We start from the raw sequence: 272922 nt of genomic DNA, 5'->3' as shown, positions 1-272922 counted from the left end.
ACAAAGCCACTGGTTCTTTATCTGGACCGTTCAATATGGAGAATCAGTTTCAATGCTGTCCTTCAATAGAAAAATTAGCGTATTTATTCCCAACTGTGTTGACCTCACAAAATGATCTGCTACAGTGAGTAGCCAGTAATATTTAATACAATAATTTACAAAAGCTCTGTCTTCCAAAACATTCTGTACACTTAATGTACAGTATTTCTACACTAAACAAACCATAATGAAATGGACTAGTTCACTTTTAACACTAGACTGTGAACTTTCTAAAAATCTAATTAAAGCAAATATAAAGCTGAAAACATGACACATCTCCCAGTTTAAATCTCTCTAGGGTATTTTCCTCAAAAATGCAATTAATATTTGATCGCTATATGGAGCATTTTTTTATATACACTATATAGAAATCCACTCTAATTTATTTAATTGTTGTTTCAATATAACTTGTATTTAACACTTCTGAGTTTCTGGATGTATTTCCCAGGTGCATATCTTGACAAATGTGTATTTCCGTTCATCATTTCAAAATCCAGCTATCACCTCTATCAAAAAGGGAGATTCATCAAATTGACAATTAATTTCAATTAAAACAATTTTTAGAAGTGAACTTTTTTTAATTAGAGGTCCTATTGTACCTAAAATTGTACCTATTGTACATAAATTACTGTTTTGTGCAATATCTTACTTGAAGGTAAAAAAATATTATTTAATATGGCTAAAGCAATAACAGAAACAATATCTGTTTCCACAAAATAATTCAGAAGGAGATACTTACAGGTGATTGAATAAATTACATTATTAATTCAGGGCTGAAGCCAAATTACAAGGAGTCCATTACTTCTGTTGGCCCATGGCCTCTTCTCCTTTACAGGTGCCTGGTGCTGTTTAATATTGCAAGTCTGACAGGTTGCCACCAGGGCTAAAGGGGATAATGAATATTATTTGTCATATGAAAGAAAAAGGTACATTCTGCAATTCTGGTTGTGAAAAGGCTAACAGACAAAATGAGAAGCCGTGTTCAATACACCATCACTGTCATATGAACATGCACAAAAAGCTAGCAATCTAAATTGGTCTCTTATAATGTTTTTTTGTGTAAATAATCAAATGTCAGAGAGTACTTTTTCACAAATATAAAAAAGAGAGGTTATCATGCCTTTCATCTTTCATTTTTGTGTGATTAATTTTTTTTTATATATTTAAACAATGCAGTCATCCTTTTAATTAGAAAGCATCTTACTCCTGTTAAGGGTTTAGAGGGAAACTAGAGCTGTTCTTACCACCAGAGGGTGCAAGAAGGGATTACTCCCTTGGACTGGTTGGCAGGTCATCGCAGGGCAGCAATTGGTAAAGGCCAATGGGAAATTCGGTCAGGATGTCAGGTTAACACTGCTGCTCTTTTTGAGACATTTTAATGATCACAGAGAGTCAGGACCTTTGTTTTACTTCTCAAAGGACAGCACCATTTTTCAGTATAGTGTCCCCATCACTATTATAGTGAGGTGTTAGGACCTACAGTACACAGACTTACTGGTCCCACTAACACCTCCTCCAGCAGCAACTTTAGTTTTTCCCAGGAGGTCTCCCATCCAAATACTGACCAGGTTCATACTTGCTTAGTTTCAGTGGGTTTAGTTTCAGTGAAAAAAAAATATTTCTTAAGCAGGAAATAACACCTTATCAAACCGAATCCCCTCTGTACTCCTTCTGTCATGAACTGTTCTCTCATCCAAATTTTAATTAAACATAATAATAAAAAATACATGAAAAATAAGTTTTGATCCAATTTGTGTCCTCTGAATACATCATATTTTATGAAGGTTTGTATAACTTTTTGTATCTTAAAAAAATATTATTAAGTAAATGATAATATTCCATAGTGTCTGTTGTAGGTCTTTGAAATTGAAAGATTAGTACAAAATGTCCATGGGGGGTAAGAGATACAAGAACTCTGTTTCTTTATTGATAATGGAGCAGCAAGAGTTGTCTATTACATTAAATGTGGAAACTGTAAACTATACACATTGTATTAATTTTTCATTATATATTGGTGAGATTACCCAGTTAAGTTACCTGTAATGTTGTCCTTGGCACCGCAATCTTTCTTATTATAGAGGGCACAAAAGATAGTGCCTGATAAAGAAGTTAAAAATTAATTATTGTCAACAACTGGAGTAATTAGATAGCATAAAATAGTGTTTTTTTAATCCTGTGCGCCTCCTTGCTCCTGACCCCCATTAGTATAGTTTTAGATTGGATTTTTCATCCAGTCTGCATGATTTTTTTCACGCTACATTGTTCTATATTGTACAGTATAGAGAGACAACAGACAAATAGGATTCTTTTTACCCTTTTCATGGGGTCACATACAGTACTGTACAAAAACACATACCTGTACCATGGATATTGAGTTACAGTATCTCTTAATACCCACCTTTAAAATATGACTCTTATTCTGCATTAGGGTGTTTGATTACAATTCCTGTTTTTTTCTTCTCAGGTGTCTGTGTTCCATAAAATGGTTCTTAATATGCAGTGAATTTTAATTGTTCTCAGAAGGCCTACTATTACCAATTAGTCTTAGGAGCTCAGTGATTATGAGAAAGCAGAGCTAAATTTATTTTAGGTTCTAGCAAGTATATGACCTTCTGAATCTTGGTCTATCAGTACATTTTAAAAGCACATACAGTAGATGGACATGTGAGATAGAGTGATCACACTTTCAACCTTTCTCTCTAGACAAGGTTGTTTTGCACTGAGGAAATCTTTAGTAATGTTCAGAGTCGAATTAACCTTTACCTGTTCCTTTGCAGCTGGTGCTTGGTGACGCAGATTCCCACTTAAACTACCTTATCATACATTTATAATGTATTTAATAGGGCTGATATGGAGGGGCACTCAGTCTGGTGGTTGTGACTAATGGATCAAGCCCCTGCTTCACAATTACATCTAGACATTTCAGTTTTCCTGTTTTAACCAGTTCTAGAAACCAGCATTCCTGGGGGGTTAACCCATGCAAAACTAGTGTCTTATCAAGGATGTGTCTTTTCTAGTTCAACGATGCATAAACTGAATTAAATAAGCTCTGGCAAGCCAAAGGTCTGCTACAGTAAATCCTACTGAACTTTCATTATGCCCTACTGTATGTAACAGGATTCATTGATACTTGTTTTGTTCATTATAATGTGTAGTTTTATTCTGCAATGCAAACTTTATCAAAGTTGTTAAATATATCTACTGTACTTGGTCCTCTGAAAAACCCACTTTTTATTTTAAAAATGTGGCCACTCAGAATATCTTTTTTTTCCATGAAGGACTGAGATTTGACATATCAAAGCTAGTCTTTTGATAAGCAACATTCTGAAAATACAATGGCAGAAATAATTTACGTATTGACAGCGATGCAGGAACATAAGCGCCTAGAGCAATTAATGTTAGCTTCAGGTTCTGTGAAAGGAACCAAACACACAGTTGTTTTGTTTTCATCACTGGCTTTAATTAAATATTGACTCATCGTTCAAAACAGACAGACTGGAAATAAGAGAATTAAAGAAAAGAGTAGGCTTTAATTGGGATTGGAGAAAATGCATTTGAAATCCCTTAGCTGGTGATGAAATGTCCGACTAGAGAATTCCTACATTTGAAATCTGCTGGGATTTGACTTGTGAGTCTTGAAAGTACCAGATGTAAGCCTTCAGGATTTCATGAATAATTAGTATCAAGCATCAAAGTGTGATTATTGATATTTAAGTTGTAAATTTTAATTGTGTCCTAATATTTCTACAGCATTTTTTAAAGGATCCCAAAGCACTTTGTAAAAGGGAACACTACAGATGTTCAAAATTAAAACCGTTTATCATAACTGGTTTTGGAATATAATATTCCACATAATTGTCTTCCAAAGTGGAATATAATAATAGACTAAAATGGTGCAGTAATATTGCTGAAAACAAATACAAAATTGCCTAATTATTGTGTAGAAAACCAAGACCAAACTTAAAAAATCTGATTCACTTTGTCAGGCAACTTTGTATTATTTGTGGATGACCTACCAAGGTAATAAATTAAACAAAATTACATTTTCCCTGACAATTTTCCAGAATTTACAGTCACAAATTTAATTTAACATGAATAACAAATCAAAAGTAGAAGTGGTGTCATGTTCTCATAAATGTGCAAGCTGCTGTGCTCTAAACACACTGAAAAACTGTGTAAAAAATTGAATGTGGAATACTCAGACGTGTCTGTGATTTCCAGTGTGTTGTTACCTCTTGTTTAGCAAGGGCTGGTTAGTTTTAAACAAATGTAGTTGATTTAACAAATTAATTTAATCAAATTGTACTTAATTAATTGTACCTGGTCATGCCCTTAAAGAATCTACATAATATTATCAGCTACAAAGAGAGAAAGTAAATAAACGATTTCCCACTCCTTCAGTAAGCAAGTAGCCACAGCTTTCCTTAAAAAGCAGTAATCATACAGCATACATTTGTGAAAAAGTAATATCTATCTCCTTTTGAAGCAAGAAGCAATTTCAATTCTTATATAAGAGTATTGTTTAAGTACTACTACTATTCATTTAAGGGATAATAATTGTCTTTGCATGTCAGTAATGCAAGTGAAGACCAGTTTACACCCATTAATAATATTTAAAATCAGGAAGCATTTTTTGTTTATATGAAAATGTGTATATGTAAATATAACCAATGGATCTCTTTTGACAAGTTGCAAAAGATGTCGAAAAAGAATTAAGCTGACACAGTTATTGCAATTAATGTAATCTAATCTTAAAAGAGACCATTTAATTAAAAGCATAAACATTAACATAAAAGTACTATTAATAAAAAGCAAACCTTGCAATAGCACATACTGCAATATTGTCACACAAAGGCAAACATTCCATTAAGTAATGATTTTTAAAAAGTGCTTACTGTATGTACAGGTACAGTATGTTTCAAAGCAGTCTGTGTTTACACTCATGGTAAAACAGGTGGAATCTAATGCCACTGGTGATGCTGACATTGGGGGATATAATGCCAGGGGCATTTCCAATTCCATATTGAATTTAATTTAAATAAGGACTTTGGGATCATATTTTTCTAAGAGTGCTTCGCCTGATGGTTTGTCTGCTTATAATGTTATGCATGCGAATTTGAACAGCAGGGATATGTGAACTGCACACTAATCCATATGATTACTGAGTTGAAAAACAAAGCTTCTGGCCTGTATTAGTCTAGGTTGTTTGCAAATATTGCCCCTGTCTGAAGTACTGTGAATGTCATTGCCTGGGTCAGAGCTTCAACCTGATTTCAAGGTTGTAACATTACTCCATATGAACAACTCAGAGTACCCCCTGATTTAACTAGGGTACCTCATAAACTATGAGTGAAATAAAATAGGATAATAGTCATCCATAAACAAAGTATTTTGTGGCCCAATGACAGCCTTGTATGACAGCAAAATTATATGTTTAGGTTATTTTGAAATGTCAGTGTTCATTCATCAAGACTAAATTACAAAATATCTATGCTCACTTATTTTTTTTACATTTATTTAAATAATTGTATACATAGACAAGAAATTAAAAGACATTACGGTTTGTTTTGTGTATAGAAATTGATGTACTGTATGGTTTGTGGACTACAGTTTTCTTTGATTGAATAATAGATTACATTGCATTTTCATGTTCATATACTATTTAATGCTCTTTTCCGTTAATAAAAAAAGTATTATTTAAATTTCAGAATGTCTTTTTTTAAACTTCAGCATAAAAAAAATGATTGTGTTTGTGCACAATTTGAACTGTCCACAAAATCATTCTGTGCCACAATTTTGAATATACAGTATGGCCATCTAGAATAATTGGATTATTGGGCATCAGTATTGACTCATACATGAACCAAATTTCTGAAAGAAAGCCCTGAAATCAATTTGAATTCTCAATATAGAAAAAAAACTGCAGTAATAGAGCAGTGCACTGCAAACATCTACAGTACTGTAAATTAACTGCAGTGGGAATACTTTTTTCTTCCTTGTCCTTTTTTACCATCGCTCAATTGAAGTCAGCATACAGTACTGTACTTTTAATGACACAGTCACCTCACAGAAAGATAGAGTATATCCAGAACACATTACATCCTTGTGATTATATTTCAAGGTAGAGGCAGCTTTGTTTAAAAAACGTGACTCTCGTACGAGTCAGCTGGAGGCCAAGGTCAGTGATCCAGTGATGTGTAGCATTTGTAATCAAAGCTTTGTGTGTTTGTATAATTCACCTCAAATTGTGTTCCATAATGTGAACCTTTACAAAAGTGGTGAAGTGTGTGCAAGTTAGACTGAATCCTGATATGTACAGTAAGTACATTTTGGATCATGAAACTGTGAAACCATACAAACACAGGGTTTATTTTATTATTATTTTCAAGGGTAAATGTGATGGATTTGTGACCACAACATAGGTACAAGGAAATGCGCCAATGTAAACCTCCTGTAGGGGAGTGCCCGAGCCCTTCAGTATATCATATACATCGTTGCTGTGTGCCCTATGTTCACATTGGAGGACAAACTTACACAGGGTATGACAAATGTAATTAAAACAACAGCAGTGTAAACTTAGAATTACTTCTAAGCTTGGTGATAGCTTTTTTCCCTTAATGACTCCTGAAACAAGTATTTTATTGTTAAGCATAACACTTATGCTTTATGTTTACAAAATGTTTATTGTGTTATACTGTACATGTCCTACATATTAAAACTATAGTCTGCCAAAGCCAACATACACTGTAGATTACTTCTAAAGACAAAACTCCACAATGGATTCCTGTAAGTTGCAGGAAAAACATCTGTATAAAAAAGTAGCAAAATATCCTGAAGATGTACAGTATACCATGAAGTGAATAATTGCAAATATATATATATAACAACTTCCTTGATCAAAAATGGGATTGTAATGTGTTTTGCCAGAGATCAGACATATCACAGGAAGCACTCGTCTTGATTTGGAGACATTTCAGAGTACTAGAATTATCTGCTGTCTTGTCAGCTCATTTACAATAGAAGAGTGTGCTTCAGCAATATGAATGAAGCACCAGCTGAGGGAAAGCCTTTTTATATAATAATCCATCAACCACCCCATCATCTCATGTGGTGACCTTGCTGGATGTTAGTTATTTAAGACAGACCAGTCATCTTTGATAGTAGAGAGCCATTCGTTTTCTGTCATAGTTAATGCAGCAGCTGAAAATTATCAGTAACCTCTGCTGCATTTAAAATTCAGTTTAAGTGCTTGAGCAGTAAAATTGTTTGTCCAATGACACGTTTGGCCACTTTTATTAATAATTTGCATAAAAGCAGAAACATTAAAAGCCACGATTTTCTAGAATGTATGAGCAAATATAAAAGCATTGTGCTGATACAAAATTGTATGTTCAAGCTCAAAAGTAGCTAAGTCCGGGTTTTTTTTATGAATCACACTTCTTCTATTTTATTTACTTCTCCTAAAGAGTGTGCAGGCAAAAATAAAAATCCTTCTTTCCTTCTTTAGTCCTCTACTTCGTCTACCTCTACCTCAACCTCTACTACTATCCTTCTATTTATAAAATCCTATGTGAGAATTCACTTTACAATTTACAGTACAATTTACAAGTCAGAACATTATATATAAATGGATTTAATTATGCTAAATAAACAGGTTGTTTCCTTACATTAAACCATAGCTTGTACAAAAATATTAGGAGAAAAATGAAAACCTTTGTCATGTATATTTTGTAAATGATGCAGGAAATCATCTTAACTGGAGCAAATAATAATATATAACTCTGATATATTCATCACTGAAGTTCCCTTTTGGACTATGTACTGTTCTACATTCATTTTATAAACAGACATGTTTTTCATCCATGGTTGAAAAGCTTGTCAAGTTTAAGTAATGTACTGTATTACAATGAAAATTCTGATTTTGTCTTCTATATATTAAACCATGCTTTTAAATTCAACTACAATCTGCCTAAAAATGAAAATGTAATGACAGAGTTCTTGGATAGCATTTTATGTTATTATTTCATTCTGGGGTGTTATTAGAGACATCCTAAAAAAGAAGCTTTCTGGTTTGATCCACTAACTTATAAGTATGCAAAACTATTAATGTATGAATGAATGAATGAATTAATGTAGCATTTAATTCAAACAATTCTTTAGTTCCTCTAAAACAGTGCTAATGCAGGACATTACATTTTCAAAGAAGAATAATGGCTTGATATAAAACAGTATTCCAATATGCATTTTAGTACTTTGAGTATTTTAAAAAGGAAAAAAACACTGAGAAAATACTAAAGCCACTTATTATATGCTGTACAGTTCAGGAGAGCATGAATGTTGCCTGATGTAACACTCGGGATGTTTGCATTATAAATACACTGGTTTCCATGAAAACACATTCTTCCTTTTAGCTACTGTAATAATTTGAGACACACTTGGTGGTTGAACTTCAGTCTGATTACAGATATCTTACTTAAATGGAGAAACCCTTCTTAATTAGATTATTCCTTTTTTAGTTTCTTCCATATTGAAGAATTGAAACATATTTAATGTGAAACGACTTAAAAGTGTTCATCCATGATTCTATACTTGATTAATTAAATGCATTATTTATTTAAATAAATTTATTTATTTAAAAAACTCATAGTATACAGTAATTTGTACTTTCTAATGTTGTGATATTTGAAAAGCAGAAATTGTAATTTTAAAGGTTAAAAGAACATTAACTGTACTGGGTACATTTTGTAACCAACCATGTTTTAGTGAAGTAAGAATGGAAAATACAGAATGAAAAAAACAGAATGCATATTTAAATAAATGTACATGTATATTCTTTGATTTTTGGATCGTGCTTCACTTTTCATTGTTTCTTACAGAAACATAAAATTATAGTGATCTATTACAGATATTTTAGCCATTTTGTTTTAAACTAATAGGCCTTGATTGCATAGATCTCTTTAATTTTTTGTACAAAAATAGCCTTTTAGCTTTTTGGATGGGGATAGGGGAGAAAATTATGTTAATAGTAAGGAACACTTTACAAGGAGTCAATTAGATTTGATTGGTAAATGTTATTGATTACCTACCACAATTATTTGTATGTTCATGCAAAATATACTTTTGGGTTGTTGTAAATACAAGATTCTGATCAAGGAAAATTAAAAAGTGCTAAAGGGAAATCTTTGTTTGTTCTCACCCAACCTCAGCTGTCTAATAACAAAATTGCTTTAGTACCAGAAAATCCTAATGCAGATAGCATACTGTAGCTACAGTGTATTATAATCTTATTATAACTATGATATATCATAACTGTTTTTAACATGTCTAAAACTGTTACGCAGCAGTGTACTTTAAATAATAGTTGTATTAAAAGGCTTCTTTCTAAAAAACGTCAAGTGTGTAGATGAAACATAACAATCTAAATGTAATATTCTCATCTCTGATTGAGGACAATGTACCCATAGTATGACTCATGGACAGCATGACATTGAGAAATAAAGAATAAACAGGCAAATTAAATTCAAGCCAAATCTATAAAATATCTTCAAATTTAGCTTTTGCAACTAAGTATGATGACATTGTATCATTATGTGGCACAATTGTCACGATTGTAATCCCTCCTTTTAAGGGCGCTCCGGCTCGTTTACATTTTAGTTGATTATGTGCACCTGCCTCCAATCCTGCCCCTCCTTATTTAAGGCGGGCGCCCTCCTGGCTCTACATTGGAAGACAGACGCTTGGAGTCCTGCCTACTACCAAGTCGCCCTACGCCTGCGGCTTGAGTCTGGGGCTCAGATCGCCTGGCCTCATGATCCCGTTTTTATTCCTGTTCCAGTTTTTAACCCTTGTCTTGTCTTCTTTGGATTACCTGGCTTTGGACTTTTGGACTACATCCTGGATTTCTCTTTGGACTCCCTTGGACTTGTTCGCCTGAACCATGTCCCTCCCTGAGCACCAGTGCACGGTTGTCATGCCCTCCTGTTCGTCAACCTGCCCAGTTCCACATCATCTCTTCCCCATATCCGTTTCACTCCCTTCCGGATTCTGCCGTCAGCATAGGGTCCTGATCTACAATTTGTGATGACAATTCTTTACCATTCTTTACAAACAGAGGCACAGGTGCTTATAAATGTAATAAGGTTTCCTCACTACATCTTTTCCTCATATTTGTAGAAGGGTACATGTAATAGGTCTATATTATAAAATGTTTTACTGTAGTGCAAATACATGCACTCTATGAACAGGTTTCTATAATTTTCTCTGCAAACCTTCGGAGATAATGTGAGAATGAGTACACGTCCAAAGTGCTGCTGCAGCAATGAGAACAAATAAATATTATTTAAATTAGTTTTGTGAAGATAATGAGGAGTAATTGCATATGAGAGAAAATAAAATTACCCTTCTTGAATATGAATACTTGCTGTAGGCTTTGGTTATCCTTTCAGTTGCCTCTGTAGCTCATTTTGACATTGTTCATCTTGCTGTGAAAACTGTTTCTCCTGCTGTTTCTTTTCAGAGTAGAACAGGATGTAGAGAGGAATACCCAGTGTGAGGTAGCTTTCTCCAGCAATGTTTATATTGTGGAAGCTTTGCTCATCTTCATTCATACTTGTTCTGTGTTTTTTAATCTTTCAACAAAATGAAAGGTACTGGTCTATAGCTGGTCTGTCAGAGCTATAGACAGAATTTGTACAGAATGTGATTAACAATAACTGTACTGTGTAACAATACTTAAAATAGTATTTATCTTGTTGTTCACTGCATTATACAGTATATAGGTAATGTATCAGTAACATTAACTGCATAGTGATCACACTCAAAAAACTATTGCAGATCTTGTAAGCAAAAAGCCTAGAGGAAACCAATCCCTTTGTTTTTTCCCTAAAATTCAGATGGTTATGCACTAAGTGTGTAGACAACCTCGCATTGCAAATTGAAGATGTAAGGAAAACAGAAGACCCAAATAGGTTATTTTAAGATTGCAAGCCCTGGTACACGAGAAGATTATCCTAATTAGAACTAGGTGCTAGAGTGTGAAAGCCTATATTATTCCAAAGAGGAAAAGGGAAAGAGGAATTAACATAAGATGATAAAAGGGAATACTGGCATATTTTGAGATCTTGAAAATAAACTTAGCTTCAGTACATACAATTACATTCCCCCACCTTTTCCACTAAGTTTAACACATAATAGTCTTCCAAATTAAAATTCAGTAACTTTGTCCCAGGCCATAATTCCTGGAAATATCAATTACAGCTCAAAACTACTTTCCCCTTTACATTAATTAGGTCTGTTCTCTAAAGGCAGTTATGATCTAAGGGCTTTGAAGATCTAGGAACATAATGTGAAAATATGATGCACTTAATGTCATGAGGAAAGCATGAATTTGATTTTTGCTTGATTAGCTTAACCTAGACATCCACCATGTTGAAATCCCAGATTGTGCATATCTAGGAGTGTTTATTCTTAAGATAAATTTGCCCAGGTATGCTGTCTGATCAATCATGAGGAGGACAAAGTAGTTCAGTTTGAAATTGAAATGCTTACAAATGAAGTTACTGTTGTGTAAGACTGAGCATTCAAATCACTTGGTTTCATTCAAGTTGCAGTTTATTTACAATTGTCAGGTGTAGTAGCAATTGAGAAAAACTGTACCACCCTGGACCTAGATGGTATTCCTTGTAAGATACTGTATAGAATCTGTCTGTCTTATGTATTTATGCAAGGTGATTCATTAGGTTTACAGTATGGAATAGAATAGTGAACACAGTGTTGGATACTGTAAATATAAGAATTGGGAATATAGAAATGGAATTGTTTGGGGGAGAAAGGTGCAGGGTTTTTTTTTCTTTGTTTTCTATGTGGTAATTTTGTTTCTGATGCTTTTGATGCTTCTGATGTAAATTGTAAATGCATTTGTCATTACAGACATACAGTATACTGTATATTAAACTTTTTGTTAAAGTTAAACCTTAAACCTGTTATTGTCAGTTTCAGTCCTGATTGAGGGGCAACGTTCAAATATCATGTTTGTCCCAGGCAGGATGAAACTGGATTGAAACCAGCTCATAATTCCAGTAGGAGGGGTAAAAGACCATGGGGAAACCAATCTAATGCCAGCGTGGGAGTGAGGAGACAAGCATCATCAATCATCTTCACTTAACACCCCCAAGTCTTAAATCAGCTTTGCTATGCCTTGTTGTCCTCAAAAATTGATTTTCCTACTCAGCAGTCACTGTTCGTAGGCTTGTGATACAGTACCTGCAGGTGACTACATTCACAGTTACATAAATGCGCTCTCTAGCTCCTGCATGTGACACATGCGGTCACTTCACTGCCTGCCCCCTCTGCAGCAGAAAACCATCTCCCCTTCGTGATAGATTGATTGACTTAGCCTGACTGTACTAGTGCATGCTTTACTACTGCTAGATTAAGGGTATTATCTTCCTTGAAATAAGAAGAAAATAGCATTACCCACTCAGGCTTGACCTCTCTGGACGTGTGACTCACCAAGGTTATGCTACGCGTGAGGCATCTGTTACAGAGGATGTTTTCATTACATCATAAGAAATGGGAAAGTGGTGAAAAATCTGGGAGTCCAAACTCTGACATCCAGTGAGGTTAATTTTAAGAATTTATGTTGTCTCAAAAGCTATAATTTTCAAGTCAAACTGTAATCATTTTTTCAAGGTTAACAGTGTCTTTCTACCTGAAATATGGGATTTATGCAGTATGGGACGGGAGCCATACTGCATAAACATTTTTCAATACTGGTCTTTGCATACAGCTAGGAATAAAAACATTAGTATGTCTGATACTTTCTAAAAAGTGCTGGTGAACATATGATATTTTTTATCCAATGATACAACACAAACAACTAGATTTCTGTAGATACTGTAATGTATTGTGTGGTCTATACAGTATAAGACAAGCTTGTAACTAAGAATTTCACAAGTATTGTACTGTATGTACTGTAGCTAGCTAGCTAAATGGTTTACTCATGCCTTTTGTTACTTCAATAACCTTAGGACATGTCTTGATTGGCAGGAAGAGTAAAATATAATATTTCAAATAATCAAAAACCTGATTTTTATGTATTACTTCAATCAATTAATTTTATTTATATATGCATTGGCCACACAATAACATTCTTGTGTGTAGTTCCCCTCATAAATTCATTGATTCACCACTACTTGCTTCCTTCAAAATCTGTCTTTGGTTCCTCAATCCTTAGTGGCTTCTCTTAAAAAAGTCATTAAATCCTTTAGGAGATGAAAAACTCTTCTGTTTTGGAGGACTTCCCAACAGGTAACACTGATCTCTGGCCATAGAGTCTAATAGTCTGTGGAAAGTTGCCTTTATCAGTTGTCACTGTCACCTTGTTAACTTTGCATCCTAAACATCTGTTCTCTTTCAGAATCTTCTGTAGAACGACACACCTAAAAGTCCAAGAAGGATACTTCCTTCTTGTTTTGCCTTGTGACTGCAAATGCTGTTGAGTATAATATACTGTATACACTGTAGAATCCGAATAACAATTCTCAGTGTTATGGAAAATTACTTTCCTTAACATTAGATTTCCCTGCACTTTTCATGATGTCAGATGGACTGGCATCTGGTCCAAGGTGTATCCTGCCTTACGCCACTTGTTTGTTGGGATAGGCTAAGGATTCCCTAATACCCTCTATTGGATAAAGCGGTTAGAAAATGGATGGATGGATGCTTAGAAGCTTATCCATATTTTGCCATGAGTACAGTACTTTACTGCACTAAACTGTTTTTATTATTGTTATGTATTCTGTGAGAGGGACCGAAACCAGTGAGTGAACCCACTTGCAGGAGCTGACAAAGCCTAGCCGTGATCCAAAGAAAGCCGTAGTCGAAGGAACGAGCTGAGAGTCCAGGGGAAGCCAGAGATCCAAAAGGGAACGAGTTACCGAAGCCGAAGCGTGATCCGAAATCGTAGACAATACAGCAATCCGATAGTCCAGGGGTAGCCAGTGGTCCAAAACAGAGCGTAAGTAACGAAGCCAAGCCGTGATCCGAAAAGCCGTAGTCAAAAGGGAAAAAAACGTAAACCGAAAGCCAAGACGAACACAGGGTAGAAGTAGGAGTAGCGCAACAAGGAAGCTCGAAAGGAAAACCAATACTGAGCAAAGAGGTAGGGAAAGACAGGTGTTTAAGTAGGATGAGACGGGGGTGGTGAATAGGAAAACTGATAGGTGAACTGATGGATTAGGGCTACGCCTACTTCTGCCTCTTCCGTTGCCGGGAGGCAGGGATCGTAACAATTATAGTACCACAGTAAAGTTTTATATACTGTAGATCGTGGAAAAATTCAGTTGACACCACAGACAGGGTTAGGGTTAGCATTCAAGCAATACATAGACAAACTACTTCATGATTTTTAAGGTCAGCGCTGGAAGTCAGGTTAAGGACGAGTGATTTTATGCTCCAATCTGAATTTTATTTTGGAAACTCTGGGGCCTGGATGGCGCGGTGCAGCTCCTAGTTATTGTATCCCAAAACTGAGTCAGCTGGATCAAAAGATGAAACCAAGCATTATTTAATCTCATTTACTTGCAAGAGCTTTGATCAATGGTTCTAATGTTTTGATTGTTTCCCCCTCATATTGTTGGTTTAGGGAACATGTCAAAATCCGATGCTCAGAGAGGTTCAGATATAGATCGTAGAAATGCTCAGTTGCCACCCTAGCTAGGGTTAGGGTTAGCATTCACAAAATACTTAGACAATTTTTAAGGTCAGTTTTGGATTTTGGGGCCCAAGTCAGGTTTAGGACAAGTGATTTGTTGCTCCTATCTGAAAGTTTTATTTTTCGGAAACTCTAGGGCTTGTATGGGGCTGTGTACCACGTGTTAATTGTTTCCCAAAACTGCTTCAGTCGGATCAAAATTTGTAACCAAGCATTATTGAATGTTCAGGTGGGTAGCTGCGTTAGCATGCGTAGGCTGCAAAGTAACAAGCAATAGGTTTATTCCATGCTGAAAAAAAGAACAAAGAAAATGCAACGTTTTGGCTGTGGAGCCTTCTTCAGGTGTGAGAAAGACAGGGCAGTAAGCAAAGGTAATGTAGCGGGAGAACAAAAGCTGGGAGAGAGGAGGAGTGAGAGGCGAGAGCAGGGGACAGAAAGAGGGGCCAATCAAGAGGTGTGAAGTGAGAATAGGTGTAGAGAGGTGTGAAATGAAACCTACGATGAATAAAGAGAATTTAGAAGAAAAGTAGTCTGTCATTAAGAGAAGGGGGAACGTGTGATCCTAACTGCAGGATAATTTTGGTTTCTGTAGTCTTTCTGATGTATGAGTTCGGAAAACCATCTTTGTGAACACAGATGGAGAGATTAGAGTGGTCATGGCCGTCAGAGGTGAAATGAGAAACAATGGGGTTGGAGAGATCTTTAATCTTCACAGCCCTAACATGTTCTCTGAAGCAGTCTCTGAGTCTCCTACCTGTTTCTCTAATGTTGATGGCTGGGCATTTACTGCAAGAGATACAGTAAATAAGGTTGCTGGAGGTACAAGATGCCATCTGGGTGATCCGGAATTGTCCTGAGGGGCCTTAAATGAGTGTGGTGTTAGATGTGTACTTCCAGGTGATACAGCGGGCTCTGTTGCAAGGGAAAGTGCCTGGTGTGGATGGTTGCTGAGGGCAGTCAAAGGAGCTGTGAACAAGAAGTTTACGCATATTAGGTGGTCGGTGATATGAGATGATGGGGCGGTAAGAAAAGAAGGCCCCAATGGAGGGATCATCCTGTAGGATGGGAAAGTTGTTGTTAATAGTCCTGGGGATAGAAAGTGTGTTGGGGTGGTAGGGAAGCACCAAAGGTATGTGGTTGTTACGGTGGGAGTTCCTGATTGAATTGATGGTCCAAGGGGAATTTTTTGGCTCAGGCAAGGGCCCTGTCAATAACAATACTGGGGTATCCTCTGTTGATGAAAAAGGTGTACATTTTGAGGGCTTGGTTCTGGAAGTCGATGTCGACGCTGCATAATCGTCACAGCCGAAGGAACTGTGAAAAAAAACGTATTATTGAATCTTATTCACCTGCAAGAGCTTTGATCACTGGTTTTGATTGTTTCCCCCTCATACTTGTTGGTTTAGGGAACATGTCAAAATCCGATGCCCAGAGAGCTTCAGATATAGATCTTGGAAATGCTCAGTTGCCACCCCAGGTAGGGTTAGGGTTAGCATTCACACACGACTTAGACAATTTTTAAGCTCAGCGATGGATTTTGGGGCCCAAGTCAGGCTTAGGACAAGTGATTTTTTGCTCCTATCTGAATTTTTTTCTGGAAACTCTCTGGGGCCTGGATGGCACAATGCAGTATCTAGGAATTGTATCTCCAAACTGATTAAGTCGGATCAAAATTTCTAAGCAAGTATTATTGATTCTCATTCACTTGCAAGAGCTTTGATCAATGGTTTAGATTTTTTTTCCCATTTATATTTTTTGGTTTGGGGAACATGTTAAAATCTGATGTCCAGAGAGGTTCAGATATACAGTACCTGTAGATAGGCCTTGATTGAAATTCAGTGTATAATGTCAATGCTTCCTAGTGCTTCCTAGATGCATTTGATTTATGGCATGATCATGTTATTTTATTGTAATAAGTTCATAAAGCTATAAAACATGAAAGTGAGCATAGCATGCTATTAAAGTAAAATAAAAATGGTTCATGGAGTCAAATAAAGATTAAACCAGTAGAATGCAGCTCTTTGTAATGTAAAGGAATAGACTGAATAGCAATGGTATAATATACCCTTTAAAGCACATTGGGTTCCAACAAATAAGCAGGCAGGGAATCATAAATGAGGTGTCAACAGAATGGGTTCATGGGTTCTCACACAAAGCCCCATAGGTGCTATGTTTCTGTTTGAAATGGGGTCATACTGAAATGCGTTGAAAAGAAATCAGGCCTGAAAACAAGAAGTCAAAGAAGAGTTACAACAGGAGTCGTGTTGTCTAGAAAACTAGGTTACTCCAGCTGAGGTGAAAATCTCCCTGGACAATAACAACGCATTCTGTTTGGAGAAATGGGCTACCCCACAGGCATTCATTCTTGTTTCCAGTATTGAAAGAGAAGTTAGCCATACTTATGTCTTTTCTTGTGTCTTTATGAATGTGGACTGTATGTACAAAACCATCAGAAAATAGACATACAGTACAGTGATGTTATTTCCCTTGTATTTTGAGAGAAAGGGTCACATGACCTAGTTACTAATAAGCCAAATTAATTCTGTTTTGAGAGAAGCTGGAGGAAGAATGTTAATGGCAAACACTCCTACATTTAATACAGCAGGAGCACACATGATTGGATTATGAATAGTTACCAATGTCTGTAACAATGGATACGTACTGTATACACAGAATTAGTAACCTACTAACATACATTTCCAAAAACAAAATATTCTTCTTCTGTATTTAATATTGCTGCTTTCAAAAGAATCCAGATAAAAAGAATAAGGATCAATTGTCAAGGGAAGATCCTAAGGGAAATTCCTAAGAAGATAACCATTTGTATATTAATTGGAATAAAAAACAAGACAATAATGCACTTTATGACTCTTTACCTGTCCTGTTGTATTGTCTGTACTTTATACCCCTAAAGGAAAACAAAATTAAATTTTCTTAACTGAATCTCTTGCTGGCATCAGGACTTTTCCTTTTTTAAATAAAAAGCACATGTTTTGAGAAGCACATCTGTGAGACGTATGTAGCATATATTGCACTATTTATTTACACAATTTATGTTTCATTTAGGAAGTTGCAAACAAAACATCTGGTCATACATTAATCATTGTCTCTTCAGCTGAAGAACAACACACATCCCTTTGCATCACCGAACAAAGAACAACACATATCATAACACCATTGCAGGGAGCTGGGCTGTTTGCATAAGACAATGCGTGGCATTATTAAAATACATCTCCATCCATCCAATTTCTAACTACCTCATCCTTAGACAGGGTGCCAGTCCATATCAGGGCACACAGAGACAAAGACACAGACATGCAAACATTCCCTCCAGGGTCAATTTTCCCAGAAGACAATTGATCTACCAGTATGTGGGAGAAAACCAGAGCACCAGAAGGCAACCCACACAAAAATGGGGAGAACATACAGTGCAAACACCATGCAGATCCAGATTCCAGGTCTGGAATTGAGCCCAGGGCCTCAGAAGTGCACAGCAGCAACACTAACACTGCGTCATTTCATTCACACAAAATACACAATATTCTGTACATAAACCTACAGTAAGAAAGGCACAACATGTTTTCCGTAATTAGTCTTTACTCGAAGGTTTAGACAAACTTTAGTTCAGGTGGAGTATATGTTTGATTTGAATTAGTTTTTTTAATAGGCCTAACTCACCTGGAATACATAGAACTCTAAAACTCCCTCCCTCTCATTAGTTATGAGGGGATAAGCCACAGATCTGCTGCAAGAGAGAAGATTGGGCAGGTGGAGGGATTCGAATTGTGGGTAAACTAGAATTGTAATACAGTTTTTACATGTACTGTAGGCAAGCAGAAGTGTTCAAGACTTGAGTTTAACCTCATTTAAAACTCCCCAGGAGTGTCGAGAACTGTAAATGCAAGGAGTCACTCAGATACATTTCTAAGGTGGAGTTATGTTAACTTTAATGAGCTCTGGAGTTTTAAGCAACATTAGGAAGTGCAACTTTGTACGCAAATGTCTAATTTCTCTTCCTTTATGAAAGTAAGACAGCTACTCATTTTAGGGCTCATCAGCATGACATCATCATACTTTCAACTGTGAAACTGGCTTACACATGCATCTTATGAGAAACAACCTATGGCAAAAAAGAGCAAGCAAATCACTTCAATTATTTGACTGTGAACATGAATTAAACCTGGTCATTTCACAACATTGATGAGTCCTAATAAGAGACAGATGTCTGTGTGCTAACTCTGACTTTATATACAAAGCAAAAGTAGAAATCTATTTAGATGGTTTGTTTCTGTTCATTGTGAAATAATATACACATACCCGTAATTCATAATGATGCTGAGAAATGAATGGTTGTAAAGTTATAGTCAATGTGTAGCATACAAATAAAAACATTTTCCAGTAACATTCCTCCTCATCTTCTTATGTTGTCTTTCTCTGTCTTGTAGAGGCCTTCTCAACAACAATATCCACCCTCCAGCAGTCACATTTCAAAAATCATTTAACCTCTGGAGAGTGAGAGAATTTGAGTGACTTACACTGACAAGAAGGTCAATTCCTGTTCATTTCTTGCCTAGATACATACAGTTATTGCACTTTCCATGCTGAACATTGACTACACTGCCTTTGTAATCAATTTCTGCATTGCACAGTTAAATCAGATTTTTTTCAGACACCTATCAAGGCTGAAAGCTCTAACATTTGTTCAGCTGTCTAAATGCTTTCTAATTTACTATAATAATTTTTATTGATTGATTGCTTTGATTGGCTTCAGCATCGTAAACAGAAGATTGGTTTTAAAAAGTTGAAAATCCTCAGTAGAAATCTTCAACAACCATAAATTTTAAGGAAAGTTAAAAAAAATAAAATTGACACATCTGTTTAAAAAGGATAACGAACAATGTTTGAAATGGATGTTGCTCTATGGACAAGAAACAAAGCATATACTTGAGTCTGAGGCATGCAACTTCATTTGTCATTAAAACAAGCTAAATATTGATGATTGCTTATAATTTGGAAAGACACACTATTCCTTTCTTCTTGAATTCACCTCATAAGTCTCCAGTTTTCTCATGCTTTTATCAGCATGATCTAGTGCCTTTCAAATCAACATGTTCTTTATGCCATTAATAATGATGTAGTTTTTGAGATGAAAGACATCAATTATACCTTCGCCCTTTTGTTCATGAAGAATGAGACAAAGACAAGGCAAAACCATTAGCACACTGCTGTAAAATTCAATACATTCCTAGAGATCATCTTTGACCTCCTAATTCAGACCAACAGCACAGATAATTAAAATGAAAAGATGGTGATGGAAGATATGCCCATCATTGCTACACAATATTCCAATTAATCTTAGTCTTGTAACAGTTTGTAACAGGAAAGGAATGACTTTTTGATTCATATATTGATAAATCCTGAAGAGGAAAAATGTTACATAGTGTATGTGTCCATTTATTTATTGTAGATTCTGCTTCATGTTTAACTAGAGCAAACTAAACAAACACCTGTGGTCTAATGTACACTCAGGAACAATAATTGAGATATGAATTGCACATAACATTAAAAAACCAAGGAGATGTCACAATTGTAATCCCTCCTCTTAAAGGCACTCCGGCTTTTTCACATTTCAGTTGATCATGTGCACCTGCCTCCAATCCAGCCCCTCCTTAAAAATCAGGCGCTCACTGTATTCCAGGCTCTGCCTTGGAAGACGGACACCCGGAGGCCCGCCTACCACCAAGTCGCCCTCTGCCTGTGGCTTGAGGGCACAGGCTTCCTATCGGCGTCCTGACCCAGCTGAGTCCCGGGCTCAGAGCACCTGGTCCCCTTAATCCCATTTTTATTTCTCTGTGCACCGGATCCCATTTCAGTTTTTAACTTTGTCTTGTTTTGTCCTGGATGGATCACCTAGCTCTGGACTCTTGCTATTCGCTCTGGATTTCTCTTTGGACTGCCTTGGACTTGTTTGCCTGGACCACGCCCCCTCGAGCACCAGTGCACCATTGCCATGCCCCCCTGTTTTTCTACCAGCCCAGTTCCTCGTCTCCTCCCCATGTCTGTTTCACTTCCGTCTGGATTCTGCCATCTGCATAGGGTACTGAAAAATGCTTCATAACAGGATATATATACTGTATGTATATAAGGAGACAAATATTTAATAGTACTTTAAAAACACTTTAGGAATAAAACAAGAGAAACCAGACACCTTTTGACCTATTTGAAGTGACCATAACCCAAACATTTGAACTCCATGAGTATTTCAGAAATTTCTTCTCAATCTGTAAAAAAAAAGTTGCTTTAATACTCTTTTGGAATTAAGTTTTAGTTTTTTGTACAGTTTGAAATCTACATTTTGTTTGTGCTTCTTCTTTTAAATATTTCACACTAAGCCTCAGTATACTTTAAAAATGTATGTTGCTTATGTTAATCAGAATTATAAGATTATAATAAGGTAATTATACCTTCTACTGAGAGATAATTATAAAGTTCTTCCTTATTATTATAAATTATGATTCTGTAGAAAATATTTTAGTAATGTCTATTTAGTATACAAAGAAAAAAAAGATAAGAAAAAAAAAATTTTAATCTAACTCAGAAGTTTTAATTTATGTTCCAATGCAATTACACATTTTTCAGTTTTTCAAATTTGAAATTAGTACTTCTGCAAATTGCCAGTCCATCAAAAAAAAACTTCAGAGGATGTTTATGGTCTCTTTCAAGCTCATGGAAACGGCACAAATCTCCCATGCCACGATGAGCTACAGTAAGGAATATTTTTGCATTAAACTTCACACACAGCACTCAATGACTATTGAAATGTTAGCTTTAATTCCATTCATAATTTCTTCAGGGATGAATGCAAATTTTAAAATGTCAATAGTTTTTTTTAATAACATGTTCATCACACAATGCTGATTGGACATTGTTTACTTATTTTCCCTCATTTGCAAATTAGGACCATTTTAATTTTATTTCAATTTTATAATTGTCTTTCAAAAATTGGTCAGGAGACAGAGGTCGGCAGGTCAACTGCCACAGCTTTCTGGAGATTGTAGTTCAGACAAGAGCAGCCATCTTGTCTAAACCTGCCATCCCATCACATTAGATCATTCTTTTCCTTTTCAATATACTGTATGTGCTGCTATCAATATATACATCTGCCAACTATAATAAGCATTCTTTCTTTTCTAGACAGTGGGTTTAATATACCCAGAAGAAGTGTCTTAGAAAATCAGATCCCCAATTCATCTTTCAAACTTAGAAACTTAGAAAGTGGTCAAATGGGCAATACATCATCTAAGCAAGTAATTCTTCCAAACTCCATGTCTTTTATATGCAAGAGAGGCATTCTATGCCTAGTTTTATTAAGTATAAAAATCAATGGAGATGTATAGTATATAGAAGTTATTTCTTAAAGTGGATTGCTTGTGTCAAAGTTCATTCAGTAAGAGCAGTAGCAATTATAGAGAAACATGGATCATCCTAGCATGATAAAATCACAATTCCAAGAGTCATGAGTCTGTATATATTAGTATGCATTCATTTTAAAGCAGTAATGTTGGAATATCTTTGCACAACAATGTAGCAGTAATTACTTTCCATGATAAAGAATTTCTAAGAGAACATACTGAACAGAGTAATATTGTGTTGTGGTTTGTTGGTTTTGTCTGCCATTTAATGTCAACAGTTATATAATTTAAAGCCACTGTGTACTGCCAGCAAAAATGTATATTCCCCCGAATGACAAATTAGGGGCAGACACTTTAACTGCACAAATACATTCAAGAGAAAAAAGATGAGACAGTATTTTGTTCTACCTTCATGGGCACTGTGTGGTCTTCAACCAGTCAAGATGCTTAAGGTGTACAACATTGTTTAGATTTTAACTGAGAATAATTACATTACCATTATATACACAGTATTTACATTATCAACACATGGTGTCAGCTTTAGCTTTTCGATATTTTTATTTATTCACATGAGGATTGTTCGATACAGGAAGTGTTCTGGTTACATTTTAGTGGGCTTGATGTGCAGCTTTGCCAACTGAGAATAATTTAGACATTTTTGAGAAATCTAATTCTCTATGGTTTTTCAAAAAAGCATTTATTTCATGACTTTATTTAAAATGCATGTTGTTTTGAATTACTTTGGAAATAGAGCTAAAAAAACAGATAAACTCTACCAAAAAGAAAACAACAGGCAGAGGTCCATATTAAAAATAAAGCCAGGATAAACAGCTTACTGATAATGGATGGATGGACACCAAGAAAGCTGGAACTGATCTGTATTAAATATCAGTACAGCACACACTCATTATAGCCAGGAGTATTCCAGGATACTGCATTTGACCCCTGGTTTTGAAAGCAATATTGTACAGCAAACAGAAATGATATGGATGAATGCTATTCGGTATTCCTTTGAAGACATCTTATTTAGAGGGTTTGTACAGGATTGGCAAAAAACATCTTATTAATCTTATGGTACTGTCTGTTTAACTAAAGTATTTTGCTCTGTAAAAATAGTGCATTATTAAAATGAATGTGTCTATGTGCAGGTAATATCTAAACAGAAGCCTAAATGTTGATGCGCGACATTTAATTGATGTGCATAAATGTGTACACGTGTTAATTAAGGGCATCAATTAGCACCAGAGTTTACCAGTTCACTTGAACAGGCTAGGGATGAGGAAGTGAGGTGGAATGGGTTACCACCTAAGAAGAATTTTGAGGGTAGGGGGCATAGGAGTTCATGGATTTGGTTTTTCTAAACCATTATGTAATGTAGTTTATCTTGTATTATTTGTTTTTACAAACACAAATTGATCACAAAAAAGTGGCAGCCAGTGAAGCCCCTTTGAGTGTGAGAGGCTTACAACAAAAGCAAACATCCCCCCATTTTTAAAAATTAACAAGCAAGAGGCTCACAAAAAAAGCAGCAGCCTAGGAAACTCTCAAATGGAAATGCTCCATCTGATGCTTCATATGAGGAAAGGAGGGCTCAAGCTACTCTTCTTGAGTCAAGGACTTGGGTACCAAAATCTTGTCAAGGTTAATCAAGGCTACCAAAGCCCAGGAACCACTAAGGATGAAACAAGCCTTAGAGACTAAGCAAGAGCACTCTAAGGTCTCAAACAGCAGTGGTGATGTGGTGAAATACTCTTAAATCCACTGAGGTTGAGGGTGTTGAGGACTACTGAGAGTTGTCAATACCAGCGAAAGTAGCTCAAATCCTGAAGCTTCCATTGTCAAGTTGAGCCTGAGAGACATCAGAGCTTTAGTGAAGGATAAAAAAGAATCTTCAGTGGGATAGGACTTTATTTAAAAGGAAGATAACTTGCAAACACAGAAAGGTAAAGGATCTAGTTCTCACATTTAGGGCAGGGTTTAGGAAAGTCAAATTCTAAAAGCAGACGTAATCTGACAAGAATTGAGCCCAGCTCTGTGACCAGGTTGCCATTTCTTTGGTGCAATTGAAAGTTCTGCAAATTAAAACATGTCATCCCAGCTTCTAAATGAACAGGGAAAGCCGAAGTTGATGTAGAAAGTTCTAATTGGACTAAAATTACTGTACATATTTAATCAGCAAAGGTCAGACAGTTTTCCATTGGTGATGACTGTCCTGGAATATGTCCTTGAAATGGAACTACCATACATTACTTATGCAACAGGCATTGCTGTAGCAGAGGGCTTAGTGTTAAATGCAGTTTACTTGACACTTTCCTATTATTCATATACAGTACATTAGAAACTATCATTTGAGATTTTCTAGATTTGTTTGATGCTGAAAAACTTCACTTAAACTTCATTACAAAGTTCACCAGCTTCAGACCTCTTTAAATAAATCTAACAGTGATGTAGTCAGACATTTAACAACACTTCATCCTGAAACAAGTTGAAACAGCAGCAAATTGTGTTAGCAGCAACTACATCTGTCTGTTTTAAGATATATTGTTAGCATCATACATTTTAAATGACAGACTCAGAAAGAAAATTATACAGTGAGAATTGTTTAAGGGTAGAAAGTGGTGGATGCTCACTTAAATTTAGCCCCGTATAGTGCTTTCGTCTTTAAAAATGGCAATGAAAGATTTTTGTTAATAATATTAATTTTCAGAATTTATATTAAAATAATGCTTTTTTATTCTCTTATCTAGTGTCCTTTTATTCAGCCTATATTGGTCTACACTACACTGTATATTTTCCTTTCCCGAAAATGCCCAATCTTGAATCTGTCATCTACTTACCTTGTGGCAAGCCTTTCTATTTTGAAAAATGACAGCTATATTGATATTAGGTTTATTATGTTCCTGGTATATAACTGCTGCAGGTATTTTGTAATGAGAGAGCGCTCCCTTATGCAGAACCTCTTGAGATCCTGTGTCAGGTGCCGAGACTGATACAAGCAAAGGGTGATGGTGCAAACAGATCTAAATATTTATTTGTTATAATAATTTGTCTTTTCTGACTATTAATCCAGAGATTCGTAAATTCAGATATCTTATCAGTGCCTCAGAAGCAATTTAGGAAATCAATTGAGCTGCACAAACTCACAATTGATTACCCCAGAAAAAAACATTTACATAAAGTTAAATACAGTACAGAGGTGTGCTTGTCGCAGGTATTCTGAGAAGTTTTGATTAACCAAGAAGAATGTTCAACAAAGAAAAGAAACAAAATTACACACTTCTGTACTTTAGAAAAGGAACAGATACATGCAATCTTCAAATTCTGTAGTGTCTAAATTATTTGCTGCATTTCTTTAAAATATTTATGTACTGTATCATATTATCTTTTAAATTCAAATCACATAGTAAATTCTTCTTTGTAGCATAACAGTTGATTGTAGTTTTAAATTTTAAAATCAAATTTCTTTTTGATGTGTCTTTCAACAGCACTTTAACTTTAATTAGCCTTGGAAATGCATTACCTCAAGCTGTTTCTAAACCTTGATAAACATTGAAGGCTGAATCTGCACGCTGAGTGTAAGGCTGTATGTGTTTTTTGACTCTATTTTATAAACCTACCTCTAATCTACTAGTTTAGGTCTTTAAAAAAGTTCTCAATTCATAATAAAAATTTAGAATTATCCTTTGGTATATTTCTTCACCAATTATAGCATGCTGAAGTAAAAGAACAAATATGTTTTGTAAATAAAAACAAGCATCCATTTTCCTTTCAGTGAGGTAAAGAAGATCTAGAGATACTGCAAATAGAAAAACAGGTTGTGATGTTGTGATTTTTAGCTACAAAGTTCAATATGTTTCTGCCTACTCAAATTTATGAGTTATACTTAGTTCCAACTTTGCATACCATATGTTGTGTGCCATTGTATTCCTGTCTTTATCAATTTAGTGCTAATTAAACAGTCTGCCACCTCAGAGACATGGTTTTGGATTGATTTCTTTCAAAGCATTAAATATCTAAATAAATAAATATATAAATAGTAAACGTTAGAACAAAGAGAGGAACAGCAAAGTTAACTTTGGCTTTAGACCATCAGGTTTAGTGGAAAGACCCACAAAGGGGCAAAACATAAACTGACAGGTACAAAATGAGTTAGAAATCCATATGGCCTTTCCTGATTTGTAACCTTAATTTTTTATGTTGTTATATTCTTAAAGAGAAGTGAAGAGCGATGTACTGTACCTGAATAGGACATCATAGGCTAACATATGCACCAAAATAATGTGTGGGTATGCTGCTGTTAAGAGGGTAGCTCTGTATAGTTTATGGACCTTGAAACACTTTAAAAAACATGGAAGATGATTAATGCCCTGTCATGTACTGTAGTGTATGTCAGGCCATATGGCAAGACAGGAATGAGCTTCCTTGCACGAACGATGATCTGAATTCAGCACATAGCCTAGAACCTCTATTTCTCTTCTCTTCCTTTAGCATTCATATATACCAGGAAACAACCACTTCATTTACAGTATGTGCAACTTAATGACATGTGTAAGAGTTTTAAAAGGGTTTGTGGGGAAGGGTGTATTTCAAGAATGAAAGAGATGGTTTATCTTATTATTACAAAGATGAAATCAACCTTAAATATCATTGTGCTGCAAGGCAGAGTCACAGATGATGTGACTTACTATTCTATAGAAATAATTATATGAGGCTTTTCAAAGAAGGAGTGTTTCTGAATTGCCCCAAGCAGTTTTAGAAAATACGTTATCATGTGCTTCAAGAAAGGAAACCTCTTTTGATAAATACAGTAACTGAAGTTGTAAATATCAGGTCTTTATTGTTTCCGACTGTATTAACACTGCATTCTTTTTCTTGCAGTTTGCAAAAAGTTTATCTCAATTTCAGTCTGACTTGGGTTTAAACTCAGTTGAACTGGAGACAAGACAGCTTCCCTATACAAACTGTAAATGTTTCCCCTTCTGTAGCTTGACAACACTGAGTACAACATGTGTAGATTCTTGTAATCTTGTTGAAAGTATCACTGTATACCAATAGATGAAATTACTATAATCTGTCCTGGAGAAATTCAAAACATTCATCAACTTTTTTCTGTTTGTTTAGTGGCTACACCTGTCTTTTCTTTGTGTTATTTTTAAGTTATTTATTTTTCTTATCAGAAGAGAAAATGGTGAAAATATGTTTTTTTTCAATTGTGTCCCTACATATTTTCACTTAAGAAAGCAGAAAAACTGCATAAAAGACAAGGACTTGCTTCTACCCAAAGTATTTTATTCTTCAAGTATTCAGGCACCTGTAACTATCACTTACTTTCAGCATTTGGAGAAGTCTTCTGTGTGGATGGAATAAACACTAGGTCTACATATTGTATATGACAAGATCTAGCTATCTTAGAGAATAAAGCAATAACAATTAAACAGATCCAGAGAGCATCTTCTTATGCAGTATGACTATAACATAAAAATCAAACTATTTAGTTTTTTTATGTTACAGAATATGAGGTTTATGGAAACACAGCAAGCAGCCATTCACTCTGTTCTTGGTGCTGTGGTGCTGATTTAAAGCATAGGACAATAGCTAATGGCCCATTTTATACCACATGGCTCAGATTGTTATACTAATTTGCTCAGATTAAATGATCTTTAATGAGTCAGAGTTACTGTAGCTGTACAGTATCTTGAACTGTGGTCTTCATAGTGTCAGACATCCCCTGTAATGATTCCATTGTACATTGAATTTATGTTGTGTGATTGAGGCATACCCAGGCAGTATTTATTTCACTGTTAGTTATCATTGAGTAGGTTGTATATCTAAGATATGTACTTAAAAACATTCATTCAATTCATCCATGAACTCTTTATTTCCATTATTTACTTAAAACCTGTTCTTGACAAGACATCCAAGCCACCTGTCAGAGGCCCTTTGCTCACAACTCCTAGACATCACACGCGACTAGCTTGGGACAGACAGAGGCTGCGATGGACTCGTCAGCAGTGGCATCAGGTCCTCTTCACGGATGAGTCACTCTTCAACCTGTTCCATGCAGATGGGAGGGCCAGAGTGTGGAGGAGGAGGTGTTGCATTTTTTTTTCCATCAGTATATTTTAAGTGCAGAGTATTCTTTTCATTATGATACAGTATATCAAATGTGAGTAAATGCATCAACTGCAAAACTTCCTATTTAAAAGATCTGTTTAAAAGATTATAGCTCAGCCTCTTAATCCTGGAAAGAGTTGAAATCAATTAAAAAAGCCAGCATCATTTTTGGAAGGCAGGGAGAACCTGGAGCACCCATTAAAAATCTACAAACATCTCACAGAGGGCATAAAGTCCAGAATCGAACAAAATAAAAATGGAACAGGCAAGATCTTTTAAGTATTTGTGAATGATCTGTGAGCCCACTGAAACTGAAACTGTTTTGGTAATGGCCTCATCCTTAAATAAACTCTGATCATTAAATGAACCTAAAATGATTGAATGAAACACAATAAGTAGTATTTTCCATCTTTTAATATACCCAGTGTTTGCTTGCAAAGTATAAAATAAACTACACCAAAAACTGGCTTTGATAGAATACAATCAAGTAAGTAACCAGTTCAAGATTAAACTCCCTCTGCAAGCAATTAGAATTCCAATGCCAAAGACGTGGATTTTGTTAATTTATTTTTCTATTGTGTGAAATGAAAAACAGGGCTCAGTCCCTACTGTTAAAAGTTAACATATTAGCAGCTTTCAGGATTAATGTGTTGGCATTATTAATAACATCAGGTGCTCTGGTTTCCTCCCAGTCCAAAGACATGCTGTCGAAGGTTAATAGGAGTCGTTCTTCATATGCATGTGTGATGGACATTTACATTTTCATTTACAGCCATTGATAGGCTCTGACTCACAGTAACCCCGTACTGGATTATTGAAAATGGATAACTAAAATGAGAAATTTTATTTTGATCTTGATTGAAAGGTATTATAAAACCTTAGTCCATGAGTGCTTGTTGTTTTATTTTTTAAAATAAACTTGCTTTAAAACCTAAACAGAACTTAGTAAATACTGTAGTTCTGTTCAAGTAATCTGTTGCAGTGATATAACAAATTGTCCTATTTTAATAATAAATATTACAGTATTTTGTTAAGTACAATTTCTTGTGTAACAATATTATACAAAAGTCTGTGTGTCATGATGTGACAATTTTTCATCTTTAATTTCAGAATTAAGAAAGCCAAGAAGTACTTCTGTTGTGCACAAAATTAAACACATTTTCTCTTGTTCTGTAAAATACCTAACACATCATTAATTTTGCAGTTAATGAGCTACCAATTAACTCTGGAAGGGGAAAGCTTTTCATCTTTGGTAATGTTTTTTCTAATAAAATGACGGAAGAAAGTAGAGATTGCAGGTGAAACTGAAAGTCATTTAACAAGAAAGATTTGTGGTTATACTGACATTACTGTCAGTATATCAATTAATCAAGCACTCATTTGCAGTGTTTTGATGTCACAATTGCAATAATTCCTTTATTTCCTCTGGAGAGATCCTGCTCTGAAGAGAATGGATGTTTCAGTCCTTCCATGTTTAAAATCAGCAATGTGAAAAATAGTCTGCACTTCAATAAGTTACATTGACAACTTTAATTTAGACAGGTTAATCCATTAAATGGTACAAAAACTGAAGTTATTTATGTTGTACTAACTGCAACAAGTACTGCACATCTTATGTAAAAGTGAGTAAATAGAGCTGTCATTGCTGAGGAGTGTTTGTAAATAACAGGTATTTAATGATCTATTTCACAAAGCCTATGTCTGTGTGTTTGAATGTTGCCCGATTAGGAAGGCAGAAATTCCAGGACCATGGCTTTCAGAAATAACATGTCAAGGGCCTGGAACAATAAAGATATTGTGCCTCAGAATGAGATATTGCCTGTTTTCAGTGTTAATTTAATTGTACTGTTGTGATTTAAACTGTTGTGATGATGTCCGTCTGGACAGACGTTTAACAACTGTTATTCACTCTTTCAGTACAATACAAGAAAAAGCCAATTCTCTGAATCTTTTCATTAATGGAGATTTCTAAATGTTATACTGTATGTGTGTGTTTAATTTATGAGTTCTACATCTCAAAGACTACATGAGAAAACTAAATTAAAATTTTGTTTGAAAAATATCTTTTTGTCTTAGATACTAATGATTTCCACCATAGAGAAAGTTAATATATTTTTTTTATAAGAATTTTCTCTATGTTGGAAAGCATTAGAACTGTATTTATGATTTTCTAAATTACCAATTTTTGACTTTACACACTAAACATAGAGTATAGCGAATTAATATAATTTAACACAGCAACTTACTTTTAAATACAACTTATTTTCTCTTAACACATTGTTAACACTTTAATCCAAGTGTGTGCTCTGTATTTATGGATGAAACTGTGATAATGATCAGTTATGAAGGTGAGTTTTAAAGGTTTTGACTATAAATCTACTTTAAATGCACTGTTGACTTTAAACTACTTTAAACCTTCAAAGAAAATGTGATTTTACTGAGCCACTTATTTTGAGTTTGTGAAAAAGTAGTTATATTGCAATTACTGCAATAGGATGGGATTGTTATGCATTATAAATGTATTGAAAATTGTAACAGGCAATAATTCAAAATCTATAAATCTGAACAGTATTAATAATCATACAATACAGTTACAATATAGGCCATATAATTTATATGTAAATACATGTGTTTATGAAATATGTACAAGTGTAAGAAACACATTATTACAGGGCAATTACAGTGTAAATACACTGTAGTTAATGTACAGTATCTGTTTTTTGAATTGTACAGTAACTAATTCATGCTGTGAAGCCTGTAATCTTGCTTGATGAAATTTATCATCATAACAAAATATGGATTCTGTGTTACTAAGGGCTCTGTCTGTGATTGTTAACCTCCTGTCTCTGGATCCTTTGTATCTTATCATGCCACAGCAGTTTGAGTAGAGTCAGTATTGTTTCCAAAAACAATTGTGAAAGAGTACTTGAGGCTCTCTGGGCTCAGGTGGGCTAAACAGGACTGAAAAACTGGTTCATGTTTGTAAGCAGGAAAGGAACCAAAAGTATGTTTTCAAATCTCCGTTTTTTCAGCCTTTCTTCTTTGGTTATGCACTTTGGAACAAAAAGAAAACCAAGCACGGTTCTGCAACAGTCAACTCATTTTGATTCCTTTTTAACAGTAACACAAAAACAATAACAATAAAAGACAATTAGAGTAAAAAAAAGGCAAGGAAGCATATGGACAAGTTCATAGAGATACTACCAACATTACATGCATGGAATAATAAACCATGTGACTATGAATGTTTTTTTTTTCAGTCAGGGTCTGCTTTTCACTAGGAATTCCCACTATTCCTTGGTGGTCCAACTTTGACTTTGGAGCTCTTGTTTTCCTGGAGGTTTACAATTCCAGATCTCAGTGAATTGACATTAATTAGCTTGTTACTGAACCAGCTGGAGCACTTTACTAGCATCTTCCAGCTTTCCAGTTCAGATGCTGCCACTTTAAAAGGCGCAGAAAACCTTTAGACACATGAGCCCTCCAGGACCAAAGCTGGACTGCATTTTACATTATTTGTCAGCCTTTCAATTGGCCGCAGTCAAGACTTCTGGACCCATTTCCAGAAGGTTGCCAGAAGGTTTTGTTCTATGTTCTATTATGTTCTATGTGTGAATACTGCATCCCTCAACAAGGCACTGTGCGAGTCGCTCTGGTCCTTAAAATCCAGGAAACAATCATATTTTCTGACTTGTTTTCCAATAAGAGGGTGCCCTTAAATACTGTATCAGTCTGAAATATCCAATACAGAAAGCAGATTTAGAGCTCAGAAAAGCACACCACATTCTATCAATATGTTTTAATAATCCTATAGCAATTATGGGTATTGCCATCCCTGAAGGGCAGGACTTCAGCTTTCTTTGTATATTTTTCAATTAGTCCATGTTAACTAAGACTCACAAACATGAATTTAAGTAAATGTGATCAGAGGTGAAAATAAAATCAGTGAACTTGTAATTGTGATGGACTGCAGGTGCCCATCTCTGAAATACATGCATAAATATTAGTTTGAGTAGGTACAGTAGCTGCATCAGCATGCATAGGCTGCAAAGGAACAGATAAAGGTTTATTCCATGCTTATGTGATCATTCCATGATTACTTATGTGAATCATTAACCAAACAGCCACTGATGTTTTAAGAATGTTCATCTAATAAGCATAATCCCTGAAACTCAGATGCACACACCACACAATAAATATTCACAGTCGCTGATAAAGCCTAAGACTTTGAAGTGAAAAAACTCTTTGACTTTGAAAAGGAAACAAACACAGTATAAACTCACGATCAGCACTCAGCAACTTCATCTAACTACACATGCATTAAATTAATTTTTTAATTGAATGTGTGAGCTAGATTTCCCCACAAATGAGTCCTCTTTCTAAGTGTGATCACACAGGTGGGCAATGAATGTTTCATCCTCAGATCTACTGTATATGCTCCAGCTGTAGTACATTGGAGTTATTATTCAATCTTTGATGCACCCATTCAAGGAAACTAGTGAAATTAATTACAGTTCAATGTCTTTGAGAATGTACAGTATACATTACAGTACATGCAATTCATATAAGAATTACATTTGTCATAGGGTTAGGCATATGGTTAGGGCAGTCTTTCTCAATCCTCATCCTTGGATCCATTGGATCTGTTGGTTTCCATTTCAGCTGAGATCTTAATTACTAGATCTTATAGAATTCATAATAATTGATTCAGCCTTTTTTTACTATTCTTAAGTATTCTTCACTTAGTCTTGGTTTTAGAAATACCTTGCTACATTAATACTGTTGACAACAAATTTAGTAAACAGAACTATAGCCAACTTATTAAATACATTTTTGCTCTCCTGTTCCTGTCAAAAAACAGGAATGTTATTGTCGTTACTTGACTAAGATTTAAATTTAATTGATTTGTATAGCATGTTTAAATTCCTCCAGGGTACATCAGCAGTACTCCTCCCAAAATGTGACCCTACAATGTTTTAGTTACAAAACAAGTAAATCTTTTTGTGGGAACACCGTCATACTGTAAATATATCTAAAGAACATTTACTATACTACAGTACATAATGGTATTCCCCATGGTCAGTGTAGTAAACCTTAGCAAAAACCTTGGGAACCCTTCAACAACATGGTTGTGCCGCGCTAATACTCAGTTTTAAATGCACTTCAATGTAGTCTGATCTTCATTGTACTAATTCCAAAATGGCATTATCTTTCCTTAAATATAGAACATAGTCTGCTTTCCATTTTGTATTTATAGTGTCAGTTTTTGCAACTTTCATGCAAAATCCTGCAATTGTCTACATAAAATTTTATCTTCAGTATTTTCCACAGTATTTAATTAAAAAAATTAAAACCCTTATGGTAAATTTACTATGTCAAAATGGAAATGACTGAAACATGTCTTTTTAAAATATATTAAATATTATAGAAAATTATATTTATACAAATATATATTAAATTAAAGAGTTTGATTAAGCTCAGTAATTACAAATGTACAGTACCAAGATCTGATTTTGCACTGTTATGTTATAAAATATGAGTATTGGTCAGTAATATCATTAGATAAATAGTATGTGCAGTTTTTGGTATGCAAAATAAATTTAATGTTAACCTAATTCGATTTAATTATTTTTCCTTATTCTTCCATGTACCTACAGTACCAAAGCTAATGAAGTAAATAAAGCTTTTAGACATAAATCTTTCCTGTTTCAATTTTCTGGTTCAGTCTTTATAATTAATTATTAAGAGCTAGTGTTTTTTGGGTTGAAACAGAAGCAGTGAAGAGTGGGAAATATTGATTACACCACTTTGGACAAGAACTAATTGCAAGCTGTAAACATGTCTGTTTTTTTTAATTATTTTATACTGTACTTCATACCATAGATAAAACAGCATAATATTAATCACTTTGTATTATTTTCTGTTTATGAAAAGCAACAAAAGCAACAAGAAACTACTGTAGACACAGTAAAATGTCTAAAAATAGTCAAATGAGTGCCTTAAACTGTGTAACTTTTTAATTTAGTCTGTTAAAGTAATTTGGTTAATGATGTTCCTCGTGAGTAAAGACCCTCACTGTCATTTCTTGTTCTTTGTTTAAGACATGAAAAAGGAGGTGGGGTGGGGGCAGATCTGGTAGAAAAGACTGACATTGTTGTCTTCGGTTGTCTTCTAGTCTAAAAAGACATCCAGCCTCCAGTAAGAGTCTGTTGTCATTCCAGGTACACACTTCATTGTTACCACACAGTACATATCTGACAGATGCAGGGTAATGAAAGTTACGTGGCCCTTTCTTAAGCGCCTGATACATCTTAGGAGCCTCCTCCATTTTTCCATTGTAACGTATTTGACCAGAAGGAAGTCTAAGGATGTCTCCCCTTGTTTGTCAGTTGCAAAGCTCACAGAAAAATATCTTACATTTTTTGATGTTAAGGAATGTAAGAAGGGCAGAAAATGAGGCATGAGTTACAGGTGGACAGATGGTATATTTTATCATTATAAATACCCTTACCATCTTGACTGCTTCATTGATACCTTAAACGTGTACCTGAAGCTTCTAGTCATAGTGATATTAGTACTCATTAATAACACACATACTGTAGAAACAACATTCTCTATGCTTTTTTTCTCTTGCAATATTGACCTCACAGACAATTCATGTGAAATGTTTAAAAAAGGAGCTCAACACTTATCAGCATTTTCTGTTGTACTGTACAGTACATTGAGTGCAATGCAAAGATTTTGAATCACACCATCAGCGACAATTTTGAAAAGGGATGCAGGAACATATTTTGAGAACCAAAGGAGTGCAGGTTGCAGTGAAGGCTTAAACCACTGTACTAAGGAATAAGAGTCATTTCTTTACACAAAGGGTTGTAGGATTATGGCAAATTCATTAAAGTTGATGTCCTTGCTACTTTCATGAAACAGTTAAATAAGATCTTAAGATCAATTAGCAACTGAAAAATTAAATGAGCTAGTTAGGACAAAAGGTTTGTTACAGCTTTTAAGCTATTTTGTTGTTACATGTCATATTTTCATTTTGTATTGAAATTAAGCCATAACATAATTAATCACAGATGAGAAATGTGACCATATTGTACTTAATAAAGACTATTGTTTTAAAAATCTCTTCCCATGCCTTCGATTGTATATTTATGAAAGAAATGACAGAAACATTTTCAATATGATATAGTTGTACCACCAGTATAAGTCTTTCTTGCTTTTTTATTGCAAGTGTAATTCTTACATGAGGCTTTACTGTATATATCTGGTGGCAGGTGTAGTATGTGCATATTTAAAAAATGAAATGTTTTAAGATAATATTTTTTGTTAGGCATAGAAAAAATATTCAGAATACTGGAACTATTCAGTGTGTTTTACCATTTTTCTAAAGTTGAATGTCAGACTTTTCTTTGTTACATTCTAGGTTGCAATGTAATTAATTATACTGTTACAGTCTGACAGCAAATCTTATAGTTCAAGCTACAATGTTCAAAGTCAATACAGATTTAAGATGTAATGTAAAATGGCATTAAGAATTGAGGTTTATAAAGGTCTTGAACATTTTTTGATTACTCATTTAAAAAGAATGTTATTTAATTCAAGTAGAAAATTAAGTCTTTTGAGCTTTCTGCACAAGGTGGAAAGTCATTGTGCTCACTGTGTAAAAATCACTTTGTTGCTATGACCACAACTAACTTGCCCTGTCAAAAATATTTGATACATGACTAAAGTGAAAGTCTCATATTTTCAGATTTTTCATGCTTGGTATTTAGAGTTTTGTTAGGTTTCATAGGTTTCATTTACAGTAAGGCTGATGTTTCCATTTTAAATTCATTTCAAATCCTTTTCAAATTAATTTCCCCTGTTAATATTTTGGGTTTTTCCATACTCTTTAATTTAGATGAAAAATATTTATTTTGAAAATAAACATATATATATATCCTGTTTCTTCCTGCATCATCTGGTATCAGAAAGAATAAAAATAAGAGAAGGCAATTTTGTCATCTTGCATCATTTGATAGGGGATGAGTGAAACTAAAATTATATCCAGTTGTTTCTTAAAACTGAGATAGAGTTTTTGCTGAGTTTTGGCCTCAACCACCTACAGTAGCTACAGTAGGACGTCAGTTATAAGTTAGTAGCAAGTCTTTGTAGAAAGAAACGTTTCCAATTGTGACCATGTGTCCTTCTTGTACTACTGAATCCCCCTACTTTAACCATGTCATTTAAGATCTTACTGTATATACAGTGCCTTGCGAAAGTATTCGGCCCCCTTGAACTTTTCAACCTTTTGCCACATTTCAGGCTTCAAACATAAAGATATAAATTTTTTATTTTATGTGAAGAATCACCAACAAGTGGGACACAAGTGGGAACGAAATCTATTGGATTTTTGAAACTTTTTTAACTAATAAAAAAATGAAAAGTGGGGCGTGCAAAATTATTCGGCCCCCTTGCGTTAATGCTTTGTAGAGCCACCTTTTGCTGCGATTACAGCTGCAAGTCGCTTGGGGTATGTCTCTATCAGTTTTGCACATCGAGAGACTGAAATTCTTGCCCATTCTTCCTTGCAAAACAGCTTGAGCTCAGTGAGGTTGGATGGAGAGCGTTTGTGAACAGCAGTTTTCAGCTCTTTCCACAGATTCTCGATTGGATTCAGGTCTGGACTTTGACTTGGCCATTCAAACACCTGGATACGTTTATTTGTGAAACATTCCTTTGTAGATTTTGCTGTATGTTTGGGATCATTGTCTTGTTGGAAGATAAATCTCCGTCCCAGTTTCAGGTCTTTTGCAGACTCCAACAGGTTTTCATCCAGAATGGTCCTGTATTTGGCTGCATCCATCTTCCCCTCAATTTTAACCATCTTCCCTGTCCCTGCTGAAGAAAAGCAGGCCCAAACCATGATGCTGCCACCACCATGTTTGACAGTGGGGATGGTGTGTTGAGGGTGATGAGCTGTGTTGCTTTTACGCCAAACATATCGTTTTGCATTGTGGCCAAAAAGTTCGATTTTGGTTTCATCTGACCAGAGCACCTTCTTCCACATGTTTGGGGTGTCTCCCAGGTTGCTTGTGGCAAACTTTAGACGAGACTTTTTATGGATATCTTTGAGAAATGGCTTTCTTCTTGCCACTCTTCCATAAAGGCCAGATTTGTGCAGTGTAAGACTGATTGTTGTCCTATGGACAGACTCTCCCACCTCAGCTGTAGTTCTCTGCAGTTCATCCAGAGTGATCATGGGCCTCTTGGCTGCATCTCTGATCAGTCTTCTCCTTGTCTGAGCTGAAAGTTTAGAGGGACGGCCAGGTCTTGGTAGATTTGCAGTGGTCTGATACTCCTTCCATTTCAAGATGATCGCTTGCACAGTGCTCCATGGGATGTTTGAAGCTTGGGAAATCTTTTTGTATCCAAATCCGGCTTTAAACTTCTCCACAACAGTATTACGGACCTGCCTGGTGTGTTCCTTGGTCTTCATGATGCTCACAGAGCATCACAGAGCAGGTGCATTTATACAGAGACTTGATTACACACAGGTGGATTCTATTTATCACCATCAGTCATTTAGGACAACATTGGATCATTCAGAGATCCTCGCTGAACTTCTGGAGTGAGTTTGCTGCACTGAAAGTAAAGGGGCCGAATAATTTTGCACGCCCCACTTTTCATTTTTTTATTAGTTAAAAAAGTTTCAAAAATCCAATAGATTTCGTTCCACTTCACAATTGTGTCCCACTTGTTGGTGATTCTTCACATAAAATAAAAAATTTATATCTTTATGTTTGAAGCCTGAAATGTGGCAAAAGGTTGAAAAGTTCAAGGGGGCCGAATACTTTCGCAAGGCACTGTACTCAAATCTCATTTTAATCTCCTTTGATAACTTACCCTCACAATCCCCTGAGATCAGGATTCATTATTGTTGCTCTTCTGTTCTTCTTGGAACTGTTTCTAAGGCTATAATAATGCTTAAGTAGTATAGTGACCAAGACTGAAAATCAATATTCTTACTAGTAATGTACATTGCAGAGATTAAACATAAACTAGTTTACAATATCAAGAAAGCAGACCTTCCAGGAATGCAACTTAAAAAGCATGGAATAGGACTGGATAGATAGGGAATCAGTGAAGAAAAGAAGGCAAAAGATTAAAAGATTTTGCTTGAAGCCAGAATAGATTTATCCCAAGATTGAGGAAATCAAAGTCTAAAAAGCAGTGTCCCAAATAGTTTATCAAATCAATAATATAAGGGAAAAAAACACTTTATTAAATGATTTAAAAACAACTGGATCTTCTTAAAGAATAAGAGTACAATGAATTGAACAGGTAAACAAAATATTAGAAAGGCTGATAGAGAAAATATTAATCATAAAATAAATAACAAAAGTTACTTTCAGCATTAGAAGAGCAAAAGAACAGTAAAAACCCAGAAATATACCAGGGACAATAATGGAAAACTTCAAGAAAATGATAGGGAAATGGCTGATATACTGGGTATTGGCACAACTAGTCCAATTCTTGCTCAATACCATACAGTGCTAGAACTTTGTATTTAAGAAATTGCTCCTTAAGTGCCTATCCATAAGTAGGGTGACAAAACTGAAATAGTTTATTACATGAAAGATCATTGAAACAATCATTGGTATTATGATAGAGGGTCACCAATGTGAATGTAGTATCCTAAGGGATAATCAACATGGGTTTGGAAAAGGCAGATCTTGCTTAAATAACTTATTAGAGTCCTTTGAAAAGTAACATAATGGGGACATTGATGTATTTAGATTTTCATAAAGGTTTTCATAAAGTTCCTCATAAAAGATTATTATCAAATTACAGGTGGTAGGCATTCAGGGAAATGTGCCCATCCATTACCTTGACTATCTGGTCAGTTAAAACTGAGATCTGGTTAATGGATAGAGAGTACAAGATAAGAGATGAATGTTGACATTTGGACTAAGTAATTAGTGTAGTACCACAGGGGTCTGTACTAGTACAACTGCTTTTATTAATTTATACCAATGATGTACTGTATACTCTAGTATAATTAGTAAACTAATCAGATTTTCTTAGATTTCTTAGATTAGCAGATGATACCAAATTAGGATAATTAGCAAACACAATAGAAGCAGCAAATTAAATTAAAAGTTTAAAAATGAAAAAAGATCAAATTCAAAACTGAACAAATATCTGGCACATGGTTTCTAATTTGGTGATAGTTAAATTGTTTTATGTATTGGCAATATATATATACAACTGATTACTAATTGAAGAATGTTTAATTCATAATAGAACTAAAAGTAGTCCAAAGAAGACCTGTATTATTTTTAATTATATTAAAAATAAGCATTATGACCTAAACCTCGTTAGCTACCACTATGGTGCTCAAGACTATTAGTGCCTAAATAATGGTTTCTCTCCAATAGAATTCCTCAGTTATACTACCCTTATTGGTATCAGATGAATATCCTAAAATTGCAAGTGGTATAGTATATGTTTTAGCATGAAGCTGAGGTTTTTACCATTTTTTAGAAGAGTGCTTTGTGATTATTGTCATGATTACAGTTTCTAAATGGTTTTGTTTTGCATGCTCAGTAGGATAACTTGACACCATTTAGCCATCTACAATTAAGGGGATTATTCCCAAGCTTATCTCATGCTGACAATTTAATTGCTTATAGGAAAGAGACTTTTATTATTTTAATGTATGTAGAGCATTGTGAATCTCAATTTCAGGAATACAGTATAGTGTGAGTACAGAATAGATTGTTGGCATTAGTATAGGGATAGCGTATGAGACCAGAATTCTGAATTCAACTAAATTAAATATTTTCAAGACTAAAAATTGGATTCAAAGGGTATTCTATACAGTATATCATTTTAAAAAAACAGCACATTTATATGCACAAAATACTGCATTACACTAATTATTTAAGTATAAACGCTATCTATAAATGTTTTTATTTATTAATACATTGTACTGGGTTATATGAGGGGATGCATGTGGTTCAACTGGTCACTTCCCAGGCCCTGAAGAAGAGGGAGTTTTTAGGCTACTCTTGGTATCAGCTAAGATACTAAATTTTAAGGTTTCCATTTTCATAAGGTACATCGTTTCCCTTAGTCAAATATATTACTTTGTGTTTCTGAAAAGAAATTCTGGTTATATGCAGAGTGAGGAGGATGTTCCACAGACTGACATTATTGCATATTAGCTAGCCTGGTACCAGGATCAAGGAGGATGTGATGACAGTCTAATTACTCAGCTTTTTTCCTTGGGGAAAAGAAACAGTGAGGTATAGTAGAATCTGTACCCAACCATGACATTAGCAGCAGTTTCTCCTGCAATGGCTGATCATGTCTTTACAAAAACTTTGTTCCTTTACAAACACAGAAGGTTTCTGAAGCCAAATGTGAACCTGTGATCCATAGCAGCCCTGACTTAAGACTCCTTCAGCATGTCCCACATTACTCATCTTTTTCTTATGACCAGAACCGGAGTGAGAACCAAAGAACCAAGCAATTCTGCACAATAACACAAAACACTGAGCTGCACCGAAGTTACATAACTTTGGTTCAGGGTTACTAATGAAGCCATGTGGCTGGAGATTATTGAAGGCTTGCAATGATTCTTCTTTCCTGCGGGTGACACATACAGTATATACAATATGCAGTACAGTATATGCTAATTATTATAAACCCTCTGGCTTGTATACTTTATAATAAGTATTTTTGAAAGCCCTGCTGCTCTTTTAAACTCAGTAGAGTATATCAGGAGCAGAATCGTTTTTTTTTTATTATTTTATCATAGTAGGCATTTTGGCACTCAATCACTACCAATGTGATTGTTCTGTTATTATTCATAAAAAACAATCCATAGCTTAAATATATGAAGAAGTAGGAAGTCAGTTAATTAAACGTGCAAAATAATATCTTATTGTAATATTTATATTCTTTCACACTCTGCTTGTATGTTTTTTGATCTAAGATCATTGATGTCCTGTTTTTTTCAGGTATTATTTGAGCTGCATGCCTTTTATTACACTTTTGTTACACTGAATGTTTAACACTGTATATTGTCACCAAAATATGTGAACAGAAATATAGAAAATATATTTTAATATTTTATCATTCAATTTTAAATTGCTTTGTGTTATCTTTTTCCTATAACTAGTTTGCCGGCACGAGAACAAAATTATATTATATTTCTAAAGACTGGAAGTCTTTACCAAAGAGTAACTGAACTCCTCTGCACTACAATCTTCAAGCCACTGGACCAGTATGACAGGGGACACTGTGTGGTAGGATGTACTGTCCATTGAATGAGACAATAAACCGCTCTTTGGTCATTAAAGATCCAATGACACTGTTTAAGGAGCAAGGTTGTTAACCTCATTATAAATGCTAGATAGGAGTAAGCCTTGGATAAATTTCATACTGTGTATTGGCTTTGATGAATCTGGCCTAAATACATTTATTTCTGAATTCATCTGGCAATGTACTTTTTGTCTTCACCTGATGGGTGTAGTAGGGAATGACTAACATACCATGTAATTGTTGTTGTTGAATCTTGAATGGAAAGCAGCAAATAATCTTTATTTTTATTAAAGAGATTGAATGAGTTACCGGAGGTTGAATGAATGAAAATTAATTTTACTTTCCATAATGCCATCTATCCAACCATTTAACCAATTCATCTAATTCAGGGACACAGGGGAGCACCAAGCACAAGGCAGGGTACACCCTGGACAGAACACCAGTCCATCACAGGGCACACACTCATACCAGGTTATAATTTTCCCACATTATATTTTTGGAGAGTGGGTGGAAGTGAGAGCACCCAGAGGAAATCCAAACAAACATGGGAATAAAAGACAAACTCCATGCAGATAGAACCCCAGGTCCAGAACCCGAACACAGTGCAAGGCAGAAATGCTAACCACTGTACCACAATGCCACCCAATTCAATTATACATTCATTCTTTTTTAACTATTGTTCTCCTTAGTTCTACAGTATATTGTCTTAAAAACATCTTTGTGTTTTTTTATTTTATGAAGTGCTTAAAAGTGCATAATATATGCTTCAAAAAGTGCTCAAAAGTGCATATCATATTCATTTCCAATTATTAAAGATATTTCACATCTGGATATGTTTTTCAGATTTGCAGGTGATAGTTTATTTTTTATGTTTTATCAAATTCTTGATCATTTAGAAAAACTGTTGTCTACAAAATTTTCCCAAAATTCCTGATGTGTATAACATGGAAGAAAATATGTACCATTTAAAGTATAATTGTTCAAAAACATGTAAACATGATTAACTTTGCCTTAGTCATACATCTAAATCACTAAAGCGAAAACTGATACATGCTTTTTTGTAATATTTCTCAATTTTTAAAAAAATATTCAGAAGCAAACATTTTACAACCACATCAGCAAATAACAGCATTGCATATATAAAAATTTTGTCTACTTACACTGTCAAAAAACATAATTTTTATAAGAGTATTACAAAATCTGTTTTTTTGGCATGCTTTTTTATAATGCCATAAGGAAATATAGTTTTTTCTTCAATAACTATCCCAGTCCATTTATCCTAGTATCCCATTCTTTTATAATGGTGCAATAATTCAGTGATTGATCCTTGTTAGAAAGAAAGGCAGTCCTGACAGAACTTATCGTTTGCTCATTCCTCATGAGATTATAAATGGCAGAGATGGAAACTGGTGGTTTGTTCAGGATCTCCGGGAGGATGCTTACTGTGTGCTCACAAAAGCAGAGCTTAAACAATTCCACTGGGAGTTATAGCATGCAATAAAATCTGAACTTGTGTGATACTTGCATAAATATTCTCACAGTAGGGACAGAAATATTTTTTTTACGTTACATCTCATCAAGATGAGTGAAAATATAACAATTTAAAGCCAATACTTTTAGTCAGATCCAATGATTTTCTCTTATGCAGTTATTGCCAACTTCCTGATTCACTGTTCTTTGAAAGTCATACTAAAAATGTTTCTCTAAAATGTACATCCATTTTCTAACCACTCTATCCAATACAGGGTCACGGGAGAGCCAGTACCTATCCAGGCAAGAGACATAAAACTTGTTTTAATGATTTTTCTCTATGGTGTTATACATGACAAATCAATCAAAAATCTAATATAATGACAATGGATAAAAACCCATCTGAGAAACCGAATAATATAAATAAGACAATAAATATTTGAACAATAGTTATTTGAAGTATCTCTTCCAACAGCTTCTGGAAGAAAAGAAAGCTAGGGTATCAGCTACTGTGAGTGGTCCTTATTCAGTGTACATCTTCCTTGGTTAATCTGGCCATAGGATGGGGAGGCTTGATCCCCATTCTGAGAGAGTTAATCAAGGGGTAGATTCAAGGTGGAGACGGGGTGGAGGTGGGATGCCTTAGATGAATGTGAAGGGAGGTGTTTGCATTTGAAATATACAGCTAATTTCCATAATGACTGTGATTAGGAATAGCTATGTAAGATTAACTCTCCCAAACCTACAGTTAATGTCTCAAAAGACTTTTTTTTACAAAGAAGTGATTCTTTGCATTTGGGGGTTTCTTTTTTCTGCTGCTCATAGAACATTTGCTGGAGTAGTGCTTGTTACAGTGTGGATACTATTGCTGGCTTGTTTTGTACGCATTACACTTTAACCAATAACCTGCATGGTAGTTTTGTATTTAGATTAAAAGCTTTTCAGTAATTGAAATCTCAGAGACTAAGATGTAGGAAAGAGCAGTAAATCCAATGTTTTTTGTTGTTCCTGAATGACATTATGCTATTACATTTGTTGTGCCTTTGACATTGGCTCCACTAGGACTTTCTTTTTCTTTAATTTATTACAGCTCATTTCACAAATTGATTTTTTTTTCCACTTGGGACACTTAGAAAAAGTATAACCTTGCATTAATGAAAAAGAACCTAAACAATCAGTAAAGAATGTGCGGCTTTAAAATTATGTAAAAAAATGTTTTTAATATAAAAACCAGTAAAACATCCATCCATACTTATATTCCAATTTATAACTACTTATACAGGTATGTAGTATAGGAGATTATAAAAGCGATGTACTGTACAAATAATGTATTTTCTTTGTATCAATAATTGTGAAATTGTTATGCATTTTCTTGCAGGCATATAAACAAACAATTGTTAAGAGTCATTTATTACTCAGTAAAATCTTTGGTGTTACTGCAATACGTTGAAAAAGTTAATGTGATACGTCCAATTCTAAGGTTTCAATTCAACTTTATTTGTCATTATACTTACAAGGGTGCATAGTATAGCGAATAGTGTTTCTCATTAGTCTCTCAGGTGCAGTATATATAGAGAACAGAAAACAAACTATAGACAATAACACAATAACAATAACAGTGTAATAATAATAACAGTGTAATCAAAAACTGTGCAAATATGCAAACAGAGAAAAGTATACAACAGGACAAAAACAGAGCAAAAGTAATTAGGGGAAAAGTGCAAAAATAATACAGTGATTAATAAATATTAATCCTAATACAGTTTTAAGTACAATTTTGGCTTACATTCAGTTGTGGTGTATGTACTATAGTGGTGTTGGAGTACAGTTATTGTGGGTACAGGAATAAGTGAGGATAGATCATAGTATGATGGGAGGGAGTGGGGGTGTCACCAGCTTGACTGCTGTGGGGAAGAAGCTATTTTGGAGTTTAGTTGTGTGCAATTGGAGCTTCCATAACCTTCTGCTAGATGGTAGGGGGACAAACAAGTTATGACAGGGGTCAGACATAATTTTGGTGGTTTTTTTCAAACTTCCCCTGTTGTAGATTTCCTGGATGGATGGTAAGGCACTGCTGATGATGTGTTGGGCAGTTTTGACCACCCGCTGCAGTGCCTTACGGTCGGATGCGGTACAGTTGCCGTACCAGACTGTGATGTAGCTAGTCAGTATGCTCTCCACCGTACATCTGTAGACGTTGGTGAGGATCTGTGGATGCAGGTGTATTTTCTTCAGCCTTCTCAGGAAGTACAGTTGCTGTTGTACCTTCTTGATGAGACTGGAGGTAATGAGTGCCCATGTGAGGTCCTAAGAGATGTGAAAACCTAGGAATTTGAAGTTATTCACCATCTCCACCGCAGACCCTTCAATGTAGATGGGGGAGTGGACTTTTCCTTGTCTCCTGAAGTCAACGATCTTTGGTTTTGCTGATGTTGAGACATAGGTTGTGGTTCGGCACCAGTCTGCAAGTTGTTTTATCTCCTCCCTGTAGGCAGTCTCATCGTTGTCAGTGATCAGGCCCACGACTGTGGCATCGTCAGCGTATTTGATGATGGTGTTTGTGCTGAAGTTGGCAATACAGTCGTGGGTGAACAGGGAGTAAAGCAGTGGGCTGAGCACATAGCCTTGAGGGACACCAGTGTTAAGGGTGAGTGTGTTGGAGGTAAGGTTGCCAATCCTGACAGTCTGGGGTCTGCTGGTGAGGAAGTCTAGGATCCAGCTACAGAGGGTGGTGTCTAGACCCAGAGCCCTGAGCTTGGTAGCAAGTTGTATGGGTATGATGGTGTTAAATGCTCAGCTAAAGTCAATGAACAGCATTCTTGTATAAGGGTTCCTTTTATCCAGGGGGGTTAGTGTGGTGTGTAAAGCTATAGAGATTGCATCCTCCATGGAGCAGTTTGTGCGATAGGCAAACTGAAGAGGATCAAGTGTTTTTGGAATGCTGGCTTTAATGTGTGGAATAAGTAGCTTTTCAAAGCACTTCATTATGATGGGGGAGAGTGCAATAGGGTGGTAGTCGTTTAGGCATGTGGGTGCTGATGTTTTAGGTACTGGCACGATGGTGGTTGTCTTGAAGCAGCTACGTACAGTAGCCTGGGCCAAGGACAGGTTGAAGATGTCAGTACAGACATCAGCCATCTGCCATGCACAGGTTCTGAGTACCAGGCCAGGTATACCATCAGGTCCAGCAGCTTTTGGTGTGTTCACTCTAATTAGTGATTTCCAGACATCTAGCTTGCATAGTGGATAGTTGGATAACTTGGATAGTTTAATTACTGTAGATGAAAGTCTTTCACAGGTTTGCAGATTTATGGGGTCAGAGCATATGTTTGTTTCAGTAAACAAGCAAGAAATTGATGGAACAGATGGAAATTGATGGAACAGAAGCCCACCAGAGACAAACATTTCAGCAATGCTGATACCCACTAACAAACGTGGGTGAACTGGAACAGTCAGTTCTGCATGTTTCTCTTGGACAGAACAGTAAAGATCACACAAGGGGGTTGAACCTATTATTCTATAGTAAAGCAGTAATTATAAAGTCCCTTCCATGATTTTTTAGACATACTTCACCTTTTGAAAATGTCATATTCTGATAAAACAAAAATTCAGATTCTTAAACTTTACTCTAATTTAGCACATGCTCATTTGAAATGCATATACATTTGCTGTGTTTTTTCTGGAAATTTGTATTCTTAATGTTTTGCACTCAGGATACAGGTTTCAGATATTTAGTTTTATAGATTCAGGTGTGTTTTTTTCAAGAGGATCATTTGACATTAAATAAGGTATAAGTAAATCCTTGTGTCTATGCCCAATGAGATGTAAAAGCAGCAGAAGAGAAGATTTTGTTGAGGCAGAATAAAGATGTTTTTTTGAACCCAGTAATCACCCTTTCAATTATGCATTATATTACCTGCACAAACATTAGTAGCTACAACTCTTTCAATCATTATCTGTTGATTAGATGGAATATTAGCTCAATTAAAGCTGTACTGGTTTTGAGTGCTGTGAAATGAATTAACAGGTGGAGTTGCAAATATATTAAGTAACTCTCTCCCTTGTAGATCAATAACTCAAAAACATTTTTGGGTGAGAAGTTAAAGGATTACAATCATGGCTATAACACTTTCTGCTCAACTATGTGTCACACCCTCCACATCTAGAGGGCGCTCCTGCTCTGTCCTGTTCCTAGTTTCTCTGGGCTTTACTTGTTCTTCCAGTGTGTCTTGTTGTCTGGGGCTATATTTTTCTGGGTCTCCCTTTCCTCCTCGCTCGGCATTGGGATCGGTTGTCGAGAGGCTCGCCTCACCAGGTCGCCCCACATCTGCTACCTGAGGGCTTATGTCTCGTTCCGACTACGCCCGATACCTTGAGCCCAGACCAAACCCCTGTGTTTGTTTCGTACTTGCCGCTATGTATAGTGTCCTCTGTCTCGCTGGTCTCTCTCCATGGCTAGCCCCCAACTTCCGCGATACTATGAGACTGTGGATCATAGCCAAACCTCAATAAGAAATCATATGAGACACAGCTAACCTTTGTTTCCTACCTTTAATAATGCAAAGAAAATGAAATCAAAGCTACTAACACATCCACAATTGTATGAAATCCACAAGGCAGTTTCATACAGCATAATATGTTTGCTCCTGCATGTTCTTAGCTTCATGCCTAATTCAAAGACATTTGACATTTATTTGCCATCAGATGTTAAAAAGAAAACCTTTTAGCTTATTGAAACCAGTGACCTGCACTACAATTCCAAACAATAGGGGTGTATGTTGCCATGTTTTTAAAGTAGAGCAGTCACAATTCCACACAGGCAACAGGTTTCTTATATAAATAAATATGAAAAAAAAAATTTTTAAGTTGTCCAAAGGAAGATAATGGGAAATGACACTTATTACTGCTTTGGGGAAGCACAACACTTGCAACAGGGTCAGCTGTCACTTCCAGAAGCCAAGGTAATCTAGCCTCCCTTATCTAACTGACCTAACTTTTCAACCACTAAAAATGGCAACTCCATAATACGTTGACGATAAGTTGAATTTAATTGCCGTATTGTGCCAAGGTATTTCCAAATAATTCAGGAGGCCACGTTACCAAAAATAAAAGAAATTGTTTGGTACAGTTTAGTGCTCTTTTCAGAATCCCAGAAAATGCTTCTACACAACTACAGAGCTATTGAGAGAATGAACTAGAGTTCATATATTATTAGTCAAGCTTCCGTTCATTTTGATTTACATTTGTTCTTCTTCACAAGCTTAGAAAACTATACTGAGCGTTACCAGGCACAACACTTATAACTGCAGCAAATACACAAAGTTAATTGTCTTGTAAACAACAAAGTGACAAAAATTACTTTATGTAGTGAGTGCACAAACATTGAATGGAGCAGATGACATAGGTAACAAGAAATAGGTTTATTCCATACTGAAAGAAAGAAAGAAAACGCAACGTTTCGGCAGTGGAGCCTGGAATAAACCTATTACTTGTTCCTTTGCAACTTACACATGCTGACGCAGCTACCCACCTGAACTACTATGACATAGGTTAGTCCATTATGCTGATTAGTATTTTGTCATACAAAAATTAACAGACATAATCAACAGAGACTCCTCTGGGAAATTCTGAACATCTTAGACTGCAAGTAACAATGTACTGACTCCTGATACTGTATGTGGGACATATTGGTTAATATTATTATAAACAAAATAATTGCATGAACAGATTGAAAAATTTCTTATTTGCTCAGTGTATATTTACCTAAACCTCCTTGTATCATAGAACCATTTTCTACCTGTTATTAGAGAAACACAACTGAAGGCAATCTTACTACCTGTAACGAACAGTTCTTTCCGGACCCTATGCGGACGACACAGTCCGACGGAGTGGGGAAACACTAGGGAAACGTCATGCAGGAAAACGGGGCTGAAGACAAGGGGGCGTGTCCAAGGTGCGCAGGTGCACGGGGAAGGTGTGGCCGAGGTGAACAATCCAAAAGAGTAGTCCTTAGGGAATATCCAAAACGCAAGGGTAAGTCCAAAACCAGGAGATCCATCAGAAGAAGGAATTAAAAACCACCAAGGCCGGGTCGGAACGGGGAACGGGGAACGGGGAACGGGGAACGGGGAACGGGGAACGGGGAACGGGGAACGGGGAACGGGGAACGGGGAACGGGGAACGGGGAGTTAAAACCTTAACGGGACCAGGCGCTTCCAGGTCCCGGACTCGCACGATATGGAAATCAGATGCAGAGCCCGGATGAGCGTCAGCGCCTGGCTTTTAAGGTGGGCTGGGAATAGGGAGCAGGTGCATAGAATACAGTCTTGAGTGAAAGGGCTGGAGCACCCTTAAGGAGGGGGAACTAATATCGTGACACTACCCTTTAGAGATGCGTCCTGTTTATCACCAGAATATATTAACCATCGACAGGGTCAGATTTATAAGAGGAATCAGTATTATGCTGTGTTTATATACGACATATAAATGTATGTAATTATGGTTAAATTAGGCATAACTGCATAAATTCAAAAGCTTGTGGATGGAAAGCTAGCACAGTGAAATCTGAGGTTTAAGGCTTAATTCTTATAAATTGTAGAAAGTAGGGAGTTTTAAGTGTTTATGCATCATTTATCAGTAAAAAAAAACAGCAATCATAACAGCAATCATATCACATTCATTATTATCATTATTACCATTTCTATTGTTATTCTTATTATCACATACGTTATCTGCTTTGAAGGTCATTGCAATCATGGAGTAATTACTTTCTTCTTTTTTGTAGGCACTTGTTCTGTGTAGTGGCTGACTGCTTGATAGATTCAGAAAGGCTTCTGTACTGACGTCTTTACAGATGAATTACCGGAGATTATAGCTTCATATACAGTAGTTACATATGTTTTTAGTGGGGTGAAATTTTTATTTATTTCTGTCTCCTTGTGTGTAGATAGGTGCTGTCATATAAGTTTAAGGTTTCTCCATAATTAAAATCCCTTAATGCTTGCTTTAATGATTGCATACTGTATATTATCATAATATTGCATATTAGGAAAATGTTTATTTTATTTTATTACAGATAGTGAAATGGCTTATGTGAATGATCTCATAATAATAATAATAATAATAATAATAATAATAATAATAATAATATGATCAAATTATAATTCACCATATTGAGAATCTAAAAACAGATTAAAAAATGAATCATAAATACATTTTATGATTCTATGCTTGTCATACTGTATACAGTATCTTGCCATAAATAAAATTATAAATTCTTTATTGGGAAAAAAAAAAATCTAAAAATCCAGCACTCATTATTAAGACTGGTGTTCTCTTTTGAGCATGTGAAATACTTTCCATAGTCCCAGTATTTTTTATAATTGTGATATGATCATATTTAAAAAAAACAATTACCATCAACCATCACCACATTATTTCACATATTTGTTTTCTGGCATTTCTGATACTGTTTTAGATAGCTGTGGTGCATATAAAAGTTAGAGCTTTTAGTCACTGACTACTCACATTCCACAAAAACAATATTACAAATCTTTTGTATTGTTTTGCTCCAGTGTCTCCCCAGTATTGCCATTAAGCTGCCTGAAATATGGATTTTATTTTCACAATTTTAGTGGTACAGACAGCACTAATGTGCAAAAAAATGAATATGTGTCCGTTCCATGGCTACTTCATACAGGATATATAAGATCTGATATAAATGATCAAGTGTAGAATAATGACACAGCATAAATAAGCAGTTGTACCATTCCAGGTAGAAACTGGGAGACAATGAATGTCATACAAAACTTGAACTTTATTGCCATATGTTACACATACTGGTATTATGGTATTTTTACTTACAGTAAGTCTCTTGATTGCTAAAAAAAGTGTAAAACACAAAGTGCAGACAGTGCATTAAACAAATATACAAACAAACAGTAGACAATGCACTGTACAAGTAAACAGTTCAAATGTAAACAATGCAGACATGTAAACGATGACTGCAATAAATACAATTACAATGAGATAGATGGTGTAGGTGTGGTCCGAGGGGCATGGTCAAATGTGTTCGCCAATCACACTGCTCGTGGGTAGAAGCTATTGAAGAATCTAGTGGTAAGTGTCCATATGCTCTTGTATCTCTTGCCTGAGGGCAGTGGGGTGAAGAGCTCATGCCTGGGGTGGTGACTGTCCTCTATGATGGCCAGAATTCTACCATGGTAGCGGTCCTCATAGAGCTGTCTAATCTCTTTTAGACCACAGCCGATGATCTTCACCACATTCACCATTCACCACATTCACCATTCTTTGTAGTGCCTTTCTCTCTCGAGAAGAGGTGTTGCCGTACCACACGGTGATCCCGTTTCTGAGGACGCTCTCCATGGTGCAGTGGTAGAAGTTCACCAACACAGGTACTGGCATCCCCCATCGCTTGAGGCTCCTCAGGAAATAGAGGCACTGCTGAGCCTTCTTCAAGATAGAGTCAGTGTTCACAGCCCAGGTTAGATCTTTAGAAATATGAATTCCCAAATACCTAAAGCTGGTGACTGTTTCCACTTCTGTTCCATCAATACTGAGTGGGCTGTGAGTGTGCGGCCTGTGTCTCTGAAAGTCCACTGTTGGTTCTTTTGTTTTACTCACGTTCAAGTCCAGGTTATTGCTATGACACCACCCAAGCAGCTGTACGACTTCATCCCTGTAAGTGGACTCGTCATCATCACTGATCAGGCCTATTATAGTTGTGTCATCCGGAAATTTAATGATGCCATTGTTGCTGCGTCTTGCTGTGCAGTTGTGATTGAATAGGGAATACAACCTTGGACTCAGACAGCAGCCTTGTGGGGTGCCAGTGTTCAGAGTGAGTTGTGTTGATGCTTTATTACCTATCCGCACCACCTGTGGTCTCTCGATCAGGAGGTCCAGCAGCCAGTTGCACAGTCCTAATCCCCTGAGCTTTGTCAACAGTTGGCTGGGTATGATTGAATGCTGAACTGTAGTCCACAAACAGCTTTCTCACATATGAGTTCTTAATATCCAGGTGTTCCAAGGGTGTATACAAAGCTAAGGAGACAGCATCATCCACTGATCTGTTGTTCTGGTGGGCGAACTGCAAGGGGCCCAGGGACTCTGTGATGGAGGTGTTGATGTACTGTATGACACCAGCTTCTCCAGGCATTTCATCACCACAGATGTTAATGCTACAGGGCAGTAATCGTTCAGGCACGTCACTTTTTGGGGAGTGGAACAATGGTGGGTTTTTTGAAGCAGGTAGGGACAATGGACTGTGACAGGGAGGAGTTAAAGATGTCCGTAAACACAGTGGTCAGCTGGGATGCACATATCCTGAGGACACAGAGTGGTATCCCATCCGACCCTATAGCCTTACGGATTTTCACCCTGCTCAGAGTTTTCTCAAAGCAGGGGATAGAAATAGTTCAGGTCATCAGGCAGTGATGTATTGTTTGTGTCAATCTCCTGGCAGCAGCACTTGTAGCCTGTGATTGACTGTAATAATAATAATAATAATAATAATAATAATAATTGCTTACATTTATATAGCGCTTTTTCTGGACACTCCACTCAAAGCGCTTTACAGGCAATGGGGACTCCCCTCCACCACCACCAATGTGCAGCATCCACCTGGATGATGCGACGGCAGCCATAGTGCGCCAGAACGCTCACCACACATCAGCGGGGAGGACAGCAGAGTAATTAAGCCAATTTATAGAGGGAGATTGTTAGGAGGCCATGACTGATAAAGGCCGATGGGAAATTTGGCCAGGATGCCGGGGTACACCCCGACTCTTTTCGAGAAACACCCTGGGATTTTTAATGACCACAGAGAGTCAGGACCTCAGTTTTACGTCTCATCCGAAGGACGGCGCCTGTTTACAGTATAGTGTCCCCGTCACTACACTGGGGCATTAGGACCCACATGAGCCGCAGGGTTAGTGCCCCCTGCTGGCCCCACTAACACCTCTTCCAGCAGCAACCTTAGTTTTTCCCAGGAGGTCTCCCATCCAGGTACTGACCAGGCTCACACCTGATTAGCTTCAGTGGGTTGCCAGTTGTTAGTTGCAGGGTGATATGGCTGTGGTAATCCCTACCACAGCCTCCAGGTGTCAGTGCATTGCGTTTCAAGCCGCACTCTGTAGCTCCGTTTAGCGTATTCTATGGCAATCATAAAGCATATTGAGAATAATTTACCCTTATTATGTTTTTTTGCTCTGTGACATAATTTGACATTTTGGCTATAATAAAAATTGACATTGACATGAAAACAGTAATATTCCTTTTGTCATATGGTGAGCAAAACTGAGCACAGTATTCTAAGTGAGTTCTTATTAGTGCATTGTAAAGCTTAAGTGTAACTTCCACTGAATTTAAATTCCCTACTTACTACACAGAGGAATCTATAGCAACATCCACATATCTTTTGTGTGTAGCTGCCTACAGCTCTGAATCGCTCATTGTGATATGTATAGTGTATGTTTCAATAGTAAATTTCATTTGCCATATATCTGCTCAGTCCATGATTTTGTCGTCTTTTTGCTACTCTTCCCCACTATTTCTCTGTTTGTCACTTCCCCTGTTTTATTAGTTTTATTACTCGTTTATATCTGAATCAAGATCACTGATCTACATAATTGCTATTTTAAGAGGTGGGATTCTGTGGATTGCAACCTTCCACAGCAGGTCAAAATATCTTGTGCTTGTTGCTAGGTTTACAAGGTTTTTCTAGTAAACAAGTTTCATTGACCTGTTTTTTTTTAACAAAACAAAGACTAACATGATACCCATCTACATCAATTATTCATAATTACCAAGACAAAAAGTGTTTTTAGTTTCTTTACCATCTGGTCCAACAGTCATAAAGTGTCTTTAGTATGAAGGCTTACTGTAAGTCATTCGCAAATGAGACAAGAAAAACATTTTTTCACAGTATTTCTTTTCTTTTCAAAGGGTAATACTTACAGATTAAGCTAAGTGCTTGTTAGCTTAAACTAAGTTATTTTTTGGGAGTGTTAAATGATTCCCACAGTTCTAACTCTTAACTGATTGGTTAAGAATGAACATGACACACATTTCTTTAGTGAGAATTTGTGTGGCATGCACAGTGCTTTATCCTTTTCACCCGAAAACAGACATATTGGTTCCCAGTCTTTTTCTGTCGGACCACAGATTGTATGATTGTCCTCTTTTCTGTGATACATACAGTCCCTAGGTTTCCATCAACTAGGGGGAAATGTTTCTCAGAATTGTTTCCCTTATCCCGCCCATACAGGATTCGTATGTTTCAAAGAATTTGCGTCTGTCACTGATTATAATACATTTCTCTTGGAGCATCATCAGTGTATATTATTCCCCAGATTAATCAAAAAGCACAGATAAAAACTTTACACTCAAGAGTCCAAAACACTTCACATGTGAAAGAGGGCTTACTTCATCTACCACTAATGACAAATGACGCCCATTAGGCTCCAGCAGTTTCCCTACAGACAAATCAGATATAAGAGAATCATCAAATGACAAAAAAATATGATTTTTAAATTATTTTAGGAATTATACATGCTTTTGACATACAAATGTCCAGAATAAAACTTCACAAAGTCTGTAACTGTATCTGTAAGTGATGCTTTTACCACACAAACAATATGTAGGTGTTTTTTACACTGAATTTCAACATGGCCTTAACAAAAATATTTTTTACAAATATGTAATTCAAAGGTTCTTCATTTTTAGCTTTATTACACTGAATATAAATGTTTTATGTTTATTGTGTTTTTATTTTTATTATTAGTGAATAATGAGCTGTTTATACATTAGAATACAACAAAATAACAATTTTCTTCAAGCTTTCAAACATTTTATTTCCTAGAAAAGTCTGAATACCATATTCAATTCTCATACTGTATGTCTTGAATATCATCTTTCCTCTTTCTAATGACATTTAAAAAATATTTTTGTATGCAGTAACATAGAAATATATGCATGATGTTTACATAAGGATGGTCTGCATAATACAAACACAAACCTTGTTGAATGACACTATAAATTATGTTTATGGATAATTTTATGTTTTTCAGACCTTGAGACTTCTCTGAATTTCATAATTTGAAGACTCCTTCCGTGAGTGTAGTTTTTTTTTCCATTTTCACAGTATCCAGAAAAAATGTCAACAGACGAAATAAATTATTGATAAGTTCTGGTTGTAAACTCTCATGATACTTAGAAGGTTCTCTCAGGTTTAATAAAACACCAGCTGTGTTCATCAGCAGGTGCAGTGTACAGTATGTGAATTGTAATGCTGTAGCTGAAGTCAGTTTTATATTCCTTATACCTCTCCCAAGTCTCACAGAATTAAAGGTTCTCTGATACCAATTTTCATGTACATTCTGATAGAAAGGAGAACAACTAGACTAAAATGTTCCATCATACTTCTGGCCTAAGGCTATTAAGCAACTACCAATTTAATTTCACTGCACTCTAAAGTACTCAGTGTCCCTTGTCACCATTGGAGCAGTCATTTTTTCTTTCTGTTTGTAAATACAGCTTGTGCTCTCTTGGGCAGCAAAATCCTGATTGCTTCCTTTAATGTCAAGCAATGCTCAGTCAGTCCATGTGACATACAGTATAAAACCAACTGCACACCAGCAAATAATCCAGAGTTAGTTAAATCTAGATAAACCTGTTTTGGTTTCCATAACCATATTAATGATCATATCTATTTTTATAAAAGCAACTCACAGCTGGTAATTTACTATTATTGTAATTTTGCATAGATCCCAGGAAATGAGAGGATTTTACATCTGGTCTTGCCAATAAATAATACCGCTCAAATATCACAACAAAAATAATTGAAATTTAAACCCCTCAACTACTCCGTCCCCCTGCTAATTTAGAAAAGAACATTGCAAGGTTATATAAGGATTCCTGCCCTTATGTGGGATAGCCATTACTGCTAAGCTCTGCTGTTCAGTTTATTTGCTCGTCTGGAGCAGGCTATTTTATCCTATTGCAGGATCTCCTTATTAATTATGACGTAACAAACACCAACATGTTGGTATGATTAGAACAAATAACAGCAGTTTAAAATGTGGATATTATGGAGCATGGATGATCTCTTATATAAAAGGATAGTCAATACTGTGTAATCTTATGCTTATTTCTGACTCAGAACCAACTAAAACATTAAATTGTATGCTTTGTGATATTGTGAGGGAATTCGTGAGTATCATTTATCATTTTAATTTTGACCATGCTTTCATCAAACAAGAATAATATTTAATATAATATTTACTACTGTTACATCAATGTTTCATGGTTTATTTGACTTGTGAGAATGTTATGTACAGTATGAACAGTGTGTTTGGGTTTTTGTTAAGAAAGAAAGAATGAATTGTGAGGTTAAGATCATAGGTGAGAGGTTAGGTGAGAGTGAGAGAGGCTGGGAGTTTAATAGTTTGATAGTGCGGGGGTAAAAACTGTCTCTGAGTCTGGTAGTCCGGGCCCGAGTGCTCCGGTACCATTTTCCAGATGGTAGCAGATCATAAAGTCTGTAGCTGGGGTGTGTGGGGTCTTTGATGATGCTTAGAGCTTTCCTCAAGCACCGTCTGTCATAAACGTCCTGGATAGATGGGAGGGCAACCCCGGTGATGGACTGGGCAGTTTTCATCACCCGCTGTAGGGCTTTGCGGTCAGCAGCACTGCAGTTGCCATACCACACTGTGATACAGCCTGTCAGTGTGCTTTCTGTAGTGCATCTGTAAAAGTTAGTGAGGATCTGGGGACATATCTTAGCCTTCTTCAACCGTCTTAGGAAGTACAGGCGCTGTTGTACTTTCTTGATCAGACAGGTGGTGTTGAGAGACCATGTGAGGTCCTTGGTGATATGGACGCCAAGGAATTTAAAGTTACTGACCCTTTCCACTTCAGTCCCGTTGATGTGGATAGGGGCATGTCTGGTTTGCAGTTTCCTGAAATCAACTATCAGCTCCTTGGTTTTGCTGACATTGAGGGCGAGGTTGTTGTCATCACACCATGTTGTAAGGAGATTGACCTCCTCCCTGTAGGCCCTCTCATCATTGTCTGTGATCAGACCTACAACTGTGGTGTCATCGGCAAACTTGATGATGGAGTTGGTGTTGTGTTTGGCCTTACAGTCGTGGTTATAGAGTGAGTAGAGCAATGGACTAAGCACACACCCCTGGGGGACCCCAGTGTTCAGAGTTAGTGTGCAGGAGGTGTGGTTTCCAAGCCTGACAGCCTGATGTCTGCCTGTCAGAAAGTCCTGAATCCAGTTGCAGAGGGTGGTGTTGAGACCCAGTGCACTGAGTTTCTTGACTAGTTTCTCTGGGATGATAGTGTTAAAAGCTGAGGTGAAGTCAATGAATAGTAGTCTTGTGTATGTGTTCTTTTTGTCCAGATGGGATAGGGCAGTGTGTATGGCAATGGAGATTGTGTCATCTGTGGATCTGTTGGACCGGTAGGCAAACTGGTACGGGTCCACTGTGTTTGGAATGGTGTCCTTAATGTGCTTCATGACCAGCCTCTCGAAGCACTTCATGATGACAGGTGTTAGTGCCACTGGTCGGTAGTCATTAAGACATGTCACTGTGGTTTTCTTTGGTATTGGGATGATGGTGGTTCTCTTGAAGCAGGTGGGGACTACAGCTTGGGCCAGAGACATGTTGAAAATGTCTGTGAATATACCCACCAGTTGATTGGCGCAGGATCTGAGGACGCGACTGGGTATGCCGTCGGGTCCTGCAGCCTTGCGAGTGTTGACTTTTAGCAGATATCTCCTCACCTCATCTGCAGACAGTGAGAGCAGCTGGTCAGCTGTGGAGGGTGCAGTTCTGATGACTGGTTTTGTGTTGTTGGTTTCAAACCGAGCATAGAAGGTGTTGAGCTCATTAGGCAGGGAGGCATCATGGGCAGGTGCACAGATGTTCTTCCTCTTGTAGTCTGTGAGGGCCTGTATACCTTGCCACATATGCCTTGGGTCATTAGTGGTGAAGTCTTCCTCTAATTCCTGTTTGAGCGTGTTTTTTGCATGTTTAATACCATTGTTAAGATTGATCCTGGCTGACCTTAGTTCTGATTTTTTTGCCCAATTTGAATGCTGCATCCCTTGCTTTGATTAGGGTGCGAACCTCACTGTTCATCCATGGTTTCTGGTTAGGAAAAGTTCTTATTTCTTATGTGTTCTTATTTCTTATTTCTTATCTCTTACTTCTAATCTTAAGCCTGTGTTCAAGTTCTACTTCAACTCTAACTGTAAAGCCTCTCCTAATTCTCTCCAAATTCAACTCACAGTTACATACCCAAAAACCACTGTTTCATCCTTGCTTTTTCCCTAATCATGACCCTCACCTGAAAATTAACCAAATATAGTATATACCCTGTAATACTTCAAACTATTTGGGAACCATAATGAACACTGCAGTAGAACAGAAAGTCATTAAAGTTTTGAAAGCCACAAAAAGACTTTTCTTTTACCATGTATTTTTAAACACAGTGGTTTTACAACCTTTTAAACTTTTAGCCTCCACTTTCAAATTTGCTAAACACCTAATGGAGCTGTCCAGCACTCTGTAAGTGGTACTTGATCTGCTGTATTCCCTTGGCTGCCATGACAACATGCTGCATGTGATTTAGTGTGCTGTTACATGCTTTTTTACTTGGTTTCCATGGTATCATACCCTACTTGTGATTTGTGCAGTTTGCTAGTAAGCAAGCACTGTCACTTTCAGTGCAGGAACAAATCTTTTGACAGGTAACCTTGTATCTAAGTGAGAATGGCACTTATGTACAACACAGATTCATCTTTTTGAAATTCTTACAAAGGTTCATTGTTGTGTAAAAAAGCATCTTTGCCACATCTTTGATGTGCAGTTTCTATGAAATTTAAGAAACATTCTATGTTGCACCAAGCTAAAAGATATCAGCATGCTAAATTAACTTTTAGCCTTCTAAATAATGATAATTCATGTTTTATTTATTATTAATGCATTAATAATAAATTAATGCACTACTACTTTGATTAGTAGTTTTGATTAACTACTAATCAAAATTTAGAGAGTGGCGTAAAGATATTACACAAGGTTCAAATTACCAGATGAATAACAATAAGGTACATCTTAAAATAGTAGGATTGGTAGATTGCTCCCAAACTTGCATACTGTAGGTGTTGAGATAACATCTTTCTTCAAGCATTTAAGAAAAACAAGGCAACAAGCTCAAAGGTAGAGTGTTTATCTAGGAAGTGTTATGTAATATTCCAAATTGTAAATTGTGAAGCAAAACAGAGTAGTTATTAACAGAAAGAAAAGCAACTGATTGTCATAGACAATCAAAGACAGTTGAAATTGTTTCTAAACATGGCAGATTGAATACCAAATCTTTCTTTTGTTGTATACTAAATATATATATAATAATTTGGAATAAATTGGAATAAATTAACTGTTTCTATACTACACTTTAGTGAATAGGAATGTTTTCATCAAGTCAAATGAATCCGCTGTATACATATTTTGCATTCTATTGTTTTAATTAATGGTTTATAATTTAAATGATTTAAAGGAGTACTGATTCTTTAATAGTCAATGTAATTATGTTTCTGTGTTTCTCTTCTGAGATGTTCTTTTGTACTACAGATGACATAATTAAAAAAAGTGCATGAGAACTAAAACATAACACCTGGGGTTTTAAATTGATGTACATTGAATTACTGAAATGCAGCATCACATTTTTAGCCACATTGAAAAATATGTCATTAGCAATATAGTGGCAAACATACAGTATAAGATATTTATGCAGTTCTGAGAGAAAAAGAAAGTGGTTGGGACCTAATGGAATAACCAAGAGGGATTAACATAACATCCTAATTAGAAAGACTTGAGCTGGGAAACAATTTCCTAAAATGAAATAAAAACTAACACAGAGAACTCCAAACAGTAATTATTTCATAATGTTTCAATGATGTTACTACCGCTTCATTAAGCTGAGAAGCAAAGGCAATCTACATAAATCTACATTATTTTCTTTTTCTGTGAAATAGCATATGGAGACTCCAGCTAACAGCTTCTTGTAACTGAAAAACTTCAGTAAACTTCCTGGAAACATTTCCTAACACAGTACTCCAGTGAGTCGAGGAACTCTCTGAAGTCCTACACCTATTTCAGTAATGCAGGTTGAGAAATTGTGTAAGACAATCATTTAGGCAAGCAATTGATTGTTCATGTAACAATAATTTCCTTTAAGTAAACCAAATCAATAAAAAAATAAAATTATTTAAAACCAATATAATGTATATATGTACTTAACATTGTGTCTCAATGCTTAGACTTTTTAGAATACAGTATTTATACTCCAAGACATTAAAATGTGTATTATATATACAGTATATGTATGTTATATTGTCAAGCAGAGACAATATGACAAATATTGAATTTCTGTGAGGAGTTCTAAACCTAGTATGCAATACTGAACACTTCGCAAAATAAATCATTTCTATAGAAATCAAACAGGTTACGAAACAGTATCTTAAATTTTGTCATGTAATTATGCTTCTAATTTCTGCGTAAATTCCAAACAAGCATTTTTTGAGACATTTCTGACAGAACAAAGCTTTACACATGCAAAAAATTAAGGATCATCAATATTATTAAAAGTGAACCTAATATTATCAGGCAGTACTTCACCTATGTTAGCATTGTGATTACCAAAAAGCTGATACAGTATATAAAAGCTGTTAAGCTGCATAAAATAAACAACATTATGTAGGAAATAACCAATGACATACTTTCACATCACTGTAATTTTAAATAATAAAATGAAGTTGTATGAATAGGGACATTTTCCACTGTGCTGTGCTTAACATAATGCCAGGAGTGCAATTGGAATTCTTGATTTCAGTTGGATTCAGTCTGAGCTGGTTTAGCCTCGAATTAAAGGTTAAATGCTGATGGAGAATGCAAACAATAGCCAAAAAAGATTAAGAGATTATTAGAAATAAAAATGAAAAAAAATAGCTGGCAGTATTTCCACAAAGCCATAATATCTGCAGGAGCTCTTCTTTCAGGTTAGTAAATTTCACATTATGTGATTAGCAAATGGATGAGTACATTACAGAAAGCACTACAGACTATTCCATTATCATCTTGTACTGTAGGCTTTCAGTAAGGGATTAACAAAAATCAGCACAGGCTCAATTCTAAAATTGCCTTTGAAACCATAACTGATTCATATACAAAATTAACACAGAATTATTCTCAAACCCATTAATTAATAATAATAATAATAGTGGGAGCTGTAGTTAAAGTATATACAGTGTATATACTAATTAAAATATATAAAAAGATCTAATACACTAGAATAGTGTTCTAGAATGCAGTTCAGTAATCCAAATAATGGTCATAATTTCTGTTATTCTAGAATTAATTGTTTCTTACAAAGAGATACAGTAAGGCTTCCAAAATGCAATTTAGATTGTACATGTAAAATGTCATAATGATTTACATGAAAGTAGAGATCCTATTCATCTGATAATTTGTTGTGATCCTATGTAAAATTCTTCAGATGAGACTTTTTATTTGATAATGAATTTAAACGTATCTCCTTTTATAACACTTTTCATCAGAGATGTTCATAAAACTAACTGGTTTCATTAAAGGACTGCTTGGCTTGACTATGCTGTGGATTGCTCTTTCGGGAAAAATATTTCTTTGTCTTTTACCTAATGAAGTTGCCACCTCTGTAAGACATCTGGATAAGGAAGACTGATAGTGAGCTGCTGATTTTGAAAGAAGCCAGTGGCATTATACTTAACAGGCTGCACTTTTCATACAGTACATAAAGGGCAAGGTGCAGCATAAAGCATAAAGCTGTCTTTGAATCCAGATCCTTTTTACATAACTAAATCCACACAATATGTGCAAATGTTTGCATTTGACCATAATATTAATGGATTCATTCCAGAAAACGTTCTCTCATATCCATTGCAATGCAATGCTGGGGGTCTAATTGTCATGTATCGTGGTGGGAATCGTCACTGTTCCTGTTTGTTCTTTTCTTATTTTTTTTAACCTAGCTGTCTTAGTGGGGACCAGCATTGTTGGGGAGTAATCCCTGCACTCAATCAGGGGTCCAATCTGGGGGGGGTGTCACAAGCTCTCTAATTTACTTAACAGTATGGAAGTCAGTATGATGACCTTCTGTGGCTTTGGAATGGACTTCATCTGTCATTTTTAATATGAAAAATAAAATCTTAATAAGAGTTTGTGGCCTCAGTTTATCTTATATGAAATGAAACTGCAATACATTTATGACAGTTTCCAATCTCAATCTGTAGTGTAAATCTAGTGTAAATCTATCAATTTGAGTGTAAATCTCAATGGCAGAATGTAGTTTTTTTATCTGGTGAATTATGGAACAGACTTGGGGTTAGATAGTCCATCTTTGCCTTCCCCCCTTTGAATACTATTATCAAGGAATAACTATATTTTCTCACTTAATGTAATTGACATTGTGTAAAACTGTATATCGAGTATTACCAAAAAAAGCATTTGTTGCACTGTGACAGACCTGAGACTCACTTCAGAAAACTAATATAAGAGATGTAATTCAGCATTTTTCTAACAAGTGTGCTTTGCCACCCAAGTCATCATAACTAGAAATCTGGAATCAATAGGAAGGACCAAATGTGCAATTTCCCTAGACAAATTTTAAGGGAATATAGAGAAAAATAGTTTGAAAGGTAATCGTCAGGGATGCGTTCTTGCCGGACCCTGTGCAGAAGACACAATCCAGGGTAGAGTGAGGAAACACTGGGAAAGAGGCATGTAGGATACGGAAATGAAAACGGGGGGGCGTGTCCTTGAAGTGCTGGTGGTCAGGGGAGGTGTGGCCGAGACAAACAATCCAGGGATGAGTCAAAAGAGAAATCCAAAACAGAGCACGTCCAAGGCCAGGCGATCCATCCGAGACAAACGATTAAAAAAACAGAACCGGGTCGGGACCGTCAGGGGAAACGGGAACGGGAACAGGAACGGGAACTAAAAGCTTAACAGGGCCAGGCGCATCCAGGTCCCGGGTTTGCTTGATGTGGGAACCAATGCAGAGCCCAGAATAGCATCAGCATCTGGCTTTTAAGGGGGAACTGAAAAGGGGCTGGAACAGGGAGCAGGTGCGGGAGATGAATAACAAACAACGAAGGGCTGGAGCACCCTTAAGAGGAGGGGTTTGCGATCGTGACAGTAATAAGAGAATGAAATAGCCCAGATATACTATATACAGTACAGAGAATAACGGTGAGAAGAATAAAAATATACTGTAAGAAGATAAGAATGCTCAGGCCTGTAGTAAGCAGTGAATACACAAACATGTGATTGTATTACAAACTCCAAACTACATTTACCCAAGAAAAATCCTTCAGAGCTGAAGTAAGACTAAAGGTGCAAATATAATCAAGATTACTCATTCATTTGTATTACTCTTACCTTTCTACCCTATCTATTCACCTGTGTAACCAACATTGTATTCATTGCAGGAAGCCCCTAACTAGGAATTAGTTAATTATTAGTGATTTAAATCAAGTCCTTCCTATTTTACTTCCCATTGATGCACATAAGCTAATACCTAAGTGCCAGTTGCCTAATCTTTCCTTGCGTTGATGCCTAGATATAGAAAATTTGTGTTTCTGTTTCAGACCAAGCTAATTAGAAACAGCATTTCCAAGGCTTTTTTTACATACAGTAAAATATTTACAGGATATTAGCTTTTTATGTGCAATAAAAAGAACAAAGATACCCTGATGAAACATGATGACACACAGTGACACCACAGGTCTAAGGGGAAATGCAGTGTCCTTTCACAGAAAATATTGTAAGCACAGTTACTGTACACTAATGCTTGGTGTCAAAAAAATTTAATTTGGTTTGTTTCAGTGATGAACTTGACTTATTATGCAACTTAATTGCTTGTAGCCCAGAGCTCATCTTGGCAGAAAATGCAGCTAATCATCTGCTTATTTATGGTTTCACAGTTTTTCCATCTATCCCATATTTCACATTTTATGGATACCCAGAGAGACCTAATTACACTATCTCAAAGTAATGCCAAAACAACAAGAAAGGCACGTGTACATTCATGAGCTACTTGCTCACACTGTCTATCCATTCAAATCCTGCTCACAATATGCGGGTATCATTTTTTCATTCTAAAATGTGCTTAATGACAAAAGCAAAAATGACCAATTTCCAAATGGCACTGTACAGTATATGTTGACTTTAATGTCACATTTATTTCATTTTTATACTTTCAAAACTAATTACTAAGTTAATTTAATGTTTTTATTTGTGCCCATCAATTGTCCCCCATTCTAAAGATTCCTTTTTAGTTGCAGCCATGAAATATTCTCAAGAAATGCAGTAGATGCTTTTTTCCACAACTGTGCTCCTCTACCAATCACATTCATCAAGAAAATATTTCAAAAGAAAACGTTCTAGTGGGATCCATAATTTCTCTTTACAAATGCAGCACATGAAAGCTGCTGATGGTAATTAAGTTTTTTTTAACAAACGTTTGTCCACCAGCAAGGTCTTTCAATGATTCAGCCTTCATCCCTTCGTTTTCAATCTAAATCTCAGGTCTCAAATTCAACAAGTGCAAAGAGAATGTAAGCAAGTGGGATCACAAGCATCACTAACACAACACAGCTAGATTACTATATTACTAAGTAAGGGACTTATACAGATATTTCAATCCAAAACATGTAAAACCCATGACTCATTCCATGACTGAATATGGATTTCAGTAGAAGAGTTTTAATGATAGGATGTTCTTCAGTGAAAATGGACATCCTACTGTGCCACTTTGTAATTTTAATGCAAAACTGACTTTCTCAATCGTTATGGAACAATGATATGTTTTTTTATATCCTTTTCCAACACATATTTTATTAAGATTACTCAATAAAGGCTTTTATTAGTTTTACCTCAAATACATTTAGAGATTTTATAGATTCTAGGCTGCACATTCAAACTGTGTTATGATCTATTCATCAGCATGAAATGTCCTCACATAAAATCAGTGGTATAGCTCACAATGTAAAACTGAAGGAGTGAATCTTTTTGCACATACTGTACAGTATGCCATGTGTTCTAATGCAGAAAAACATCTGAAAAACTACAGAGACCTAAGCTCTTTCTTAGCCTCTCTGCTGTAAAAAAAAACAAAACAGAAATCACTGGCTCTTCATACCGGATACTCATATTTTTGCATGTTTTATCACTTTCTAAGAAAAGTGTGAAGAAAAAGGGGTAATCAGCAGGAGAGATGTTTATGAGTAGGAGAGTAAACTTCTGTTAAAATCACCATTAAACTGTTCTATCCTGTGATATCTTCTTTATTTTCAAAATTATTTGAAACAAATAGGGCAGCATGTTGGTACTGTAATTAGCATTGCTGCCTCACACTGCCGGGGCCCTGAAATCAGTTCCGGACATGATGTGTTATCTGCGTGGATTTTTATGTTCTTCCTTAGCTTTTTATTGGTTGTTAGCAAGTGCTCCGGTTTCCTCCCACAGCCCGAACATTTTGGCTTCTGCAAAAATTGGCCCTGGTGTGAGTGTCCAAGTGTCTGTCTTTGTGTGCTCTGGTACTGGCGTCCTAACCAATGTGTATCCCCCCTTGCACCCATTGCTGGCTGGGATATGATCTTGCACTCCCCATAACCATGTATTGGATAAGGGTTTTATAAAATGGATGAACAGTTGGATTTTAAACAGTCACATAAAGTTAAAACTGTTACAATCTTAAATCAACCGGAGAGTTTATTGTCAGTGTTGCTTGTAATATTAGATGTTGCTTGTAATACTAGATGTTTTTTTTCAAAACATAATATATTTCTCCAGGTCCAGAAAGTCAAGCATTCTTTTGTCCCTGAAGAAAGTAAGATGATGCATCTATATTTTATTGCAGTTTTTATGATATACAGTTGTTAATAATATATAATTGTTCCAAAAGTACATTTGTAAAGGGCTTGAAGATTTAAATTAAGTATGTCTGCTGTTTTTTCTGCAGTATGACATAATCATACTTGCAACTTGATGGATTTCTTCTATTTATGTTTTTTTTTTTCATTTTAAACACCAGTTGTGCCAAATCCAAAGTGCTGGAGGGCTGGAGGGCTGGAGGGTTGTTGTGTCTGCAGGTTTTCATTCAAACTCAATTCCTAACCACACAAATCAATATTATACTAACCTGGTGATTCGAAGAGAAAAAGACAACCTGAAGATCCTCCAGGACACGGACAAGTTTACACAATCTATTTTAACATGGCTAAATATTTGCGCTGTTAAATATTACATTTCTGCAGCATACAGTATATTCATGTTTTATCCTAGGGGTTCTTTAAAAATCCAAGATTAGATAAAAAAGACTGTTAAACCTTTAACTTGTTTGGTGGTTAGATCCAAACTTTTCTTGAAAGATAATTAAATCCTATATACTTACAGTATATAGCGCTTTTCTGGACACTCCACTGAAAGCACTTTAGAGGTAAAGGGGACTCCCCTCCAACACCAATGTGCAGCACCCACCTGGATGATGCGACGGCAGCCATAGTGTGCCAGAAGACTCACCACACATCAGCTATCAGTGGGGAGGAGAGTAGAGTAATGAAGCCAATTCATAGATGGAGATTATTAGGAGCCCATGATTGGTAAGGGCCAATGGGAAATTTGGCCAGGACGCCGGGGTTACACCCCTATTCTTTTCAAGAAACACCCTGGGATTTTTAATCTCGTCTCAAACGAAGGACAGCGCCTTGTCCCAGTCACTATAATGGGGCATTAGGACCCACATGGACCACAAGGTGAGCGCCCCCTGCTGGCCCCACTAACACCTCTTCCAGCAGCAACCTTAGTTTTTCCCAGGAGGACTCCCATCCAGGTACTGACCAGGCTCACACCTGCTTAGCTTCAGTGGTGAGCTGCAGAGTGATACAGCTGCTGGCCATAACAAAAAAAAATAACAAAAAGCTATCTTACAGTATCTTTCAACCTTTGAACTTTTGATGAACAGCTGGTTTGACAGGACATTAGGAAGAAATCATGCATAGAGACATTATGACATTATCTGGTACCACTGGCAAAAAATTGCACCACAAGCATGTTTGCTTGTTAATTAATAATGTAATTATAAAAGGAAAGTTAGGAGGATTTTCCAGACAAACGGCTAATTACACATGCTGTTTTGTTTGACTTATTCTGAGGCATACAAAATGTATAGAAAAAAATGGAAATAACAAAATACACCCGAAACAAGTCACAGTCTTTTTCTATTAGGCTTGTGTTATAATTCATCCTTTTGTACAATGGTGCCCATATTGTCTAATTGCAATTTTTCATGGGACAAAATACAAGATTAAACGCAGCATAGTTCAGTCCTTCTAATGTTGCTTCTAATGTGATTTTTATTTTATATTAGTAAGTTTTTCATTAAGACACATTTTACATGCCCTTTGAAGGGAAGAACAGAATCTGCTTTCACAGAAATGGTAAAGTGCCAATAAATGTCCCCTGGAAAGTATTATAGTCCACTGCTTGAGGAAGGACAAAATCTACACTAATCATAATCATTAATTATCACTCCAACAGCTGATGCTTTCTAAATGCGAGTAGTTTATTAATGGATCTTCTAATTTTAAACACTTGAGCCATTATGAGTCACTTTAGAATAAAGTTCCACTTCTGCAATCAGCAAGGCTTGTCTTTGCAATGGTACCTGCAGTAAATAAAATGTTTTAAATCTGCTTTTCATGCTACAATCTTTGTAGTTTGTACCTTATTTATACAACACTTATGGTGCATATACAGTACACAAATCATGCACTGGTATTCTTTTAAGAAATATTTAAAATGTAAAGGAAATACAGATCAATATATTTAATAGATCCATGTCATTTAAATGAGTAGTATAATACACACAAATGCCTGGAGAATGAAGAATTTAGAGTTGAATGCAAATCAAGCATGACGGGCATGTTGGATGTCTGAGTTGAAGATGTAAATTAGTGCTGTTATCTGAACATATCTTTCTCAGCAATCTAGAGTGACGTGTAGCCTCTTCACAGGGTATTCAGATTGAAACCTCTTCAGAACATCAATTTCAAAATCGCAACTGAGAGGAGGCTATTTGGCCCATCAAGCTTGTTTGGTTCTTTTTCCCTGTGTTCCCACAGCCAGTACAGATTGCACTGAGAACAAACCACCCAGATATGTAAGGACAATTTCAGTAGCAGCAAATCAAATCTAATCAGTATATCTCTGGGAAGTAGGGAGAAACTAGAGCAGCCAAGTGAAAACTAATACAAACTCAACAAAGACAGGTGATCCAATTAACTATAAAGCCCAGGACCCTGGAAATTTGAGGTATAGTAGTGGAGCTAATCACCATCACCCCAAAAACATCCACCTATGTCTGATTGGTTGCCTAAGAGAAGTCTAAATTTAAGTTCACAGGAACATCAGATGCAAATTCTTTGGATTACGGATTAAGTTGTTAATGGTTTGAATGTCACCCTATTTAACTCTAGCAGATCAAATTAAGTCCTTCCTGGTGTCAGGTTTCTTGATGTTGTACCTATGGAGTTCCCCATTGTGCAGATCCATGGAGCCATAAGTGGGTTATGAAAGGCAACTATCATATCACCTGTTGTACTGTATAGGGGTTGGACTTCGTTAAAGCCTTGTTGACCCCATCTGTTACTAACATACTGTACAGTATATATCTGACAGTATCAGTACAGTATCTGACAGGGGTTCTTAGGGTCCTCTGTTGTTTGGGATGGAGTACGTTACCACTTGAGGAGAGTTTTGGGAATGAGGGTGGGGGAGTATGGAAGTCAATAAGATTCTTATTTTGTTAATGTGTCATATTTTTTTGTTTCTCCCCAAAAACAGTGATCACAAACCAAACAATTATTAGAAATGTTAGAAAAAACATTTGCAGTATGTTCATAGGTCATTATATAGTAAAAACTGTCAGTTTATATGGTTAGGAAATGTTAACATTGCTTGTGCATATGCATGTGTATAAGTAGAATTAGACATTTCTATTAGTAAGGTAAGACAAGAAAAGGTTAATCTGTGCTTTCTCGAAAACTCTTTTAATTTCAGATGAGAATAGCTGCTTCATTTTATTGAACCTTAATTGAACAACACCCTTAATTACTGTAGATCTTTTTTCTGCACTCAACTCTTTCTTTTTAAAATATTGGATTATTTCGATATATTATTATGTCTCAAGTGTTCAGCTTCATTACTACTATTATTATTGCAGTCCTGACTCTGTATTAATATTCTGAGAGGTAAAATAAATGCAGTCGTCTGAATGAAAACATTTTATTGCTACATGGTACATGGCATATATCGGTGCATTCATCACTTGGTGTAATTAACCAATCCAAAGAGCAGAGGAAACAAGTCCAGACTGCTCAGAATCAGGCTGGCAATAGGATTCACATTGGGGGATCATGAAAGCCAATCCAATATTTCAAAGAGGTGTGAAAGGAGGAACTGCTAAGGTAAGAGGAACCCAAGCTGTGTAGCAGTCAGCTTTGCTGTTTAAATTTAAGTGTTGCAGCAACAGTGAAATTAGGACTGGTCATAAAATGATGTACACATGTGTTGGGCCATTGAGATTATCCTCAACAAGTTCCAATCGAAACTAAGAATTAATCGAACATCAAACTATCGCCCCTCCACTTCCTTCAGCCTAGCAGTTCTGTGCAGATCACTCCCCATTGAATAAGTAGTTAATGTCAACCTTCAGCAAAGTTCAGATTAAACATCAGTTTGTTAAATAAGGTACAAATCTTCACATCTTCATATCTTCACATTGTTTTTTATTGTATGTACAGTATACTGCTGTACGTACTAGCCAAGAAATTAAAGATACAGTATGCACACATACAGTAGGTGAAACTTAGGCCTGCACAATGCCAAACATTCCCATAACAAGTCTTCCTGGTCCTGCAGCCACCCTGTCATTTGAATTCTACACACCAAACCACTGAAGCATACAGTACATGTAATTGAGAGACATTCTGAAGCCCAGCATTCAATGTTAATGTTAAATTCCACTCAATTTGTATTACACTGAAAATAATACAATAATACCCTAAATTTCCAGTTTAGGGTAGAGGGCTAGAGGGAACCTATCCCTGCAAGTAACCAGCATAAGGTAGGAGCACTTAAATTTTTTTAGGAAAAACATCAACCCAAGGAATATTATTACAGTAGCCATATTATTAACACAATATGTGTTAACTAAATCCTAGGATTACAGACAATGATTTCAAACTCTTCAGTTCATCTGACCTGTGCTTTTCTTTATTTGTTTTTCACTCTGCATAAATTGAGGACACAATGCCAGATGGGCACAGCTTGCATCTGATTTAATGTCACCAAAGCACACTTAAAAGAAATAGATGTTTCTTAAACTGGTTGAGGATTATGAAAAAAACACAACAAGAAGTTTTGTAAACCTTTCCTCTCAGACTATATTAGGGTCAAAGTACATGATTAGGAATTATATCTCATGTTAATGGTTTACTTCAGAAAAACAAATAACTTATTATTTACACTCTAAATCACCCTTTTGTCACGGTCGTCATCCCTCCTCTAGAGGGCACTCCTACCTTTTTCTGTATTGTTCTCAGTTTGGTAGTTTCACCTGTGTCTCATCCACTTTGTTTTATTTAAGTCTGGTGTCTCCGCAGTTCCAGGCTCAGCTTTGGAAGATGGACCCCTGAAAGCCCGCTTATCACCGGGCTCAGGAGTAGCATACTGTAGGCTTTATCAGGACATGCTGACCTCTGAGTCCGGGGCTCCGAGCACCTTGCCCCATCATGGTTTTAATCTTCCGTGTTGCTACTGTAGTTCCCCGTTTCCTGTTTTTAACTGTTTTCATCTCAGATGGACCTCCCGGCATTGGACATTGGTCTGCCCTCTAACTCGCCTCTTTACTTTATTGGATTTGTCATCTTGGCCTTTCCCCATGCACTGGATCACCACGGTCCCTGCCCCCTGTCTGTTGACCCGACCTGACTTTGCTGTGTCTCCCCTGATGTGCTTCTTTAGACACTTCTGGATTATACCGTCACGCATAGGGTCTTTAACAACACACCCCACGGGAGTTGGATTCGGCTTCCATGACACCTATTTAATACATTAAATAGATTAATTTTCCAGAAACAAAGAATATTTACTACTGAAGATCTTTTAAAAATATTTATTGAATCTGAATCTGAATCCGAATCATCATTAGGAGATAAGTGTACCATTGTACATTTTCAGACAAAAAAAATATTTGCCTTATTGACTAACATACTGAGGAAAGTTTGTCTGAAATACATGACAGTCATTGACCAATAAAGGTAGAACATGGACTAAAAATGTAGGTGGGAGTGACAAACATTCATCTTGTCGACATGATTATAAGCACTTTCCAACTCCACTCAAGATTTACTGTACAGGACAGAGCCAAGAAAAATATCCCCGGTACAGATACTACCCAAGAAGATTTGACACAAGCAAGGGAATCCTAATTATTATGGGCATTATTCAGATGTCCATTAAGAAACAATTTTGAGAAAACTCATATGTAGGTTGCACTCATTGACTCCACAGGACTCCATTAAAGCAGGGATGACTTCTGTTTTTCTATCGATTAAGGAAAGAATTCCTGAATATGAATAGGCGGAGGAGAAATAAAATTACATATATGCATTAGAAATAAAGGATAAGAAATTGGAAATAAAAACTAATCAAAAGTGCTCAATGTCACAACAAATACCCAATATGTACAGTACCTGCATATGACAATGCATACAGGCAAAAGTGCTGGTGTTACTGAAATTACCTCATTTTTTAACTGTCGTGTATTCTATCCCCAAAGTTTTCAGACATTAAATCTTATTTGTCCTTCATTAGACACTTTTCACTTTTTAATTCTTTGGATTATGTCCTTGAACTTATTAAATGTCAGTGCTTATTTCATACTTTCCTGGTTAGTATGCAAGTCTCGTTGTGCCTGTGCACTCTGCAGTATGAGGCCCTCTCTCAGCATCTGGGCAATGAAGGGGCTGTGCTGTCGGACTGGGTAAGTGACATGTGATTGCTCCTTCTATTTCACAAGATGGGAAAATCCATACAAAACAATAAAAAAGGTCCTTCAGAAGAAGCAAAATGCAATAAAGAGAGCTAAGATGAAATAATGTTTTTTTGCATTGGAGGTTGGGGGAAATAGCCTTAAAGATCTTAAAGGCATCTTAAAGGTTTCTCAGGGATGTTGTTGATAAGGATAATTGTGATTTATTTTGATCCACAGACTGGCATTTCACAGTGTCCAACTTATTTTGATCCCTCGCTGCTATTTTATTGCAGACAAGATACTCCAAGATGGTAGCAAGGAGGTTTCAGATGCTGTCTTCTTGTCTCTGCTGTTTTAATTCTTTTAATCCTGTCAGTACCTCTCATAAGTTTAGTTATGTACATCTATATCCAACTGATGAGTCGGAGGCATCATAAGACTGTTACTTGTTACTTGTTTTTTCTTATTTGCTTTCTTAATGTTATTTTTTAGAATATTTTAAGTCTAATGAATAAGTAAGTTGTATTAAATAAGAAATACACATTACACATGCAAAGATTTGAATTTACAGGTATACAAGAGAAAGATTGTATTTTACTTGAATCTTCATTAATGTAAAAAGTAATTATATATTATAATTATACATTTTTGCCATATGCATTGCATTTTTAATTTATGACTTAAAAGTTTGACAAAAATATTAAACAAGGTTCACAAGAAAAAAGAATCAATGAGTTCTTTATGCTGTAATTACCCTTTCATCATAAGATGTGGAATTCAATTCTCCTAGAAGATACTGAGCTCCAAACCTATCTACCCAAAATTTCTTTACACTGCCTTGATTTATTATATTATTCATTCATCAGCTATTAAAAGTATATGGTTGAATTTATTCACTTCCTTCTAGACCGTTATTCTGCTGGCTTGCTTATATTTTCTTAATACACACCAATGGTTTTAATAAACATTTATGATGGCCAGCTTTGTCAGGCTCAGTAAACAGACTTTTATGATGATGAATCAGTCTGCTGATTCACATTTACTGACCTTTTAGTGGTATTGCCTCGTCATCCATTTGTGACCATGAAAACATTACAAATGCCTTGAGCATAACCAGCCTTTAAGTTGTAAAACACAAACCTGTCTGCTAATTTTCTGGCAGTTATAGCCTTACTTTACTAAGTAAAGGAACAATACATAACAGCAACAAACAGAACTTTTTTCAAAGTCCGATTGAAGAGTACTGTAGTATACAATGGCCAAAGTGGGAAAGCATCAATCTCTCATGAGAGTATCATCAAACATGGGAGAACATCAATCCAGTTATGGGTTTGCATCTCACCCAAAGGTGTCAGCAACCGAGGACACCCTAACTGCAGGCAGGTAAAGGCAAGTTTCAATTTACCATGCCATTACCTTAAGAGTGCTTCTCAAAGGGCAGGGATTTATCTTCCAACAAGACAATGATTCCAAGAGCAGAACTATTGGAAAGGTGAAGAAACTCACTTCCAATACTCAGAATATGAACATTCCAGACTACAAATGGGTAGTCCTTTCCTTTTTCTATTCATATATGTCTACAAAACTCAGATACATTATAGTAAAATTTTAAACAGAAAATCCATTGTAAATAAGATATTGTGCAGGAACACTATTGTTAGAGAACCCCCTGAAGAAGACATGTTTATTAATGTCATTACGCAACTAACAAAAAACTGGTTTGATGGAATTAGTCACTGTTTTCTCCAGAGCTGATTAGGTAGGAATATAATGCACCAGCAATATCTATTACACATTGGACTTTGTTTCTTCATTTATCACTCAGCAACAAACATTGACAATGAACAAACGTACAGTAACAGTGATACAATGGACCAGTATCAAGTTTTTTAGGAAAACAAAATTAATTTTGTAGAATGTAGAATGAGTTGAGAATTAATTTATATTTAAAGCAATGTTGTTCATGTCATGTAAAGATTCATATTTCCTCAACACCTCATTATTTATGTACAATTAAAGCAGGCAGGTGACAATCACATCCAACTAATAAACTTTGAATGCCATCATTGCTCCAAATCATACTGTGAAAGCCAAACATGGGAAAAGCCAATTAAGGCAGTAGTGAATATTCTCTCTCCAGGAGATGTGGATGGTGTCATCTACTGCTGTTCATCCCTTATTATCATCTTCCAGTCTTCCAGCAAATGTATTTCACTCATGAATGATGTGATTCAGCTTGCTCAGCAATAACAGACAAAGAAATGTCTGCTTATATTCATGTTAACTCCATTACATTCAACTGTATTGTCATATTGCCTAACTGTATCGGTCAGGAAAACTGCATGATAATGCAATAATACAATACTCACTCAACACTTCATTTTAATCCTAAAGTGATATTAATTTTTATACTGAGAGGTTCACTCTGTCATACAGTTCTGATTTAAAATAAATTATTATCTTGTCATGATGAAAACCAAAGATCTCCTTTATTCTCATGACAGTTGCTAAATATACAGTATTACATTACTAAAAATAACCACACAGAAATACAGAGAAACAAAGATGCTTACTGTAGGTACTGTAGATTAGAATCGCAGGTTCTCCCAGAATATTTGGAATGAAACATCTCAGTATTCAAAAATGTTACCATAAAACAGTCACTTTTACTACCCAAATAATTCACCACAGAGCTCAGTTGTCCACTTATCTGTGATGGTAAGTCATAAGTTGTTGTACTGTATATACTGCAATGGAAACTGACAATAAACTAATTTGTTTTACATTGACATCAGTAGTCCAGCTTTTCATTCAACGACCCTGTGAAATGTGCCATTAAAAGAAAAGGAAGAGACATTTTCAACACATAACTTTCTTAAGCATAGAAAGCATGCATGAAAGCAGTGAAGGAAAGAAGCTGTTTTCATTTATATTTTCAGCAAGTGTATACTGTAGTTTAATGCAAGTCTTTCACAGCTTGTATTAAGATGTGAAACACATGAATAAAAAGACAAGTAGAGTACTATGCATTGTCTGTTTGTGCAGAGCAAAGCAATTTTTGAGTTTAGGTTTTGAGTTGTTGTATATTTATGGACAATTTAAAAGTGGAACTCCATCAGCAGTACTAACTTCTTTCTATACTTCTAAGCAAACAGTTCCCATGTCAATAAGCTAAATTGAATTTAGGATGTTCTTCAATGTCCAATACAGTATGTGATGGGCTATTTGCTAACAAATTACTATGGACATCTGTGACATTAGACAATAAAAACGTGGCGCATATGTGTGATTGAAAAACAACTGCCCCTCTGCCCCCTCAAAAAAATTTTAATTTCTCAGTCTCTGGACTAAATTAGGTTGTGCTCTCTTTGGTAATCTGTCCGTCAGAGCATCAATGTTGGCAATGTGGTCAGTGTTGGCATCCTTATCCTGGGTTTGATTCTGGTCCCAGCCATTTGCTTATGTTTGTGGGGGTTTTCACTGGGTGAAATCAGACATTACAAATGAATCAAATGAATATTGAAACTGATAGGACTTATTACATTCTTAATGCTCTCAGTATATATCAGTGATTGGATACCCCTTTACATCAGATGAAAGATGCACAGTCCAAATTCTGTGTTGATGTGATGGTAGTGAAGTTTAACCGTGTGATCAGTAAAAACCTGCCTCTGGTCATTCTGTTCATTTTAGAATGTAAAAGTCTGTTTTATTCAAACAGCCAAGCACTTGAGTGAGTCACTGTATGATTCAACAAGACACCACACCAAAACCTGAGGGAATATTTGTAATAGATTCGGCTTAATTCCTGTTTTCCTTGGGCTTTCTTGAGTGAGTCAGTATTTAAATGAAGTCACATCAATACATAGTAATAATATGAAATTATTATAATCAGTAAAGTAATCACTTTAAAAAGGCCTGTCTTGATTGATCTGTATATTTAAGTTTATATTACAACTCATAAATTATATATATAATGTAATTTATAATATTTATAATAACTTTATTAAATAAATTTAATTGCACCAACATTCATTAATCGATCAGCTTAGTGGCGCAGGAGAAGGAAGGAAGATGTGCAGAATTTCTATGACAAGTTTGAAACGTTCATGATGAACAATACAGTACATACTCACTTACAGTACATACAACATAAAGTCCCTTTGGTAGGACGAGATTATCTTGTAAAGGATTTGGAGTACATTTGGGTAGCACAAAAAATAAAAAGTTAAATTGCCAGTTAGTTATTTTTCTTTTCATCCATTTTCCGTTTGGACTTTGGAATTGCCTGTACTAATCAGCTCAGTTCAATACCCAAACCCCTGCACTAGCCCCTAAGGAAAGACTACATAGTGTTGTAACAAACAAATAAGTTCTGGACCCCAAGATGAGCTGAACAACTGAGTTTATTGCATACAAGGAATTGTTCAGAGAATTGTTGTAAAGCTCCAGTTTATATAACAAACTTCAGTCGTTTCTGATGCAAATTGTTACCATGGTTAATGGGGGGAGAATCCTGTGTTCGGACATTCCCAAGACCTTGAACACTTTGAATGGCCAGTCTTATCTTCCCACAGTTACGGAGTCTCTATTTCATTAGTAAATACACTACTCCAGTGTAGTAGAGCAGATGTGAACCATTTCACGGTGCCTTATTTAAGACCTAGCAATTACTGGTGAAGTATTCCACTAAAGTCACTGCAACCTCACAGGCATGAGGTGTCTGTCATTGTAGAGTCTGCATATTCATCACTAGCACCTGATGGCATTTTTCCAGTCATACTTAAGGAAAAGAGGAATGTTATTCATAGACCCCTTCCTAGAATATATCAACTGTCATGTAAAACTGAAACTGAACTCACAGATTGCAGAACCACAGATGGAACACCAATTCATTAAAAAGGGGACAAATCAGAACCAGAATAGTATAGGTCAATCAGTCATACTACCATTAACGATAACGTTATAGAAATAATACTGAGAGCTAAATGAGAAGACTACTTAACAGATATTTTGAAAGACATATAACACAGATTTAGTAAGGGAAGGTCATTTGATTTCTTCAAAAAACCTTCAGATTGATGATAACAATAAAATGTATGCTTTACAGAAAACTTTTTCACTCATAAGGTCACTCATAAAAGGTTAATTCTTAAATAAATCTTTGTCTTAGTCAAATCTTCATCTACAGTATGTGCATGGATCAAGAATAGCTTAAAGAACAAGAAATATAACATCGTCTTAAGGGACATGGCCTTTAATTGTGTCGTGTCCTGCAAGAATCCTTCTTAGTTTCTACAATGATTTCTAGTATAGTTAACAAACTTATAAAATGTGCAGATGACACAAACACACAGAAACAACAGCAAAAAAAAACATATAAACATGGATTAGGCAAACACCTGAAAAATGAAGTGTAACGTTGATCTACATGTACAGTATGTAAAGTGTAAAGTGATCTATGCTGGAAGTAGGACAACTCCATGCACAGTGCCTGGCAGTTTCTGAGTAATTGTAAGATACAGTACAATGGAAAGGGATGTGTAGATCCTTCTGTGCCTTCATCAAGATAATGTGGGAATGCAATAAAAAAACATAGAATACTTGGTTAGATAACGAAAAGTGTGGACTTTAAGCACAAGACTTACAGAGCACTAGTAAGACTACATTTGAAATATTTTGTTCAGTTTTGTTATCCACACCATAAAGGATATAATAGTTTTAGAAAGAGTTCAAAGAAGAACAAAAGGTACATGCATTAATTATTCAAAAATAGATTTTAAAAAGCTTTCATGTACTCAGTCCATAAATCTATAGACTGGCAAATTTTATGCCTCTTCTTCATCATTTCTGTTCTATTCAGGACGTACCCCACATGTGTAGAGAATGTTCTGCCTCTTTGATTTGAACTGGCTATACAGAACTCTGTTAAAGAGGACAATGAAATGTTCATTTTCCAAGAAGGAAACACAATGGTAATGTAAACCCTAGCAGGCAAGACTGGTTCAGTAAGGACTTTAGCTTCTAAAAATTTGCCTAAAGCTCAGAACCTCATGGGACGGACAATAGAAAGAAAGCAGGACTCTCAGTTACAGTACAAACAGGGGAATGTCACTTAGTTCTTTTGCCAAAATCTGAAAGCAAATTAATTTGGCAGAATTGCTAAGGTTAAGATATGACCTACAAAACCATTCAACCAAATCAGAAAATAAATTAAATCAATTTATCCATTTCATGGATATTAGATTTTAACTTCTACATGTTTCATTTTATTAAACTAAAATTAAGTTCATAGCCTAAAGAAAGTGCCAAGTGTTGTCATATTATACTGTCCATTTACCTCTTCAGCTTTCTCACTTGCTGTGTATCATTAGTGGAGTATCATTTCTCTGTCATCCACATTAGACCTGGTCATACATTCTTGGCAAATTACTTTAATTTGATAATAGAAATGGAGAAAAGTGTTTTTTAGCACTCCTTTTGAATTATTTCATTTGTTTGCAGCAACATTTAGGGTTTAACAGACTTTTGCAACTAGACATATAACTTTTTGTCACCCATTAGGCCAACCAGTAGAGGAAAAGTAAAATCTACACTATTAATGCCTTATACAGTATAAATGACTAGGACAGTCTTTGACACTAAGAAAAATCTGTCATGTCCTAAAGTATATACAGTATGCATTAGTAACACAGTGATAGCAAAGGTTAAATTCACTTTGGGGAAAAAAAAGAAACAGGTGAGAATTCAAACTGGAAATAAAATAACACAGTCAACACCACTTGAACAAATGTGAAGAAACTTAAAAAGAGCTGATATAATGTAAAACGTGTACATTACCTACAGTGGTATTTTCAACCATATTGATTTTTATCGAGAACAGAATCACCAAGATAGCTGAAAATGGTCTAGTAGAAGTTAACTGCGTGCTGACCCTGACTGTCAATCATTCATTTTCTTGTTTTCTCAGTGCCATTTCTTTGGAGAAACAGAAAGAAGACTGGCTGACTCTTTTGGAAATGTGTCGGCTGATAATTACCTGTTTCACCTTTTTTGGCAGTGATTACATTGATATTTCGTTCTTCATCCTTCATAGGGATTAAAAGACTCCAGAAAGACATCAATAGTCAACATTATCTAAGCCTAAATTCACAGCTTCTCACCAGTCGGATTGCCAAGAAATAATGTATAATGAGCTACATGTGACTGACTAGCACAAAAGGTTTACTTCTGCTGTTCATATAAACAGTACTGAAAGAGCCTTAAAAGGTGATCATGACACCAAACAAAAATGTCAACAGAGTATATGATGTGATATGATCTGTTGTCGATACAAAGGAGAGTCCTAATCATCTGTCAAATGTCCAGACAATCTGCTAAGTAGGCATCAAGGGAACCATTTGTGAAAACTACAGGTTCAAGCAAAATGGCCGAACTGACACATACTGTACAGTAGCATACCTTTGTCAAAATGCTCCCCATGAGGTCTTAGTAAAAATCAAACATCTGCCATGGCCAGATGTTCTATAAAGCATGATGATTAACTTAACAGCTCTTGTGGGAGACTTGATCTTTAGTTTACTGTACATTTGGATTTTTTCTGCATTTAAATCCAATGCTCTCTTCCAGCCACAACATACTTTGAGCTTAAGAATTTTAATATTAATTATACTGTTATTTTGTTTCTGTGCTTCAGAAACGTTTATGACTAAATTTAAAACTATGAAATTTTAATTAAAATTGAAAATACTGTATTATTAAATAAATACCATTTTGTATTTTTCCACTACCATTTATAGTGGAAGCACAATTTTTAAAAACACACAGCAGCGACTGCCTTTTAAGCACTGTTAAGAAATAATTGCTGAAATAAACATAATAAAGGGTCTGTTAGTTTGTCTACAGTTTGACTTAATTTAACAATGGTGTGAAAAAATGAATGTTATAGTTTATTTAATCGGTAATAAATCTATGAAAATAAATGTTGTGCCTATCTCGCATAGAAATGCTGGTACAGTATTTTAACGATTTTGGGACTCTTGACATCCTTCCTATGCAGGTTGTGCTGTCAGCACTTTTATTGTTTGTTTTGGAAATATGTACATTTGTATGTATGAGTTTTCTATGAAAACGTGACAACTCATTCATACTTTTGTACTTTTTCTGCTGAATCAGTTTGTTTACCAGTGGGCTGCATTGCGGCAATTCAAATCCATCCTTTGAGACGGAAAATAATCTTTTTTTTCTGTTCAAAATCTGTCTATGAAGCCTTATCTTCTTAAATGCTCAGGATATAACATACTATACATACAGAATTAGTTGATTCTGCTTCAGAGAACCTTACATAATCTCTCTGTATGATTGTTATGGTCAGATCTAAACAGATGGGCAAGGCTTTAAGGCAAAAAAATGTTAGCTAATTAAAAAATGTGCAGTCTCCTGTTTGTAAATGTGCATAATAGAATAGCATACTGCTAGTTCTTAAGATGAGCATTCCAAAACGCAGCTCTTCATTATTATTATTAATTTATTTGGATAACAAGTACATCAAAAATGACTTCATATTTATACATCTGGCCATTGAAATAATCTGAATATGGTTCCTCAGCTTTGCCACATTCTGATATCAACATTATTATCTTCTGCCCTGATTTTGTTGGATCTTTGGAATTATAGTAAGTTCTGCTGTGCCTGGTAAATACTGCAATGGAAGATTGAAAAGAAAACTACATCATTGCAGTATGGGATTTTGGTAAATCTGTAAGTGGTACTCTTTCCTGTGGACCAGAATCCAGTTTGGAGTTTTGACTACTTGGTCATGAAAGATGGGATCTTGCACTTTTTGTAAGAAAAGGGGTATTAAAACCAGAATCAAGGACTATTCTGTGCTTTCACAATAAATAGTCCCCCATTAATTCAATAAGTGAAGCAAATCACTTTTCTACCTGATCTACTTTGTAAAATTAATAGCTAGGTAGTCAGGACATTGATGGTACACCTACAACATCAAATTGACCATACACTAGGTGGGTACATGTTTGTGGTCCAGGAGGAAGAGTGCCATCTGCTGCTCTACTGAAATCACTTGCAACCACCTGCTCTTTTTTTCTTGGCAGTCTCCCAGTGCAGTATTAACCAGACACAGCCTTACTTAGCTTTTGAGAACTGGCATGATCAGCCTAGAAGATGGTAACACTGCTATCTGAAGTGATAGTAACGAAGCATTTCAGATTGCTTCAGTATACTGCCCAAATGTATCAAAGGGTACAAATGTACATAATTTTGGAAACAAATGTCAGTCTAAAAATGCATTGCATTAAGGTATTAATAAATTTGGAGCACACCATGTACTTGAATCTATAGGCAAGAGTGTAGAGATTTCTAACCGTCTCTTTTGCTGAAGGTCATTGCTTTATGACAACAATACAGAACCAATGTATTTTTTTTCCAAGCACAATCAAACAAAAGCATGCTTCATAGCTTTGAAAATTTAATTTGTCTGTGTTTCAGGGAGCTTCCTAAATTTTTCAGTACTATAAATGTTTTAAAAATAGAACTCTCAATATGATTGGTATAACATTTTAACTCACTGGGCCTCAAGATCAAATCTTGAACACTGCCCAGCTATTCCAAGTCTCATCTAAAGTATTAACATGCTGCTTCAAGGATTAGTTCTAGCCAGACATATTAAAAAAATGATACGGCAGACTATGCTTAACGTCAGTATTACATAATCATTGATATACCAGAGAGAAAGAAGTAGCTTGTGAACTCAAAGAGACTTAACTCTTTGATATTCATGTTCAGAAACATTGCTGTCCTTGATTAAACCTGTTAAACTTACAGTATGTGAAACTGAAGATGAACAATTCTTGAAAGCAAATCAGAGCAGCTATAGTATCTAGCTACAATGTCATTAGACTATGTTTTAGTGTTTAATTAAATCCCACATTTAAATTTAGAAAGAACTTTTGAATGTTAAAGAATCTATTTTATGAAATCCAAAATCTCATGGTTAAGTTTTGCACTCCGATATTAATAGATATGACTCACTTCAGCTGTAGTGAAATCGACACACACTGGACACTTACAGTAAGAGCTAAACCAGAAATCAACAGCCCCAGGCCAGATACAGAATGTGAGGCTCCTATGGTTAGTTTTCAAGATGCGCACCAGTCTTTCCTGAGGTGATGCTAGATACTATAAAAAAAATTAGATCAAGGCAAATGATGCCAAAGGAGCTGAAAACTGTAACACAAACAAACTGAAGAAATAAATGGGATAAGTCAGTGCAGACAAAATAAGTAATAATCCAAATGCAATTGGAGTCCTAAGGCTTTGACTTTATATACAATATTTCCATGTAGAATCCAAGAATAACCACAAGAACAGTCAAGCATTCCACATTCCATGTGGAAACCAAGAATAACTTCAAGATAGCTCTTTGTGACCTAAAAATCAAACAAAGAACATTCTTTTTCAGCATGTCAGGTATCAGGTATAGAATCTTTCAAACTTTTGATGTTACTGAAGTGTAAAATATTAAATAAATTCAAATCCAAAATAAAAAAGTGCTTTTTTAATTGTATAATCAACACATTTTATGGTACAGTATACTGTATGCAGTATATCAATACACTGAGAACACTTTCGAAAAACATTGTTATCGAAAATTATTAAGGGTTCTTGTACCTCTCTGAGAAAAGTTTTTCAGTGGTAAAACATTTTGATTCCTATTCCTTTACATTTAATTACTTCAGTTTTCTAATTATTTGCAATACTGCAAGACTAGTTTCACGTATTGTTTAAGAACAAATGAAAATTATTAAATAAATTCAATTTGCATTAAATACATCAATAAATAATCAGCAGAGAGAGTGAGAGAGTGAAGAATAAGCAGATATAATAATTTATGTTTTCTTAAGAACATATTTCATTAGAAATATCTTGCTCTTCATAGCATTTGATATGTGGTCCCAGGAAATTCATCTAATTCATTATTAATATTTAATTACAATTAAGACGGATCTATTTCACATGAAAACAACATGATGAAACAATAGAAATTTTTCTTTCTTGACCAACTTAAAATGTCCTGAACTTCTGGATTTAAATATTTAAATAAATGTATGATATAAGGAAATCAAGCTGTACAGTAGCCAACCTGGAAATAATACAGTATTAATAATTAGACCATTTTTATGCAATGCACAAAAGTGAAGAAAACGCAGCTTTTAGATAAAGGATTTTTTACTCAAATTCTCCGATAGTCTTTAAAATAAAAAAAAATATATAGCGCAGGTTATATGTATTTTAAAACACTCTTGGAAAAATCTTCCATTATGTAAAACAAAATTGTTGATTTAACCAACCTTTTATACTCCAATGGCTACCTCTCAGTTTTCATACTGTATACAGTATGCAGATACAGAGTACTTTGTAATCCTCTTGGGTTGCATCAAACACTCTGCCATGATTATTCTGGGAAAACTGTTAAAAATAAGCTGTGAATCTAACCAGTGGGGACTGTCTGGCACTGTAACATGAACTAATATAACCCAGCTTTTAATTTATTTTAGCAAAACAGAAACATACAGTCTTTCAAATTAATCATAACACACTCTTTCCATTTGTTGTACATACTGTATCACATCAAGCCTTTGTTAAACTGGCAATAAAGACTACTGTATTGATTATCTAGCATTACTGATGATGACTTCAATACTTTCAATTAAACAGACAAAAGAGAGGCCCGGAGCTATGGCTCTTTGGATTTTATTTTTCTGACTGCATCGTTAAACACAAACACATCAAGCCTGTGATTGCATAGCCATTTTTGTATGTAAACGATGAGTTACAATTAGTTACTAACAGCATTCAGTAAAAAAAAGTGAGAAGACGCACGAACTCTCCAGGTCCAGGGTTGCAGATGCCTTATTACCCAATGAGACAAAAAGAGACAGAAAGGTACCCATCTGACCTAACCCACTCTGACAGAGTTGCCATGGTGATACAGTTGGGAGGACATCCTATGACCAGTCCCTGGAGCTACTATGACAGGGCAGTCATCAACACCTGACACAAGACTATCTCATTAATGAAGACATGCAGTGAAAATATCAGACACCATGCTAGTAAAGTTTTCATAAGGTGTTAAAAGCCTACAGCTTAGTCAGTGTTCTTAAAGAATATTAGTGTTGAGTTTGGCTTTGGTTTTCAAAACAATTCAGAGCGAGGTGCAAGGTAGGCTTGTGTACAGTACCTTAAGGCTTTGGAAGATACTGTATTTACAGCTAAAATAAGATTAATGTAATATGGCTGCTGTAGTTATGTTGAGTGTCTCTTGAAAAATTACAGAAGTCAAAGAAGAAATAAAAGAATTAGGAGCTCCTTTATTTTCCCATGTACAGCATGTAAAATAGAAAAGGGCTGATGAAGACATGGAAATAAGGAATAAGATCACAGACATCTTATTCCTTATTTCCATGTCTTCATCAGCCCTTTTCTATTTTACATGCTGTACATGGGAAAATAAAGGAGCTCCTAATTCTTTTATTTCTTCTTTGACTTCTGTAATTTTAACAAGAACACAGAAAATAAATGTGCAACTTCATACCGTGTTTCTAAAGACCCTGAAGTGCTGAGCTGTGATAAAAAGGAAAAACTATACCTTTACAGCTGCACATTTGTAACAGAACATATTTTTCTGCAAAATCCAGAAAAGGAGGGAAAGGTGACCCAATAATTATTGGAAAAAAACATAAAGCTTGCATTTCAAACCTCATGGGTCCATGACCTTTTTTGAAACTGCTTACTTAGAGGACAGAGAAACTAGTCTCCTCTACTCATGAAGCTGGGGCGCCCTTTACACAGAATTTATGTTTCTCTTTTCAAAAGTGAATGCCGTTATCATGGAAAAAACTTTTTTCAAATTTTGGAAAGTTTGTTTCTTGTCCTCTTGGACAAAACAAGGTTTTGCACTGTCTGAATCGACAGATCATACTTTTTGACGTAATATGCAAGAACTCTTCTGTGATGAATACAAAACGTATTTAGAATTTGAGATTACCTGTCATCATTGAAAGAGTATTACAGTATGTAAATGTTAGCCCCCCTGTTTCTAGTAACCTGATGGAACATGGGGATAGCATACAGTATAAACTGTAGATTCTGCATATTGTGTTAGAAATTCCCAGATCACCCATTTCAAGATCATAACTTCAGGAGAAGAAAACTCTTTCTCACACATATTTATTGATTTAATCTGCAACATCAGTATCTCTACACACTACCACTTAGACATGTGCTTGTAGCAGGATGGAGGTGATGAGATTCCCATGGAACTTTTTAAGTTGACTGACGGCTTATTCAGGTGTCTTGATTGAGTGATTCACCTGCTTTGTTATCATTGCCAGTGATTCACCTGCTTTGTTTTCATTGCCAGTGCCATCATTAGTCATCTATCTCCTTTATAATGGCAGAAGAACCCGTTCCCATGTTTTTGGACTTAGGGTTGAAGTCATAGTAATAAATGCTCTGGCCATTTATGTTGGTTTCAATTGACTGAGGAGGACATTTGATTTTTACCTGTTCTTCTTTTGCTAAACCTGCAGTTTGTATTTAAAGAGTCAGAGAATATTTTTTTTATGTGAAATAAAAAACACCACATGTTCATGATGCCCACTAACGTGTCTAGAATATAGTGATTTCTGAATTGATAAAATGCTTTCTTATTGAGCAATTAAATGTAAGATTGAGAAAACGCTTTTGCATCATGGATCTTACAGAAATTAAAGAAATTCTGGTCAAGGTTTTCTATATCTTCCTCTCACATCTGTCCATAAGTCATTAGAGGCATTGGTGTTTTAACCTTTTGGATTATTCTTCTGCATTTTACCTTTGTCGATCCCTTTTCAGCTACTAGTCCTGTTTGAAGGCAATGTACAGCACATATCCTGTTGGTTTCAGAGACCTGAACTTCACAATCTACAAAAACATATTATTGTTTAAAATGCCTCCCTTTCAATTCTGGAGCCATGGGGGCAAAAAAGTTTTTAGGAAATGGACATAAAAATACCTTAGACCTAGAACTGTAAGGATTTGAAACCTTCCCAGTTTTCTTTCTCTACCTCTCAGAGGAGTAAAAAAAAGATATCCAGCAAATATATATATATAATTCGTTACACTGTGGCTGTGTTGTGTGTGTTAAGCTGCTGTTGCACTGCAATTTCCCTCACGGGATCAATAAAGTATCTATCTATCTATAATTGACCTCTACTGTATGTCCAAACCAGGAAAAACGGTTTATTGAAAGTGTGACAGGTTGTACTGTATGTGTCATTGTCTGCATTTTGCTGTTCTGGTTTGGGCTTAAGCCTTGTCCATTGGAGCTTGCAGTCTGATTCGACTCTGACCTGATTAGAAATTAATTATGACTATAGGAAACAAATGAAATGGACAAGCAGAACAGGTTGACCTCAATGACACCCTCCCCTAGATACGTTAGAGTAAGGTGTTTGAGTAGGTAGCCATGTCAGAATGCATAGGCTGCAAAGGAACAGAAAAGGTTCATTCCATGCTGAAAGGAAAAGAAAAGAAACACAACTTTATGGCTGAGAAGTTTCTTTACACTTCTTACACACTGTGTGTGTAAGGTGTGCTGTGCTATACTGTATATGCCTACAGTACTGTATATGTCTATGCCTACAGTTACAGGACAATCTGAATTATAGATGGAGTTTCCTCTCAGGAATACATAAATGTCTTCCAATGAAGTCTTCAGATTGAAAGAATGATGAAGTGAGTGCAAAAAGTTCTGGGCATCTGAAAATACAAGAATTTCAGTAACTAAGTTTATTTTTTAGCATCAAAACACTAAAACCTTGTTGGAGGCAGTTTAACATCTAATTATTAAAAACCTGACAGACAGGAAAACAGTGTGTCAGACTGAATAAATGCTGAGGCTTGAAAAAGGTGTCAGTAGAGACCATGTTTGATCTCCCAGCCTGTTATCAGACCCGTCAAGTTAGTCTGCACTTTTGAATTCTTTTGTAATAGAGATAATAATACAGATTAATATACATATAATAAGGAGCCTAACAAGACAAAGCAGATTTTTATTTTTAAAGGAAACCTAATGGCGATTTAATTTCTTCAGTAATTCCATTCCCTAGTGGGCACGTGTCAGGGTGAATGCACTCCAGAGTAATCTGTAAGGTCAAATTTAATTACCTTTCCTAATTTGTGTTCAGTGCCTCTCTTCCAGACAGGCAGGACACCAGAAGATGGTACTGAAATCCTTACCCAGCTGAAGGGAAATATAAAGCAAGCAGAAAATGAAATCAGATTACATTAATCAATTGCCAGCATAACATGTCCACTTGAAGATATGGATGATGGCATCTTAACCCTTGAGATCTAACTCACAAAGATAGGCTGTGAGACCAAAGAATTGCCATGGTGTAATTCTTTGGTTGTCTTAGGTAAGTTTATGTTAAACTATGCTGCATTATTTTTCAGTTTACTTGAGAAGCAAATTGAGGACAAATTGTATGTCATCTCTGGTCCTTGATACCTAACCAAGAGGTCTTTATTTTTTTAAGCCATACTTCTTTATTCTTTATTTTAACTTCATTAATTAGATTATAAAGAATCATGGAGCACATGAAGGAAGGCACTATTACAACCCATGTGAAATTTTATAAGTGGAAATATTACAACAAGATAGCTGTCCTCAAAGAATGTTTAAACTGTAATGTGAAAGGGAAAGCAAACTGAGATTAAGTAATGCATACAGCTCAGCTCATTAAGTTTGGGGGACTGTAGGAGCCGTAGGAGTCCAATAGTGAGTCCAAACCTGAAAACTATTTATCGTCAGTTAAATAAGCAGCTACATTAGTGGAAATGAACATCGAATTTAATGCATTTTCCTCAATCACTCAGGAAGTTTGCTTTAAGAAACTTTACATTACTTTTGAATAGTTTGGATTTTCTTTCCCTGACACTTCTGTTATCAGCACTCTTACAGACTTAACAGTCTTGGGCTGCATAGCTATGCTCTTATCAGATTATTTTTTCTTCCGAGCAGCTATAGTGTTCACTACATATTTTAAACTCTACAATAGTATCACTGCTAATACTTATGAGGTTTTTAGGTGGTGAGGCACTTTTTGACAAGTTGCCTGACAATCAATAGAATTGTAGCATGTTAATGTAATATTGTATTGATAACATTTCATTTTTACACAACAGGTGTGTAACCTCATGTGTAATTTGCAGTATATGTTTTTTTTCCTTTATTTCTGTAATTAGTTTTAATGCTATAGAGCTGCAAATGCCTTGAACCTCAAAGGCACCAGCAAGTTTCAGTAAATGTTCCACTTTGTCAAAATATAAGATAGCAGCTTTAATAAGTAATGTAAAGCTTTTAGGTAATGACTTAAGAAAGAGGACTGCCTGAAGAATTTAAGTATAATTAGTGCCTTATTAACTGAATAAATCAGTAATCCCATAATGCTGTAGCTAAATTGATGTGTGTAGTTTTGTGAGGAATAATTATTTTTATATTAAAATCTTCAGTTCAACCAAGTGCCATGTGTTTATAGATTATGTGGTGTAAATGTTATTGTGTCAACCTTGAAATGGTTTACACACAGTATGTATACAGTATTTCAGTATGGGTTAGATTTAACATTTTTCATAAATATCTCACCTTCCTATCCAGCATTTGCCACTGGCTTTACACTGTTGTCTCTATAAGGGAATAAGGGAGTTCCATGTATGCTCTAGTGGCCACAGCAACACAGCTGGTGGACCAATACTTGGGACTGGAAATAGTATTTGCATCCAAGTATCTTGGAACTGTACAGTCTATGCAAGCTCCTTGCTTTTAGTTGTATTTCATGCATTGTTGGCTTTGTTCTACAGGATTGTGTCATGCTTTCACTCAAACGTGTGTGACCTTTGCCCTGTCTGAATGTTAGGGGCCTCCCCTGTATTGACGGGTACAATAAGAGGTTAGAGGGCATGTATCCTGTGAGTGAGTCTGACATATTCTTGTTTTTCAATGTAGAGTTACAGTATAGTTGGGACTACCAATATAAGAGCCAATTTTGAACAAATATTCATAGGAATTCTACAATAGTTTTTTTTAGAGGTGCAATTCACAAATATTTTTTATATAACGTACTGCATAAGGAAAGTGACCATAAAAACCTGCTGAACGCAATGCTCAAAGAAACATGCCTTAAATTACTCAGTGAAAATTAGTCATTTGCAAATATGTACTACTTTCCAAACCTTTAGAATATGAAGTGGTGTTTTTTTTCTGGAAAGGTGATTACTTTTGTCTAGCATTGATAAGAAAATATATTAGTAAAAGTTTCTGGCATGAATGCAATGTTGTAACACACCAGTCTAGGCTCCACGGCCGAAACGTTGTGTTCTCTTTCTTCTTTTTTTCAGCATGGAATAAACCTATTACTTGTTCCTTTGCAAAAAAAAACAGTTCATTTCCTTCTCATGAAATGACAAAAGCAGTTATAAAAAAATAACAGATGTAAAAAAAGCTATTCAGTGTGAAAGATTGTCTAACCAGTAATTTACTTCCATTGGTGTTACTTCTTTGACATTGTTTTCCCATATTTTAGATAGCTGCAGTGCAGCGTGTCATATAAACTAATATTAAAAAGAGTACCTGACACTGTTGATGGATGTAGTAATTTAGTCTGTCAGCAGCATAGCCTTCTACTGAACCTCAGAATAAACAATCTGCATTATGTACGGTTGTTTTACATTCTAAAACAAAGTCTGAAATCTTCTACAGTTTCAACCTATTCCACTAATGGAAAAAAAATACTTTTTGTGCTTTTGCAACTCAAGATGCAAAAGAGAGTTTTAAAGGATCCTCTGCCATTTTGTTTTTCTGGCAATTATATTTAATTTTATAAAGATACAGCCTCATGAAATTGCAACTCCCCTTTTTGTCATTCACCTAGTATAGACCCACCTCCATGGGTCTGTAATGTGTAGAGATGAATGTATACAGTGGGATGCTGTCTCTCACTGTGTAAGACACGTACAGTATAGTATCACAATGTACTTGTGCTGTCACAAAAATTATTATAATGAAATACTTCTCTGTGTTTATCTGCTTAATAGTCACACTTTTACAAATATTTTCATTATCATTATTCAGTGCCATTTTATTAAGACACATAGTCAGTCTATGCATAGATATTAAATGCATTAACAGCACAAATCTTAAGTTTATTGCAACAGCACCCCCTATTGGATTTTCACATAACTACTGTTTTTGTTGTAAATGTTCTCCAATAAGCTTTGTGTGAAAAATCACAAAAAAGTGATATTTTGGAAAGATCAAATTTTTCTTTTCTTTCATCATTCAGGTATTTTGTTTTATTAAAATTTCCTGTGCACTTTTTGGACGTGGATGGATTACTGTAGGTTTTTTGTCTATGCAGAATTACAGGTTACATCAACCATTATTAATGCTGAATGCTGAACTCTCCAGTTCCATTTGTATCAAATTTTGTTGTGGTAGTAAATAAAGATTAATGCTGTATGATATTCTTGTTCTGTGATATGCTGTATGATATGCTTGTTGTTAACTGTGAACATTTCTTTTTGGTAGAACCTGTACTGAACGATACTATAATTTCTGCTTTCAGCAAAGCCTCAAATATAAGTTTAGTCCTCTGTTATGTAATGTTACTTTTTAGAATTGCAAGGTCAAATCAAATTTGTTTTACCTGAAATCTGGTTGTAAAATCCTGGTTTTGTGTTTCTCCAAATTAAAAATTATAATAATTACAGCTAATTTTAATTTCAATTCTTTAATATAATCTTCAAGTTTGTGGAATCATATGGCAAAACATAGTTCCATTCTAGTCAATATTTGGCATGATGACATCACAGACTGTATCTTCAGATGCATGCTTTAAAATGAACAGCTCTCCCCTGAAGGATGGCCACATACTGTAGATGAACTTGCACCTCATCAGTGATGAGCCTTCAATGCCCACAATATTTACAGCCCACTAAGTACTTGTAGAAAACAGCATCTGTCTAACATTATCTTTGTCTTAATAAAGGAAATTTAAATAAATAATAAAGGAAGAAAAAAGGAAGAGAAACGTTACAAAAATTACATAGAAATTTTGAGGAAATTGTATAAATGCCCATTTGAGCTTTTATTGTATGTTTGTACTTCTACGTAATCATAAAGTATGGCATGTTTAAGTCATAATTACAAAATTGTTCACAGAGCCTTCAAAGAGAAATACTATGAAGATCCTTACTTTAGCTTGAAGTTGTGTCAAAATCTCTTTCTACTTAACTGTGTGATGAAAAAAATCATTTGTTTTATACCTTTAACTCTAATCTGCTTTTCATATGCATCTTGACAAACAAAATGGTATGGAGATGTTTCCTCATTTCAGGTAGGGCCCTCTCCCTTCTCTGACGTGAAGAAGTGGCATCTGGCATCAAGCTAGAACAATACACAAGTCTACAACTTCTCTTCTCCTGAGGTGACCTGAGAAACGGACAATCTAGAATAGCTGATCAAGCCTATCCATCAGCTCTTCATAAGGTGGAGGGAAGCCGGGGCACATAGAGAAAACCATTGCAGACAAGGGGGTAGAACATGCACACTTTACAAGCAGCTGAGGCTGGAATCAGACTACCAAAAACTCAAACACACATTGAAAGCTACCTCTACCTCACATGTCAATAAGTTCATTGCCCATAATTTTCTATCGTTTATTTCATTCTGTTGATGTATGTTTTTGCACATCTGATGTTGTTTCGCACATTACCTGTTACCTTTTGTTGTTTTGCACATTGCCTGTTGTTGTTTTGCACACTGCCTGTTGTCTCTGTCTTTCTTTTATTATACAATTGTATTGTTGTTTTTTTGTACAACATATCGTCTGAGAGCTACTGTAGCTAAATAGCATTTAATTATACCATATACCTGTATATGAGTATAATGACAATAAACCTGAAGTTGAACTTGGAACTATAAGACAATAATACCAGCTGCCATTCTGCTGTCTCCCCCCGAGTGTGCTCATGAATACTCTACATTATGCAACACAATAAAACCATCTTCATGTTCCTGAAATATTAAATCAGAATAATTTGGATACCGCTCAGGATACCTAACGAAGTATCTCTATTCATGTTTTCAGGATTTTCATAATGAAATTAGATGTGATTAGTTTTGCTCACAGACATAAAGTAGTACAATTACATCCTTCAAACACATTATGTATTTAATTGCAAAGAAATTGAGCATGCAGAAGAAACTGTACTGTAGGTATAGGAGGTGATTTGACTTACCTTATTGAACTTAATACCTGAAATTTCAGCATAGGTTTTAAATAATGTGTTACAGATTAACTGTAATTATGGATATTTGCCCTAGATTGTATTGGAATTCAGTGCTATCCTATAAACTTCTGTATATTAAAGCAATAGGTTTTTAATTAAAATATTTTTATTAATAGCATTATACCTATATTTTAATAACAATATATGTGATTACAGTGAAACCAAAATATTCTTGATTATACTATATTCTTAATTAAGTTCACATCATAACAAAAATCACTTGGCATATTTTAAGTCCTGCACAATGGCACAATATAGTATTGATATAGAAGCTTTATAAAGCACTGAAACATCGTTCCTATGAATATAACCTTATACAGAAGGACCTCACACCTGAAGAAGGCTCCATGGCCGAAACGTGTTCTATTTCTTCTTTTTTTCAGCATGGCATAAACCTATTACTTGTTCCTTTGCAGCCTACACATACTGACGCAGCTACCCACCTGAACTATACAGTAGGTATGTTCCATACATAACTTACTATTATTTTTTTACTCATAAAGACACCTGATTAAGACATTATATACTGTATAAAAAGTACTTTAACTTTAAATATTTTCCAAAAGACATTTCAACAGTATGAGCACACACTGTTTTTTTAATGAAGTCTTTCTTGTCCAATGTAGTATTACCCTAGCAGTATTCTACAAAAGTTTCTGAAAGTCATAGATCTGGTCTAGACATAAATTAAAATGCATTCACAATAACAAAAAAAGATTCAAGACAAACATCTAACCTTGCAGAAAACTCTCTAACATCAATCTTTTTGTCGACCTTAGGATCATGTCAGACAGACCTGAACTTTAAACAAGTGACTCTTCCTAACCTTGAGATACACAATAATGTGTCTAACCTATTACCTTAGCTGCCATCCGGTAGCTGTGCAGTGGCTTCTAATCTCCAGACAACAGAAATGATCTCATCTCTTGCTTGGACAAAATAAGGAATGATCTCAGGTTATCTCCAGGTAGGATATGAATAATGCTGTATCCTTCTTAATAGTTTTATTAATAGAACTCTACCTTCTCCTAAAGTTCTTACTGTGTTTAGTGTTTAGTTAGGACTGTTCAGAGTCAATAGAAAAAAGGAGCCATATGCAGCTTGCTCCTGGTTCTTAGGTTAAATTCTGGACTGGGTTGCCTTCTGTGTGGAGTTTGCAGGTTCGCTTTGTCTGACCAATGACATGCTGGCTAGGTTCATTGGTGTCTCTAAAATGCATGCATGTTTGCCCTAAGATGGGCCTGTCTTCCATGGGGGAGTCTCAATTTATGTCCTGTGTTTCCTAGTCAGGATCCGAGCTGTCGTGACTATTGAGAATATCTGACTTTCTGATACCAAGAGGACAGCTGGAAAAAAGGAGCCATTCCTTGTACATATGAAAGTAAAACTAATTTAGCATGGTATAGTTGCTTTGTGATATTAATGATTCTGAAGTTTAGATTTCATTTTTTTTAATAAAATGAATGATCTAATATTTGTAGAGCAGCAGGGAAGGTGACATTTATACACTCATAAATGTAAATGTGCTATATATTAGATTAAACATAGTGTTCTAAAAAATGCAAGGATATTCTAAAACAGTGTGATACTTTTTTGCAGAAATAAATATTAAAAGATACTGTACATTTCAGATGAGAACAGTAAACAGACTGGAAAAGTGTATTGAACTGTATATAAAGTTTAAAATAGTTAAAGTTTTATAAAAAGTATTCCAACACCTTTATAATATATCTAAACATACATATATATTTTGCACTACATGATGATTCAGCTTCATGCAGGTGTGATGATGCTGACTCCTGTATATGTTTCCAAAGTACTGCTTGCAAGAAAAGATGATAAAGTGTTTATCTAAAGATAGAGCATATAGTCAGTTTGGATTTATTGTGTAATTTGCTTTCAACTTGAACAAAGAGCAACTGTTTAAAAGTGTAAAAAAAACTTCTGAATTAGAAAAACAGAATGGGCAGAATTACAGCAAAATACCATATATGAACTCTCTATTCTCAAAGTTATCTGGAAAAGCAGATACCAGATCTCAATCATACAGAACACCTCCAGGAAAAATTAACTGGAACGAAAAATCAAGAAACGCTCCCACAGACCACCTCCAAACTACCAGATGAATAGCAGTTTCCCTGCAGACAGGTCAAAACTGTCCCTTTCTACATAAACACTTCTAGGACTAAAGAAATAGAGACCACATGTGAAAGTTCATCCTACTGTGATAAGTCTGATATTTTATTTTCATACACTCAATTTGATGTGCAATACTTTCTTCTATAATAAAGTTCCAGAAATCAAAACTTTCAGAAGAGAGGTGTACTGTGGATACTCTAGAACAGTTAAAGTACTCTAGAATGCAGAGAATCCAAACTGATAGTTCCTGTACAGTGTAAAGTGTGCAGTATTTATCAAATTAAGGGAACTGTTAGATAAGTTTCTGTTATTTAGAGGATACCATCTGAAAGAATGCCAGATGGACCTCACAAAGCACACAGCCTCCTGAAATCCCTGTGTTGCAGTGTGTGAAATTGATGCCTATAGGCATATCATCCTAGATATTACTGTATCTTAGTAGTTGGTTTTACTTACTTAAATGACATCTAATTCTAGAATGTGTTTCAAAAGAATCCGAGAAAATTCTTGTACACTTTTGCAGAAACTTATTTTCAGATGTACGTTAGGTGAACTTCGAGGAAAAATAAAGGATAGGAATCGGGTTGAATTCAGCACATGGCATATTATGTTATGTGAGAGCGTGCAAGAGATAACACACTAAGATTTTGTACTAACTGGATACAAAATACTTTATATTATAGGAATAAAAAAGCTCTGACGTTCAGTGTTTAAGAAAAAAAAAATCTCATTTATTAACGAGTAACATACAGCTCTTTTTAGCATTGCCCCCAAAAAAATCTGCCTTTCACAACAAGGACACTACATACAGTACCAAGTTTTCACATTGTATGTGGTCTATTCATCAGGAACTGAACAAGCAGTTTCAAAACACTGTCATTCCACCCTATCACATCCCCGTCCTTCACACCCTCGTACAGACGCATACTTTCTGTGCCCCAGCACACATTTTTCCTGGGGTTATTTGAGTCAGTCTGTACAGTAAGGCCCAGCGTGTTGAGCTGGTAACAGAAGAATGAAAAATGAAGACCATCTGTAATTACAGCTTGGGACACAAAGGGACGCGTCACGTCTTCATGGCTCCAGAATCCTAATAATGCAGAATAAACAATTTAATACATAACGGAATGAGAGTATGATGATTAACATAAAGCATTTGTATTTTACATATAAAGTAATGCTGACACTTGAACATTTTATTGGGTACCATCTGGTATCACTTCAAAAACATGACCTTTCTTCAAAAGTTTCAATATTGATTTTTTGGTTACCTATTTTTAAAGGTGAAGTGAAATTCCTAAGACCCCAAGCAAATGGTATAATCCATGCTAATATTTCACAACATAGTACTTGGTAATGAGAATAGGTTGGTCCTTCCTTTTTTCAACACGCTGCAATCTTGCAATGATTTATTCAGAGGTCTGAAAAGGACTCAAAACCTGTAGCCGCTTACTAGATCAACGCCACCAACAAAAACCCCAGCATTCCAAATTACCTTACACGTTTTCTTACGCCTTCCCATTTCAAACGACTGGAAAGTTGTACATGATTTAAGGTGTATTTAAGAAGTTTAAAATGGCTAAGGCTGGAGTAATTTTTCCTTTTAGATAAAGGTTCTCAAATTTTCAGAAAATTTGTGCAAAGCTAAGAACCTATTTCCAAGTAGTACAGCATTTGACCTGTGAAAAGTTGGTTTACAATTTGTTCCAAATGAGTATATGAATTAAAAAAAAATATTGGGGGGGAATTAGAATATAGACACCTCTGAATCTTTTTCAATTCTGTTTTTCTACATACTCCAATGCAGTTCATTCTATTACCTGTTCTAGCAATTAAAAGAAAAACATTTCAGATATTTCTACAAAAGCAACGATTTGAATAGGAAATTTAAAAATCAATACATTTAAAATTCTCAAATCTCAGTAGCTTAAGTGTGTAAGATAGTTACATACATTTCTTCCTCTGCAGAGCATAAATGACACCAGATGTTTCACTGCTAATAAGCACTTTGGATTGTACCATTGTGTTCAGTAGGTGGCAAACAGCTTCAGGGTTTTTAAAAATATTACATAGGTCTACTTCATACAGTAAGTGCACTTATCAGTCAAAACTATACCCACCTTGATACATGGCCTGAGCTCCAGTCCAGGCAAACAGGCTAGCAATGGCATTTGCCCGCAAACCAACTTCTACCTGGTCAGCAAGGTTGGCCTTGGCTAGCTTGTCTCTCCTCAACCTGTCCCCAACAAGGTGGAATTGTGTGTGGCCATAACAGCATGGATCAGCCACCTTCGACCCTGTTATAAAATGAACCATTTAGTGGGTATTCCATGCATTTTCATCCTGGCGGTATGAACTTCTAAAGAGTACCTTTCATCTTATTGTATAACTGTTTTTCCCTTTCTTCATTATGATAAATGGAACTTCTTCAGTTTGGCAGGTTATTCATATATCAGAACTTCACTGGCATGACACATGACTAATCTAAGTTTCTAATTACACTTGAAGTGGATTCTGGAATTTACAAATAAGAAACTACATCCTGGTATAAATGCTGCAGAATCCATTTTCAGAAATCACCCAATTCTGAAGTGTCTAGGACAATTACAAGTGTAAATTTTGAAGTTATACTTAAAAGCTACCTGTGGCAAAATATGAAATGCTATAATCCATCTGAAGGTGCTATTTCTACATATGTAAAAGAAGGTAGAAATGAAAAAGAAAAGCAACACAAAGGAAATTAGATCTCACTAAATAACTATCCTCTCATGATGTGCTCTTCCACATTGTTTTTGTCTAAATTAATCCCCTAACATTTAAATGCTTTAAAAGAAAAACTAACATTTTTCAGCAATATGAAAGTAACTATAGAAGGTATTAAACATACATTCACAGTAGGGTCCTTATATATAAAAAGAGGAAGGTCCATATCACTATTTTGATGCTTATGAGCAACTTAACCTAAAATAAGATTTTATTTAAAACAACATACATTACCTATGAATATATTATTATCATACTGTCTTCTGAACATTGGCAGCAGGTCTGGTGCAAAATGTATCACTGGAACCTCTGCAGAACCTGATTCTTCCAAAGGCAAGAACTAAAACAGGCAAAATATTATGCAACATCATACCTGGAATGTGCAAAAAAGTATGTATAACAAAATAATTTGTTAATTTTTCAGGAGCACACACTGTGAAAAATAAGGGAGAAGTTCGAAAGAAAAAAGTAAAAAATAAACTAAAGTCATAATCCAAAATATTCATGCAATATTAGCAGTTTAATCTATCAACCACTTACTTGATACTTTTTTGATGGATAAATTGGGTTTTGCCTGAAAATGTATTTCTTACAAAGTTACCTCTTACTATTATCAATAAAGAAAAATCACTTCATTGTTTTACAAGCACTTATTACAGTCAATAGGTGCATTATTAACATATTCTTATTAAAATGACTTTATCACTTAAGAGCTTTTCTTTCAATATTTCACAGCTTTAGAAGTCAGTTAATCCCATTTCCTCACAGCTACCACCTCGACACTCCCACCCAAGGAAAAGAGACACAGCCAACAGTCAAAAATGGGCTTCAAGCCATCTATTTTCCACTGCACAAATTCATGCTATAAACAGCCAGCCTGGTGTGTGGAACCAATAACTGACACAGCCCCTGAGATAATACTTAAAAAAACTCAGTGGACATTTACCAGGAAGCTATACACCACTTCCTTGGCAAGTGTGGTTACAGTTAAATAGTACATCCAGGATTTGAACCAGTGATATCTCTGGATTTGAGGGTATAAATTGCACTCAAAAGAGACTTGGCCACTTTCAGATAAGCTGTTTGGAAGCCATGTGAGATAGATCAGTATTGTTTTGCTCAACCTATTTTTTCATAATTCAAATCCCAATACCAAGCATTAGTGCAGAGCACAAATCTAGAACAAAATAAGCATCCGAGTACCTCTGGGAGTTGCTGGGGCACTCGTAACTGACTGTGTGGTTGGTCATCAATCTGAAATCTCACTGGATCAACTCGCCCACGTCGGTGCCCGCGAGGAACAGTCCTCTCTCCTCGCATCCAGTAGAAGTTCACCTGAGGGCCAAAGTCTACAGGAGGAAACAGCCCAAGAGCATTTATTTCAAGTGATGAAAACTGTAGAATGTAGTTTACTGAGGTCACATAACTGCCTATTTAACATTAATATTACAGCAGCAATATCATATCTAAAACCAGGTACAAGGCAGAGAAGAGATAATAAGAAATAATGGAAAATTGACAGTATGATCAAATATAGAAAAAGGTATGACACGCAAATGATTCTGTTTTTAATGAAGTGTCATTTAAAGGACTTTGAGGTTCTCAATCCATTATCTATACTTCACTTTCAACATTATAGAGACAGTAAATATAAATATAACAGCCTTCTTAAGGAAAAGCAAAAATCTAACTGCTACACGTTAAGCACATATTGGATAATTGATGTTGAAGAACATTGCCATGTGACTAATGTCAATAAAAAAAGCTGGACATCAACCCCAACTTGAAGAAGCTTAAAATAGCTGCAGGTGTAAATGAAAGAGTACCACACACGCGTCTTATTAAATACAACACAATAAATAATAACAATTAATGTGAGGTGTTCAGAAAATGTACTTACCTAGGCTTGACACTTTCAGTACTGGGTTGTGTTTAGCTAAAGTGTTGGTAACGGCAGACACCATGTTTGATAGGAAAGGCGCAACGAAGTGCTCTTGTTCTCTTTGCAGAAAAGGCCTTCTTTTCTTAAGATAAAAGTTCTCCTGTAAAATTGCATTGCACACAAGGGATCGAAGCTCGGAAAAAACATCACTATCAATGACATCTGCCTCTTTCAACTTATTGCCACTGTCTACACTAAATTTCTTAGGGAGACCAGGCAGGTATGCCGTCTTGGTGAAATGCTGATACCATCTGTCCGCATTCAATGCAAATGTCTGTGGATAAAGCACGTACTTCTTTCGCTGAAATTTGGTGAGGAGCCTAAGTTTTTCTTGCACCGTCGCTGCAGCTCGTACTTGGTTGATAAATTCTTCTTCCCTCAGTTTCTTTGCCGATTTACTCTTTGCCGTCCGAGACGGAATAATAGGAGGGTATGCAGGCTCCCTAATTGAAGGCTCTGTATGTAAAACTCTTCTAAAACTCCAAATAAGCCCTCTTTTTAAGGCAAACGGTTGCAATGACAACCTACTGGACGCCGCCATTTTCCAGGTGACAAATTCTCGCGAGATGCGAGAGTCATTATTTTACCTAAATCTTAGATTGAAGTAACAGTGAACCAATCAAAGCGTACAGTGCGACCAGGATCTGTTTGCTGGTCAGCCAATCTGTAGCTCCTGGAGGAGGAAGCAGACTGTTGTTTGCAGCACTATCATGCTGGGGTTAAAACTCGGGACAAATTCACTAATTGTGTCAACGCGGTGTTTGAAAGTAAATTTGATTAACTTCACTGCTTTACTGCTTGCACCTAGTGTTAAGGGCTATGTTGAGGTATGACGAAAAGTTTTTATTGTGAAAATGTATTTTGTACAGGCCATAGCTTTTGTACTTGGAGCTAATAAGTAGCAAGTTATATTTCGCAACTTAGAAATACAACTTGTGCAATACCTAAATTCAGGTATCTACCTTAAAACGTATTCTAAGTGTCTTCTCCATGATATTTGGAAGGATCTGCAAAACCGTGACCTAAAAGTCACATTCAAGCTGGAGGTGAAAATTTTAAGTGCCGTGTTTTCCAGGTTAATTACATGTGAAATCGTATACACTAGTACAAGTAAGCACTGAGGCACTGTACATATAACCACTTTCAATAAAAATCACTTATTTCAAAATCAGTCATGTTAATTTGTAGAAATAGCGCATTTGCAGAATTGTGATCTTTCAGTTTGTTTTTGTTAAAGCGACTTATGACAACATTTAAAATAAATAATGCAAAACTTCCATGTAAAAGAAAACCTTTTAATTTCATACGTGTGTTACCTTCTCTGTGCCAGAGAGGGTATTGCGCGGGGACAGACTCAGATGAAGTAACAAAAGCCCGTCTTGCTGAAGAAGCCAGGAGAAAATATGGAAACCCAGCTTCTACTATCTTCTCTAAAATCATTGACAAGACCATACCCGCGGATGTAATTTACGAAGATGAGAAGGTGATGTGCTCAGAAAAAAAAACTGTCCATACTGTACATTGACCTATTCAGTACACTGTCATAGAACAACCAGTAAGGCACTATGAGAAACTTGAGGACCATTAAAAAGGCACCAACCAGATTAGGTTTAAAAGCAATTTTCCTGTAACAGGGACAGTCTAATTATCATTATTATGGGAAATATACTTGTCTTCTATTAAACGTTGTTTGTACAGATGCATACAAAATACATTCACTCAAAGGAAATGCCATGTAGATTCTGTCTTAATGATTTAATCTTGTTTTTTATGCTTATATATTTAAGCAATAGACTATGCATTTAGTATCTAGGAAAGCACAATTATAGTTCTAATATTTTTCAATGCATGTTTTCCCATTAAAAGCAGGACTGTTTAATTTTGTAATTAAAATTAAGGTAGGATTATTTTTGTAAAATAAAAGAGAAGCTACAGTGACATCCTGTAAAAATGTTTCAAGGGGAATCTTGTACAGACCAAATGTTTTGTGGTATAATATGCTGACATTGTATTCTAATTTTGTATGTGGCAATTATATACAGTAAAGTTCTGTGTTTAGAGATTACCAAACTAGCCAAACTAGATGCTGTTCCAGTGCAGGTTTGTTGAACTAAGCCCTAACCAAGCAGTTGCTAAAGAGTGTGCTGAGAATTGGGACACTGGTTTTTAGGCTCTCGGCATCCATTTTACAATTTCAATGAAAAACAAAAGATAAATTCATCCAAACAATGATTTTTGTTTTAATTTGCAGTGCCTGGCATTCCGAGACATAAGTCCCCAGGCTCCCGTGCATTTTCTTGTCATCCCCAGGACTCCAATCCCAAGAATCAGTGAGGCAAAAGATGATGAAACACAGGTAATATTTTCAGTTCTGACAGTAGAGGCAACAGAGGCCTTAAGCTCAAAGGCTTGTAGGCCCTGTAGCTTAAAATATTGTACTATTTTAAAATAAAATTCAGTATGTAGAAGTTTACTTAATCTTTAGAAATCATTACAAGCCACCCTAAATGCCCTAACTGGGAGTTTCTGCAGGACCAGGGTTAAGAGACAACTGGAAAAACATTCATGTAGATGTAGAGAAAATGCCAAACTCTTACCCATAACAGTAAAGTGCCCCTTCCTGTTTCTTTCTATTCCTGAGGAGAAATACACCACAGTAAAATAAAGTGGAATATACGGTTTCACAAGCAGAGAGTATTTGTTAGTAAAGTGTAATGAGCTCAGATTCTCTTCTTTTACATATCTGTGCGTGGATGTTTTTTTCATTATTTCCAGCTTTTAGGTCACCTCTTGGTAGTGGCTAAAAAAGTGGCAGCAAAAGAGGGATTGCGAGAAGGCTACAGAGTGGGTAAGTGGAAAAAATGGGAATTACTTAGATTGGAGTTATTCTTGTGTGTCACAGTGAACATTATGGTTTGTACTGTAGGGTCTTCTCTCCAGACTGATGTTGCTTGGTTTTTCATTGCTTATATACTAACTCCATACTATATGCAGCCTCAATAACAAATTATTTTTCCAAGAATTTAAGGCATATTAAATTAAGTGAGTCTTAATTTTTTTGTGTTTACAGTTATTAATGATGGGAAGCATGGAGCACAATCAGTGTATCACCTGCACATCCACGTACTCGGAGGGCGACAAATGTCCTGGCCTCCTGGCTAGAAGACAGGCCTTCTTAAAACATTCCAGTTGGTGTACTGATATAAATACATATATATTAAGGTAATTATGAATATGGATTGTCTTGTTGTGATTAAACAGTTGTAAGTAATATCAAGCCCTTTTTACATCAGAGTGCCTAGGAGTCATTATAAGCTTCAACACACAATGTATGAGCCACTTACAATAAAGCCTGAAAACCTGTAATTTACCTATATTTGAATTCTGTGTGTATCTGTTAGCCAGCATATTTGCATTCATCAGGTGAGTGAAATTTGAGGTCATCCTAACCTACAGAGGATCTGACGACAGAAGGATATCTAATTTGTTAACTGTTTGGCTTCAGATTTTGCTTTACTGGTACACGATTAAACCAGATGAACCAGATTACAGATTAGCTAGTGTATTTGGAAGCCAGCTCTTCCATGAATGTACAGTATGTATAAGAAAATTTCACATGGTGTAAGTTGCTACAAATTTATTCCTGAGCTGAAAACGTCCAAAATGAAGACTGCTTTTATCTGCGTTCTAGATTCAGGTCATCTTTGTTGTAATATGCGTTCTGCAGTTTCTGCCTGTCTATGATAAGTTGATTAAGATGTTTTATTGAGCACTGATATACCTGTGTTACATCACATGCCCAACAGTCATTAACAGTAAAACTGCTAATCATTTAAACAGAGTCACTTAAATTAATAAACCTCTGGGTGCTGGGTGTGTATTTACTATACTAATCATCAGAAAATACATAATGGATAAATGATGATCTATGACATTAGCCTGAAAAAGGGATGAGAAAATTATTCAGTGCCAAAGAGGAGGATTACTGTAAAGGTCAAGGACTGAAAAGATGTTACAATGCAACTCATTGTTTTACGGTATAAGTTGCATACAAGTATCTCGGAAACTCCTGAAGGTTGTTCTCTATCACAGTTTGCCTCGTGTTTCAAAGGTAGAAAAAAAGATTTCTTTAAATAGAAGATCCAGCACCACACCTAATCATTGTGTATTTTAACTTTTTTCTGTTTACATTTAACTTCATACCTCAGTTAATATGTCACATACAGTAAGATACATTAAAACTGATGATTCAGAAATGTAATAAACCATTTTTAAAAAAGTTGTTTTATAAAGGCATATTAGAGGACACTTTTCATTACCCTTTATTTTTGTCAATTTCATTAATTATTATTGAATACCAAGGCAGAGGTTGCAGAGGAGTATTTCTGAAACCTGGAACAGAACTTTAGTTCACTGATTTGTGTACTTCTCAGTGTCCTGACCCAATGTCCTTGAGCAGCAGGATTTGCAAGTTTATCTAGAATAAAATAGTGGCCGTGTTAGTTACCATTAAACTACCAGGTGAGTTCTCTATGGCAACTGCTAAAAGCTTGCACAATAGCAGGTTGACACTGAAATACTAGATATTCAGACAGGCACTCTGTATACTTAATTCATTTTTCAAGTACTACCATAATTGTTCTTGTGCAACCTCTACCAACTAGTTCAAGTTCCGAATTGAAGCTTGGCTGTGTTGTCCAAAAGTTTCATAAGATATGTGAGATTTGTATACCACTGCATAGTTACTGTCCTTATGAAGCTGCGCAGACAAGGAAAGAATGAAGGTATAATAATCAAATATACTGACTTAAGGCTGAAAATAAGTGTACACACTTGGTAATTGTCTAATCATCATACAAACATTCCATGTACAATGACCTGTAGAAGTATTCAATATTGTATTCATCTATTGCAGTTTCGCAATTTTAAAGCTTGCTATTATGGTGTTTTGAAGTAGCAATTCATATTTGTTACACACATCCTACTGCAGAAAAAACAAGTAAATAAAATTAAACTTAAATGGAAAATTCATGGTTGCATAAAAATTCAAACCCTTTGTTGTGTCCAATCTAATTAAATTTAGGTACACTAAATTACCTTAATGAACCACACAATGAGTTACATGTTCTCCATCTGTACGTAATAATAGTGGGTTACATGACTTTACAATAAATGCACTTGTCTCCAGTCAGATGGTGAAGGTTGAGGAAAGATTCAGCCATGAAGACCATGGAACTGTCAAAACAACTCAGGGATAAAATTGTACAGAGGCACAGATCAGAAGAAGGGTATAAAATAAAGATACAAAATTATTACTTTGACCATGGTGAAGTCAATCATTAAAAAGTGGAGAGCACCCAGACACTGCCTACATCAGGCTGTCCATCCGAGTACTGTACTGTATAAGGCCAATGGTGACTTTCAAAAATCTTCAATGAGTTCAATGGCTAAGAAGGGAGAAGATGTCCGTCACTCAACAAGATCCTCAAAGCTGGACTGTTTTATGGAAATCCCGTCTCAAAAGCTGAAATGAGTTTGCAACAAAGCATTTCGGTGATACTGTAAACATGTGGCAAAAGGTTTTGTGGTTAGACAAACAGAAAAAATGGCATCACGCAGTCTACACCATCTCTACTGTCAATCATGGTGTCAGTAACAGTATAGTATGTTATAGTTCTGCATCTCATCAGAGACCAGGAGTCTAGTCTAGACTGAAGAGAATGTAGGTGGAGCAAAGTAGTTTGGGAAATTTGACAATGAACCAAAGCACAAGACCAAAACTTTACTGCATTTGGAGTGGCTTAAAGACAAGACAGGAAATATCCCTGAGTAGCCCTAAGTACTGACTTGAATCCTGTTGAGAATACGTAGAAAGAGCTGAAAAGTGCTATCCATAAAGGAGAGAGCAAATCTGCCAAGAAGAAGTGGCAAACATTGCAAGCCTTTGTGAAAAGTTGGTTTAGATATACTGTAGTTGGTTATCCTAAGTGCAGCTGTAATTGCTGTTAAAAGTACTTTCACCAAATGTTGAGTTCAAGGGTCTGAGTACTTAAGCAATCATCTTTTTCTCTTTAGTTTTTGCTGAAATCTAAAGTAACATACTGTACGACCCTACCCTTTGAAGTCTTCAGTTTGAGAATTCAAGTTTTGAATAAACTATTAATTTTATAAATGTGCATCATTTTGATTTAATATTGGGGTGAATTTGCCTTGTCTTTAACACTTGTATCTATTTTGTCATACAGTATGTCTGACCACAATCTATATACTGTACTAAAAATGACATTTTGCTTCTTCATTGTCATAATTTCTAAAAATTAGAGATCTTAATTCAATTAAATTCAATTCAACTTTATTGTCATTAAACTTACACAGGTGCATAGTATAATGAAAAGTGTTTCTCATTAGTCACTCAGGTGCAGTATATAAATAGGACAGAAGATAAGACAATAGACAGTAACATGTAATAACATAACATAAATAACACTTAACTTTAGAATCTACCTATAAAAATATAGATATAAATCTAACAAATATGTTATGTTTACAACTCTCTAGTAGATCTCTTACCTTTGTTCCCCTTACTTTATCTTCATTGTTTGGGAACACTGGATCAATATAAACACCACCTCTCCTGAATGTTGTGACAAACTGGGTCAAAAGAGTAATTAACCATTTCTACCATCACAGTTTAGACTACAGTGCTTCCAACTTGAATATTCTATCCTGTATTGGGTAAGTTACAATCTCCTATTACAGTATGTAGTGAGATGTTCCTATTACATTTTTGAGTATTTAATCAAACTAATTAATATTTTAAACTCTGGGAGTTGTTGCAAATGAATTTTACCCATTTAAATTTTGAAATACTGATTTGTTCAGGTCATGTTTAATTTCCTATTATTGTGTACTATGTAATATCTGTTAGCCAAGTCCCTGTAATCCCAGAACTAACATAATCACTACTAACGCACCGACATACTGTACAGTATACAGTATGTATAACACTTCTAAAACTAAAATATAGAACACTTCAGAATTCGGAACGGAGTGGAGTCAAAATTTTCATCCATTTTTAATTTTCTTATTTTTTAGCAGATCATTAATAGACACACTGTCCTCTTCATCCCTAGTTTAAATGATCTTTTTGCAAAAACTTAAGATTGTGCAAATGTACCGTACAGTATCTACACTGGATGCACGAACACTTCCTAAATATATAATAATGTTACTTATACGACAATGCAGTAGCTGGCCATAATATAAAGTTTGATAGATGTGCATAAAAACTGAAATAATGTTCATTAATGCTAATTGAAGAAAACGCTTAAGCATACACAAAAGAAAACGATTTCTCACTCCCGCCGCCAATTGGTTAATGAGCGAAGTGAAACAGGTGTTGAGGAAGTTGTCACATAACCTGCAGGATTTGGTAGCAGAGGCAGTTAGTAATACAGCGCTGCAGGGGGTTGCATTCTGTTTAGTAGTCACACCGGGTTTTTTTTTTTGCATTTGTGTGGTTAGCAAACCCTGTTAAACAGAGTAGACATAAGGGGGTTATCACAAATTTGTTTAAGGTAAGTTAATTATTTCAGTAAGTTTTATTTCTTAAAAAATTAATCACATTTTGAGCTGTTATCTCTTGAATTCTGCATTTCTAAATTGTGAATCTCAACTTCTATTGTGCTTTGGGGGGGAGCAAAGCTGATTTTCTTTAGAATTAAGAATTTATGTTTTGTTTTCAGGGTTCAGTTTTGATTAAGCGCTTTTATTTTCTATATTGTACAGTTTGGACAATACTATGCTACAACCTAATTCAGTTTTTGTTATTAGGAGTAAAGTATATAGAGGTAACTATTGCTAGTAGACAAATACTTTCGGTTTGTACTAAATGTTGCATTAAAAATTAGAAACATGTTATCTTTTTATAATGATGCTTACGATTTGTGCTAAGTGCCACTAGAACTGTTTAAATTACAACATCTTCCTATTGAAGATATCATAATCAGGTTTGATATGTACAGTAAATGTTAAATTTACTAAGTCCTTTCACTTCTCTATTTGAACTCAGTCTTTTAAATTGCGTGTAACATTAGGCTATGTTAAACAGGTACACAAAAAACTATTTTGTCTAAATAAATAGACTACCGATTTCAAGCCCAATTTAATTGAAGCAAGTAAATCAAAAAGCACGGTGCTTACTAAACGAAGACCATTCTTGTTTGAGAATCTTAAGTACCTACGCTTTAAACAAGGTTCGTGAAGATCTAAAAACTTAGTTCGCTTACAATGTATTTTATATAGCAAGACCTTTTTTCAAGCAACTTGTTTTTGACGGTAACACGGGTTTTTCCCCAAGGTTTAGCATTCACGCCAAGGCTTTAAATGTTTACAAGTACATTTTCGAGATTTTCTTGAATTTGATTCGCTTTATTGGTGATTCGCAGCATTTCAATTTCAAATACGATTACATGAAATTAATCATGGCTTTCCCCACTTAACATCTTTTCCGAGTTGAGTGGAATAATGAGGTTAGGTTGGTGGAAAACAGGAACAGAGTATTGTACTTGATACAGATAAAAATTGATTCCGTTATAATTTTCCTATTTGCATAACGTTGCTGTAACTATATAGCCTGTTGGTATTCCTCGATGTTTTTATTGGAAAATATAATAGGTTATTTTATACGTTCAGTAATTAACAAAATAACACCAATTTAACTGGCATTTTTTAACAGCTTGTCTCTTGTAGCCACTCTTTGAAGTAAAAAAAAAACAACTTTTTGTATACAATACACCTTTTGCGGTGTAAGGTGGAATTGTTTGACAACGGGTAAAAAATTTGCTCAGTTCTGTCCAAGAGTCCAGCAGGTTGGATTACAGTGCCACATGGGCAAAGGTTTATTATACTTCTGACCTTTGCTTTGCGTGTCATGTAACCAGTGACAAGGATCTAGGGATCCTAAACATTTACGTGTCAGATAATTTGTGAAATTTCGTCTGTTTCTAAGAACTGTTGAGCAGAGACATTGAAACAGTGTTACAGGTAGGTACCTTGGTTTAAGCATGTCCAGATTTTAAATTAGTTAAGATCTAATTTCATAAGATAATCAGCCATTTGTGAAAAGGTTCCTCAGTTGCATGATTACATTGTGCAATATCTCTATACTATTGATGATAGTGGCATACTTATCATGATCAGGGCGTTTCATTATCCTTAAATGTTCTAGCATAGATAGGTATTGGAATAGAATATTTAGGTTTGGGTTGCATAACCGTTATATCCTGTTACTGACCATTGCCATCTTTTCTTTTTAATGCGTTAGGTGTTAAATATCTTATGATTGTAGCTATTTTAGAAAAGGTTTGACTCTGTAACTATATGAGCTATTGTATACATCTTAATTTTCTTTCTATGAACTACTGCACTAAAGTGGAAAGGTGCATGTACTCGTTCTTGCCATTAGGTGGCATCAGTGGACCTCTTTCTACAGACGTATTTGAAGGATCAGGCTAGCATACCCCTGAAAGTTCGTTTGGTTTTCTGTGATTTTGAAAATGGTTTCTTAATGGTACTGTAGATGTGAAGCACTTAAAATAGTTGCACATCCTTGATTCGTTGTCCTTTGTTCTAGATCTTTGGGCTATACTGTTATATTTCTGAGCAGAATTGGTTAAGCAAAGCGCTACTTGGATAAATGGTAGAGGGGTTTGGGGGAAGCAAAGGTTTACATAACCCAGCCATGTTAGATCTTAAGTAAAATATGTCCCAAGCATCTGACCCCATTTTTGTACAAAACCAACCTTTCTTCAAGGCTTGATGAGGGGAGATAGGTGATGTATTATTCCAGTGACCCACCTTTCATGGCAATTCTGAGTCACCAGTTTCATTTTTTTAATAGCAATGAACCAACAGTATACTTTGCAACTGTTTATACTGAATTGCTTCTATAAATCCCATTGTTTATACAATGTTGAGCTCTCAAATTAAATAATGTTGATTTGTAGCCATTACTGCCATCTTTAAAGGTCATTTAACTGTATCCAATCGTTAAACCATCTTCTGTCCTGCTTTGAAACTTTTGATGTCTGTTGATAATTCTCTTTTCTGCTGTGTAGAAGCTGCAGAAAAAAAAAAAACATGAGGTACAGTAGCTTTGGCAGTGACTTTAAGTTGGATGCAAAGATGATTAAAGAATGGTGAAAAGTCCAGTTCACATTTAGATAATTTGACATGCAAGTTTCTTTTGTTAGCAATGGATGCTTTTCATGATTTTGAGGACAAATTGAACAGGTCGAAAACCTTGAATGAGCCACATCTTAAGTATTTATTTCGTTCATTAATTTTTATAATGAGTGTTAAAGGACTGTGATGTCTTAAACTGGTCATTTCAAAGTAGTATTACATTCATCCCACAGTCCTTGCCTTATTTTTTTTTCTGTTATGTAATTTGTTACAGAGGTCATTAAGTAACTGCTAAAAGAGAACCTTGTCCTTTGTAAGCTACGGTTGTTAGTCATAAAGGTTTTTTTTTAATGCAACCTTGTGGAAAATATAGTACACTAAGCTTTTTCACTTGTTTTCTCTTTGGCAAAACATTTATTTTGGAGTTGAGTCTTAATGCTTTTGGTGGTCAGCTGTGACCTACAGGTGCTATATCTTGCCTGTCAAAATCCAGATTGTGAGGATAATTATCAATGCATAAGTTGAGCCTTCATGTCCAGCACTCTCAGGACCTGACTACTGCAAAATCACAGAAGGGCAATACTGTACATTAGGGAGCCCATTTCTATTTTTATTTCGATGAGAAAAGTAAACAAATTTCCTAGCTCTGTTTAATTGTGTATGGCTATAACAATAACACTGTACTTAAGCCTCTGCCTAGCCAAGGTACGCAAAGGTTACCGGCTTGCTTCATTAAGTTTGCTACTCAGTTTTACAGTACTGACAGAAGGAAATAGATTTTTACTTGGCAGCATTTCAGGTGAGAACATCTCCATACTGAGTTAGATTGAACCTAAAACTGAATCTAAATCTTTATTTCTTCATATACTTTTTAGATGACCATATGTGATAAAACTTTAATAAAGCACAAAGTAATGTGCCCTGCTCCAGTTTTTTCTGTTATTGACGCATGCTTGCTGGTATCTTGGAAGAGTTTGTTTAGAAGTATATTAGGGCTAAGTAGGAGCATAGAACATGAGAGCAAGAACAGCAATAAACCTCCCTGTCTATGAACATCTTGATGTACTGTAATAGTGTCCATTTCATCCAAGATGATGTTTGCATAACAAAATCATGCTGGAATAGAGAGGTTCAGTTTCTACTGAATTTCATCATGTCTTGTCTAGCCTTGAAAATTATATGAAGTAAGAGGTTCAGATTCAACCTCTTTTCGTTGGTGATTGTTAAGCACAGCTTATAGTATCGCATTTCTAAGGGAGAACACGAATGGCGAGAGTTACTTTTGTTTTTATTATTGGCTTCATAAAATGGGTTATGTAATTTTTTTTAAGGTGCCCTTTGTTAAGCTTGCTAAATACTGAAAGTAATTAGGGGGAGTGAGTAATTATGCGATATTTCCAGGATGGATTTAGAGATGCCTTTGTGCAGGATAGAAGTGAAAGCTCTTTCAATCTGAGTGCAAACCTACAAGAATTGCTTTTTACTTGTATGTTTAATGGAATGCTTAAGTCTGGCAGTGTTTACACTTCTCCCATTCTTCTCTTATAAAACCACAAATTCTAACAATAGCAGTCATACTACAGTAATTCACAAGCCAGATGAATTGAATGTTCTGTCCTTCATGTGTAAGCCCACTCAATATACAGTATAGGGCTAGATGTGGAAAACCTTGCATATTTGCTTTATAAAGTATTAGAAATGGATTTTGAGACCCCAAAACAAGGAAGCCAAAATGTATTCAGTTTCCTCGTTGGATAAAACATTTACTGGATTTACCATGTGAATGAGTAACAACAACCTTTTCTTGTGTAGTGTCCGAGTGTCAAAAACGCAGATAACTATAACTGGTGAGTGGTATTATTAAACAGCCTTCATTTTTTCCTTAATCTCCAACATCAATGTCTTTGTGCTTGTGGAAGCCTTGCATTAGCAGTATTTTTAGTAGAAGAAGAAATATTCCTTTTCTTCTGACCAGAAGAGATTCAGACAGACAACACTAGTCTGGGACCAGTTGGTTGGCACACATTTCTGAATTTCGTCATTTGTCGTGCAAATTATGCAATGCAAACATGACCAGTGTGTTCCTTTGAGGATTTTGCAATGCCTCTAGAAAATGGACCAGTCCTACACTTGTGGTGCATATAAAGTTTCTCCATGCTTTTTTCTGGTCATAAAATCTGCATTGTTTCTGATGATATACAGTACTGTATTGTGGTCTGGAGCAAAAGCTGCAAAGGTTTTTGTTGTGCAAACTATCTGCTGGATACCTGCAGTCAAAAATATTCAGGTAGAGAGATCTTGTTGTACAAATATCCTGGATAATAGAGCACTGGCCAGCAAGTTTGCAGTATGTTTATACTGTATAGTTCCATGACTTTGTAATTGTAGGTTTGTACCTTAAGCTTCTGTAAAAAGTTTGTTCTTAGACCTGCAATTTCCTTAGATGTACAGTACTGACTTACACAAAATGTATATTAGACCTGTGTTTTTTTTTCTTTTTAGTGATTCTGCAAGATGTCTGTCAATGGTGTTGAGCACCCAGTTGAGGATCATATACATCCTTCTAATGGGGTTCATCCAGATATTCTGGAAAGCAGGTCTGACAGGTGAGGTCTGCATTTCATGTCTTAAAATTGTTCTGGAACACTTAGGATTTTTCTTGTCTTTAAAGCACAGAGATGTTGCATTGTTTTGGAGATATTGATCTTACAGGTAAATACAGGTATATAAACAAAAGACTATCAACTAATTATTTTCAATTTCATTAATTTGTATTGAATCTGTGGAAATTGACCCGTGGCTTTTATTGTTGTCTTTAATCGCATACATCAACATATTAGGCCTGCATATTAAATTTTTTTGTAGTTAGACCTTCAAATGCTGCATGGAGATTAATTCTATGCCTTTTAGTTTTGTAGATATCTCGCCTTTTGTGAAAGATGTACCTGGAAGCCCTTTTACAATGAACTCTGGTTCTTTTAGTGATTTCAAGGTCACAACCAATAGAAGCTATCCCTATATTGCCATTAATGGGGGAAATTCTCTTGCCCGTCAAGAAGGTGAAAAGAAAGCTGGTGCGTATTTGGAAGTAAAGAACGACGCATCCTCCGTGGAAAAACATGACGTTAACTCTTCAACTCTGGCAGAGGAATTGGAGAATGGCAAGTGGGCAAATAATCTGGAAGCCAGGGGTTCGGTAGTTGAATTGAAGTCGATGCCACCACTAGAAACACCCCAGAAGAGTAATGTGCACATACCATGCTCAACCCCCAAAGTTTCTCAGGTAGATTTTGCAGAGGACCAAGAAAATGACTTGTTACTGGAGTTCCCTGCTGACATAGAAACAACCTGGAAGCCAAAACAGGATATTTCCTCAAATAGTCACCACATTGACATGTCAGCAGCACTGCGGTTAGAAGGTCCTCCTCCACCAGGGTCATCCAGATCTCCAGGACCAGATGGACCTTCACTGGGCAGAGGTAAACAACTTGGCTGTGATTTATGGTGGTTGGATTTGATAAAAGGGAAGAAGTATGACTGATTTTTTTTTAGATTCTAGAGCTCAGACAAGGAACTGTTTATTTTCAATTGTTTTGATCACCTTAAGTTTAAGTCTTCGGTTTCATGATTTGACTATTAAAAATGGGGAGAGCTTTTAGCTTGAGACAATTAAAATATAAAAATATGGAATACAAAAACTATTTGGAGTACCCAGCTAAATTCTTGTCTTTAAGTTGCTAGTTGATACTCCTCTGTTGTCTTCCTGTAGTCTGTATTCCTTGATATCTACCCAGAAAGTTGGATTTGTCATAGATTAAATTTTCAGGTAATTTCAGCCATTGGAACTGGCTTTTGTTTGTGGAATTATTTTTGGATTTATCACCAGTTGACCTGATCAGAAATTTTTAAAATTCCCAGAGTTTTCTTAAAAACTAGAATGATTAGACTGTACTTGGTGCATTTCTTACATTTTCTCTAGAAAGCATTTATGAAAGACATTCATTTATTACTCATTGGTATAAGATGTAAAATTTAGCATTGCGATTTGGTGCTCTAATCCTTCAATATATGGTGACCTTTTACCTAATACTTGGAGGGACAATGGTTGTTTTTTAAGCTTCATAAACATCATGGTGATATTTTTATTTAACTGCTCTGTTTTTGTGAATCAAAGTACTAATTTAGAATCTGGAAATTACTCCAATGAAGAAGGCTTTAGACTTAATAATGTTCAATTTTGAATATGCGTCTACTGTACTGCATGTTTAGAATTCCTCACTGTGCTGTGCCTTGTTGGAAACTACATTCCTTCCCTTCTCTGGATGTATTTTTGTAACATGATCTACCTTGAGCTCTTTTATGTAATAAGTTTTCTTTCAAGGTGTGACACTGTTCTCTGCAGGTGACTTTAATTTCTTGTTTGTGACAAGAGACGACACAGTGGATTAAAATGTCCTCTTAAAAGGACAGGGAGAGTTTTGCTTTGGTTTGTCTTAGCAGCTTTTTGGAATCTTTTAAAAGTTTCTGTGGGATTATTGGAGAACTAAAGGTAACTGACTCATGAAGTGCTGCCCTTGTTCTGGCTTTCCCCCAGAAGGGATATCTCTGGATGAAGCAGTATCTTCCCGGGGGAACACAGTCTTGGCCCCCGCGGAGAAGCTGTGGAGCTGTATCCGAGAGGAGGCGGTGAAGCTGAGGATATGCGAGTCTGGGCCTGGGTCTGAGGACCCAGTGACTATCAGTCAGATGTTCCAGCAGGTGGTAGAGCGACATGGAGACCATCCCGCTCTCTGTGCCAAGACTAATGGTGAATGGGAGATTCTGACTTATAAGGAATATTACCTGCAGTGTAGAAGTGCCGCAAAGAGCTTTCTAAAGGTATTGTATGTTTCCTTTTCAAACATTTCTCTAAAGTTTTGGGGGAGCTGGCTGTGGTCCTGCAGTTTTATGATTAGTAGTCTTTCACTTCCGGAAACGGACTATTAATTTGATTCAAGCTTTTATCCAAAAGCAGCTAATATTTGTGCCTGTTTCTCCAGCAAAATGATCAACTGTGTAAATTGGACTTAAATATCTTGCTTGAGTTACTGCATCGGTGCCCCATCCATGATTTTGAGCAGTCTTGAAGTTCCAAGTCGAGATATCCACTGGGTCATCCTTCTTAGCCCCTTACATCAGGGTGTATGCTGGATAGAACTTCCTTAGAAAATCTTTTTTTTTTCAAAATATATATGAATGCTCTCACATTCAACTCTTGAGAGCCAATTGAGCTAGTCGAAGCATGTCAATTCACATTTCAAGCATTTTGCTTCTACAAATGCTTTAATTAATGTGACAATTTATGTATTATACTCCACACAAGACTAGATCGAAAGTACTGACTTTAGTCTAAATCTTTTGTGGAAAAAATTATACAGTAAAAATGTAGAGTAACTTTTAGTGCATACACATGAAAATACACATGAATGCAAGCATTGCAAAATATTCAGTATCACCTCTGCAGTGATAGAAACCTCCAGCCACAGTTTCAGTAGTTCCATGAATACTGAAATCTAGCATTCGGGTGTGGCTTGGTTTTAGGATCTAGTTTCACACCTTGGCAAAAGTCTACGTGATGTAGTTAAACTTTGGGGGGGAAAAAAATAAACCTCTCAATAGGATGGACTTAAGTTGCTACCATTCTTTATTTCTGAACCTTTTTTTTCTTACAGCTGGGGTTGGAACGTTACCGAGGTGTTGGTATTCTAGGGTTCAACTCGCCAGAGTGGTTTATTGCCAATATTGGATCAATTTTGGCAGGGTAAGAACAGTAGCTTTAGAATTAGTGGTTTTCTTCAAATAAATATTAGTTTTATTTAACAATTGACATGGCTTCACTTATGTATTAATGGTTTGGTACTTTGAAAATTGTTACAGATAACTTATGCATGGTTAAAAATCATATACTGTACTGAAACATTTGAGTGACAGTGTGATGGTTTTTTTATGATTAGTAAAGGCTGAGGGGTGAGAACATTAAGGAATTCAAGAAAACTTGTAGTTCATCCAGACGCATTTAAATATTTTTTCATCAAACTCAAAGGTTCTAAGCAAGGGCTGTAGTTTAGATGCTAAGTGAACCTTAATTATTCAGCCTTGTCATGAAAAATCCTCCACCTGGCTGGAATGCCTTTTCCAGACCACAAAAAACATGGTCAAAGAGCTATCTTTTCTTCATCCTAAACAAATTCCCTTTTTGTTTGCGATTGTGACCCTATACCCATATTTTGCCACTGGATCTGACATTTAAATGCCCATAACATACATTTTCCATTGTTTATGACTGTAAATAATTAACCTCTTCAAATAAGGCGTTATCTTGAGTCCATGAATTATTCTTGTTACTTTCTGAACAGTATTAATTTCTAGATAAGGTCTTACCAGTGTGTTGTAACATTTGATCATAACCACCCTAGAACACACTTTTTTTGCTATTTATCCAAAGTCTTTTTTTTTTCTTCTCCAGACATGGAAGAACCCATTTTTCATGTACAATCAGCTACGTAGTGTTATTACATCTTAGTTGAATCACTTTGCACTTGCCAATAGTGAATTGATAAGACTTTAATAAATGGAAACTGCAGGAAATTTAAAAATGTGTTTCCTATTTTTGCGTTTTCAGCAATTTAAACTAGTTAACTGCTAACTATCCCAGGGTCTAAATTGATGGGTCAGCACAATTCTGGCTATACAGTACACCAATCACTGCTTAGATCTGCCCAATTGGAGTTTGTCCCTTTAGACATACAGCTTTTTGCTCTTTTAACTACTTCTCAATCTACAGTACATGCCTACATTGCCATTACTTTGAATTGAAAAAGGTTTAACTTTTTTTTGGGGGGGAGGCTGTGTGTTTTTGAAGACATAAATATAGCAAATGCTTTAGCATTCTCAGCTGTACTTCTTGCTTAGTCAATCATTTCTAAATGACTTTGGATTTATACATTTTTTGCTATTTCTGTAAACAAACTGGTGCGTAGTTCCTTTAAGATGTCACCCTTCTGGATGACATTGTTCAAGTTACAGTTCTCCAATATGGGAGTACTGTTCCCATTCAAAGTGAAATATTCTAGCTAGGGGTGAATGGACAACATCCTTTATTACCCAGCTCAGTTGGTCTTGAGGAAAAGTAATTTAAACTCTTCAAATTAGTCATTCCCTTAGACTCCAGAAATGTCTTATAGGGACTGGGTCATCTTAAAATCTCGGTGTCTGTTATGTTAGGATTACTCTATACTGTAGTAGTTCAGGTGGGTAGCTGCGTCAGCATGCGTAGGCTGCAAAGGAACAAGTAATAGGTTTATTCCATGCTGAAAAAAAGAAGAAAGAGAACACAACGTTTCGGCCGTGGAGCCTTCTTCAGGTGAAGAAGGCACCTGAAGAAGGCTCCACGGCCGAAACGTTGTGTTCTCTTTCTTCTTTTTTTCAGCATGGAATAAACCTATTACTTGTTCCTTTACTCTATACTGTATGTATTATGAATAAGGAAGGAAAAAGTGAGACCTGTTAAACTAAGGTTTCCTCTACTCTCTACTACAAAAGATAAGATTTTTTTGTTGTTGTTCTTAGGGGCCTTGCAGCTGGCATTTACACAACTAACTCTCCAGAAGCCTGTCAATATGTGGCCCATAACTGTGAAGCTAATGTACTTGTTGTAGAGAATCGGAAGCAACTGGAAAAAATCCTGAAGGTTGGTTTGGTCACTTGTCTGCCATTTTTTTCATACTGGGATTCTTATCAGTCTGCTCTTGCTCATGTGGAATACTATGGTTTAGTTTTGACTTTTTGTAGTGGTAAGTAGAAGTGAAAAATGAGTGTGATATTTTCATTAGTTTCCCACTGATTTACTGTACCATCTCTCCCTTTCAGGTTAAAGACCAGCTCCCTCACTTGAAAGCTATTGTTCAGTACAAGGATGAACTGGAAGAAAAGCTGCCAAACCTTTACACGGTAGAGTGCAACTTGGAGTCTAAATTGAAAAATAAGTTTGGAAGTAGTTTTGCTTTTCAAGCTTTAGTTTAAACTAGTCTTAATAAAGTCTTTTCTGTGCACAGAAGATTCAGGTTTAAATCAATCATTCAACTGAAGGATGAATGAATTTTCAGTGTGGCCTTCCACATACAAGATTTATGCTTTATTGAAGGTTGTATCTATGTATCATTCAAATGAGCAAGTGCCTTCCTAATTTCTTACTTCAAGAAATTAAAGTTTTGATTACTGGGGAAGGCTCCTGAAAATATGAATGCCCACTACAGAAGAGCTTAATTTTTTTTTTTATAGTCACTTTTTATATTTCTTTTCTGCAGTGGAAAGAATTCCTGGAGCTGGGGGAAGATGTCCCTGATGAGGATCTTGATGAGATCAGTAACTCCCAGAAGGCCAATCAGTGCTGTACTCTCATTTACACCTCAGGCACTACAGGCCAGCCCAAAGGAGTCATGCTGAGCCATGACAACGTGAGTGCTGGTAGTGTGGGTTATAATCCATAGGCTCTCCTCCACTGTGGGAGGATCTCTGCTAACCTGGATCATAGATCAAGAACCTACAGTATTTTACAGCCTTCCGGCATGAGCTTTCATAGTGATAGGTTTCTTCAGGTATACAAACCTACACTTGTCTAAAATAAGTTACAATGTGTGCAAACACAGGTAAATATTTTCTTAGTAGACTGCCCTCCCACGATAATTTAGCAATGACCCACACAGAATTTCAGTATATTGACACTCAATGTACAGTATGAAGAACCATGCCGGTATTTAGCTGCTTCAAAAGGTTTAATTACTGAGATCTTTCCCGTGTAACTTTTTAGGATTGCATGATTTTTGTGGTTTCTTTTGCGACATCCTTTGAGTCTTTTCTTTTTGTGAGCAGAGTACGTGGATATATTAAACAGATGTCATATCGTATTTGATTAAAAATAGTGAACAAGAATGTGTTCCATGATTTTATCACCATTGCCTTTGGTTGATTTTAGTTTTCAGTTGTTCAGATGTTATTTCTGCAAAAACTATGTACTGTAACTGAACCTTTTAATGTCTCTTTGGAGCTTCTAAAAACTTCAGATTTCCAAATTCTATGGAGATGCTTGTCTGTTTGAAAAATAGTTCTCGGCCATTTACTGTATGATTGATTATTTAACTAGAATTCAGGAGAAAATGTTCCTGAGAAACAAGTTTTGGGAACTCTATAAAAAGGAACTTAGATTCAGGTTACCATTTCTTTCTTTAGTTATTTCTTTGGATGTTTTTGTAAGGTAATTTAGTGGATCAAGTTTCCTTTATGAAGAAGATTAGTGGGTTGTGAAAAAGAATGGTAATTAAAAACTGTTGTGGTTTATTATCTAGCTGACCTGGGTAGCATATGCAGCTGGAAGCATGGTGAAGCTGAAGGAGAGAAGAGAAGTTGTGGTCAGTTATCTGCCTCTCAGCCACGTTGCAGCCCAGGTCAATGACATGTGGTTGGCGATGCGATTTGCAGCAACTGTGTATTTTGCAGACCCGGATGCACTGAAGGTGAACATTGGTTTTTATTTAATTCTTTCTTGCCTATATTAAATGGTAACTGGGACCTTTGCTTATACAAAATTATTCTTTTTGAAAGTAAAGAACGTGATGTGGACCAAATCTAATCGGATCATGGGGAAAGTCTTAATTTTGACTGACAACCACAGTTTTCTTTTGCAGAAATTGTAGTGAATGCAATGTTTCTAATATGCCCTGTAATTTAATGTTATTCCTTATTCATAGATTCCTGATTAGTGGTCCAAAGAACTACGGAGCCTTCAAGTTTTTTGTAGCTGAGTTTTTAAAAATTAAATCCTTAATTGAACAATTAACATAATGTAACCTTTGTTTTCAACTTTGTAAAAGTTATAGATCTTATCAAACATTACAACATGCCTAAGTCGCAGATAGGGGCAGTTAAGGGTTTATTTGAATACAAGCTCGGAGAGAATGTCAGAACGCTGAGTTCTAGGATTGTAACTCACTTTATTGATGAAAATGGACTTAAAGTGAATTATACTTATTTTGTGGCACTGTCACAATTTTTTTTAAAGTCTAATTTTTTTTGTCTTGTTATACAGGTATAAGTTTTAAATTCCACAAAACCTTGTGGGACTCTCTCTTGTCACCAAAATCTATCATATAAATGTGCAACAAATGGCTGAATAATTTCTATCAATACTGCTATTTTGGACTGAATGTTTTAGAAAAGGCTTCTTGAAGTTAAACATTGGAAATAATTTTTATTGAACATGTTTATTACTGCATTTTTCAGAAGGTCAGTCAATTTAATCGGATTATATAGATAGCCAGAATATTTAATTGGAATAAAATCTGCTTTCAACCCAAAGTAGTGAAAGAGCCACAGAGTTCAGAAAAAGAAGTGAGCCTATGGAACACACAGCACACACTAACAAGACACTACGTACCAGCTAGGCCTCAAGTAATATTCTTGAGGTTCCTTTTACTGTCACAGGAGACTGTAGTTTTACAATATTTGTAAATCGGTTTTCCCATGTTTGTGTGGGGTGTTAGGGATCTCTGGTGAACACTCTGCGAGAGGTGCGCCCCACCAGTTTCCTGGGAGTGCCTAGGGTTTGGGAGAAGATGCAGGAAAAGATGAAGGCCGTGGGAGCAAAGTCCTCTTTTGTTAGAAGGATGGTTGCGGATTGGGCAAAGTACATTGGGCTGCAGGCTGGCTACAACTTCATGAATGGGTATGGAGGACGTATGGTATGCTTTCTTAAAAACTGCACAGGGATCAAGAATTGTACAGTAAATTAGGACAAGTAAATGAATCATTAGCTTGTTTCCATCCATCATGTACTACACTCTAATTTGTAGATGGAACCTGTAGAAATTATCCTGTGTATGTTAATTTTAATGACTGTAAAGTTACACGGTATTACTAGAAGGTTTGACCATATGTGTCTTGATTTTAATTTTACTGAAAGTCTTCACCCTGTTAAGACATTCTCCTGTGAAGATGCCATTTTTCCCCACTTACAAAGAGTCTTTAGTGGAAAGTCAGTGTGTTGCAGTTTTCATAACTACTGCATGGAAAGGTTAAATGGTTAACATGTCCCACCTTTTTCTGGATATAGAAATGAGTCGGTACCTTGGGGCTTCATGCTGGCCAACAACCTTGTGTTTAAGAAGGTGAAAGCGGCCCTGGGCCTTGACCGCTGTACCAGGTGCTTCACTGGCGCGGCGCCCATCACCAAGGACACGCTGGAATACTTCATGAGCCTCAACATCCCCGTGTTCGAGCTGTATGGCATGAGTGAGAGCACGGGCCCGCACACCGTGTCCCACGAGGCTGCCTACCACATCATGAGGTCAGCATGGGAGGGTGCTTCCAGAATACTTCAGTGGGAATTGTTAAACCTGGTCCTTGAATAAATTTTAGTTGGCTTTGGCAAACCCAAAGGCAGGTTATTTGAAACAGTAATCATCATTTTGTGGAGTGCAAGTGTTGGAGAAAGATTTAAACTTCCTAACTGTAGCAGAGCAGATTGTTTTGATCTTGAGGCCTCCTTTCACTCGTAGCCCAACCCCCTGTGTAGTCTGTATTTGGCATGAGGTGGCAGCTGTTTCCTTGGCTTTCTGTGCAACAGTGACTCTTGGGACTTTCTTGCACCTGTGAGCCTTGCAGGAAGATCAGTGAGAGGTGCCATGGGAGGTTTAAGTGTGCCCAGTGTTAAATGGTCTTGATGGGTAGATATGTACAGTATAATTTGTTTGCACAAATACTCATTCACTGTGCGAACAGAGGTTTCAGCAGTAAACTGAGGTGATAAATGGTCATTTCAAGCCAAGAGGGTAAAAGTGATCCCAGGCTGTTTTGGAACTCTGTTAAAACTGGTAAACAATTTCATACTGAAATTGACATACAATTTGTTTTTTCTGTGTAGTGTCTGATCCTGTTGGGAGAGGTGGATTTGCTTTATTTCCATATGTATAATTGAATTAGCAAATTCTTAAACACCTTTTTTGAGAGGTTTGTAGATCTTGTTTTTAAGGTTCAATTTAGTCGTTGAAGGATTTTCTTGTCGGACTCCAAGCCCAGTATTTTGTAAAGAATGCAAACTAGTGGGCTTCAGATGTTGACATGTTTACTGTACCTTGGTCTTGTTATAAAGCTGTGGCAAAGTGATTCCTGGCTGCAGTACCAAGCTGGATAAACCTGACCAGGATGGGACCGGGGAAATCTGCTTCTGGGGGCGGCATGTGTTCATGGGTTACCTCAACATGCCCGATAAGACTGAGGAAACCCTGGACCAGGAGGGCTGGCTACATTCTGGAGATCTGGGCAAACATGACCAGGATGGCTTTCTCTACATCACTGGCAGGATCAAAGGTATTGAACAGACTTTGCTTTTAGCGTGCATGAGTTCAACGATCCATCTGTTACCCTTCAAGCATTCATTGTACTTCTGACATTGTCTAGAACAATGCTCAAGCCATAGCTGGACCTCAATTAACTAGAGATGACCCTGGAACAGAAGTAAGGCGCATTAATTTAACGTAAATTTAAGGAAATCCCAACTTCAACACTTGATTAATCTCTTAGTCTTGAAGGAAATGCTCTGTATATTAGTTTAGAACACCACTAGTAAACTCTTAACTACTGTAAAAAGATTATTCCCAGATTGCTTAAGATGGATGCAAGTATAAGAGTGTTTATTGGTATATCTGAACTTTTAGGGTTACAAAACAGGCTTAATCGTACTGTATATACAACAATACAATTTTGTAAGGGTTGCATGTTTTCATTGGATATTGCTACATCAGTATACAGTAAGCTTCATAAATATGAATGCAAGTTTATCTTGTATCAGGGTACTATGGCACCTGCCATAAACATGATGTATACCTTTAAACTAAAATCACTTTTTATGTCAAAATCTGACTTAAAATGTTTTGTGGCACATTTCCTTTTGAATTTTTGTACTAGCTTAAAGGGCTAAATACAATCTTTTGATAAATGGTTGTAAGCCTAATGTAAATGGTAAAGCATTTATAAACTGAACAGCAATGTTTTACCACCTTCAGAAACCATGCAGTTAAATTTAAGTGATGTATTGAGACAAAACTAAAACTGGGGGAAAAACACTGAACTAAAACTAATGGCAAAGCTTTAGTCATTATCCTCTAAAATGAATATATTACATTGTTAGCATCCGACTTTAAAGAAATTAGGAAATAGAATTGTTTACCAATGATAAGACACATTATAGTGCAATCTTGCCTTAAAAAAAATCTGGCAATATATGGTTATTTTACATTCAAATCAATAGCTGTTGTATGATGTAATGGTTGGAATATCACTTAATTCACCCATATTGGCCTGTCTTTTTCATACAACCTACTGTACTGTAGTATTATGAATCGGTCATAATCTGGTGGGATTTGTCCATTTCTAATATCAGCACAGCTGTAACTAATAAACCATGTTTAAAACATAACCATAATAAACCATAAACCAGTATGTTGGAAAACTGCTTAAGTGTTTCATAATGACAAGGCACTTAAAACTGGAATGATTCAAAGAACAGGTATTAGTGCAACTATTTCTCACCGTTTACAACTCTGTAGACAGAAATGAAATTGTTTAAGTGTCCGGTGTCATGGAGGCTGTTTGGAAAGACCCATATGCTCATCGTGTTTTCTGGCTATCAGTGTTTGCCATCTTTATTCTGCTGTTTCCGTTCCATTGATGTACAGAGCTGATCATCACGGCTGGAGGAGAGAATATTCCTCCAGTTCCCATAGAAGATGCTGTGAAAGAGGAGCTGCCTGTGATTAGCAATGCCATGCTGGTGGGAGACAAGCGCAAGTTCCTCTCTGTCCTGTTGACACTGAAGGTAGGCTCCAGAAGTAATAACATTTGTACCATTTTTATCCTTAATTTAGAGGACATGCACAAGCTCATTAAACAGAAAATATTACTTTAAGACTTCAGTATAGATCGGCGCGTCTCCTTGTTAAATGTCAGGTACTGTATTTGTCATTTTGTCAAAACAGGGTTAGGGTTTCTTCACCATCAGCCTGATCAAAAGTTTAACTATAAGGTTGTGCCAGTTGGTCTTTCCACTGTAGCTTTTGGAGCTGCTGTAAGTATGTTTCTTTCATACTAGAGCAATGTGGATGATTCTGGGGACCCCCTGGATCAACTGACCCCCCATGCCGTGGAATTCTTCAAGCAGCTGGACTGCAAAGCTACTCGGGTATCTGAGATCACAGCCAATATGAATCCCTCTGTTTTCAAAGCCATCCAGGATGGAATAGACAGGGTTAACAGCAGGGCCACTTCAAATGCACAGAAGATCCAAAAGTGGACCATCTTACAAAGAGACTTCTCCATTTCAGGGGGAGAGCTGGGTGAGTGAAAATAAGTGAGAACTTCAATCAATGTGATGTGTTGTATTCTGTATGTGTACAAGTTAAAGAGGGATTTAGCAATAAATCCCTTTTTTAAAACAACTGCATTTTTAACAAGACTTTGAAATACCCATTGAAGTCCCAGCTAAAGCAGTAAAAGAACTCAGATCTGTTCAATGTACAATAGAAAGTAATTTGTTGTAAGTTCAATGTTAAATAAGTAATTTTAATAGACAAATATGGGAGACCTAGTATAATCTTTAACAAAAGATGGGAGTAGTGTAGCCATAATGTACACTTTTTTTTTTAATGGGATGTATCCAAGTTGAACTTGGATGTGAACTGTGTAATTGTGGGTTTAAAGTCTAAACTGTTTAGGGATTCTTCTCAGGCTGAAACAAACATTGAAATAAGACTGCTAGATGCAAATCCTCTAATGTTAGGTTACAGATCACATGATCAGTCTGCATTCCATTTCTGAATACCTCCAATTATTTGCAACTGGTTTGGCAGGTAAAACCATACAGCAGGTGATCTTTAAAAAATGTTTTAAGGTACATGTATGACCTACTTTTGTTAAAACCCAGGTCATATTCATAAATGTCCATTGTATTTGCAATCCTTGAAATGGAGGAGACCCATAATAAGATGCCGATACCTTTTGGTGAAATCATGATACAGCATTTAAAGAGATGTATGTCTTCATAAATTAGATATAAGATGAAAGCTCAGAAAGCAAATGTTTTTCTCTTGACTATTTTAAAGGTTTTAAATTATCAACCTTCTGTGGAAAAGAGGAAGGAGAGATGTGTAAACTGACTTCTTGTTTCTCTTCTCAGGTCCTACAATGAAGCTTAAAAGACCAGTAGTGCACAAAATGTACAAAGAAGAAATTGAAAAGTTTTACACTGAGTGACTGCCAAAGGCAAAATCTGAAGAAGAATGGTGAAAATCTGGCTCTTTAAAGCAGAATGCTTTTGAAATGTGAATTCAAATGCTTTTGTTAGAATTGTTCATTTCTTAATTTTGACACAAAGCACTTATAAGTGACTACAGCATATCTGTACTTAAAATTGTTCATGTATGAAGTTTTACACCGTTAAAGTGCACTATTGTAGGTAAGTTTTAATGACATTCTTCAAAATACAATTTGTACACATTTTCAAAATCCTTTTTTGCTGTTTTTATTAAGATCTTGCCCTTGTTGAATTAAATTCTATCACTATCTAAAACCTGCAGTTTCTGTTTACTGAAATATTTGTCTTAACTTCTTTAATGAAGTATAGCTTATAGCACAATTTATTGATTATTTCTCACTTAAGAAAAATGCATGTTCCAAAGGGCTCCATGATCACCCTACAGTAGCAACTGTAAAGAAATTCTTGATCCTTTAGGGATTTATTTTCAGCAACTGAACTTTGAAGCTTGGCATTATGTAAAATTACATTTGTTTTCCTTGTTTTGTAACTAAACCTGGGCAGCTTTTAGTGTACCTATTTTTGAATCATTTCTTTATACAGTTAGTCACTTTGCCACTTATACAGTACTGCAGTTTTATTTTAAACAATCATGAAACAGTACTAGCTCCATGTTTCCATAAAAAAAATAGTTATGATAGAACCCACTCTAGGATACAGAGGGTTCACATTTCTACAAGCTGATCAATAACTAGTATTAAAGGCAATGTCCCTACATTTGTAATTACAAAATGGAGGCTACAGCTGAAGGGACAAAGCCACTGATCCCCTATGGGAATAATTGTATTTGACAAGGAACACTTAGCATCTGGGAAAAGGGGCTTCCAAATGTAGTTATCACAGTTCCACTTCAAAGATTCTCCAAGAACTACCTTTTTGTAATGCTCTATTAATGTACTGCAGTATATATTAAAATTACCCCCAACATTCTCCATCTCCCTACACACCCATTTTGATATCTTTAATGAAGAGGTGTCTGAGGTGAGCCCTATTTTTATAGGGGAAATGTGTGTGTAGTACTATAGATTTGAGAAGCATTCAAGATGAGCAGGCTTACCACTGTTAAAATGTTTAATGCTTACAGAGGTTAGTGCCTGTAACATTCTTGAATATGACTTTTCTTCAGAAGCATAAAACACAAACCATCACTCATTCAGCAATACATCCACGTCTATAAAGTGCAAACACTATGTCAACACCCATGCCAGTTACTGTAACACCACACATTATAGTGCCTGATCAAGTACCTAACTTTTCCAATGTGAATTTTAAAACCCTGAAAAAGACCAATCTGGGCATTTATTGAGATCAGTTTTCTTATAGCATTAACGGTTTTTGAAATGTAAAATAAGAACACGCTGCAAGCTGTAACTATAATATCACTGCAATCATGCTGTAGAGCCCAAATAATAAATCCAGTTTTGGCTGTAGGCCTTTCATAAGAGGTAAATATTGACAGACGTTCAAAGAAGGTGTAGATTTCACAGCTAACTGTATTAGCCTTATAAGTTGTGTAGCCAAACTTACTACAGCAATAATAGTAAGGCTACTTAAAATAGTAGTACTTTCAAAACATCTTTGAATTTGTAGGAAAAGTGCAAATAATAAAAAATTTAGAGTTCTACACATTTTTCAATGCAACAGCAGCAGTTGTCAATTACTGTGATGAAATACTAAAACTCAGTTTAAGACGCAATAGTACCATTTTTTGGCAAAAAAAAGTGATTTGAGTGCATATGTGCTTGGCTTTCACATATATATTGTACATTCACTCCTGAGAGGCTGTGATGTAATCATTTTTTTCAGTGACAATACTGCAGTCTAAAGTTTAAATAGAATCCTTATCTTCTGTATCATCTAATACAGCAGTTGTAGTAACAGTCAGTTTCAACTGTCTTTATCACTAGCCAGTTGTTCGTGCTGCAGGCAGAGCTGAGGTCCTGCTTTTTTCATCTTGATATAGGGGGCAGTAATTAAGAAATTGTTTCCAGATACATTAGAAATAAACAACAAAAAATTATGAAACTGCAAAACTGTAATTAATGTAGTTCAAAACTAAAATCCCATTGGGTAGGGATAATTATCTTGTTTTCAGATTTAAAAACTTGATTCACTTTGGGAAGTCACAACTCTTTCAATTAATTAATTTATTTGCCAATGACTTTCTGATTTTGCCAAATAAACTGTTTTGAATTGGCAGTTTTTGTTTTTTGGGACTTTCTGTGCACAAAGTTGAAGACCCAAAGTCATCCATAACAACGGTCTATTTAGTCTATTTAGTTAGGGTTTGCACAGTTCTCAGATATCAGATATTTTCTCTGTGTGCATCCTTAAATGAACGTGGTGGCACTAGTCAATTCAGTTACAACATTTTATAACTTTACATGCAGTTACTTCTCCGCTTGCATAGAGAGCACTCTAATGCAGCATTCAGAAGAGAGGGATGTGCTTCCAGGTAGTGAGAGTTTGTCTTTCTCAGTATTCTGTCTCTAAGCCTTCTGCAGCATCTGTGTTGCGGGACAGCATGTAGTTGTCCATATCTATGGAAGGGCAGTTGTAGATAGAGTAGCGCAGTCTCTCTGCCATGACGGCCTGGCTGGTGTAAGGGGGCAGTCTCAGCTGGAAGAAGCACGTCTGTGCTGTAGGAAGGCCATTGACAGGCTACAGAAGCAGAAGAAAAAAATATTTCTTATTAAAAAAAATTTAAGCCACTACATTCTAATTTGACCCAGTTTTAAGTGTAAGCAAACTGAAGAAGGTTTTCCTCTATGTGAGGCCATTGATCAAGTCTTGTGACATCTCACAGTACTTACAGAATGTGCACCAGAACCAAATTACAGTAGTTTTACTACAGCAAAGGGGATGCATACTTATGCATCCAATACATTTTAGTTTTTGTTTTTCAAAGTGCAGTTTTTACTGTCATATAACTTCCTTCTTTTATTTTCTTTTATATTCACTTTTATTTTCTGTTTGTAGCAGATTCAAAGCCGGAACGATAAGTTGTTTGCACCGGTGAATACTGTACATTAGCAGCACATATTTAGTATTATATTTTTAATTAACACCATTGAAAAACATTTTTCATTATTTACTGCATGCATATTTATAGTGCATAGTAACCCAGTTAATTTAGGAATCTTAAGCTCGTTGCTTTCACTTACCCTATCCACTTTAATAATCTGAAACTTTTGGGTGATATCAGCTGTGTTTGAAGGCAGTCTTGAACGCCCTGATACAAAGCGTAGGAATAGGACCCTCTCCTCATTGGTGAATTCCTCCAGAGTCTGCCACAGCCAGCCAATCAGCTGATGCGTGTCAGTGACATCCCTGTACCGCACAACTTTCTTCAGCGTTTCCACCGAGACCTCGGGCATTCCACATACCATCTGCTCCAGCTGTCTGGCCGTGAGCAGAGACAGAAGGGGCACAGGAATGATGGAGGACATACCCTCCCTCACTGCTGCCACCTAAGCACAGAATATAATGTTATGTACTGTACAGCAGCGATAGGCATCCATTTTCTCAGACCTTTCTTAGTATAGGGGAAAATGCAGACTACTAAAAATGGCAGTCTTTGAAGGAAATGTACAAAGGTAAGTCACAAGTCTACGTAGCTACCTGTAACAATGGAGTCAATAGCTTTAAGAAACCTGATCATTAAGTTCATACTTCCAAAGTATAGAACAGAATCAGAGCACCACAAATCTGCCAGGTATCTGGCAGGTTGATGTGGTCTTGCCAGAAAACAAATGAAGATGGTGAGTTCCCTACCCAGTTATTCCACTGTGAGCAGTCTTGCTACAGATTTGTTTTTACGTTTTATCAAATTTTGTAATCCAAATTGGGCAGTATGGGGGATGCAGTGGTCAGCACGTGTGTGTTTCCTCTGGGTCCTCAGTTTTGTGTTTCTACAGTCGAAAAATATACTGGTAGGCTAAATGGCTTCTGGGAAGACTGGCCCTGGTGTGAGTGTGTACGTGTCTATGTTTGTGTCTGTCTGCCCTGGGATGGACTGGCATCCTGCCTCGATGGGACAAGCTTCGGCTCCCCCGTGACCCTGAATTGAAAGAAGCAGTGTCCAAACAAATGGACAGAAAATGGTAATCCAAATTTCACTTACCTGCAGATCCATCTCATGAAGTCTGTACTCTATAGCTCTTTCCACATATTCCTTTCTGTTTGCAAATGTCAGAGGGACGTTGTACCCTCCAGGAACTACTGGGACCAACTTCCCATCAGCACTCTGTGCAGTAAAAGAGTCCAGTGGAATCATCTAGGGAAAAGACATGCAGATCTTTTTACACAACTGTTTTCTTTTATCCCCATTCACATATAATTCAATTTGTGTACACATTATTTTATTGATACAATGATTCATATTTTTTAGGTTATTCAAGATAACTTCCCACTTTGGAGAGATTGAACTAAGTAAAGTATATAAGGAGTTTCTAAAAATGATCAATGCTACCACCCAGATCACTACTAATTTTTGAGTGGTGATAGTCTCCACTGACTATTTTCTGGAAAAGAATGTAGTTTTCTGTTGCTTTCATTTTGATCATTAATCCCCTTTTTAAAATGAAAATCTGGATTAGAGGTCTACGATCTAACAACAGTGCTATCACATTCTAGCCAGATTTCATCTGATGTCAGAAGCTAAACAAGGCTGGACCAGGTTAGTACTGGGATGGAAGACTTTTAATGTAAACCAGGTTATTGCTGAAAGTAGCATTTATGCACCAGTAGGAGGCACTCTGCTCTCCGGACCAGAATTCTGTGATCCTGGTGACAGGGCACTGTGCAGTAGATGGGGCTACCTGTGTATATTGATTACTATGCATCACCCAGGTGGAGGCTACAATTCTGTAGAGGACAAATATATCCCCTCCAACTTTATAGGTTTATGGATCCTTCCGGATGGAAAAAAAGCAATTTATAAAAGCAAGGAATTATATAAGATATAATATATGTTAAAAGCCACTGGAATCTCCCATTTACTCCTGATCAAGAATGAGTAAGTGGTGATACAGTTTCGACTTTTCAGACGCTGCCTTCCCCCCCTTACCACAGGGAAGTTGTCCTCAGTGATGCCACTGTTTTCCAGATGCAGTATTCCCTGCAGGCTACGAGAAGTGAGAAGGTCCACTTCTTCCAAGTCCTGAGCATTCAGAGGGATAAAGCAGAGTTGCTTCCACACCCAAGGTGCTAGATGCAGATCCAGAGGCTTTTTGGTCCGGACTGCCACAGCCATCAGGATCCCAAGGAATCGAAATTGGATCATGTGCTCCTCTGAGATTGCAGAAGGGTTCAGCAAGAACCTGCAGAACCAATTCCAGTTTGTTCAAATCTTTTCCTAACCAGAGTGTACTGACGATAGTTTAATGAGCTGCAAAGAACATAAATATCTTCCAAAACCTTTTAGTGAGAAAATAATTGTGAAACTTTGTGTCAGGTTTCAGAATAAATAAAAGCATAACGGTTATGGGATGCCTGGCGTCTCCTATGTTTGTATGTTTCTAAGTTAAAGCAGCACAAACAATTGCTTTTGCCTATGTGTCATCATAGAATCATGTAATAGGTTTATTCCATGCTGAAAAAAAGAAGAAAGAGAACACAACGTTTCGGCCGTGGAGCCTTCTTCAGGTGTGAGGGCTCACCTGAAGAAGGCTCCAGGGCCGAAACGTGTTCTCTTTCTTCTTTTTTTCAGCATGGAATAAACCTATTACTTGTTCCTTTGCAGCCTACGCATGCTGACGCAGCTACCCACCTGAACTACTATCATAGAATCAAGGCTTATAGTAGTACTTGAGGTGAAGGAGAAGGCATGAAAAAAAATGTTATTTTTCTAATGAGGAGCTGGAAATGTCATGTCTCTTCACAGTGCGGGTTTACAAAGAGCTGCCATAAGAATATAAGAGCCACATACTAGCCCAGGACACACAGCTATGATGAGTGTAATTATTAGTTGCTCCTTCACATTCAAAGAGTACTGTAGGTTCATTTCTATTTCTATACAAATGCTTAAAATAATCAGAAGGTGCAGTCTCACTCCTCCTAATCTATTCATGTTTTGTAGTTCAAACCTGCTTTAAGGGGAAATTAAAAATGTTTGTCATAATAAAGCATTAGCATTGCTAGTGAGAAAATATAGACTGGGCGATGCCAGCAACTGCTGCCACAGTTCCAGGAAGAGAGCCAAAGGCAAGAACAAGCAGGGTAGATAATAGTTGTACCACTGGTATGGATGGTACAGTATGGCTTCTCTGAGAGGCCAGAGGACACAGGTCATCTTTTAAATCATCCAATGTCTACTGTAATAGTAACTGATAAAATAGACACCTTTATTTTTTCAATCTACTGTACAATTCATGAGACAATGTTTTTTATCTAATAAAATCACAATAGCCAAGCTTTGGGGATAGCACTTAATCCACACGGTCTTTTTAAAGGTTTGGTGAAAGTTTAAAATATGCTTTTCAAACGTCTTTGAAGGGACCAGTACCAAGCACCAGTGTGAGATTTAAAACAAGCAAACAACATCAATTAGGAAAACAAATCTACTTTTTCTAACCAAAAAATGTCAGAATGATTTTAATTTCATATGGACTGAAAATGGGGCAACTGTAAGGACAAATACAGATGAAATCTGAAAAACATTCTGACAAATAATGCACGTAAATCTGGTATTGTTCTTTGGAGTCTCATGAGACTTTATAACCTACTTTGTTTTTACTGAAAGATTTCACATTTTCTGTCATTTGTACAGTGAATGGAAAGTACTAGAAATAGAATGAACTTTACAAGCACTGTCTGTACCTGTCAGTGTTGCTCCCTACATCAGCAGAACTATTAGGGGTTTGAATAAGTAGGTCCACAACACCAGATTCCAATTCCTGAGGAGCAAGAAAAGTCACATTATTTCAACATGCCTGTCATTCTAAAACAATACATACAGTATACAGTGCCTTGCAAAGTATCTACTCTCCTGCTGTGTCCACATTTTGTTGCCATCTGAGCCCGTAATCATGACACTTTCAAAGAGGGCTTTATAGAATCTACACAATCTACGCCAAAATGATAAAGCTAAAAAAATATGGTAGTGAGATTGCCAGTTCAGGGGCATAATAGTTCGAAAGCTCACATCATTAGCACAATGATCTCTGTTTATGTGTTATCAAAGAGGTTTAACTTCACTTCAGAGACTGACCTTCCAGACTGAGTAGCCAGACAAATCTAGTTAGGGATGCCATTAAGACAACAGTAAATTTGAAAGAACACAACTGTATGTTCTATGGATGAAGTAGAATCGGTTGTTCATATAGTCAAACTCAAAGCCTGGTGACAAAGAGAGGACCAGGATAATTATTCTAGCATTTCTTTGTGTACCTAGATCCCTACACCAAGATTATCATTGATCTAAATCCCTGCTATTTCCCTTGGATCCTAGGAGGAAATTACCCAAAATTAAGATGCCATTTTTTAATCTATGCACACTAGGCATAGTGTAATATTTTGTGTGACCAGCTCCTCATCCCTGAGCCAAATGACAGTTTTGCACTGCGATTCAGTCTCACCTGGCACATCTCAGTGATGGTGTCATCAAATACACCACCTGCATCATCTGCCCCCTCCCCGACAAGCTTCACCTTCCAGGCCCTGGAGGGCAGCCGCAGCTCTGAGGGGTTCAGATTCACCACCTGCCTGGCAATCTGCACAAAGATGGGCTTGCTGGAACGTCCCCTGCAGGAAACAGACCAGGGGAGAATCACAGTAACAAACTGTTGTGCCACATGCACACAGAGACAAAGCAGTTACCAAGTCAGGCAAGTCAGATTTTACTTACTGCTACCATCCATGGTGTACTTTGTGGATAGTAATTCCTGTATAGTTTAGTTTGTATGTAAACATGACATAGTAAATATACTACATTGAAAATAAATATACAAGGTACAATATACCTTGTTGTGTTATCTTTATATAATATTTTTCTGCCATTGTGCCATATACTGTAAGTATTATTAGTGCAGCATTCACTTTTAGTTACCTCGAAATTTGCTGACAGAAACTGCTACGCCTGAATCTTGCCAAAACAGGTGTTAGGTGTGAACATGCTATAAAATCTTTACATAAAATCAAAATACGTATTTGTGATAACATGCCCTGCCAGAAAACATGAAGAGAATGAAATATTTCGAATTTACACTTAACAGTAAAGCAGAAAACATAAGTACAGTAGGACGTAAACAAAATTATCAAAGAAAAGTAGAAGCTTCTCATTGGTAGAAGTACTGTATACAACCCTTTTGGTATGGTAATGCCTTATTCTGTCCAGCTGCAAAAGAATATTTAAAAAGTAATTTCAACTGGTCCAGGGGTGCTGTATAAATGGCTGAGCCTGCGCTCTGAACCCAAGCTTCTCTCTCCCCATCTGTGTGTCTCATGGAGATCAAGCTGGGGTATGCGAAAAGACAAATTCCTAATGCAAGAATCTGTATTTGGCTAATAAAGTGATCTCTTATCTTCCTCTATCCCACTGTAAAAAATATATATATTTAGAATCTGGCCATGAAAACTACTTGCCAATAATGCAGCATTACAATATGAATTTTCCTTGTACTATATCTGACTTTTGTTTAATGATGATTTTTTAAAACTGGAATTAAGCCCCATGCAACGTGTTCAGTATAGTCAATTCAATGTTAACATGTTATGTTCCCAAAGTTTAACTGACAGCTTGTTTTGTTCTGAACTAAACACATGGATTGTGTGGCTGTAAATTTGTATACTGAAGTAGGTAGCTGTGTCAGCATGCGTAGGCTGCAAAGGAACAAGTATACAGTAGGTTTATTTTATGCTGAAAAGAGAAGAAAAGAAACACAACATTTTGGCTGTGGAGCCTTCTTCAGGTGTGACAGCTGACAGCTGAAGAAGGCTCCACAGCTGAAATATTTTGTTTCTTTTCTTCTTTTCCCGTTTTATCATGGAATAAACCTTAACTTGTTCCTTTGCAATTAACTGTATAACTTCATACAGGGTAGTTTACTTTCTTACATCTATGAAATGTTGCTGCCCTCTAGTGACTTAAAGCAGAGCTTTGTTTCCCCTTGAACCAAGCTCCTATTTTGCTGTGATAGTTAAGCTATACTGCCATGGCAACCGAAAACAGTATGTTTGCATATCATGGGACAGTAAGTTTCATACCATGAAAATAATACCAATCTAATAAGAAAATACTGTACAATAGCTGTGACTAAAATTGACAGTTATGTTAGAGTTATTTACCCTTTTAGGTGTCCATGAAGTCTGGTTGAACCTTTATGACATAGAACATAAACAGACTAAATATATCTCAGGAGACCTACATGCCATCATTAAGGAGGTACTGTACCTTGCTGAGATTCTCTTGACAGTAATCTGAGGTCCATAAGTCTTGCCCTGTGTCATGGTCTTTCCAATCGATCTCACCAGAGGAAGAGTGTTCACTTTGGGAGCAAGGAGGCCTCTTAGGTGTCCCTGCACAATTGCTGAGGTTCCTGAGCTATAGCGTGAGGCAGAAATCTGCAATGGAAACGGAAAGGGCAGGTACATTGTACTGTAAGTATCATGATACTATATAGTGGCCTCTGAATCAGCCTGTATGAGCAGGCATATGCTACAATGAAGGGGTTTCTTGACAACAGAAGAACACAAAATAATCTTATTCAATGAAGGAAATGAACAAAAGCACGGTGATCTTTGTGTTTATGCTTTTTTTGTTTTTTTCAAGACAAATAACACAGGATATAAGCTTATTATTATTGCCATCGATTTAATGTTTAATTTAAGCATTTTTGTATTCCATGTCTACTTTGTATTCCATGTAACTAGTTAACGTTTTAAAATCCCAATACTAATGACATACATCCAAAAAACACATGAAAAGTAGCACAGTTCAAGAGAACCTCAAGACTGACAGAGTTCTGTGCATTTACACACTTTTACAGGGCAAGAGCAGGCATAGACGAAATGTTTGTAACTGGGGTGCTAAGTTTCTTTGATTACTAAACAAAATGAAAGGCAAAAAGAATAGGACTTGAGACTGCATTAGCAGTACTAATTAGCATTAACATTTATTACTATTAGCATTAACAATCCATTAACATAATATGGTCCTCTAGCTGGTGCAGCACAATGACACTGTGAAGTCGCTACAATAGTATTACAGCATGATAAGCTCATTTCACTAACTGGACTGTAACACTAATTCTACCCTATATGATAGCATAGCAACCTGGCTCCTGGGGTTGAGGTTCAGCAGTCTCCAGGACTTGTACATGAAGTCTGAGAAATGGAACAGGACCCTGAGCCGGGCATTGAGGACCTCGGGACTGCAGCCATTCAGAGCGCTGTATTGAGGGGGCACAGACTGAGGAAGGCCCAGCTGCAGGGGTAATGCACTGCCTGGATGACAATCATAAAGATAGAAGTACAATTAAACATGGACAGTCAAAGCATTTCACTCGATTAAATGTAGCTGAAATTTTTTAGGAATACCAAATTAATATTGAATCGCTTGTTCTTCTCCAGTCGATTTATTTTAAACTTTTTTATGTTTATGACCTATACTGTACTTGTTTATGAGGAACAATACAAGTTGTTACTTGTATTGAGTGAAAGCTCAAGAGAGTCAGGCATCAAGAGCCTGATACAGTACTTACAAAGAAAAAGTGAAACGTAATTGTAGGTCAGCTTGTAAAAATGGACAATGAAAATAAATACTTAAACACAACAATGCTACCACCCCTTCCCTGAGAACTAACCTACTGGATTTGCGTACACATTTCAGTTGGTAAATATGGATAAAACCTTATTGCTCTTTGGGGCTCTTAATATACAGTATTACTGATAACATAAGAAGAAGGCAATGACAAACAGGAATCTATTTCAACTTTCTGAAGCTACAGGCTTCTGTGAAATTTGCACTGATGAAAATGTAATATATTTTAAATTGCTTACGTTTGTGTAATAGCTTTTTCTTGAGGTAATAAGCGTAAGAATGACACAGATGTTGGCCTGCGTCTCTTTAAAAAATAAAAAGGGTTACCTGCTTCATGGGAGCAATATAAGTATTTGATGTAGAGTATAAGCTGCTTTATACCTGGGGCCCTCGGTGCTGTTGAGGGAGTGGTCCAGGCAGCACTGTGACAGCGTCCTGCAGAGATCTGCCGGATATTTTTCCCTTGCAGAACGGTCACCAAGGTGGGCTCTTTCACTGGATTTGAATGGCCTAGCCCGAGCTGAAATGACAATTATAAGTACATAAATAAGAAAAACAGAGATACAGGTAAAAAAGAACATTATCGACAAAGGTATTCCCATATCTGTCAGTTATTTTCTAAAAGAACTAGTAAAGTTGCCAAATGTTTTAGCGGTTTAAATCACAGAGTATTTAAACTAATACCAAGAATGGAGTACTCACCTCTTGCAACACAATCTCAATTAGTTCTGACATAAATAAAATATATTTTTTTATTTTTAAAAATAAATAAAATAAAAATAAAACAAATAGGCTCGTAACCAAAACCTCAGATAGTGAGAACTAAATTCACATTATTTTTCATATACAAGCTTAAAATGCATTCCTGAGGTCTATATAATCACTTAATCAACTAATTTTGGACCTTAAAATAGTACTTAAATAACAAAGTAATAATAAGTAATTTCTGGTACCTACACAGAAATCACCCACTAAATGTGTTACTGTACTGTAAACATATACCTGCACTATTGTACCTGCACTATTGTACAGCAGTGAAGAACATAAATGCATAAACTGGATTAATAAAGAAAATAAAGTCAGAAAGGAGTGACGCTGAAATGATTAGATAATGATAATATCCACAAAAAGAATTACATGAACACACTAAAGAGCATTTTTCCAGGGAGAGAGAAGAAAGCCAGAAAAAATATGGGTGCCATCCTAGTAAGAGCAGACATCGGAGCCAAACACAACTAGTATAAGCAAAAAAGTATTAAAGCGTTACTTGTTTAGCGAGAGGGAACATTAATAACTACACAAATATCTTAACAGCTTGGCACTTGATGGAAAAATCTCTTTGGAAAAAAATTATACAATTATATTTGAATTACAATATGCTTTTTTTAAATACAGTAAATATTTGTCAAATAATTTTAGAAAATATTTTAAGATGACTAGATTCATAGAACTTCTCTAATCAAAAGTTTTGGTTTTTTTTTACCCCAATTACCTGGCCTTCAGAGTTACAACCCCAGCTGTAGACGTCCTCTGTAGAAGAAAGGGCTATTATGTGTTCTGACCCGACAGCAATGTCCTCCACAAACACACCCTCAAGGGCTGGTACCACCTGGGGCCGGTTGTGATTTTTCAGCATTGAGTCGGGGAGACCGAGTAAGCGCTCTGACAGGAAAAGAGACAGATAAACGAGTGAGAGGCTAGGATACTATGACTTGCCTCTAAAGAAACACAACTGTTGTATAGACAGAAATAATATTTTAAGAAGATCCTGAAGCAAACTGAACCTTTTCTGCTGAAAATAAGTGGCTCCATAACACAAAGGTTCTACTTCTTCCAGTCCCCAAAGCTTCAAACTATATTTACTGTTTATCTTATAGAAATTCAGCAATCTTTACCATTGTAGGCCACTAAACAATTATAATTGTTTTTGACTATTTTAGGACAGATACACATAATGAACAAATCAACAAGAGCAAAATGTATAAAAACATTACCCTGTCCAAAAGTGTACACATGTCCATCCTTTGTCAGTGCAACAGAAATCTGAGTCCCACACCCCACCTTTTTTATTCCTTTATTGCACAGATGTTCCACTTTCTAAAGAATAAAAAAAGACTCAGTACTTCACATATTACTTCCACAATGAATCATGTTGTTTGCTATTAAGAGACAGTCATTACAAATAAGAGTAACTATTAAAATAGTCTTAGCTTTTGTAACAGCATGACAAGCTTAATTTTTTATCATATCTGCTTTTCTAATTAAAGCAATGGTTAATACCTGAGGATAGCACTTTACATTGCAGGGGCCTGTTCCAAGTTTCCCATAATCCCCATCTCCAAATGCCCAGACTGTCATGCCATCAGATGACACTGCCAGTGTATGATTCAAACCACAGGACACCTGAAAATGAGCACAGGAAATTAGCTTGTATTGGCACTTTTAATCCCATGCTATTGAAATTAGAGATTAGATTACCCCATTTCAGTGACACTGGAATTCAGGTTGCTAAACTATAACTAGAGTAAAGATCACTAGTGGGTGTCCCTCTTTAACAATTTTTCCAACCAGAGGAAGGACTGCCTGAATGAAATTTTGTCAATTTGTGGAATGAACAACATTTCATCCTTCCTGAAAGTGTTTTTTCTTTTAAAGTGAGAAGGCACCTCACCTCACCCTCCATTTCACTATAGATTTGAGTATTTATTGTATTAGCTAATGCCTTGGGGTCTTTTCCAGGTTTATTAAACAATCTATTCTGCAAATAAAACAATACTCTGACTCTGCCTTTTGCAGATGGTTAGATTTGCAAAATGATTTATCCACTATTTTAATACAAAGTTTTTTGCCCAATAAGACAGAACAGGATTAATTCAAACATGCAGTATTGCTTACCTGACCTATACTGTACCCTTCCAAGGCCATGACTCTTTCGGGTAACATTTTATTAGATGTTGACCTTTGCCCTAGACGTCCATAATCTCCACTACCAAAAGTGAACAGTTTCCCATCAGCTGTGACCACTGCTGAATGCTTGAAGCCACAGGCAAGCTTGCAATACAAAAAATTAAAAAATGATGATACTGTACAAACAAGAAAGTAAAGCTAAGAAAAAAGGTTTAAAATGAACAACGTTCTCCACAAAATGTTACTGAAGTAAATTTGACCAAGTAAATAAAATGGGATATCACAATCAAGTCTTACAGTCAAAGAAGTTTAAAAACCACCACCTATGCTTCTTTTCCACATTAGTGTTCATTTACAAGGACACTTTTGTAAATTACGGAGACATGAACATCACTTCTGCCACATCTAGGTTTCTGAATGCATGAACGGAATTTATATTGATCATTAAGAAACACACAATTCAGTATCATTCAATTGTCCTTGTATGTTACACATTTACAAGAGTATAACACTTGAATATAATACTTATGATAAGAATATCATAATCAAAGTGCAGTACTGGGTTAACTGTAGTTAAGTTTATTCTACTTTTGTAGTTTTTACCATGTTTGTTTTAAAACATATATTAATTTAATTTCAAAGCATGTCAGTCTGTTCGCCTCTTCCGAGAATATTGCTGTGTGGTCACACTAGTTTTGCGGTTCGAAGTAGGAATTGTAACAGCAAAAAACAGATCAAAAGTGGATTTACTGTAGATACAGTTCTATCTAGCTACTCCGCTACACATATTACAAGACACTGAGAGTTTTACAGTATCTTACAGTATTACAGTACTCCCATGCATTCATTATTCTGTAAATAACAACATTTAGGATGGGAAAACTTGTTACTAGTGTACCTGAACCACTTCCTCTCCTTGCAGGGCCTCAATCTGCTTTGGCCTTCTCTGTCTTTCACTGTTGCCGTGCCCCAGTTTCCCATAATCCCCATCTCCCCAGCTGAACACCTCCCCACTCTCTGTGAGCGCCATGGAGTGGCCATCAGACCCGCACGAGGTCACCAGCTGGATCACCACATAACCTGGAGAGAGCCCGGAAAAGCACGTCCAAATAAGGCTAAGTGCACAGAAAAAAGGATCCGATAACTGGAGCACACTAATACTTCAAGTTGCGTCAAAAACACATCTGGAGTGAAGACTCAAGTCAGATTCTGTGATCAGACTTACAAACTATAGTATAGATCTCTTACATTTGTTATGTATTTTTTTGATGTACACAAATATTACAATATAACACCAGATTTTTAGTCAAATCTGATTATAACAACATGCATGTAAGCACTTTGCTTGAGGAATTTATAAGTTATAATAAAACAACAGCAAATGAGGACTTGTTTTTTTCACAATAAGCAAGCATTTAATGCTTCCACTAACTTCCACTTTCTTTTTTAAAAAATGCATATTTCCTACTGCGATTATTAAAGGGACTCAAAGTAGCTTTAAGTTTAAAACTAATCTCTGCACATCCATCTACATAGAAAATGAAGTTATCACTCTAAATGGTATGATATACTCTAAATGGTATGAGACATTGGTAAATCTAGCTCTCTGACACAGTTATCTGATGTTCAAGGTTTACAGCTGATGCTACTAAGGTCACTTTTGGTCAGTTCAGTCAAATGTCAAATAAATGACTAAACAATTTCAACATTACTCAATTTCATCCATCAGTTTACAGCTGCCCAACTGGTTCTAGAGTTAGGGCTGGAATTATGAAATACACTGCAGTTTGGAAAGTGATATACTGTAAAATAGAAATTCATTTTTTAAGGCAAAATGACTTGAGTAATATGCTTAAAAAATAAAGTTCATTGCAATTGTAAAACGTTGCATTGTGACGAAGTCACTGGATGAGTAGATTAAGAACAAAGAGGTCATGGGTACCAGTCACCAAATTTTCTTTAGCTTGAAACACACTGTCTGACAAGTCTTCTAACTAGAACAAATCTTAACTTACTTTTAAAATACTTTAAGGTCTGTGGTAAAGCTGACATTTTACAACACAGCAAAGTACTTTGTGATGTTTCTTAATGCTTCTTAATGGTTTTATTCTGCAACACTAACAGATTTAGTTGTTTGAGCAGGATCATTATTGATATACCTGTAGGAATAAATGGAGCTTGCATCCTCTTTTTCTGCACATTACATCTCTTTATAGCAAGAAATGACAAAATGTATCACTGCAGTACACGAACTGTATGATTGTGAGTTTGTGAGATGATTGTGAGAAGTACAAAACTGATGTACAGTACAGTACAAGATGCCACAATTGAGGAAAACAAATGGCAACAGCAATTACATGGTATTTTCATTTTTACAGGTCTGGATTTTTGTCTTCAAATTTTAATCAATACCATGTTTAACTCTCAACACACAAAAGCACCAGAGGACACTTTTTGTACGCATGTTTCTTTTTCATTTCTTTGAGCACAAGCATAATTTAAAAAGAAGCGGAAACGTCAATGTTTATTCAGAAATGAAACACACTGAAACAAAGGAGGATAAAACAAGAACTGAGCCTTCCTCGGTTGATGGATATACACAGTAAAAGAAGAAAATGACAGCCTCTCTCAGAGGTAGCCTTACCCTGCAAAGCAGAGATGATAGTGGGGGTATAAAGGTCATCTGAGTTTCCTTGCCCAAGTCTCCCATAACTCCCTTCACCAATGGCCAGTACTGTCCCACTGGCCTGAACCAGGAATGTGCAATTTTGTCCGCAAACAACCTACATGACGCAAGGCAAAAAAAAAGCTTGGAACACAGATATCCAAGTTACAAAAGTCTGTATTATCTTGGCCAATTATTGGCAAACCTACAGAAAGCAAAGTGCAATATTTGACCCTAAGAAAAAAGCAATAAATTAAGTCTTGCCAAATGTTAGAATGTATAAAGGGCCTATGTCCAGATCTGTATTTACAGTAAGACATACTAAACACAGCCTAGCTATGAGCATGCAAAGCTAAACTACAAAGCGTTATTTAATGGTTAAGTATTGGCAGATTTTCCTGGAAGCCCTATTACAACACTGGAAGAAGACAAAATAGGGACCTAGTTGAAAAGATCATGCGTGTCAACGGACTATCTGATCAGGACATAATCCTTTCCATTTCTTGCAGGAAGCTGAATGCTCTGTTCATGTTAATAAATGGACATTCACAAAGTGCCGTTCAAGAACTGGAAATGTTCTGTTTTCAACTGTGGTGCACTGAAGGTGTGCAATAACGTTATCCTGCTGTTTAGGTTCACAGTTTACCTGCTGTGCTTGAGAGAGTGATGGGGCCAGGGTTGGTACCAAGAGGTTTGTCCCTGCATCTGCCAGCTGCCCATGGCGCCCTCCCCCCCAGAGGAACACCTCATTTTTCCCACCTTGCTGCCAGTCCTGCCAAAGAAAAGTTACAGTATCACACAGACATCAACACACACACCTACAGATACACATGCAGAAAAGGCGTGCACACACATAAAATACACAGTAGCATGGCGAAAACAAACAGCAGACTTCTAGAATGTCTCAAAAGTCTCTAACTTTTCTGTTGTATCTAGTTCATATTGATATCCAGCACCAAACTTTAAATCAAAGTTTGGAAACCATGTAATAATTCAGTAAATATTGGTATGATCTTTTGAAAACAATCACACAGTACTTTCCTTATTTATTGTATAAAACCTTGGACAATTTTATTAAGCGTCATGATCTGGCAAAGAATGAGTCTATGAAGTTTAATATCAAACAGGCTTATTGTTCTGCTATTAAGCCCCGCTGGCCAGTAATCTACTATTCTATTATCACTCTCCTTTCACTTCACTTTCCCCCAGTCCCGGAGCACTCAAGCTGTTTGGGCATTCCGCCACTCTCTGGTTCCTTCCGCTTGGGTTCTGACCAATCACCAGCCATGTTGTAACATATACAGTATGTTATAAGAATTATTACTTCAACGATGCAATAATTACCCTGTGGACTCACTGAAATGCACATGCAAGAGGAGTCAATTACCTCAGGTCTGGTTGTGGCCCACGACATTAGATGCTCATCCATCATGAAGGTCCATTTACTATTGTCCTATAAAAGTGTAAAGGTATTTACAGTAATTTGGTCCCACAGACAACAACAGTGCAGTGTTGTACTGCAACATTCTACGTTCTTATGATTCTTTTTAATGTTCCAATGAAAAAAATGTAATCATCTCCAATATAAGTTTTATTATTCTAAAAATATATTTACTAATTTCTTACAGAAATCTCTTACTGTTGATTTGACTGTATTTTACTTCCATTACAATTTCTAATATTGTACATGAAACACTACATTTAAAAAAACTACATGCAAGAGATATTACTGTACTGTACCATTATGTATTCTCAGTTCCACAATATTGTCAGTATTCTAATATTTTATCAACCAATTAGATGAAAACTTTGGATATCCACACTTGGAAACAAAAAGAAGAATGCACAATGAGTTATAGTAAAGTGGCTGCAGTATATCACATCACTCTCTGAAATAACAGAATTTCTTAACGGAGGCAACTAAACCCATATAACTTAAAAAAAAGAAAAGCAACAGACTTCAAATTTGCCATGACAGTTTCTTCCGACCTTAATCCCACCATAGTGCTGTAGAATAAGCTTCGCAGCAGTACTTGAAGAGAAGACATGATCAGGTTGAATACTGTGTGTTTATGAAGATAATGACTTCAGAATGGAGTCTACACTGACAGTCTACTCATCTTGTGTGACTGAGTGCCTAGAGCAGGGGTCTCTCACTGTTGTAAATTGTTCTTTTACATAGAGCAATAAGAATTTTTAATTTTCTTATCTATCTTACCAGTGGTCTACTAATCTCTGATTCTCCAGCCTGCCTGAATTCAGGAACGGTGAAGGATTCTGGGAAGGAGGTTCCTTTGGCAAACGCTTCAGCAGTCTTCACTGCGGTGGAGAAGGTGGAGAGCCAGCCCCACTCGGCCGGCCCGGGCTCCAGACCGCAGCCCACATGGTGAGGGGGGCAGGGTGTCCTGCAAAGCAGCTGATCTAAAGAAAGCCCCACTGCCAAGGAGGCCAGGCTTTGGAGGAAGGCACTGTGGATGAGCTGTTCTCCTGAAGTAACATGGCTCTAAGGCAGAACAAAACAAAAGAGTCTTAGGGACAAAAAAAAACTGAAAAAAATTATTAATAACGCTGCTTCGCAAAATCATTTGAACAAGCCTATGGCCCACACTGAAAAGCCCAAATTAAAGCTAACACTTCGACACCACCTGCCTGTCACAGAGCTCTGCACGGCAGGTTTCTATGAAGTCTCTCCCACCCAAATATGTCACCATCAAGTACTATGTTTACAAATTGCAACTGGCAAATGGGTCAACATCTTAGTTGATTTAGACATAGTTTTATTTGCCTCCTAGTGTATGCATCTGAAAATCTGATGCATACAGCCTCATAAACTGTGTGTTTGAATTCCAGTTATGCCGCACATGCTGATGCTGCCTGAAGTCCCAGAACCTACAGTAAGTGATGTAAAATAAATGGTTGATTTGCTATAGGAACTCACTAAATTTAACCCTGGTGTCAGCTTCTATGATCTGCATAAAGAGAATCTGGTTACTTTGGGAAGACGTTTATCCATTTTCAGACTTCTGTTACAATGAAATATGTTTTACAAACTAAAAAACAATTATATAAAAATGTCTCAGGCAGCAAACCTCACATGACACGTGTTTGATTATAAAAAATACTTTTTCGATGCTCTTCTTATGTTCCACAAGTAAGCTTAAAATCATAACATACAGTATAGTCTGAGGCAAGAGGATCAATGAAAGAAACCAGAATGTGTGCCACCCTAGTTACAGTACCTTTTCATGGATGTACTGCTCCTGTAGGAGAAGGGGCAGCCTTTCTAGAAAGACAGCCATGCAGGGGCTTTTGTTGAGCCCCACAATGCCCTGGGATCTTAAGACCATTCGACAGGAGGCTAGGACATGATTCTGAGAAATCCAGTCAGATGAGCAGCGAATCAGCAGCACATCCTGCCAAAAATGGATGGCATGAAATGCAATTGTTAGAAGTGCTTTAAGAATTGCACTGTGGATTTACGCTGTTGTCTCAAGTAAAGTGGATGTTTTCTGGGAGGTGAAAACTTACTCCATGGATTGAAAAATAAGTTACAAAGCTACAAAAATAATAATAAAAATAATTATATTTACACTGTAAATTGACAATACTAAAATCATGCATAAAAAGTGATCTGAAAACATGACATTTTATGTATAAAATGGATGTATAAGTGGAACTTCTGTAAACTTTAGAGATCATTCAGCAGCTGCTTACAGTATATACTGTAAGCTTTATGAACAGCAATAAAAATTGGTCTATTGGTCTTTATTTTACCAACTCACTATCGATTTTTTTCTGTTTGGAAACATTTACCCAACAAGTCATATAATTTGGTCTGGTTACTGTACATATAGTTGTGAAAAAAATGTATATTTCAAGAAATATAAGCTCTTTTATAGTTTGCACTAAAATCAAATGTAATTTTCCAGATAAATATCTACCTTTGACCTTCCAGAGCACACGGCCACCCCAACATCAGGAATCCAAGTTGTGCTAATGACTGATCCCAGGCCTGTCATGACCGTCTGCAGCACTGCACCATCCTGTATGAATTACAAGGATTAAATAGAAATGACAAATAAATTGTGACTGTGATGTAAGAGGTTAAGTACTGGTTAAGTAAGATGTTGTGAACCTCATTACATTTGACTTGAACTATATAAATGAAACAACTCTAAGCTCACAGTACATAAAGAAACTGAAGCTGGGCCTCTTTATTGAGTATCTCACTTTGCAAATTGATGTTGTTACAGTAAGAAATATTCTTACAAAACTGAGTGAATACAAAAGAAAAGGTCCAATATACAGTACAGTAGATTAGTCTTGTGCATCCTGTAAGGCCTGGTGCAGATGCCTATGTAGAAGGATGTTATGTGTATCATTAGGATTTTAATTGCTGGAGCACGATGATTGACACTTATGGCACCAGGTGCCTTATATCACCAGGGTCCAGGGTTTGATTCTGCTCAGTTGTTCTTTTAAAAATGGAGTTTGCATGGTCTTTCTGGGTTTACATCGATTTTCTTCAGTTGCTCTTAGTTCCTCTATGTTCACAAAAACACATCTTAGTCAAAGCTGAGTAGCTACTCTAAACTGACCCACTGCATTGTTCGATATCTTGTTCCCCCTTACTTTGTCATGACAGTAATGACATTTTTCTGGTCATGCATGGGATACATTTGATTGGTGTTCATTTTAGCATGGCGGTGTTTTATTTTATTTGATTACAGTGAAGTTCTGTAGGTATGAAGAAAATAAAATATACTTGGAAAAATGTAAATCATATGCATTTATATTATTTCTTACTTATTCCATAAACTAGGCTTTCCAAGCAGATTTTATAGGTAGGTTTTATATAATTAATAGCTTAATAGCAATTAGGAGAAGGGTTAAAGTAATCAAATTAAAGCTAAATTAGTGAAAGCCAGCCCTTCTAACCCGGAGAATTTCTTGGTTTCTGGACCCCAAAGAAACCCTATCACATTTATCTAGTAATACTTCCTTTTGCAAAACTGAACTAAAAACTGCTTACCCAAAGAGACCAAATGTTAATGAGGCCCCCTATTCCTCCAGACAATAAAGCCATCCCATCGGAACTGAAAGACAGCGTCTTTACAGCTGTGATGTGACCGTACAGTCTGAAGACACACTTTGCATTGCCACGCTGCTGATGCTGTTAGGAACAAAAGACAAAGTGAAAAATAAAAAAACACCGGAAAATATTGCCACTTACATGGAAAACAACACTGAATTATGTCATAATTCCTATCGTATGTATGTGTCATGCTTAATTAAAAATATGAAAATTGTATCATTAATGATCTGATAGAATATTAATGATCTTTAATGATTTGTTACAGGACAAATCATTGTGAAAGATTAAATTCATCTCAAGCACTTCCCCGGAGAAACTTCATTACCTCTGTGATCTTCTCTCTGTTCTGTTTGGTGTTCAGAAAGTTAGGTAATGATGCTGCAGTGCCCCCTTGTGGTAATGTCCATATACACAGCAAGCCATTTTGACAGCCCCTACAAAAATAAATGCAGAAACCAATGATTGAAATTAATAATGTTAAATGAAATGAATTACAAATTTTCATCACAATGAAACACAGGTGTTCTTCTCATTATGGGCACTGTCGCACATGTAAACTAGAATAATGCAAATATGTGTATAAAAAAGGTATATATGTACTGTATTATGTGGTGTAGATTGACACAGTGTTTAGCATTGCTGCTTCACAGCAATGTGAAACCCAGGATGGGTTGAATCCCGGACCTATGGTGTAATCTGTGTCGAGTTTTTATGTTCTCCCTGTATTCATGTGAGTTTCCTCTGGGTGCTCTGGTTTTCTCCCATAGTCCAAAAAACAAATATTGGCAAGTTAATTGGCCTGGTGTGAGTGTGTGCATGTCTGTGCTTATGTCTGTCTGCCCTGTGATGTACTGGCATCCCCATTCAGGGTGTACTCTTCTCTGATTGCTGAGAGGATAGCCTCTGGCTCCTCCACAGCCCTAAACTGGAAGGAGTGCCTAGGAATGGGTGGATGGATGAGTGGATATACAGTAAGGTGTGGAATATTGGTGGGGACATGTATAGAACATTTTACTGTATAGACATGTTGAACATAGTATTACTGTAGCTGTTGCCAGTTTTTTGGCCTCATTGTATCTCTGTAGCTAAACACAGCAGAGTCTGGTTAGTACTGGGATGGATTTCACTGCATCTGGGCTCTCTATCACTATTGCTATCACTAGTGCTTGTTTAGACTTTGTTTGCACTTTAGCTAACACCTGAATCTGAGCAGTTCTGAAACTTACTAATTACAACAGAGTTGATACCAATTACAAATCTCATTCAACATTTAAACAGATGAAAGCAAATTTAAAAACAAGCCTCAAGGAGAAAACTGAATCCAATTATCCTGTGATTAAAACCTCATCTGGACACAGGGCTCCTCTAGGAACATTACAAACATACATTACTCTCAGGAAAAGAAGGTGGCTGCTTTGAGTAGTATTGGTGGTCTGGCAGGTGACACTCTACCAGAAACCAATACCTGATCAATGAGAATATCATGTTGTAGGAGGTGCCATCCTTTGGAAGAGCCTATAAACCAAGGCTCTGACCACTTCATAGTCCACAAATCCCATGGCTGTGTACTGTTGTGTACTGTAGGTGTATTAACCCCAGTGCCCTAACTAAATCTGACTTGGGCCTTGCACAGTCTGGTCTATCTAAATTCCCCCTTAATTCAATTTCTTACTTCTCCAATTGAACTGCGGCATAGCATGAATGCTGGTGTACATTGGCTGCCATGCATTTCTCCATGTGTCTGCTGCACTTCAGCGGTGGATGAAATGAAATGGGTCTCTGCTACACGTCAAGCACTTACACAGCCAGCATCAGCCTGGGGTCAGGCCCTGTGCCTGGCAGCGGGCACCACTCCGCAGTGTTGACGGCTGCTGTGTGAAACAGCGAGTGAAGAGCCAGCCAGGTGCTGCCCATGCGACCCCAGATCTTCACCACTTCTGTTCTGGCCACTGACAGGAGCAGGTGGCCAGTGGGATCCCATTTTAAACCACTTACACCCTCCTGCACAAAAAAGGTGACCTGTTATAGAACTCACTAGAAAATCAAAATGGTAAAACATTTCTATCTAGACAAGATGTGAAAAACTGCCAATAAGGGTGTGTTAATTTAACTGTTAGCTTAATTACAACAGTGGTACATTTTAAATAACCTGCCAGTAAATAAATGCATGTGCATTTGTTAAGATAATGACTTTTGCTACAAATCTGAGCGTTTTCATCGCTGTAGCAGAATAATAAACTGAATAACACAAGTTGGTAAGGTGTGTAACACAATTAAAATTAAATAATGTATCAGGTCTCTTCAGAAGTAATCACAAACTGTACAAAATAATTTGATCTGCATGTCTTACAGGAAATGCAGACAAAATAAGAGGCTGCTCTGTGTCATAGGGCTCTGTCGAGGAGATCAATATCTTCCCATCTTGGTAACCCACAGCAAAAGGCTTATCTAGTCTGTGCCAAGCAATACACTGTACAGCTGTTAGGAAACAAGGTGACAATATTAGTGGATGTGCCATGACATTACATAAATTTAATATCAGGAAGGTTTGTCTTAGGGGTAGCTCACATTGCAATATTTATCATCACTGGATGAATCTACTGTACATAATGCTTTTTCTTAATCATTGTCTGCTTATTAAAATCCTTGTTAATTCTTTCAGAAAAGAGAGACAGAAGGTAAGATTTAAGATTCAAGTGTGTATTTTACAGACTTTATTCCACACTACTCAGCTGATAGTCAACACAGCAGAACTTGCTTTTAGATCAGTCATGTCCACCAAGACTTACAAGAAATTATTTTTGTTGGGATCACTACATTTTATTATAAAAATACTTTTCACAAAACATAGATAATAAAAGGAAATATAACAAGACATATAATAAGAAGAATATGGATGTTACATGGATTGTGCTGTCTAGATGATGATCAGTTACTTACTAAAGCCTTTAAAAAAGAATCAGTTACTTTTAAAATATTATTCTTATTTTTCATATAATCAGTCTTTTACAATGTTTTCATCTGTCTGAAATTAATCAATAAAGCAAGCTACAGTGGACTGCACAGTGATGAAGTTGCAGACGTAGTATCATAGAAATTAAAAATGAGTACAGTTTGCTCATTTAGATTAAAACGATTTCTTTTAGATTTATTCTTGCCGACTACTTTTGATTATTATTGCAGTAATTTGTCTACTCTGAAACAAAAAGAAATTGGGGGACTTACATTCCTTTCTCTGGCACCATGTTAATTCAGTGCTATTGACACTGAAGGCTTCAGTGATTTCTATCCAGCACAGAGATCCATCCAGTCTGCCCACCAGCAGGTTCTCAGCAGTGCTGGGCCTGTTGGCAGCTTCCTCCTTAGCTGGAGGGCAGAGAGTGCCATTCTGCGGCCAGGTCAGAGCTGTTACCCATGAGGTCTGACTCACCTCGTGGAACTGAGACCCTATGGTAGGTAAAATACAGTTTTCAGTGCACGTTTCCAAAAGGATGAATTTAGTAAACCCAAGTCTTACACATTATGGAAGTGACTATCTTTCCCAAAACCTTTTAACATTCATCACAAAGGAAAGAGCAAAACAACCAGGCACTGCTGTGTTTGTATCAGCACCATTTACAGTACTATAAATGCAGCCCACAGACAATCACAGTGTTGCACACAGTAGTATTTACACGCCTTAAATGTGACAAGTCATTAGAAATCCTAACAAATCCTAGAATGGCTGAGAGTTCAATTATTTTAAGAGATATGAATGAGTGTTTGGTACAATGTTTAGACAATTTGCACATGTGGGACTGAATCAATATCAAAGGAAACTAAATATACTTAATATCTACTTATAATAGATAAGTATATACTTAAATATACTGAATATCAAAGCTGGGAAAAGACTTGAACTCTTCTTACCACTCACTGTCCAGATGCAGACAACTTTTTTTAGAAAAGCAGCCAAATAGGTACCCCCAGGACTCCAGGAAACAGAAGATATCTCAAACACCATGCCACTCTCTGGATTTAGCTTCTCTTCTCTATAGGCAATAGATTATAGAAATTATGTTGATATGATGCACTGTATTTTCTCTTCAGAACTGGATGTGTAATTTATGAACTGTCATTACGTAAGAAATCCCCCAGACAGGCCCAAAGCTTTAGATTTTTTTGTTTATGAAAGTAATGGTGATCTTGTACTGCTTGAAACTTTAAATTAACATTAGCTTATAGCATTAGCAAAACTGATCCAGGAAGGGGATCAAAAAGACAGTAAAAGGTGTCGGCTAACACTTTCATTTAACAACATTTATATTTTAATCAAACATAAAACAATGTAAAACAGTTGAACATCTTCTCTTTAATTCTTCTCTTAAATTGTTCAATTTCTTAACACAGTGGAGAGAGAAAAGCCACTGGTCTGAAACCACACCACTGCTACACTGAATATGTATCTACAAATTGCCTGCTCTCTCTTTTTAATTCACCTTTCGATTTTACCCCTTATAGGGGAACTGCAATGCGACATATTTGTCAACAGATACTACCTACTTGTTAAGTCTGCATGCAGAACACCTTGAAATATTTCTGTGGCAAAATGTCTGCTGCACAACCTGTAGATATTTGCTCGTACATCACATGACATTAGTTATTATAGTGACTAGTGAGCAGGAAGGCCCACATCATGTTGCAATTTGTGGGAACTTGAATACAAGTTTGCGACAACATGGTGACTCACAGTACTTTCACAAATTCACGATTTTGTACTTAATTTGAACTTTGTGAAGTTATTCCATAACCTCAATGAATTTATTTTGTTACTGAGATTTAATAACCAGTCTGAGAAATTGGGACTGACGTTCCAGTTTAAGTCTGTACCTTATACTGCAGGCATGTGTGCTGTGCAATTCCCAGGCAGTCTTGGTGATGTTCCAAAGACGTACGGTTCCATCCTGAGCACTGGTCGCAAGCAAGCCTGTTTCACCAGACCAGCTACAGCTTGTGACCTACACAGAAAAAGAGAGCTCCAATCTATCCAGACTCCAGACAGTTAGAGTATGTACAGTATTATTATCAGGAACCTAACAGCTTCCCAAGCAGAAACATAAAGAAATATTATCAAGTTTTCATGATTGCATTCCCAAACAATAAAATAACAAATATGAGCTAATTTTAGAAATATGGAAGTGAAACGTTATTTGGTACATAGCATTGTTTATATTCTATATCACAACAAAGCACAAAACCCCCTATAGGCCATTTGCTTGATACTATCAAATTGTTCAATTATGGTATTTAAACAATGCATTTTCCAGAATTATACTGAAATAATTCACATTGAAATTAAAATAATTACACATTTCCACTGAGAAAAGAATGGAAGAGCCTTGTCTGTTGTTACCCTGTTATGATGCCCCTCCAGCTTCACCACTGGGCACTTGCGCAAGTCTCCTGTCATGTCTGTGTAGGTCTGAGGCCTGATGGGAGTATCCCTTTCTGAAGCTGCAAGGGCCTGGACCAGCTGCTGAGCTGCCCACTGCCGGTGTTTGCTGGTCAGCCTGGCAGAGAGGCAGCAGGCAGCCAGCGCGTTTGCCAGCTCCAGTGGTCCAACCCTCACCGCTGGCTGAGAATCTGCAACACATACAGTAGATAAAATGTAAATTAACACAGTTTTTCTTAGATTACATACAGTATATTGTCATCTCACAGACCACCTCCATAAAGCCTCACCCAATATTGAGCCAAACATAATATTTTGTAGAATGATAGGAATTTGAAAAACGGAAGAAACTTTATTGAAAACATTATAAGCTTCTCTGTGTGGGGGGGTCTGTTAAGCTCTCACCTTTGACCTCAAGCTCTGGTTTCTCTGGGCTTTGGCGGTAACGGATGCCCTTCTCTGTCAGCAGAGACACCAGGCTCTGAGTAACCAGGAAAGTTGAGGATGTTGACTCTTTGACATCTCTTGCTGGTCCCTTAATTGCGGAAATGAGACGGCGTCTCTGCTGTGGGTCACTGATTGCCCCAATATTCATTCCAGTAGCTGCAGCACTCAAATCCTTGTGAATTGCAAAAGAATAGCAGAGTGTGAGGAGAATTCAGCTATGGGGAGTAATAAATTCAAGATGTCTGCTAAGATACTGTATGTAGGTAGGTAAGCAGATTAATAGACATACAAACTTACAAAATTATTTTAAATGACCCATTGTAGCTACTAAATAGGAAAAAGATTTGGCTTCTTTAATTAATACATAAGTTCACAAAATACTGTATATGTATAACTGGAAAGCATAGATAGATTCAAATAATTATAAACAAGCTCAGAGCTCTTTAAGATTCTTCTGTATTATATTTACTTTAATCCATAGGCTCTAAACTCAGCCAATACATTTTTCAAGCTGTTTTCATATTGTGTACAGTACATGTGCCCAGATACGTACTGTACACAATATGAAAATATGAAATATGGAGCAAGAATGCTGGCACTACCTGGGTGCAGATGTCAACTAGCTCCCTATAGGCACTGGGACTGTTTGAAACCAGGCAGCCAATGGCTGAGCTGAGAAATGTGAGGAAGGTGGAGCCTGTCCTCTCTGATGGAGCACTCTGTCCAGATCCCAGGGGCTTTATGGCTGTATGGACTCTTCCTGCTGCTGCCAAGCACATCAGTCGCACCAGTATACGGATGTCAGCAAGTCCTAGAGCCTCCAGGCTACTAGATTGGCTATAAAGTGAAGCACTGAGAACACACGGATAATGAGAATAATAACAGATATTCTGCAAATCCCTCTGCAGAAAATATTCTAAAATAGAAAACAGCTCTAAATAGCTTTTGAAACCTGCAAGTGGATCGCCGTGGGCTTATTATATAAGTTATTTTCCCTACTTACACCCAAGATTTTTCCATAAATCTTCTCTAAAATGTGTGAAAAGTACTTGCTCACTTTGAGCAAAAAAAACTTCTCGAAGTTTTGAAAATGAACTGTAATCAGTTATATTTCATTTCCTACCTACAGTGCAAAACATTGTTAGGCAAATGTAACAATTCAATACAGCAGTCAGACAAGTTGCTCTCACCTGGCAGAGATCCGTGAGAGTGCCTTCATGACCATGCTGTGGGCCAGCAGGACCTGTGTCGCACAGGTGACCCGTTTCAGGGCCAGCAGTCGGTCCTGGGGGTCTCGCAGGGAAGCTGCCTGCTCTCCCAGACTCACTTGGGAAGAAGAAGCCTTTTCCTCCATATTGCAGCCTCCTGCAGAAGAGAGATACACGATCACTTAAACACAGTGTGTAACACACAATATTGTACCTCCTATAATACTACAGTATATATTGTACCTGTCTCTTGTGTAACATGCAATATACTGTACTTTGCCTTTTGTCTGTTCTTTATGCAGATATTGTACCAAATACAATAAAAAATCCTTAAAAATGCTGACATATATTTCAGATAAAAAAGTGATTCCTTATGAAGAAACATAACACAATGATTTTGTGTGCTCCTAGTTTAAATAGACATTAGATTTCGAAAGATGTGAGGGATGCCCTAGATTGCTTTCACTTGAACTGTAGTGCAAGTATCAGAAGAGTGAAGTCTTTCTAAAACTATTAACTCTGTGATTGCATAGCTGCTGGAATTGCACAACAGCATGGAGGTAAATCTTCGATCGGCAGTATACTGTTAGAATAATTAAAAAGTGAATATACATGTAATGTAAATAGCCCAATGTAAACACAGAGCCAGTATATAAAGAAACCCATACCTTTGTACAGTAAGCTTTGCTCACAGCTGAAAGAATGGGTAACCAAAGCACCCAGGGGGTCAGGCTCTGTGAAAGGGATGGGGTCTGGAATAAGCTTCTTTTCATTCAGCCCAAGGGGCCCTGACAGGACGCCAAAATCTTCAAATCCTGTCAGCCTGTCACAGTCGCTGTCTTCCCGGTCTATAAGCTCCCACTCATCTGCACAGGCACAATAAGCAGCCTCAATTAGTATTTGTCAAATAAGAAAAAATCATGCAAACTGGGCTGTAAAATAATAAGTCTTCAGAGCTAAACTTAATCATCTGAGTACCTACCGTCTGAACTGCTATCCAATCTTCCAACCAAATCTGAAGCAAAACCTTTTATCCTGTAAATATATGTTTCACCAATTAGACCAGTATACATGGAAAGCTTTTTAACAATCTTTGTAAATACAGTATCTATTTAATAAATGGTGTGTAATAAATGTAAAATTGAGGTTCTTTGCAAAGTCAGCAGAAATGTGATTTTACAGCCTTCCTTTGAAAGGAGTTGTAATTTATTCAAGATGTGCAATTCTTGGTATAATATTTACAGAATTTCCCAAGGGGCTCCAAAATTTACAAAAACGTCCGCCGGTTAACAATCTTAATAGAGTCCATGACTACAGATACCCACCTGCTGGAATTGGAGTGCCAGTTCCCCAATTTAGCAGTGAGGTATTTTTCCCTGCAGGTTCTGCACAGAAGGTAGTAGGGGCTGCCAGAGCCACATTCCCCTCCAAACCAGCCATCCACATACGTGCCATTGCTACGGTAGCCTCGTCGACCTGTACTCTGCCCGCAACCTGGGTGATGGCGTTTCATGTGACTGTTGAATTGTAAGGTCAGAGTGTCACAAAGCTCACACTCCACCATATCAGTGGCTTCAGTATTATCTTCTCCCCCCTGTAACAGTCATAAGGGAAAAAAAGAAATTGGAGGTTCTGTTTGTCAAACATTACATTTGTGGTTCTTCAGATTCTCAAGAGCACCAGATTCCTTCCAAATTCATATAACATGTTCAAACACAAGTTCCTTTTAACTATATTCAGATACCAGAAGAAATGTAAGGGAGATTTCAGGAATCCTAGAGAGTTTTTTTTTCCCCTCACAGTCTTTAGTGAAGAACAGAAAAGACTAAAAGAGGATCTGAATCAAGTATTCAAAATGCTCAGTATCACTGACAAAATGGACTCTATGGGTAGGGGAATTAAAAACTGAGAACAGGAAGCATGTTTGTAAACAAAGTCTGTGGGAGTATGGAACAAGCTACACAGCTTTATTGTTAAAGCAAATACTGTACCCTCGTTTCTTTCAACAAATGGCTAATCCTTGGATCAATTAACCACTAGCAACCAAATGAACTTTATCATTTGGAACCTTGTTACTGTATACTGTATTAACAGTACCCTCAATAAGAGCAAGGAGGATATGCCTTGTTCAACACCTTCATCATGCCTCACCATGCATCAAGCATCATCATGCTACCCTCTCTTGCTCATTGCATACTATATATGAACAAAGTAAAAATAGTGTCTCTTGAGCTTTCATTTAAATTCTACACTGTCAGTAGCACATATAACATAACACTCATGAATTAAGTCAATTGAAAAGATTATGGAATGTTTAGTCAAAATTTGGTTTAACCAGCTTGGCTGAGGGCTAACCTCCTGGTCCATAGAACAGGAATGAGGAATGACCAAGGGGCAGATGGAGATGGGGTGGAGGTGGGATGAAAAAAGATGAGACAGAGAAGGGAAAATAACATACAGTACTTCTAATGTTTTAGGTGAGGAAATAAAGTCAGGAGTGATTGTGGATTATTGACGGCTGAGTCTGCTTGAACTTGGCTGTTGTTATACCTCATGAACTTTTGCTATAAACTCATTAATAACATTAATGCAAATCACTTGCTGCTTTCAAGCAGTTGTGATTATTTTTCTCTAAACAGAAATAGAAAAGTCTGTGAAATTCACTAAATAGAATTAGAATAATTAAAAAGAAACACTGTCTCAATTTTACATAGTAGTATACTCTGGTATTGTCATTGAAACTTTACAAATCAAGGTAAGAAAAAGGCACTGAATATTTAACAAAAAATAAAACTAATGTAGCACCTCAACCACCCAGAGCGTGTCCCTCTCACTGTTAGTGAATTCAGGTGTCAGGAGCTCCTCGTAAGGCTCCTCCTGCTGGGGGTCATCCATGAAGCCCAGCTCAGGTTCCTCCTCAGCAGGGAAAGGATGAGTCTCTGCCCTCTCCGGCCACTCCAACATCCCCTGCTCCCGGCCAAAGAGTGGAGGGAGCAGGTTGGGCGACGGAGAATCTGAGAAATAATCCTCCGTTGTTAAATTCAACTTTGCACAGGCAGAAACTGAGCTTTAGGCCCGAGTCTGCTAGAAATTCAAAGAATGTCCCAAGATGGGTGATTTCTGCTATTTCTGCGACACGGCTGCATCTTTGTCCCACACAGAAGGCTTGCGGTATTTCGTCTCCTAAATACCAACAACCCTTTAATTTGTTAAAGTCTATACACATATGTACTGTACATATTACTATTTATGCTTTAAAGCACTCAAGTTCTAAAATCTAAAGCCTATTTTCAAAAGGAAACTTGATGTTGAATAAAATGTCTTGATGTCTTGAATAAAAACATCAGCCTCTTTCATACCACCTTACCTGCTCTCCTCATGAAAGTCCTCTGCCCCACAGCGGAGCGCTGTCTGCGGGCTGGAGGAGGCCTGTTCCTGGTGAGATGGACATCAAGGAAATTCTCTCTTTCCACTAGGTCTAGACCTGCAAGTAACCTAAAAAAAGGTAATTGAAACCAGTAATTGAAATTTTAAATCAGGGGGAAAGATTCTTTGCCGCACAGTAAAGAACTAAATGTGAACTAAAGTAAAACATGAAAAAACATAAAAATGCAAGCCAAGGTTTTATTTCTCCATTGTTCGACTCTTCTGTTTATTTGATGTAAGTTCTTTATTATTTCACTAGCTTTCACAGAAGTACGTATTTTATCACAGAATAAATTCTTCATAATATGTCCAAAAAATATCTGTAAGCACAGGCCATGGGTCTGAATTTTTATCTCTTATTATCTCAAGCTCTTCAATTCAAATATTAAATTAATAATTAAAACCATGAAGACATATGCAGATAAATGAAAATGCCCATGAATGTGGACAGAAATGGAAATATTTATATTAAATGTAGAAACCAGAAGATTTCTAAGGTCTGCCATGCAAAACGGATTCTGTATGCCTTAGAATAGGGATTTGGCTCATCTTGCCTCATAGGTAGTTACTAGCTTATTGATCCAAGGGTTTCATCCAACCGTTTCTCGAAGGAAGCCAAAATATTGGCTGGGCAGCTAGTTTCATACTCAAACTCCCACAATCCTTTTGGTAAAAAGTGCCTCCTGTTCTTGGGTTTAAATGCACTTCCATGTGGTTTATACTTGTGTCCTGTGGTTTATGTTTCACTGTTTATTTTAGTATGTACTGTACCTGTCGTTTGCCTCAGTGCTGTCCTGGAGGGAGGTTCGTGTGGGAGACTCTGGGCACTGGACAGTCTCTGGTCCCTCTGGAGAGAGATTCTCATTGTGAACGGGGATCTCTGTGGGGGGCTCATCTTCTGACAGGGGATGTTCTAGCATCCAGCTGGCCAGAATCTCAATGGTGTGAGCATCTGCTTCCCCTGTCACTCCTTGGAAAGAAACAATCGAAATAGAAAATAGGCTTGAGAATGATAGTTGTTTCATTTGACTTAAATATTTCACACCCTTCATTACAATCATAATAAAAAATTTAGTTTGACACTGCAATGCAACTTTGTAAGGAAAAGACAGATCTAAAACCATGATTGTGACAAGTATTAAGCAGTGTCCAGCAGCCAAAGCGTAATGGTTGGAAAATGGTATCAAAAAGCAGCACAATATGAATTGGTAACAAGGTGTACAGAAAAAATTATTTAAGATGTATTTTTTATTTTTTTATTTTATTTTAGATGTATTGATTGATTCTAATGATTGATCTGCTACAAATAATCATGTCTAGGCAAGAAAAAAATATATACCCAGACATGAAATTTGATAAGTTTGAAGGGTATGGTCCTTCCCAGGACCTCATGAGTTCATAGAACCAGAAATCCTGGCAGAAGATTTCCCTTGGAAGGAAACTAATCTATAAATAAATTGTGAGCAATCAGAATACTTTGTTCAAGGATACACAGGTCTGTGCTGAAGACCTGAACCCACTTCCCTTTAGTAATGGAACAAAAACATAATCAACATTAAATAAAAACAGTGTCTCGGTTTTTCATAGTACAGTAGTATATTCTGGTATTGTAAATCAAACTTTACAAATGATATAAATGTTTACAATGTTTTCATGTTTTTGCATGCCCTTTATATAACAATTGCTCATAGCCTCATCGAAGCAGATCAATATTTTTGTTTAAAATGTTGGGATTTGGAAAAAGGCACTGTAGAAGATTCCAGTGTACCTGCAGCTTCCATAGCTTTGTAGATGTGTCTCATAGTGAAGCCCATTTCTAGTAATCGCATAGGAACACAGATTTGAGGTCGTTCTGGAATTTCAAAAAGAACGCCAAATAACAAAATGCAACAATAAAACTGGCCTAAAAAGAAATCTTAATCGACAGCACGTGTTGTAAACGTATATCAATGGATCCCATGACTGAAGAAGTAAGAAACTATCACTCATCATTCCCTTCTACATAACACATCCAGAATTTAATCATTGACTTACTGTATACTGTACTAATACTGCATTTTAATTTGCATAATAGAACAGGGGAGTTGGAAGATGGGCTTTCAATCCAAGACTTCTTCATTTTTAAACACAATTAACATTTGTTAATTGTTACATATTTTTATTTTCTAATTTTTATCTCTGATATATAGAGTCTTGTTTTAATAATAGAAATACACTTATTGTAAAATGGACAATACTAATGTAGAACAATTTTTTAATTCTACAATTATATAATGTATATACATTATAACAGTCCATGTAAGCCTTTACATATAGGATAACTTCTTTTAACAATAACATTCATTAATTTTTCTTATTTTGGCAATATCACAGGTTAAATCCAAAAATTATTTTAATCACCCAACCTCATCCACCGGGACAGATGGTGGAGCAGAGGTTTTGGGCTATGGACTTGTAATTCCAAGGTTGTGTGTCCTAATACTAGGTGAGACACTTCTGTCACACCCTTAAGATGTAACTCCAACTGTATGAATGGACACAAATGTAAGTTGTTTTGGATAAAAGCATCATCCAAATAAAAATAGAATGTTAAGAGAAATAATATTAGTTTAATGTGCCAAAGTCGAAAGAACAGCAAATAATTTGATAGCAACATTTCTATATACAGTATACCATAGATACAGTATTTCTATGATTGAATACTTGAAAAAATTAGGAATGTGAAATGACCAAAGTGACTCACGTATCTAAGATGCAACTTCATCAAAAATGGTATTGACTTGATTACTTGCGTGTTCTACACACATTTCCTGCAAATTATGCCATATTGAACTCTGTCTTTGTAATGTACTGTAGCTTGACGGGACTTGATAAATAAAATCTGTCACTTCAATTCAATGATCTTTTTTATCAATCTGAGATGCAAATGAGACAAAGTCTGCAAATAATGATTTCCATTTTCTGGTCCAATTATACTTGGCCATTTATTTTCATTTTTGTTTTCCATTTTATTTTTTTTAACAATGACCCAACGCCTGAATTATTAACTTTTTATTTACTTTGCAAGATAGTGTGAACAGGCAAGACTTCAAGCATCACAGAACACACTAAGCATGCTACAATGCAGAGATCACGATGATCTATGATGAGATAGCAAAGGTATTAGAGGCTCTTTCCTTTCAGAAAAGAAAGTCACTGCATGCTGTAGCAAGCCAATCTCCAACATATACACCAAATAGAATTCAAATTAAAAAATTGATGCCATTTGTTTCTGAATACTCCCCTTCCTTACCAGCTGTATTACTGATTCTGCTGCATGATCCTAAGAAGCTCGGATGCTGTTCTGTAAAGCCTTCACAGGAAGCAGAATTTGCTATGTTGAAGCCAGGATGCAACATGGGGTTATTGAGCAGGCCAGCCAAAGTGGGGAACCTTGCTAAGACCATCTGCCTAAAAAATTCAAAACATAGAAGGATGGTCTAAATTCTATTCCAAAGAGAGCAGAGCTACATTTCGTACAGTGTAATCAAAACAAAAGGGACTCAGACCCTGCAGATGCACCCTGGGTTTTTCGGTATTTCTATAAAAGGCAATATTGAAAAAAAAAAACTTTGTTTCCTGTTAATAATATAAAACAATTTCTGTTTCTCCATACCTGTACATGTATATCTGCTTTTCTTTGGGATACAAAGAACAGAGGATTAGATTTTCTGCAAATCAAACCACTCTGGGTTAGCTCACTTGCCCAGGAGCTTACCTGTCACCTGCTTTTCAGCTGATTCACTTACTGTAGAAGAGCTGGAGCAAAAACATCCCAAAGCACTTGGTCAAAGGATTGTCATGTGTGGGTTCTTTTAAATGAAATCAATGGCTTTGACATTTGCTTCAAGTTATTCTGATTAGTGACTTTTCCATTTTTACAGAAAGGGTACATATTGTAGTCTTACTAAAAGCATAATGAAAAGTAATCAAAATCACAGGGTCTCCCAAGCATGAATACTAAACTTGCCTTAATGACCAGCTCAACCTCAGCAGCCGTCAAACACCTCTAACAAACATGTTTTCTTTGAAAAGTAAACTAAACGGCTACAAAAGTATATGATGCAGTAAATCTCTTTGATGCAACTTAAACGTGCATGTACAGCATATGTGATAGGATATTGTTTCAAGTTAAAATAATTTCTTTGAAAAATCCATATCTGCATATTCTGTCTGGGTAATCTGCACTGGCAGAAAAACAAAGGGAAAACATTAACTTAAAGTATGTCTACTACTTCAAGAGGCATGAAAACCCTCAGAAGCAAGTTAAACAATTTTAGGACTCACTCACGAAAGTTGTAACAACACTGTAATGCAAAACATCCATAAACAAAAGTACTGTTAAATATATTTCTGTCTTTGTGTTGCTTCTAGCAATGCTAAACTTAGTGCCGGAGACAGCATTAAGAGATAACTAGGAAACAAAATAATTAATTCAAATCATCTTTCCCGAAAAGCACTAGGCAATTTCCTGAAAGTGGTTCTCTGGAACAGCACACCGCTTTAGTTACAACACTTATGTATGCGTACAGAAAGTGAAGCTCAAACACTAAGAAATGTCCTCTCCTTTCACTGTGCCTATTTGCACCTGCCACCTGCCATAGAGCACTCACTGTAGCAAATTGATGGGAAGGAATGGGTTGAAGTTCTCCAGCCCATCTGCTTGTAACGCAGAGAGCAAGGAGGCTGCCAGGTCATTGCTGGAGGATGAAGTAGAAGCTGCTGTAGACAGGCAGAATGTGTTGTTTCCCTCTGAGCCATTGCTGTGCAGAGACATTGTGCTTGAAGATTCAGACATTGTCTGGTTTGGAACTTGTGCCGACAGCCCAGATTCTGTCCATAAAACAGAACTAATGTTAGAATTTGAGTAAATAATAAAAAAGCAACATTTAATGGCATTAATTAGTGAGTATAGAATATATTCAATATTTCAATATACAGTACACCACATGCAACTAATGGTATCAAGCTGATAAGCAGGGCTGTTGCTTTTTTATAACCAAAATCTATGAGCAAGATTGCCAAAACTTAACTGCAAAGTGCTCAAAGTAATTTTGTTATCCAGAAGCCTCCTGCTTCTTCCCAAAGACAACCAGCCATCCAAGTTGTGGGTTTGTAATTTATGATTGGCTGATGGATAAAGTTTGACTTTTTTTTAGTACTAGTTTTTTTTTCTAGCTATACTCAAAAAATACTTTGAGTATAACTATACCGGAGATTAGAGTGAATTTAACATACTGTACCCTTTTGATGGTCTTTGGCTCCAGATTCCTCATGCATCCTGTCAAGAGCTCCCTTGAAGAGCATGACCTGAGCTCTCTCTAAGTCTGCCAGGGACAAAGTCTTTTTAATGGGGCATGACTTCAGAGCCCATTTCACCATGCTTCGCACCAGAAACTGGAGGACCGACTGCAGCTCCGTGTTTTCCATTCTGCTGAGATGCTTGGAAAAATCGGGGCTGCTCTGACAGGCAGATTCAAACTTTGGTACTAAGAGCATATCGGCGTATTTACCACAGCTCAAAATGACAGCAAGTGACTTCAAGGCACCAAGCAAGAGGTAAGACACCCGGATAGCATGCAGCTCAGAGGAAGAGAGATCTGGCTGGATTACTGTCTGGGGACATGAGCTGCCTTCCTGTTCAACTCGAATCTCTTTGGTTTCTTCAAGAGATTTTTTTTCCCAGAGGAGCTCTGATGCGGTTGTGTTCTCGGAGTTCATAGCAGTTGCTGTTACTCTACACCCCTCCTCATCCATCATGACTCTGGCTATGTCTTCGTCCAGTCTCCTCTCCAGTTCGCTCTGCTGACCACCCTCAGGACAGCTCTTTTTTGAGGCCCTCTGGATGTGGCCATCTTGCTCCTCCAGCACCCCAGTCAGACAGATCAGGTCTAACAAGACAGAAGGTTTCAGGCCTCTGAATCTGGTGACATCCAACTGGGGAACTTCACAGGGCTCCAGGGAGGACAGTGGGGTGTCGCTGGGTGACCAAGAATTCAGGAAGCTTGATTAGTGGAAGGAGAACCGTGACATGCAACATGGAGAGGGAAGGCAAAAGATGTGGCGAGAAGAAGAAACAAAAGGGGAAAAAACAGAAAGAAAAGAAAGGAAAAGGTCAACAAAAGGGAAGTGGACACATGGAATGGTTAGATGGAAATAAAAGGAGGGAAATGTAGAGCATGCAAAAAATATGCCAGAAGAAAAGATTTCAGCATTGTATTCCACAGTTACAACACAGATAAATAGCTTTTTAAATCAGTGTTCTAAGCTGAAATTAGTTGTATACATTTCATTGTTAAATATTAAGATTTTTCACATTACTTTAGTGCTGTACCCAGACTTACAAACCACTGTTTCATTATTGTATACTATTCAAACTGTGTTTCACTGTCAACTTTTTGCTAACTTGAGATATAAGATTTTCTTTTCATGCTCATTGTACTTGTCAATGGGCTTTATTTTGAAATTAAAAAAAAGCTGTTTCATGGGCCATTATAGCAGTAGTAACAGCACAATAGAGCCCACTGCAAGTGATCAACAGTGAACAATAAAGTAAATATTTTTATGATATACCATAATTTAAGCAAAAATTCAAGTATTTTAGTTTAAACACACATTGTTATTAACACCTACAGGTAAACGTCTTGCTCTCTCTCCAGGTTCAAAGACAAGAAAATAGGGATCCTGCTGTTACATACCTGACAGTCAGGTCAGCCTCCTCCCACTGCAGCTTGGCAGAAGTGCTCCCTTCTTTCAGCACACCCAGCAGGGTAGCCCTCCGGCCACTTGGTTTGTGTAGACAAAGTCCTCCAGCCCTGAGTCCGCTGTCCACTCCCCCAATCACTGCCAGCACTGGCCACACCTCGCAACACAGAGCAGTCAGCTGAGGCTCAGACAGCTTGGAGGGGCCAGGGACCGAGTCTGTGTCTCTCGCGCCACTCCACTCCTTGTCATCTGCAGGACCTTTCTTACTGTGACCTGGTGCCTCCACTGCAGAATAATATTACCGCATTACTTCATCACCGCCACCACAGGGCATCACACTACTGTCTGTACAAAGGAATACTAAAAGATGAGATAAAGGGGTTGAAATAAAGAATGTGAAATTGGTTGAACTCTCAAAGCAATTACCATGTAGCCAATACTGTTGGTTAGAAATAGGCTTGTAAGAAAGAACATAAATACATTTCTAACAGTATTCCTAATGTTAACTAATACTGAGAGTTCTTACAGTATATGTAAATCAAGTTTTTATCTGATATTATCGCATTTGAATACCTTTTGCTTTCAAAATGTGCTCAAGAGAAAGAGATGTAGTATATTCAACACTCAACTATGACTATCTTTTTGTAGCCACTGAATTACATAAACAGGCCACATTTCTTTATTTCATGATATAAGCTGAGTTTAGGTTATAACTCAAGTTTCAAATGCTTTAAAGTGCCTGACTGGGGGAAGAACAATGAAACAGAAGCATTTATAGTACTGTATGTCATCGCTTTTCACGAAGACGACGATGACAACCAAAGGAAAATACGGCCAAATTTACTTTCTATTTCTAAATTTCCAATTGAAATGCTTCCCTTCTCAGAGTGTAGAGCTGAAGCTGCAATTCAGTTTCTTTTTGAGAAGCAGGAAAAGGGGATTGGATTGATCAAGTGAAAAGGCATGAGCGTCCTAGAACATCTGGGAACTCACTCTGTAATTTGCTTGACTTCCCCATCCCTGTGTCTTTCAAGAGAGGCCTGAGGAGCTCCAGCCGCGTCTGCATGTGTCTGTTGATGTGCGGCGTCCAGCTGTCGTGCCGATGCAGCACACGCAGCAGCTGGATGGCAGCCTCCAGCTGGACGATGGCTCGGGGGCTGCACAGAGGCTCCCCCGGAAGGAGGTCGTTGGGCATCCCTCTCATCTGCAGGTCACACAGGGCCACCTGCACTCACAAGCCCAGGGACAAGGGGTACAGCACGTTAAGAAGCATTTTCTGCAAAGCTAAGTTCACCACACTTCACTGACAAGGAAAAACAAACCAACAGACAAACCCCCTGAAAAAAAAACATGAAATAGAGACTCTCACATTAGCAATCTGATTTACAGTAACACTTTACAACGTCACTGTGTTTGATTTTTCTGGGAAAGAAATGTTGCAACAAAATAACAGTGACAAATATTCAATTTTATATACAGTATACATTCTGGTGAAGAGTGTATTCTATGCAGGAATGAAAGCAATTATTCTTTCTTACCCATACAGTGCAACCTGTAAATGTGCATTTACATTAATAACTCTCACATCAGACAGAAGGAGAATAACAATTCATTTTAAACTACAATATTCTTAATATAAATTAAAAGATTTTATTCTGAATTCCATAGACTTGGATTTATATCAAAACACCCACAATTATGAACACAAAATCCAAAAAGTTGCTCTGTCCCACTGACTTTCAGGGTAAGTGGCACTGAATCTGGTCCACAAGGGTATTACACACTGTATATTTGCAGTGTTGTTTCAGTGTAATAATTTCAACCCATGGTTTGGACAAATGCATTGAAATGAATATCTTGAATATCTATACTGTATCTAGGAATATCTAACTGGCAAAGACCAGTTAGACCATCTAACCAACCAACATAACTAGGACAATATATTTATGAATCATCACATAAAGAAGTAATGTATAGCAGAATACTTCAGTATATAGCTAGCATGATTCATCAAAGTTGATTTACCTAGTTTACCTTTTAATTTTTTTACCATTAAACATTGTTAATTGAAACATAATTGGTTGCAGAAAAGTGTATAATTAAAAGCAGCCAGTGAAGTTGTTACAGAGCAAATCCAATTAGCTTGATAGTATAAAAGGTTATATCACACTTTTTATTTATTACATTTGTTTTTTTCTATAATTAATTGCCTATCTACATCCGGTTCATATGAGAAATCTGAAGCAAATACTGTTTGAAATAGAATCAATATGATTAGGTATGAGTCTAAATTGTATTTTTAGGCCGCCTGCTGTGACATGTGAGAAAGTTTCAGTCCAGGCCCATGATTTTCAAACAGCAATGAGATACTCCCTGAGCACATACTTTTTCCCCAGGGTTACTGCTGTAAAACATCACACAAGGGTACAGCTCAGTGGCATCAACACCTTCAAACGCCAGCTTTGGTTCCTAGAAGGAAAACAAATCTATTAATGTATGGTAATTACTATGCCAGATGTAAAATCTGTATTTATTTGATGTCAGTGTTTGCAAGGATTATATTTATCTATTTTTTCCCATTTTCTTTTTGTTGAATGCAACAGAATGATCAGAATTCACATTACTCAATACTCAGATTCATTTGTTTGAAGTCGAAAAAACTACATTTTTCATTCTAAATAGAGCTTGTTTTAACCACAGAAAAAACCCCTATGGGGTGAGCTTGCTGTGACGTGGTAGCTGGTTAAGTCACTGTCATCCAGTCTCCCAGCACCAGCTGCCGTGGAAACTATTTACCTGGAGACTTGGAGCACCTGAAGCTGGTTTATGACTACGCCAGCCCCAGGTGTTCTTGAACGTGAATACTCAGACCTGAGAGAGCTTGGGGCTCTGTCATTGAGTTTGGACACTGAAGCCCTCGAGCCTTGTTTCTATGTTTCCCTAGTTATACTTCGTTCAGTACACTCATGTCTTGCTAATACTTGGTAATTACCCTGTTACCCCTCAGATCAACAGAGTGTTTGTAGAGTGTTTTTCCAGCTCTAACCCTTGCAACAGCTCTTAGTGTTTTCCCAGCTTTGAACTTAGACTGTTACTCAACCACAATTTTTAGATTTGCTTCACTGCTGACTGAGCTCTCTGGTTTCTGAGCTAGTCACAGCACCACGTCTGTCTGCGTGCATGGTGACTCAGCTCGCCTGTCAGAAAGCAGCCTTCTCTACTCATCCCCAGAGTGTGCATTCCCCAATCCCACCGGTTCCGCTAGTGTGCAGCTCTCAGTTATTTCCTGAATGGTGCAGGTGGATTTCCCAACTCGGCTGCTTCTCGCCCAGCAAGTGGGTTCTCTCATATTCCTGGGTTGCACTACAAGTCCCACCTCAGTAGCGTGTCATTATACACAGATGCAGTGCAGGATGGGGCAATGTGCCATGGTCTTGTGGCAGGGATGGGCCTGTGTGACTACCTTGTTGTTTTTGGCGAAGGAGATGGTCCGAGCCTCCATGTCCAGGATGCAGGTGATGGTGTCGCCCTGGGTGAAGGAGGGCAGACAGCGACCCATCTCTCCGCTGTGGTAGAGACTGCCGCTGTAGGCTCGGTACAGCCACATGTCTGTGGTGGTGCGGTGGCTGAAGTCCCGGATAGGCCAGCGTGACACTCCCACACACGTGCCTTCGTTGCCTCTGTTCTCCTTGGTAATGTAAAACTGATAAGACAAGATATCATATTGTCCATATAAGACAAAACAACATTTTTACTGTAGGGGAAAAAACAATAAGAATCAAGAAAGCTAAATAGGTTAAAAATTAAAATATGCATTTAAAAATAAAAACTGTGCTTGCATCTTACTTATTCTGCATCCTTTATGCATCTAATTTGTGCAAGCGACTTTAATTGTACCTTCTTTTTTTTCCTTAATAAGCATACCTTCCAAATGAAGCAGCCGGACGTTACACCTGTTGTAGCTAAGCCGTAGCCTTTTCCACCAGACCCATGTGAAAGAACATTCCCACTTTCCAGTGAGCAGCAAACCATTTTGTCTGGATCAAAGGAGAAATCTCCAATAGGAATACATTCATCTTCAGTCACGGAATCCTAAGAAAAAGGACAGTCAATCTAATCGGTTCCACTAATGCACAGATAAAGGCAATAAACATATCTAAGAAAAAAAAATACTTATAAGAAATCTACCAATTACTTTGAATCCTTATTCAGCTTTTTTGCGCAGTACACTGTAAAGTTGTTGAAAACTAAGACTCAAATTAGTATACTATAGAACTAGCAATATCAATAATAAAGTTCACAAAATACATTCTGAAGTATTTTTGATATTTTTACATTATTATCACCAATCCTACAGTTACATTATCCTCCATACTGAATTAACCGCGATATCAGTCAAATGATTATGAGACATACTGTATTAACTATACACATGCGAAAAGGACCTGCGGCACACTGAAATCCTGAATGCTGAAGGACGATCAAGTTTACCTGCTTGGAGCTTTCAGGGGATTTCTCAAGTTTTTTGCTGGCAACTAGAGGCTCCTCCCACATACATGTTGATAACAACCCAAAGAGTTTATCAACAATCTGAAGGAAAGCAAAATTAAAAATATTGTATTTTAAAGTTGCACATGGAGTTCCTGCCAAGAACAATTATCTAGAAAATATCTGATTTATGATGTCAAGAAATATCTGGGTGGGGACTTGGGGTGAATGACCTATTAGAATTTAAGAGCTCAAGATGGATGAAATATAGTCTTTATTTTTGTAAGCTACAGTTATCCCTGAAGCCCATACTCAGAGAAGCACCTTGTCAAGGCCCAGCTCTAAGTTAAGTGGCTTGACAACATACGGTTGTTAACATTCTCAAATGTAAATCTCGGTAGAGTGTTACACTGGAAAAGTGAAAGCTAGCTAGGAAAGTGCACTAAACCACGTGGATATTAAACAATAATAATAACCAAACATGCAGAACAGGCCTCACCTGTTTAACCTGCACTGGGTCTGTACATGCAGGTAGCAGGGCTTCCAAAATGTGAAAAGTGAGCAGTTTGGTTCGCAGATTTTTAATAAGTGGAACACCTACCAAGGCAAAAAAAAATATTTAAGACAAAAAAGCCTATGACTGCATTAGTACAGTATATGATACTTGTCTATGTCTATCTGACAAGCAACCTGATCTGAAATAATAAAAGACTAATGAATCCAGACAGAACTACATATACAAGCAGAAATGTGAAACCACGGTTAATAAAAAAATCTAGACTTTATTTATGGAACTGCATGGCATTATTGTCCTTGAATGACAGAAAATTGTGGAAAATTCACAGCAGAGGAAGAAATGGGTCTACAGCAAATGCCAAGGAAAACTGTACAGATAGTATGAAGATGGCAGCCCTCTACAGAAATCATAAGCGTGCTTTACACCACTGTTATTACCTGAGGATCTTTTCTGGGACACCACTGCCATGAGAGGATCAATCCATTTAGCAAAGACAGAGATTCTTTTGGTGCTTTTCAGGGAGACTATCCGACGGAGAAACACCAAGAAATCTGCAAGCTGTGACTCCACAATTCGGCTGCTCCTCACAACCTCTGTTTCAAAACCAAATCATAACACAGAATGGCATCAACACTAATAACAAAAGGGAAACAAAATAATACTACTAGAAGTGATATTTGTGAAATTGTAAATTTAATATATTCAGGAGTTATTTTCCCCAAAACACATACGTATAAAGTACTTATTTAATCAGGTATAACTGTAAAAATATTTTTAAAAATATTAAATATGCATTTAAATATATAAGCATTCATGCTTGCAGTTCATGTCAAGGCGAGTCATTTATTGACACACAACGGTGAGTCAATAAATATGATAACAAGCTTCCAGGATAAAGCATTTATTTTCACAAACCTACACTACACTCTCTCACTATATCTCACTATACTGTATACCTGTACATGTACAGTATATCTTACATTCATTTTTTACTAAAAATGAAACAAAGGAAATTTTAAATGGTGAAAAACATCTTAAAAAACCCACGGAATATAAAGAACAACAGAAAAGTAAAGCAATGATGGTTGAACGTTTCTCATAATTTATATTGTTTTAAATTTTCTCACTTCCTTGTTTGGAGTTTTTGCCAGAAGCGCCGACATCTGCTTTGTCCCCTGTATTTTTCTCCAGCACGTCTAGCTGGTGAAGCACGTGAAGTAGGCTCTGCAGCTGGTCGCACATGACATCCATCAGGGCTTGCAGAACCTCTAGCGGTAGGGAATCTTCACAGGAGCTATTCAGACGCACATAATATTTCTACGCTCGTGACTGCAGATTTTACACAGTCAGAAAGTATAGCAATACTTTTTAATCTGTATAATTTATACTCATCTTGACAAGATCTCACTACTGTACCTTACTATTCTGTTAGTGTATTATAGTATAATCGTATATTAATACTATTCACATATCTGAATGTTTCTTGCAGATTGTGTAATATAGTTTGATAACATACAGTACTATATTCACATACAGTATTTGCTCATCTTTTTCATTTTTGCACCTCGTTAAGTATGAAGGCTTGAATATGTTGTAATTTCTATATTAGCAATTCAACACGGTCTCAAAACAAATAGGAATTGCTTCTCATCCTTTAAATCTAGGAGAACGTATCAGGTTTAATGTACCTGGCAGCAACAGCCAGTATCTGCAGCAGTCTTGCGCTCGCCAGCTTGACCGCACCACTGAGCAACATGTGTTCGGACACTGAGGCAGCAAGCCAGCGCTGGCTGAGGAGCATACAAGTATCGTCTGTCAGCTTGGACAGAATCTCCAAAATGCCGCTCTTGACCATTATAACTAAGTCAACAGGCTGGTAATGGAAATTCAAGGCAAAGAGAGTGGCAAGGAGGAGATGCTGATAAGACCCTGCAGGACAAAAAGGAAAAGAGAAATAGACACAATGATCTTCTCGATCACAATGAAGGACCTAAAAGCGATATTGTTGGGAAAACTTATATCAGTGCAATGTATGCATATCTGCTGGCATTCTTCATGTATGCACATAACTAAAGGCTGTTAAGAAAAGAGTAATGCTAGTATATTTAAATATATTTTCATGATGACTTTGATCTCTTTTTTCTTTCCTTTTTTACACACACCTGAAAGTTCTTTCTCAGTCACAACCTTCTGTGTGAGGACTCGCACCACCTGCTGGTGGAAGGTGTGCGCTGCAGCCTGAAGCTCCTGCTGTGTGCTCATCTTGGCAGACCGTGTTCCAGACTGGGGGAGATGAAAAGCTTAAAATGTTAATTCTGAACCACTTCAACTTCTCATGTACTGTACAGTAGCATTTCAGCAGTGCTCATATTAGGATAAAAGCATCACTTTTACCACACAAAAAAAGTTTTTGATATGGTATAGGACTCAATAAAACGTAATCCTACAAAACCATATTAGTTTGTAAACTCTGGAAAATCCACATAAATAGCAATAAGAGTTCCATGTACAAAACTGGTACCGATTTCAATTAGATATACTGTACCTTAGCTTATTTTTTTAAAAAACATACAGTATAACAGGGACATGCAGTCAATATGCGTCTGACAACTGGATTAGAATGTACTGTAGGCTATCAATCTACAATTTAGCAAAAATACACACTGATCTGTGTTTTCACTTAATTTAATTATTTTAAGGAATTCATTATTATTATATTATCATTTCTTATTCAATTTCATTATATGTCTAATTTCATTATACTATTTCAAAATGTTAACACAGCCTTACAGAGTAATGGTTCATCTTGCTACTGCTCCCTGACTGGTTTGTTGACACATGGGTCCCAAGATCAAAGCAACCAGACAGGAACTGCAGCTGCACTGACTGAAGCAAGCCAGGGAACCTCGGTGGCACTGTGGAGCTGTGTCTCTTATCCTCCATCTCAGAGAGGAAAGAAGAAATCTGGCACAGGGCTTCTAAACGCACCTACAATGAATAGCAGACATTTTGGCTGAGTTCACATCAATTTCCATGTCATATACAGTATCTTACAGATGGATTTGCAGGAATATTTAGAAAGGTCATTAGCACATCACCCACAATATAAGCATATTATGTTACTGATGGTACTGATTCTGATCTCAAGCCCTCTTATTTGCAGGTATGAAGTTATTCAAGCCTTAATGCAAACTTAAAATATAAAGATCCCAATCTGTGAAAAGGTGCACAAAATTAAAATGCTGACTGTACTGAAACAGCAGATTAATTAACGAAGACATCTAAACTTTGCTATGATACTCAACTTTTCTTTCAATAACATTTCTGTAAGACTTTAAATCAATACTGTGTCTTTGCTCTTTATTAGGAATATCTCATGGGTACCATAAGCCATTTTATCAAAAAGTTGCCGACTTATGATAAACTGTCACTTTCCAAAAGCAAAATAAAAAAATAAATAATTCATAAACTGTGCAGTGTGGAGCAGTGGCCATGACCCATGATCAGAGTTCCTCTATTAATTAGGGAATTAGGCAATAGGTTTATTCCATGCTCAAAAGAGAAGAAAGAAAACACAACATTTCGGCTGTGGAGCCTGTTTCGTGTGTCAATGTAATGTAATCCGGGTGTAATGTACAAGTTTTGAAGTGTCCTATACGTTATAATTTCTTTACTGTTTCACTTGTCAAAGTTGATATACAGTAACTGGAACTTGGGTCCCACAAATGGTGAGCTCCTACGGATGAACCGCTACCATTTTACACAGTATGAGCGGTTCATGTTTCCTTTATTAAGTCCCTACCTCGGCCCTCTGCTGCTGTTGTGTCATTGCCAGGGTTATGGCTTTAGGGTCTGCCTGGCTGCCTGCCTCCTTCTCTACAAGACAGGACGTCTTCAGCAGGCTCCCACACAGGAAGTGCAAGACTTGGCTGAGCACATAGGAGCTTGAGGCCACACAATGGTTAGGAGTCGGGCTGATGCACTGCCGCAGTCTCTCCCAGGCATCCTTCATGATCCCCAGGGAACAGAGGGGAAGGCCTGCCACAGGAACAAACACAAACAACAACGTGCGCTTAGCTTTTAATTCATCTCCAAAAACAGGCTGGATGGCAATACAGTTAATGAAAGTAGCAAATTTACTATGCAACTAGCCTTGATCCATTTAAAACATAAAATAGCAATATTGTAAATGCAATATATTACACTACAGAGGTAGAAGTTTTCTAATTCTAAATAAGAGATGTATTCATACAAATGAATGTGACAAGAATTAGAAAAAAGGTTACAGAGCAAATTAAGAAATAACTTGCCCATTCTGTTTTTTGAAGATCCAGCTGGAACCCTTGATGGATCTGGAGACTTAACACAAGGAGCAACACTAAACGTTAATACAGACAATGCAACTTATAGGCTAATGATTTAACAGCAAATGTTTTCCATTTTCATTCAACATGTACGTTTGCATGGAGGTACTGTACGTCTATATGCAATACTTACAGCTTTCTTCTCCACTGTTCCAGATTCCACTATGCCAGACATACACACACTGAATCCTGACTTTAAATTAAGTAAATGTTCTCCCTCTGATGAAGAGACTGATTGCCTGCATAACACACAAAAAAAAATTAAAGGCAATCATCTGAATTGTGTTTTGTCTTCTACTTCATTCTCAACACAATATTGTGATAATTGTGACCAATTATCAAGAAAAAAATTTAACTGTTCTAATTTTCTACCAGCACATCTCCCCTCCCAAAAATATGTATTTAAAGTACAACAAATATCTTTAGAATGCTTCAAATTAAATAAAATCCTTACTTCACTATGAAAAGTTTATATTCAAAAGCTTATTTTTACCACTTTTTTTTACAGTGTCCAACATTATTTACACATGTCAACACCTAAGGAATAATGTTAGGGTTAATGTTTTGTTTTGGTTGCATACCTGTATGGGTAAATAAAAAGTAACATGGGCTACTGCACATTATCAGCTTTGGTGGTAATGTCAGATGGATACTAGAGACAACAACACACTTGAAGTCTACAACACAATTTAAACAACTCTGAAAACTCCTTGACTAATAACCACACACAGCATGCAATGTAGAGTTACTCAGCTTCGGTACAAAGAGCACCTTAATTGTTATACTGACCTCTTTGTTCAGTATTTAAAGAATTAAAGAGTTTGCTATACTACAGGACTGCAATGCAATGGATCAGAACACCCACAACCTGAGTGGGCCTGGTCCAAAACATAAGCTTCCCCACCTGCATCCCAGATGATGTGTCTGCAGGTCAGTCAGCTCTTCTCTGTCCTGCCAGGCAGCCCGGACTCCCAGGATGAGGAAGGCACAGCGGGAGATGACGGCTTGGCAAGCAGCCGGGAAGGACAGGCCTTCCTCGGAGCCCCCTCTCTTCCTCTCCCAGTCACGGCGCAGCAGGCTGACCTCCCTCTCGGGGGAACCGGGGCTGTCACTGCTGCTGGGCCGCGTGCTTGTCCCCGACGACTCGTACACCGTCTCAGTCTGATGGAGATGCATGGCTTCTCGTGTGGCCAGGAAACACTGCAGAACCTCTGGAATACAGCCCAGGTGGCCCGTGAGGGCCTGTATTAAATGCAGGCTTTTCCATCTATTATGATCTATTTTGACTAACTGCTTTATCCTGTTCAGAGTCATGGGGGAGCCGGGGCCTATCCCAGTAAGCAACAGGCGTGAGGCGGTGTATATCCTGGATGGAACTACAGTCCATCACTGGGCAAACACAGACACAAACACGCTCACGCCAGGGCCATTTTTCAATTCACTTGCTGCCAATACTGTATGACTTTGGACTGGGGGACAAAACCAGGGCAAGAACAGGGTATGTTAAAATGCAATTTAAACTCACAAAACATAGGCATCCTATGTTTATTAGTGGAAAAAAAATCGACTGGCCAAGCTTTCTTTGCTTCTGTGCCACAGGTTTCCCAGGGCTGTAGTGAAAAAGAGGTGTGGTGTTTACCAGGCAAGTACATACTGCTGATGCTGGGGATGTCTTCCTCCGGTTCCTCATCCTGGTTGTGTTCTGCAGTGGCCGCCTGGCTGCCCTGCTGGCCTTCACTGCCATTCACTGCCCTCTCCACAAAGCCGCTACTGGACACCTCCAGCACCCCATCACCAGGGCTCTGAGATATTACAGAACTCTGCACACACATTGAGACACTCAATCAGAGAACTGACTACACACACACCTCAAAACACTCAATCAGAGAACTGACGACACGCACACATCCAGACACTCAATCAGAGAACTGACGACACGCACACATCCAGAACCTCAAATCAGAGAACTGACGACACACACACATCCAGACACTCAATCAGAGAACTGACGACACGCACACATCCAGACACTCAATCAGAGAACTGACGACAAGCACACATCCAGAACCTCAAATCAGAGAACTGACGACACACACACATCCAGACACTCAATCAGAGAACTGACGACACGCACACATCCAGACACTCAATCAGAGAACTGATTACACGCACACACCGAGACACTCGGAGAACTGACTACAAACACAGAAACTCCTAAAGCAACTTAAGATCCCCATGTACTCTTTACAAATGACACAAAGGTAAAGGGATTACATTTTTTTGGTAACTGATTCAAAGATCTCATTCAGCAGTTCCATGAAGGAAGCCAGGGTATTCCAGGTTTGAAAAATGGCTGGGCAGCTTGCTGCATATGCCCACAATCCTTTCACCTTTGCCATACATTTGCATGGGTATTACAAATAGTACATGATATTCTAAATGAGGTGTAAGTTGTAAATTGCACAATTTTAATAACAACTCTTGATTCAAATTCTACATTTTATTTGTAGAATTCTAGAAACTGTACAATGTATGCCCTAGCAATTTGTTTTCCTTTTTATTGCTTCTCCACATTGTCTGGAATATGTAAACAATGTCACAAACAATAAATGCCCAAATATTACATCTATAGTTTATGTTTTTGCTAACTGCATGCAAATCCTTGCATTTGTCTACATGTAATTTTATCTGCCAGTGTTTGTCCAGTTTTCTAAATCCTTTTGAATTTCCCTTGTTGTCCCTATAATGTACAGTATTCTAGTACTCCTATTTTGGTATCATCTGCTAATGTGACTAGTATGCTAACTATACCACAATCTACAATAGATCTATCTAGATTTATATATCAAAATGAGCTGTGGTCCTAGTACGGATTCCTGTGGTACTCCACTAATTATCTGAGACTGATCATTCAGAAATTAACTGGACTCTCTGTTTTCTATCCATTCAACCAAGTTTCAACCCAAATATATACATTTCAATACTAATACCAACTGTCAGTAATATGAAAGTTTATCAAAAGCCGTTACAAATATCAGTTAAACTGAAGAGTGTTTAATATGACATTTGTAAATATTATTTAACTTTTATTAAATCAGGATGCAATAAACACAATTTTTACCTGTTTGGTGTAGGTTGATGTCTGAGAACTTGCAGTGCTCCCTGTAGAATCTTTATATGATATAAGAGTACTTCGAACCTTGTACACGGCTTGATAGATTTCAATGAGTATTTCAGAAGGTTCATACCTGCAAGGTGATTAGAAGGTCAAGGTTAAAATGATCTTACACTGTTTTATGCCTTGAAACTATAACATTTAATGAAATCGCAAAGCTATAAACCACTTACGGTACACAGCCTTTAAAAGCATCAAAAACATTATTTTTAATTTTAAATGACATATAATTTTTACAGTACAAACATATTCTATTACTAGGGATTATACTGCAGTTACAAGCATTTTGTTTCAATATTTATTCACTGTAAAAGTAGTATTTATAAAAATAGATGTAATCATATTTTTTGTAATTGATTCTAATTTTTCACCTGTCTTGCCAGTAAGCTTCATCGAGCAGGCCAGTGTGCTTCAGTAAAGCAGCAAAACTGCAGCGACATGCTGTTTCAAGCAGGGAATCTCCAGCTGTACTGCCATTGTCCCAGTCTTCAGGGGTTTGCCAAAGGTGAATAACATCATAAATGGTACAAATACTTTATAAACCTAAGGTTTTGATGAAGTAAACAAATGCCTTGCAACTTGTGCAATGGTTCAATATCATTGTGCATTTATGAGAAATGAAAAGGGATAGACTTCGAATATCATCACCTGGCAAGGCGAGAAAGTTTACATTTCTGAGATACATTTTTAATATTCATTAATGACTGATGATGGTTATTCTTTCTCACTGAAAATAATGATAATCAGAAGACTTTGGAATATGAAGAAATCTTCATACTTAGCAGTTTGAGACATACAGTTTAAAAATTCTAGATTCCATATTCATACATATTAATACATGAATGTTTTCTAAATTAAAAAGCAAAATAAATAATTTACAAAAAAGAAATAATAATGCTATGTAACAATAAACAATAAGACCTTCTTTGTTATTTGGAAAAAAACATGTAGATTGAAACAATCATTGATAAGTGGAAAAGTTAATATTCCAAAAATTCCTTTTCATGATTATCTATGATTATACGTATACCTATTTAGTATATTTTTCAGCATTTTCTGTCCACAAATGTAGTTTACCTTTGCTGATGGCGTAATCCTTCATTTTTCTCCAGAGTCCAAGAGCAGGCTCTCTTGATATGCCCAGAGCCAGATCTACCAGCAGGGAATTTTCCTCACTCACTTTCAAATCACCAAACTTGCCATCAGTACAGCCAGAGAGAGCTGCCTCTGTCAGCAAGGTCATTAGGGAGTCTACAGAAGAAAAAACGCACATCTTACCAATAAGGAAATCATGATTAGTGGTGTTTATTTTGCAATAACATTTGCTTTATATAACCATACTCAGAGAACTACAGTATATCTTATTACAATCCAATAACTGGCTTCAGAGGATAACCTGAGATTCACAGGCATTCAAACTCAGAAGGCATGTCATTTGTAATCCCTAATAGGTCACATTACTATGTAAAATGACCACAGAAAATACCTAAATAATAGAGTAGTTTTTGGCCATACAGTAGGTACATGTACATTGGAATTCTTATTCGCACTGATCTCTCGGGACATACGTACACAGTACAACAGACGGCAACACACAACACAGTACATTAAAAACATAATAAATAATAACAACCGGAACAAAAAATATGTTGTGGGATAATAAATATGTAGTTATGAGAAAAACAAACACAGTAAACCACGCAAAAGTGCAGATGTGTAATGAGCCAAGTATTTTCTAAATACTACTGTAGAAAACAAATGACTGTAAATTCAAAAAATCCATACCTAACTGTTCATAGTCCATCTCTAGACCATTTCTGAAAAGGGGGTTATGCAGCCAGAACTCTGTAGCTATCTCCTGTGTGGAAGGAGGCTGCCCTTGTAGCATACCACCCAGACAACGCCCGATGGCCAGGGCCACTGATCTCTCCAAGTCCAGCAGCCACACCCAGCCCACAGGCTGATCCTCAGAAGACAACCCCTGACCATCGGAAATCTCTGAAACAACGTCAGTTCCAGGTGGATTCACAACTTCAAAACATCTAACAATCTTATATCTATTAAAAATTCAATTTCAATTTTTATCAGTGCCCCTTATGATAATTATAATATGTCAGTGTAAGTATACAGTATACAGCTATTGATAATATAATAGCTTTCCATTGTTTTTTGGCTGTAGATCAATGTAAAGTACTGTTCTTGAAGGTAATATTTTCAATATTTCTTACAAAAATTACTTTCATCCTAAAAAGGCATGTTTATTAACAACACCACAGGTGTATAATGGACATTTGTGAATGAATCATCAATGTACAGTAAAAGGAAATGAGTTCACCTAGATGCATACAGTACACCTGTTACACAGCAAACAAAGCCCTGAAAAAAGAAATGACCTTCAATAATGGCCAGTACTGCCTGTGATGTTCTTACCTAGTGACATTCCCTCCATCTCCTGTTCTTCCAGAAGCCCAGTGTCAGGCAAAAAACAGTTGAGTTCATTGATGTGTTCCAACAGAGAGAGCAGATGAGGCAGCAGGGGCCGCACAACGTGGAGAGGCAGGAGCAAGAGAGAGTAGATCACCTGGCACAACAGGCTACCTGCTGCAGAGCTGAACAGGACAGCTGAAATCCACACAGGGACATCAATGGTTAACAGCTGAACAAATGGTTACAAATGCACTGATAGGATCTTTGACCCATAATCTGCACATATCACAAAATGCATGTTAAATGGCTACCTTTTTTAAACACACTACATTAATGCTGGTGGTCCTTCAGTGTTTTAGCAAAATCGAAATAATTTTCTTTTAAACAAATATGCAGTGGATCTCAGAAGAACATTTATCTTGAAAAGTTATTTGTATTTTATGTTAAACTTACTGTGCAATTTTCTGATAACATGCTTGTCAAGAGAGCTCTCTTCTAGAAAAATGGTAGAACGCTTGAAGGTTTCTGCAGCACAAGGCAAAAGCAGGCAAAGGTGTCTGTGAAGCAAAGTTTCGCTGCAGTCCTCCTGAACAAAAAGAAGTTAATCTTTTTTTAAGGATTTTTGAAATAGTACATATAAAATAATAAAAACTTTGTATTACAAGGTATGCAGTTCCCCAGTGAGAGAACACACTGAGCGTACTGAACCAGCTGGGTTGCCATGACCAGTTTGGGATGGAACGATACAAGTCAAAACCGACTTCTCTGTTCTCTTTGACTAAGCAAAGAAAGTTTTTTGTACGCAGTGAAATGTGATAAAACATAGCAAATAACTCCTGGGCTTGGTGTCATAGAAAAAAAAAAGAGATTAGTTACTTGCAATAAGATGTAACTTTGTGGCCATGTGTTATTTTAAAATGGATTTTGAAGTTTCTCATAAAGGGCTACACTATGTGAAGACAATTATAATTGAGCATTACTAAACTTAGGAAAAAAAGATAGAAAAGGCCTAATGAAAATAGAGAGTATACAGGGAATGCAAACGACAGCATACCTTGGTGCTGGTACTGATGTAGCAGTGTGCCAGGAGGTGTCTGTGGAGGGCTGACAGCAATCGATGAAAGTGAGGTGGTGGATCGGACTGCTTCTGAGCTTTGCTGCATTGTTGTTTGTCACTGTTCTTCTCCAGTTCACCAAAAGATCGTTCCTGCAAGTACACATTGTGTCTTTTTTTATTAGGTTTTCTAATGGTGTTTTTGGGAACCTACAGTTATTTTTGCACTGTATGCATACTGTAAATCACTGAAAGTGTTGTAGTTCTAAATCCAGGGCACACACAGCAATTGGGAAGGCATTGTGATCTTTCCTGTATAGTCCTATTGTTCGGCTAATTATGAGCAAAAAGATCAAACTGAATCCATACTAATGATAAGAAGTGTGCCCACACATATTTGCAGGATCATTAAATATACTACAGTATACAGTATGTCCAAAGAGGTCTGGACTTCAGTGTGAAGTACATGGTAATTGAATTGACACCAGCTCAAAAGAAAAAGATAAAACCTGCATCTTTAATTACGCTTCACAGGGAAATTTGAACATAAAGCAATGTTTTCCATCACAAACTGCAGATTAAAAAGGAAATCTGCTAGTTATAACAACAATGTGATCCAAGGTATAGAAAAAACCTTGGCAAGCCTCAAAAAGCTAAATCTTTTCAAATAAGTACTGAACTTGATGCAAATTCCAATTATTTTCAGGGGACAATATATTTTGGTCTCTTTTCTTTGGAAAAAAGCAGTCAATATTAAAAAATGAATTGGTACAGAGAACTGATGTACTCACAGTGTAATAACCAATATTCAGTAGTAGAGTTTTCAACAGGACTTCTGCTAGGTGAAAGTGATCAGGTGTCTCCAAGGTGCCTGATGGGGGCTCAAGTGAAGATGTGAAGGTTAACCCTACAGAGAGCTCCCCAGGTGAGCTGTACCCCAGCAAGCAGGCCACGTGGGACTGCTCCTGAAGGCTGTTCAGCACCATATCCAGCTGCAGTCTCTGAAACACACAAGACTCCGCTTACCCTACATGGATTCTCATTGGCATTTTTTAAAACAAACGTAAGCCGCAGATCTCCGTCAATATATGAACAAATCAATACAATACTGTAACAGACTGTCAGCTGGTGGGAGTCTGGAGAGGAAGCAGCTGGAGATGATCTCTACTGTGATGGATGACAGCTGCTGTCCTCTCCATATAAAATAGTGCTCTCTTTCCAGAAGGTGTGTGACGTAGCCGGGCAGAAGGCGAGACAAGGCACACTTAAGGGCTAAGCAAGGAAGCCCCTGACAGAAATAGAGAGACCACACAAATGAGCCGAAGACCCAAACCGCTGAGAGAGAAACCAAGGGGCTGACAGCAGGATAGAGGCAAAGTGAGACAGACAGATGAGCCAAATATTGGAATTGTAGGTGATGTGACAAAAAGAATGGGAGATAGAAAACTGAGATGAAGAATCGTCTTGCTGTATTTGATTTTTTTCCAACTTTTCATTATTTTACTTAAATACTTACAGTATCATCATTGCCCCTCTCACACTAGCAGATAGATTAGCATAAAAGTAAGTGTGAAATAAGTATGATGGAGATCTAACTAACAAACAATACCGAGTGTAGATTTAATTATTCCATTCAAGTCAGTGAATCTGCCTGTATATCCCATCAGTTGCAACTTCTGAACCACAGGGGATACATTCTTTTTCAATGCATCTCTTTCTCCTCTCTCTTCTGAGAAGCTGGACTCAAATTTCAATTTTCATGAATATTTATTTGAAACTGTTGGGGATGCAAGGACATACTGTACGTAGCTGACACAATTTGTGTTATATAACAAAAAAAACTGATAATGGCAACAAACTAAAGTGTACTCTCACCTGGCCTTTTGTAAGGTTCTCCCAGCTATCAGGGCCCTGAGGTAGAAGTGAGTGCAAGAGCTCGGTTCTCTCCCTGAGAGGAGGCAGCAAGAGTGAAGCACCAATGGAGAGAGTATTCATCACTGCCTGGAAATTAACAGCATAATTTGGTTAAAAGGACACTTTTAGTCACCCTCCATCTAATCCTTGATGCTTTACTGTAAGACATTTACAAAGATTTTGATCGGTCAAACTGCTCAGACTGGACAAGAATTAAGGAAGGGGAGAGGAGAGACAGAAGGTACTGGACTGTACCTCCTGAATAGAATCAGGAACACTGGAGTCAATGAGCCTGAAGAGCAGATTGCGGAGAGGCCTTCCCTGGGCTCCTAGGACTGTGGCTCCTGTTCCTCCAGCGTGGGCCAGGGACAGGTGAGTGGACAGCAGCTTCATACACAGCAGCACGAACTGGTGGTGCTCCCTGGGAAAAGAAATAGAAATCTCAGCTACTGTACAAGGAACTTACTCATCCCGAAATCTCAGCACATACACTACTCTGTTTCACTAACATCTGCAGACCAAGCACAATCGGTGTCATTGGCGGCTAAATAAGAATATTTGAAATAATTTGGTTCCAGGAAATATTTCTAATGTACATGTACAATATGGTAGATGCACGTTAAATGAGAAAACTAAGAGAGATCACCAATCTGAACATGACTTTTAATTTGACAGATTGAACATACAATTTCAGCAACCAGAAGTCTCCAATTTCTTCAATGATGCAATTTCTTTAAGCAAATTTTCAATCAACTGAAAAATGCTGTATGAAAGATATTGAAATTAGTATATAATTTCTGGCCACTGTAGGCTTTGGATAAAAAGAACCATTAAATGTTGACTCCAGTTATATTTTTAGTTGCACATTAAATGAAAAAATTAAGAGAGTTTAACTGTTATTAAAGGTTTTCTTACAACTTTTCATCTGACTCAGTTTTGGAATACAAATACTGAACCGTGCAATATACAATATGCAGTAAGCAACCAAAAGTCTCTGAAAAAAACGTTGCAGATAGAGGAAATTATCACTTGTCTTAACATGCAACTGGGACCCAAAATCCAGCACTAAGCATAAAAAATGTCTAAGTAGAGTGGGAATGCTAACCCTAACCCTAGCTGGGGTTTCAACAGACCATTCCTGCAAACTGCCTCTGAAGCTCTCCAGTCACCAGATTTATAAATGTTCCTTAAAACAAAAAAAATCCTCTAAAACAATCAAAACCACTGAAAAAAGCTATTGGAAATTCAACTTCTTCAATGATGCAATTTCTTTAAGCAAATTTTCAATCACCTGAAAAATGCTGTATGAAAGATATTGAAATTAGTGTACATTACCGGCCACTGTAGGCTCTGGGTAAAAAGAACCATTACATATTGATTCCAGTTATACTGTACATCTAGTTAAATGAAAAACTTAAAGAGAGTTTAACCATTATAAAAGGTTTTTTTTACAACTTTTCATCTGACTCAGTTTTAAAATACAAATACTGAACCATGCAGCATAGAATTTCACCAAGCAAGTGTCCAAAAAAAAAGTTGCAGATAGGAGCAAATTATCACTTGTCTTAACATCCAACAGGGACCCAAAATCCAGAAGTAAGTGTAAAAATGTAGATTGGGAATGCTAACCCTAGCTGGGGTTTCAACAGAGCATTCCTGCAAACTGTCTCTGAAGCTTTCCAGTCACCAGATTCATACATGTTCTATTTGACTAAAAAAAGCAACAATATAAAGTTTAAAACAATCAAAACTACTTAAAACAAACTCTTAGAAATGTATCTTGTGCAAATTTCCAATCAGCTGAAAAATGCTGCATAAATGGTATTGAAATAAGTGTCCATATTAAGCCAGTGGAGGGTTTGGGTGACAAGATCCATTAAATATTGACTCTAGTTTACATCTACTGTATACATTATCCATGTCAGAGTACAAATTAATGGTATAGTATACAGCATATAATGTTGAACACTCTTGATAAATAATAGAAATTAGGGTCCCACTAATACAGTAGCTCCAATGACTGCACAAACAGACTTCATCATGGGAGTCTAGACTGTATCACCATTAGTTAGTGAAGACTTTTTGAGCAGTGACACTCAAGGGTTTCAAAGATCAGAGTAATGCTCAAGTTATCCTTAATGCACATCACTAACTCATGAGATCCACAAAGTGGAAGTGCAGAGGGAAATGCATTAGATACTAATCAATGTAAAGTCTCCTGTGATGCACTGTGGGCTCATACAGTACTTAATGTTGACTGTGTGTCAGAGGACAGAGTGCACAGTATTGTTTCCCATCTCTGCTAATGCAGGACCTATAACATTTTGGTGAGCAGATGGCAAGTGTATAAAAAGCGTAAAACAAACACACAAGACTAAATAAATTAAGATTAAGGTTACATACATATACTTTTGCAAAATTCATGTAGTAGGACTGAATATTTTGCCTTTTCCATTATGATTGCCATTTGTTTTATTTTGCCACACTAATGAGTGATGGTAACAAAGCTCTAAATGAAATGCCTATTTTCACAAATATTCAATGTCTACAGACTTTTGGAGTTGATCTATTAAAATACAATTGACTCAAGTTTCGCCATTTATGTTATTAAATCTTTCCACATGTACCCTAAAATGCTTGCTTTCTTCTCAGTCACAGAGACAGAGAACATGACTCAACCACTAATACAATACGACAAAGCATAACTAAAAATTATATACTGTAAGTCTGAAACTACATTTTTTTTCTGAGGTCCATTATTTCCATCTCACTTCCAGTGTTGTACACTACTGACACTGTGATGGAGGCAGTGTATGAGAGACTCTTCAATCAGAAGGTGACACATGCCAAAGGTTTTTAGTCATATAAATAAGATCTCCAGTACCTCTTAGACAGGAAAGGGGGTGGAGGAACATCACAGCTGAATCCATCACAGAAGCGTTCAAGAAAATTGCGGAGGTAACTGAAGGTGCTCTCTTCAAGATCCACACAGAAAGGTCTGTGCCAAGCCACAAGTTGTCTTAAAATAAAATTAGGGAGGTCAATAACAGACACTGGCTATAATTCAGAATGCTAATTTTTAAAAATTAGATATTAGAGATTAGAAATAGATGAAGAAAATCTGACAGGTTTTGACAATTTAATCTTTCCAAAACCATAGATACTTTTAAGTTAGTAAAATTAAAATAAATATCTGAAAATATTAGGTATTGTATTAGTATTGGGTAGAAGATCTGGTCTCACCATGTATCACCATGGTACCATGTAGCACGTTTGTATTATTGTTAATCAGTTACACACAGTTATAATGTAACTTTTTAATTAATACAGATTGTAACATCTGAAGAAACACTAAAGTCCAGTTTTGTTTACAAACTCATTGTGATTAGTTTTAGCAACCTCTTCCAGAGTTTCAATTTCGTCATAATTGACTTAAAGTACTTGATGCACCAGCTTCAAAAGATGAAATGATCTAATACAATTAAGAACAGAAGGGAGAATTTACTTATTGACTGTTGAATCCCAGAGCCAAATTTAAGCAAGGCACCAGAGTTTAATATAATTGAGTTGAACTAATTATATTCCAGTTATGAGAATTACTGAGTTCAGTCTTATGAACAGTGCAGCAGGATCTTTAATGACCAAGAAGTCAGGAACTTCATTTAAAGACTCATCCTAACAAAGGCACCTCCTTTAGTACAGTGTTCACATTCACCACTCTGAAGCAATGGTTTTAAAATTCTTGTCCAGAGGAACGTGTGCTACCTACTGGTCCAAAACACCACTCACGGTAGCAACAACCTGATTTTAATTTTACAGTAGGTGCCCAGCCTAAGATTGATGAGAGCCATTTTTTGCTAAGCCTTTGACGATCAGGCTAGAAGCTGATAAAGCTGTTTTGGCCTTACAATAGCTTTAGTGTATGATTTCCTGCCACAGAAAGAAAATATAAAGCTTCTCTTGCTCAAGTCCTACCTGTCTGTAGGCACTGCAGTCCAGGCCAGGCTATGGGAGGTACCCGCAGTGATCTGCTGAATGGCCACTCCTTCCAGTCCAATAACTTTCCTTGGTTTTGTGACTGGGGTAGAGGTGTGGCCCTGTCCACACTGACCCATCGCATTATTACCCCATGCATACACTTCATTTTCTGAAATCAATAACATTGAATAATTCAAGTAGAGAGCTGCATTAGCATTCATAGGCTGCAAAGGAACAGGTAAAGGTTTATTCGGCTGTGAAGAAACTTTCTGTGTTTCTTTTCTTCTCTTTTGAATAATTTCACATTTATTACACTTCAAAGCATCTGTTCATAAATCACGTATTACTGTTCTTAAACAAATCTGCTGACTGTTAATGAAAAATTAGACTACTTAATATACCATTCAGAAATTTCTAGAGATACTATTTCTATGAGCCCACCCATACTTGTTTATTGAAGTATTTAAAAAGGAAATACAACAGTTATTATGAGATACAAAATGCATACGGTGGAAATGTCACACAGCTTTTTTTGTGAATAATACTTTCGCAGTATAACTACAACTTACAGTACACAAAAAGAACCAAATAAATCCTTGTGTCTTTTTTTAAAATACAGTAAATGCTTTGCTGATATGTACATTTTTACTGTTGGTCATTTTATTCTACTGCATTAATTGCTTTGACAACGCTTTATTCAAACTAGAATTGTATCAAGTAAAGATAAACATGTCAAGTAAAGATAAATAAAGACCAAGTACAGGGTTGAAGCAATGAGAAAACAACTCACCGTGTGACAATGCAAGGCAGTGACTGTCCCCACAGGAAATATCAATGATCTTAGTGACACCCAGCTCCTCTATGAACCTGGGTCTCAGGGAAGTTGTTTCAGAAGACCCACATCCAAGACACGATCCACAGCCCCACGCAAACACCTCAACACAGGCACAGAGAAAGAGTGTTAAAAGAGCTCACTTCCAGAGATTCAGGAAAAATATTCAATTGTTGTGACAAATTGAAGTTTCAGAGGGTGAACAACAAGAAAAGTGTAGTCACAGTGCTGAACAACAAGGCAATCTTGTGCAATATTTGGAGTAATCCAATGCCTTTGAGGATTTTGAATACTTGTAACAGTTCCCCTTGTAGTCTTCTCTGCTCTAAACTAAAAAGTTACAGTTCAGTCTGTCAGTGTACAACATTTATCCTAAGTGCCAGAATACATGTCTGTTCCTCACTGGACTGATACGAGAACAGCTGCAATATCTTTTTTGTAGCATGGTGATCAAAATTGTACACAATGTTATAAATGAAGCCTGACTAGTTCACTATACAATTTTAACATAACATCCATCCATTTTCTAACCACTTTATCCAATAAAGTGTGGTGGGAAAGCCAGAGGCTAAACCTGCAAGCAACGGACACCCTAAATGAGACTCCAATCGATCGCAGAACATAACATCTCTTGTTTTGAGTTCTACTGTACATGTTTTACATTTTGTTCGTCTTTTTTTATTGTTTCATCACATTGTATGTTTTGCTTATCCTACTATTTCCGTTTCGTCTGCAATCTTGACTTGAAACTGGTGAATGATACACATTCCATCCACCCATTTTCTAACCTCTTCTTCCAATTCAGTGTCACGGAGAAGCCAGAGCCTATTCCAGAAAGCAATGGCCACAAGGCAGGGTACATCCTGGACTTGACACCAGTCAATCGGAGGGATATGCATTCCTTGATGATAATTCTTGAATTTCCAGTTCCTCTAACCTACTTCAGGCATACAGAAGTAAAACAAAACAGTCTCCCAATGCTCTGTTACCAGCAATAACTCTTCTTTCCATACCTGTCCTGCAGATGTCAATGCCAGTGAAGACTGACTGCCCGCACACACTTTCCTGATAATGAGTCCATGTAAAGCCTCAATTATTTTGGGCCTATAAACACGATTTGTATCTCCATGACCGAGTTTACCTGTTAAAAAATAGATGATTGGTACCCATTTCAATACAATTGCAAGATAGCTTATTAAGTGAGTATAAGGATATTAAGAATCTTATGTGGCACAATTTAGAAAAAATAAAATAAATAAAGCAAAAATACCATAACACAAGGTCATCCAAGAAACAAATAATGCAGATTTCTTAACTTACCAGTAATTGTGCTTTTTAAATTTTGACAACATGGGCTATAAATGTGTTTTACTAATATCAGCTCAGTTATTCATGTACAATAAGTGTACTGTGTACACTGATCATTTTACCCACCCAAACATTATAATATAAATAATGTTAAACATCTCATGGATTCTTGATACATACTGTATAAAGAACACTCACCCCATCAATCTTTCAGTTCTGAATTGCAAATATACAGTACTTTCATAGAATTCTTGCCTTCTTTTGTTTCTTTCAATTTCTGAACTACATACCATTGTCTCCTCCTCCAAAGGACCACACCACTCTTCCGTCCTGAGCCACAACGATAGTGTGAGAGCTGCCACAGGCTGCCTGTCCCACTCCACTGATATCCTTCACCAGGGTTGGGACATTACGACTATGGCTATCACTGTGACCTGTGACAGGTCAAAATATGCATCTAATGAAGTACAAAAGGAGCAGTTTTGAAAACTGCTTTTTTTTAAATAAACGTACTCCCATAATCTTTGCTTGAAATATTCCCAATAAAACACTGAAACAACACACACGGAACCAAATTATTCTGCTTTCAAAAGTAAATACAAGTTAGCAACCTAGATTAAATTACTTATTTGCATATCTGCACACACCTGCATGTAACAGTTAGGCAACATTTCGTTTGCTACATAAAATTAATGTAAAAAAAAACAGAGAACACCCACCAAGCCTGCCAAAATCCCCTTCTCCCCAGGTGTAGAGCTCTCCATCATTAGTCACTGCTGCACTGTGTCTGTAGCCAGCAGACACACACACTACCACCTGCCAGGTTATACAATTCATTCAGTTTATCTCTTGAATCAATCGAACGCCACCTCATGAGACTTTAGCAAACACATTTTCAGAGGACTTTCAGTGCTACAAGATATTCGTTCAATTATGAAACACTTGAAATGATATCTGTTCTTTACCTTGCCAAGTAATGGTCCCTGGATGAGTTTAGGGTATTTCTGAGTAGCACTGTTTCCATGCCCCAGTTTTCCATAGTCCCCATCTCCCCAGCTGAAGACTTCCCCTTCTGTGGTTACTGCCAGAGTATGGCCATCAGAGCCCTTGGAAGAGGAGACCTTCCTCATGTTTCGAGGGGGCTCCAGCACCAGTTTCTTGGGCACAGACTGGTTGTTCGAGTCTCCCAGCCCCAGTCTCCCATAGCTGCCTTTCCCACAGGCCTTCACAGAGCCATCGGCAGATACCGAGAAAGTGCAGTACTGCCCCGCTTCAATCTAAAAAAGCACAGACAGAAAGGCAAACCCAGCTTAAAATTCAATATGAGTTAGGAATCAACCCATTTCTCAATGTATACAGTGCTGTAAATACAGAATCTCATGTTTTCAACTAGCGCTGAACAAGGTTCACCTTTTAAGTATAATTGATTGTGAATTCCTCAATTTCATGACTTAAAAAGGAAAGAAGACATTACACGAATTTATTTGCCTATAAGTCAATTATATGTCTTAGTTTATGCATGACACACAAAGCAGCTACCAGTATAATGGGGAAACTGAAAGAATAATTGTGTTATACTTTATTGAATTTAATCTAATAGGCTTTTTATGGAAAAGCTGCAGGTGAGCTGGAGCAGTCACTGGACTCAGTAACTTTGCAGCACAAGATGGTACAGCATGTATACTGCACTTACAGCATAAGTCTAGGAAAACCAGAGTATTTTTGGGGTTATGCTGAAGTGTTTGATGAAGGTAATATGCAAACTGTTTCACTTACTGAAACAGTTACAGTACATACACCTTCCATAAATGTTTGTTGGATTCATAAAATTTTCAGCATTCTCTTCAAAGATAGTCACACCTCATTATTCAACTTATTTCATTAAACCACAGACTCCTGTCCACCGACACACATGGGAAAAGCAGAGTCTCACTGTAAAGAGTTGGACAGTGTTCACCAAATCGTTTGACAGATTTGTAAAATCAGAAAAAAAGAGCAGAGATGTTAATTTCAAAAGCAGTCTCTATTTTTCCCCACAGGCAGCATCTCTGTGGTCCTTTTGTGTTTTATTAACAACAAACCCCATAACTGTAAATGTCATGCTTATAATATATATTTAAGTAATCAGTTTGCATATAAGCAATACCTATTTACCGTGGATTCTTAAATTTGTAATCTTACTAAGAAAACACATTTGACTTGTACCATTTGAGCATCACTAAATCCCTGTGCCAGCTTGGGCTGCAGGATCTTCTCCAGAGTGCCTTCTGCTAGCTGGTGACTGCTGTTACTACCCCAGACATACACCATCACTGTGTCACTCTCTATCCCCAGGGATCCAGTGCCGGTGTTGCACGAACACAAGCAGCTTGAAGCCAGGTTACAGATCTGAAAAAAAAAAAACATCCCAATAAGGCACTGATTTATAATTGGAATACCACCATTGAAACTGCATGTAAAACACTGGATCTTATTTTATCTACGTCTTATCTTCAACTACAATTCAAATACAATATTAAAGTTAACACCATTTTTCAAAGCACATATACACACATGGTAACACTGTTTGGATTAACCAAGAGAAAACGTGTATATCTTTCCATTTTCAGTAGCTAAAAATAAATGTAAATCTGTATAAAAAAAGACATTATTTAGAGATGCGTACAATGCAATGTATTATGGGAATAATTAATTTACACATAATTCATCTTTCTCAAACTGAATCCAAAAAACAATGGCTAATCATCTTAATTATTGAAAAAAGATGCAATGCAATGTGCAGGGCATGAAAATACATGATTAACAGGATTTGCTACATGCAAATCCTGCAGAGGTGTGACTCGTTTTCTGTGAACTGTTATTGTGAAAAATACCCTGGTTTTCCAGGTTTGTGAGATAGTTTTAATTCACCATAAACATATCACAGAACGGAATCCCAAAATGTTACATTGCTAATGTTTGCAGCTTTTGTAACATAGCTGATATTCAGTTAGCATGAGTCCAAGAGGAATAGTTCCATACATAACGTGTATTCTTGTGTTTCAGAATTTTTTTTTAATGCAAACAGCTTTTTATTTGTACTTTTCCAAGTATTTAGAAGTGTGAACTTGTCATGGATTCAGTCTTGCTTGGTCTGACTGAGGAAATGGCCGTCAGATAAACTAGAGTTGTCCATATGCCTCATGTGATACTCTGGGTTGATGTCACTTGCTAACCTACAGGGTCTGATTGACAGCCAAGGCTTGTCTGTCACTCCTAAGATGGTAGGCAGTTTTTTCAGGATGGTGCTGTACAGCAAAAGGAAAGCACACACCTCATCAAATAGACAGAGAGCCACATGAGCAAGACTGCACAGTCCATCCACATTCTTCTTCAGCTCCGGACCATTGACAGAATCGCCACGGAAACCCTGGAGAACAATAATAAATAATATTAATAATAATTGCAATTTGTCATAAATTCCAGCAACTACACAGACCAGTTTTACTTAAAGCATTATCTGAAATGTTTTTGGTGTGTATTTCTGAGACTATCAAAAAATATATCACAATCAATCAACATGTGTGATTTCTTTTTTGGTTTATTTAATATATACATATTTAAAAAAGTGTATATGGTTTACTGTAGGAAAACCCTCACAATGCACACCTGGACCAATTAACCTTGCTAAGAAATAAAAAGAGATATGCACTATATATAACAGAAATATATTAAGTAATTTTACAATAGTGGATTGTAAAATAAATAATTAAATTAAATTTAAATAAAATGGAATTAACAGTCTCACAAATTGGTGCAGGTGACACTCACCAGTCCAATACAATTGTACATCTACTCTTTATATTCTCTATTGAAACTGAGACACCAGATTCTGATAAGCTCTTACAATACAATCTTGGACTGATCATTTTTGGCAATATAAAAACAATAAAGTGCATTTGCTTCTGTGAAGAAAAAAAAACTTCATCATTAAAAAAGCTTCAGTAAATGTGAGCAGATGGCCCAAATGAAAATAAAAACATTGTTATAATAGTGCCAAATGCTCATGTAGGTAGAATAAGGAGTGCAGAATTCAAAACTGAAAATCGTAACAATTGCCTACTGCCTTACCCTACTGTAATATCTCTTCTTGCAGAGTGGACAGTTATACTGTATAGGATGGCCATACTGTAGTTGCAGTATGATAATCATCCTAGGATATCAGAGTTTTTTTTTTAAAAAAGGGTTATAATTCACCTTTTTCACATACCTATTTTACATTTTCTATTTGTCCTTTTGTAAATATGTTCTTTTTTAGATTACCTTTTAGGCCACCTTCTCCACACAAAATATTATTATCATGTATTGATTCCTCTGATGGCTGTTTGTCTAAGAACTGCAAGCATGCTTTATGTTCTTAAGAAATACATACCGAATTTTGCCTCATTTGGGCCAGGGTTTGGAGAATGAAGTCATAGCTAATCCCTTCCTCACTCGCAGACAGCTTGGATGATCTCAAGCACCCCGCAGCAGAAGCAGTCAGCGCCACCTCGATCCACTCCAGCAGAAACCTGAGGGAGCCCCGCTGCATGGCCAGCCCCAGTAAGAGCTCTAGGGCCAGCCGCCTCCCCGCCACGTCTGCCCCTGAGCTGGGGACCGAGGTCCTCTTCAGAAAAGCCGTCACCTGAGCAAGGCAGTCCAGCCCCACCAGCGGGATCTTGTTCTCGTTCGCCAGGGACAGAGGGGGAAGGGAAGACAGTACAGAGGATGCCGTGGAAAGGACGTCATTGCACAGCGCCAAGCTGGGATCCAGCTGGGCTTGGTGCCAGTTCTGCTGCAAAAGGGCAAACAGCAGGCTGAGGCCTGTCCTCACACCCATCTCAATCAACACATCTGTTCCAGACTTCACCCGCGTCCCCTGCAGCCAAGTCTCCGAGGCCTTTTCCAACACCCCACTTTCTGCGCTGGGCACAGACTGGGCCGGGGGCCCCACCCGAAAGCGGTCGTGGTACTTGCTGTGAAGCGCGTAGTAGATCCTCTGCAGCACCACCAGCCTGTGATGCAGGGACAGGGCGTAGGGCGTGCTGGCCAGCGTGCGGCGGACCAGGCAGCGCTGGCTGTGGAGAAGAGCCGCCAGGTACTCCTCCCGCTCCTCCGTGGCGCTCGCTTCGTACTGGAAGTCGGGCAGCCGGGGGCCGAGTAGGTCTTGAACAGGCTGGGCCAATCCCACCACCTCCTTGTTGCTGAGGAGTTTGCTGTAGAGGGCGGCAGCGCCTTGGCGAATGGTCACCTGGACGCTGTCCTCTGCTGCCCATGAGCCATTCAGATGCTCCTGCCACTTCAACATCACATGGGTCTGACAAGGAACCATTTTCTAAACATAATCCTGCAACGAGACATGACAGTGTTTTAGAAATAGACAGCAAAAGGGAGGAAAACTTGCAACTGACATAAAACAGGTCTGATATTAAAAACATCAGAAACTAGCAACAAACTAGCAGTACAATTAACTATTGAAGACAAAAAGTTAGCATTACAGAATCTGAGCTTATGGCTATCATTTTATTTGACTTAAAATAGAAAACCACATTTGTATTTTTATTATTTATATTAATTTGTTATGTATTACCAGAACACTATATACATATTGTATAAAAAAGTATTGCACAGAACCCCCATGAAAGAAGTAGCGCATGATAAAGAAGGCAAACTTACAGTATAATGATATCATTCAATTATGTTTTGTAATTCACACATTATGTGTTCTGCTATACACACAAGCATTCTCTTTACCTTTTCATTGCTTCCCCATATTGTCTTGATGAGGATGTTAGCCTAAAATAAATCTACATAAATGCCAAAATCCCTTTTATCAGTAGCTTCCTGCAACTCAGAATCAACCCATGAGACATGTATAGTATGCATTCCTTCCTTTCATTTGCCATTTGTCTGCCCAATCCATGCTTTTCACAGAGTTTTTGTTATTATTTTGCTTCTTTGTGTTTCTTTCCCACTAATTCTGTGCTTTATAATTTGCTAAATAGACCACAAACTACATTGTTGGTATGATCCCTGGTTCATTGCTTTACACTTCTGCTTACACTGGTACAGGTAGAGGTCATACCCCTGCTGTTTTGCTATTTAACTGTTACCTGGTTTTTATTCCATGCACATACATTGCATTAAGTCCCTATTGCTTTAAATTTGAGGATTGATCTTTATATGGAATCTTATTTAAAGATTTCTGAAAATCATGCTTTACAGTTAGCAAGTTACGCAGCTCTATAAATGTAATTATTTTGCAGATATTGTTCTAGCTTAGCTCAAATGTTTTCAGTCCTTTACCAGTAACAGAAATAAAAGTTATTGGTCTATATATTCTGGTTCCGTTTTGCAATTATTGAGTTTGCAGTTCACCGATTTGTGTGTACAATAGTTTAACAATTGTAATTAAGGGTCTTTGAATCACATCCTTCATTTCCTTAAGTACAGGTAGGAAAATATCATCCAGTCCCAGTCATTAGAGTCATTTTAGTCCCTGCAATACCTCAGTGTCTGTTATGCAAAATGATTTCATTGCAGAAATACCTTCCAAATGCTCTAACAATTATGAGAACCTTTAAAAAGGGAAATGGATACAGAAACCAAAAAGTAAGCCTTGTCCTGGAAACGACAGTCATGAAAGTTTGTTTTTATTCCTATAATCATAACCTAAACAGACTTTTTCAATGAGCTGAGCTGAAAAAATCATGTGCTGTTTACCACACAAGCTTCCACGCATACTCTGTGAGATTAGCTATGCGGTGCTAATGCTGCTGAATTAACACGTCACTGTTAAATCTGCTGGGCCCGATGACCTTATTTAGAGCAGTAGATGTGTTTCTTTTCTAAAGGAACATTTGAGAATAGATAGATAGATAATACTTTATTAATCCCCTAGGGAAATTGATGAAATTTGAGAATATTCTCAAATTTGAGAATTAAATAAATTTGAGAATATGATTTAAGAAACATAACTCCAAGAACAAACCAGTAAAAGCTCTGCCACAACCAGCATAATAATATTGTAACGCATACGGCTGTCAGTGGTGTGTAAGAGCCGGCTTACCAGAGCGGTGACGTCACCGCCCTTCCCTGTTATAGCAGGACTACAGCCACTGGGCTGTAGAGAGATCTCTCTTTAGCTCAACAAGCTGGGTCCCTGTTGAGTGATGCCGGAGGCCCGGGTTCGCGTCCCCCACGGTGCAGGGGCCGACCTGTGTAGGCAGAAGGTAAGGGCGCCCACCTGAACCCCGTTGTGTTACAATATTAATAATGTGATATTCATACAATACATTTTTTCTGCTATCCACGAGAAGCCATTTGTTTCATTATGCAGAAAACACCTGAACCTTATCCAAAGTACACTGCAATTAGCACTGTAACAGAGCTGCTGCAGGAAAAGCACATTCATGAGGAAGAGGTTCTGCTTCTATTCTTCATGGAAAGGGAACTTCAACAAATCCAATCAACCTACCTTTTAATTGTACCAGAGTGAAACCAGAGTGTACAGAGAAAATATTCTTGAACGTGAGGCAAATGTGCAAACTCCTCACAAAAGACAAACCACCTCAGAGACGAGCTCAAGACACATGAGCTGTGAGGCAGTGCTTCTGACCTGCAGTGTACTGTAGCTTATGACAATCCAGTATGATTGTCAATCAACAGTATGATTCACGCCTGGCTGAATGATGACAGGAAATCTGGCTTTCTGAGGCTGAAATGAAGAGGAATTGAAAGCCTCATTTTTCACTTTAAAATATTATAAAATTGTATTTTACTGATATTAGTGGAATCCATGTATGACCAATTACATCCCCAAAATAAATTACAAGTGTTTTTAAAACCTTTGAATTCTCTGAATTTTCTATGACAAAGAGCATTTCTTTTTTCCCTAGATTATGACAACTACTTTTCTCTCCCAACAGAAACGCTCCTGTAGTTATTTCACCAACACTTGCTGTGTCTGCATGGCTATGGATTGCTTTAAAGCTGGTTTCCAAGGTTCCTCTAAATAAGATTTGTAAGTCTTGATAATTGGTTATAAAATTATTCTATTACAATGACTAGAACACGACTATAGAACACTGTATCACAAATATATGTTATATGTGATACAGTAATAAGATTATTTCAGCTGATCACAAAATGTGAAAATATAGCATGAGCTTTCCAGTAGTTATGCACAGTTTTCAAGTAATTATTTTAGCACATTAGTTATATGCCTACAGGAACAACCCACTGCCACATACATTCTGTTATGGAATTAACGTACTGAAACCAAGACGGACTATAGTTGATGTCTTGTTCTGTGTCCTCTCCCCCTTAGACGATAAGGGAGGCCATTAAGGAAGCCGTAAACCAATTTGAATCAACTCTGACATCTCAAAGCCTTTAGCAGACACTTATGAGCAGCCAGCTGATTTGGTGCCAGTTTGCAACAACTCCATAGTTAACCTTCAATTTGAAGCCAATTACCAGCAGTCACCGAGAACCCAGATCTCCTTTCATTAATCCAACCAAGGTGGAGTGAGCCCCATCAATCACATGACAAGTGCCAGCCAGCCATTGGGTTGCATCAAGACAACAGCCACCAATGAGGATACCAACTCAAGGGCCGCTGATCACTGCTCACAAATTGCCGCCATCCAATCATCATGAATGACAAGGCAGGTTAAAAGGCACAGTGGTACTTTTGAAAGTCTCTCTGCATGTTTTCTAAAGCCCTGAGAATGAGTCTAAATTGAGCAGGAAAAGACAAAGTCCTACAGTCTTTTGCGTCACATGTTAATTAATTAGTGTACAGTATGGGATAGTCACTAACGTTGCCTGACGTGAATGTCACTAGAATTTTTGTTTGTTACATCAAACTGAAGTTTATTAACTGGATTCAGTTCTTTATTTAAATGAGATTCTCTGTTGAGAAATGTGAACCAGTGTTGGAGTGGTCTCCTCTGAGGCTATCACATGAAGCAATGCAAAGCACTACAACCGTCAAGGCCTAATCACAGGCCAAGAAAATTTATTGCATGAGCTATATACAATTTCCTGAATTTATAAATAACAGGAAGCTTCTCATGATCTAACACCTCACAGTTTTTTCAAACTAAATATCAGGACCACAATTTACTATACTTCAAAACAGACCTATGTTTTGAAATGTTATCTTGTAAAAACATTTTGTATGCACAAAACCAGTAGTTTGGGGACTCCACTGTTAAAAAATAATAATTCTAATTTGTGATCCCCATCTGTTTTATTATGACATTTCACACATTTTGATTTTAAAGCAAAATTACTTCGTCTTCATTGTAATAGTGACTCTTTTATATTGTAACATTTTGTTTAATCCAGATTTATTATTGCCAATTAATTTATGCTCATTTTAAAGATTATGTTTCTTGTTGAAATTTAACCCCTGTGTCCTTCCTTGTACCTTGAATGAAAATATACTGTACGCCCAATTCCCCTAATAAAACTAACCTCTTCTTTTACCTTTTTTAGCTGTTAAAACTGTATTTGGGCATCTCCAAAAAAAGAATGTGAAACCCTGTATTATAATCAATTGCTCATCACAGTTTAAACTCAGGAAATATCGTCAATAATAGCAATACAACAACTAAGCAAGCACGTAATACGTTAACGTCTCAGTAATATTAGAAAGCAGACTGCGTTGTTTTACGTGTTCACTATTTGGAGGCCTTGGATTTTGTCCATAAAGATTTGTTCCGTGCCTATAACTCCACACACTTCATTAGACTTAATCAAAGGTCAAATACTGTATCACCGACTTCAATTAACAGTCAAGATTGAGGGAAGGCGTAGTGGGGCTCAAGCCAAAAACTGTTTTTGATTACCGCCTTGGGACGTCCCGACTCAAACAGGTGTGGTCACGTTACAGCCTGCTGACAACCCAAGTGCAGGCTACGGGAATACAATAATACATACAGTATACTGTAGCTCCCTATTACGTTTTGTGCAAAACATAATTTTCTACAAAGCCGATTCCGACATTGCATTAATAACGCTTAGAAAACGAGAATAAGTAAAAAAACAGAACTGTTGGTCGACAAGAAATGCAGTATGCTGTACTTAACAGTAATTGAGAGACAGAAAAAAGTCAGGCTATTCTGTGAATCGACTACTTTGGGGAGGTTAAATGTAATTGCTACTGGTACTGTACAGGTTACAACCTACCTGTACTTTACACTCACACTTCGCTGACTATTTCAACCATATGAAGTGGTTAATCAGAACCAGTGTGGGTTCTCACCACTATTGTCAACGAACACGTATTTTACAGTAGTCTCACGCACTGTGCAACATAATGAAAACCTATTTTTAGTATAAATAGTATGCTGATTCTTGTACATTTTGTTTAATCATTGGGATATATAAGTCCCTGTCCGGCACGCTAACATAACCGATCACCACCACAGCTGTGCAACTTTGGTACCGTTTACATTTTGTCTGATCTGTATAATTTATGTCACTACACACATTTGTAATCCCGTGACTTTATGACAGTAATAATGCATAAAAATAATCGAAGGTTGATAATCCTACCTCTCTTGTGTCATTCACACCCCAGTCAGTGCCCTCTGTCAGATTCTTATACTAGACAACAAATTTACCCGGCTCACAAAAAAAGAAAAACACGTTTTTATCTGTAGGTATTAAAAGCAATCTTCGTGCCTTGGAACTGATATTCAGCAGTAATGCTGTGTAATTGTTGTGACACTGTCCGTGGTCCTATCTCTAAACAACTCTACCGTTTGTTGCCATGAAAAACAGCGCAGCCCTCCACGCATTGTGCGTGCACACGCGTGTCGTAGGAACTGCAACTAAACGTCACTGCGTTGTCTAGACATCTGGGATGAACTAGGGTTTTGAAAGATTAATGCTTATCCATTATTTCCCACTTCTTCATTACGAATTTATTTCTTTAATTCTTACTGTTCCGTTATCCAACAGATTTAATTGCGTTAATTTTCAATATAGAAAGAGTGAAGATTGACAATAACTTCCTTATATTGGGGAACCAATATGAGTTCTAAAGCATGTAAAAACAATTTTATCTGGGGTATATTTAGGAAGAAAACGTATGCTATCCTGAGGAGAATATTCTATTACAACGTTTGTTTGTTTGTTTGTTTGTTTGTTTGTTTGTTTGTTTTCGAAAACATGCATTGAAATAAATCCTAGTAAGAGAACAGAACGTCAATTCAAAATTTTACATACTGTAATATTTATCCAACTTTCTCGTTGCAAAATGAACTCATTTAAACTAAATATGATCATGTTGTACCGTGTTTTATTCCTGTTTTTATTCTATTTCTTAACAGTAACCTTTTTAATGAGTTTTATAATTGTATTTATATATTGGCTTTAACAACATGGCCAGGTAGCTTGTTATATAGACAATATGGTACAGTAGGTACTTATACTGTATGTGCAAATATATTGTAAAGCTTGGCATGAAAAAAAAGACATTAATTTTTTTTTTCAGGAGTTGAGAAATTCTTGGAATCTTGTTATGTGATGATGCTGACTTTATAGCCTTTTCCAACTGTCATATAGACAGTCTGTGTGAAGGCGTGTGACAGTCTGATTCTGAACCAACCAAGATAAGTTAATTTTCTTAAGGAATGCTCCTTCTCTGCCCATTTATTTCTTAGATTATTTACATGGGGTAAAGGCAGTACTTATAGGGCTCTTACTTCTGAAGACAGCCAAGAAATCCACATTCACACCAGACTACACATCTTACTGTTACTCAGCTTGCAAGATGCTGTCTTGATATTGTTAACTGCACAAAGACTGCAAATAAACCTTACCTTAGGCATGCAGGGTTGGTGTTGCCTCAGCATCACCAGTTACAGGACAACTCTCTGATTTTGTAATGGGTCTTGATTTTTTGGTCTTAAATTATCAGACAGTCATAATTCTATTTCAAAAAGATAATTAATAACCCTAACAAAACTTATAAAGGTACTTCTGCATTATGTTAATAAATGTAGCTTATTTTTCAAGCATTTTAACAAGTGTAGGAAAAGCTTCCCATATTGCCTTTCCTGCCCTTATCTTGCCTTTATAAACTGGATTGTTTTCTTTAAAATAGAGCTTAATTGCCATTAGTAACATGTACTGGTACAATGGAATTCTTACTTAAAGAAAGTCTCTTGATTGTTAAAAAAAAGTGTAAAACACAAAGTGCAGACAGTGCATCAAGACAATGTACAAATAAACAGTAGACAATGTAGAAGAAAACAAGTAAACAGTCGAATGTAAACAATGCAGACATGTAAAAAATTACTGCAGCTGTGCAATAAATAAAATTACAGTGAGGTAGATGGTGTAGATGTGGTCCGGGGGGCATGGCCAAATGTGTTCACCAATTGCACTGCTTGTGGATAGAAGCTATTGAAGAATCTGGTGGTAAGTGTCTGTATGCTCTTGTATCTCTTGCCAGAGGGCAGTGGGGTGAAGAGCTCATGCCCATGGTGGTGACTGTCCTCTGTGATTGTCAGAATTCTACCATGGCAGTGGTCCTCATAGAGCTGTTTAATCTGTTTAGTAAGACCACAGCCGATGATCTTCTGGGCCAGGTTCACCATTTTCTGCAGTGTCTTTCTCTCTCTCGAGAAGAGGTGTTGCCGTACCACACAGTGATCCCGTTGATGAGGATGCTCTCGATGGTGGAGCAGTAGAAGTTCACCAACACAGGTACTGGCATCCCCCATCGCTTGAGGCACCTCAGGAAATAGAGGCGCTGCTGAGCCTTCTTCAAGATAATGTCCATGTTCACAGTCCAGGATAGGTCATTAGAAATGTGAATTCCCAAAAACCTAAAGCTGGTGACTGTTTCCACTTCCGTTTCATTAATACTGAGTGAGCTGTGAGTGTGCGGCCTGTGTCTCCGAAAGTCTACAATTAGTTTTTTTTTTATTTTACTCACGTTCAAGTCCAGGTTATTGTTATGACACCACCTCAGTAGCTGTATGACTTCATCCTTGTAAGTGGACTTGTCATCATCGCTGATCAAGCCTATTATAGTGGTGTCATCCGCAAACTTAATGATGCCATTGTTGCTGTGTCTTGCTGTGCAGTCGTGATTGAATAGAAAGTACAACATTGGACTCAGACAGCAGCCTTGTGGTGTTCCAGTGCTCTGGGTGAGTGGTGATGATGTTTTATTACCTACCTGCACCACCTGTGGCCTCCCGATTAGAAGGTCCAGCAGCCAGTTGCAGACAGAGTTTCACAGACCTACAGTAATCCATTGAGTTTTGTCACCAGTTGGCTGGGTATGATTGAATTGAATGCTGAACTGTAGTCCACAAACAGCATTTTCACATATGAGAATCATCGAAAAGAGAAAAGATTAATTATTTCAGAATTTATCAGTGAATGTCACTGTCCATTACTCTGAGCAATGTTTTAAGCTTCAGATTATTTCACAGCGTATTTACTCAAACTGCTCTCACCTTGACTGCATTCCAGTGCAGAATTTTGTAATACAGTAATACAATTATTGTTTAATAAACTGTTTCTTATCAGTTAACAATTGCCTGTTGTCAAAACGAACATAATATGAAATGAATAGGATTTTTGAAAGAAAATAAATAAAGTAAATAGTTCTCTACCAAGAAAGACTTGACTTTTAGTTACTTTTGCCAAAAATGTTTTAGTAAAGCCCTCCATCTAGTGGTAGAAGATTGGTATTAAAATTCTATATTTGTAATGACTTTGCAATGCCCTTTTCCCTAAGGATTTTGCTTGCATGGATTTTTTCAAGGGCTGGGCTCACAATTCCAAGCAAACTTCGTAGGCCAACAAAGCATTCCAAATGTAGACCTACGTCCATATACATGAAAGGCTAGGTGTAACTGAAAGTGATCCTACAGAACTTTCCTGAGTACTGTACTTTAGGTGCCAGTATGAGTAAAGCTTATGGGTTTCACAGGATCAAAGTGATATACATTATTAGGAACAATTTACATCTCCAGTCAAAACCTCAAAACATTATCTAATATTTTATTGGCATTTTGCTTGGTAATCACCACAACAAAAACAAGGATAACAAATGAAGTACATTCTGTAGCCCAGGATAAGGGTAACTGTAGAAAAAAGGGTTTGGGTTGGAGTTACCATCTTCTAACTTTTTAGTTTGCTTTTTACTGTTTTGCTCATGGAGCAAATTACAATGCTTATTATTGTTATTCAACATCAGATGTCTAGTTCTCAGTAGGACTAACAGTACGGTCACAGGGTAAAAAAGAGGCTTGGATTTGAAAAACCTTCTCCATAGCTGCTTCCTATATTGCAATCACAAAATAAAGAAACTGCACTCTGGCAAAAAGTTTGAAAATGTTTTTTCAGCTGTTCTTTTTTCTGGAGGTTAAGGTTTTGTAGGTCACCTTTGGTCGCGGTGCGCTGAAGTGTCCAGTTTTTTTGCCCTCTTTGGAAATTGAGGAATTCAAGAGTGAGTTACTGTATGTGATCACTGGATTGTGACAAATCAGACCAAGGAGTGATGACCACTGGAATTCACTCATTATTCCCACAAAACTAAATGTCATATCATTAGTACTCCAAGATCTGCAATTTAGGTGGAATAATCCTGGTGTTTTGTATACAAAATTCAGTGCCACTAGTGTCACTCTGAATATGAAGGCTAGATCTGAGAATTAATGTCACTGCCGTGTAGTTGGTCTGCTAGAATATAATGGCATTACATCCTTTTGGAATGTAAAATGGTATAAACAGTAAATGCAAGGCATTATAAAATTATAGGGCTACCTAAACTAATTTAGATATATGGACTACAAAATACAACATTGGCCAAAAGCATAGAATTCTCTTCATTTTTGTATTCGTTCTTAAGGACTATAATTTAGTTTTCTCAGCATTGATTACAATGGTTTGAAAATGAAAGCTCATTTAAACAAAGGCAGAATTTTAAAAGGGCTGTTAAACTCAGATCCTGGAGGTACAGTACACAGGCATCTCTGTCCTTTCCCCTGAGTTTTCACTCCATCAGTCTCTAGTAATTTATTTAAATGTAAAACGTCAGTACTTTTACCTAGACCTAAAAAAGATTTTAAGTTCTCTAACACGAATAAAGTGCATGTTTTATATCTTTACATGGCCTTAAAACATATATCTCGGAGAGCCACGTTTTGATCAATTCAATAAACCTTTGGAACAAAGACCTAGGAAAGACTGTGGCTGTGTTTCACAGATTTATATTTCAATAATGTTTATATCCAAAAAGTGACAACATTGTTTAGAAATAAATTCTTAAACAGCACCACATTTGCTCTTTAAAAACAAAACAAATTATTCTCGTTTTAACTCAAGAAATCATTATAGCACCGCCACCTACTGATAATAATTCGCAATGCTATTGAAAGCCTAAGAAGTAATGATACAAGTGATCAGGGTCGAGTGGCGCTCTCTGCTGCTGAAGATGCACAGTCCAAAAAGTTATCATATCAGACCTCAGGATGAAAACGGTAGCAAAACATTTCGGACCCAGACAATTAAAAAATAAAAGACAGGAGGTATATTATACCCCAGTAGTTTCATACGTGAATTATTCAAAATGAGTTAAATGGAAGATTCTTCAGAATCACTTAGCCTAAATTAAAAAAATAATAATAATAATTTCAACAATCGCACATTTTTGTTATGTTTCGTGTTTAACAATCAATAGTAATACGTGCTTCACTTCGTTATGTCATAGATTTGCACGAACATTCGATGTATTCAGTATGACATTATTTGGAAAAAAATATTAATAAGCAATTAAACTCAATCAATTCACCCTCACCTACCACCCCTCATAGGAACACTAAGGAATGTAAAATGGAGCCCCCAAAATTACCCAGTCTACAGTATATGCAAAAGCATGAAAAATAAAAAAAAATGTTTTCTCATTAATAAAATTAAAACATTAATATAAATTACACTTGTTTCAAAATAGAAAATCTTGGAGTAAGATAAATTGTAAAAATAACTGAAATGTAATACTAATGCTGCCAAAAAAGTCTGTTAAAAGAACATTTTGAATTAAATCACATTATTTAGAGGCAACTGATTTCCGTACTAAAGGCTACAGTACTGTACTGTACAGTATATGCTGATGTAATGTTAGCAGGTAAACGTTCCTGTACTGTCAACTGACACCATTCATGGAGAAGAAAACCACTCAGTTATTTACCAAAAAAGAATTTAACAAACGAAATGTGTTAGATTATCTATACTTGTCCTTGAGATTTACGTGAGGTCACCAACAAATCGAACACCAAAACAAACTAAACATAACAGATGACATCAGCTCGTACAATTTCAATTCCTGGATGGCAGTTGAGTGCTAATCCGACTTCCATCCCGGATTTCTCAAACTAAAACAAGGGACAGGCTGGCAACTAGACAACAACACCGGATTGAGGAAATTGAGGAGGGCAAACCATGTGCAAAACAAACTTGTTTAAAGCCGAAAAGCATGCAACCTGATGTTCACATCTAGACAATCTAAGCAGCTAGACGTCGTTTTCGCAAGTGCTCTCTGCACTGGACTGGACCAGCAGCCCATACCGCAGTTCTACAACAACAGCAAAGAGAAAAGGACTTATTTTTATTTCTCAGCCATGCAGCCCTTATCGTTGACAGTGTTTTTTGTGCTGCTGATGCGGGAGGTGAGCGCTTGGAGCGCCAATGTCAAATACGCAGTCGACTGCCCGGAGCGGTGCAATGTGGAGCAGTGTCCCGGGACCCAGCGCTGCAAACGGACCGTGCTGGACGACTGCGGTTGCTGTCACGTGTGTGCAGCGGGCCGAGGAGAACTCTGTTACCGTACGGTGTCAGGGATGCACGGGGTGAAATGCGGACTCGGGCTATTTTGTGACTTCTACAAGGAAGAGGACGATTTCGGGGATGAATATGGCATATGTAAAGGTACAGTGCTAGACATGGAGCACCTGCTGATCGCCGCTGGAGAATTTATGTAGTTTATATACCGTACAGGATATAGAGTGAAATTGAATATAGTAAAAATCTACATATTAGATGTTCTCTGTATATTTGAAATATCGTACTTGGTAATTTGTTGTGATTAAAGTGTGTACAATTCTGTGTTGCATATAATTTTTTTTTATGGAAGGGACATTGCGTATGAGTATGTGCTTTTTCCATTGCTACTACAGAAACATGCAAAAGCAAGAAAAATGTTAAGAAAATATACATTGTTTAATAGAATATATACTTTTAATTTTTGTAGAATTGTACTAATTATTGTGTGAGAACAAAGATCTGTCTCTATTCCCAGAATTGGCATCGTATCCCATTTATAAGGAGAGACTCAAATCTTATCTGTGAGAGTTAAATTCAAATCCCGTTTTAAATGTGTTTTGCTACCTATATACAGTAGCTGGCTTTGATGCACGCATATCCTTTAAATTGCTACAGGGACGGAGGAGGGACTTACAGTATGTCTGTAATTCTTAACGCAGAAGTAATCTTATAAGAATCGGCATTTAGGAAACTAAGATAATTGCAGGTTGTCTCTAAATGAAGTTCGGAAATTTGTAGTCACTTTCTTAAGATTAATATAAAGTATTTAACCGCTTACATATCCAAGTGTTCATCATATCAATATTTTATGGAATAGAATGCCAATTAGTTACATCAACCATGACACTGTGGCACTGTAGACTTTATTTTCCGCCTTAACAAGTCGTCCCTTTCTATGTCATGTGTAGGTATTAACAAAAACTAAAAACTAGGAAGAGCAACGTTTTTATAAAAACCTCCATACTTGGAATAAGATTCTACTTTTTTGTTTTTTGAAAGCTCGAGATATTTTTTCAATAAAAAGGTAGCTCATTTGAAAACAGAATCTCTTATAACTATTAGAATTCAATAGAGTATTCCACATGATAATTAGATATTATTTGACGATATCATTCTTTTCTAAAACATTTTTGCAGAGTCAAGTCTATTTTTTAGTACCACAAGGAAAGACTCGAGCAAGAGAATGCTTTAGCACTTATTTATGTTTTTGAGCGCAAAAGCTGTTTTAAGAACATTACACTCACACTCGTTTTTTTAGACAATCATTTAATTGCGTAAGTTGCTGTTAGGGATCATGGTAGAAAATCCTCATTAGTTTCTGAATATCGTGGAATTGAATGATTGTTCCGTGAACAATATACATTTCAAAATGACTTGAGTCCTAGAGAAAAATAGTTCAGGCGATAACAAGCAAAAATGAATTTCTGTTTTGCGGATCTCAATACAATTTCCCGTTATGGAAGTCAGGAGGTAATTTACTGCATAAGTGTGTACCGTACTCCAGGGTGACTTTTATCATTTTGTGTTTTGCAATACAAAAAATAACAATAGTTATGTTTTTTTCTAGCAATGAAATACCCTGTATACTAATACTTATAATTTGAAAGTAAAAGTATTTTGATATATATACAGTACATTATACAGTACATGTTTCACATAGACATTCCTCTTTTTTTTTGGGGGGGGGGGTTGGGGACTTTTTACTGCGCCCCGCTAAAAACTCAAATGTTAAAAGAGTAGTTTAAATTAAGTCGGTCAATTCACAGTTCACAGTTCAATTTAGCTGTTCTTAATAAAAAATTGAAATGTTAATGATTGCACAGTGGAAACGAGGATCCAGATACTGGAGCAGATGAAATACAAAACGGAATAGTTACACTGTTTCAAAGTATTACACTTGTGTCAGTCACATCAGGAATTTGGGGTTTGCACATTTTTTAAGTGGTCTGTCTACGGTAGTTAAATTGAGAAAAATAATGTTTTACACCTAAAAACTACAATACACTAGCCTGCCAGAAAGTATTAAATTAACAAATTAAGTATAGAGGGGACTTATTTTGTATTTATTTTTAATCAGTGAGAGCCCTGAGTTCCATCATTTTCAAAGTATTGAACAGATTGCTTTGCATAGGGGACTTGTACATGAAAATCACAATTATGACATACAAATACAGTATGTTCTGTGTTTTTTTAAAGCAATGCAAATAAGGTGGAGACCTACAGTTAGTTCCTTTTATTTCAGTTTTTTGGCATTTGTAAGTACTGTAGATTCTCAATTGTCTCTTTGAACAATCACATGATTTTAATGCAGATCAGATGTTTGTTTGAAGTCATTCTTCTTTTCACTGATTTAATTATTCCTGGACACTAAATTATTATTTTTTCCTTTGCCAGATGTACAGTTCCCTGTACAGTCTGTTATTATTTTTTTTCAACATCCTTTGGCAAGACTAACTATTTTATCCAATATTTATGGTATTCTTACCGGATAAGGTGGAATTAAAACCTGTCCTTTTTCTAAGCACCTAATTAAGCTCGGTATTAGTGCTAAGTGATTTTTTGTTACTTGTTTAATCATGTTTCTTGAACTGGTAGGTGTTGTGAAAGCGGATGCTTTGTTTTATTAAGCAATTTCAGTAACTTGCTAAAAGCTCATACTAATCTTTACTTCTGGAGCTATATATATATTTTGCTGAGGCATGCTTAATGCTGAAGACTTTAGGGTTTTCCAGGTAACAGATTCACAGTATTAAGTCATTTTTTACAGATTTCTAGTATTCTGATATTTATTATTTTGCAAATTGTCTTTGTGGGATTTTGTGTTTGAAGACAAATGTTTATATAACGTTGTTAACACAACACATAAGGAAAACAACATTTTTGGATTTTGTTTACAAAAAAAACATATTTTCTGTCTAATTGTTGCAAAAATAACTACAGGGTTCACAGGTATTACAGTCAAATTAGATAAATACTAGGTGTAGCTGTCAACAGGAATATACTAGTCATGTACACAAAATGAAAGAAACTTCATAGAATACCTGTATTTTTAGGGTAAGGGTAGTAATCACTATAAACTAGTATAGTATAAATATACCATTTATATGGTGTTAATAAATTCACAAGATACATTTTAATTAACGAACAGAAATGTGCAAAACAAACTTGTTTAAAGCCGAAAAGCATGCAGCCCGATGTTCACATCTAGACAATCTATGCAGCTAGACATCATTTTTTGCACTGGACTGGACCAGCAGCCGATAAAACAGGTTTACAACCATAGCAGAGAACATTTTTGTTTTACTCCAGAACACACTAACCTGGTAGTTCGGTATTTATTCATTACCAGTTTTGTTTCTTACAATAGGTTAGTACTTTTATGTTAAACTCATAACAACAAAAAAATGACTGTAGAGTAAGGTAGAATCATACAATTTAACAGCAAGGTGATGTCATCAGAAATGTCTGTTATTTCTATGAGTTCAGTTTGAGGTCCTATTGGACTTCCAGCTGTTCCAGTGTTCCTGCATGCACTGAGATATAATGATCCTCAATTTGTTTAATCTTTTCTTTCCAACAGAGTGTTTATATGGAACCTATGGTTTGGAATGCCGTAAAAAGTGCAGCTGTAAGGCTGGAGGCATCTGTGACAGGGAAACTGGACAATGTCTGAAATTTAAATTTTTAGCAATGCTGGCTGCAAAGCAAGCTAACAGACTCAAGCTGATGCCACAGACAGGTAGGAGCACTTTGTTATTCATGTTAGCATGAATAAAAACATTACGATTTGACATATAAAGGTTGAAACAGTTATCCATTATCTGTGGAGCCCTAAGGCTTGAATGAAAATAGCAAAGTCGTGTATATCTTCTTATGGATTCAATACTCTATGTAGAAAATGAATGCCTTAATAATTGCTTTAGGATAATTGTTGGCCAGTGAGATTACTTACTGCATGTTTGTTTTAAAATACTTGTTGTAGACCTGAAGTATTAAATAGTATCACTATGGCGATTAGATTCAGTAGAATAATTTGTTGCTTGCCTAACTGTTGGTTCAGTCCATTTTTTTCTTATATTCAATGGTCCCCAAGTATTGCTTTATCTGAATATCTGAATGCCAAAAGGTCATGTCTTTGCTGTATCTTAACATTTAATAGGCTAAACCAGGAAATCATATTTAAAGATCCATTTTATATCTGTTTGTGTCTTTTATCATGTCATTTCCTTCACTTTAACATAGGTGAAGGTAAGTAAAGGGACAACCTGAGTACTCAAAGTATTTTAATAAAATATCCTCATTAGTATTAGTATAGTAAATTGTACAGGCTGTGGGACCTTTATGACTCATTGCATTTGACTAAACTCTTCACTACAAATGCAATGCAGCAAACCAAAAGATTTATGTTTCTATTATCTTTTGTGGCTGTAGCTTTAGGAGTTACACATGTGCTGTTAATCTACTGAACTGATTGGGTTTCAGAGTTATGTAGTATCACTTCATAGTTTTCTTAAAGTCAATTTCTGTATTCTACATTAAGCTCTATCATTTGAGTAATTATGTTCTAAAACATGAACATAAAACATTGAATAAATACAGTATGTACTAAATCATGAAAATGAATACAAGTTTAGATGTCTTAACAAAACATGTAACACCAACTGTTTATATTATCTTAATGTAGTATATAAAACATTATCACTATGCCTTATGGTTAAATTTTTCATATACCTTTTTTTATAGAGAATGATATGGGATCTGGTGACAGTGACAGCGATCTCCATGAGGATTTGTTAAAGGAGAAAACAGCACAATCTGCAGTTGAAAAATGGCTAAATCCCCGCTGACATTTTCTTCAGTACATAGCTTATTCAGTTTAAATGTAGCAAATTAATAAGTTAAAAAAATCTATTTTGTTATGTTCATGACAATAATGGCTATTCTTGAGATGTTTTATATATAAAATGTCTGGAAAACTGGGATTTTGACTCCTACTGTATTTGTAATCGCTTTTGTGAAAAATCTTCATTTTCATCCTTTCTTCTCTTTTTCGGAAATATATATATGAACAACACATGTAGAGATGTAGATTTATAGTAATGTGCTTGTGTAGATGGCTTTAAAGAAGGAAATGGCCTTATCTGATTTGTTGTTTTCAAATAATGTTAATATTTATGCCTATATTTTTAAGGGGTTTGTGGATTTAGAGGTTGCAATATGTGTTTAAAAACACTTAATTCTGTTGTGTAGTAGATAAAGGCACTATACTATGTATTACACTCACATATATTGTACTTGGGTTATTGTCCAGATAATCTGTTTTGCTTTCTTAAAAATGTAGGGACACAGAGCTGTTGTTCCTTGACTCCTTAAGTAGTTTTGCATGGCAGGGCTCTATTGCTAAAAAATTGTGCTGTATTGTGACTGTAAACATTCCTAAGTGGGAGCTCCGGCATTCTTTTGCTATAACTCATCCCTTTGAATGTAGCACTGTTTTTAATCAAACATGGTTTCCCATGTCATATTTCCTGTTTCCTTTTTCAATTCCCAAAATGAAAAGAGAATCACACCATCCCAAAAACATCTCATTGATGAACCAGACTGAGGTAGAGAGAGCTGTTTTCCCATGTCATATTTCCTGTTTCCTTTTTCAATTCCCAAAATGAAAAGAGAATCACACCATCCCAAAAACATCTCATTGATGAACCAGACTGAGGTAGAGAGAGCTGTTATCCAATGATACCTGCAAAAGTAATCAAGATGCCTCCTCGTATCAGCATTGCTTCCTACAAATAAAAGGAGATATGATGACAAGTGAGCAGACCACATTCGAGATAACCTTTTTGAAAACCTTTTTGAAACTGTTGTCTTGTTTTGCCAGTGTAATGTATAAATTCAGAATAAAATAGTTTGATTTTAAACCTGAGTGTCACTTTAAGCATGTTATACTTGCATTGTCTGCTCACACACAATATAGTGTTAGTCGGTTTTTGGAAAATCTTCAAGAATTAATGTGTATTCTTAAAGTCATAAAATGCAAATGTATGCTGTATTACTTTCTGAAATTAACTCAATTTTTTTCAGTCATCGTTGCAAAACCAAACTGGCTTTTCTCAAGTGAAACAATGCTTTGGCTGTTCACATCAAGGTTTGTAACTCCATAACTGTATGCCAATAAGATGGCTAAACTCCTATTTGTAATGATAATGAATCAACATCATCATCAAGATGAGAAAGATGATGACATTTTGATTTGCACAAAATAGTGCTTTTCCAATGTACTCCCATGTCTCGTGTCTCATGTGTGTCTTAAAGGGTTCCTACAGTATAATAAAGAGATTCTGGTACTATTCAGCAGTTTTAGTATTTTATGTCTTAAAAAACAAATATGTATTTAAAACAACTGTTGCCAAACAAAACATAATTTTGGGGAAATCTATTTAACATATGGTGTTTTAAATTTAAAGGTGTAATCCTGATGAAATGTTGAAATACACCCTCCTTTCTGCTTCATGTAACTCAATCTCTGGTTCTCTTGTTCAGAATTAATCATAACTTTAAGCAGCTCTTTCTTTTATTATGTTTGAAGTTCAAGAAAACAAGATTTCAAAACATATACTGTAGGTTGGCAATTCTAAAACATGGGGGCTTTTAAAATGTTATTTCCTTCTTGCTTGTGGTCTACTGTTTTTGTCTACATCCAGGCTTCTTTCCAAAATAGCTAAATTTAGATTTTAAGCAATCCTCAGCTCAATAAATTATATGGTAATTTCTCATCTGCAGTTTTTTTTTAACAGACTATTGTGCATTCCTTTATACAATAGTCTTTAGTAAGTCCTAGAAATCTTTAACTAAGGAATCCTTTTAGTGAGAACTGGAGCCAGTTAACTTGTCCCTCAGATGTCTTTCATAGTCTGCCACTAAATGTAAAGTTTTACTAGCTTCTCAACAGACGAAAACACAATCAAATTCTGTATGAATATACCCAACAGTCTAGGAAAAGAGTGCAGGAAATTCTGCATTTTGTTAGATGTAAAGTTTTTTATTCTATTTGCAAGTGATACACTGATGATTTTATAAGTCTGAATATAGACAAGCATTCTGTAGTATGATATAATTCAGAAAACCCATACTGTACATTATAAATCTGAGAACATAAATACTGAACTTCTAGAAGTAGCTTATGAAAAAGATTAAGGTGTTAATATAGATTGAACAATATCCTCCTGTAGTCAATATGGGGAAGACCAAGAAAATGTTAGACCATACAATGAGAAATGTGATTTCTCAGGAAAGGCTACAGATTCTTGTTCACCCTGAATTGGAAGAAGCAATTAGAAAATGGATGGATGGTATGTAAGTAAAGGTTTGGTCATCACATCACTAAATGTGTGTATTGTCTGGACACTCCACTCAAAGCGCTTTACAGGTAATGGGGACTCCCCTCCATCAAAACCAATGTGCAGCATCCACCTGGATTATGCGATGGGAGCCATAGTGCGTCAGAATGCTCCCCACACGCCAGCTATCAGTGGGGAGGAAAATAGAGTGAAGAAGCCAATTCATAGACGGGGATTATAAGGAGGCCATGATTGGTAAAGGCCAAAGGGAAATTTGGAACGCCAGGACGACTCCCCTACTCTATTCGAGAAACACTCTGGGATTTTTAATGACCACACAAGACCTCTTTTTTACATCTCATCTGAAGGACAGCACCTTTTTATAGTGTCCCCATCACTATACTGTGGCATTTGGACCCACACAGACTGCAGGGTGAGTGTGCCCTACTGGCCCCACTAACACCTCTTCCAGCAGCAACCTTAGTTATTCCCAGGAGGTCTCCCATCCAGGTACAGACCAGCCTCACACCTGCTTAGCTTTAGTAGGTTGCCAGTTGTGATTTACAAGGTGACATGGCTGCTAGCCGTAAAAAAGAATCTAAAAAAGGAGCAACATTTTGAAAGATATTGATTCAGAAGCAACTCTTAGGATGGTTTTATGACCAACATTGAAACAAGGACCCACGAAAATGTAAAGAACTAAAGAGGACAAAAAATTAGCATAGAAACATGGGTATGTATTTAGACAAATACCATGAAAAAGTATAGCAAACTACAAAGCCACATTATTGGAGCAGATGGTTAAATCAACAAAAGCAAAGAAAAAAGATAGATGACAAACAATAGGAAAGTATTCAGCTGCCAGCCCATCGTCAGAATGTCATTCGTTTGTGGTAAGGGTTGGGGCATCCAGGAGCCATTCTGGATGCACAGAACTCAAGGCACACAGTGACAAATAGAGACATTAATTCATTGTCTGTGAAGGTACTGTATACGGACTGTTTTATTACTTTGTAAACCTTTCTATTCATTTACAGATTGTTGCCTTACTCTATTCATGGAGCTGGTCACACAGAATTTATTCTCTTTATTCCTTTTACATCTCCTAACCTTTCTCCCTTTCTCTTGCTCTTGTCCTCCTTCTTAACCCCTTTGCTTTATAACCCACTGACCTGTTCATTGTCCCACATACAGTACTGGGCCTGAATAAGCAAAAAACATTTTGTACTTTGCCCTTTTGTTTTTACATTTCAGTATGAAATTAACCTTTCATTGGACCTATATTACAGAATACATAGAGTAGGGAAAAATGCCAGCATTAATTTAAATTGATCTTCTGAGATTAATGCTGATCATTTTTTCTTTGAAGAACCATATGGTAGCTAAATTAAGGTGCTTATGACATTTTTGGTATAAGTAATATGGCAAAGTTAAAAATCATAGCTACAGTATAACTGCAGGGGAGATCAGGATATGTGGGATTTGAAATTTTATAGTGGATTCTTATTATCGCATTAAATAGCTGCTTTAAAGAAGACATCAGAATTACTATATGCCAAATGTTCTAGATAATAGACAAGTAAGATTAGAGAACTTTGAAATAGAGGAAATTAATGTACTGTACCAAATAAATCAAAATAAATTCTGAAATCACATGCATTACATGGAATTAAAATATTCTAATTTTCTTTTAGATATTAAAAACTGGAGGAGTGGAAGCTTTATAATATATCATCTATGTGAAAAGAGAGGATTATACTCACCGGGGTGAACATGTAAAAAACATTAAAGAATGGAGTATGTAATTAAAGATAAGTCTGCTCTGAGTTTGTAATGATAATAATAAATGTGGGACTGTTTAAGACCTAATCATTTCCTAATCATTCTGGATCTGTTTTACTGGTATTAAGAACCATTTAGTTAGAATTTAGTTAGAGGTATGTCTTAAATTAAATTTGAGCAAATTTCGTGAACTAAAATCATTATAAATAATATACTTGGAAAACAAGAACTAAGTGCAGAATGTGTTAAACTATCAAGATTATCAATTACATCCAGTGACTGAAGTTTATCAAGAATGGAAACCAACAAGAAGTGTACTCTTCCAGCACCAGGCTAGAAAATCACTCTTCTTTTGAAGCAGGCTTAACACTACTGATATACTGTACGTACAGTATACTGATTATTTTCTGAAGTAATGCTACAGGAAAAAATGCTTGAAAATCACCCAGGTAATATCTCATTGTTTTATTGTTTTAGAGACAATGAGGCTTGAGAAAAAATGTTTAGAGATTTTTGTGTTTAAGGTTATTAAAAATCAAGGCCTCTTGGGTTCTTTTTAAATTTTAATTGACAATTTTGAAGCCTGAACAGGTGTTCTTCATTATTAGGATGAGATATAAATATCTTTAAATTTAAATTGAAGACTTGTATTTTCCTTCTATTGTCTCTGTAAGGCTGTAAGAGTTTCTAGAGTGTGATAGTGCATTTTTATGGTACAATCTCCGCGAATTTTCCTTAATAGAGTCCGCTCCGTAAAGTCTGCCTATAAATAAGTCTAAGGAATAAAAATAACTGTTGTCACCTTCACCTCAGAAATTTCTTTGCTGTGTTTGGAGTCATTTGGAGCATCCAAGTTGTTTATTTCCTATATTTCCTGACACCTGCATAATGGGTCACCTTTTCCTGTTGTTGTTGTGTCTGCCCAGGACAGGAATTTAACAAGCTGGAATTTGTCAAGTGACATACGTCATCATAGGACTGTCAGGGCAGCTAAACACCCCGGGCTTCCGCCTGCTTTATCGGAATTCTTTCCTGATACTAAGTTAAAAATAAATAAGTAAGTAGACACAAACAAGCTTTGCTCAAAGGTTCTGGATATTTTACAGAGATACTGTAGAAGGTGTATAGCAACAAAATATTAATTTATTTAAAAAGAGCTTTATGAGGAAATACTGCACCATATGTTTTCATTTTTATTTGGTTATTAAAATGTTTCTACAAGAAACTAGATTGGTTTTTTAAGGTTAAAATCTGTAAACCTTTTGAGATCTATAAAACTATGAAGCTATACAGCTTAATAAAAATAATAAATTGCTTTACAATTAGAATTACAGCAATTAATATATATATATATTATTTTGCATGTAAATCCAGAAGCTGACTTATAGAAACCAATATTCTGGTGAAAATCCATTAACATTTAGATGCTTATCTACTTACTTAATTCAAGCATATGTCCTTGAAAATAGATTTGAGGACTTCAAATCTGGCATATGAAACACTGGGAAGTAATTATTAAAAATTACTAAGCAGCTAAACATAACATAATCAGTACATCTAGCAGAGCAAAGTGCATATCACAGTTTACCCATTACCTGTGCTTACGGAATGGAGGGTGCTGCTACATTGTACTATTGTTCTGTGACTATTTTATCTAGGTTACTGGCAAAATAAATAACACAGAGATAATTTCATCAAGCTCCCAGAGATTTTGCTTAAACATAGACTCTTTCAGTGTAGATTTCAGATCTTCAGTGAAGAAATATGCCTATTTGAAAGAATTCAATGCATTGAACCAGCCAGAACCATATACAAATATGCAATACAAAATAATTACAGTACATGCTGCATCATCCAAATTGCTTGTCCTAATAGAATTCTGCTTTGTTCATAGATTATATTTCAGCAGCTATCAAGTTCTTTTGTCTGAATCTTTTTTCTGAATTATTTTTTGTGTGTACAGTCTTTCTGCCAAAGACAATGGTTGAAAGTAGTAAAACCACGCTTTACCTTCCTGTTAAGGCACAGGCTCTTATTTTTAGCACTCTGTTTCTGACTTTTTTATTTTGGACTTTCCTCAGCTTCCTTTGTCCTTTCCTTTTGAATCAATTTACTAACACTATATTTGTCGTACTCATTCAGCGAGTCACACAAAGTGGGAATCTCAAGAATACAGCAGGTGGGTACACAATGGGTTATCTTCAAGGCTCACAACCTTGCTTATAATCATTCAAGAATCCAAACATTTCTTTGGACATAATACACGCCTTCCCTAAAACAAATTATTCACATTTGCAAGACTGTCAAAAAGACATTTAGTGTATTGTTTCATTAAGTTTATAAAACAAAATGCACTAAAACCAGAATATCCTGTAAAATATTAAACCAACGGCCATTTCACATTGCAACCCCTCCCTCCAACCACTCACAAAAAAAGCAATGAAAGTAAACATAATAGTCATACCTAATAAATAAAGTTTATTCTTTCTTTAGTTTAGCAGTGTACTGTATAGGCTGGCATGGTCAGATTAAACTGAAGAACGGAAGTTGAAACTCTTTTTTCCACCGAGCAGGTTTCCATTCAGGAAACAGTAGATCTATTGTCAAGTACAGACCAGTTAATGGCCTTGTAAACAACAGGTAGCAGGTGCTTTGAAGTTACTCGGGCCCTTTTATGATTTAGGTCCTGTTAGGTCTATTCCATTCACTGCCCTCTTGCCTTTCTTTCTGTTTTTCATGCAGATGACTTGTCAATCTAGTTCTCAATGTACTTTAAGGAACTCATTACATTACATGGTGAAAGCAGGAAAAAGATTAAGAATATAAAGAAAGGTTATAAATAAGAGAAAACCATTCATTCATATATACAGTAGCTCAATTGGGAGTTTAGTAATCAATTGATCTGTGGCTCTCATCCACATATTGCTTTAAAATTGCTGGTATCAGCTTCAACAATATACTGGGGCAGATTGTTCCAAACTCCCATAACCTTTTGGGTAAAAAAGTAGTTACTGTATAGTCTACTGCTGGCACTAACCTCCTGTCACATTGAAGAGGGCAATAGGACTATAACTACTTAAAAATGTCTTATGTTCTCAGATTATGAAGTTCTTCAAATGCATTTCTTCGTGAAATGAAGTTACACAGAGACATATGGTTTACAGTGCATTGCTGAATCTGAAGAAGACCTCTGGGTTGTCAATGCCATTAAGGATTTTGAATACTTTGGTCAAGTTCTCTCATAGTTTTCTCTGTTCAAGACTTACAAAAGCTCAGTCCTTCAGTCTGTTATTGTAGGGTTTTCCTTTATGCCCCAGAATGTATTTGGTTACCCTTCCCTCGATTCCAGAGTAACAATTTCTTTTTTGTAATATGGTGACCACAATTGTAAACAATATCCTAAATGAAACCTTCTTAGTGCCTATTATACAATTGTAACATAACATTCCTTGATTTAAATTATACGATTTAAAACTATGCTATAGGTTCCAGTCACCGTGTGACCTTGTATTGGACAAAATGGTTAGAAAATTGATGGATGGAGGGGTTTTAACTATAAAAGCTAACATTTTGTTTGCTGATTTCATTGTTTCCCATGATTTTGATATGAAGACTAACTAAGAAACAGAAATATCACGCATTATGAAAAAAGCTACAACAGAAGAATAATGGTTTATAGCTTTCAGGTTTTTCAAGTCTGGTTTTGGATTTGCCCCATTTTTTCATTCTTTACCTGTTGATTTTGGACGGTTTTAGGGATGACTAACTTTGAGGAAACATACTAGGTTCCCAGATTAGACGTTCCAACATTTATATTTAAGTAATATGACACTTGTTTATACAATACAAAATAATAAATCACAAACATTGAATTCACCTCCTGTTTGAACCTTGAAAACTGTTGAGTTTTGTCAATATTAATTATTCTTTCATAACAGGAATTAGAAATTAATGTTTGCAAACTCATCTTACTGTACATGGAGCCATTTTAAAACTAAAAATACTAAATATTCCCAGAAATTGGTTTGGGATTATCATCCCTCTTGAATTTTGAAATTATACCCAGATGTGACAGCAAAATGTACTGAAATCCTGTAGTTCGTTTGTTCCTTACATTAACACTTTACACATAATATCTTATTCCATCTGTAAAATGAGACAAATTGTAGCAAGGAATTGCCTGTGCTTTGGGAATTTTGCAAATTTGCATATACAATTGCAAATGTGTTTGATATGTGTGTTTGATTACACATTTCTCTATATATTATATAATATATATTATAGATTTATCTCTATTTCTCTTCATACAACAAAGAATTTACTTGAACAATTTGAGACACAAATTCTGCTCAAAACTGCAAAAGCAATGCTGCAGATGGGGTTTGAATACCCAGCCTTTTAGTTCAGAGTCTACATCTGCCCTATAAATAAGATCTTTAAAAACAATGAAGTAGTCTCCTAAATTCTCATAAAATTGCTCCAGGGTGGCATTTTGGCACAGTAGTTAATATTGCTGTGTTTCATTGCTGGGGCGCTAGATTGAACTCCTAGGGTGCTATCTGGGTGCTCCAATTGCCTTCCACAGTCCAAAGACCTACTAGTAGGTTATTTGGCTTCTGTAAAGACCCATCCTAGTGTGTTTGTGTGTATTTGTCTCTTTGTGTGCCCTGAGATGAATGGGATTTTGTCCAGGGTGTCTCCTGACTTGCACCCACTGCTTGCCAGGTTAGGCTTTGGTTGACCCACATCCCTGTACTGGATAAACACGTTTAGAAAATGGATGGATAGAAATTAGTAACTGGACAAAATAAATCCAATCTACTGTAACTGAGGAAAACAATATTTTGGGAGACACACAAACCTTGGTTGGGAACATCCTTAAATTGTTACTTTTCAGTGAAACTTGATAATCTGACCATGTTACCAAGTTTTTTGTCAGTGTTGCACAGACACTTCACCATAGCACACCCATGAACTGGTCAAGGGCAAGTGACTTTTGAACAACCTCCTGCATCCTGCAATCACTTCAGAATAACAAGTTTCAGGGCCAGTGCGTTGTATCTGTTGGCTAGACTGGGTGATAAGATAAATCAGGAGGGTGGTGTTAATAGGGTTCAAGTGTGTATATAATTCCCTTGAGAACAGAGAAGGAGGGGAGTTTGCAACTAAACAAAGGCATTCAAATAACAGGAAAGTGTTGGTGAGAAATACCCTTTATCTTCCCCTCGAGTCACGTCATCGCCGCCCTCGAAGACAAAGGTGCGTGAACAGCATAGTAAATAATCTTGATTTAGTGCAAGTCCGTTCAATGTTATTTACAGTAAAATAAAAATGCTGAAACTATGTATTTATTAATGGAGCATATGGATAATAAATAGAAACGCACAGCGTGACCTTCTAGGAAATGAAGTGATGTCTGAGCCTGCTACTAAAAAAACAAGAAGTCGGAAATCTGAATCTAAGATTAAAAAGAAAATGCTTGAAAAACTGTAGCACCCATTTCTAACACTCGTTTCCTAAAAAGCTTCAAACTTTGCACGCAAAGTATCCTGCAATTTATTTTGGGTCCAAACACAATTCCGGTGGCAAAAACAATACAGTACTTAAGCAATTGTTGAGGACCCAAATTCCTGTGTATGGATACCTGTCTTTAACAGCGTCAACAGGACAAAATGTGATACTTTATATTCAGATTTTCCTAAATACTTAACTGTGAATAAACAACAAGGCTCACGTGCCTAAAGTAAACATCATCAAAGAATGTTTTGCTGAAAGACAAGTGTGAGTCAGCAGGTAGATGTATTATGGTTAATGAAATCTAGAATAACAGGTCCTTAAAAGGTTTTATAGATAAAAAAGAATAACCTAACTTAAATTCTGGATATTTTATTTATTGGCTCTGTGGTATCATGAATTTTTTATTTTTTTAGTTCTTTAAATGTCGTTGTTATACAATCAGTGTAATTCACTCACACTCCATGTTACTAAGTCTTGATTCTTCATTAATGCACCAGTGTATCTAGTTCCAGTGTGTTAAAATTAACTTTAAGTTAATGAACTAACAAAATGTGTGTGGGATGTCACGAACATATTATTCTCAATATTTGAAGAGCTTGACATTTTTTTTTCAAAAATAGAAAAGATGCTTACTCCTAAACACACAAAACCATGTCTTTTGGTGTTTAAAGAAAACGAAAGATGTCGAACAAGGCCTGACATGCTAGACTTTGTCTCTTTACCTGTTAGTGCTTGACATTATCCATTGTCCTGGAGTCACTAACTATTTGGCTGACTTCCTTTCCCGACATCCAAACACTGTGATGTGAATTCTGGCTTGACAATGTCTGAGGAGTGACTGAGGACTGAAGACTGTACAGACAACGGTCAGTGACTGTATAGACTATAAGGGCTAACTCTTAACTGTCTGACTAATGGAGTCCCCTCATTTCAGCAGGAAAGGGGAAGTAATGTGATAAAAGGTTATCTTATGCCTTGAAGTCATGACCTCCTGGGAGGTCCTTCATACTTGTAGAGTACATACTACACATTTATATATACATACTATAGTTTACTAACCTGTTTAATATCAATGTCCTTCTCCATTATTATCATAAATTACCCAGGTTTTTGTCCCTGGCCTACTGTACCTTTGGTTCAGATGGAATTTAATGGAAACAAATTCATATGAACATTAAGACTATTGTTAGAATATGCATCCTATTTATAGTATCGGTAGTTTAGAATGCTAAAAAATATCAGATAAACCAAAAATTTTATATACTGTAAGTGACTGTTATATATTCCAAAACTAAGTCTCAGATTTGATGCTTAACAGGAAACACACACAGAACAGTCACTGAGGATGGACAATGGAAAGTGGTAAAAATATTTAAGTTTAATAAGTGCTATGGTGAATGTTTTTGTTCTAGTTTTGCTCACTCACTGGACCTTAGACACAAACTCACTCCCATATTGTACACACTGTATCTTGCAGTTTGATTCCCACTTTATTAGGCATTCTGCCATGTTTTTTGTTAGTGCAAAATTATTTTCTTTTTCCTTTTCTCACTGATCCTCAAAAAAGCAAATTATTTCCACAGCTTAATTTATCTATCTTAATTTATGCAATTTTGTAATTTTTAAGATAGAGGAAAGCAACTTAAACAATGAATCTTGTTTTCAAACTGATTCTGAGTAAAATTCACAGCCCATTTTTCATCTGCATACAGTATGCTGCATTTCAAATGAATAGTAGCTGTAGCCCAAAGTGGTTCTTAATCAGGTTTTGACTGATTTGACTTTTTTCCAAGCAAGAGAACAGGATGAACCTCTTAAATTATGTATGGAAAAGGCAAATATTTTTTGTTCTCTCCACCATCTCCCTCATCAGTTCCATCAATCCACATGATATGATATGAATGGCTGTGCTATGCGTGGGCATCTTATTCCAGTTTCCCAGTTCTCAACGAGATTGAGCAAGTTTGTGGTAGATTTAGGACTTGCAGCTCTTTTACCAGCAGACAAAAGGATTTATTTTAATCCCAAAAAAGACTGCCTCATTTGCAGTTAATCTTGGGAGACTTGGGGTATATTATTGTTTCAGTGTGGCTGAGCTTGTATGTGAATGACTGGATTAGGTGTGAAAGTACTGTATGTGCAGCAGACACAGTAATTGCAAAGTTTTAAAGAACCTTAGAAAAGTCATAACCAAGAGAAGGCCATTAAACCAATTTAGATAGATAGATACTTTATTAATCCCGTGAGGGAAATTGCAGTGCAACAGTAGCGTTACACAGACAACACAGCCACAGTGTAACAAATGGTAGAATAATTATAATAGTACAATACATACAATACAATCAGTACAGCGAGGGGTGCACTAAAAGAGTTACTCACAGTCCGGACACACAAAGAACAAAGTAGAACAGAACAGTATGCAGAAAAATCGTATTGCACATATGAATATAAATATAGATGTAAATATAGATATAGATATAAATATAAATGTATTGCATGGGTCATTTAGCTTGTTTTATTGAGCATACGTAGTTGTTCTCAGGTTCATTTCAGCCATTTCTTAAAAGAGGTCAGGGTTTCAGCTTTAGAAACTTAGTAGCTTCTTCCAGACTCTTACTGTGCTTTTTCTGAAAGTGCCTACCCTATTCCCCAATTTTTGCTTCATTGTGGATTCTGAAGACATCTGTTTTGTTGACTTTGTTAATGACTTTGAGGATTTTGAAAGCGGTCCCCTTGTATTTTTTCTTTCCCAGACATATATTTTATTTTGACTTCACAGTTTTTGCTAACATTTCACTTCTTTGAACCATAAAACCTGTTAACTGGAAAAAGAGTAAATTCATCATTTGTAATCAATCAAATGATCAAAATGGGACATAAGTGAAAGGTGGTGAATGCTTTTGCAAGGCACTGTACATAATAAAGCCCACTGTTCATATGTGACTGCTTGTCACAAATTATAAAAGTAAGTTTTTCAAATTACTTTTGTGGTTTTAAAGCAAAGTTTTTTTTTTTGAAGAGAAAATTCATGTGAATCTACAAAACAGTTCTGCTAGTTAATTATATTTCAGGTGCGGAGGATGTAAATCCAAAGCCAAAGTCATGAGTGGGTGTTCTGAAAATCATACATTTCAAATTTTTTCCTATTTGTAATCCCAGTTGTGCAAAAGCAGCTTATTACCCTCAGTGAATTTTTCATTGTCTTTAATATTGTTAGAGATAGTTCCAATATCCTTGCCAAATATATGTCTAACACCAGGTGTCTATTCTAAAATCCAGAAAGGCAGAGTGAGATTTCTAAAACCAACAAATTTCAAATGAACTCACACACACATATAGGTCTGGAAGCTTCTTAATAGTCGTCACCAAGAAAAACAACACATCGTTCTGTGGGAAGTTCATAAATCGTGACTATACCTAATTTGTTCTGGATAGAGTGGAAAAAAAGTGTGCTGTGAGAATGCTTCAGAGCCAAAATGTTTAGCAATTTTGTTATAAATTATAGAAAACTGTGCATGATGATTACTTTTTGGTGTGTAACTTTAGATATGGTGTTTGTCAAACAAATTAATTCTAATATCATTTGCAAATACATTTTACAAAAAATAACCCACCAAAAATTCTGGGGTCAGGCTTAACTGATGATGTAAGTAATAAAATAGCTGTTTTCAGGCTGGTTAATATCAATATTTGTTTTTGGAATTAGAAACGTTACTAGATAAAACCAAATAAAATCAAATGGTAAATTAAATCTGAATACATTTGTTACTTCACAGAAATGCTATGTGGTAATCATGAGGCCAAAGATTTGGTCAGCAGTTTATTTAGTAATTTGTTTTATGTGGCAAATTTGCAATGTTTATTTCATACATTTATTTCTTTCCTTTCTCTAGATTTTTTATGTTATATATAATATATTATGTTTTTTTAAATTAAGCATGGCATTTAATTTAGTTTTATTTATATCCCACTAACGCCTGCCTGTAACCCAGTCCACATAGTAAAAATATTATTTGAATAAACACTATATTCATTTCAAAACACAACTGTGCGACATTGATAACCCATGTAAGCAGTGCATGATTCTGTGTTTTGTTGCCACCTAGAGAGTAACAATGGAAAAAAGTCAACTATTCAAAATTCAATTCTAAAGCCTCAATTCCTTTTTGAAATGACTCCAAGAAGTGGTCATTCGAAAAATATAGAAGTAATTCCTGGAGCCACTGTAGAGGAAACAAGACACAGGACAGAAAACCTTGTCTTTATGCAGGACAAATGAATGAATTTAGCTTCAACAAATTGACTACATTAAATAATGCATATAGTGTAAATAAGAACTGTGACTCAATGATGACAACAATAATAAGAATTCCTGGTGCTATCTGTGTGTTGGTGCTGGAGTTTGTGTGTTCTCCCTGTGCTTGTGTGGGTTTCCTCTGGGTGCTCGGTTTCCTCCCACAGTCCAGAGACGTACTGGCAGGTTACAGTAGATGGCTTCTGGGAAACTTGTGTCTTTGTTTATACAGTATATGTGTGTAACCTGCAATGGACTGGCACAAGCTCCCCTGCTCATCCTTGGATGAAGCAGTTAGAAAATGGATGGACAACAAGAACAACAAGACCAATAAGACCAATAAGAAGAAGAATAAAGAAGAAGAGGTACAGTCTCTCTGGGTTGTGTTATGAAATGCCTGTGTCATTTATGTATTGCCACTCATATTATAAAGGAAGGCTGCTATGTTATACAGGTTTAATTTAGGTAGTTTAAAATCTATTGATTAAAGCAGGCTCTAATATATTGGAAACAGCCAAATGTTTTGACACCTTTGAGGACAATAAATGGGGAGTCAGCAAGCACACTGCTTAAATGAGGTGAGCTAAATGTCGAGAAAACACAAAAAAAGATTAAATAGGAGCTGAGACATGAAGGAGGGAAACAGTTTTTAGGGATACAGTTTCTACCACTTACAGTAGATTCCTCCCTAATTGCCAGAGGCCTAACAGGTATTTCTCACTTTGAGGAAGATTATTTTTCCATATTTGTGGAAATATTAAAGTTCCTTGTCTAAATATACCAGGTACCGTCTGTCATTTTTCTTTGTACTTGGAAACATTCATTGATAGGACTTTGTGATTGTTTTCTTTTACTGTCAGTATGTTTGAGCTAGCCTGTGCAGGATTATTTATTTTTGAAAACATTGTTTTACTTTTCAAGACCAAGGTTTGTGTCAACTCCTGAGTGTATTAGGCTTGATCAATGTTAGCAATTGAGTGTGAGAATTAAGTGAACTAAGGAACAGTTTGTGTTTTAAGTTCAATATTTTTAACTTCTTTAATAGTCACTTGATCTCACTGGCCATTCCTGACCTGTGTATGTGTTTGTGTGTGTGTGTGGGGGGAGGGTTATTATTTAACACTTAGAATGGTATGTAATTTGTTGTCAATACTGGCATTACTAAAATCTACCAAAATGAACCAAGTAACCACTCTTTATGTAATAATGATGATAAAAAACAGTGTAATACTAAATGATAATTGAAACTTTATCAGCTCTATATATTTAATTTATTTTGCAATACTACTACTTAAATAATAATGACTTTTGTTAATAAAATTCAGAATTTCATTGTACTCTGCAAGTTAATCTTAAAATCGAAATGTTTAACTGAAATAATTTAAATCTTAAAATTGAAATGTTTAACTGAAATAATTTTAGTTCTTTTGATTTACAGTTTATTCTTTCCTTCATAGCTTTCCCCGTGAGTGTAGTTGGCATAAAAAAGGCAGTGTTTCTTTTGCACATTTTCATTTTATAGTACAGGGAGACAGCCAAGAGCAAAGAGACGAGACTGTCATGTTATCTAACCCAAAACAAGCAGCAAGTCAGTGACAGTCAGGTGCAGCTGCACTGAACTGAGACATCAGATTCCAGTTAGCTGGGCTCCACATCTGGAATGTAATAAATGAAGTCTCATCTGGAAAAACAATTGCCTGATCCAAAAAATTTGGCTTCATGCTGTCTCATATAGGCCTGAATAATACTAGTACTGTACATGGCACTGCACAGTTTTTTTCTGCACTACAAATATTCCTGTCTGACATTTTAAATGTTGTCTAAAACAAAAACACATCAATATTCTGTTCTCAGTGAGTCAGTCACAATGAACTTGTCACAATTTAGTACAGAGCTGCTAACCAGCTGTTTAGTCCATATAAACAATTGTACTTACTACCATACTGTACTTCTGTATACTCTAGAGGGCAGCAGCTGTTACTTGTATTTGTGAAACAGAACGGTTTAAGTACAGAGCTAATTTCAGCAACGAAGTTCATTGCAGTTGGTATTAACCTAGTGCACTAGCTTAGTATGGAGCTGTTTACTAACCAGGGGATCATCAGTTACAGTTGCTTTCAGAGTGTTACAATTGATGCAGTGTGTTTTTGCTACACTGCCTTCTTTAAATGTTAGTATATTATTTGGTGTTTAATTTTTACTTAGCACGTCATGGTTCTTTACAGGATTAGGTAGGATCAAATTTATTTAACCTGGCAGTGAACTAAATATTTCATAAACTGTAGAAAAACAAGGCAAAAGAGAGAGCTAGAACCATTTTGGTTAGTTTTTAGTCTAAAGATCTAATTTGTTTTGAAAAATGTAGGCATTGGAAAAAAACATAACAACAGATTATTACATTGGCTTTCATCCCATTGAGTTATCAGTAAGCTCAAATCATCCTTCAAAACCAAGACTCATGTGATTAAACACTGATCATGAATAACAAACATTGATCATTAAACTGATTATTTCCCACCTTACAAGCACAGTAAAAGGCACTATGATGAAAATAGAGGAATACACTGAGTTGATGAGGAGCTGTATTGCAACTCTCAGTCAGGTATTATTGAAAGTGGATGTCTAGTTCCATACATGTGTTGTATCTGTGAAGCTTGAAATTGCTTTCTCAATGTGGTTGATGAAGTGTGTTCCATTGCTTCAAATACCACTCACATTGTGGTACAAGCCAAACTCATGAGCGAACCTCACTGAAGAGGAAAGTGGATTCATTAGCAGAAGTTAAACCTGGTAGGAATCAATTGATCTTCACTAAGACAGGGTGTCAACCCTGAAAAAACTACAGAGTCACCAAGGACACCGTCTTTCTTCTGAAAATAAAGTACAGAGAGTTCGTTTTTTCAAAAACTGCTCATCACTGCCTGGTCAGTACCTGAATGGGAGACCTCCTGGGAAAAACTAAGGTTGCTGCTGGAAGAGGTGTTAGTGGGGCCAGCAGGGGGCGCTCACCCTGTGGTCCATGTGGGTCCTAATGCCCCAGTATAATGACGGGGACACTATATTGTAAGCAGGCGCCGTCCTTCGGATGAGACGTAAAACCAAGGTCCTGACTCTCTGAGGTCATTAAAGAGTAGGGGTGCAACCCCGGTGTCCTGGCCAAATTTCCAATTGGCCCTTACCAATCATGGCCTCCTAATAATCCCCATCTATGAATTGGCTTCATTACTCTGCTCTCCTCCCCACTGATAGCTGATGTGTGGTAAGCGTTCTGGCGCACTATGGCTGCCGTCGCATCATCCAGGTGGATGCTGCACATTGGTGGTGGTGGAGGGGATTCTCCATTACCTGTAAAGCGCTTTGAGTGGAGTGTCCAGAAAAGCGCTATATAAGTGTAAGCAATTATTATTATTATTAAGAAAAAGTGCACCTTAATAGAAATAGAAGACAATTGACATTAGTAAGTTCAAAATCAACCTAAAATGTTGTTTATTTTGTGAAAGCGCATCATGTTGCTTGGTATTGCATGTAGTCAACCATTCCAAAGGACAAAAACTTTCACCCTTTCAGTGTCACAGCTGAACATGTGAAACATATTGAACAAAATGACTTGATTGCCCAAAGAGATGTTAAGAATACAGCACATAGAAATGGCTAGTCCACTTCATGCACAGGCATCATGTATTAGGTGTCCTATACAGTACATTGTGTTTTTAACTTTGATGTAATGTATTGGAAATATGTGTTTCAATAAACAAATGTTATAGTTAGTTTTTATTAGCATTATTTGGTTATTAATAATAAAAGCTTTTTTTTTTACTGCAATCCCTTCCACAATTTTTGCCTGCTCACAGAAGAGGTGCAATTGTTTGCTTTGTGACAAGTAGGTCTAACATTTGTGACAAGAATGAACATTGCTCTAATTTGTAGTGCCTTTAGCTACCTCCTAATTGTATGTCATAGCAGCGATCCTTCTGAGTAGCATGTAAGTTGTCACCTGCATCCTAAGTCATGGAGTTGGTCTCTGAATTCTAGGGCCCCCTTGCTAAATAGTTTAGATAGTGTTTGCCCCACCCTTCTTCTGAGACCACAGCGCTGTGGGTTCTAGCTCCAGTGCTATAAGAACTGGTAGCCCAGTTTAAGGTTCTCCAGTTCAATATGGATAGAGTTCTCAAACTGATAATAGTATTGTACCTATATTGATAATTAATTCCCCAATCACTGAGGAACTGCTGAATATTTTGACCTGTGCATGAAGGAAATCTGAACATTTAAATACAATTCCTACGTTCCAGATATACTGTACTGTAGATCTATCAGTGTCGTAACTAATAACTGTACCCATAAAAATATACTGAAAATGGATGGATAGATGGTCAGTTATTATCACTTGTAATTGCCATGTGTATTTCATAATTATAACCTACTGTATATATTAGAGCATATCTAAGAGCATAAAAAACCATAGAAAAGAGTATAGATGCATCTTATTGATAAGTACAAAGTATACCAAGGATATATTCTCCAGCAATATTCACAGCAGGTTAAGACTGCTGAACTCACAGCATCTTTGCTTATTAATGTGCTTTTGCACAATATTTGCATAATATGTTAAAAGGTGATTATGATTATGGGGGATAAGATGTTCTGTTGATTTTAGTAGCATTATTGCAATTATCTCTATAGCACCTCTTTTTCTCAGTTCATAAACAAACGTGCTTTATGTCATTGTCATCTGCCAAGAATTCTAATGTTTTACTACAACAGAATGCCTCCAAGGATCCACTTTATTTTAAATGAAAAACAGTTACAAACCTCTTAGTTCCACTTTCTGTCACATGACTGAAGCTGTCTGTGTCCAATTTGTTTCCAATTAAAAGAGTAAGCATATTCTCCAGGTGCACTTCATCAGTAAAGACCTTCACTTTTAATTTTTGGTGGTTATTATACATTTTTTCCAAGACTAATCATAAGGAATAATTGATTCCTGTATAGTCACTCATTGTTTGATATCTTGCAAGGAGTCATTGATACACCTGTTCTTATAACAGATACTATATCTTTCTTAATTATGTGTTTTGATGTGAACAGATTATGTTTTTTCAGATATGCTTTCACCTTGGGAATCCAGCTCATTAGTTCAGAAAATTAAAATAACTCCTCCATTATTTGACTGCAATCTATTATTCCCTAACTCATCTTCACTGCAGAGTATGAGAACCTAATGAAATAAAAATCAATGACTGCCATGCTTTACTAAATGGCTTTATCAATTCTCAAATGTTTTTTTTATTTTTTTGTCAGTCTAATGAGGCTATAAAATAAAATAGATACGTCAAAGCTGGGGCTCTGAACAATTATTTTTTCAAAACAGTCCCACTTCATTTGGAATCACCGTTTATTTTAAAGACTCATTAACCTTTGACTGCTTGGACATGTCCACCTGCACAGTCACTCATTGTTTGATATCTTGCAAGCTCCACAGTATCTGACAGGAGAAACAGCATAGATTGGAGGATCAGCAGTTCTATTAATGATGTAACTTCAAGTCTGCTGGGAGATGTCACCAGAACACTAGGTTCTATGCCAGTTGTGCATTAATGCTTGTGGAATTCAAGTCACAGTGAAAGGTGGAAACACCATTTCTTAACCAGCAGGAAACACCAACATGTCAAATCAAACTAAGTAGTGAGGTGTTAAAACATACTGTAGAGTGTTTCAGAAGGCATTATGTTACTGGAACTGGTTAAAACACTTTTTCACTGCATCTCAATTAATTTTTTTATAATATTACACTGCATCTACAGTCATCCCAATACAATCCATTTCAAAATGTCAGCTACCATTCAGAACATCTGGTTGTGTCTGTGAAACTGCCATCTGTATGACATTACTTGCAGTGACTGAAAAAACACCTGTTACAGGCTGAGACACTGCTATTGAATCCGTGAGTGATGACAGGAGTATCAAGGGCACACCCCTATTGCACAGAAGCTGTCTTTTTGCCGTCTTTGTTGGCATAAGGATGACTAACAGATTGGATCTTATTGAGCTGAGTGATGGCTTGAGAAAATCCAGCAAGACTATTGAGCCTCATGATAGCTAGTTTACCCAGCTAGGTGAGGGAGCAGTCTGTCTTCTTTGTATTTAAGAAGAAGTTTAGAAATTAGGCCTTAAAGTAAGTTATGAAGAGCACCGTGTGAGCAGAAAGATGTTCACACGGGGAAATAATGGAAAGAACATCTTTGGAAAGGGTAAGATAATGTTCAGAAAAGGATTTTCTTTGTCCTTCCTGGACAAAGTCCTGTTCACAATCCATTTTAGAGAGGAAACTGACTAACCTTTGACTGCACAGATCAATTAATAGTATTGTAACGCTTACGGCCGACAGGTACTGTGTAAGAGCCAGCGTACCAGGGCAGGTGACGTCACCGCCCTTCCCTGTGATAGCAGGACTACAGCTACTGGGCTCTAGAGAGATCTCTCTTTGGCTCACCGGGCTGGGTCCCTGCAGAGTGATGCAGGAGTCCTGCGTTCGAGCCCCTGATGGTGGGGGGCCAACCTAATGCGGCAAGGGTGCCTGCCTGAGCCCCCGTTATGTTAGAGTATATATGATCTTGTCCCACTGTTGTCTTGCAGATACAGTCATGTTTTTCATCACTCATTAAAGGTCCAACAATGAAGGAGATAATTATTTTTAGGCATTGTTTGCCTTATGTAGCCCCTTAGGTAGCATATGTAAATTTGTGGTACAAGTAAATTGTAAGTTTCTTTTCCAAACAATTTACAGAATAATAAATAAATATTTATGTAAATAAAATAGAGAACAAGGGTGTGTTTCATGCTATTGAAAATAAATCTTTTAGAACAAAATGAAGATAACTTTGTAAACTCAGTAGTTTCCATATCTAAAACTTCTTGCGAATAAGGAAATTCCTTTATTCACAAAAACAAGTGTTCAAAGGTGCAATAATCATTAATGTATAATCATTTCAGCACATAGGAAACATTTTAACTTTTAATTAATGCATATGTTGGTGGAATAATCAGATAATACAAGATGTCTAAGAAGACATTAAAGGCTTAATTTCACTTATTAATCCTCCACAATTCACATGTGATCTTTTAATGAAATGTAATTGTTTCATTTAAAAAAATGTTTTTTTTATAAAGGTGTTTTCAAAGAATTCAAGGTCATTATCAATTAACTGTATTCCATGCCAAGTCTAAAACAAAGTAGGATTTATTTTACACTCTTTTAATCAACGTGTTTTTTCCCCTACTACACCCTCTGTTCAGCAATGAAACCTGTAATAAGCATATGGAGATCGCTGGTTGGTTGATTTCAGATTAGCAACACTTGTGTAAACCAGTGCAAAGCAATAGCAGGTACAAGCACTGCTAGAAACATAATGCACTCAAGGAGCCAGACAAAGCAACCAATTTTATGTTAGTCAGAAAAGCTTCTTCTGTCTTTAATTAACTTGTTTTCTGGATGTTTGATCAAAGAAATGCACACCCTTCCTTCAGCTCTGAGAGAAACTCTCCTTCCTGGATTAGTGGCTACAGCATTTAGTCAAAAGCAACCAGACATCAGTGAGTATCCTCAGATGTATAGATTGTTGGCTGATTGTGATTGTAAGTTTGTTTCATATGGTCAGACCATATCAGTAGCATTCTTATTACTTGTTTTCAAGATTTTTATTGTCTTCTTAGGCATAAATAGAATTTTAGTCTTCAATTTGGGGTTTAGTTCATTTTTTTATATTGAAAGAGTTCAATGAGATGTATTACCCACGCTTTGTTATAGAACTTTAGCATGAATCAACTTTAGGAGCTGTACAATTGCCTGTATAACTTATGACTTATTTCTAGAGTGTTCAGCTGTTGTCATCATACAGTATATCCCATTAGCAGTGAAGTCATATAGTAAATCTGCTGACATTTTTGTGTTTCACTGAATGATATTTCACTTTAGAGAGTGCTCTGAAAAGTTTTTAATGATTATTGAAGGCTCAGTAAAGTTTTTCAAATTAAACTTATTAGTCTAAAATACTAAAGCATGTCAAATGTTTATTCCCCCATTTAACTTTTTTTTGTCATTGATTTAAAATTTGTATGGAATGTAATGACAGTATAACTGCTTTAGTGTTTGGATTTACTGCTTAGGTTTCTATACAGTTACAGTGAATATGACTAATATTGGATTACGGTGTCCCTGAGACACTTTCATATTATTCGGGTTTTGTAATGCTGGTCTCCACATGTTTATTAAGCCTTGTCGGACACTGTGCATCATGTTATCAGAAATGCCTGCTCCTGAAGACATTATTTTCAAGCAAAGCAATAGCTGTTATACCCGTATATTTATTATCATATAACTTTCTTATACTCTTAAAGGCTGGTGAAAAAAAAAAAGATTATTAAATTAAATGTAGTATAGGCCAACATTCTGTCGTTCTAGAGTATGTAACATTCATTCAGTGATGTACTGTTATTTAGCTCTGCAGGTAGAAAGCCTGGTCAATACCATAGTTACCAGTTGCAATTTAACGTAGGAAAATGCCATGAAACACTAGGATTTTAGTTTAATGTACATCAGATGGATAACTACAGTATAACAAGCTCAACAAGCAAACATTTGCTTAAACATCTGTGCACAGGAAAAAACGTCATTACTTTGTTTCACTATAGTGCTTTTTTATTCCAACAATATCTGTTAGACCTCTGTCACAAAACCTTGCATTAAGATACATTTCCATGGAAACGCTTTCATAAAATTTAGCAGATGCTGTTCCGGAGATTATTGAAAGACCGATCTGCAGTCAAAGGAAAATAACATTCTGTATATTTTATATTGACAAAATGAGACACACTATTGGTACATATGTTTATTAACATATTTTAATAAAGAAATGTCAATTGGATAAATCGTTTAATGACTTCATGGCAATATACCTGTTGAAATTATGTTTTTAGTCCTTTAACACTTAGCAGTTACCCACTTAAACACAGACAATTTATGTTTCTTATAGTTTAAGGCACATTTTACCCCCACGCATTATTAATTCTAGCATTAAACTGAAAGAAAAATACAAATTAAGGGTAGAGAACTCTTAAAACTATTTTGGAAATATGATTATTCTTATTGTATCCTCCTTGATTTGTTGCATTTGAAGATTGATTAATAGCATTTTTGGCTAAGCAAATCTGTGTAAAAATTCATTCATGCACTGTATGCTTTTGCCACATTGTAACTATAATACACATTCTGTTATATTTTAAAATGCACCAAATTAAGAACCTACAGTATATGAGTTATCCACCAAATCCATGCAAAATTTATAAATATTTGAATTTTGTTCTACATTCTGCATGTGTGCTCTCCGAAGCATCAGGAGAAATTGAATAATGGCACATAGATCAATTGTTTAATGACTTCGTGGCAATATACCTGTTGAAATTATGTTTTTAGTCCTTTAACATTTAGCAGTTACCCACTTAAACACAGAGAATTTATGTCTCTTATAGTTTAAGCCACAATTTACAATTTGGTCACATACAGTACTGCCTTTTAGTCCTTGAAGTTGTTCATGTGTTCCAGGTTAACCTTCCAGTTTTCCTCTTGAAAAAGGAAAGAAAACTCAAAGAAGATTCACCTGGATTCAAATCAGTTTGCATGGGTGGCTAAGTCAGCATTTTGCTATGGATTTCAGGAATAAACGGATTTTGGTCATGGTTTAGTAGCAGGTGAACCTGCTCAAGACTTCTAAACAACAACAACCACCACCTTCTCTTCTTCCACTTCTTCACCTTTTTATGCAATTCCACTGATCAAGCACACTTCAGTCTCCTTAGACTGATAAGCAACACATACAAATGCCTTAATTCCCTGCATTGCGAACTTCAGACTCCAGATGAACATTTGTATACACAGTCACCACACACCTGCCACTATTAATTGTATATTGAATGCCTTCACACTGTATGATGCCAACTTGAGAAACAGCTGCCATGTTCAGAGACACCAACTTTTAAAGAAACAGTCCAACTCCTTTTTTAATTTCATAGGGAAAAAAATCTGTGCTCCTATCAACCATGCCAGTGCTTTAAATGCTTATAATAGTCTTAAAAAGTTATAAAACTCTGCATTACAGCCATATGAATTAAACATTCCTATTTGAAGGTTCATAATATCCTAGTAGGGTATTATAATCTCACTGGATATTAATCAAATTCCAAATCTCTAAAACTGTAGTGTATAAGGTATAAGTCTCCATTTTAGGAAACCGATTTCTTACTGATTAAAGAAAGCAAAGTTGCATCTGGTCCTCACATTCTTTTAATAATTGCTTTCATTGGCAGAAGCTGGTTATGTAGCATTTGTTCAACTCCTCTCAGTAGTAAGAGAGTGGGTTGAAAGTGAAAATAATGACATGTTATAAAAGATAGTAACATAATAACAAATTTGAGACAATAATTATTTTGCTTAAAGAGAAGGTGACTGGTATTCAATTTCAATTTAGCAACCTCTACTCCTACTCTTGCCCTTTTGGGAAAAGCAAATCAAAAGACGATTATCCACCCATCCGTCCATCCACCCACATATTTTCAGGGTCTAGGGGGGTGGGAGCTGGAATGTATCCCAGCAAGCACTGGGCACCAGGCAGGATAATACTTGGACAGGATGCTAGTCCATTGCAGGACACACATAGACACACACTGAGACCTAGGGGCAGTCTTCCCTGAAGCCTGTTAATCTACCAGGAAGTTTTTGGACTGTGGGAGGAAACCAGGACACCTGGAGGAAACCAACACGGACACAGAGAGAACATACAAACTCCACACAGATAGTATTGAAGAAATCGAACCCAGGGTATCGGAGCTAGAAGGCAGTATCGCTAACCACTGTACCACAGTGCTGCCCAAGAGACAGATATTTTAAAAATATCCTTAGTGAAATTAAATGAATATGATCTTGCACCCAAAAGAATGCTGATCCCATGTTGATTCAAGCATGATTTAGTGAATTTACTTTAGTGTGTCATATAAAAAGTCTAGTGTTAAAAAGGGTAACAAGTGACAAGACAACATTTTGAATAGCTTTGTAAAGTACAGTAGGTGGATAATTTAGAATTTCAATTAAATAATTAAGTACATTTTAAAAAGCTCATGAGAATAAACCAAAGCTTTTCAGGTACAAGCTTAGGTTGCATTTTGCCTTAAACATCCTCCATTAACTTCACTGTGTTGTTTATTGCTCTGCTCCACAAACAAAGGAATATGTGTAACTCAAATGTAATTTTCCACAATTGCTTTCATTGTTTATGTTACTGCTTCAGCATATTGAAGACTTCAGGTTTTTAATGAGTTAATAATATGTAAATATCCTCCCATGTTGTCTACAGACCTTGCACATGTTAAGCATATTTGTTGTCTGCTGCTGATGTCTGTCCGTAAATGTACAGTAGTGCTACAATTCTCATTACCATGTTCAGATATGAAAAAAATTGATCTCCCTGAGGGTGGAGTATTATTTCAACATGGTTTGTACATCAAATGGACACCATGTTTGAAAGCTGCTGAACTACAAACCTAGAAGGTACATTTATACTGGAGTATAATCCTTCTCCAGAGTCTAAATGAGCTGTGTGCAGTTGTCTCTACCTATGAACAGTGGAGCCAACATGGGGCTCTCATTTGGATCTGGCACTCCATTACACTCCACTAGACCATTGAATGCTCTTACTTTAATTGCTGAGGACACCTCTATAATCTTTTAGATTCTGTTCTGTGGGAGTGAATTTCTTACCAACAAAGTGATGATATTTTTAATGAGTTCTTGATTTTTTTTAAGTCACTGAATCTTTTCTAACTGATGAATGAATTGCCATAAATAAAAGTAAAATCAACCATAAGCGTCATACTGTATATACTGGCATTAGCTGACTAGAATGGGTCTGTTATGATTCTACAGATTTAATTTTAATCTAAACCACTGAGAGGCGCTGTGGTGCAGGAAACCAAACAGCAGTAGTTCAAGGAGCTGGTGGTCATCACAGAAATGTATATTTATCTTTTGTTTAGAACTGTCCTCCTGAGTGAAAAACAAAAATGCAAGGCAAAGCAAATATGTTTCTATTGTTATGTGTAATTTTATACATTTTTATTTTACTAAAAAGATGACAAATGCATAAAACACCATAATGTATGAAACATAAGGGAAATAGAAACACAGTACGATGCACAAACCATGGACCTGTGTGTGATGTTTAATGACTACTAAAACATTATTTTGCTTGTATAAATCCTTTTGTGGCTTGTCTTGAAAAAATAAGCAATATTGTGCTAAAAATGAGTTATAACTTTATGAAACTGTGTATTCTTAGATAAATTTGAGTGTTTTGTTTGCAATTTTTTTTCTGTATTTTAAAATAAATGATCATATGCATATAAACTTTATTTACTTTCCAGTGCTTCTCTGAAAAGTTAAATTTAAAGTAGCCTGTGCAATTTCTTTTGAAGTGTTAGAAATATTGCTAGCATTTTCTTTTGTCATATCATATTGCAATAATGGCTCACCAGATTCAGTTGTAATGATTTGAAGTTCCAGAAAAAAAAAACTAATACACCTGCTGGAAATAACCATGTCTATATGCATATGCATGTTATAGTGTACAGGACAGTATGTGTCTGCTCCATATAGCCTGTGGTTCCTGTGACTTCCCTACTTTCGGGGTTCACATTTGTTTGTACAGATGAAACTGAAGCTTTGTTTTAAGGCTTATTTTGCGATTGAGGACCGCTAATGATGTACTCTTGGAGCCTTACAACATTATTGACATGGTTTTCACAACGGACTAAGGACAAACCTATGACATTCCAAAGACCTCCCTGAAACAACTAGATCCTAAAACATCAGACACTCTGTATTTATTTACTAGTATACAGTAGATATCCCCTTCCTGTCATCATTTAAAAGAGGGAAACTTTAAATGCTAACCCCTAATTAAAATAAATACTGTAAACACAATTTTCACCATGATATTCCCTCCTTTAATCATTGGTTCATTATCCACTCCATAATCAATGACAGAACACTTTATAAACTGGAAAATAATGCAATATCTTGCACATTAAGTACGGGGAGACAGTATTCTGAAACTCTGTTTTAAAAGTTTCCTTTGATTTTCTGCAAACTTCATCTTACTGTTTTCCCCTGGATCCAAGCTTTTCAAAATGTGTATTTAAGCCTTTTTTCTTGCAAGTGGACAGCACAGGTGCTTCCTACCTGCATATTGGTTAGAATGGATATGTCTTTGGATAATACTTCAAGCTCCACTGACTTTTAGGATCCAATTTGTTATACTACAGTGTGTAAAGAAAATAATAATTATGTTTTGGGATTTTTCTTGTCAGATACTATAGATTTTGCCTTAGGCAAACTGTCAACTGTTTCTGTCTCTCTTAGAGCTCTCTTATTTAAAATACATAATTATTTTGTCTAAACTCTTATCACTCATCAAAAAGTAGGACCATGGGGTCCCACATTGTTGCACTCTTCTTAGTTTAGTGATTCAGAAATTATATTTAAGGAATTGGAAAATCCTACTCAGAGTTATTTTCACTAACGTAAGGCCTTAGGATTTCAATTTACCATTGACAGCAAAGGCAGTTTCCAGATTTTTGTTGAAGATGAGCATTACTTAACTGGAGCTGAGTGCTTTTTGAAAGCTGCAGACTCATGCTGTTTGGTCCAGGTTTTCTGTGACTCAGCAGGAGGGGCATTAATTGTCTGGACCAGCTGCCTACAACATGTGAGGTCACAGCAGAGTGGGGGAGGTCAGTAACCTCTACTGATTTAGAGCACAAGGCTGTATAAATATTGCTCAGGGTGTTTGAACTGCACTGTAGACATCTTAAACTGTTCCCGAGGAGGTGCTCCCACATAGGCTACTCTTTTCTGGTGTATTTGGTGATATTGCCAGCAGCCATATCACCCTGCAATTCACAACTGGCATCCCACTGAAGCTAAGCAGGTGTGAGCCTGGTCAGTACCTGGATGAGAGACCTCCTGGGAAAAACTAAGGTTGCTGCTGGAAGAGGTGTTAGTGGTGCCAGCAGGGGGTGCTCACCCTGCGGTCCATGTGGGTCCTAATGCCCCAGTATAGTGACGGGGACACTATACTGTAAACGGGCACTGTCCTTTGGATGAGACGTAAAACCGAGGTCCTGACTCTCTGTGGTCATTAAAAATCCCAGGGCGTTTCTCGAAAAGAGTAGGGGTGTAACCCAATTTCCCATTGGCACTTACCAATCATGGCCTCCTAATAATCCCCATCTCTGAATTGGCTACATTACTCTGCTCTCCTCCCCACTGATAGCTGATGTGTAGCGAGCATTCTGGTGCACTATGGCTGCCGTCGCATCATCCAGGTGGGTGCTGCACATTGGTGGTGGTGGAGGGGAGTCCCCATTACCTGTAAAGCGCTTTGAGTGGAGTGTCCAGAAAAGCGCTATATAAGTGTAAGCAATTATTATTATTATTAAGCAACACAATATGCTACTGTACATATTGTGTTTAGCTCTTCATAGACGACAATGATTTACACTTGCATTCATCAGATATGCAGTACCTGTTAATGGGTTGTTATTCCTACTTGAAGTAGGAGGCTGTAAGAATCAACCAAATAAACTCGGGGAGCTTGATTTATGCCTTTTACTCTGTAGTAGTGTAATGTAAATCAATGTGCTATACAGCAGTGGTTCTCAACCGGGGGTACGCAAGATGTAAAAGGGGGTACCTCGGCCGTCACATCCAAAATGGCAGATTTTCATGTGCATAGTTTTTAACAAAATATTTATCAGCTAATTCTGAAATAACTTAGGTTCTTAATGATATATGCATATTATTATTCCACTATAATACAGCACATACTGTACATACATGCAAAAAATGAAATACACACCTTTCTTAGCGTTCTATGCCTACAATAATCTTAGGGGGTGCCTAGGACTAGGCAGACCCTCCAGGGAGTACCCCAGCCTAAAAGGTTGAGAACCACTGCTTCAAAGCAATGCTGAGTTGCAAAGCTTGATGCTTGAATACAATTTGAAAAAAGTTATAATTTGCATTATATTGCAAAAATGACAGGAATGCAATAAACCATTTAATCTGAAAGTGTCACTTGCTTTAATGTTTTGGTTGTTTCATCAGATATGTATAGCATATCACCACATTTTTATGAGCTAGATATCTTTAAAAGCAAAAATTAAAATAACTCCTTTGAAATTTGTTTTTGAAGAGTATGAAGTTCCATCAGACATTTTTCACAGTTGGTGATTTCATTAAGTGCAGTTCAACAGCATCAGTCTTAATTTATTTCAAACAGGAACTAAAGAGTGAATTTATGCTACCATTTTAGAAACCTTGTTTAAAAGAATACTTATAAGCACAGTTAGAAATGTGGATACTTAAGCTGTCATTGTTCTTCAAGCTGCCTAAGGCACTGTAATGATGGTTTTTATGTTCTTCTGAAAGTGAATTGCTCCCAATAGAATGTTTATAAACTATGCATAAAGAGAAAATCATCCATACTGTATATTAATTCATGTTTTTTTAATACGAAATAATATAAACAGGTTTTGGTTATTAGTGTTAAGTACTTTTGGCATTATTTGGATTAATTGCTCATTTAAAACTGACTGTGATACACTCAAGTGACTTTGATTTGTAATTAGACAAAGTGACAGTTTATTAGGTATGCATGCCTAGTGAAAATCAAGAAAGAAAAACACATAAAGGAAGCCATATACTGTACATCTGCTATGAATTCCTCTTTGGCAATGAATCAAGATTTTCTATAGATCTCCCTGATGTGTGGCAGAGATGCATACAGGTATGGGAATTGTTGGTGAGGGGTTCTGTGTGATGATCTAGTTACTACAGAGCTCCACACGTAGTGATCATGGTGATCTGACTGAAGGATGCTACAGTATATTGATCAAGTTCTTGAATGTCTGTGCTGACATGGCAATATCCTGATAGACCAACATGGTTCTGCATGCTGCTCTTGTAATAGAAGTTTTCTTGTGAGGTGGAAATGTGTCCACATTGCTGTAAATGACCCGATCGCCAGAATTGAGACCCACTGAAGGTTTGTGGGACGAGCTGATATGATGTTACACAGTCCGGACTCCAAAAGACTCGCAGGACAGAATCCCACAGCACAAAATATGCAAAGGATACAAAGTACAAAGGTAAAAGGATGAATCAGAGTTGTACAGATTGTACCGTTTTCAATGGTGGATATGCAGGTAACTATTCTTTGACTTTCACAGTGGACCTCATGTTGATCCATCCATCCATTTTCTAACCACTTTATCCAGTACAGGATCACTGGAGAGCTGGAGCCGATCCCGACAAACAAGACACACCCTAGATGGGATGCCAGTCCATTGCAGGACACACGGACACAAACTCACACACTCACACCTGGGACAATTTTCACAGAAGCTAATTAACATACCAATATGTACTGCAGGACTGATGGAGGAAAGGGAAGAAACCAGAGTACTAAGAGGAAACCCATGCAAATGTGGAAAGAGCATACAAAGTTCACACAGATTGCACCCCAGGAATTGAACTCAAACTTCTGCCACTACAGTACACCGCCCTACAGTCATATTATAAAATTCAGAGTAGTGTTGTACAAACTAACTGAAAAATAACGTTCCTGTTGCCCTGTGTCCTTGTATACCCATTGACAACCTAAGTTCTGCTAAATTTATTTTTGAAAACAGAGAACAAAGATGAACTCCATACTTCACTGAGTAAACCAGTCATTTAAAATGTTTGCTAGTGTTTCTTTGCTACTACCAAGTAAAGGTTTTCAAATAATAATACTGACCTTGTACCATCAGCTATTCCATGGAGGCAAAACCTCTTATAATAAATGAACTAGTTCAGGTATTACTGTCAAAATGTAGTGCAGGTTTATTATATCCTGTAATTCTCTAGTTTTGCAACAGTGCATTCCTGTCATGGTTTGACTTATTGTGTCACCTTCCCTAGGGTATTCAACTAGGTTACCAGCTCAGCAGTGCAAATATCCTGCAGTGAAATTCAATCCTTTGGTTGCCATCTGAACCGCACTGCAGAATTTCAGCAGGAAGCTTTCAGTTAATATCTTCTGAATAATAGTAGATCCCAAGGCATGCTAGACAGCTTTGCAGTCACTGGATATGAGCTTTAATAAAAAGGTCCTTCAAGATTCTAGAATGGACATGCCATCCTAGGTTAGGCCAAGGGCGTAGGAGATGAGTGAACAATCTGTACCTTTTCAAAGTAAATTGGTTTATTACCTTACCATTTCAGCTGAACAGTCAGTATCAGCTATTGCTTTGGGAACATGTTTCATAAACATTCATAAATATCTTCTAAGATCTTCAAATATTTTCCACCTCCTGACTATATTTTACTATAGTATACCCTTTAATGTCAGCTTGCACTTTAGTTAAAGGGACTCCACTCCTTCACGTTGGTAATCCTCCCAGTCACCTGGATCTGAACAAATGAAATCTGTAAATCAAGTATTGATAGCTGTCACTGCCATGTTTATTGAAGTGCCACAGACCATTGTGAATGTAGTATGTTGTAACTGGTGATGGCACCTGTCAGCATGGCACTGAAAAGCAGTTACTTTCCTGCTTTTAATTCATGTGGATAAGGTCAATGGACAAGGCCAGCACTGTAGACGCCTGTCATCAGATCTCCCTGTCTTGCCCCATTGAGTGATTTACTGTGGGGTGCTCTAGTGAAAGGAAAGTGAAGTGCATTACAGCACAGAGAGATCAGACTTTGGAGGTGACAAACAGGCTAATCCATGAGTCTCATGATCCACACAAAGTCAAAGATTGTGGGTAAGAGAAACAAGTTGTAATTCCATTCTACTTGTATCATTTAGTTACTATGAAGTGAAGTCAGTCCTATGTTAATAAAGTTTTTAAAAAATTATAAAAGATTACTTAGTGAATTCAATTTATCTTATTCCAGCTATTTAATGGATTGCTTCCATGGGATCAAACATTATAATTAATTCAATTGTATTAATACTTTTTCAATACTTTATGTTCTATGAGGTGTAACTAAAATGTATTATTCCTTCAATGCAAAACCTGTGTTGTTGTTGTTACCTAGAATAACAATCCTAACTGTTGTAGCTTCATTGAGACCAATTGTACCCTTGTTTTTTTTTTTTATTCACTCTGCTGCTCAGAACCCTGCTGGCAAACTTCAGTTCCATTAATGAAATCTCTCTGCGAGCTTTCCATGCGAGAGGTCCCTGATTCAGTTCCCCATCACACAGTTTCCAGTCTTGGCTGGGAAACCTATGTGAATCTTGTTGGCCTCTGTATTCTGAAGAGTTAATGCTGAAAAGTCATCTTGGGTGATTCACCCTCCCTGTTCTACAGCATCGTCCACTGAGCCAAGTTGCAGGGAAGTCCCATGGAGACTGCTGCTGAGGTCTGGTTTCAGTAGCTTGGCTTTAGATCAGAAGACCCTTCCAAACCCTATCTTGGATGCTGTTGCAACTCCTAAGTGTGTCATTTCAGCCAACAGATAAAATGCATCAACTACTACTACAATTAATACCAGCAAACCATCATTGTATTAAATATGTAATATTTAAATGGCTGCAGAGAAGGATTTAAATAAATATATTTAAATTTAAAATAAAAAAGTTTAAGCTTTCAGGGAAATATAAATACAGCACATTTATTTGCACAACAGTTTTTCTTACACACTTGGTCTTTAAACGTTCTAACCAAGATGTCTTTGTTTTATACCGCATATGCATTTAACATTGGCTCATGCATTTTCTAGCTAACTCAGTGCTGTGCATGCACATTGTACTGTCTCCACTTGCATACTCCTTTTAGGCATTTTTGATGCCCTTTGATTGCCTTTTGTTCAAGTTTAAAAGTGCCTTAGTATATATCTTGCTGTAAGGGATAGATTTTCTAGGGCTAGGGGAAGACTGAAACACCTGTCAGAGAGTCACGGGGGGGGGTAGTCTGTGGATGACAAACCCTGAATAAACAACACTGACAGTTGCCCAAGACACTTTGAGCAGAACATGGAATGGGAACTTTAAAATGACAGCATTTTAAGACCAAAGATAAATCCGTATTGCACCACTGGGAAAATCAACACATGTTCAAAGATTTCCTTGCCAGTTTCACAGGTTTTCATTACCATTATATTTTTTTGTGTTTTTTTTTGGTCAATTGTACCAAGCAAGAAAACTGATACTACCATTCTGCTCCCAACACATATAGTGACACCAGGCTGATATAATTTGCTGTCTTTCAAGAGTACTATTAAAGTGAACAATTAAAATACTGAAAAGGTTGTTTTAGACTTAATGTGCTATAAAAAGGATTAGTGGAGGACTACATTACCGGAAATATTTATAGTGTAGTGAATATAAGCTTTTTATTATAGCTAAATTCATTGACTTGAATGCAAATTATTATATAAGGTTAATTACATTAAATAGATATATTTGTATTGATTTTCATTTATCTCTGAATAAAAGTATTACAGTAATTTTATTTATACATCCTACATAGTCAAAATGCTCATTTTATGACAATTGAAGACAGGTCATAAGAGAGAGGAGGTCCATCTGTCAATTTTAACTTGCTTAGAAGATAACTGATCCAAGCATGTTATTCAGCTGCTCCTTGGAAGATGCCAGGGTATCAGTTTTGATAATGTAACTGGTTAGCTTGTTTCAGACTCCCATAGCCCTTTGTGTAACAACAAGATCTACAGTTTTCTCAGTTTTAAATACACATTCCTACAGCTTCTACTTTGGTTTGCTTAATTGATTCTAACATCCATAGAGCTGCCTATAATTGCTTTTAGGGTTTGAGAATATGTGAATTGGATGCCCTTCAAATCTTCTTTGTTCAAGGCTGAAATAATTCAGTTGTTTAGCCTGACAGATTAGCACTTTTTCTGACATTTGAGCTCAGGAATCTTCCTGGTTGCTCTGCTCTCACTTCCTAGCAACAATATTTTGTCTTACAAGTCCATTGTACACTTTTAACGTAACAATTGTGGTTACAATTATGTTCAAACATTGGTAGCCATTTTTCTTGAATCCTCACATTTTCTGTAAAATGAAAATACCGTGCCAACATGAACACTTTTGCACAACTAGCTCTTTCAGCTCAGTCTCTAAAAAAAAAAAAACCTTAGATTTATAGTTTTTTTTATCTCAAAGTGTAATACTCTGTGCAACATAAATGCTTAATTTTCTTTTTCAGTCCTATAGTTTTACACTGCAGTACAATCTATTCTAAAAATGATCTATTCAGCCTGTTTTAGTCAGGTTATAAATAGTAAATGTTGATTGTTATACAGCAGTAAACAAGAAGCAGACATCTGCTCGTTATTGTGCATAACTTCTAACTGATGCAGAATGGCAAGAACCCACCAAGGCACAGAAGAGCAGTAACGCAGTAACTCCAAACAGAATCAGAGTCGTAAAACATATAGTATGTGGATGCTGTGTGCGACATAACATTGATCTCCTTGGGACCCAACTCAATGATCTTTATTTTTACTTACCTTTCTGGAAATGAGTTAATATAGAGTTCTTCATGTTACATTGCAGTCTGGGAAGCAACCATCAAATACAAATACTCTTTTTATAATCTGAAGCATACAGGGAGTAAATGTGGATTTACTGACTGTTATACCGAATGCCCTGTGCAGGATACAGGACTCCTGTTTTAAGCGAATAATATTTTACTTTGTGAGAAATTAGCTGATACTATGGCAACCTCTCTTCTTGTTTTGGGGATTGCTCCCCTGGATTTCTTTGTGTGCATTTCTGTTTTTTTGGTGGTTTAAAACAGTTAAAATTGATGGAATGCTTTGCTGCCTGTTAACCTTAGCAGAACATAGATGGATCCTGAGCCTAAGACTTTTTTAGTCAGTGCTGTAAGACCATAAACTTTACTGTTTAATATAGCTCTCCCTCAAAATACTTCTCAATATGAAGCAAGTACTAAAATTAGGGGTAAGGAATGATGATGTCATAAGCCAAATAACATAAAGATGTGCGATTGTATATTGCTGTGAGCTCCAGATTTGGTCAGACCGCGAAGCTGGAGATCAGTGAGTATTATAAAGGGTGGCAGAATGAAAGCATATGACTGTACCACAATGGCATTAGGAGATATGTTGGCCACTGACTGGCAATGTTAGCTGAAATAAATCCTTTGTTTTGACAAGTGGAAAAGAATGATGTGCAATTATCATCACTGTAGTTTTCATCCATAGTAATATAAGAATGGAGACAATAAAAGTTATCTAACCAATTGTTCATTATTATTTGTAATTTTACAATCCAAACAAGAAACATTACCACAGTAAATCACTTATTAGCAAAGACAATTTTCACCACCTTATTACAGTATGTGTTAAATACGAGTGCATAGACCTGAATAAGTTAATGAACATGATCAACAGCCCCTCAGTATAATACTGTAGTTCTACTTACCTGTATCTGCAGTATGTATACATTTCCAAAATCAGATTTAAAAATCAGGATTTAAAAATATTGTAAGGTAAATTTGTTTGAATCAAATTTTGGGGGGGATTTGGCATTCGGGAAAAATAATCTTTCAAATTCAAACAGAATAAAACAAAAAATTGGAGGAGGCCCAGCCGGGAGAGAAGTTCATTTAAAAAATACCCTTCAGCTATATATTAAGGTCAAGAATGAAAATGCTTGGTTTCTTTTCACTGCCACAAAGTGGCTAGGCCTTTAAAAGAGAGAAAATTAATAAAATGTGGAAAGGGGCGCCTTAAAATTGTTTTAATTTAATGTGGCCACAGCTTTAGAATGCTAATGTGAAACACCAAGGTAAATGATAAAAAATGTCAAATTACCAATGTAATGTTCTATGGGTTTCTAAAGCTACTCATACATTTTTTTGTGTCTACATTTTACATATTTAATGGATGCTAAATTGATATAAATATATTTAGTTGTTTTTCTTTTTTTTATTTGACATATGATGGCAATTTTGAATAGTTGAGTAGCTTTAAACAGTACACCTCTATACATGTTTTGGTACAAACAAATGCAAAACACTGTGAGACTTCCAAACTCTTTATGTGAAAAAAGCATGTAGAAATTTCAAAGGTTGGGCATTGTGAATAAACACTGCTGGACAGCTTCCTGATTTCCTTTACCAGCTGTTTGGTTCTGTACTTATGATTTACAGGCATCAGCTGTGAGGAAAGAGGCATAAGGATTTGTCCAAATCAAATGCACAGTAGCTGACAGCAACTTTTAACCTAGGTGTTACTTTTATTGATTGCCTTGGGAAAATGTGAGTCTAAACTCATAACCATGCATGTCAGTTTAAGCCAAGGAAATGCAGGCAGATCAAGATATTTACAGCTTTCCTGTGTCCATGTTGCGGGGCTAATTCTTGGTTTAAGTTAACCTCGATGTACAGTATGGCTCCTGTCAATTTGAATTCTAATTCATGCATTAAGAATTCTAAATCATGCATATCAGTGTAGTCTGCCACCAGTAGAATAATTTACAGTTATGGATTATCCTTTATAAAATGTTTGCTTCATTTTAACAAGAGTAACGCTCTACCAGTCTGCCAGTAAGGAGCAGAAGGTTTTATTTAGCCAGCAGCCATATCACCAGCAGCAACTGGCAACCCACTGAAGCTAAGCAGGTGTGAGCCTGGTCAGTACCTGGATGGGAGACCTCCTGGGGAAGAACTAAGGTTGCTGCTGGAAGAGGTGTTAGGGGGGCCAGCAGAGGGCGCTCACCCTGTCCTAATGCCCCAGTATAGTGATGGGGACACTATACTGTAAACAGGTGCCGTCCTTCGGATGAGACGTAAAAGCGAGGTCCTGATTCTCTGTGGTCATTAAAAATCCCAGGGCGTTTCTCGAAAAGAGTAGAGGTGTAACCCCGGCGTCCTGACCAAATTTCCCATTGGCCCTTACCAATCATGGCCTCCTAATAATCCCCATCTATGAATTGGCTTCATTACTCTGCTCTCCTCCCCACTGATAGCCGATGTGTGGTGAGCGTTCTGGCGCACTATGGCTGCCGTCACATCATCCAGGTGGATGCTGCACATTGGTGGTGGTGGAGGGGAGTCCCCATTACCTGTAAAGCGCTTTGAGTGGAGTGTCCAGAAAAAGCACCATATAAGTGTAAGTTATTATTATTATTATTATTATTATTATTATTTACTTCACTTAAAAGAGCCAACCTTAATGGGCTTCTAAGAAAAGTGCACAGTACTGTGCTGATACAAATAAAGAAAAAAACATATTTTACTGTCTTATATTAAAAAAAAAATTCAAATTGAAATTTGACGTCTGTGTTTTTTAAAATGGCAGGAAACAAAATCATATGAATAAACAGGTCATATGAAGAACATAAAGTTGTTGAGGTGCTGGACAGGTCAAAAGAGGTCTCCAACTGACTGATTGCCAGTGCAATGAGAATAAGGCATTTGGCTGCAGTTTACTCATGTGGCTCTGTACAGTAAGTCCCTCACAGCTCTAGGAAGACAACATTTGGGAGTAACCTGCCTTAATTCAAAATGGTAACATTCGGTGAGGGGGTCTGAACCAAGCTACCTAGCCATGTTGCTGAACCTTGGCTTCTTTCAAGAAACAGTTGGATGGCACCTTGGATCAATGCGCTACAGCAACCATATGGGCTGGGTTGGACAATTGACTTCTTTTATTTTAAAGATAAGCAACAACTGCTTGCTTATATCTTACAAGCTCTATTATGATTTAAGATAGTTCTTGCTGAGTCAAGTAGGATTACTGGAGCCCAACTTAGAATAGTGGAATGTAAAATTTTAATTTCAAAAGTAACTCCTCAGATGATGGCAGGCCCCTGTGTCTTGTCTTGATTCTTTGTTTTCCTGCTCTGTGTTTTTCATGCCTTTTTTATTGACAGTAATACAGTAGATATTATATTTGTTGCAGTTATAGATTTTTTCCTTCACTTTGTTTTTATTCAGTTTTGCTTTTATTCATTTGGTGAATTCTGTCAAAACCCCCACAAAACCTATTGTGGGACGTTTTTCTTTTTCTGTTGGAAAATAAATTGCTTTATGGTTAGCTTTTAAAATTCTGTGCTCATCTGAAAAAGATGTTATGAAAGCTAGACTAATTAATCTGTTTCCAAGAACAAACTCCAGTGTTTAGGGTTGTGGTGGCCTTGCACATGAATAAGAAATTGAGGGTAGAGGTTCTCATACTTGTTTTGCTGGATCACCCGGTTTCTGAGTTAGCCTTCTTTGCAGACTCCAGCTGAAAACTGTAAAAAGAATAAATAATGACTGAAGACATCATTTGCAATAGTACATTCTAGCATAATGCTGTAGAGATATATTTTGTAAAATGGTGACCACTATTCTATATTGAAGTCATTCTATTATGTTGTAAAATCTTAAAAATACATCCCTTGGTTTAAATTTATATTTATATAAATTCTAATGTTCTATACTGTTTCCCCCCATCATGATTAAAATGATGTGAATATAAACACCTAGATCTAGGATGATTTTTCAAGTCTCCCATTTTATATTTATAGCTGTTTCTGCTACCTGCACACTGCATTTGTCCATATTCAATTCCTGGGATTAGTTCGGTCAGGTTGTTCCAGATGAAAAATGGATCCCATCCTTCTCTGTGACCATTTGGCTTAGCCACAGACCTGAATCTCTCAAGTGGGTCTCCCAGATGTTCATGTCCATCACCACTTGATATAGAAACTTAAATTACAACTGGAATCTGCCTTGTCCCTCCCTATTGGTGAGAAAAGTATTTTAATTCAAACTCAGTCAGCTCATATGAACATCTGAGTTGTCACATAGGTATACCTCCAGAACAGGGGGCAGAGCAGCATTTGCAAATGAACTTGGTTTTGTCTGGCCAGTACCTGCTCTTATTGCTTACATGTGTTTACCATATCCCTGTGGATTTACAGAATTTCTTTCTGTACTAAGCATTGTAGTTGTAACCTAAAAGAGTTTTCTCTATTGCAGCAAGTTCTGTAATATAAAGTACACAAAACAATCGAATTCATGAAATGTAGAGTACCTCACAATCTAGACCATAAAATGTCATAATTGTTTAACAATTTTTACATTTTATAATCTGAAGAAAGTGTCTTGAAAGGTTGCACACTGCAGATTCTTTTATTATTATTTTTTATCTAACCTCCATGGGGATGTGGTGTACTGTACAGTATATACCGTACCTCCTTATTATATTCTGTATATCCCTTACACAGTAAGACAGGAAGGCTTGCAATGTTTTGTTAATTTGCTGGAAACAGTAATGGATTAAATGTGATAATAAACTGCAAAGACTTGTGACTGTCATCGGGGATTATTGCATTGCTTGTTATATCTGATGTACTACACTAAAACTATAATGCAGCGTATAGTTGAGTTGATGCCATTATCCCAGGTCACTCATCTAACTATAAACTTTGATCCATGCAACCTAAAATATTGGCAGCACTTTAGTTTAAGTTTGTAAATTAAAATGACTATAAATAAACATAATCTGTTAATAAATACCTTCATATATACAATTAATTAATGAAAGCTCTCATTAATCATTGATCATTAACAGGAATCAAGTATTACTGAGTAATTGACACTTTATTCATGTTCAGTTATTACTCATACAACTCAGTGATGAGAAAAGCAAAAAAAGATCTTTATCTTTGACAAGCTTTGATTAAAATAGAACTACTGCAAAATACTAAATTATTTATCACAAAGGGGGCAACAAATCTTTGAACATTGGCAAAAAATGGAAAATATCCCAGGAGATATTCTATATACAGTTAATGAGTTAAGAAGTTTAAAGAGATACAATATGGTCTTGATGATGTTCTGAGTAGCTGCAATATCAATCCTTACCTTTCCTTTTAATTTAAATAACTTTGAAGAAAAGGTCTATTAAAAAAATCAATTTTCAATTTTCAAAATTTTCAATTGAGACACAATCTTTCCCTGGAGATCTGAATGTGAGCAATTTGAATCAAACAAGAGATTAAAAATGTTAAGAATGTGTTTTTTTCTACTGAGACTATGCTAAATCTGCCCTTTCTTAAAATAACCTTTGCATGTCCCAGTTTCACAACACTGTAGTTTCGCTTCACATTTTTACTATACCCAAATTAAAAACCCTAGCAGTACAGGCCAGTACAGACAAAATTGACAATGTACTAATAATGCATTTGGAAAGAATGTCAGGAGAGTTCTTGTGTTTTTCTTGCATGTACTGTATATACCTGTATTTCTTACTGTATGATGAGCAATGAGCATACGAAAACGGGTATCCCAAAATGTTAAATCCAGGTTTTAATATGACAGATTTTACAATACAGTACATCCAATATGATGATAATATTCTATAAATTTAGGGACAAATGCACTGGCATACAACTTTTTACATTTTAATTTTCTCTAATTCAGCACACACAAAAAAATACTGTTCTAATATCTTGTTTTAATTTTATCAGTTTTCTTCTGCATATTCTGTGATTTGATAGTTTACCACAATCATTTACAGTATAGGTAAGAATTTTGTAAACTTTGTCCAAAGCCCCAGGTGTCCAACAAGCACAACCATATTGGCTTTTAAAATACCTCATTGATATTCATTTCTCAACTTCCAGGACAGCTTCTTAAATATACCGTACATGGGATGACAGCCATGTTTTCTCAGTACTCTGTAGTGTAGGTTCAGTTTTCCTTAACATCATACATTAATAGATTCTGAATATCTAACCCATGTCAATAGATTAACAAGAAAACAAAATCAGGGTGAACAGAAACTTAGTCAAAAACAGCCATTTCCAAGGCATCGACAGACTTGAAATTTCTGCAGACCTGCTGGTACAGTCAATTTTCTTTCCCTACGAAAACAGTTAAAATCATTGCACTAATGTACTTTCTGGTTTTTGCCATATTACCTTGGAAAGAAATGAATAACCATAAAGGATAGTGGTGCTGGTAATGTTAGTTATTAGGTTTGCAACACTGTCCAGCACATCTTTTATTTTGCCATTTCAGCAAAAACGGCATATTTAAAGAATTAGAGCACTTTAAACTAATGAAGTGCAAAGTTGAAAACCTGCCTGGGACAGCCAGTCAAGACTGTGGTTTAACTACTAGATTAGTAACCAACATTTCTGTCCTGATTTGGGCTGCATGTTTTCCAATCTGAGTACAAGTACAACAGTACAACAGTGTCAATGAAAACATAGTTTTCATGAAAAAGACTTTTCTATGGTGTGTGTATTTGTATGCTTGTCTACTTTTTGAAAACCACTATCTTTGAGATCTGGTTCTTGGCAATAACTTCTTGATCTTACAGTCTCTGGAAGATCTATAAAGGATTCACACCCTATATGTTCTTCTCTAACATTTTATTGATATGACCAGAAAAGGTCTGGATCTGAAAGAACACAGAATTGCTCATCAAAAATGTTAATCTTAAAGTATGTGTCAGACTCAGAGTGCCTGTTTTTGGGAAAAGGGGTCATATCTGCTTTTATCTTGTCAAGGCATTGATTTTTTTTGCCTTGAAAGAAAAAATAATTAAAAGACACAACAGCTATTTCAGTAATTAATTTTATCTGAATGCACCTGTATTCGGGAGGTGCAGGCTATTTTTTGCTTGGCTAGAGAAGGAGAAAAACATCTGTGAGCTCAAATTGAGGTTGCAATCTTTCTACACTTAAGAATATTTGAAAACCTATTAGAATTATGTGACAATCCCTGACCAAACGATTTACAAAATATCTCTGCATTACTATATAATCAAGGAAACAATTACATTTTTATTTTCAGTATGTGGTTATGCAGCATTTGTAGTACAGTAATAGAGTTGCCAGTTACTGTTGTTGGCTTTTGGTTTTTTTAAAGGTCTTTAAACATCAGTCTGTTGTTTTGTTCAGGAAGAAAATATTAACCTAAGCTTTCCATTTATTTTAGGAATTGTCTGGAATTCTCTGTATTCATTACAAAAACACTTTGTGTAAAAAGGTGGTATTGAGGTCAATCCAAATAAAAGATGAAATGGTATTTCCAAACCAGTCAGGAGCTACCATTGACAGAAAAATAAAGTGGTACTGTACATCAAAGTTCACCAGGACGTACAACTTCTCAAGTTATCCTTTTCACTTTTAAAGTCTCACATAAATATATTTTTCTTTGTGTTTGGATTGTAACCTTTTTAAAGACCATAACTTATGTTGTGTTTTCCTCCTCTGAATCTTGCTTTGGTATTCATTGAGGCCCTTTTTTGTTTTTGCAAGGCAAATAATTTTTTTTTCTGAAAGAAAATAGTACAGCTTGTGTACTTCGTCACATTAGTACAGTTATTGTTGTGTATGTACTTCTGTATTTCAGTTGTGCCAGTACAAAATTATTAATAAAAAGTCATTATTCGACAAAGTTATTAGACAAATTATCTGATTTACCAAAGCTTTGACCCATTGTAATAGTAATTTGTTAAAAAACCTTGAGATTGTACTCTCAGATCAGATGTGTACTGTTTTGGAAATCCAGTCCTGTGTTGTGTATGTTTTGGTAAAGTAAATTTAATATGAATAATGCTTTTCCTGAGTGGCGTTTTATTACTTAGCAATTTGTAATTTGAGTGCATCAGCAATATAATGACTGTAAATACAATATTAGTTCATGACATATAAAGGATGTTCAAGCTGTAGCTCAGTATTTTTTATGGTATGTTAATTATTTCATTAACCCCACCTTGTGCCCTTTGCTTGCCAGGATAGGCTCAAGCACCTCTGCGACCCTAAATTGGATGAAGTGGTTAGAAAATACATAACTGCATTATAGCATGCAGTGTTGACACAAAATATTTCATGAAGGTACTGTATTTGTACATTAGTTTCCACATATATTCTATTCATCCACTCATCCATTTTCTAATAGCTTTGTCCTACACAGGATTGCAGGGGAGTCTGAACCTATCCCTACAAGCAAAGGGAATAGGGTAGGATACACACTGAATGGTACGCCTGTCCACTGTATGGCACACACAGATGCAGACACAGACACACGTCTCACACCAGGGCCAATTTTTTCCTAGATACAATTAACCTATCAATTAACCTAACCTTTCCAGGGCTACTAACCTACCACTATGTCCTTGGGCTGTGGGAGGAAAACAGAGCACCTAGAGGAAACCCAAGTAAATATGTGGAGAAATAAAACTCTATACAACAAATATATTTCACTCTTTGTTATAGCTGGTGAGTGGGGGCAGTATCGAGTAGTGGATTAGCTTCTAGACCAGTGTTTCCTACTCCTAGTCCTCGAGGACCCTAAACTTGCCAGCTTGCATTTCATTCAAGCTTAATTACTTAATTGAAGCCTTAATTGAGCTAGCAAGTTGCTTGTTTGGAATATTTAAAATTTTAATTTTTCTCCTCACAAATGTGTTACAAGACACCCTCCGACTTGTTTAAGATCTGAAGACAGTTCAAAATAATTCTCTTCTCAAGTCAATTTCAATTGACTACAAACTCAGAACCTAGCAGTAACAAGAAACAGTACAGTAGGTTGTGAACCTCTAGGACTAGCATTGGGAATGCACTAGACACATATACCAGGTATATGCTTAAATTACCTCTGGCACCTCTGTTATACTTTTAAGCAAGGTGCCGTACTGTACCTTTATCTCAGTTGCTCCAGTGCACCCATCTGGATAAGTAGATTGATGTCCCATCTAAGGGGGAATTTGTGCTCTCAGCCCCATTAATATTATGGTTACCAGGATCATTGTCCTCTAGTATGGACTTTAAATTGTTAGTTGTGTGTCCTTTAACAGGAAAACAAAAGTTTTGTGACTTTGAAATACACATGGATACAGGAATAGCAATGGTGCATGAAAATGTAGTTGGCAAAACATCCCAGAACAGCTGCATTATTTTTTATATCTCTCTTATATTCAAAGAAAAGTACAGTAAGCTAACAAATTCATTATGCTTTAAATTGTTGCTAATGCATACAGTACATCAGATTATTTTTTTTTGGGATGTTTTCATTAAAAAAGATGAAACTAGATTGTATAACATGATTTTGCTTTATAGCAGGATATACTTTACTCAGCTAAGATGTAAACAATAAAAGAATATTTGCATGTTTTAATATGAGAGATTAACACAGGTGATTGCATCACATGTCCCTTTAAGCTTTGCAAACTAATGGGGGGGAAGCTTATACGTCTTGCATTTGTTTCCAGCTCAGGGCACCTGTGGAAGCCATCTGGAGTCTTTGTGCTGTGCCTTTTGCCAGGTACTTCAGTTTCCTTCTCATCCATTCCAACATGCTTACTAGGTTAATTGGGAGTAATCCTAAATTGTTCCTGTGTGTGTCCCATGATGTGCTGGCATCTCATCCAGACTGTAGTCCTGCATCCCTTGCCAGGCTTGAGTGGATCTCTGATAATAAATGGATAGAAAAGACATTACAAAATTGTCTGCAAATAGTAAAAGGCAAAGCACATTCTTGAAGAACTTCTTGCTTGTGGGTGCAACTTTGTGGCTGCTGGGCTCCGAGACCCAAGAGAGACAACTGGTGATGCCAAATTGAAATGTAACAATCCGTTTTAAATCCTTTTTCAGAAAGGGAGTTTTCAAACCCTTTCAAATTACAGTGGGGATTTGGAAAGAATATTGTACTAAAGCTTGTACTATTGGAAAGAATATTGGGTGATGAAGCTAGTTAAAGGATGTATCTGAAGGTGTACAAAGCTAAGATTGTACTGATGTAGAATAGGAAGGATTTGTTTTCAATTTTCACTTCATAACCATGTATCTTCAGTGAAACGGTGAAGAAAGGGAGATCCCAAGAGCCTACATACTTTATTCTTACGCTTCTGAAGCATTTCAGTACTCTTTGTGCAGTTCTCAGAGGTCATTACTCTTGAACTGATAGGGTTTGTACTACATCAAAATCCATTGTTGCCAGCTTTATAAATTCAACTTTGAAAGCCAGACATATAAATATAGGGCTAAGGGTGTGTATTTATTGGAAACATATTACTTGTTACTGACTGTGTGAACCACTTTACTTTCTTTGTCTATTGCTAGCTGTGAGACAAACTCATGTACTTTATTATTACATTTGAAAATACAGCAGTGAATAGGTACTTGAATTATATTTACAATTCCCAAAGGCCTTTAATTTAAGGAACAAATCACCACTTTGGTGCTGATTAAATAAATTCTAATGCAGATCCAGCTCCCTGTCTAGAACAACTCTTGTATAGCTGAGATACAGTATACTGTATTCTAACTGGAGACTGTTGGTAGCATGGGACAATTAAATGTTCTGTTTTAAGTACCCCTTCTGCATGCATGCTGTTAGATGTTGCAGTTGGTCTCTTATGAATGGCTTTTGCTACTAATTTATGGTTATGGATCACGGAATATAACCCCGTTTTCTATTTTTCCTAAAATTACAGAGATGTCTTAATTGTCTTATCTTAATGCTACAAAATACAGATTGATTAGGATAAACTATTTGTTTGAAATGACATGGCTTTAATGTCATTAGAAAATTAGAAAACTTCTTACTGTCACCCTTTTAACTTTAAACAGTTAAATAAAAATGCATCAGCCTTAAAAGCACATTGTAAAACTGACTTCTTTCAGTCTACTCTCTGCTTTTGTACAGTACGTTTTGCTGAAACATCCTGCTTTTTCATTCATTTCCTGTTTCATTCGGCAGAATCAGGCAATTAAAAACATGAAGAGGAGAGAGGAACCGCAATGCAGTTGTACAGAAATAAATCAAACTGAGCCTTATAAAGCAATTTTAGCCAAAGACCTAGTTGGTGCCTTTTGCTAACTTAACTATATAACTGAATCATAAAAAAATATCCCCAGACACATCTGTGCTGCAACTTGTATTATTTACTATAGAAAAAATAAACCTGAGCCCCAAAGACCCGTTAGACACAATTCAAATCATTTATCTTTCATTGGAGCAGACAACTAGTGAAACGTAGCTGGAACAGTACATCAATCAATTAAAATTAATTCAAACTTACATTGCCAGTGCTTCAAAATGCATTTTTTTTAAACTTTTTATTTCCACCAAAGGGCCTACTAAATTAAAATATATAGCTTTATTAAAATGGTTGGTATTACACACCACTGCAGAAGAATGCCTTATGTACTGTACCATAAAATTGTTCGAGAGAATAAAAATAACAAACAAATGTAAAATAGAAATACTGTGAATGTAGGTAAATATTGTTGTGCATTAATAGGCTGCTAATGTTTTTTCTTTTTAGTGAGAGAAGATGTAAACTTTTAAGGCAGGTACAGCCTTACTTGAGCCATTTTTGTATGAGCTTGTCCTGGAATTATACAGATACAGTAAGTACAAGGAGGTATGTGAGAACATAAATGGAACATAAGAACCATCTCAGTGGTTTAGCTCAAATTCTTTATTGAGGGTTTCTGTTGGTTCCCAGTGTTGTATATGAAGAACACCATACAAACGCACAGTATTTGGTAATGTGAATTTCTGTGCATTAATGAAATAGGGATGGAGTATTTTGAGTAGTATGTTGGTGTTGCATTATATTCTCTTTGCCAATAAATTAATCTACTGAATATCCAGCACTTAACATATTTATATATTAAACTGATTTGACTAACTTACAATATGTACTGTAAGATAACCACATTTCCTAGAACTGCCTTTTAATTATATATAATGAAAAATAGGTTTATCTTGTACTATTCATACTGTAAGTATGATAGCAAAGGACAGGAATGTTTGAATGAATTTATAAAACTGTTACTGTCTTGGTAACTATAAACATTATTATTATATGCTGTTGGTGCCCCTGATTGAAAAATTAGGCAAATATTAGGCAACCTTTCTTCAGCTGTACAAATGTAATTAGTCTAATTGCTTACACTTATATAGTGGTTTTCTGGACACTCCATTCAAAGCTTTTTACAGGTAATGGAGACTCTTCTCCACCATCAATGTGCATGCTTCCACCTGGATGAAGTGACAGCAGCCATAGTGCGCCAGTATGCTCACTGTACATCAGCGCTATCAGTGGGGAGGAGAACAGAGTGATGAAGCCAATTCATAGAAGGGGATTATTAGGAGGCTATAATGGGTAAAGGCAAATGGGAAATTTGGCTAGGACGCTGGGGTTACACCCCTACTCCTTTAGAGAAATCCCTTGGATTGACTACAGTGTCACATCTCATCTGAAGGACAGCTCTTTTTTTTTTTACAGTATAGTGTCCCCGAAGAGGTGTTAGTGAGACTAACACCTCTTCAAGCAACAACCTTAGTTTTTCTCAGGAGGTCTCCTATCCAGGCATGGACCAGGATAATACCTGCTTAGTTTCAATGGGGTCCATTATCATCACACCAACTTCTATATCATATTATAGAAGAGGAGAAGAATTGCTGATCAAACATGCGAAGAAAGAAATGGACAATATTTTGCTTTCTGCAAGTCTTTCTGTTCATAATGTTTTCATGTTTTTTACAGTACTATATTGCCATACGTGTGCCCATGGCAACCTATTATGACTTTATATATAGATAGATCAATTACAAATTTGTTTGAAGTGTAAGAGAAAACCGGCTCAGGGACGCCAAATATGTAACGTTGCCATAGCACAATTAAATGTAGTGGCTCTCTGAAGGCACCAGTTCTATAGGGTTTGGGCATTTACTGAGACAATTATTAATTGTAGCAGTAAATCACAAAGTTCATTCTTTTGCAAGTCAGGAAGAGGACCGGTTCGTTCCTGATGAAGAGCTAGTTCTGAATAGTGATTCAGCTGTCCACAGTTCCGACCTGTTCACGAGGCCTGCTGCTGGTGCTAACCTTGGGTGGATCCTCTGGTTATTCTCTGGCAACCTCCGCTCTAGACTCTTAGAACAAAGGAAAGTTCTGGCACTCAGACACACTGGCCGTTCCGTGGTTGTCCGGGCTGAGTCTCAGGATGGTCAAGAGGCGCGCTGCAAGAATGTCCTGCCCTTGGGAGCCTTCTGCTCCTGGGCCGTCCTGCCCTGGAATTCTCCTTTGAATTCCCTTTAGAACAGTCCACAGAATCCTCCTCAGAATCTTACTGAATCTTACTGAATCTCTCAGGCTCTCTGTGTTGCCTGTTTTTACCTGGAGGAACTTCAGCTCGTTGATTGGCTGAAAGTTCCATGGGCATCAGAGTCCCACGTGGGTTACTCGGCCCTACCAGTCCCTGATTGGTTGATCAAGGTGAGATATGAGTCACTTACTCCTGACACTTAGGAATGCAGTCCAGATGTCCATCTGGCACTCCCTAGACAGATAGGCGCCAATGGGTGACCATTGATCATGATAGCCAGGCTTAGCTAAGTGCATCCCCCTTTGGGAGCTGTCCTTATCAAACCTTAAATCAGCCTGCATGAATAGTTTCTCTGTGGCTGCACCACAGAGGTGAACAGAGAAAAGGCTCAGAACACTTAATTCTGCCTTATTAATAAGCCTCGCCGCTACAGAAGGTTCTGCTTTTTAGTGTTGTGAAATCTGAGCTAATGAATGATCTCATAAATCATAACAACTGCTTCATCAAAAATGCACCATAATGCTGAATGGGATTTCTTGTAAGAGATGTATATACTGTACATACAAATATAGAAATACTAATACTAAACACAGATAAAGTTGTGGATGTCCGTGGTCAACACATATAAAAACCTATGGATTGCCATTGCCATTTGTTATATTTTGCTTTAACTTGGGTTTTGTTAACTCTGTTATTTTCCGACTAAAAAAAAAAGATAATTTATTATAGCAGAGAGTAATAACATCAGCCAATATACCTTGATACTTTTAGGCTTCAATGCAACCTAAAAATATACTGTACATCCCTCATTTAATTCATTGTTCTGTGTAAAATGGAAGTGTTGCACTAAAAAAGGTTTTTATGTTCTGAGACAGAGCTAAATTGCCTGTGGTGAATTATTGTTACTGCTGTGTATTACAGATTCATTAGATGAAATGACTCACGGTAACTGTCTGAGGGTTAGTGTACATGACAATTAGGAAGGTTTTACTATCAAGAACATTACCATAGATTCAGAAGAGATTCCTGCTCTTTGGAGTATAAACTCTAAACTGCTCTTTTGCATGTTCTTCACATTACTGTAAATTCGTATTGTTTTTTGTAATTCAAAGTAATGCCAAATATATCGTCTTGTATATGAAAATACTTTATGCATTGGGGTTTTCACAATATCACTGCATCCAAATAAAGAACCATGTACCATAAACACACGTCCATGTCTTATAGCACATCACTGCTACTCACTGAAGATACTGGAGGGTCTTCCCACCAGCAACCTGAATCCAAGCAGTATATACTGTAGGTCCATATAATTAATGTTTAGAAAGGCCAGCAATAATGGCTGCAAATGTTTCCAAGATGTGTCAACAGTGATTTTGCTGTATTTAGGATAAAAAACTTCTGGGAGGCCATCAATAAAGATTCTTCAGCTTGTCATTTAAAGAAACATATGTCAGTTATTCATTTCTGATCTCATACTGAAATAGTTCCAGGTGGGCTGTAATACTTATTAATTAAACAACTTGGTATGAATGGTAGTGTCTTGAGATGTCCAGAAAATGTTCATGGGTTGGGAAACAGGCTATTCACCACACTTGTGTTTACACTTACAGTGCTCTAGCATGAACAAATCCTTTGACATTTGCCATATATCAACTTGTCAGACAAACAGTTGAACTCATGCAAACATTTGATTTTGTGCTTAACACTTTAATAGTATATAGCCAAAAAATGGATCTTCAGATTTTGAAATTCTATTAAATATATAAAATACCAATACAAAATGGCAAAAATGATTATAAATGTTAAGGATTTTAAGGTTTCCTGTATGAAATGATTAATATAATATAATTTTATATGATTAAAGCAGTACTCTTGCTTTCTCCTCATATACTGTAAATACAAGTAAGCAGAGTATTTTTTTTATTTTCAATGACTTTGTGTCACCTGTTAGCAAAACTTCTGCGCAGTTGTTGTATGAAGTTTTAATGACTTTTAGCTATTCCAATAAAAAAAGTTTATTTTAACTTAGCCTTGAAAAAAACTTTAAAAAAATACACATTCTATAATGGGAAGTGTTTCACCTTTTCAAATTGGATTTCTGTATTAATCCCCGTCTCTGGGAAAACTTCAAATTCTCTGCAATACAGGGTGAAAATGTCAGTCTTGACAGATGGTGAAAAGATTACAGCACATTAACTGGCCCACAATAAGTAGAAGCTGTCACTTCTTTCACCACTGAAGAGGGTCTACTGACAGCTGACAATATGGGCATATAAATCACTTATCAACCTTCTTCTGCTTTGGGTTTCTCCAATAGCCATATCCTGTTTAATGCAGGATAGGGCTACAGTACAGTCATTTAATCAGGCTTTACTCTGAACTACAGTAGCTTTTGGATAATATGCAAAAGATTGTAGTTGAGTCCTCAATGTTTTTCTTCATACAGTAAATCCTGCTCAATGTTTTCTTTCTCCCTGTCTGTCACCACCAGCTGATAACCAGATTTCACAAATGGGAGATATTTTTCTCTTTCACACTCACATTTGCTGGGTCCTAGTAAAATATGATGCAATCCTGCTGGTTGAAGTGTGTACTGTAATACTAATTTTATTAAATGAATGACCCAATCAATAGATTCTCAGTGACCTTTGAAAGTCAGATTATTCAAATCCCATTGGTTTGCAGACTGCTAAACTGTTGAACTCTGTGAGGAGGGAGGAAACGCACTAAAGATAGATGTGAAGTTAAAGTGATTGTAAAATTTCCCTAGGAATGTAGTATACAAAGCTTATTTTCTAAAGCTATTATTTACATGGCAAAAGTCTCCTATGTGTTAACATCACCCCTCTTTGTTGCCTCCACCCTTATAAATCTTTTTAGTAAGTTATGCACACCAAACCTAATATTAAATAAATCCAATATTATGCATTATAATGTACTTTGAAAGGTTTGCTGGGTTTACTAGGTTTAAATGCTTGCAAAATACTGCAACCTGTTTTAATGAATACAGACTGATAGTGCTCACATCTACTGTAATGAAATGTTTTGAAAGGCTGGTCATGAGTCATAAACGCAATGACACCTAAGTGCTAAGACCCCCTGCAGTTTGCATAGTGGTGTAACAGGTCCACCGATGACACTTTAAGCTCTTTGCATTTCCTCAGCTCATTTGGATGATAAAGACACATCTATTAGAATGTTATTTATTGATTACAGCTCCACCTTTAACACTATAGTTCTATCCAGACTAGTAAGCACGCAAGCTCAATGATCTAGGTATCAGGACCTCTCTCTGCAGCTGGATTCTGGATTTCCAGACTGGTAGACCACAGAATGTGAGTGTTGATGGAAAGCTTTCTTCCATGCTGACTGTCAATATAGGTGCCTCTCGGGGCTGTGTGCTTAGCCACCTGCCATTTTCCTTGTTTAGCCACGATTGTGTGGCCAGACACAGCTCCAACTCCATCTTTAAATATGCTGATGACACAACCATCATTAGCAAAATCACCAGTAACAATGAGACAGCTTACAGGACTGAGGTCAGGAACCTGGTGGAGTGGTACCTTGACTGTAATCTCTCCCTCAATATCAGCAAAACCAAAGAGCTTGTTGTTGATTTTAGAAAGCAGGGTGCGGACCACACCACTATTCGCATTCATAGGGTGGCTGTAGAGATGGTTACCTGCTTCAAGTTCTTGGGTACCTTCATTACTAATGATTTAGCTTGGTCCCAGCATGTAACTGGAGTTACAAAGAATGTGCCTATACTTCCTCAGACAGTTGAAAAAAATAGACTATTTTCAACTATCCTTACTACATTTTACAGGTGTGCTATTGAGAGCGTGCTCACGCGTGGTATTAAAGTGTACTTTGGCAGCAGCTTATTGTCTGACCAAAAGACATTCCAGGGGGTGATCAGGTTAGACCAGTCCATTACTGGAGTACAGGTCTGCACTATTGTAGACATTTTTTACAACTCACTCTCTCAGAAAGGCAGGAGGTATTGCTAAAGATAACAATTGTCCTGGTTTCTTTATTTTCTCTTCTCTCCCTTCTGGTAAGCGTTATAGGAGCATAAAGACACATACCTCCAGAATCAGAGACAGTTCCTTCCTACAGGCTGTCAGATTGCTGAACTCTACCCCTACCACTAACTCACACTGATGTTTTTTTTTTCACAGTGCTTGTCTAACTTATATTTAAGTTGTACAGTATATTATTTAACTTCTTGTCGCTGCTGCTGTTTTTATGTTTTGTTGTTTCCTTAATGTCTTTGTATCGGGGCATACAAACAGTACAAATAAGCACTGCATTTGTGCATATGACAAATAAATTGAACTGAACTGCTTTCCTAGTTCAAACATCTACAGTGCCAACTTTATATACTGTATAAAGGACAGTATTTACTGTGTAATAAGAGCTCCTAAGAGGGCTGATTGGCTATTTGCATAATAAGAAAGTCCTGTTCTTTAACTTACAATTTCATTTTAGGATACAAACTGAAATTAAGCATAGACACGACAGATTGTGTTAAAATGTAAAACATTTTCATTACATCACCTTAACACCAGCCTGCACAGCTCATGGGTCATCTGTTTCTCTGGAAATGACCGCAAATCTGCTTCTGTCGGTGCTTCTACTAGACATGATCTTGATTGTTTAACCTTCTCAAACATCTGGTCCCAAAGTATTGACTTTACACTCCATACAGTGTCACCATCAAACAGTAAAATAAATTGCTTGTCGGTGCATTTATCTGCCCTTGGCCGGTTGGTAACTAGGGAGTGAGGTAGCAATGTAGGATTCAGTGATTTAAACCTTTCCATCGCTGACATCTTGTGATTAAATGTACCCAAACGAGCAGTCTGTTTTGTGGGAGACATGAGTTACGGTGACTTAATGACAAGCAATGTGAGATAACGACATCATTCTGAGCAAGGCAATCATTCTGCCACACATGTGCTTCCATGTCTCAGTTATTCCTTTCTGGGTGCTGACTGATTGTGAAGTTAATTGCACCTTCAAATGACATGCAGGACAGTCGGAGGAGGTGAGGAGAGATGACCTGTATTTAAAAGACCAAACGAATGCACTCTAAAACATGATTGTATTTTTGTTTAAAAATAAGAATTCAGAAGACCTTCAATTACTTTTTCTTTATCAGAAATTCTCTAAATAAGGCTGTTGCCATTTGGAACTATATATTCAGTTTATGTTGAGATTAACAGTTGACATTTTTCACTTCTTATTCTTAGTTTTTGAAAAGCTCACTTGGGTTATTTAGTGCAAATGCCAATGCAACATTTGAAACTTAAATTTGTAGCTATATCAATCATCATCCTTTGTAGATGACATTTAAAAATCAGCTATCAGATGGGAAATGGGACTCAAGTATTTTTTAATGAAATCATACAATTTGCATAGAATTCAAACTAATATTGGGTATAAGATTTTTTTAATAGTCCTATTCACTTGGAATTATTTAGTACCTGCTAATAAGACAATGACAGCAAAGCAAGAACATAGAATACGTCTGTTAACCTGTAGAATGGAATAAATTTTTTAACATGGTCAGACAGCAATGAATGGATATAGCAACACCAGTATTTTACATATATCAGGTAAAAATGTGTTTGCTAAGTGAATAGTAACTACATAAACAACAATTCATAAATAATTAGCTTAATTAGCACGCTAGATTTGGTTAAATTCCTGACTTCTTGCAGGATCAAATATTAGGTGTAGTTGCATTCTTGAATGACATAACTCATTTAGAATTCCCCTGCTGACATAATTGGCCTTTGTAAATGAGAATTTGTTCTCAACAGATTTATTTGGCTAAACTGTATAAAGGAATACTTGCAGTGCCTTCCAGTGCTGTCCTATTTTCTTCAGTTAAAATATTATATACACTTTTTAATTTCAATCAAACCTTGAATGCTGAACCTTTTACAACTTAAAGAAGTTCTTTTTTAAGTTCATGTACTGTACATGTTAGTATTAAAACAGTTTAACATACAGTATAACAACTTAACAGATATACAGTTCAGTACCCTCCTTAAGTACTGGGACAGTACAGTAATTTGTTTGCTTTACATTTTGTATTTGTAGTCATGAGATGAAAATATAAATATAATTATAGCACAGGACAATGTAATGTATAATATTATATATACACAATATAGTGTTTTGTATACTGTACATATCTTAGAATATACAGTATGTTTTGGTAATTCCATGCATATACAGTACAGTATTTGATCAACCTACTTTGAGTTTAACGAAGTATTTTCAAGTAACCACAAATAACAGCTCACATTAATTTTAAATATATTAGAGAATATAAAACTTGGTATGTGGTTGCATTTCTGTTTGAGGTAATAACTGCATGTCTGCAATGCATTGAACTCACCAGACTTTGTTTAATCATTTGAGATTCTTTGCTGCTGTATGTTTTGGTTCATTGTCATGTTTCATGGTGAAGACCAATAAGTATGGAAACATTTCCTTCTACATAAGCAGACAAAATGTTTCTGTAAACTTAACAATTCATTCTGCTCTAGCCAGTCATTTGTTGTAGCCAATTTTTTATGTTCAGTGTGTCATATTTCAGTGTTTGTTCATATTAAAAGAAGAATATGTGGAGTGCTGGGGATAGCTCTTAAGATGGTATTGAGGTATGTGATATACTGCCATTTATAAGGTTAGAAAAATGTTTTAGGTTAATGGTTGTTCCTTTCGGTAAAACGTTGTGTTTTCTTTCTTCTCTTTTCAGCATGTCTATTTAAAATAAATGGAGGAAAGTACAAGTGCAAAGTGCATTTTAGAGGTACGCAGTGGATCACTTTCACAAAACTGAACCATGGAGCACTGTGAATCACAATATTTTAATTCATCAACCATTTTTTTATCTGGAACAGTCATTTTCCAAAAACACAACAACTCCAAACACACTTCTTAGAAACATGAAACTGCTCTGAGTTTTGTGCTAGCTTTATACTCGTTTCCAAAAAATAACATCTGTAGTAAATTGCATTTTATGGGTAGATAGATAACCAAGTTTTAATAATTTTCCACAGATATTTAAGAATTTGCAATACAGCTTTACTTAACTGAGGCCAACTGTATAGCAAAATAAACATACTGTACCACAAATGATTGATAGGGATTGTGATATTGTGTTTGGTGAAGGAGTTTAAGCCTAATTCAAGTTAAACATTGCAGAATGTACTTTTTTGTAGTAGAACAACCAATCAGAGACAGAGGCCCGTGCTTCTGTGAATGGACTGTAAATATTATTCATTCCTTGGAAGAAATATTTTGAAACTGTAAGCAGCAGCTGTGAAAGAACAGATTTTTAACCAATTTTTTTCTGCTAAGATTCCATTCAGCTGAAATTTTTTAATATTCTGTCAAATATTTATTTCAGTTTTTCATACTTAGAGTAAATTATCAGCTAGAATGAAGCATTCTCACTGGAAAGGTAGTTTGAGTTATGTAGGCTTGACAATTGTTTTTTCATTTTTTATGCAAAAAATAAATTATTACAAGTGAAACTGACTTAAGAAACGAATATACCTTTTGGTATATAAAATTGTTAAAATTACAGGTATTCAAAAATAAGAGAACTCAATTCTCTTAAGAGATTTCATGACAAAAAAAACTTACTGTAAAACGATCAGTAAGGGCATTTGTTTTTTGTTTTTTTTTGTAGATTTACTAAAATCCCTGTTTATTAAATACACAGAAATGCTGTCTTGGGATTTATGGGTTAAGAACTGAAATAAATTCATGTCTGAATGAAGGTTTTGACCCTCATGAAAGGTTTGCATATGATTAGAAAGAGAAAATTATCAATAATACTCTTCGTACAGTACAGTATATAACGACATTTAAATAATCAAGCACTGCAGGCTCTCCACTAATATACATTTAACATGTACTGTATATACAGTAAGTTACATGTTGAAAAGTTATTGACTAATCAAACTTGATAAAGTATCTCTTATGTACTATATACTGTACAATATGTCCTAGTCTAAGACTATCTAAAAAGTTAATACCAGGTTGCATTTTGATTAAACTGAATTCTTTTGCAGTGTTATTTTGAATTTTTCATACAAATTATCCTGCATACTATTTATTATGCAAATATAAACTAAAACATGTTTACAAAAACAAAAAAATAAAGGCAATAAAGATAATGCTACAGTTACTAAAAATGTATTTATAAAGACATAAGAGAACATCTGTAATTGCTGTTGATGTGCAGCCATCTCTTTTCAAGGACTGTGATATACAGTACCAGCACTCTCAGAAGACATCAGTCACTTAGCAATAGTTCATTTCCACAGTTCCAGTAACCTTTCTCCCTGGTCTTACAAGAGTAACAATGATAGCCATATGGCCAGCCATTGTAATGAATTTAAAGTACTACTTGAAATTAGGTAAATATTATATTGATTCCGATATTATTCAAATCATTTAAATGATTGTGCTGATTAAAGTATAAGTGACCTAATTTCACATATTTTATTTTGTATCCCTGAATTTACTCACAGTGTATCCTGGTAAAATAAGTGATGTTTTATTATTGATTTTCATTTAATTGTTCTTCAAAAAGAGTTTAAGTAACTTAATCACATATTTTTCATTGACTATCCCAAAGGAATGTGATTCCTGATTTCATTCTCCAGGGTTGCTAATAGGTTTACTAATGACTGACCTTCACATTATCATTTTGAAATTTATAGCGATTAATGAGAGATCTGTATCAGCAGTCATCTAGATTGTAATTTACCTCCAATAAAAAGCTTGCCTCTGACATGTTTAGAATGTAAAAACATTTCTAAAAGTGACGGACATCAGTTTTCTTTGTTTTTTCCCATAATAAACTTAAATAATGTTTTTTTTGTGCTTTTGCTGTGGTCATACTTTCTATTTAAATTTAATTTAAGGTTAATTGTTTAATTCCATGATTTTATCACAGCTATGGTGTCCTGTACTAAACTAAACTATGATACTATAATTTACCATATTACAAAAGAACATAAGATTACAGTACAAGCAGGAAAAGGACATTTAGCCTCTCGTAATCCCCTAACAAGAGTTTTAATATAAAATGTGTTGTCCTGCTTTACCCAATCATGGTATTATTATGGGATATCACACAGTCTTTGTAGTTCAAGAAAAAAATGACATTTACAGTATATTTACAGTTATTAGGGTGATCCCAGTTTTTTTCACAGAGTAAAAGAGTTTGTCAAGGTCCTTTTCAGTATTCACATTGAATTATGCAATACCTTCTATTGCAAAGCTTTTACTTTTATTTTTTCATGTGAAGAGATGGCTAATATTTATTTTGTGACTTCATCATAATTTATGCCCCAAATTTTGATTTTACACGTGGTATAACAAAGCAAGGCATGGAGCCCATTTAGAAAGCCTAGTGTGAACTTTTTTCTTTATTTTTGAAAATGTAACGCTGATTACCAATAACTTCAATGAATTTGAGAAATAGAGAGGTCATCAGTGTTAAAAAAATAACAATGTACTAGTGAGAAAGAGGTGGTACAGTGGTGTAGTGGTTTATATTATTGCCTCGTTGTGTTGGAGTCCTGGGTTTAATTCCAGATCTGTAGTGCTCTCTGTGTGCAGTTTGTACAGTATGTTCTCCCCGTATTTGCATGAGTTTCCTCCAGGTGCTCCAGTTTCCTTCCACGGTCCAGAAACATACTGGTAGGTTAATTGGTTTCTGAGAAAATTTTGAGTTTGTGCATGCCTGTGTCTGTGTGTGCCCTGCGATGGACTGGTGCTGCTTGATGCTTTGCCAGGACAGGCTCTGGTTCCCCTACTGACCTTGAATTGGAAGAAGTAGTTGGAAAATGGATGGATGGATAGTCTGAAAGCAGTGTGTAAAAGAGCACAAAATATGATTGTAGAAATAATGCCGTTGATCATTTATTTACAGTACATAGTTCTTCAATTCAGATGCTTTCAGCAAATGTCTTCAACATTTAATATCCCATTTATTTACAATGAAATCATGCTCTTGAGTGCTAAAGATACTATGTAAAGATGCTCACAGCATAGTAGCTTTATACTCCTGAATTTCCCATGTTAGCTGGATTAAACAACATGTGGCTTTTGAACATTTGATGTACATTTCAATGAATCTGAAACAAACTTACATGCTGTTTCTGTTTAAATCTTTTTCCTCTGAACTACAGTTATCATTTACAGTAAGTGTACTAAATAGTACTAAAGTTCTGCAATTCATGCTTCCTGCATAATAATAAATTAGAGAATAAACAGTAATCAAATTGCTTAGAAGGACTACTGGGAGGCAGTGTTGTTGACAATTGTTACTTAAAAAGGTGAAGTACTTGCTAAAACAACATTGCAATATTAATAACTGTCAATATTAAAGCCATCTTTGAGTGGAAAAGTTAGCAGAACTGTCTCATTTAATTCATGACTGATATAATCTTTAGACCTTTGATGCTTCTGAAAAGTTCCTTTCTATAACTACTGTATACTCATAATTGTCTGTAATTGTATTTTCCCTATGTAGTTTTTGCATCAACAAAATATTTGTCTTTCTACATCTTTCATCTGTCCTACTATCTATGTTTGGCCCCACTCTAGTTATTATTGGCTAGAGTATCTGTTCCATCAAAACCACTATATGGTATAAAAGTCTTTCCTTCCCTGATCACCTCTGGGAAGAAAATCTAGGAGAAAACCAGATTTGAATCATATTTTGGAGCCCATTTGCAATGTGTGAGCCATGCAGATACAATATGCAGCCTTTTAATTCCTGGAGCTGTTTTTCTTGGAAGAGTTTGTAAATACTACAGACAATAATGCATGTGGAAAAAAAGCCCATCCCTTAGTTCCACATGATAAAAATAAGAGTTTGAAAGAACAAAAGCAAGATTAAATAAAATACCCAATTTAAAAGTCACATTGTTTAGTTTTCTTTGTTCCCCTCTTTTTAACCTTACCAAGATATTTATTGAAATGTCGGAGGCATGGAAAATATGCTGCTTTAAAACATGCTAGGTACTGTAATTTGATATTCCAATATAAAGAACGATAACATCTTTGATCACATCACATTGATTGATAACATCACAGTATCAGCTTGCCTTTGTGTATTACATTAAGATAGCAATAAATGATTGATTTTGAAGTTCCTTGTAGTCCTCCTTACCCCAGTTAACTAAAGGTGCAGTACTAGATGGTAGATTTGGTATTTAATGCCATCTTGAATTACAGTTATAATTATAATATAATTTTTTGCACCTTACACTGTAAACACAGTTTCATACCTTTGCAGTTATAGGTCAGTACTCAGCAGGTTGTAAGCTCTGACTGCCAGTAGGCCATTGTGTGTGTGCATGATGGATTTCATACACATGATGGCACAAGTGCTTAGTGCTGTGTTAGCTGAAAATCAGGTTTGACTAGAGCATCAGCAAAGCATTATTATTAAGTGATTGTGACAAAGTTTGCACTTTAGGGAATAATCTGAGACACTAGTACATTGCTGTGACTGAATATACAAAGACCCTTAAATGTAATTTCATTGATGTCAAGAGGGTAACCAATACTTAGGCTGGACAATATTTGAGAATAATGTGGAAAGAGAACAGGCTTCTTTACGAAGACATTCTTCAGAAAAAATGTTTTTGTGTACTTTCCATCTTTTAGCAGTTTTCAAGATGGCAGTACAGTAGTTAAGCTGAAAACGTCACATGGTACAAGACAATTAACTAAGGATATTCCTTTTCTCACCAAACTCAATGAGAAGAAAGTGTTGAATTTGTGGAATGTTGTATGTTTTTTTCGGGCTATGTTTGTTTTTCTTTGGAGGTAAGACACTAAAACAGGGATCTGGCTGTGCATGCAGATGTAGGGTATTTATAAAGCTGGTTGGGATATTCAGCTTTGTCGCAAAACCATGCCTTGTGAGACAGTGTAATTTGGTTCACGTATCCATTGGGGCGCTGAGATCACATATCTGTGGACAATGACTGTGTACAGCAGAGGGTACATCAGCTTAATGCAACCACGGTTTTTGTCCACTATGAATTCATGTATGCATGGCCATCTACAGTATGTCTGCTATCATTGTCCATAGGGATGTGTCTCCCATAAAGCCACTTTTATGTGTACCACATACAGTAGAACACGTGAAAGCTAAGTTGACATCCCCGGCTAGGGTTAAGGTTAGAATTCACACACCACTTAGACAATTTTTCAGCGCTAGATTTTGGGGCCCATGTCAAGTTTAGGACAAGTGATTTTTAGCTCCTATCTGAATTTTTTGGGGGAAACTCTATGGTTCAAAAGTTGGAACCAAACATTACAGAATTTAATACTTTTGGAAAAGATTGGATTAATGGTTTAGATTGTTTCCCACTCACTTTTTGTTTTGGGGAACATGACAAAATCTGATGCCCAGAGAGTTTTAGATACAGATCGCAGAAATGCTCAGTTGACACCCCAGCTAGGGTTAGGGTTAGCATTCACACACTACTTTGACAATTTTTCAGTTCAATGCTGCATGTTTTGGCCCAAGTCAAGTTTAGGACAAGTGATTTCAAGCTCCTATCTGTAATTTTTATTTTTGGGAACTGTCTGGGGCCTGGATGACGTGGTGCAACGCACGATTATTGTACAGTATCACAAAACTGAGTCGGTCGGATCAAAAGTTGTAACCAAACATTAGAGAGTCTAATACATTTGCAAGCACTTTTATCAATGGTTTTGATTGTTTCCCAATCATACTTTTTGGTTTGGGGAACATAAGAAAATCCGATGCCAGGAGAGTTTCAGATATAGATAGCGGAAATGCTCAATTGACACACCAGCTAGGGTTAGGATTAGCATTCACACATTACTTACACAATTATTAAGTTCAGCGCTGGATTTTGGGTCCCAAGTCATGTTAAGGACGAGTGATTTTTAGCTCCTATCTGAATTTTTTTGTTTTTGGAACTATCTGCGGCCTTGATGATACGTTGCACCGCACGATTATTGTATAGTATCACAAAATTGAGTCGATCGGATCAAAAGATGGAACCAAACATTATAGAATGTAAGAGATTTGCAAGAGATTTGATCAATGGTTTTGATTTCTTCTCACTCATTCATTTTGGTTTGGGGAACTTGTCAAAATTTGATGCCCAGAGAGCGTCAGATATACAGGAGCTCTATGATGCACAATTCTCTCAGTAAAATTGTTTGTAAATGGTACTTATCTTAATAAGCAACCTGCAGACATACCCATATAAGTTTTAAAACCCTGGATAATTGTTAAACATTTGGATACTTAAGTTCTCCTGTTTGAAGAAAGACATTTGCTCTCCTGTATGAAATCTATATTATAGAAAAACTTGAGGAAGTGTAAAACACAAAATAACGCAGCCAAGGCATATATTGGATCTTACATATAAATCACATAAAATCTTAATATATTTCCCAAGATAAAGATGTTCTGAAGATCAACAACAACATGACACTCCTCCAAAATAGCATGATTTTTCTTTTAAGCAAAACAGTTTCACACTGTATCTAATTCATTGTATTAATAGTAGCACAAAATACCATTTCATTTTTTTAAGAATTGAATTGCATAAACTAGTAGGCAATTTTACTGATGTCAATGGATGCCTAACTGAAATCTCTGCTCATCTTCTTTTTAAAAGCCCATTGCCTGACGGGCTGGAATTTCACACACTGTGTCACAACACGAGACTGACCTCTTTTCTCTCCTTGGCTGTGATAGTCTGAGAACTAAACCTTGTGTTTTGGCTGACAATATCTTATATCCTCCTGCAACACCAATCATGCTTCAACAGTTGTGTTCTATAAATAGACTTTTCTGTGTTCAGATGCTGAACTGTTGTGAGGAGAATAAGGTTTTAAAGATTGTCTCAAAGGGCACCTCAAGGCTATCGTCCAGTAGCTTGCACTTTCCAAAAAATCCATTAACCACCATTAATCCATTAATAATATACTGTACTTCAATTCAGCTATATTCAGTCTTTAGTACCAGCGGAATATACTGATTACCTTTTTGTAGTTATGTAACCTGAAATTCCTTAATTATCGAAAAATAGGATGCTGACTCTATGTATCAGATTGTGAATATAATGTACTTTATAGTGTATATACTATATGTATATATAGTTAATACAGGACTATGTATATATTGAAAGGGTCAGAACGCTCTTTTACCAGCAGTGTGTCAACTTTTACAGTATCCAAGCATCTGTGTCAGGCCCTGTCAGACGCACAATACTTGTGCACACATGATGCTTGAGCTCACATTGTTGTGCGCATCATGTTGTGTTGTATACAAGTAATCTGTATAATAGATCTGATGATAAACATTACTATGCTTGGTAAAGCAGATGTGGTGTAGATATGGCAGGCCGCAGAGTAACCAGACATTATGTGAAATAACATTTGAAGACTGTACAATAGAAAGAGAACTGTAATACAGAAGACATGAGTGAAATTCTTTTCAAACAAATGCATCAGACTATGGCCAGAATATTACATTTAATAGGCACTTACTTAATTTCATATGTATATTTATTACAGTAGTCGATTATTCACATTTTCACAAATTCCCCTGTAATTTGCTTATCTAGGGATGAGACATACAGTATGACATTATATAATGTATGTTGTTCTTTTGTACATTATATTGTACATGCAATGGATTTTTACAGCATAAATGCATGAACAGTATACAGTATGTTTCCTGCAAGTGCAAAAATAAGTACAGGTATGTACTTGCTGAAATACCCCTTTCTCAATTGGAGATAAAATGTTTAGAAAGAGAAATAAATCTATTATAGGGACAGCTATTGCCTTGGAACACAAGTGATACATAAGTGATACTGAAATGTCTTTAGGCACACAACTCCATGATTGTTTCTGACATGAGTGGTAAAAGGGAGATTTTGTCATTTTGAAAGCCACCATAGTTCAATTCATACCATGACTAATACTGTGCTCATGACAGGAACAAGAAAAGGAGAGGCAGAAGGAGACTCTTT

General features: G+C 36.4%; 5 protein-coding genes and 1 long non-coding RNA gene across 20 annotated transcripts; 4 read left to right on the top strand and 2 right to left on the bottom strand.

Annotated features, from left to right (window-relative positions):
* Window positions 1-84424: 84424 nt before the first annotated feature.
* LOC107076507 (uncharacterized) lies at window positions 84425-93579 on the top strand. The gene is made up of 4 exons (XR_001477730.2): window positions 84425-84471; window positions 91689-91840; window positions 93060-93102; window positions 93509-93579. It is a non-coding gene; the product is annotated as an uncharacterized lncRNA (long non-coding RNA).
* A 649-nt stretch (window positions 93580-94228) lies between these two features.
* On the bottom strand, window positions 94229-100056 carry mrps30 (mitochondrial ribosomal protein S30). The gene is made up of 5 exons (XM_006627213.3): window positions 99446-100056; window positions 98749-98894; window positions 97780-97885; window positions 96903-97079; window positions 94229-95872 (listed from the first exon to the last, which is right to left on the bottom strand). The coding sequence occupies exons 1-5, from the start codon at window positions 100026-100028 to the stop codon at window positions 95604-95606; spliced, it is 1281 nt and encodes a 426-aa protein (XP_006627276.2). The 5' UTR covers window positions 100029-100056; the 3' UTR covers window positions 94229-95603.
* A 91-nt stretch (window positions 100057-100147) lies between these two features.
* On the top strand, window positions 100148-102857 carry LOC102684251 (uncharacterized HIT-like protein Synpcc7942_1390). 2 transcript variants are annotated; one of them, XM_015340186.2, is made up of 5 exons: window positions 100148-100314; window positions 100818-100970; window positions 101739-101843; window positions 102263-102335; window positions 102558-102857. In XM_015340186.2, exons 1-5 carry the CDS (start codon window positions 100198-100200, stop codon window positions 102647-102649), a joined length of 540 nt encoding a protein of 179 aa, XP_015195672.2. In that variant the 5' UTR covers window positions 100148-100197; the 3' UTR covers window positions 102650-102857. The 2 variants fall into 2 exon arrangements, with proteins under 2 accessions (XP_015195672.2, XP_015195673.2); XM_015340187.2 differs by having other exon boundaries at window positions 100149-100254.
* Window positions 102858-106134: 3277 nt separating this feature from the next.
* Window positions 106135-125330, top strand: LOC102684444 (long-chain-fatty-acid--CoA ligase ACSBG2-like). 5 transcript variants are annotated; one of them, XM_015339582.2, is made up of 15 exons: window positions 106135-106222; window positions 112175-112278; window positions 112583-113151; window positions 114267-114550; window positions 115384-115472; window positions 117281-117401; window positions 117581-117661; window positions 118018-118167; window positions 119056-119223; window positions 120250-120431; window positions 120819-121052; window positions 121857-122074; window positions 123442-123581; window positions 123855-124098; window positions 124938-125330. In XM_015339582.2, exons 2-15 carry the CDS (start codon window positions 112187-112189, stop codon window positions 125012-125014), a joined length of 2649 nt encoding a protein of 882 aa, XP_015195068.2. In that variant the 5' UTR covers window positions 106135-106222; window positions 112175-112186; the 3' UTR covers window positions 125015-125330. The 5 variants fall into 5 exon arrangements, with proteins under 5 accessions (XP_015195068.2, XP_015195083.2, XP_006627278.2 ...); XM_015339597.2 differs by lacking the exon at window positions 106135-106222 and adding an exon at window positions 106931-107064 and having other exon boundaries at window positions 112655-113151; XM_006627215.3 differs by lacking the exon at window positions 106135-106222 and adding an exon at window positions 106931-107064.
* A 798-nt stretch (window positions 125331-126128) lies between these two features.
* LOC102684637 (probable E3 ubiquitin-protein ligase HERC1) lies at window positions 126129-198647 on the bottom strand. Of its 10 annotated transcripts, none has more exons than XM_069186988.1 (79): window positions 198399-198647; window positions 192226-193179; window positions 191128-191223; window positions 190020-190202; window positions 188780-189091; window positions 188534-188630; window positions 188105-188248; window positions 187520-187647; window positions 186465-186609; window positions 185672-185843; window positions 184581-184715; window positions 181952-182117; window positions 181658-181783; window positions 180574-180783; window positions 179783-179935; window positions 179182-179314; window positions 178732-178923; window positions 178087-178299; window positions 177379-177552; window positions 176673-176787; window positions 176248-176374; window positions 174766-174946; window positions 174031-174337; window positions 173260-173365; window positions 173073-173121; window positions 172565-172800; window positions 171553-171750; window positions 170925-171045; window positions 170451-170691; window positions 169890-170056; window positions 169200-169361; window positions 168745-168842; window positions 168249-168347; window positions 167682-167849; window positions 167221-167460; window positions 166143-166226; window positions 164751-164982; window positions 163751-164042; window positions 162296-163056; window positions 161666-161885; window positions 160771-160811; window positions 158782-158865; window positions 157785-157983; window positions 156955-157082; window positions 156393-156601; window positions 154913-155181; window positions 154570-154622; window positions 154256-154453; window positions 153570-153744; window positions 152982-153231; window positions 152338-152551; window positions 151894-152123; window positions 151371-151498; window positions 150411-150532; window positions 149727-149948; window positions 148852-148979; window positions 148303-148502; window positions 146827-146935; window positions 146439-146579; window positions 145348-145449; window positions 144646-144819; window positions 143625-143909; window positions 142794-142859; window positions 142053-142178; window positions 141386-141524; window positions 139640-139821; window positions 138730-138885; window positions 138115-138237; window positions 137829-137931; window positions 137327-137496; window positions 136216-136354; window positions 135349-135518; window positions 134467-134636; window positions 132653-132818; window positions 131895-131971; window positions 130144-130396; window positions 129199-129351; window positions 128240-128545; window positions 126129-127736 (listed from the first exon to the last, which is right to left on the bottom strand). In XM_069186988.1, exons 2-79 carry the CDS (start codon window positions 193162-193164, stop codon window positions 127551-127553), a joined length of 14268 nt encoding a protein of 4755 aa, XP_069043089.1. In that variant the 5' UTR covers window positions 193165-193179; window positions 198399-198647; the 3' UTR covers window positions 126129-127550. The 10 variants fall into 10 exon arrangements, with proteins under 10 accessions (XP_069043089.1, XP_069043090.1, XP_069043083.1 ...); XM_069186989.1 differs by having other exon boundaries at window positions 158782-158829; XM_069186982.1 differs by lacking the exon at window positions 160771-160811 and adding an exon at window positions 160306-160463.
* A 5576-nt stretch (window positions 198648-204223) lies between these two features.
* esm1 (endothelial cell-specific molecule 1) lies at window positions 204224-211043 on the top strand. The gene is made up of 3 exons (XM_015339606.2): window positions 204224-204794; window positions 208270-208428; window positions 209433-211043. Exons 1-3 carry the CDS (start codon window positions 204353-204355, stop codon window positions 209534-209536), a joined length of 705 nt encoding a protein of 234 aa, XP_015195092.1. The 5' UTR covers window positions 204224-204352; the 3' UTR covers window positions 209537-211043.
* Window positions 211044-272922: the final 61879 nt, after the last annotated feature.

The sequence above is a fragment of the Lepisosteus oculatus genome, chromosome 3, assembly GCF_040954835.1.
Source record: "Lepisosteus oculatus isolate fLepOcu1 chromosome 3, fLepOcu1.hap2, whole genome shotgun sequence".
Classification (NCBI taxonomy): domain Eukaryota; kingdom Metazoa; phylum Chordata; class Actinopteri; order Semionotiformes; family Lepisosteidae; genus Lepisosteus; species Lepisosteus oculatus.
Note: the sequence above shows the minus strand (reverse complement) of the source record. Positions and strands in the feature narration are given on the sequence as shown.

What these genes read in the sequence shown, in the direction of transcription:
- mrps30 (XM_006627213.3), bottom strand. Translation starts at nt 100,028, where the DNA reads ATGGCGGCGTCCAGTAGGTTGTCATTGCAACCGTTTGCCTTAAAAAGA. An exon ending in TGCCCCAGCAACTCCCAGAG is followed by an intron (nt 97,886 to 98,748) that starts GTACTCGGATGC and finishes TGCCTGTTTTAG; the next exon opens with TTCTTGCCTTTGGAAGAATC. An exon ending in TGATAATAATATATTCATAG is followed by an intron (nt 97,080 to 97,779) that starts GTAATGTATGTT and finishes ATTTTATAACAG; the next exon opens with GGTCGAAGGTGGCTGATCCA.
- LOC102684251 (XM_015340186.2), top strand. Translation starts at nt 100,198, where the DNA reads ATGCTGGGGTTAAAACTCGGGACAAATTCACTAATTGTGTCAACGCGG. An exon ending in GTGTTAAGGGCTATGTTGAG is followed by an intron (nt 100,315 to 100,817) that starts GTATGACGAAAA and finishes TCTCTGTGCCAG; the next exon opens with AGAGGGTATTGCGCGGGGAC. An exon ending in CAAAAGATGATGAAACACAG is followed by an intron (nt 101,844 to 102,262) that starts GTAATATTTTCA and finishes CATTATTTCCAG; the next exon opens with CTTTTAGGTCACCTCTTGGT.
- esm1 (XM_015339606.2), top strand. Translation starts at nt 204,353, where the DNA reads ATGTTCACATCTAGACAATCTAAGCAGCTAGACGTCGTTTTCGCAAGT. An exon ending in TGAATATGGCATATGTAAAG is followed by an intron (nt 204,795 to 208,269) that starts GTACAGTGCTAG and finishes TCTTTCCAACAG; the next exon opens with AGTGTTTATATGGAACCTAT. An exon ending in CAAGCTGATGCCACAGACAG is followed by an intron (nt 208,429 to 209,432) that starts GTAGGAGCACTT and finishes CTTTTTTTATAG; the next exon opens with AGAATGATATGGGATCTGGT.
- LOC102684444 (XM_015339582.2), top strand. Translation starts at nt 112,187, where the DNA reads ATGTCTGTCAATGGTGTTGAGCACCCAGTTGAGGATCATATACATCCT. An exon ending in CCGCAAAGAGCTTTCTAAAG is followed by an intron (nt 114,551 to 115,383) that starts GTATTGTATGTT and finishes TTTTTCTTACAG; the next exon opens with CTGGGGTTGGAACGTTACCG. An exon ending in AGCTGCCAAACCTTTACACG is followed by an intron (nt 117,662 to 118,017) that starts GTAGAGTGCAAC and finishes TCTTTTCTGCAG; the next exon opens with TGGAAAGAATTCCTGGAGCT.
- LOC102684637 (XM_069186982.1), bottom strand. Translation starts at nt 193,164, where the DNA reads ATGGTTCCTTGTCAGACCCATGTGATGTTGAAGTGGCAGGAGCATCTG. An exon ending in CTTTGGAGGAGGAGACAATG is followed by an intron (nt 187,648 to 188,104) that starts GTATGTAGTTCA and finishes ATTTTTTAACAG; the next exon opens with GTAAACTCGGTCATGGAGAT. An exon ending in ATGTAAAGTGCTATCCTCAG is followed by an intron (nt 137,932 to 138,114) that starts GTATTAACCATT and finishes TTTATTCTTTAG; the next exon opens with AAAGTGGAACATCTGTGCAA.